The sequence below is a fragment of the Chrysemys picta genome, chromosome 12, assembly GCF_011386835.1.
Source record: "Chrysemys picta bellii isolate R12L10 chromosome 12, ASM1138683v2, whole genome shotgun sequence".
In the NCBI taxonomy this organism is placed as follows: domain Eukaryota; kingdom Metazoa; phylum Chordata; order Testudines; family Emydidae; genus Chrysemys; species Chrysemys picta.
In genome coordinates this window covers 31396197-31652510 of record NC_088802.1, presented here as the reverse complement: position 1 = coordinate 31652510, position 256314 = coordinate 31396197, and the positions used below count along the sequence as shown (strand labels likewise).

The window sequence follows — 256314 nt, the reverse complement described above, 5'->3', positions numbered from 1 at the left end:
AAAACCTGGAGGAAACACATAGGGAAACTATTCATGTTATATCTGGGATCAGATGGGGGAGACTACTTCCTTCCCCCCAAGAGGCTCTTTGGTCAAAAGACATTTGCAGGCAATATGGAGATAAAGACCACTAGAAACTCAGTCAAAAGGAAATCAGCAGGGAATCCCTAGGCTGCTGATGTGATGGGACCACCCAGCAGCTGTTCCATAGACAGAACACCCATCCCAGGTTCAGAGGGAGCCCACGTTCTCTGATACTGTAACATTCCCGTGTCACAAAAACAATTTCCCCTCAATCTTCTTTTTCCACTGCAGCATGATGGTAGGTGGATGCCATATAAACTACTAAAATAAAGTACCCTTTCCACTTACCCAGGTGTGCTAGGAAGCTGCGGTAGGAAGTTAGTGACTATTAAACTGTCTGGCTATTAAATGTCCTATAGTTAACTCAGATACTTAGGTCTGTATTAGACTTTCTGACCATTACAATGGCTGGAGATGCTTGGATAAAGTAGATTGCTCAGTAAACCCTCCTTTAACAAACAGTAATGTTGCCCTTTCGACCCGAGTGACTAGTCAAAGTTGGGGGTTCTGTGGGATATTCCAGTTGGAAGTGGAAACTGATAGTGTCTGATGTTTTCTTTGATGCCATTGTGTTTATTTACAAGGAATCTGCAAAGTCCTGTGTCTCTGAACACAGAAGGAATCAAATAGCAAGAAACAGCTTCTTTTGCCCACAGCACCAAGAGTTGGCTTTTCAGCTGGCACCCCGACCCAAAAATCTCTTCCAAGTTTCTTCCAGGGTCAGCCACCATGCTTTCAGCTTGTGCTTTCAGCTGTCTCTCTTTCTCTCCAGTCTTTCTTGTCTGTTCTCAGTTTCTTTGTGTTCTGCCTTCTCTCTCTCTCTCTCTCTCTCTCTCTCTCTCTCTCTCTCTCTCTCTCTCTCTGTCTCACACATACATACCCCCCCCCCCAAACAATACTCCTGGTTGGGTTCACACATTCCTTTTGCAGGTGGGTCTTATGCTTACAGTTATGTTAACTGAAGGGTGAATTCACACACCTATCAATCTCACCCTTCATAACATTTCACTCAGCTCATAACAGTAGCTTCTCATTCAGATATGGCAGGGCTATCTGAGATGGGTGCTGTATTTACACTCCCTGAGTTAAAGACAATCTAACACTGCTCTCAACTCTGTCTTCTCAACTACACAGTTGAGCTGTTTATTATCTCTTAAACAATTTGCCATGCTATAGAAGCAACAGTTCTAATTTCTTCCATCGCTTTCACCAAGTCTTCCATCAAGTTTACCCCAAATCTTGCTCTGTATGCTGCTTTGCAGCATTTAGCCTCTGCCTCTGTCAGAGGATGTGAGACAGCATCTGTGTGACATTGTCCCCAGGTTCTGCTTTTTCACCAGCTGAACAGCTTTATCAGACAAGCTTATTGTTCTTCCCCAGAACCCTTCCCATGACGCTGCTTGAAACAGAACTCTTGTCTGTAGCAGATGGGCCTAAAAATTCAGAGCTTTAACATTTGTCCAGGTCCACTGCAGCCATTATTTACTGACAGAGCTACTAGTGCTTAATAATTTGGCTACATATTTACTCAAGACCACCACAGGGAGGAATTCCCTGTCCACTTGTTAGGATGGCAGGAGCACTTCTAAGGCTTCACGAGATGTCCCCCCATCCCAGGATCCACATCTCTAGCTACCAAGATCCTATAGGATATGTTGTCCAAGACAAGATTTGAGTCATTAATACCTCAGGGGCTCTTGTGCTGGGCTCTGAAGTCTGCTCCCACAGCAACATCATGAGAAATAATTGTTGCTACAAACTGTTCTTTAATATGCCGAACCTGTTGTATTTCTCCTGCCATTTTCATGGGCTGATTATTAATGGCCACCAACTTTACTCCTGTGGAAATGGTTCTCTTCCCCTTCAGCACTCAGGGTTCTCCAGGAATCAAGTTAATTTGGGAAGCTGAATCCAATAATAGTGTAGTTCGCCAGTAATTAACCGCCCTGGTGACAAGCACATCCACTGGTTCAGATGCCAGTTGCGGTGTTTGTCAAAGCTGGGATGAGGTGGGAGTTTTAAGCTGGAATGCAGTGCTGACTGCTGATTGCTATGTGATAACTAGGGGAGAAAAAACACTGCTGCTTTGGTTGATTTTTGTATTGAATTTAGTTTGCTGTTGTGCAGATATTGGAGAATCATGACCACTCCATCAACTTCATTCCTGTATAAACCTGAACTCTTGTGCAACCATGTGGCAGGAGGTCAAGGTGAACAGGAAGAAAAGAGAATAGAAACAGCACTACAGACAATGGCTATCATCATTGATAGTGGCTGTTGGGAGTTTACTTTGTACCTTTGAAAAAAAATTCTTATTTGTTTTTTCCCTGTCTTTGATAGTTATAAAAGTTGTTCTGTGCACAGTTTAATGTTTATATAGATCATTTGGTTATTTATTATTTGGGTTTTTTTGCACAGGTGGAAGTTATGGTGCACTTATGCTTTACTGAACACTTAGTAATGTATTTGTTTTCCCCTTGTTTGTTTGCTATTAAAGCTGTAGTTTGGCACTGATGGAAGTATTTCACACCTGTGCTTTACTGCAGTGAACAGTGAGACATTGGTGGGATCATAATAAAGTGGTGCAGCTTCACATTCAGGGAAATTACACATACAGCTGCATCTGAGACCCTGTAAGTTACCAGACACCTACACAACCATGTGTGTGGTGCATGCATCCATCTCTGTTCACTACTTACATGCCTGAGCACCTGTGCCATCTATCCACCAAAACAGTGCACATGGCTTGGTCATCCACTCATGAACCCATGATGTGTGGTGCATGCACCCTCCCCAGCATTAGAGTGTCAACCACGAACCAATTCAAGCATATATTGATGTAATATGTAAATGGAAAAACTTGAATTTATTAACAGTCAAAACAGTTCCGGATCCCATTACATCATCAAATGTCATTAACTTTACCCTGGATTGCAAACATGTGGGCACACAGTGCATCCCTTATTTCCCTTGCACTCTAGGAAGCAGCCTCAGAAAGGACAGGTGCACTTTCTGGTTCTATGTACTTGGCCGGCAAACCAGCATTGTCTTGCGCCCACTCCATATGAAAATGTTCACTGTAGCCTCACAGATGTTGTGGAGGGCACAGCAGGCCACAATCATATGGACAGAGTTGGCGACATTGGCATCCAAACTGTTCTGTAAGCACACTCCACAGTCACCCTGCACCTGCTGAACATGTAACTGAACTGAACCTGCGAGGTCCTTTGTTGCTGGGGTAGGCTTTCATGAGCCATGGTAGCAACAGGTAGCCAGGATCCCCCCAAATAACAGCAGGCACCAATACCCCATTTATGATATTATCTAGTTTGTTTTTGAACCCAGTTATACTTTGGGCCTTCATAACATCCCCTGGCAATGAGTTCCATAGGTTTACTGTGCGTTGTGTGAAGAAGTACTTCCCTATGTTTGTTTCAAACCTGCTGCCTATTCATTTCATTGAATGATTCCGGGTTCTTGTGTTATGTGTTACATACCTTTGTCTGCCAATTTGAAGAGCCCTCTATTATCAAATTGTGTTCCCCATGTGGGTACTTACAGTCTGTGATCAAATAACCCCTTAACCTTCTCTTTGTTAAGCTAAATAGATTGAGCTCCTTGAATCTATTACTATAAGGCAGGTTTTCCAATCCTTGGATCATTGTTGTGGCTCTTCTCTGAATCCTCTCCAATTTATCAACATTCTTCTTGAATCTTGGACACCAGAACTGGACACAGCATTCCAGCAGCAGGTGCATCAGTGACAAACACAGAGGTAAAATAACCTCTTTGCTCCTACTCAAGATTCCCCTCTTTATGCATCCAAGGCTCACATTAGCCCTTTTGGCAACAGCATCACATTGGGAGCTCCTGTTCAGCTGATTATCTATCATGACCCCAAGTCTTTTTCAGAGGCACGGCTTCCCACGAGAGTCCCCCATTGTGTAAATACAGCCTGCTTTCTTTGTTCCTAGACATATGTGTGATGTACAGGGAATTGTTATGTATTAATCTCTGAAGACTGATATATAATAATGGAATGAATATTGTAAGTGATCTGGTGAGTGAGTGTATTCCTATGGTGGGTTATTAGAATTTCCTGTATGAATGTATAGCTGCAGGAAGAGAAAACAGGAAAGCAACACAATATATCTAGGTAAGGACCCCAGTATATACTTGAAGGACAATGGGGCAACCTGTAGCTTTAAGAAATCCTGACTTCTGTTTCCAACAGGTTGAAAACCTTGTTTTGCCAGAGCTGAGAGCCTGGAGGTCAAAAGAACCACTAACCAGTGGTAAAGCCCTTCTCAGGGGGCAAAGGGTTTATTTGTCAGAAGCTAGGTAGGGGACAGGCTGACACTCTGAGGACAGTGTCTTAGCCATAGAGCCATCCCCAGCCCAGGGAATGCTAAGCCTTAGGGAAGGGCAGGCATGCATACAGCTGATTTTATTGCTTGTAACTTCTGCTTTCTCTGAAATGTTTTTGTGCTAAATAAATAATACTTTGCTCTCGGAGGCTGTTTGATCACTGGATCCCACTGCCTTTGCCCCAGAGTGAACAGACCTGTAGGTGCAGGAGACAAATCAGACCTGCTGAGATACACAGGGATTGAAGCCCAGGGCCTGGTCTGTGAAGGCAAGAGTCACATGGTCCCACCCTGAGAGACAGGTGACCACTTGGATCCTGAGAGCTGGAGGGAGCATGCTCAGAGAGACCAGGAGGGGTCAGAGGAGCAGTTTGCCTGGATTACGCATGTTAACAGGAGACCCCCTCCCATTGGCATAGGTAGTGTCTACACTGAAGCACTGCAGCGGAGCAGCTGCAGTGGTGCCTCTGTAGTGTTTTAAGTGTAGACAAGCCCTCAGACACCCCTCTGATGCACAATTCCCTTCCCTGCTTCCCCCTTGCTCCTGGGGCAGGTAATTTGTTGCTGGCCTACCCCAGGAAGTCATCCCAGGAAGCTGTCTCCTCTGAGACAAGGGATTCACTTTCATTCCAAAGGCTAGTTTTGGACATTTCATTTCAGGTGTTTAGTTAGGAATGAGAAATGGGAAGCTGAATTGGAGAAATAAATTCTGCTAGTCAATTCTGCTGCCTGAAGTGAGGAATATTTGTTGTCTGCAATGTTTGTTAAGAGATTTCTTCCTCAAGTAGGCTCCACAATCTACACCGCCCAGCAAGGTCTATTCAAAGGGAATATTTGGAAGCCCCATAAATGGTGTGTGCGTGGGTGAAGAGAGACTCCTTACTTAAAAAGAACTTGTAATGTTTAAAACAAATGTATAAATCCCTGAGTTCATATATTTGGCCCAGCTCATATTTCCACTGCAGTTGGCAAAGCCATATGCTGCACTCACTCACTCCCCTGAGAGGCCCAAACTTCCCCTCAAGTATTAAGATGTCAGCGAAAAACTAGCTTCTTTCTGCTGAAACCTAACCCCAGGGAGCAGGGATACCGCTGCACATAAAAATAGCTTTCTGGTTCCTTTGAGACATGCTTATGAAGGAATTGCTGAGCCCAGGATAGAACACAGATTTTCATACCAAATCAGACCATGGTGGGTCGCTCTGATCTGGAATGCTCCCTGTGTGGGAGATCCCTGCACATTCCCCCGTGTTGGGGACAGAGGGGCAGCTTTCCCTCGTGTCTCAATGTGCACCCCAGTCAAAATGCTGGTGGTTCTGGTGCACTTAGGGTGTGTGTCCTGCCAACAGAGGAGATGTCTGAGGAAAGTGGGGCGTCAGTGGGGTATTGACAAATATTATTTCCCTTGAAAACACTCCTGCTGTTGTTACTGTTAATATTACCACTAACACTGCAGCAGTGCTCAACGGCCCCCGCTCAGGATCAAGCCCCATTGCCAGTGTTCGGCCCTAGACACAAACAGTCGAAGAGACAGACCCTACCTCAAAGAGCTTAGGAGCTACTCTCTGCTGTTTAATTAGTCTGAGGGAGACATTGCTCCACTGGGCTTCAGAAAAGGACAGAATACACTTCCCTTTTCAAGGGGCATGCAGACTGGGCAGAGAGAACAGGCTGAGTCTCTCTAGACACAGCAGCTGTGAATGGCTCCAAGTGAGGTATAAACATTGTGAGGTGGAGTACACGATGCACAGATCTGGGAGCCCATAGCCACGTGACTCCGTGAGAGAAACAGGGCAGCTTTCTCTTATTTTTGCCAACTGCAGAAAGTAGATAAGCTGATGAGGCATTCGTGTCTTTACCAGGATAATAACACAACAGATGCACAGCAAATACCAACATACCAGTTAGTTTTTCCCATAGCAAATATTTCTGAAGAATTCAGACTAGATGTTCCTATGGTCACCTCTCATTCTGCCAGAATCCCACCCTCTCCAGCCTTTAGTTTGGGAGCCAGAGCTGTTTTATCACTTCTGGTTGTAGCTGGAAATTCAGTGTTTAATAAATAAATATATGGAGATATACCTATCTCATAGAACTGGAAAGGACCTTGAAAGGTCATTAAGTCTAGCCCCCTGCCTTCACTAGCAGGACCAAGTACTGATTTTTGCCCCAGATCCCTAAGTGGCCCCCTCAAGGATGGAACTCACAATCCTGGGTTTAGCAGGCCAAGGCGCAAACTACTGAGCTATCCCTCCCCCCACATGAGGGAACCCATCATCTCTGTTGTCATGGTCAGACACCCTGGCTGTCAGCTAACTGTGCACATTAGAAATGACTTTCTGCTCCAATAAGACAGGCTCCTCTCACCTGAGCTGAAAGAGTGTCTCCATGCACTGGCGGTATTATGAAAGGAAAAAATGGCTTTGTGCTCGTTATTTCTTCCTCATGGTATATGCAGCATGAAAGGTTTTTAAAAAGCTATCTGCTCACAATTCAGGTCTGGCCTGCGCTGGACGGCTCTGGCAGCTGGAGAGCCAGTGACATTCTGACACCACAAATGTGCAGAGAGTGCAGGCTGAGACATGAGGGGGCAGGGATTGCTGTCAGACTCTTTAACACCTTGGGGACTGACTGGTTTTGTTAACACCTACTGAACTGCCTACTGAAGGGCCCAGTAGAGGCGAGGATGAAATGACGGCACAGAAATATTCAGTACCTCGTCTGCTCTGCTGTCGGGGAGGTCCCAAGAGCATCCTCAGAGAACCACCTGGTAGCCTAGAGTGACTTGAGTAGATTGTAATGGTTTCACCTCTCCCTCCCCATTGCCTTTCACTCCTTTCTGAGCTGCAGAGAAGCAAAACAGGACATGGTTATACCCACCTGGGCCTCCAGCCACTAAGGTTATGTCTGCACTCCAGCTGGCAGCCTGGGTAGACAGGGCCCTAGCTAGTGTGCTAAAAATAGCAGTTGCAGCTTGGGCTGGAGCTTGGTTCTTAAGTCCACCCAGGAGTGGCGCCAGGGTTTTTGCTGCCCTAGGCAGCAGCGCTCCTCCTCTGAAGCTGCGTTCTCGGCGGCGGGGGCCTTCAGCTCCGGGTATTCAGGGCACTTCGGCGGCAGATCCTGGAGCGAGTGAAGGACCCGCCGCCGAATTTCCGCAGAAGACTCGGAGCGGAAGAAGCCCCTCTTGGTGGCCCTGGTTCTCGGCGGTATTTCCGCGGCCGCTTTTCTTCCCACCCAGAGGAATCGCCGCCAAAATTCCGCCGAGGGCGGCAAAATGCTGCCCCCCACATCCTGCCGCCCTAGGTGACTGCCTAGGGTCGCTTAGTGGAAGCGCCGGCCCTGAGTCCACCTCTATGCACCAGCCCCAGCCACAACATCCACATTGGTACTCTTACTGCTCTAGCTCAAACCCCACTAGCATGTGTCTGTCCACCGGGCTGGGAGGCTCGATCCCCGCTTCGGCACAGCTGTACCCTACTGGGCAAGACAGTTACAAACGACTCAACACTCCATTGGGCAGGTGGGACAATCCACTGTGTAGAGGGCAGGCGGCACAAACACACTGAGTTCGGATCTTCCCCGCCAAGCTCCTCTGCTGGCATCTGGGGTTCAGAGGAGATCAAACCAGCTGCCAGGAGCCAGGCACCCCAGTACCAGTCAGAACCAGGGGCCTTCTCATAGAGTCATAGAGTGAAGGCAAGAAGGGACCACTAGAGCATCCAATCTGACCTCCTGTATATCACAGGTCACCACCACCACCAGCCCCCCCACACTAAACCCAACAATGGAAAAGAGACCAAAGTATCGCAGCCCACGGGAGACTAGACTAGTCTGTGCCACAGGCAGCAAATAGGAGGGACCGAGGTGCACCAGTATCCCAGGCCCCCGCTAGGGCATGGAAATGATTAAATGAGATGAACTAAGATAAGCCTGGCAAGTGTCCCGCATCCACATGCTGCAAAGGAAGGTGGATGCCCTCCAAGGTTACTGCCACTCCAACCTGAGGGAAATTCCCATCCAACCCCAGATGTGGCAATCAGTTAGACCCTGAGCATGTGCGTAGAACCAGCCAAGCACCTGAGAGAGAATGCACGGTGCCACCTCAAAGCAATATCCCTCCCCAGTGTCCCATCTCCAGCCATGGTCATCCCTGATGCTTCAGTGGAAGATAAAAAATACCCTCTCTGAATACATTGGGGGAGAGTCCCTTCCTGACACCGGCTAGTGGCCAGCTGACACCCTGGAACATGAGCTTTAGGAACATAATACATACAACTCCCCCATCATCACAAACAGCCCCGTCAAACAATTGCACTCAAAATTTGTCCAACTCTCTTTTAAAAGTACTTAAGTTGTTTGCCTCACAACTGCTAATGGGAGGTTGTTCCAGAACCCCACCCCTCTGATGGTTAGAAAGCTTCTAATTTCCAGCCTGAATTTGTTCATGGCCAGTTTAAATTTGTTCTTGTGCCAACATTGGCCATTAGCTGAAATAACTCTTCACCCTCCCTGCTGGTGTTTACCCTCCTAAAGTATTTCTAGAGAGCAATCCCATCTGCCCTCAGCCTTCTTTTGGCCAGGCTAAACAAGCCAAGCTCTTCCAGGCTCCTCTCATAAGACAGGCCCTCCATTTCCTTGACCATGCTAGGAGCTCTTCTCTGCACCTCTTTCAGTTTGAATTAATCTTCTGCACATGCTCAGACTGCCTCTCTGGTAATGCTCCCCCACTTACTGGTGTTAAAGATACTCCTCCTGATTACTCGTGAGATGATGGATGGATTCTTTTTGTGTGTGTGATGAGTGGCTGGAAGGAGAGCAGGCCTGGGGCTGTGATACGGAACAGTTCCTTCACAGATTTTGGCATCCGTGCTGAGTTTTCAGTTTCACGATCAAGCGGCGGGGAGGGGTGCCTGGGAACTGTAGCTCTTATCTCAGGCTGAGCACTTCATCTCTTCCTGCTTGTTTGCTAAGCACAGCCCTCTGCATGTCTGTCAGCCCTGGTGGGGGAAGAGCTGTCACAGAAGAGAGAACAATGCCCTTGTTTCCCACTGGAAAAGAGTTGTTCATTTATTTTTCTAATGAGGAGCACTATTTCATCATTAGGGGGAATGACATCAGCTGTCTTGAAACCATCCCCCCAAACAACCGGTAACATCTGCTCCCTCCCCCGCCCCAGCTGCCTGTGGAGATACAAGAGCACAACTAGGTCACTCCTCACCTACAACATGGCGGCCTCATTCTGTGGGTCTCTTTTAGTGTTTCATAGCATGATTTATTTATTTTTTTTTATGATGGAAGGCCAGTGATAAAAGCCATTTGGTCTTGTTCCCTTTCAAAGCCCAGGTTCCCAGCTGAGAAAAGTGGAGTTTGCTGCTAGTTGTTTTATATGGCCATGGTGCCTGCTTGGGTATGTTAGGAAACCAGACAGGCCACTGTAAGGGCTTGTCTAGACAGAGAATTAGCGCACAGCCAGTTGGGGTGTGAATCTACAGGACGCCAACCTACCGTGCACTAGCTGGCTGCGTGGCTCTGACACCATGCACTAAAAGTTGTCTACTAATCTTTGACGTACTGCTATTTAAAACGGGAGTAGACTCTTCATCCTGACAAGCCCCTACTCTACTTTAAAACCAGACCCATACATTGTAAGAGACTGTGCTATACAATGGGAGGACTCTATCTGTACCAAGCCCAAGTGGCAGAGGGAGAAGACTGCTATAGTGTGAGATATGAGAAGGGCAGGGCAATTGTGACAATCAGGGAAAACTAGTGCATGTCTCCTCAGCCCTCGTGTGCTACTGGCAGCCTCAGGCAGCTCCCCCCAGACTGACGTGCAGACTTCCTAGCACTGAGAACCCCGTTGTAACTGGGTGGTAAAACTGTGCTAGAGCCAGCGCTGCATAGAACCCAGTCAAAACTCTCTATTCACAATTGCTGTGTCTGCCATCCTGTGAACAGGGCCTAGAGGGGTCTCCAGGAGGACATGGATGGTTCAGAGACACAATACAAGTACTGCACAGTCTGCCCCTTCTCTAGCAATGGCTCCAGGGAAGAGGAACAGGGAGGGAAGGTGTTTGCTCCCATGCACACAGCCCCGAGCGACAATATCCCTGCAGAACCGGGTTGGTGTTGTTCTGATAGCTACACGGAGGGTTCACTGGTGTCCTGGCAAGAAGAGTTTACCCTCAAAGTGGCTGGGATATGAGAATATCATCAAGTGTCAAAGGAAGTGTGGGGACTGAAGTCACCCCATTACCTCTACATTGGGAGTGTATCCATGTCCTGGCTTGCGGGTATGCATCCATGTGTTAGCTAACCCTGCTGCCAGAGTCCATACTGCAGAGACATGTGTATGCCACCTTCCACGCTGACACTGGAGCTACAAGTTGTTCTGCACCTAGCTTTGTAGGTGCCTATCCCATAGTCCTTAGCACCTTTGCCCCGTGGAGCCACTCTCCTACTACAACTTGTCTGTGCTTTTCCAACACCTGTGCAGAACTGCTTTCAGCCTGCCATCCTGTAGGTCTCTTCTGCCTGTGCAATGTGCTCAGCTTGTCGCTTCTAACCCAGGGATGAGCCATGAATCCATTTGATCAGCTTCTCCTGTTTGCAAGTGAATGGTTTATGCAGCAGCACCAATCTTTGACGAGATACTGGCTAGCATTTCAGGAACAGTTTCTGAGACAAGGCAGAAGAACTCAGGGGTGGGATCCTTTCACATCAGACCGTATAGACCTATTGAATGCAGCAATTACAGCTTATTTTTTATATGTGGAGTGGTGGTTCTGGTGCAGGATAACTAGCATAGTGTGGTGGGACCTCATCAGGCCTGGGATGACCAGCCATGGGTCCAGAACTTCCACATGAAGGAACAGACCTTCCTGGAACTGTGTGAGGAGTTTGTCCTGACCCTCCACCACCACCCTCTATTGAGGGAGGCCATATCAGTGACGAAGCAGGTTGCAATACCCTTGACTGCTTCAGGTCCATGGATAGCCAGTCAACTGTGAGGGTTGTAGTAATGGAGGTTTGCCAGGTGATTGTTACTGTGACATACCACGTGTGACTGTCATTAGAAGTGTGCCAAAAATAATAGCTGGCTTTCCAAGACTGGGGTTCCCCAAGTGTGCATCGATGGCACATGTGCCTGTAATTTGCCTACCACAAGGACAAGTGAATATATAAACTGCGAAGGGTACTACATCATCATTCTGCCGGCCTTGGGAACCACAGAGGCAGGTTCATGAACACCAGAATGGGCAGTTCTGCAAGGGGCATGGCACAAGGGTTTTCAGGAGATTTGGACTGTACCTCTTGGGAGAAGCAGGCACATTATTTCCCCCTAATAATATCATCGGCAATGGGGTATTGGTGCCTACTGTTATTTTGGGGGACCCTAGCTACCCGCTGCTACCATGGCTCATGAAAGCCTACCCCAGCAACACAGGACCTGCCAGGAGAAGGTTCAATCATGTGCTCATTGGCTGCAGGATAGTTGTGGACTGTGCGTTTGTCAGGCTGAAGGCAGCCTGCCACAGATTACTGAACCCTTTGGATGCATATGGAGTGGACTCAAGACAGCACAAGTTTGCATGCCGAGTAACACGCAACCGGAAAAGGCACCTGTTCTCTCTAGGTCTGCTTCCCTGCATGCAAGGGAAGTAAGGGGTGCCTCTGTGCCCCTATTTGTGCACATCACAGTGAACTTACTGACATTTGATGATGTCCTGTTGTCCTACACTGTGTGCTCTGTTAATTAATGTTACTTCTGTTGTCAGTTTTCCAGTGTTAATTACCAATCCATGCATTTCTTTATGGTTAGTTGCGGGGAGGTGTCAGGGTTCCTTCCCCACTCTGAACTCTAGGGTACAGACGTGGGGACCCGCATGAAAGCCCCCTAAGGTTATTCCTACCAGCTTAGGTTAAAACCTGGTACGCTGCCACCATCAAGTGATTTAACAAGAAACAGGGAAAGGACCATTTGGAGTTCCTCTTTCCCCAAATTATCCCCCCAAACCCTTACACCCCCTTTCCTGGGGAGGCTTGAGAATAATATCCTAACCAATTGGTTACAAAGTGATCAAAGACCCAAACCCCTGGATTTTTGGACAATGGAAAAATCAGTCAGGTTCTTAAAAGAAGGATTTTATTAAAAAGAAAAGGTAAAAATCATCTCTGTAAAATCAGGATGGAAAATAACTTTACAGGGTAATCAGATTCAAAGAGCCCAGAGGATCCCCCTCTAGCCTTAGTTTCAAAGTTACAGCAAAACAGGGATAAACCTCCCTCTAGCAAAGGAACATTCACAAGTGGAGAAAAACAAAGATAAACTAACACGCCTTGCCTGGCTGTTACTTACAAGTTTGAAATATGAGAGCCTTGTTCAGAAAGATTTGGAGAGCATGGATTGATGTCCGGTCCCTCTTAGTCCCAAGAGCAAACACCCACCAAAACAAAGAGCACAAACAAAAGCCTTCCCCCCCCCCCCAAGCTTTGAAAGTATCTTGTCCCCTTGTTGGTCCTTTGGGTCAGGTGTCAGCCAGGTTACCTGAGCTTCTTAACCCTTTACAGGTAAAAGGATTTTGGTGCCTCTGGCCAGGAGGGATTTTATAGTATTGTACACAGGAGGGTTGTTACCCTTCCCTTTATAGTTATGACAGGATGGGAGACAGTACTGCATGGGGCCATTGCTGCTCCAGAGCCTAGCACACACCCTGGGTTCCCTTTGTGGGTGAGCCCACCACAACAATGCAATGGACAATGAGTGTACTCAGGGATCATAGTGAAGGGGTTCAGAATCACAAAGAAAGAAATGACACATGGAGCCCTATGCAAAGCCAGTCACTAGACACCTGTACAACTTTGTGAGTTGCCTGCATACATCACTGTCCACTTCGTAGACGGAGGAGCCGTCAATCCACTACCCACCAAGACAGTGCATGTTGGGGTGTGGTCAGCCATAAAGGGAACCCAGGGTGTGTGCTGGGATCTGGGGCAGCAATGGCCCCACACAATATGGTCTCCCTTCTCCCCCCACGAACCCTAAAGAAATGCATGGATTGCTCTGGTGTCTGGTGACTGTCCTGCTCAGCTAGCAGCCACAAAAATCTTTTTGTAGAGATGAGGATTATGGGAATTCCTGCTAAAGTCATGGCTCTGGATGTAGTCACCCCACAGGGTCACCAGCACCCTGGTATGGCTCTCCAGCCAGCTTGCAGCATGCTGAGGGATGGAAATCTTTTTTTAAATGGCAGGGCAGGTAATAGTGGGAGCCAAATGTTGGAGCAATCCACTTGCACAAAAGGAAAGGCTTCACCATGCTCAGGAGAATGTGAAAACGGCAGTAAACTTCTGGAGAAAAAGTGAGAGGCGTGAAGATACAGGACAGGGAATTGTGGGAGTGACGGTGGAGGTCTATGGGGAGTAGAGAGCAATTCACTGCCTCATTGCTACGTTCACACCACAAAATGGGCGGGTACAGAGACGGCCAGATGCTGACATGTAGTCTTACCCAGACCCCGGGCAGGTATGCTACCTCGCATTCTACATGCCCCTGGATGTGTGGCTAAGGACTTCCAGTGTGGTTGCTGGGGAGGTAGGGACAAAAACCTGCAGCTTGCTGTGCCGAAAGCTGGAAGGGTAGACAGGCCCTGAGAGAGGAGAGAGGGTTACATTTTCCAGACCCAGAGTCTGGAAGCCTTTCAGGGAAAATACAATTTACCCCCACTACCTTCTTACACCTGGAATGTGCTTTTCTGACTGCTTTTTCTGTGCTGAGCCTCTCACTGCCCCGAGTGCTTGGTTGAGGGCAGCTGTCACAGACCCTGGACAGACAGAGAATTAACATCTCCAGCAGGGGTGTTCTTTATCACTCTGCTCGTTATCTGTTGCCCAAGCTTGGCCCAACTGAGAGCACTCACAGCTGTCCAGCAGCCTCATGCTCTGCCCGATATGCATAGCTTGGGCCAGAAGGCAGCCACTCTTTTCTTTAATAAGGAGTGGTGGCCCTTAGAGGCTATGTGTTTTGACCAGATAGCTCTGTCCCTGTCGATCAAGGTTCTCCAATTGCATCCTGCGACATGTAGGGCCTGATTTGCATCTGGCTTTTAGTTTGTATACTCATTGACACCTGTGCAATTTGGGCATAAAATGCTCCCAAAGCAGAGTTCTTTCCTCATTCACAATCATGACAGCCTTTCCTAGGCACTCTGTACAGGTGTCATTGGCTGCTCTTGCTCCAGGGCCCCAGGCTCTCAGAGGTGAGTGTAGCTGCAGCCCCACTGGAAAATGCTCTGCAAAGTTCTCCTGGGCTCTGACGTATCAGGAGAGGAACTGCAGAGGGGCATGTGAAAAGGATACTGCACAGTAGGTCACTGAAGGAAACTGAGTTTCAAGACCTGGTTCCTCATTTCAGGGAAGATTTTCTCATTTTCTCCTACCAGGTAAAGGAGCTTTTAAACAGACTCTGGCGGCTGCACTGCTGGGACTGCAGGGAGAGGCAGCACTGATCTCCTCATGGTCACTGATGTGACAAGTGTGTGCTGCATCAGGCTTTCAACTCACACATTAAACAGGACAGGCTCTCAGCTCCAGTGTAAAGTCACGAGTTTGCCTCCAAAGGGAAACAGCTCCGCTAGGTATTTCTGTTCCTTGGGAACAGGAGACATGGCCAAGTTAACAGAAGGGAAATAACCAGAGAGTTGCAGAGAGGATTCCTGCTCCATCTTAGAACCACCAGTGCTGTAACCAATTGTAGTGCCATTCTGCTAGTTGCTGGATGTCATGTTGAACTTAATTATACAGTGATCACTATTAGCTACTTGAACCAACTCCTGCATTTTAGTTAGGACCAAGTTAGAGTAAAATGGAGCAAAATGAGCTGTTCCAAGAAGGCATTGCTTAAAGTGATGAGAAATTACTTCTCTAAACCTTGTCCATTGGGACCATTTGGCCAGGTTATATGCTGATAGCTGAAGGCCCCATTATTACTATTTTATTAGACATCATTACCATTGACTCCCTCAACACTGTGTACTCAATATGCTTTCCCATCTCTGCAAGCTAGTAGTATGACCCCTTGTCTTCATATGGATTGGGATTTGCATCCATCCGGAGTCCTCTCCACTCAGTATTTTTACTTCACTGGATTCTAGGCAATCTTTTCATTTAATCTTTTGACTGAACAATTTTCACTTTAGGCTCTTGCTCTTTCTTTTCTTCCTCCAGTTTTTGCTCCATTCTTCTTTCCTCTACTGAATGAAGAATCTCTTTTCATCCCGCTCTTTCAGTGTCTATTTTTCCTGAGTCTGACTTCTTCTTGCTCTTCCTTTATCCTCCTCTGATCCCTTCCCCCTTTCTTTCCCTTTGATCCTCCTGACTGTACAGTCTTTCATTCTCCTCACCCCACTGCCCTATAACCATCTCTCATACTCCCGCACATTGGCACTAACTCCATCATTCACATTCACTCTGGTGCTCTTACCCACACACATTTGTGCAGTTGCTCCTGCCCCCATTCACACTGATGTCTTACCTCGCACACCCATACATGTGTCCTCCATCCTCACTCATGCTAACACTGCTGGTGCCAGGCCTAAGCAAGGATCTTCTTCTCCTCCTTGATTTATTGGGGATGGGTGGCCTTCCCCTGACTTCATAGGGATGGGTGGGAAGCCACTGGGAGAAGCTCTGTTGTAACTCAACCCCCCTGCCCCCCAGGGGACCCATGGGAGCCCTATAGTAACACCCTGATATGGTGGGCCATCACCCATGGAGCACCCTTTTGTCGCCCAGTGCAGAATTGCAGTGCATTCCTGCATTCCAGTTTCCCCTAGAGGACGTTCAATGAGGCTTTTAAGTAGTGAACAGTGCCCCTTCAGGTGTCTGATTTATTTGACCAAAGGCCAAAATGTGGTACATAAACAAGTGTTTGCCCCAGCACCCTAGCTTGGAGGTGGGGGAGTTAAACTTAGTCTGTCTGCTTCCCATGAGCCCATCCATCTCCTCAGTCCAGGCTCCTTTCCGGTAAAACTCTCTCAGCTCAGGACTTCCTCTAGAGCCAGGCCTCCTGCCCTCAAGTGGGAAGGGTTCCCTCTCTAGACGCAGGGCTCTTGGAGAGGTCAAACCTCCGCAGCTCTTTTCCAGAGTTGTGTGTAAGTCCTCTTTGATATGGACCATCTGCTGTTCTCTGGTAAGGTCCTTTTGCTGAGACCAGGCCACCCTAGGGACTTGGGACATTCATAGCTCTCCCCTTTCAAAACCTCTTCTCTCCAGAAGGACCTTTCCTAGGTCCCCTTTCCTGGTGAGCTCCCTAACCAGCTTCCCTGAGAAGCCCCTGTCCTCAGGAGCTTCCTGTCTTCTGCAGGCTTTCTGCCTGAGCTCTCATAACCATTTCATTAGGCCCAGATGTTCCTTAGCTAATTGACTGCCACCCAGCCACCCAGGCAATTAACTAATCACAGATGGCTTTGGGGTGGCTCATTCTCCTTAGTGGAGCCTGTCACAGGTAGGCTGGGTGCTTGAAGACTTGATGGGCGAGATAGCTGCTGAGTCAAGAGGGCCTGCAGTCACCCTGCAGCTCCAGGGTGGTGGAGGATCTGCAGAGAAGGTCTGTCCCCTCCTACAATGTTCTTATTCAAGGAGAGGGAAGGAAAAGAAGGAGGAGGAAGAAGAAGGGAGGAGGGCAGAAGGAGGCATTAGGAATGGCTGGAGTAATGGAATGGCACAATGGGGAGGTTACAGAGAGCTGTTTGGGACAGCCCAGGAGGGCTGGGGCAGGGGAGAAGGTGCCCATCTCCTAAGCCTGGGAGTGGGGAGAAGGACTTCTCTGGGGAGCCTGCCCCACCAGGGAAGTTCTTGCAGCCAGTAAACCAAAGGGCTCCTGAGAGGAGTGAGTAGGTCAGGGAACAAGGCATGATGTTGGGGTTCAGGAGGACTAGTAGTCTGGAGAGGCTGGGGAAAGAGACCCTGGAGAGGGTGAAGCGCTGTTGAGCAGTAACAGTCACAGGACTGGGGTGGGAGAAAAGCATTGTTGCACAGGGTGACTGCTCTGAATTCTATTGTGGAACAGGGTGTTCGACAGCAACAGAAGGAGGCAGTGCCAGGGGGGTGTCGAAAGAGGATATGGGTATGATCCAGGCCCCTCTCTCTCCCCCAGTTGCTGAGATAGAGTCACGAGGTCTGGCAGTAGCAGTAGATGCTAATGAGCGAGGAAGCAGCAGGCAGGTAGTGGCAGAGGAGGCCAGTGTGCAATGCTAGTGGAAAGGCAGAGGCTTGGGGTGTGGTGAGCTGCACCCTCGGTGCCCAGTGAATCATCAGAGTGGGGGGAGCCCAGTATGGGGCTGGTGGTGAAGGTGGCTGCTACTCATACAGAGTTTGGTTTCAGGGCTGCACTGAACAGAGATGCAGATGTGGATGATGGAAGCCCTTTAGTAACACCTCCAGGGGAACCATGAATGACCCATAGTAACTCTGCCAAGGGAACCATAGCTCCCCTATAATAACACCACAGGGAAACCAGGGGAGTCCTGTAGTCACCTCCTAGGGGAACCATGAGTGCTCTCTAGCAACACCCCAAGGGAAACACAGGAGTCCTGTTGTAACACTCTCAGGGGAAACATATTTTAAACAACCACATTTGTCTTGTAAAACTAGTTTAATGTACTCTGGGTCCACAAACACAATAATGCCTTAATCATACAGTTAGTGTATGGCATCACTCTAGGGCAGAGTTAATTTAGTCTGGAGACTGTAACTGTGCATTTCAGGAGCTTAACTTGTTTGGGTTTCTTTTACGCGTAACCGTATCTGTGAATTTCCTGCGTCTGTAATGTTTTTTGTGATTAAAAACAATAGCCCTGTAATGTTTTTTTACCCTTCTGTTACTGATAAGTATTCTCAATTTTAACATATGGAGTGATCCCTGCCTGAATCTGCAGAGAGCCAAGAACAATAGTTCTAAGAGATGTGAACTGCTCCATTCTTTTCACTCAAATGCCTGTGGACTCTGCCATTTTGCAGCCAAAAAATGTGGCATTTTTAATTTATGTGGAGCTGAGCTTTATTTTATTTATTTATTTATTTATTTATGTATTTATTTTGCCTTGGAATGTGGCACTTTTCTGCACTGGGAGCCCAACATTTTGGTTTGTTTCCCTGCCTTGCTGGGACCTGCCTGCTGCTGACTCTTGCCCTCCAGCTTTCCCCATAAGGGGAGTTGACTGGATTACAATGCATGTTCCCTGCATTGATCCATGAAGCCAGGAGCAGGGTTGGTCACCTCTGCTCTCCCTATCTTACCCTTTCTTCCCTCTCTGATGATGCCATTGGACCAGAACCACAGAGGTAGTATTTAGCCTCTTTACTTCCACCAAAATCATAGTGTCATAGAATCAATGAAGTCCAAATACTTTTGTGGATCTGGGCCACTGCTTGCAACCTGATTTTCCTATCTGGTGGATCAGATCAAAACACACCCCAGAATGCTTGTCAGCTACATGGCACTTCAAAGGGTTGTTGCAGTAGCTGGTACAGGACATGCATGCAGCCATTAGAAGGAGGGACATTACATCATTTGAGCTCAAGCATCTTTGCACAAAAACCCCATGGAATTCCTCTAGCAAAATCTTAAGGTTTTCAAAATCAGGAGACTGTTTTATTACGGCAATGATGCAAACAGGAAGGTCCTCTGAGCTCAGACTTGGTGTAACTATACTATGAATGGCAAGAGCCACCAAGTGTGACTGTAATTAGGGAAAGCGATGCTACGACATTTGAGACACAGGGCACAATCAGTGTTATGCTGGGCTCTGCTGCTGCTAGTCAAGACACATCCATTCTCCTCTTTGAAGATGCAGTCAGGTGACAAACTGATCCCCTAGTTGCCGATGTTCAGTACAGCCAGTACTTCTCGAGGCAATGGGGTGAAACTGCAGATGTCTTCTTCTGCCTAACTTTCAATGTTTGTCCAGTATGAGTAGGATACACCCATACACAAAGAGTTCCTGTTTTGCTATTACTGACAGGATGTCCACTGGGCAAGAAACCCCACAAACAAACAAAACCTAACAAACATTTGTATGAAATATTTGTCCCTTTTCCCAACCCACTCCCCGGGAAGCTTTGGTGGGAAGAGGATGCCTATAGGACTGAACAAGGTACTTGATGAAGCTGTGTAAGTTGTGCTCTTTATAATAGGTGAGCCTGAGGCATGCCACTGCTGCACTATTAGATGAGAAGAAATCGGTGCTCATTGGCAGCTCCTCTTCCACACTGGAGTTCTTTCATGGGGCAGAGTCTTGAACCACATGTTTTTGCTCAGAGAAGGTGCAAGGATTTCCCTGGCTGATTGAGTTTCTTCCCTTGCTGAATGCATCCCTGCTCAGTGCTGGCTTACTCCAAATGCTTCTCTCCAGGAAAAGACTATGCCATGGGGCTGCAAACATGAGTCATAGAGTTGTGCCCACCCTGCCCTTCCTATGGTGCTAAATGGGACAGAAGTCCTGATTAGAAGAGTTGGAAGCACCAGAGTGGTTCTGGTGTGGAAAATGTGGAGAACCACTGCATTAGAGCTGTGGCACACTGATCCCTCCCCTCAGTGTCAGTGTGTGAAAGCTCCTTCTATAATGGTGTATTATCAATAGAGGGGTTCCTTCCAATGATGGGAGTGATACCTAACAAACACACACAGGGTGGGCCAGGGCTGAGGAGAAGGCCACAAACTGAGAGTCTGGAGATATATCTACCTTCCCTCTTACGCTTTGCCTCCATGCTAGCATGCGTGACTTTCCCCTAGCCTCCCTTGTAATCTCAGGGCTTGGGGGAGGGGGAATTCTCATCTTACAGCAGGCAGTAAGCAAAGCAGCTGGCTGATCTCCGTCTCAAGGAAGGATCTATTTTCAGCACATCTGAATCCCCTCTCCTCTGTGGAGAATGTCAGCATTCCAGCCACTTGCCCTCATGGCATTGCTTTGCTGGACGTGCTGTAGCTAGACATAGCCTTTCTTCTGCCACTTCTGTTTTAACATTTGTTCTGCTTTGAGTGCCAGCATCAGCAGAGCGCCAATATCTGGCCTGGACACATAGGAACAAGAACTGGAACACTAACAATGGCTGTCAGGAACCATGGCCCTTTTGTTTGTGCATTCCCTTTGCTACCTAAGAGATGAGCCCTGCAGGAACTGGCCCATCCCTCATCTGGATATATTATGTGGAGACATTGGGCCAGATTCTTCCCTGTTGTGAATCAGCAGGCCTAGAAAACAGCAGGACTGTGCAGCCCAGCAGCCCAGGGCAATTCTCAGTAGAGGGGCCACTTCACTGAACACTCTGCTTTTTGTGGCACCAAGTTTCTGTTCTATGGAATAAGGACTCAGCATAAATGTTGCCTGCAAACAGCCATGACAATTTTCATTACTTCCCAAAGAGGAATATCATTGACTCTCATTATTGATGATAACTGTATTTTTTATCTTCCCCCATGCAGAGGCACTGAACAAAGATCTCCTTCCGGTGTTCTGCTCCTGATATTTTACTGTGGACTCTCCTGCTGCCTCTTCATACTCTACCAAATCTGCAGGTGTACCCCAACCCCCACATGGGTCTCTTCCCTGCCAGACTGCATTGTGAGCTCTCGTCTAACTTTCTATTGACATCCCTTGCTCCCTGCTCAGGTTCCTCCTCCCATGGGCTAAGAGAAGGGCTGGTTGGCAAATGTTTCTTTTCTGTGGAAAATTTTAATGTAATTTTTTTTTTGTTTTTGTCAAAATTCTCAGCAGAAAATGTTTTAAATAAAAACTGGTAGAAATTTTTTGTTTTTCAGTTTTCAAAAACTCAAAAAGTTTCAAGGAAAGCAGAGTCTTTCTGTGAAAAAATGTATTTAGTCAAAGAACTCAGAACCCAATTTTGTATAAAAAAATGTTTTGATGGTGATTTTTGACCAGCCCTAGCAATGAGAGGTTTAGGTGATCTTTGCCAGAGGTATTAGGAGAATTTTCAAGCTGAATCTCATTTTGTTTTCCCTGCCTATGTTTCTAATTTCTCTAGGTCCCTTTGTATTATTTCTGCCTCTCTCTGCTGTTTACTACCATGGTCAGAGCATTAATGAAGATGATAAATAAGAAGAGACCTAACACTGCTCCCTGGGGACTTATCTACACTAGACCCTTTTGCCAAAAGTTTCCAGATATTGCTCTCCCCAGTGCAGCCCTGGTAAGAGTGCTGGTGTTAGACAACACAATGGTAAAACCACTACTGGCACCTTCTTTACTCCAGCAGCACAACTGTACCTCTGCTAGCACTGGTGGAAATTTTCTGTGGAACAGATTTCTACTATTCTAACCCTACCACTTTGCACCGGAAAAATTCCAAAGGTGAAATCTATCAAGCACCCATACCCATATCTATCAAGCACAGCCACTTGAGAACAGCCCCATGATCACCTGGCATGGACTCCAGTTTTATTATCAACCCCCAGAAGTCAATGGCACAGAAGAGTGCAGAACTAGCTAATGGGAACAGCCAATGGAAGCAGGTTCTTTATTGGCCATTGCCTTCAGGGATTTATAGCCACTCAGATCAGGTCTCTCAGTGCCATGGCACAGGCTGCAGACTGTTCAAAAGATGTAAGAAAAGCCATCCTCACTAAGTTGGATGTTCCTGGAGCTGCGCAGTTATTACTTTCTCTGAGTGAGAAAGTACACAGTGAGTGGCAGCCCATGGCAGTGACCACAAGCTGCTGGGACTGAGCAGAGTGCACCGAGCTCAAAACAGACATGCCAGATGCATGACTGCCCTTTTTGTGAAGAGGCCAGACATTCACATGGCATAGTTATACCATCGACAGGCACGTAAGCACATAGACACCATGCACACAAATGCATCTGCGTGGACTTGAAACAGAGTATTTGACCAGATTCTGAGCAGTTACATTGCACTCTCTCGAGCACCTTGTCCCAAAATTCATCTCCTGTTGCTGTTCATTGAACCAATGATTTCTCAGAGGCTAAAGGAAGGGCAGGGGCTCCTAGATGTCATCTCCTTCATACGAAAGACCAAAGGCTCATATATATATATTCATGGCCAGCATAATCTAACATTGAGGTCTGGGTCAACAAAGAGATTTAGGTGTTGCCACACCTAACTTTTAGGCACCTTGAAAATCAGTGGGATCCATAAAGGCTGAGATAGACACCCAGGTTCCCTATGGAGCAAGAGATAAGGGCCTGAGAATTGGCTCAAAAGCCAGCATTTTAGGGTTGTGATGTCCTGATTCTTGCCAATGTGAGACAATGAGCTGGCCACGAAAAAGGGACATGCTTGCCAATCATGGTGCATCGAGGCATGACATTCATAAACATATGGGCCAATGAAGATGAGCTGTCATCTACACAGATGTCACAGTCTCCCAGGAGGCTCCGTCATCAAAACAGAAAGTAGCCCCTTGATTTCTTCAGGAAATTTGAGGTGAACTGAGCAGGTTGGTACAGCAAAAGCATTCTGAATACAAACCTCTCTCAGGAGCTTTATGAGGCTATCATGTTCTTTAAGTCCCATGTCTCATGAGGCTGTATTCAGAAGAAAACCACAGCAGCACCATTACCCAAACAATTCCCCCTTGTCTGATGAAGAATTAACTCAGCCAGATTAAGATGTGCCAGTACTGGCACAAAGCATGTCCAAGCTGATCAGGAGGTGTGATCCAGATCAGGGAGTCTGTCTCATTACCCACTAACATTGCATTGAACATCACCCCAAGAGAATCTGCAATTCCATTGGCTAGAGGTTGCTGAGCTAAATCTCTTGCAAGTGCAAGAGGAACTTGGACTAAGCAGCTTTATAGTCGCTGACCTGACCACAGAACTTGTTCCTACCTATCTGCCCATGCTGAGATTCACAAAGGAGACTCAGACTCAGCATTGCAATGCCTAATTTTTAGGTGGACTCCTCAGTCCAAAGTTAGGCATGCAGGCTCCCTATACAATGTATTGGGAGGGTTAGGTACCTAAAAGAGGGATTCACAGAACCCAGCATGCTGAGCAGGGAGCCACCTAAGCTAACCAGTAGGAAATGCTGAGGAGACGGGTGTGGACTAAGGGAGTTAGGTGCCTAAGTCTGGGCCAGAGGGAGGTCTACCACTTACGTGGGATTCTCAGCCATGAGCTCTCTCCTGGAGTTAGGCATCTAAGCCAGATCAGCCCTTTCTCACACTATCACAAAACTGAGGCCCTGGTGACTGTGTGCCCCTTACACCCAATAGCCCATTGATTAATGTGCTCTCTGGGGATGTGGGAGACCTGGGTTCCCAACCCCACTCTGTCTGATTTGGAGTAGGGACTTGACCGCTCAGGTGGACACCTGAACCACTGATTGATAGAGTCAATCTTTCTCTGGCTCAATGAATAGTTAATTATTTATGCAAGTTGGAACAGTTTCAACATGAAAGGCTGAGAGAGACCCCACCCAGAATAGCTTATCTATTCAACTCCCTGTACCACATCAGCCAGAATAGGGATTTGAATTTGGGTCTACGTGTTTCAGTGCACTAACCACTGGGCTACTGGTGGAAGGGGAGGGCACTGCTATGATAACTATGTTTTATATGGGGCCCAATCTATTAGGCATGCTCTGAAGTGGCCTCTAAGCATGCCTACCAGATTGAGCCCTGCTGAGGAGATTGGCAGAGGAACGGCTAGTTTGTGAGATGCTTGGTGCCGTCAGGATTTAGGCAGATCTGCGTATGCCCACAAACCGAATTTAGGCACTTGGGGTACTTTATAAGTAGAAACCTAGGCACCTAAAGGGGTAGGCAGTAGCTGAGCAGAGGTTTTGTGAATATTAGTGGAACCTAGATGTTGGACTTAGGCACCTAAAGGGGCAATTAGACACCAGAGTCCCTCTTGTGTATCGAGAGAGTCCAGAGTCTCCAGCTGCCTTCCCCTCATGAAAAATGGTAAAGTCCTGTTCTCCCCTAGTGCCCTATAGGCAGACCAGTTGGTTGTGTTGTTATAGCTAAGGTGGAGACCATTCTTTCTATTTTAAATACCTATTTTCAGCTTCAGATGCATTTGTTTCAGGTGTTTCTTTTAGGTTGAGATATTTGGTTTCAATCCAAACGGAATTACTCAAGAAAGGGTGCAACAGAATTTCCTACTTAGAACCCAATTGTTCAGATACTTTTTCCTCTCAGATGACTCAAGAATGGCTTTGCCTTGGAACCTCATTGAGCAGTGTGGACTTTACTAGGCTTAAAAAGCATCAGCTTTGAAATAAAATTATGGACATCTGACAGTGCACAATCTGCACTTTGTCATTAGTAAGTTGAATGTATGCTGTTCCAGCAAGGTGCTTGTGGTCTGACAGGAAGTCTGTACATTTTAAAACAGGCAAGAGATGTCATCCAGGCATCGAGTGGTATTGCAGGGATGGACGGCAGAGTGACGGGTTCTGCAGTCTTGTTGCATGGGTGCGGATAACTTTTGAGGAGGTTTATCGATGGGGTGAGTGAGCTGTATCATGGGTTTCTCACTGTGGTGGGGAAGCAAGCGGGTTGCATCAAGGGTCAAACTGGTCAGTCCTTAAAGGAAGTCCCGTAACCTCGGCACTCATTTTTCTGATGGGTTTGGAATTCGTTTTCTTAGGCTTTTAAAAATATTTTGAATAACAGCTAACTTCTGTTCTAGTTTGTTTCAAAGTGCAGTGAACTGATAGACACAGATGGTGCCTTCTAAACGCATTTCCATTCGTATTGGACTAATGGTGTAGCTGCTAAAACATCAGCTTCTAATTAGCTGGTGTAGTATTTGGAAGTTAGTAACAGATCTAATGCTGTTACTCAGTTACTTTTATCACAGTGTGTGCCAATACAAATAATTATGCTATCTTGAGATGATACTGAACTGTACTCCATTCTCAGTGTGCCTGATGCTGTTCTTAAAGAATGGAAAAATGTCTCAATTTCTACTAAAAATTATCCCATCAAATGTGGCCATGAGTATTTCGCTCAAAGGGAGAAGAGATTCTATCAGAAAATTAGCCTTAGGTTTTTAAACTGGTTGGACACATTCAAAGTTCCTAACTAAAGGAGCGCTTCAGATCTCCTAGGTTCTCTGTGTAACTTGGCTTTGGGTAACTTGAGCATAGCCATGGATACTTGATAAGATCCACAGTAACTTATAGCTCTTTGGTGATAGGCACTGACAAGGAGCTAAAATAAATTTTCAGCATTAAAAGGTCAACAGCTTACACCCAAGATAAGTTCAATGCAACCGACTAAAGTATCAGTTTCTCCTGTTTGGAGTTACCTACTGTTTGCAATGGGCAGAGACCAGCTACCATGAAAACCACTAGTTCAAATTGAATGTAAAATGAACATTATTTACTATGTGCTTGCATAGCGCCCACTATGCACAGGGCACTTTCAAACACTTTAGGACAGCCCCTGTTCTGAGGAGTCACAATCTAAAGACAGAGCTCAGGGAAGAGGCATAAAAATAGGCAGCTTATAAATTATGTATCTACAAATGAACAAGCATCAGTAGAGGCAAGGTGACGGAGGTGGGTCTGTAAGAATGTGGCATGGGTAAGGGGATGAGGTGGAAGTAGGCACTAGAATCTCCTTGCATTGGGCCAGGCTATGTACTTTACACAGTGCCTGTGTGAGGGTTAGTGCCGAGTCGAGCTGCACCATAGGGTGAGCATTGGGAGAGATGGGGCCAAGTGCCCTGCAGGAATGCACCCGCTGCCCCCGCCCTTCTAATGGCACACTTTGCGCCCTGCGTGGTGTTCCAGCTCTGTGAACTGATGCAGCGAGGGGGATGCTATAACTCCATCTCCTCTCTGCTGCCTTTGTGGTGATTTTTCCTAGGCCACCTCTCTCCCCTGGCTGATGGGATGGGAATGAATAACAAATACCTTTAACTGAACCAAAGAGTGTTCCTGAGCTGCAACCAGCCTGTAACTGCCTTCAGGCTGGGAGTCTCCAAAGGGTGCGGCATTGGCCTAACTGCTGCCATTCAAGTCCATGGGAGATCTACCATTGACTTCAGTGGGAGCAGATAGGCTAAGGGAGAACCCTTTGGCAAATCCCCACACCCACCTCCCCCAATGGGTATGTGTGTTTCACTCACACGTTTCCCCCAGCTGCCCAGAAATAACTTTGAGTCCATAAGTGGTTGAGAGTGCTGACATGGGAAGCTTTATCTCACTTGTTCAGCATGGCATCACTTTCACAGGTTCACATGCAGTAAAAAGTGAGCTGGAAGAAAGCATAACTGCCTATATACACTGGAGCCTACGGATTTTCAGCTAACACATGCTTTGTGAAGTCATATGATATTGAGAGGTTCTCAGGCAAAAGAAAACAATGCTTGAATTAGTGTGTAATGAGCTACAAGATAAAGAGCTCTCTGTTGTTTTATCATTTGGTTACAGTAATCATAAGATCTAATAGAAAACTATGGGTAGGGCTACAAATTACCTACAGATACACCTATTGGTGGATTTCAAGATAATTTGGAGGTGGGTTTGTATTACCCAGTCCTGCAAAGATTTACACATGTACTTACCTCTGTGCATTGACTTCAGCGACTGTACTCGTGCGTAAAGTTCAGCATGTGTACAAGTCTTTGTAGACTCCAGGTGTAAGTGCACAGCTGGAGGTTGTGTGTGATGTTTGTGCAGATGGGGGAATGAGAAAGGCTGAGCTCTGTGTAATTATCTGGGGATGCAATGTTGGGTTAGACTGACATTCCAGTCATTAGGTTATTAGTTTAATTTCAAAAATTCTAATTTAGTATTGTCTTTGGTTTAACTATAACGGACAGTCTCATTACTTTTGATTATGATAAAGTATGGCTGACAAATCCACATAGGCCTGTATTAAAGATCCATAGCTCCATATTGGTATCAAAACGACCTCTCCGGAACCAAACAGTATGGAATTAGCATGAATTTACCACTGTGCTAAGACTTAGGGTTCCTGTGATTTGATTTGGCTAGAGAATCTTGCCCGCATGCTCGGGGTTCAGCTGATCACCATATTTGGGGTCGGGAAGGAATTTTCCTCCAGGGTAGATTGGCAGAGGCCCTGGAGGTTTTTCGCCTTACTCCGCAGCATGGGGCAGGGGTCGCTTGCTGGAGGATTCTGAGTGACTAGAAGTCTTTAAATAATGATTTGGGGAGTTCAACAGCTAAGTCAAGGGAGAGAATTCTTCCAGGAGTGGGTGGGTCGGGTTTTGTGGCCCGCATTATGCGGGAGGTCAGACTAGATGATCATAATGGTCCCTTCTGACCTTAGAGTCTATGAGTCTATGAGTCTATTTGTTAGCGCTTGACACAATTTAACGGTCAAGGGTAAATTAATAGATTTGCTGCTTTTAAACACCATTTTTATTTTATTTTCTGTAATTTCTTATTTAACTTGAAATTCTATTTTGAGTAATAATACATCGATTTATTAGAATTCTTGAGCCTGTACTCAAGCCTGCACTAAATCACCTGAAATACAATGAATCTGACATTAAAATAGTAATGAAAATTGCTTGTACTAATTTTTATACTGTTTTAACCCTAATGCTTTTGCATCAGCCTAATTTCCCCCCTTCTTTATTTCATCCCATTACTCTCAATTAACCCCCATATCTCACACTCCATACTTCCTCTCCTTCCTTTGGATTTGCACCTTTCTAATACAGTATGTGCGGACTGGCATGCCCATCCTTTACTCATTGCTCCCACAAGCTCTTTTTAATCTTTAAAGACTTTAATTTTTCATCATAAGGACAATTGGTCAAATAATTAATGAGAAATAAATTAACCAAACAAATTATCCCGTTTAGAGGTCATATATGGTTGTGAACCAGGTGATTTTTGCAGGAGTAGTAGAGCAGGTCCAGTAAAGGATACAATAGAGATCACTTGATTTCTTAGTGTTGGTATTTATATAGCTCACTAATTCTGTATTTTCTTCTGACATGTTTACGAAGATTAGTTAAACTAGAGCTGTGCTGTGTAACTGCAGCACTGCAAGTGCTTGGCGGTGGGCTTTCACTAGAGAAAAGGAGGAGGTACAGTACAAGAGGCTGGAGAGGGAAGAGACACAAGTTCTCTTGTGGTGCAGGCCGCAAAAAAGGGCATATGGACGCACATGTTGTTTCAGCAAGAAGTTTGTTAAAGCGGTGTTGTGTGCGAAGTGTCTCCTTAACTCTGCATTTCCGGTTTCTCCTGTGGTGCCTGTCCTGATACAGAGTGAGGGTTGGAGGGATGATGGGAGATCTCTGAACACAGCTAAGGGACATTTGCTCTTGAGACAGTGCGAGGTATTATACTTGAGAAGATAAGATGCAGGAATGGCTCTTTGGACATGTCAGACTCTCCACTTCACTATGGAATTAAAAGCCAAGAGACCTTCACCTCATTTACTTTAAGAGTGTAAAACTAGGTATGTTAAGCACATTGTTTATTTTGTTCTCACTCAATTTCCTCTATTTTTACTAAATCTTGTTCTTATTTGAAGATATGCTGTTGTGTGTGTAGAAGCCTCATCCAGTCCATCCTTGAGAAGAGAAGCCACTGGCAACCTTGAAAAGAGCAGAACAGAAGGTAAAAGAGGTTCTGGAGCCTGAATCCCCACTCTCCTATAAGGCCTGGGCAAAGATGTTCACTTCCCATGAGATGTGTTATTGTTGGGCTGCAGCACGCAAACACCTGGGGAAATGCTGACAGGACAGGACCAAGGAAGAGATGAGAGTTGGAGGTGGGGTCAGGGCACAGCTGGAAATGCTATTGGCAGAGGAGTGTAATGAGCAGCTCTGACTTTTTGTGCAGAGGTATTTGAAAAGCCCCTGCTGTTGCAATTCCTTTAGTAAAGTTGGTTGCTCCTGCCAGCTGGGCCCACATGTCATCAAAAGCAAAGTAAATGTGTCTTGTGCTACAAACATTTTCATTCAATTAAGCTACATCCACCCAGGATTTTATGCTTTCACCAGCTCTGCACATCATGAACATGGTGGCACACTGGTTAGGGGCACCTCTATGCGACTGTCTCACCCCACTGCTCCATCCACTCCAGCTATTTTTGCACTTTCCCCACTCAGGGTAACATAACTCTCCCCAGGGGTGAGAGGGCACGTGGCCACACTGAGTCCTTCAGTTTTGGGGCTACATGAAAAAGTTGCACTTGTTTCACTAAAGGTGAGATTTTAAACCTGGTTTCTGACACTGACATCTATCCCTGTGTGACATCTATCTCTGTTTCCAGTTTAAATCAGGCTATTTCAATTTAGCTTATGGGAATGAGGCAATAACGATGTTCACAGAGCCGATGGTCGTCTGAAGTTTAAGTGAGATGATATGCTCTGACTTCCAAATGGGTGTTTTTAGGAGCTTTACCCACTCGTTTCTCACAGTGAAACTGATACCATGCAGGCGATTTTCTTTGCTGCTTCTACCTTGCCAAAAGAAGGTGTAATTGGCTTCTTGGACAGAACCAGCATCTGCAAGTTTTGTTTCCTGAAGTGCTGCAATTTCAACATTGAGTTTATACAGCTCACAGTCTATTAAAGCTGATTTCCATATGCTGCTTATGTATTGTAGGTCCTCATCGCCTGTCAATCCTGGACACATGATCCTGACATTCCAGCTTCCAAGCCAGAAAGTTCTTGGTTTCTTATTTTTGCCAGGTACAAGGTTTCTGTCTGCTTTTCAACTTTTGATCTAGCCCCACGCACCCCATGAGGTGGATAGATTGTGGCGGGTCAGCACCTAACTGTTTGGGGGCTACCTGGCTTTGTGGGGGGCAGTGGTTTACCAATGGAATGTAATGATTCCTCCCACCATTGAAGGTGACCCATGGCACCCTCCTCTATGCCATTCAAGTAAGAACTTCTAACCCATAACTTCCACGTTGTGTCCATGTTGCAGCAAGGATGGAGTGTCCTCTCCATGTAATGTGGCTGCAAGAGCCTGGGCAGTTGATATGGAGGCACTGCTTTGCCCATGTGTCAGAGTCCCCCTTTTGACTTCACTGGTTTGGACCAAAGGAAGGATTGGAGTCAATACATTTGGAACCAGCTATGCTGCAGGAGTTGCCAGTGCAGAGGAGATCTTCCATCTGCCTACCGTCCAGAGCTCCACTCCTAGATTAGTTATCAGCCACAGCTGAAGTGCCCAATCTGTCCTGTGTGGATGTCGTTGGCAAAAACACTGAGTGAATTTACTCATCCTCCTTTCGATGGCATTTCCTCCATCAAGGTTTCCACTACCCTCCTCAGGCACTCATCAGCCCGAAGCCGTTGGTGCTTCCTGAGGTTTCTGGGTTAATTAACCACTGCCCAGCACTCGGCGTCGATGAGTACGGGTTGTACCACCTATGGTCATAGCAGTAGCAGGTTTTCAATTCTGACCTGACCTTAAAGGAAATGGCCTTCTGATAAAGGTGGAGAAGAGTTGCACAGTCTGGGATCCTTCCTACCACTTTATTGAATGAGCATGCTATCTTCATCCAAATGCATGTTTCTAGAATGAAGTCCATGAAAGAGAGATACTAGTTAACTGTGAACAGAAGGGTTACAGCAGCCTATTGATGAGCAGACAAGTGGGTTAATTACTATGTGAAGGCAGCAATGCATTGAAAATTAGATCACTGGGTTATTTTGATGATTTTGGTGATCCCTGATGATTTTGTTGATTCTCCCTTGGGAGTTGTCAGATATTAAGTGAGAACCCCAATAGACATCTTGCAGATGGCAGCCTCCTCCGTCCCACACTCCCCAGCACTACATTGCCAATGTTTCTGACACCTGGGGGGAGGGATAGCTCAGTGGTTTGAGCATTGGCCTGCTAAACCCAGGGTTGTGAAGTCAATCCTTGAGGGATCTGGGGCAAAAAATCAGTACTTGGTCCTGCTAGTGAAGGCAGGGGGCTAGACTCAATGACCTTTCGGAGTCCCTTCCAGTTCTATGAGATAGGTATATCTCTATATAAAATTTTTTTTTTTACAAATTTGCACAGAAATATTAATATGCCCAAATATCTGATTAATAAATTCATAGATTTTAAGGCCAGTGGGGACCATTAAGATCTTAATCTAGTCTGATCTGTCCAACACAGGCCATAGAATTTCAACCAGATACCCTTCCATTGAGCCCAGTAACATGAGTCTGGCTAAAGTATATCTTCTAAAGTATATCTTCCAGGAAGGCACCTAGTCTGGATTTAAAGAGGTCAAGAGATGGAGAATCCACCACTTCCCTTGGCCATTTGTTTCAATGGTTAATCACCTTCAATGTTAAACATTTGTGTCTTATTTCTAATCAGAATTTGTCTGGCTTCAGCTTCCAGCCATTGGATTGTGTTAGACCTTTCTCTGCTAGATTAAAGAGCCCTTTAGTACCTGATAGTTTCTCACTGTAAAGGTATTTTCTGACTGTAATTAAGTCATGTTCCATCTCTTTTTTTGATAAACTAAACAGATTGAGGTCTGTACATCTCTCACTGTACAGCATTTTCTCCAGCCTTCAGATAATTTTTGTGGCTCTTTTCTGCACCCTCACCAATTTTTAAACATCCCTTTAAAAATGTTGACACTAGAACTGGGTGCAGCATAGCAGTATTGGTCTCACCAATGCTGTATACAGAGGTAAAATCTCCTTCCTACGCCTACCCACTACTCCCCTGTTTATAGACCCAAGAATCGCATTAGCCCTCTTTGACATAGCAACACACTGGGTTTGCCATTTATGTCACCTAAATCTTTTTCAGGGTCCCTGCTTTCCAGCATGCGGTCCCCAATCCTGTAGACATTGCCTGCATTTTTTGTTCATAGGTGACTTTTCTGTGGTGCACCTACCACAAAGTGCTGCAGCGCTAAGGTAGGCTAGTCCCTACCTGTCCTTGCTGGCACTGCGCTGCACCCCAGAAACAGCTAGCAGGTCCAGCTGCTAGGCAGGGAAGCCATGGGGCATCAAGCGCTGCCCCCTCCCCGAGCACCTGAGTGGGAAGAGGAGGGTCAGGCTGGAGGTGTATGAGGCACAGCCAATGTCTATTTGTTCTGTGCCTCGGAGATGACGACCTTCATGCCTGCCCTCTCTTCTAGCTTGGCTTTCCTATCCTGCAGGGGATGGGGGAGGGAAGCTGGCAGCAGGAGCTAGCAGTGGGATTTCCTGCTAGCTCCATGGCTAACCCAGGGGCTTAGGGGATGGGTTGGGAGAAGAGGCCCATCCCCTGACCAATCAGGGTTTCAGGTCTTCACAGCACTGCTGCTGACATGTGGGGCAAGGGGCTTCTCACACACACACATAGACCCAGTGGTGGTGCAGTCCTGTACACACTATGAAGCTTTTGGAGGAAGTAGCAGGGCACGTTCTTTTACAAGGCGCCTTCATAGTTTTAGCTGAGCTCAGTTTATAGGCATTTCCCAAAACAGGTAACTAACTGTACACAGATATACACCACATTCAGCTTCAAGTGTGCACCTTGACATTAATTGAATTTTGCACTGCTCATAGTTATAGCTAATTCAGTTTTGTTCTAAACCTAGGAGTGCATGGTCTTATGAGCTCTCAAGCCCCATTCTTATGTGCAGCATTTCACAATTGGCCAAGTGAGTAATGTGGGAGGTTTTTCTGAAATGTAGGGCCAAAACACTGTAATACTGTACTAGATTTGATAGATAATTGTTCTGATCTTGTATGTGTTTTGTTTTTGGAACTATTTTAATAACCTAACAATTAATGAACAGGAGAACAAATTGTTTATAGCTTGACAGGATTTAAAACTGCTCAAGAAGTCTGCCATTTTCTTAAAACTACAGCAGTACTCTCATGTTCTGTCTTAAAATTTCCCCTTGCTTATAGTATTAGTATACTGAAGGATCAGTACATTACTCTCTAATCCTGCTCTCTAGGTAGTATACTTGTACAAAATGGTGAGCTTTCTTATGTGTGTATGGGATTGTGTGAAGTTGTGAGTAAGTCTGCAAGGTATATGTGGTGGGAGGCAGAAGTGTTGGCTTGAGGGTGTATTAATACTAGGAGTTGTATGCTCATGTGATGTTTGTTGGGATGGATGAGGTGTTTATGAGTGTTGGGTGTGGGGACTGTGTATATGTGGTTTTGGTGTTTGGTGATTTGCCTGAGGGAGTTGTTTGTGTGTGTTAGGAGGAGATTTTGTTATTATGTGTTTGTGGATTAAGCATGTGTTTGGGGACTGTCTGTACAATTGCATGAGTCATGTTTAGGCTTGAATCAATTTGCCTCTGGAAGTACAATACAAGGATAGGAGGAGAGGCAGCAGAAAGAATTTTGACTGATATGGTCCCTGTGTAACATCCTCCATTAGTAACATGAGCTTTTAGGATATGATACATTTCTATGGGCTGAGCTCTATAACACAAGTATTTGCTCTATTTACTTTAGAGATCACCGGGAATGTTTGAGGGGAAAGGACAAGGGAAAGAAAGGAGGTTCCTATCACAGTGCCAGGGGGAGGAACACCTAGATTAATAGAGTTTCAAGGTTAAGGCCAGAAGGGTCTTAAAGCAATTCTTCATAAACTTCACAACAGCCTTTGATGTGGATAAATATTATTATGGCACTTTTATAGCTAGAAGAATTGATGCAAAGCAATACTAAGTAATCTGCCCTAGGACATTCCAAGAGTCAGTGGAAAGCCAGCAATAGAACTTTGGAGTCTTGGATCCAGTTCTCTAGCTGACCCATTAGGCCAGATTCCCTTGTCAAATTATTTATAGGAGATTAATTCATATAGCCGGTAAGACATCAAAAATTTCTAATTATATCTAGTCATGTCAAATGACAATTATGCCTTTAGTTAAGTATGCCATACAATACTTTGCCAGAGAAAGGTTAGCCAAAAATGCTTTGACTGAAGATCTGTTGCAGATGCAGATCAGACCCTATAAAAGGACCCCTGGGAAACAATTTGCCTTGTCCTTGCACAGAAAGCTTCAAGGTAAGCATATGGAGGGACCTGGGTTTGTGGAAAGGGGAAATTTCCCCTGCATTCCACACATCCAGCTACATTCCTGAAGCCGCTAGCACTAATTTCCATGAGGGATTGACTCTGTTAGCAGTGATTTTAAATCTGCTTTTCAAGGTGTCTATATATTTTCAATCTATAATTTATCACTGGCGTTTCGTGCAGCAATAAGAAGGGAATTTCTATTTCTATTTTACAGTATTGATCAGCGTCCAGACTGCATACTATCCATCTGTTATCACAAGAGGTAAGATTCTGATTTACTAATTCCAAGGGGATAGTAAGAGACAATCTAGGGTGGGATTTCTGTATTGCTGAATGGACAGTTGCTTTATCCCCTAATATTTATGCCCATTGTGCAAATGCATTACATATTGTGCTTGGCCTGTGCTGCCTATGGCGGTCAGGGTCTCTGCAGTGGCTGAACTTGAAGCCAGTGACCGATGATGCTGGGCTGGCCAGTGCCCTGTCCTAGTTCCTCACTTCTAATCAATCAGTTTGATCAGTTCTAGACTTTAAGTCTTTGATATGACTGTATCCAAGGTGGCTAGAGTCCACCAGCTGAGAGAATATTGCAAAATCTTATTCTTTTTCCTCAGACATATGTATTATTGTAATGATCATTTTGTCAGGAATTTACTGTACCAAATTTTATTGAAGAAGTTTGTCATCTGAACATACAAGTCATTTTATAACATGTAATACAAAGGTCTCATTTTCAATACTGCGGAAAACTCAGCAGTTCCCTGTTGTTATAAATCCATAGTTTAATTCTAAATGGGTTTAGAATTCCAACTCCTATTTTTGGCCTTAGTTATTTTTATAAATTATATTCCAGCACATTTACAACTGTACTAAATGTTATAATAAATAGTTGAAATTGAACAGTGGCAATTCATTAAAAAAGTTGTGTTATTCATGGTTTTTATTGTTTGTTCACTTTGTTTTATTGTTTGAATCACTGAGTGCAAAATAGCAAGGGTCTTCTCCATAGATTTAGGCCCAGATTGTTAAACTATTGCTCTGCTCTGCAATGCCTAACTAAATTAGGAGTCAAACTCCCGCAAGCCAATGGCTCATCAGGCTGATGTAGTTAAGGCATGTTAGTGTCATAGCTAACAGTACACAAGGGAGCAACATGGCAGCATCACGTCTGATTACCTTGGGGTACACCAACCCAATGGAATGGGAAACCAGTCTGCAGCTAAGTGAATGCAAGGTGGCCTTTTAGTGTGAGGCAGGCAAGATTCAAACCTTCAGGACTGTAGTTCAGAACCTTACCCTCACATTCCTCACACCTATGAGGAGCCATACGCCCACTGATTTTCAACAGATGCCTTACAATTTACCCCCACTAAACTATCCCAAGGGTAGAAAATGTCAGAGGTGTCCCAATGGATGCAGAATATTATTGATTCATCAGTGTAACATTTTCTCCCCATCAGAGCTCACTGCTGAGCTGCCCTAGATAAACCACAGCCATGTCGTCGGATGCTGAGATGGCCGTCTATGGGGTGGCAGCTCCTTTCCTCCGAAAGTCGGAGAAGGAGAGAATTGAAGCCCAGAACAAGCCTTTCGATGCTAAGACATCGGTCTTTGTGGTGCATCCCAAGGAATCCTTTGTGAAAAGCGTAATCCAGAGCAGGGAAGGAGGGAAGGTCACAGTCAAGACTGAAAAAGGAGAAGTGAGTAAAAACAAGGAGTAAGGAACAGCATGAACTCCTCTGTTCTTAGCTGATAGAAATGGGTCTCTTCTTTCCTTCCAGACTTTGACTGTTAAGGAAGATCAAGTCTTCTCCATGAACCCTCCCAAATATGATAAAATTGAGGACATGGCAATGATGACCCATCTCCATGAACCTGGCGTCCTGTATAACCTCAAAGAGCGTTATGCAGCCTGGATGATCTATGTAAGTACAGGCCAAAGTCTTTCCTGGACTTCCAAACTAACAGCTACACTAAATCATGTGGAAGCCAATCGCGTTATCTCCCTTTCTTTCAGACCTACTCGGGTCTCTTCTGTGTCACTATCAACCCCTACAAGTGGCTGCCAGTGTACAACCCAGAAGTTGTGTCTGCCTACAGGGGCAAAAAGCGTCAAGAGGCCCCTCCCCACATCTTCTCCATCTCTGACAGCGCCTATCAGTTCATGTTAACTGGTGAGTGGCTCAATTCCTGAAAAGTGATTATACAATGAAAATTTCATATGAGGAATCACAGTGGCTGAGTTTTAGCATTCACCGGTGAGCAAATATCTGTGAGCCTTATTTCCTTCACAGCCATCATCAGTACCAGTGCAAATTACACATATTTTTGCACTTCGTTTTTCTAAATATCAAACCCATAGCATATAGCCAAAGACACTGAAAGTGCTAAGAATAGTAATAGGTAATGTGGTTCAGATGAAACAAGAATTCATTGAAACCCACACTGAAACTGACCCAAAACTTTGTCCAGCACTTGAATCTAAACCTAACTCAAAATTTCACACAAATCCTTTTTGATATTCTGGAAAGTTCGGTTAATTTTTCTAAAAAAATAACTGTTCTTTGTTCCTAGGTTTCAACCAGGCTTAGAACAAAAGTGCAAAATGCTTTGATAAAATGTTGATCTCATGGTATTTCCAGCATAGCTGGATTCAGAAACTACTATGATCTCATGAAATTTCAGCTCCATGAGGTTCGGATGAACTTGCAAACTTTTAGCTGTCTTTTAGTTAAGAGTATTGTTTATATAATCATTTGCCCTACAGAGATTTAAGTCACTTGTTCAGATTTCTGAATAATAAAATTTGATGAAAGAAAAATGTGTATAAGTTGGTCTGAAGTCCACGTATCCTGTGGTTCTGTCAATCCATGTGAATTTAACTCAAAACCTAAATATCATGGAATTGATACATTGATTGTTTGAGAGAGAGAGAGATAAAACAGTTCATGAAAAAAAATCAAAATTTGGAAGTAATTTCATTACAAAATGAAATGATCTTTAAAATATTGGTTTTGTTTTCTTCCTTTCTCTTTTTTCCTTTTACCACTGGATGCAGTAGAATGGATGATGCTCATAGCTTTATTTTATCTTCACATTTTCATTTTGTTTTTTCCTTTTCCCACTTTGTAACTTTTAGAAACTTCCTCAACTCTGGAAACTTACAGAATAGGTAAAATGAAGAGAAGGGTAAGACTAGTGCTAAAATGAACAAAAAAGAAAAAGAAAACAGAAAAAGTGACCAGAAGCCCCCACTCAACCCATTCTGGGCATAATTCATTCTATGGGCATTCAGTGACAAAAAAGAAAACAAAAGGGGAAAAAAAAGGATTGCCTAAAAACTCAAACATTTCCAATGCTGATTAAAAACAAAAATCTCAAGAAATCGGAAGCTACTAGAGAAAGTTTCTCGTTTTGAAAAAAGGCTAGTTTTTGTTGAAAAAAGTTTCAGATAAAAATGTTGACAATCTCATATTTATTTCAAACACATTTCAGTCAGTTCAATGTTACTCAGTAACTCTTTTAAAAGTCTTTTTGGTTCTGTCTCTTTCACAGATCGGGAGAATCAGTCGATCCTCATCACGTATGTATATTTCCCTGTCCTGGTTTTTGCTGGCTTTGCTGTGCGCTGCAGGAAGAAACTCTTTGGTTATGTGTGTTCTTTCCTTCTCTGTTTGATTTGACAGCGGAGAATCTGGTGCTGGAAAGACTGTGAACACAAAGCGTGTCATCCAGTACTTTGCAACAATTGCAGCTAGTGGGGAGAAGAAGAAGGAAGAGCCAGGCAAAATGCACGTGAGTTGGTCACTAAAGATGGGATTAAATGCTCTTTTCTGAAACTGCCACGTATATACTGGTTTAAAACAACTTTAATTTGACAATAATTATTACTTTATAGGGGACCCTTGAAGATCAAATCATCAGCGCCAACCCCCTGCTGGAGGCCTTTGGGAATGCCAAGACTGTGAGGAATGACAATTCCTCTCGTTTTGTAAGTCTTTTTGTCAGAAATGCTCTTAGTTCTAGGCAAACATGAGGGTACGGTGTCTGCCACTCACTCAAGTGCAGTGATGGGACAATTTATGTTCATATAATTAGAATTTTTTATCATGTCTTTACTGGTTTTCAAACAAGGACAGATTAAACATACATATAAATAACAGAAATTATAGTAGAGAGACAAGGTGGATGAGGTAATATCTTTTATTGGACCAACTTCTGTTGGTGAGAGAGAGAAGCTTTCCAGCCACACAGAGCTCTTCTTCAGGTCTGGGAAGGGTATTCTGAGCATCACAGCTAAATGCAAGGTGGAACAGATTATTTAGTATAAGTAGTTAACACATATTGTAAGGGCCCATTCAAGGTAGAGTGCCCCATTAACACCTCTGCAGTCATAGGACAAAAATGGGGGTTAGTGGGTTACATATTGTTGTAATAAGCCATAAATCCAGAGTTTCTGTTCAGTCCATGGTTTTTAGTGTCTAGCAGAGTGATGAATTTAAGCTCCCAGGCTTTGGTTTCCTTTGAGGAGGAGCACTGAGAGGTCAGACATAGAGTGATCACTCTGTGAAAAGTGTTCACCCACAGGTGATAGAGTGTTTTTGTCTTTTATCATTTTCCTGTGAGTGTTCATTTGAGAGGTAGTGATTGTCTGGTTTCACCCACATTGTTGTTATTGGGGCAGTTAGTGCACAGAGCTGGGGCAGCAGACCTCAAGTGAACCGCCCAATGACCACAAGATCTGTTAAGGTCTGAAGGCACCCAGCCAGGTTTATTGTCGACAAAGCACAGTATTGGTGCCCTATATTTGCTACAAGTACACTCAATGCATGTATGCCCGTGACAATGGATGCAGCTCAGTGAATGGCGGGACTTTCCATTCCCCCGTAGGCTGGCCGAAGACACTCCCTCTGAGACTCCATTTTATACACCAATACAAACAAGTTATGTATTGCTCCTCTGATGTGGTTAGATACTGCCCTCTGACATAGCTAACCACCACCTTGTATCTGTTGGTTCAATCAAAACATCTCTATCCATCATGCTGTCATCCTGATGTTATCTTTAGGATGGGTCAGCATATTTCTGTTATCTTGGTGAATGTGTTTGGTATCGAGGCGTTCTGGTACCATCTTCTGGAATGTGTTTGTGTGCATGGCCTGTGCGTAGCACTTCTTAGGAATGTGTGTTTCTGCAGTGTCAGCCCTGTTCTTAACAGATTATGTGAGCAGGGCCTGCCTCTAGTTTACAGCCTGATTTTGCTTGATATTAGCAAAGCTTTGACCACTACTTTAGCCCAGGCCTCAGGTCTCATACCAGGCCTCTGATACAAGGGCTTATGTCTCATGCTCTTTTCCTACTACAACCCCCAGTTCAAGTCCCACTGCCATTGGATGAGGAGAAGGGATTTGAACAGTATCTACCACCTCTCAGGGGAGAGCCCTAACCATTTAGCTCGGGGCTATTCTGATGTGGGGCTCCTTCAGTCTCTCCTGCTGAAGCTGTCTCATTCTGGATCAATAATTAAAGAGTCATTGGAGTGGGACCCTGGGTCTCCCCTCCTTTCACGTGAGTGCAGTAATCACCCAGCTATGGAGTCATTCTCATGCTTCTGCTCTCTGTGTGGGGGAGACTGAAGTGAGAGAATGACTCTATAGATCTGGTGGTTCGCGCACTCACCCGGGAGGTGGGAGACCCAGGATCCAGTCCTCCTGTTCTAGTGACTCTTTAATTTTATCCAGAGTGCAACAGCGACAACAGGAGAGACTGACGGAGCCCCACATCAGAAGAGTCCACAGCCCAGTGGTTAACATACTCATCTGAACGGAGGTACTTGTTCAAAACCCTTCTCCCCTCAGGCAGAGGGGAGTCTCCTACATCCCAGGTGAGCACCCTAACCACTGGGTTAAAGATTATGAGGGAAGTCCTTCATCCCTGGCTGCTCTTTGTTAACTCATCTGAGGGGCCTGATCCAGGAGGAGTCCTCTGAGCATGCCTGCCGGATCAGGCCCCCCATGTGATTTAGGCAGCTGAATGCCTGTCTTCCCCTAGTACATCAATCATTCTGGGGCTTAGGCAGGAGATTGGCACCTATGGCTAGAGGGAGGCAGAAGTGCGCACACCCAGAGGCAAGAACATAGATGACGGGGAACTTTTACTGCAAAAACATAGGTGTCAAGGGAGTTTAGGCACCGACAGGGTTCAGCAGGAGTTTTGTGCGTCACAATGCTGATTAAACCAGGACTTAAGTGCCTAAAACAGGGACTTAGGTGTCTGGATACTTTTGTGCTTTCAGGCCTTCCTTTCTCCTGTGCATTCAACTTATGTGAACTGTACAATTGTGGCTATATTGGTCACTATGGATGTTAATAATTTAGCATAGGTCTTTACCTAAATATTTAGTAGTGACATAGGCTAAAAATTTCACTACATATTAATAAAATACATCTAGGGTGAAGCCTTGGCCTCTCTGAAGTAAAAGGCAAAACTCCCATTGATTTCAATGGGGCCAGGATTTCATCCCTAGTCTGCCTCTGAGGGTTTTAAATTAAATGACTTTTTTTTCCTTTAAAGGGTAAATTCATCAGAATCCACTTTGGTACCACAGGGAAACTGGCTTCTGCTGACATTGAAACATGTAAGGGACCTCCCTTTAAGGGTCACAATTCCTCTGTCTCTCTTTCTTTCTCATTGTGTTTTCTTGTGGCTAATTGTACTTTACCTGCCTTGCCAGATCTGCTGGAGAAATCTAGAGTCACTTTCCAGCTCAAGGCAGAAAGAAGCTACCACATATTTTATCAGATCATGTCCAACAAGAAGCCAGAACTAATTGGTAAGAAACGTTTTAACTCTTTTGGTGGAACTGGTCACTGAGTAACACTAACTGATAAGCTTTGTTACATGGGCAATTATGGGCATATCTGCACTGCATTGTAAACCCAGGCTCAGACTCAGGTTTGAGCCCAACCCCTCCTCTACAGTTCACACACAAATCTCTCTGACTCGGGTCAGTAAGTCATCAGGGTCAGAGTCCTAGGACCCACGTGGGGTGGTAGGTCCAACCCCAAATCCTGCTGTGATTTGGGTCCAAGTTCCGTCATTTCACAGTGTGGACACAGCACAAGCCTGGGTCCCCAGAAGCAGAAGGTCTGACTCGAGTCTGCAAGCAGTATGGATGTATCAGCATGGTTCTGAGAACTGAGTCCATCAATTGTAAACCTGGGTTTACAATGCAGCATGATGCACACATGTAAGCTTGGAAACACTGAATCTGTAGGCGTGGGGCCCACAGACCTGGATTTGCAATGGAATGTAGACATACCATTAAAGCCCTGTGTTACCCTGAGGCAAGGTCTGGAATAAATATGTGACCAAAGAGCAAACTGCAGCAGGTAAAAATTGGGATCTATTCTTGTTTTCAGAGATGCTTCTGATTTCCACCAACCCATATGACTTCCCCTTTGTGAGTCAAGGGGAGATCACTGTAGCCAGCATTGATGACCAGGAAGAACTCATGGCCACAGATGTGAGTAACACATGATAATTATTATGTGAAGTATTAACTTTACTAGATAAGATCTTTACTTTACTGATTCTGTTGACAGAGCGCCATTGACATCTTGGGCTTCAGTTCTGAGGAAAAAATAGCCATTTACAAGCTGACAGGGGCAGTACTGCACTATGGGAACATGAAATTCAAGCAGAAGCAGCGTGAGGAACAGGCAGAGCCAGATGGCACAGAAGGTATTAGCAGAAATTACACTCTCAATAACGCAAACAATAAATCAATCCGTAGAAGGTGAATTATGTCAAAATGTCAAGCTTTAGCTTTCAGTTCTGTTTGAGGAGTCTCTTTTACAATCATCCTTTATTTTTAGGTGCTTAGGGGTACATTTTCAAAGGCACTGGGTGCTTAACTCCCACTGACTTTCAAAAAAAGCCTACTTTTGAATTTCATGTCTTTTATGCCTGCACAATCTCTACTATAAGATTACATTAATAGAATTGCATGAATAGAACATTTAACATTACATTTGCTTTTGAGAGAAATCTCACATACACCACATTCTATTTGTTGTCCAATAATTGATTCCTCTGACTGTGTCCTTTTAGTGGCTGACAAAGCAGCCTACCTGATGAATCTGAACTCAGCTGACCTGCTCAAAGCCATATGTTGCCCCCGAGTCAAGGTTGGGAATGAATATGTGACCAAAGGTCAAACCGTGCAGCAGGTAACAATTGGTGATCTAGAATTCTGGTTTGAATTAACACACTGGAGTTTCTTCCTCTGCTTTGTATGGTAACTCCAGTCCTTCTCCCACTGGTTTAGGTGCACAATTCGGTGGGTGCTCTGGCAAAGGCGGTCTATGAGAAAATGTTTCTGTGGATGGTCATTCGTATCAACCAGCAGCTGGATACCAGGCAGCCCAGACAGTACTTCATTGGTGTCCTGGACATTGCTGGCTTTGAGATCTTTGATGTAAGGAGCAGGGATTTGACAGCAGGTTCCTGGAAGGGACACTGAGGGGTTGTGAAAATTCAGAGAAATATGTTTTTCTGAAGATCTTAGAACTTTTCAAATCATTTCAAATTTTCTGGAAAAGCCTGCCTTTTCTGGAGAAGTGCCCTGTCTCAGCTTCTGCAGAGCATGACACTCAAAGGGCTTCACTTTTAAAAAGATGGAATTAGGTTTTGTATGTAGAAATAAATAGCAACTGCAGTATTATGCGCTTTCAACTTTTCAACAGGTTGAGCTTATCAAATAAACTATTGTGTAATGAGGTGAATGCTCAGAAGCACCTGAGCAAGTGTGGGGCAATGAACACAAAGGCAAGCCCAAGGGCTGAGGCACATACAGGTCTGAGCCAGGGTATGGGAATTCCTGGGTGGGCCAAGTCAATAGTGCATAAATGCCTGGTCAGAAGGGTCAGATGGGTTAGTACCGGGCGCCAGACCCCACAAACAGCCTGCAGCGAGAGTGAGGAAATGCTGGCACAGCAGGGAGCTTATCTGGGCCAGAGCCTGGAAACAAGCATGGCCTTGATCTGAAAGCATAGAAATTCTGGTGTGGGCAGGCACTGAAAATGTTGACATGTCCCAGGAGATATGATAGTATAGTAAATAATAGATTTTATCTTACTATTGACTTCAAAGGAGCTCTCCTGGGAACAATGAATTCAAGGTCTTTTTGCTCTCCCATATTCATGCACAAATCCCATTGAGGGAATTGCAAACAGGGCCTGAACTGGTGGTGCCTTGTCAATACAACCCATTACATTTACACTGGGAAGCCCACTTTAGGATTAGAAGTGCCACCACAGCTTCACAGTTGCTGTTACATCTTTAAAATCTTTAATACACATACATTTGTCTTTCCCTTTGTGTAGTACAACAGCCTGGAGCAGCTGTGCATCAACTTCACCAATGAGAAACTGCAACAGTTTTTCAACCACCACATGTTCGTGCTGGAGCAGGAGGAGTACAAGAAGGAAGGAATTGAATGGACATTCATTGACTTTGGGATGGACCTGGCTGCCTGCATTGAGCTCATTGAGAAGGTATCTTTTCAATTCAAGTGCCTGATTCATTCGAGAATTCTTTAGTTGCTGGGGGTCATATTAAATTTTAGAGGGACTCTTCCCTGCTCAGGTCCATATATTCAGCCTTAGTTATTAAAAATACCTTGTCCCACAATTTAATATATTTTGGGATAAAAACATTAGTCATAGAATCATAGAAATGTAGGGCTGGAAGGGACCTCGAGATGTCATCTAGTACAGTTCCCTGCGCTGAGGCAGGACCAATGATGGGAATTACACAGCCCCTCCTGGAAGCCTATTCCAGAGCTTAACTACCTTTAGAGTTAGAAAGTTTTTCCTAATATCTAACCTAAATCTCCCTTGCTGCAAACTAAGCCCATTACTTCTTGTCCTATCTTCAGTGGACATGGAGAAGTATTGATCAGCATCCTTTTTGTAACATCCCGTAACATATTTGAAGATTGTTTTCAGGTTTTCTCTTCATCTTCTTTTCTCAAGGCTAAACGTGAGATTTTCTAAACCCTTTATCATTATTGTTGCTTTCCTCTGGACTCTCTCCAATTTGTCCACATCTTTCTGAAAGTGTGGTGCCCAGAAGTGGGCCTCCAGCTAAAGCCTCACCATGCTGAATAGATGGCATAGACGATAGACAATTACTTCCCACGTTTTACCTACCATACTCCTGTGTCTTATATATGACATCCCAGAATATTAGCCTTTTTTGCAACTGCATTATATTGTTGACTTTTGTGTTCCACTATAACCTACAGATTCCTTTCAGCAGTACTACTGCCTAGCCAGTTATTCCCCATTTTTAATTGTGCATTTGATTTTTAATTCCTAAATGTAGTATTTTGCACCTGTCTATTGAATTTCATTTTGTTGATTCCAGACCAGTTCTCCATTTTGTCAAGGTCATTTTTTGTTCTAATCCTGTCCTCCAAAGTGCTAGCAACCCCTCCCAGCTTGGTGTCATCCACAAATTTTATAAGCATACTATACACTCAATTATACAAGTTATTAATGCAAATAGTGAGTAGTATCAGACCCAGGACTGACACCTGTGGGAGCCCACTAGATACATCCTCCCAGTTTGACAAGGAACAATTGATAACTATTCTTTGAGAATGGTTGTTCAACCAGTTTTGCATCCACCTTATAGTCATTTCATCTAGACTACATTTCCCTAGTTTGGTTATGAGAATGTCATGTGGGATAATGTCAAAACCTTACTAAAATCAAGATATATCCTGTCTACAGCGTCCTTCCTATCCACTAGGCCACAACTCTGTCAAAGAGGGAAATGAGGTTGGTTTGGCATGATGTTTTTTGACAAATCCATATTGGCTATTACTCATTACCCTTCTATCTTCTAGGTGCTTACAAATTGATTGTTTAATAATTTGTTCTAGTATTTCTCCAGGTATTGAAGTTAGACTGACAGTTCAGCAATTCCCTAGGTCCTCTTTGGTCCCCCTTTTAAGATAGGTAGTATGTTTGTCCTTCTCCAAAATGGAAAGATGACCTAAATTACCTTATAACAGGACCCCTTTCAGAAACCTGGACACAGTTTCCAATTTAAAGCATGCTTCTGTACTCTTTAGTACTGAAAGAATTAATTCTTCAAAGCAAACCATGGAGAAATCTGAAAAAGTAGTATATTTTGGTTTCTTGATATTATTGCCCAAGTAACATGAAGATTATATCAGTATGATAACTTCGTTAAAAGAATGTTCTACATTTGTGCTCTACAGGCCCTGTCATATCCAGTTAATCAGTGTCATATCCAGTTAATCATTTCCTGGTAGATTCGGTGCGGAAGGCAGAAATATAATATTCTGATCACTTTGACATTGTCTTCAACATTTGTAGCTAAGAAATTTTGTTCATGGTGAATATAGAAAATGGAAAAATACAGTTCTGGGCAAATATGTTCTCTCTCTCTAATGTATACATCTTCTGAGTGCAACAATGAGGAGGTGGTGATTTTGAATGTAGGGCACATAGAATTAAGAACATTTGCTGAAAGTATACAGTTCTGGAGAACAACAGGCTTTTTTAGCAAGATATCTTCATGTTGTGTGAGCTCATTTGGGTAAGGACTTTTATGTAAACATGACAATATTGTTGCACCTGTCAAAATGTTTGTTACAAAAAAGTAAAATTTCCATGAGCGATTATGTTACATTCAAAGCTGAAATAGATGAAATTCAGCTTGTTTAATCTCCCATTTTGTCAGGAGATGTACTTGGAGTACATCCTTTTCTGACCTGTTTCTCAACCTCTGGACTCTGTCAGTCTTCTGACCAAGAGATGGCCACATTGTCCAGGACGGCAGTTTGTAATCAATTTCTCCCTCTTTCTACTTATTTGTTGCTGTTTATTTCAGCCAATGGGTATTTTCTCCATCCTGGAAGAGGAGTGCATGTTCCCCAAGGCAACTGACGCTTCTTTCAAGAACAAGCTCTATGACCAGCATCTTGGCAAGTCCAACAACTTCCAGAAGCCCAAGCCTGTCAAAGGAAAGCCTGAGGCCCACTTCGCCCTGGTGCACTATGCTGGCACTGTGGACTACAACATCACTGGCTGGCTCGAGAAGAACAAAGATCCCCTGAATGAAACTGTCATTGGGCTGTACCAGAAATCGTCAATGAAAACACTGGCTTTTCTCTTTGCCGCATATGGTGGAGATGCAGGTATTTGTATTCATCCACAATATCCAATATACACAGAGATACTTCTTCTAGAATCACAAAAGGGAACATAAAAAATCTAAAACATGTTTTCATTCTCTTTCATTGTGCAGATGGCGGTGGCTCCAAGAAGGGGAGCAAGAAGAAGGGTTCTTCTTTTCAGACCGTTTCTGCTCTTTTCAGGGTACAGTACAGTGTTCATTATCGTGTTCTCTGTCAAGATAATGAGAAATCTCACTTTAAATCTGAAAAGGTTATTTTCCAGCTGGCTCAGTTGTGGTAAAAGCCCCTTGATTCTTATGGGAAGTTAACCTGCTGTGTCTCCATTTCATTGAGTGCAGAGTCTGTCCTTTCTTCCCTTCCCCAGGATGATATAATAAACAATGATGTTAAACAAAAGTAGTTTCTAAGAAAGGCCCTCCTTGCACCAGCTCTGGATTCAGAGCTGTATGTGGCCCTGTAATGGGGTTCACTTCTCCCATCTGGTTAGGTGTCTGCTGCCTCAGTTTCCCTGACTCTGCTCCCTGAAGAATGCATGTAGACTTATGTGGTTCAAATTCATCTCCTTCTTGAGGTGTGGCGTATAACACATCATTTCAACTCAACTCACCACAAATCTTCCCCACAGACTTTACAATTCCTTCCCAATGCCAGCCTTAGCTGTCTGGCCTTTCCTAAAGCTTTTACCAGCCAAGGCTTCTATTCCTTCTCCATGCAGATATCTCCTGCCAGGTCCTTCTCCTGACTCTGGGTCACACTCCTCTGTACAAACTGGCTCCCTATTAAGTACCACTCACAGGCCACCATCATGTGACACTGGCCCATCTGCTGGCCAAAGTCTTGAACCAGGATACTTGGATACATGCATGGGCCCCAGGAGCATCCTATTGTTACAGGTCCAGACTGCTTACATTTAAACCACCTGAAAACTTAGAAATGTCTCACTTCCCCCACTGCTCTGCTCCTTTCCATTCTCATACTCTTTCCCCCCGTTCACATACACCCCATAAAAAAAACAAAGGATCTCCAGGGCTCCCAGGATATGATGCCCTTTCTGCCACTGGTTTCCTGTCCTGTCTTGGTGAACATTTTCAGTATTGCCAACCAGTGGCATTTGAGAGCCATGAGTTGAGCCCCCAAAACTCATGAGAGTGAAATATGATTTCAAGAAATAATCAGTGTTGGCTTTTTTTCTTGCCCTCTGCTCTTTGAGCCTTTAGTGCACACTTAGGACACATTTTCCAGCTTTTATCCTCAACCCTGAGGTTCAGAAACTTACTTTTATTTTTCAGTTAAAAACTGACATTTCCCCCAAATCAATTGATTCCAGGAACTGGGGCATAAGAAAAACACCAAATGTAGTGAGACTCATGATAAAATTGTGAGTTGGGAACATTACATTCCACACTTCTAGGTAGCACTATTTCTACAGTTTTATACCTCACTTTAATTACCATATTTAAGATCCAAAGGAAGGAGAGAACGTAGGTTAGAATGATTCTGGCTGGGACGTTTTGCAAGCTAGTCTGTCTACATTGGTTATGCGCTACTCCTGACAGAATTCTGCACCACTGTGGGGGCGCAGAATTCGTATGGTCCGTATATTTCTGTGGCCCCACCATGAAGAAAAATGCAAAAGAACTCTGCGGGGGGACATGCGCCTCTTCTCCGGCAGCACATCTGTTCCAACATGCCTGGAGCAGCCTCAGAGATGCAAATCTCAGTGAGGGGAGGAGGGCTGGGCATGCATGCCTCTGGGAGAGACATTGATGACCATCAGGGGGCGGGGCTGGCACTTTTTTTGCTGTTTGGTGTTCTGTAATGTAATTTAAATGAAAATCCAGGATTATTACTGGAATGCAGGGTATTAGTTACCAAGTTAACTTTCATGTGTTTAGGAAATGCTGAATAGTTACTGTGACTTTTTTCTGTACTGTAGTTTAAATAACTTACTAAAATAATTAAAACTGGTGTGATTATATTGCATTATTTTGACAAATAAAATTGGCAGAATTTTGCAGAATTTTTAATTATTTGGCACAGAATCCCCCCCCACCCAGGAGTAATGTGCATGATCCCATTATAATGAGTTTACTGCTTCTATCAGTGCATATGCAGTGTAACATTGGTTAACCTAAACCTTTGCTTATGCTCTCACAGGAGAATTTAAACAAGCTGATGAGCAATCTGAGAAGCACTCATCCTCACTTTGTGCGATGCATTATTCCCAATGAAACCAAGACACCCGGTAAGAAGTGCCAGTGTGCAGAAATATTAGTGAGGTTTCTGCCATTCCCTCTGGGCTGCACAAGGAGGTACTAATTCATGCTGTAATTTGTTAAGGTTCCATGGAACATGATCTTGTACTGCACCAGCTAAGGTGTAACGGCGTGCTGGAAGGGATCCGAATTTGCAGGAAAGGATTCCCCAGCAGAGTCATTTACGCAGACTTTAAACAGAGGTCAGAGAGCTCCACTATACTGCCCCATTATGTTTGTGCTGAGTAGCTTGTATTTCCTAATTATTTCAAATACTATATTCACTGAAGTATTTAGCATATATTTTCTTTACTCTGTTGTAAATATCAAATTAAAGTAATGTACTGTGGGTTAACAATGAGATTGATATCTTTGGAGTCTAAGGTCCTCTCTCCAGAGAACATGTGGTAGGATATAATTGCAGTACAGGCTTTCTCAGACTATCCTAAAATTGTTCCTCAGCCTAACAGATGGACAGCCTCTAGGCATGAGAACTGGTCCAGTCAGCCCTTTTTCTGGCTTCCAGTTATAACATGGGAGCCACTTAGTGTCAATGGTGATGGTGGTTTTGGCAATAGGAAAATCCTTATATTCAGTTTTGTCCTACAGATACAGGATTTTAAATGCAAGTGCTGTTCCAGAGGGACAGTTCATGGACAGCAAGAAGGCTTCTGAGAAACTACTTGGATCCATTGATATTGATCAGACCCAGTATAAATTTGGTCACACTAAGGTACAGACACTCTTTGATTCAAACACCATCTATTTGTATTTTGTCCAGAATGAAAGTGATGTTTTGTAATATTCCCTTTTTCAAGGTGTTTTTCAAAGCGGGACTTCTGGGTCTTCTAGAGGAGATGAGAGATGATAAACTGGCAGAGATTATCACCCGCACACAAGCCAGGTGTCGTGGCTTCCTGATGAGAGTGGAGTATCAAAGAATGGTGGAAAGGAGGTAGCAATATGTCATCTTGCATGGGACTCGTTGTGTTTGGGCTATTGCATCTATATTCATCACACACATAACACTTAATATATATTTTAATTACATTAGAGAGTCCGTCTTCTGTATCCAATACAACGTTCGCTCGTTCATGAATGTCAAGCACTGGCCCTGGATGAAGCTGTACTTCAAGATCAAGCCCTTGCTGAGGAGTGCTGAATCTGAGAAGGAGATGGCCAACATGAAGGAAGAGTTTGAGAAAATGAAGGAAGAGCTTGCTAAGTCTGAGGCAAAAAGGAAAGAACTGGAGGAAAAAATGGTGACCCTGATGCAAGAGAAAAACGACCTGCAGCTCCAAGTGCAGTCTGTGAGTATCACCAGTGCATTCGACCCTTATTGCACAGGGGAAACTAAGCCTGAAATTTCTAAATGCAACTTTCCCAGCAAGAGAAGTACAAACTGATAGTTACCTTCCACTAGAAAAATGTTGCAAGTCAAATTAAAATTCAAGGATTAAATGTTATATTTTCAAATTTAAGCATGTGCATTTGGGCACTATCCAAAATGTATGGGTCCAAATATCTGGAGTATACACATACGTAAGCATATATAATGATGCCTCTTGGTGGGTCATCTGTGGGGATGGAACTTGGGACCTCCGAATCCTTTGTATTTTCTTGATGCAGACCAATTAAACTATTTTTGTTTTGGATGGTGTAACTTTTGGGATGCTATCCTAGATGTTTATACATCTGCTGTACTGTTAGTTCTATTTGTTATACTACTCTATAGACCATGAGACATTTGCTATAGACCATAGCATTTTGAAAGCTAAGAAGGGTGGGTTTTTTTGTTTTGTTTTTTTTACAAGAAGAGATGATTTGCTTTGTTCACAATGAGTGAGATGCCCAACCTCTTTAAGGGGCACATCAGCACAATACTAAACAAAATGCCCCTCATTAAGAAAATACATAGTTCAAACCCACTCTCTGCCCCATAAAAACTACATATTGGGAGCATTAAACATAAGTAAGTGGCTCAAAGAGAAAGTCACCTATTTCAAGTGTGTTAGGGGAAGTAATATCTTTTATTGGACCCACTTCTGGTCACAGAGCTTTTCTTCGGGGCCTAAAGAAGAGATCTGTGTAAGCTCAAAAGCTTGTCTCTCTCACCAACAGAATTTGGTCCAATGAAATATACTGCCTCACTCACTTTGTCTCTTTAATATCCCAGGACCTACACGGCTACCACAACACTGCATATATCAAGTGTAGCAATTTTATGTAGCTATAATTTAGTTATTTCTAAATTAAATTCTTTTAACAATAACAAAGTCTTTCGTCTTCAAATAATACTATGTACAGTATATGTCAAGTATGATATTTTAAAGCATACCCATTTTTGAGGTGTCTGAACACAAAAAAGTTTCTACATTCTTTTTAATTGGTAAAATTATAATTTTTATTTCTACAATGCTCAAATGTGAGTGATGTACTTTACAAACATATAAAAAAATGCAAGACCCCTGACATAAAGAGCCAGATTTTCAAAAGAGCTCAGTATCCAAAACAGCTCCCATGGTTCTCAACTGACAACCTTCTTACTGAGAATAATCAGTGTTGCTGGGTGCTCAGCATTTTAGAAAATTAGGCCATTAAAATTCAAATCATATGCAAATACAATAGGTGACACCAACCAACAGTGGGGTAAGAAACCAATAGAAGATAAAATTAAAAACAGCGTATGCAATTATATAGGATGTTTATATGCATGTCTAGGCTCTGACCCTGCTCACATGCTTAACATAAACCACCATACAAGCAATGGAAAGTCAGGAGGAATACTCATATACTTCAGGTTGAACATGTGCAAAATTGTTTGTAAGATGTGGGCCTTAATGGTTTAGGGACAGATTATATACATTCATATGTAGTTATTACATTAATTTGGCTATGAATAGACTAAAAAATTAATCTAGTTGCTAATTTTCATGATCAGACATCTCATAAGAACATAAGCATGGTCAAACTGAGTCAGACCAATAGTCCATCTAGCCCAATATCCTGTCTTCTGACAGTGGCCAATGCCAGGTGCTTCAAAGGGCAAATGAACAGAACAGGGCAATCATCAAGTGATCCATCCCCTGTCATCCAGTCCCAGCATCTGGCAATCAGAGGCTAGGGAGACCTAGAGCATGGGGTAGCAATCCTGACCATCTTTGTTAATAGCCATTGCTGGACCTATCCTCTTAACAACAAGTAAAAATCAATCATATTTTGTGCTGAGATGAAATATAATTATTTTCAGCCTTTATTACAATACCACTATTTAGTGTGATATAAGATAGAGCTAAAAGTCACCAAAACACAAATAAATGGAAAAACTACATTTCCCCAACAGGAATCTGAAGGCTTGGCTGATGCTGAGGAAAGATGTGATCAACTGATCAAAACCAAAATACAACTTGAAGCTAAAATTAAGGAGGTGACTGAAAGAGCAGAGGATGAGGAGGAGATGAACGCTGAGCTGACAGCCAAAAAGAGGAAACTGGAGGATGAATGTTCTGAGCTGAAGAAAGACATTGATGACCTTGAGTTAACATTGGCCAAGGTTGAAAAGGAAAAACATGCCACAGAAAACAAGGTAAAGGCCATATATATATATAATTGAGAGAGAGAGAGAGAGAGAGATCTGTGCATTTGTGCCTGAAGGGAGACTGGGACTGGCAGTCAGTAGGATGAGAAATGTGGGCAGGAGGAACAAGGGGGTGAGGGAAAGACAGATCAGACAAAGAACTAGGAAGGGAAGAACTGGGACTAGCTGGGCAAAGAGACAGTGCACCATGTATTCTGTGTACTGAATGAGGCAGGAGTCCTAGGGGGTCCTATGGTAAACAATAGTATGTAATCACATAATTAAAAACTCTATCATAATGGATATGTTGCACAGACAACCTTAATTCAGGAATTTCCTAACCTTGGAGTGCTTGACTTTGAAACCTTACTTTGCTTTGAACATTGTTTTTGTGTGTGAGATAATCATATATACACACACACACACTTTCTTAATTTACATATTTAGTTTATACTTTGCATTCATTTTTAAAAAGATCAATACATAATAATGTATTTATTTATCTTTATCATTTACTCTCCAAGTAAGGAATAATAAATACATTAATGCACTTATGAGGTATGATATGCCACCAGTTGAGTAGGCTCCATTCTAATTTATATTTCAGTGGTAAACAGACAGATTTTCAAAATGGCCCAGAGCCCCCAATTGGAGTAGAAATTTCTAAAGCCCTCATAACTCTAAACTGTCCACTGAGAACAAAGGTTGTTGCTGAGTACTTAGTATTTTAAAAAATCTGAACATATATTTCAGTGCCTAAAAATTGTGAAGTGACCTCTTTTGAAACACTGGCATTAAAGTTGTTATTTGGTCTCTTATTGTTGAGGGAACAAACTGACTGAAATGGGACAAGTCTAGACCTTAGTAGGGCAGATGTGGGGGTTTTCAGTTGTAAGTGACTACAGTTTCATGAGAATCTCTTGCCAGTTTTTTCTGAGTTCACTCAGAGAAAAGATAATGAAGTAGCTATGACTTCAGACATGACCGTTCTTTCTGCTTATTATATTACATTTCCATGCAGCCAGTATCTATTGCTTGAATCTTACAAAATCTTGGTTAAAAACATCAAATTTAATAAATCTAAATTTTAAATGACACTGTCATTTCACAAACAATGATGTTTTGTATCCATTTTTATAACTATCTTTATTCAACTCGGAAGGTGAAAAACCTCACTGAGGAAATGGCAGTCCTGGATGAGACCATTGCTAAACTGACAAAGGAAAAGAAAGCCCTCCAGGAGGCCCATCAGCAGACCCTGGATGACCTGCAGGCAGAAGAGGACAAAGTGAACACACTGACCAAAGCTAAAACCAAGCTGGAGCAGCAAGTAGACGATGTAGGCACAATAATTTGTGGAGAGAATAAAACCAGTGTGAAATTAGGCTCTTGTTAGCAGAGAATTAATGACCTTTTTCTGTTTAGCTTGAAGGGTCGCTGGAGCAAGAGAAGAAGATTCGCATGGACCTTGAAAGAGCTAAGAGGAAACTTGAAGGAGATTTGAAGCTGGCCCAGGAATCCACAATGGATTTAGAAAATGATAAGCAGCAGCTGGAGGAAAAACTGAAGAAGTAGGTATGGTTTGCGGGGGTATCCTGCAGATACATTTTGTTCCAACACTAACTCTTTTTTTTCTGTGTGTGTGTGTAAAGGAAAGACTTTGAAATCAGTCAGTTCCTAAGCAAAATAGAGGATGAGCAAGTCCTGGGCATCCAACTGCAGAAGAAGATCAAAGAGTTACAGGCAAGTCATAGTTTATCTTTGTTCCAGCCCAAAAGGGAGTTCAGTTTAAAGGAAGGCATCGCTCTTAGTGAACATGATGTATCAGGGACCCAAATTTCTCTCAATGGGTATTTGGATGTAGCTACCTCAGTTCAGGGTGGTGATGTTCCTTTGCCACCAGAACCCCTGTTGTCAGTGTAGGCTGCATCTATTCTGTGGTGTTATGCCAGCAGAACTCTGCCAACAGCCATACTGGTCTTGACCCCAGAACGAAGCCACAGTCTTAGTGTTTCCTGTTGTTCTCTAGGCTCGTATTGAGGAACTGGAGGAGGAGATAGAGGCTGAACGTGCCTCTCGGGCGAAAGCAGAGAAGCAGCGGGGTGATCTCTCCAGGGAACTTGAGGAGATCAGTGAGCGTCTGGAAGAAGCTGGTGGAGCCACAGCGGTTCAGATTGAGATGAACAAGAAGCGTGAGGCAGAATTCCAGAAAATGCGCCGAGACCTTGAAGAGGCCACTCTGCAGCATGAAGCCACAGCTGCCGCCCTCCGGAAGAAGCACGCAGACAGCACAGCAGAGCTTGGGGAGCAAATCGACAACCTGCAACGAGTCAAACAGAAGCTGGAGAAGGAGAAGAGTGAACTGAAGATGGAGATTGACGACCTGGCTAGTAACCTGGAGACTGTCTCCAAAGCCAAGGTACAGAAACGAAAAATATGTATATAAACATATATGTTTATTGCAGAAAACAGACTGCACCTTCAGATTTGCACTTGTAGTAGTAGTCTTAAATAATAATAAAGAAGAAAAATTCACTGATGTTATTGCTGTTGTTGTGTCACATATATAATACGATTTTTATTTTACTATTTGCATAATATTCAGTTTTATGAAGGGTGAGGTTTCCTTACTAATTGAGCCCATATGTAGTTTGTCATGACAAAGATCCCAATGATCTCAGAATGCTGGAGAGCCCATGTGTTTAATCCTCTTTCTTTTTGTCCATTTCACACAAAGGCAAACCTTGAGAAAATGTGCCGCACTCTGGAAGATCAGCTTAGTGAGGTTAAGACAAAGGAGGAAGAGCATCAGCGTATGATCAATGACCTCAGTGCTCATAGAGCTCGTCTACAGACAGAATCAGGTATAACATACATGTTGTACAACTGTGAGCGCATACAGGAGATGCTGGAATAGGAGGAAATTTCCATCGTAAGCACAACATCTGATCCACCATAAGAGCGGCCATACTGGGTCAGACCAAAGGTCCATCTAGGCCAGTATCCTCTATTCTGACAGTGGCCCATGCCAGGTGCCCCAGAGGGAAAGAACAGAACAGGTAATCATCAAGTGATCCATCCCCTATTGCTCATTCCCAGCTTCTGGCAAACAACCTATCCTGCCTGCCAATCTTGACTAGTAGTCATTGATGGACCTATCCTCCATGAATTTATCTAGTTATTTTTTGAACGCTGTTATAGTCTTGGCCTTCTAAACATCCTCTGGCAAGGAGTTCCACAGGTTGACTGTGCATTGTGTGAAAAAATACTTCCTTTTGTTTGTTTTAAACCTGCTGCCTATTAATTTCATTTGGTGACCCCTAGTTCTCGTGTTATGAGAAGGAGTAAATAACACTTTCTTATTTACTTTCTCCACACCAGTCATGATTTTATAGACCTCAATCATATCTGCCCTTAGTCGTCTTTTTTCCAAGCTGAAATGTCCCAGTCTTATTAATCTCTCCTCATGTGGCAGCTGTTCCATGCCCTTAATCATTTTTGTTGCCCTTTTCTGAACCTTTTCCAATTCCAATATATCTTTTTTGAGATATGGCGACCACATCTGCACAAAGTATTCGAGATGTGGGCATACCATGGATTTATATAGAGGCAGTATGATATTTTCTGTCTTATTATCTATCGCTTTCTTAATGGTTCCCAACATTCTGTTTGCTTTTTTGATTGCCACTGCACATCGAGCAGATGTTTTCAGAGAACTATCCACAGTGACTCCAAGATCTCTCTCTTGAGTGGTAACAGCTAATTTAGACCCCCATCATTTTATATGTATAGTTGGGGTTATGTTTTCCAATGTGCATTACTTTCCAGTTATTAACATTGAATTTCATCTGCCATTTTGTTTCCCAGTCACCCAGTTTTGAGAGATCCCTTTGTAGCTCTTCGCAGTCTGCCTGGGACGTAACTATCTCGAGTTGTTTTGTATCATCTGCAAATTTTGCCACCTCACTGTTTACCCCTTTTTCCAGATCATTTAAAATATGTCGAATAGGACTGGGCCCAGTACAGACCCCTGGGGGACACCACTATTTACCTCTCTACATTCTGAAAACTGACCATTTATTCCTTCCCTTTTCCCCCTATCTTTTAACAAGTAACAAATCCATGAGAGGGCCTTCCCTCTTATCACATGACTGCTTAATATGTTTAAGAGCCTTTGGTGAGGGATCTTGTCAAAGGCTTTCTGAAAATCTAAATACACTATATCCACTGGATCCCCTTTGTCCACATGCTTGTTGACACGCTCAAAAAATTCTAGTATATTGGTGAAGCACGATTTCCCTTTACAAAAACCATGTTGACTCTTTCACAACAAATTATGTTCATCTATGTGTCTGACAATTTTGTTCTTTACTATAGATTCAACCAGTTTGCCCAGTACTGAAATCAGGTTTGCCTGTAATTGCTGGGGTCACCTCTAGAGCCCTTTTGAAAAATTGGTGTCACATTAGCTATCCTCCAGTCATCTGGTACAGAAGCTGATTTAAATGATAGGTTACAGACTACAGTTAGTAGCCCTGCAATTTCACATTTGAGTTCCTTCAGAGCTCTTGGGTGAATACCATCTGGTCCTGGTGACTTATTACTGTTTAATTTATATTATATTAATAATTTATTAATTTATATTATTGCCCTTTTATATCAGAGTTCTTCCCCAGCAGTAACCCACATTCTATGGTACAGTTTGGTTCAGTTATGATTTTTACTTCATTTGATTCTACACTTTCTTTCACATAGAGTGTGACTCCCCCACCAACACGACCTGTTTTGTCCTTCTGATATATTTTGTACCCTGGTATTACAGTGTCACAGTGATTATCCTCATTCCTTCAAGTTTCTGTCATGCCTATTATATCAATATCCTCATTTAATACGAGGCACTCTAGTTCACCCATCTTATTATTTAGACTTCTAGCATTGGTATATAAGCACTTTAAAAACATGTCACTTTTTCGCTCTCTCTCATTACATGATGTAATTGAATGAGACTTTTTTTCATTTGACTGTTTCTCATGAAAAAAAGTTTCTGCTTGACGCCGGCTGTTAGCAGTGATTACATCAGATTATCATCCTCTAGAAGACCCTCCTAAATTAATCTCTTTTAAAATAATAAATTATTTTATTATGTTCACTTAATTGCCATTTAATATAATCTATCTGGAATCTTTCTTAGGTGAATTTGCGCGCCAGGTAGAGGAAAAAGATGCTTTGATTTCTCAGCTCTCAAGAGGTAAACAGGCATTTACTCAACAGATTGAGGAACTGAAGAGGCATCTAGAGGAGGAGATAAAAGTGAGGATTTTTCCAACAGCCTTTTCTGTGAAGCTGGATTCTTGTTGTGAGCAAGATGCTTTAACCTCTAATGAAACCATAGCACCCTAGAGAATAGAGGGGGAAAGGTCCTGTTAGGCCACCTAACCCAGCCCCTGCCAATGCAGGATTGTTCCCTACATTATATTTATGAATGCTTTCATTGAGTCAGAATTTCAGACCTGAAAGGACCACTGGATCATTAAATCTGACCTGTATATCAGGCCCCCAACACAAATCAGCAACCACATACTAAGCCCATCATCCAAAATTAGACTGAAGTGTTACAACCCTCCGGAGACTAAACTATTGTGTGCCACAGGCAGTGAATAGGAGAGATCAAGGTGCGCTAATGCCCAAGACACCTGCAGTTATCAAAACCCAGCATAAAGTTTATCATCCATCGAATCTAGCACCACTTCCCCGGGATAGCTTTCCACAGTCTGACAGAGTTCAGTCAGGAGGATTCCCAGGATATTTAGCTACATCACTGTGCTACTCCTGTTGTTTCTCCAGGCTAAGAACGCACTGGCCCACGCCTTGCAGTCTGCTCGCCATGACTGCGACTTGCTCCGGGAGCAATATGAGGAGGAGCAGGAAGCCAAGGGTGAGCTGCAACGTGCCCTGTCCAAGGCCAACAGTGAAGTTGCCCAGTGGAGAACCAAATACGAGACGGATGCCATTCAACGCACAGAGGAACTGGAAGAGGCCAAGTATGTGCTGGGGTGGAGGACTGGAAGAGGCCAAGAACTAAATGGGGAACTGTGAAGAGGCCAGTGATTTGCTCAGGGTGGGTCTGGAGGAGGCCAAGGATTTGCTTTGGGGAGGGTGATTAGAGGAGATGCAGTATATCCATTTAGTGGTATGGATTGGAAAATGGCAAATATGCTCATTAGGTTTAGAAAGACAGAGAGAGGCCCTATACTCTGTCGATAATGTGTGTGAGCTGATGGCAGAGGGATTATCAGAGACAATGTACTATATATGAATTGGATAAGAGTGACTGAGAAAGGACCTATACTGTGTATGCACTGGGGTCACTGCCCAGAAGAGGTGACACAGTTTGCTTCCCATATTGCTCAGTAAATGGAAGCTGTATTTACTCACTAAGTGGGAGCTGTATTTACTCACTAAAGTGGGAGCTGTATTTACAATCTTCCAGGAAGAAGCTTGCCCAGCGTCTGCAGGATGCTGAAGAACATGTTGAAGCTGTGAATTCCAAATGTGCTTCCCTTGAAAAGACGAAGCAGAGGCTGCAGAATGAAGTGGAGGACCTGATGATTGATGTGGAAAGATCTAATGCTGCCTGTGCAGCTCTGGATAAGAAGCAGAAGAATTTCGATAAGGTATTTCAGCCTTGTGAGTGTTGGATGGAGCATCCTCTAGTGATTTCCATTGCTTAGAACAGTGGTCTACAAACTTTTTTGATCATGTACCCTATTAGGGAGGGATAGCTCAGTGCTTTGAGCATTGGCCTACTAAACCCAGCGTTGTGAGTTCAATCCTTGAGGGGGCCACTTAGGGATCTGGGGCAAAATCAGTACTTGGTCCTGCTAGTGAAGGCAGGGGGCTGGACTTGATGACCTTTCAAAGTCCCTTCCAGTTCTAGGAGATAGGATATCTCTATTTATTATTATCAGTAAAAAAATTTTGAGAACGCACCCCCGCCACGCAGGCTCTACCATTTTTGCTGAAGGAAAAAAAAAAGGCACTCGGACCCCCGCCCGAACTGCCGCGCACCCCCAAGGATCCTCTTGCGCACCCCACTTTGAAGACCACTGGCTTAGACTAAGGTTTTGTTGTTTTTCAGGTTCTGTCAGAATGGAAGCAGAAATACGAGGAAACGCAGGCTGAACTGGAAGCTTCCCAGAAGGAGTCTCGCTCTCTCAGCACGGAGCTGTTTAAGATGAAGAATTCTTATGAGGAAACCTTGGATCAACTTGAAACTCTGAAGCGTGAGAACAAGAACTTGCAGCGTAAGTCCCTGGATTTCTTCTCCTAACATGGGGCTTCTGGAAAGCTTGTCAACACTCTAAAGTGAATCTGTCTGTGCCTGTGGCATTGCTAAGGAGTCTCTCTCTCTTTGGGCCCTTTGTCTGACTATGTTATGTCTGTAACCCAACAGAGGAGATTTCTGACCTTACGGAGCAGATTGCAGAGGGGGGAAAGACCATCCATGAGCTGGAGAAAGTGAAGAAGCAGATTGAGCAAGAGAAATCAGAAATCCAGGCTGCTCTGGAGGAAGCTGAGGTACACACGCCATTAGTCACTGCTTTACAGAGAGAAAGTCAGAAAATCTTGGCGCTGTATCCTATTGTAAACACAGTGGGATAATTCAAAGGGACAGAGGACAGCACATGCTGTGCTGGAAGCTATGTACTCAGTGTCCATACTACCCATAGCACTACATTCCAGTCTGTGGGAACATTTAACACTTTATTTGGAAGAAAAAAACTATTTTTGTTCCTTTATTGACCCTTCACTTGCTCTTGTTAAGGCTTCACTAGAACATGAAGAGGGCAAAATCCTCCGCATCCAACTTGAGCTGAACCAGGTAAAGTCTGAAATTGACAGGAAGCTTGCTGAGAAAGATGAGGAAATTGAACAGCTGAAGAGAAACCATATCAGAATTGTGGAGTCCATGCAGAGCACCCTGGATGCTGAGATCAGGAGCAGAAATGAAGCCATTAGGCTAAAGAAGAAGATGGAGGGGGATCTGAATGAAATGGAGATCCAGCTGAGCCATGCCAGCCGCTTGGCTGCAGAGGCACAGAAGAACCTGCGAAACACACAAGGAGTGCTCAAGGTACAGTAAGCCACACATGCCAAGTGTGATAGCTCAGCTGGTCTTTTCAGCATGCCAAGGAGTCTGTGCCTCCAGCTAATTTCTCTCACTCGTTTTACAGGACACCCAGATACACTTGGATGATGCTCTCCGAAGCCAAGAAGACCTGAAGGAGCAGGTGGCCATGGTTGAGCGCAGAGCTAACCTGATGCTGGCCGAAATTGAGGAACTGAGGGCAGCTCTGGAACAGACAGAGAGGGCCAGGAAAGTGGCTGAACAGGAGCTTCTGGATGCAAGTGAAAGAGTGCAGCTCCTGCACACCCAGGTCAGGGTCTAGTGTGAAAAGAAAGAATAGAATCATAGAATATCAGGGTTGGAAGGGACCTCAGGAGGTCATCTAGTCCAACCCCCTGCTCAAAGCAGGACCAATCCCCAACTAAATCATCCCAGACAGGGCTGACCTTAAAAACCTCTAAGGAACGAGATTCCACCACCTCCCTAGGTAACCCATTCCAGAGCTTCACCACCCTCCTAGTGAAAAAGTTTTTCCTAATATCCAACCAAGACCTCTCCCACTGCAACTTGAGACCATTACTCCTTGTTCTGTCATCTGCTACAACTGAGAACAATCTAGATCCATCCTCTTTGGACCCCCCTTTCAGATAGTTGAAAGCAGCTATCAAATCCCCCCCCCCCATTCTTCTCTTCTGCAGACTAAACAATCCCAGTTCCCTCAGCCTCTCCTCATAAGTCATGTGCTCCAGCCCCCTAATCAGTTTTGTTGCCCTCTGCTGGACTCTTTCCAATTTTTCCACATCCTTCTTGTAGTGTGGGGCCCAAAACTGGACACAGTACTCCAGATGAGGCCTCACCAGTGCCTAATAGAGGGGAATGATCACGTCCCTCGATCTGCTGGCAATGCTCCTACTTATACAGCCCAAAATGCCGTTAGCTTTCTTGACAACAAGGGCACACTGTTGACTCATATCCAAATTCTCATCCACCATAACCCCTAGGTCCTTTTCTGCAGAACTGCTGCCTAGCCGCTGGACTCTTTCCAATTTTTCCACATCCTTCTTGTAGTGTGGGGCCCAAAACTGGACACAGTACTCCAGATGAGGCCTCACCAGTGCCTAATAGAGGGGAATGATCACGTCCCTCGATCTGCTGGCAATGCTCCTACTTATACAGCCCAAAATGCCGTTAGCTTTCTTGACAACAAGGGCACACTGTTGACTCATATCCAAATTCTCATCCACCATAACCCCTAGGTCCTTTTCTGCAGAACTGCTGCCTAGCCGCTGGACTCTTTCCAATTTTTCCACGTCCTTCTTGTAGTGTGGGGCCCAAAACTGGACACAGTACTCCAGATGAGGCCTCACCAGTGCCTAATAGAGGGGAATGATCACGTCCCTCGATCTGCTGGCAATGCTCCTACTTATACAGCCCAAAATGCCGTTAGCTTTCTTGACAACAAGGGCACACTGTTGACTCATATCCAGCTTCTCATCCACTGTAACCCCTAGGTCCTTTTCTGCAGAACTGCTGCCTAGCCATTAAGTTCCTAGTCTGTAGCAGTGCATGGGATTCTTCCGTCCTAAGTGCAGGACTCTGCACTTATCCTTGTTGAACCTCATCAGATTTCTTTTGGCCCAATCCTCTAATTTGTCTAGGTCCCTCTGTATCTTATCCCTACCCTCCAGCGTATCGACCACTCTTCCCAGTTTAGTGTCATGTGCAAACTTGCTAAGGATGCAGTCCACGCCATCCTCCAGATCATTAATGAAGATATTGAACAAAACTGGCCCCAGGACTGACCCTTGGGGCACTCCGCTTGATACCGGCTGCCAACTAGACATGGAGCCATTGATCATTAACCGTTGAGCCCGACGATTTAGCCAGCTTTCTATCCACCTTATAGACGATAAATCCCACAAATCCCTAAGCAGGAGACTGCTATGTACGTACCCTGCTCCAAAGAGAAGTGCTAGGGGGTGTTTAGAAGATTTTTATTCCTGAAATGGCCTTTATGCTAATGTCCATAGGATGGACATTTGTTAAACAGAAAGCATGAAGCTGGAAGGTCATCCTTGGTTTTCCTCATGTTGCTGTGTTGAAGGTGATACAGGGATGATGAAGGTTATAATTGCATGATGTGATGGAGCAGGGCAAGTGTCTCAGAGGCTCTGGGAATGGCTTTCCTGCCTCCTATCCAGTTTCCATCATTGGATACTTTTAAATCATCTCTGCCATCCCCTGGGGCTCAGGAAGTATTTCTACACAGTGATTATTTTGTTTTGAAATGGACCAGATTTACAACAATTGGCACATAGGGTTTGTCACAGGCTATGGGGGTAATGTTAGTGAGAGCCTTTAAAATATTCACAGTACATCACTGACTAGCTGTCAATGTTTTGCAGTGATGATACGTTTAGAGGAGAGTTCTGCTGCACAATAATGTTAATAGTAACCTGTACATTAAATACAAATATTCAGTTCGTTTTCCAGAGTCAATATTTTGGGACTAACTGTAAAAACATCTTGTTTATTGTTAAACAGAACACCAGCCTGATCAACACGAAGAAGAAGCTGGAAACAGACATTTCCCAAATCCAGAGTGAAATGGAGGAGACAATTCAGGAAGCGCGTAATGCAGAAGAAAAGGCCAAGAAGGCAATCACTGATGTGAGTTGAAGGCACCTTTCTTTGGAGAACATGGCCATGTTTGCACCTGAAATGGCTGGTTTTCTGAATCAGTTTCCTTTCTTTACTCACTAGGCAGCCATGATGGCGGAGGAGCTGAAGAAGGAGCAGGACACCAGTGCCCACCTGGAGAGGATGAAGAAAAACCTGGACCAGACGGTGAAGGACCTGCAGCTCCGTCTGGATGAGGCAGAGCAGCTGGCACTGAAGGGTGGCAAGAAGCAGATCCAGAAACTTGAGGCCAGAGTGCGTATTCCCCATATTTGTGCATTTAGGAGCATTTCCTGTGTCCAGTCACAGTAAAACTCAACTATCCATTTCTCATTTCAGGTGCGTGAGCTGGAAGGTGAGGTTGACAATGAGCAGAAACGCAGCACTGATGCTATCAAGGGTATGCGCAAGTATGAGAGAAGAGTAAAGGAACTGACCTATCAGGTAAGGAGGGAGGCCCTTTGTGCTGTCACATCCTTCTCTGGGGAGCACAAATTGTTTTCATTTGAACCTGCAGGGGATAATTTTATTTTATCATATGGGCAAATGAATTTACCTCTTTCTTGCTTTATTAACTGCTTTCAGTCTGAGGAAGACCGGAAGAATATTCTCAGGCTTCAGGATCTGGTTGATAAACTACAACTGAAAGTGAAATCTTACAAGAGACAAGCCGAGGAGTCTGTAAGTATGAGTCTGAAGAGGGACGATAGTTACCTGCTAACGACGTGGGAATTGTACTAGCATAGGATGTGTGGTGGGTGTCATAGGCTCGAGGAGGCTAAGCCTCCCCAAACAGCCAGGTGTGGCCCTGCCCATTCTCTGCCCCAAGGCCCCCTCCTGCCTCCCTCCCTTCCCCCCTGGTCCCAGCCCAGGCTGCTCCTCTTCCCCGAAGCGGCCTGGGACTCGGGGCAGGCTGGCCAGAGCGGGTTGGCCTGGACGGGGTGGCCGGTGGCCTGGACGGGGTGGTGCAGCAGGACTTGGGGCAGCTGGGACGAGGCCAGGGGCTAGCCTCCCCAAATGGGAGGTTCACGTGCCGCCCATGCTAACTAGTGGATATAAGAAATTATGAAGTTGCATTTGTACAGCAGAACAAGGTTTAAGGATCAACAGAACCTTGATAATTCATGCTTATATCTGAGGAACTAATTACTGAAAGAGTAAGCAAAGAAACAATACAAAATCATAAAAGAATAATATATATAAGTAAATTTGATAAGCATAGTTTATTTGTCAGTGTTTAGGTTCATAGTACATTATATAGAGGATTTAATAAATGATAAGAAAACTGAGCAATATAAGAATTCTACAGCATTTTGCAATTAAATTTTTGCTGGAAGTGGAGAAATGTTGCTGTTTTTTGTATATGCCACTTAGGGACCAGTGCCTAAATCAGCAATCACTGACTCGTGCAGATGAAAACCATATGTGCTAGGCACATGCATTTTTTTCATCTCACCCCAAAAGAGCTCTCACCTCATTGAAAATTTCTTTTTGCTACTCCGTAATTTTTCAAAATCTTCTCAACCTTGGAAAAGTTACAGAATGCAAAGTTACAGAGATCCTTTACCCTTTTGCTATTGTGCAACTTTTCCAAAGTTGAGAACATTTTGAAAGGTTACCTAGTGGGAAAAGGAAAAAGAAAACAAAGGACAAATGAAACGTCATTCATTTGATAACATTCATTTTGCAAAAGGGAAAAAAGGAAAAAATGGATAGGATGGGGTGAAACAGTTTGAAATTCAAAATTTCGAAATTTTCAGTTTCAATGAAAAGCAGTTTTGAAAGGTATCTGTGAAATAATTTGTTTAGAAAAAAGACTATTTTTCATTAAAATGAAAAAAATTCTAGCAACTCTACTGAATACTTTGCTTAGCTCTAGTAATAACTCAATCGCAGTTGCACAAAAAATCTTCCAGATTTAGCACGTGGCAGATTCTTCTTGCTGGGTTTGTGGAGGGAAGTTTTAAAATAACAAAAAGTGCTAAATGATTGGAAGCGCACACCTGAGTCAGCTGGCAACTCAACTGCCAAGGTTGTTAGCATGGCCTGATGAGGCCTTGCCTCTGTGAACGTGCTCCTTGTGTTGCCTGCCCCAGGCCCAGTACAGATAAGGATGTCTGGTCTCTGCTGATGGGACAATTTGGAAAAGGGAGATGGTGAGTAATGAGACACTCACAAACTCTTCCAAATCCCTGCCTTCACCTCAGGGGCAGCAGGATAATAACGTTAAGCAGAATGGAAGATCCCATGATTTAAGCTCTCTATGAATTTTTTTCATCATTCCACAATTTTATGCAAATTCTCAGCTTTCATTCTAAACCAAGAATCAAATTTCATTTTCCTTTGCAAAGATCCATCCTTCCTAAGAAAGAGCGTTATGCTGCTGCCTTGGTAACCCAGACAGCTGCTTGAGGATAGTTAGGGACTGAGAGGGGAGCTGCCCGTCTGGAAGAGAAGAAAGGAAATAGGGAGCTGCCTGATCTGAGTCTCTGCTGCCTGACTGGGAGAGAGAAGAGGGAAAATGAGTGGGAGGCAAGTGCTTCCTCTGTGAGGACCTGATCCAAACCTCACTGGAATTACTGGAAAGGCTTCAGTTAACTTCAATGGACTTTGGATCAGGCTAGGATTGTGACAGAATGAGACTAGGATTGTGACAGAATGAGAAATTCCTACTTTTCTCTTGAAACTGTTCCTCATTTTCTCATTCTGTTCAGGGCAATCTGACTCTTTGAATATCCCATACTGGTTCAAAGTACCCAGACTGCCAATCAAAAGATCACTTTCATAAATTGCAGTTGTGTGCACACAATACATGGCATACCTGACTGTGTGGAGCTCAGTATTCAAATGGTAGATTAATGGTGCGGATGCAACACTAACTCCCAGTCCTGCTCACTGAAACACACTGTGTTATCAAGGCTGTGTCTCCTGGAACTCAGCGTCAGGGTGGATGCACTCTTGTTGTTGGTGCTACGATGTAATGAAAGGTGGTTTGTTCATAGTCCAGTCCTGAACTCAGAGCATACAAACTGCAGACCTAAAACTGTCTCCCGAAAGGCTCACAAGCTAGAATGGATGGCACTTCTCTTCTGGATTTTCATCACTTCCCTGACTCTAAGTGAATAGACTCCTAGTAGCAATTACATGTGCAGCATCATTCTACATTTAAAAAGGCTTTCACCTCGCTTTGAAAGAATTTTCTAACTTAGAAAATGGTGAGTGTAAGAAGGTCTGTACTTGGCTTTCAGATAAGAGATGGCAAGTGAGTGACAGAGTCTGGGCCTTCTCCTCATCAAACAATTGTATCCCATAAAGTTCCAAATGCAGGAAAAGGGTGTCAGTCACAGTCACATCTAGTGGTCAGAGCAGGTGTTAGACCTAGTGGTTAGATAGCCTATTTGGTAGCCAGAAATTGGAACCCAGGGTCAAAACTGCAACCAGAGTCCAGACGCCAGAGTCAAGGGTCAGGGACAAAGTCATCAGTCAGGAGTTGGAGTCCAGGGGCAGAACTGGCTTATCTGGAGTGAGGCAAGGCAGGGACAACATTGGAGCCAAGGCGAGCAGGGCAGGAACAAAGCAAGAGCAAGGCTGGGAACAAGGCAGGAGCAGGCACTACCACACCTCTGGGTACATGCTTTGAGCAGTTGTTGAACTGCTGCTGCTGCTGGGTTTAAGAGCCAATCTGCTGAACCTTCCAACCAATCAGCAGCCTACTATAGGCCAGCTGTGCTCGTTAAGATTGCCCAGAGACTGGCTCTGCTTTGGGCCCTGCTGCCAGACTGGCTCTGCTACAAGCCCTGATTCCTTTCGAGTGCACCTCCTATGACCCAGGGCCTGGTTTCTCAGGGTACTACTGAAAAACTCTTGCAATAGGGCCAGGGTGTGGATGTTCATTCCCATGACCGCTAGTTCATTCTGTAACCTTCCCAGTCCACCCCTTACTGGAGCCTTCCCCTAACTTGCCAAAAGTGGAGGATTCAGTGGACCAAGTACTCCTCCTGTCCGTGAACTGTTATGGATGGCAGTGGAAGGTCAGAGCAGTTTGCGTATGGTTTCTCAATGTAGGGCTTTAAAAGCGTGATGTGAAAGACAATGTGTATCTTCAAGGATTTGGGCAGCTGTAACCTAAAATGCATTGGATTCACACATTGTATAACACTGAAGGGGCTCAGGTATTGGTAGTCTGGCAGATGGGCAGCTAAATTTAAAGTTCTGGGCAGAAAGCCACACCTTGTCCCCTATGACCAGATTGGGGGTGGCCCTGACGACCTCAGTCAGCATAATATTTATTGGCAGACTGGAACTGTTGCCTGAGCTCCTGGTGCACCTGGTGTAGGTGAGAGGCTTTGTCAGTGGGGTACAACTGTGGGCACAGCAGAAATAGGAGCCAACACTGATTTAGAAATCCACAAAATTTGTTGCAATTGCCATTAAAGTTGTTCTCATGAGGAGTGAGGGTTGGTGCTGAAGACAGCACAGATTGAGCTTGCAGGACGGCATGCTAGACCTACAGGGTGGCAACTTGGTCCAGCAAGGTATAGGGCTCCCACTATCTCTCTCAGAGAGATATTGGCCTTTGTGGAATTCATGCTCCCTGTATCAGCTCTAGTTCTTGTATTGTTTTGTGCTGGGCTGCTCAAACTGTCAGTGACTGGAATATGAGCAGTCGGTGCCTAGTGGTCAGAGCAAAAGTCAGATCTAGTGGTCAGAAGAGCATTTGATAGCCAGGAATTGGAGCCCAGGGACAGAGCCAGAGTCAGAAGTCAGAAATCAGAGTCAAGGGTCCAGCTTACCTGGAGTGAGGCAAGGCAGGAGCAGGGCTGGGAATGAACAGGAGATATCATAGATATAGGTGAATGCTGTGAGAACTGCTGAACTGCTGCTGCTGCTGCTGGGCTTAAGAGCAGGTCTGCTGATCCTTCCAACCAGTCAGGGTGTGTAGCCAATCAGGCAGTCTACGTTAGGCCAGCTGCATTCATTAAGGTTGCCTGGAGACTGGCTGTACTGCAGGCACTGCTTCCAGAGTGGGTCTGTTGCAGGCCCTGATTCCTGACAAAGGGCAACTGTCAGCACTTTGGTTTTCACAACACTTTCTCCATCCTCAGGAGGAACTATCCAATGTCAACCTCACCAAGTTCCGCAAGATCCAGCACGAGCTGGAAGAGGCTGAGGAGCGGGCTGACATTGCAGAGTCCCAGGTTAACAAACTGCGGGTGAAGAGCCGCGAGGTTCACAGGAAGATTGAAGGAGAAGAGTGAGGATGTCTCCATGCTTCAAAGTGACTGAAGAAATGCACAAAATGTGAATCTCTCTGTCACCTTGTTGTATTTATTGGTTATTCTGTCCTCAGTGTTTAGGAAATAAAGATTGTAGAGACCTTTGCATACAAAGAACTAGTAGGGACTTTTGTTTTTTTACAGATTAGCTTTGGGGTCTTATTAAGGTTTGTGCATTATTGAATGTTTAATTTTAACTCTTGTCCTTTGCATGCATCCATTACAACACAGTCTTTAATTACGCGATCACATAGTATTTCTCCATTATACATTATAACATTATTCACTGAGAGGAAAAATAATGTTAAATGTGACACAAAGATTGAGAAAGTGAGTGCTCAAGAGTAAGAAATTCCAAATGTTAATGTTGAAAGTTCAGCCTAAACTCTATTCTATTCTATTCTATTCTATTCTATTCTATTCTATTCAGGTTCTTATATCATCCTCATCATCGTGGTATCTGAGCACCTTCCAGTAGTGTATTAAGCAATGTGATTAACAATTCTCACATGTGGTTTGTTCTTTCTCCCAGGAAGGAATTGTTGTGCAGAGGAGTGTTTACTTTTGGTAGGGTTTTTTGTTGGTGGTGTTTTTACATTAGGTAACACAGGTCGGAGAAGTGCCTCTGGCACTCGGAGTGGAAGGTGGGGATTCGTGTGATCATGCTTAGTTCATTGGGGAGTTTGTTCCACAGTCTGGGACCAGCACTCCTCCAGGAGTTCTCAAGACCAAACGTGCCCAGTTTTTTTAACCTTTCTTCATAGGTCAGATTTTCTAAATCTTTTATCATTTTTGTTGCTCTCCTCTGCACTCTCTCCAATTTGTCCACATCTTTTCTAAAGTGTGGCACCCAGAATTGGACACAGTACTCCAGCTGAGGCCTCACCTGTGCCAAGCAGAGTGGGACCTCCCTTACACATGACACGCCTGTTAATACACCCCAGAATATTAGCTTTTTTCTCAACTGCATCACATTGTTGACTCATATTCAATTTGTGATCCACAAGAACCCCCAGATCCTTTTCAGAAGTACTACCACCTAGCCAGTTATTCCCCATTTTGTAGTTGTGCATTTCATTTTTCCTCTCCAAGTGAAGTACTTTGCGCTTGCCTTTATTGAATTTCATCTAGTTGAATCCAGACCAATTATATAATTTGTCAAGGCAGTGCTGAATTCTAGTCCTGTTCTCCAAAGATCTTGCAGCCCCTCCCAGTTTGGTGTCATCTGCAAATTCTATAAGCACACTCTCCACTCTATTATCCAAGTCATTAATGAAAATATTGACTAGCACTGGACCCAAGACTGACTCCAATAGATACACCATCCCAGTTTAACACTGAACCATTGATAAGTACCCTCTGAGTGCAGTCTTTCATCTGGCTGTGCACCTACCTTATAGTAATTTCATCTAGCCCATGCTTCCTTAGTTTGCTTATGATAATGTCATAGGGGACTGTGACAGAAGCCTAACTAAAATCAAGATACATCATGCTTACTGCTTCTTCCCTAACCACTAGGCCAGTGACCCTGTCAAAAATGGAAACCAGGTTGGTTTGGCATGATTTCTTGACAGATCCATGCTGGCTAGTCCTTATAAGCCCATTTATCCTCTAGGTGCTTACAAATTGATTGTTTAATAATTTGTTCCAATATCTTTCCAGGTATTGAAGTTAGGCTGACTGATCTATAATTCCCCAGGTCCTCTTTGTTACCCTTTTTAAAGATAGGTCCTATATTTGTTCTTCTCCAGTCCTCTGCGACCTCACTCGGCCTCCAGGAGTCCACAAAGATAATTATTAGTGGTTCCAAGGTTGCTTCAGCTAGTTCCTTAATTACCCTAAATTAAATTTCATCAGGCCTCACTGACTTAACTACATCCAACTTATCTAAATATTCTTTAACTTGTTTTTTCCCTATTTTGGCTTGTGTTCCTTCCCCCTTGTTGTTAACATTAAACTGTGCGGAGTATTTGGTCACCATTAAAATTTTTAGTGAAGACTAAAGCAAAATAGGCATTAAATACATCAGACTTCTTGATGTCATCAGTTGTTAGCATCTGCTAAGTAGAGAACCTACATTTCCTTTGTCATTCTCTTGCTCCTAATGTATGTCACTTGCTAGGTATAACTCATTTTGTGGCGTAGCCTTTCGATTTTGTTCCTACAAGCTTGTGCTTTTCTTTGGTACTCTTCCTTTGCAATTTGTACACGTTTTCACATTTTTTAGGATTTTTTAATTTTTATTTTCAAGTAATTAAATAGCTCCCAATGGAGTCAGATTGGCCTCTTGCTGTTCTTGCCAACTTTCCTTAACATCGAGATAATTGTATGCAGTGTAGTTGTAGCCATGTCGGTCCCAGGATATTAGAGAGACAAGGTGGGTGAGGTAATATCTTTTATTGAGCCAACTGGTGTTGGTGAGAGAGACAAGCTTTCGAGCCACACAGAGTCTTTTTCAGCACTTGTGCCTTTAATATTGTCCCCTTGAGAAACTGCCACCTCTCCTGAATTCGTTTATCTCTTAGACTTTCTTCCTATGGCACCTTACTTACCAGTTCTCTGAGTTTGTTAAAGTCTGTTTTTCTAAAGTCCATTGTTCTTTTTCTTCTGCTCTCCCTCCTTCCTTTACTTAGAATCATGAAATCTATCATTTCATGATCACTTTCACCCAAATTGCCTTCCATCTTCAGTTTCACTACCAATTCCACCCTGTTAGTCAGGATCAAGTTTAAAATGGCTGTTCCTCTGGTTACTTCCTCCACTTTCTGCAAGAAGAAATTGTCCACAATACTTTCCAAGAACGTATTGGAGATTTTGTGTTTTGCCATATTACATCCATTTTACATCCAACAGATGGCTGGGTAGTTGAAGTCCCCCGTTACTACCAGGTCTTGTGTTTTGGAAATTTCTGTTATTTGTTCTAGAAATGCCTGATCCACTTCTTTTTCCTGATTTTGCGGTCTATAGTAGACTCCTACCATGACATAATTCCTCTTTTCCCCCTTTTATCTTTACCTAGAGATTTTCAACTGGTCTGTCTCTCACCTTCTTCTGCACCTCAGAACAAATGGATATATTCTTGATGTACAATGTAGCACCTCTTCCCTTTTTCTCCCTGTCTGTCCTTCCTGAACAAGTTATACCCCTCTGTACCAATATTCCAATCATGACATTTATCCCACCAAGTCTCAAGTGATACCAGGTAAGTCATAATTTAGCTTATATACTAATACTTCCAGTTCTTCCTGTTTATTCCCCATATGCCTTGCATTTGTGTAGACATCTAAGATGTTGAGCAGATTTTCCCATTGATTTCACTCTGGTTGCTCCTATGACCCTACTGTAATTTTCCATTTCTCCCCCAACATCTAGCTGTTTGTTAAAGTTGCCTTTTTTATGTTTACCAGTGGCTTTTATCATCTGCCCCCTTTGAACCTAAGTAAAAGCTCTCCTCAGCAGGTTGGCGAGTTGGTGCATGAAAAATCTTCTACTGATTGGTCAGGTGGACCCCATCCCTTTCCAGCAGGCATCCTTCCTGGAACAGCATCCCATGATTGAGGAAGCTGAAGCCCTCCTGTCAACACTATCTGTGCAGCCATACATTAATTTCCAGGATGCGCATATCCCTGCCTGGCCCCTTTTCTTGAACCGGGAGGCTGGATGAGAACACAACCTGTGCCCCCAACTCCTTCATCCTCGCTCCCAGAGCCCTGTAGTCATTGCTGATCTGCTCAGGGTTATACCTAAATCATACATAAATCACTGCAGGTAAATCAAAGCTTATGAATAGCCAAATACCTAACCACAGAGCCAGGAAAGGACGAGATATGATAGCATGGAAACATTCATCCCACAGATCACAGCGTAGTAAGACAGCTACAATCAACAGCAAATTCTTTAATGCACTCAGTGTACAAGGAACATGCACAACGTGCTGGCTTTGAAGCAAGAATATGCCCATTTTGTTATCATGTATCACAGAAGGAGAGTAGGAGCACAAGAAAATGACAAGGCATCTATCATTCCTTCTTGGATCTGTTGCCTTCCCAGATGATTTTAGTTAGCCCTGAGAGGTAAAGCTAGATATCAAATTTAAAATTGACACGGAAGATATATAAGTGGGATCTCTGAATCAGTGTAGTGGAATCTGAATAATCCTCCTCAGTTAACACACACTATGTCTATCATAGGGAGTCCAGAAGTGAAGCTTAAAAATAAGAGACAGTTTCTAGCTAAAACTAAACATAAAGATAGAGTACAGATTAGCAGTCCAAAGTGTATAGCTTCGGAGCGCCACAGATTAACAACTGTTTCACCCAAGAAGAAGTGTAACAGGAGGCTAGTGGTCTCATTGTAACAAAATCATACTGATGCTTTTGGGGAGAGATGAGCACTGCAGTGCACCTCATCAAAATTAAAATAATTTATATCAGTGGAAGTTATTCCTTACAGTCTTCATGCAGTGCTGGAGAATTTCAATTCTAATGTGACCTGAACAGGAATTAGATCAAAAGTCTAGATGTGGGTTTATACAAGAAATTACAAAGCCCACTTAATGTTATTGTCATGTGACAATGGCAAAGAATCACTCAGAGTCATGTTCTTTTAACACTGAACAAGACATTTTTATTAGAATAAGGAAAAAAAACCTGTTATCCTCTCTCTCTCTCGCTCTGATTTACTACAAAGCTTCTTCCTAGACTAAGAGTTGCTAAACTTTTTCATAGCCATATATTAATAGGATTTTATAGTGAATCCTCCCTTTACAGTCACAACCACAAATTCTGTCTCCTCTTTGCAATTGCATAACAGCCTTGTGGCAACTACAGCAATAGCTGACAGAGAAGAGACATAGTGGAAAAAAATGTCATGTATTTTTAGCTTCTTTTAATGCAATTTAGCAAGAATAAGATAGAGACACCCGCACCAGGTGACTAGCACCAGGTGACTCTGGTTCTGGCCACGGGGCAGGGGCTCAGGCGGGTGGTGACGCTGGCTCTGGCCACGGGGCAGGGGCTCAGGTGGGTGGTGATGCTGGCTCTGGCCACGGGGCAGGGGCTCAGGCGGGTGGTGACGCTGGGTCTGGCCACGGGGCAGGGGCTCAGGCGGGTGGTGACGCTGGGTCTGGCCACGGGGCTGGGGCTCAGGCGGGTGGTGACGCTGGGTCTGGCCACGGGGCAGGGGTTCAGGCGGGTGGTGATGCTGGTTCCAACCACCAGGCAGTGTGGCCTGGCATGGGCTGTACTCAGATCAACTTATTTGAACCTCCCTGTCTGACAGCAAAGTGGGAAGTGGGCTGGAACATGTGGGGAGGGGAGGAATTGAAGACACTAGACACTAGACCTTCTAAGACTCTGGGTTTCCTGGGAGACTCCTGGAGTTGGGCTCCCTTTCTAGGCCACCCAATCAGACGCCTGCCTCTCTTGTTGCTATTCGCAGGCAGACTTGTTGAGACTGGGATTTTGCTGGGACACTTATGTTCATGCCCTGATTTTTGTATGAAAGGAGTTTAAAAGCCACACAATATCTTTGAACATCCCACATAGCTGCATAGCATCTTAGTTTTATGTCCCATCTGTCAACACAGATATTTTTGAGGTGTATAATTGCAATCCAGTTTTGTTGTGTTTTGAACAAGCCACAATTCCCACCCCAAAGCTGGCCAGGTGCAGGAGTGGACATGATGCTGAGCTCCTCACTGAGCAGTAGCTTCCTCCTCAGCACTTTTGAATGACTCCCATTGTAAGGAAAAAGCTTATGAATGTGATGGAGAGGTAGAAACATCTGAGGATAGCTAGCTAGCAGTGTATTCTGAACTCTGGTGAGTTATAACCTGCACTCTTTCTGCTGTTTATAAAAAAGAGCGCAAGCATATTCTCAAAATATGAGAATTAATATATTAGTCATTTGCAGGAAGCCTCCAGATTTCTGGACCTTCAGCATTAACAGATATATCTGTTGATGGAAGAGGGCAGAGGTAGTACAGGTTGTAGGCTCCAAAATGGCTGAGCTGAGCTCTCAGGCCAGTGCAATAAGGTGGCTCACAGCAATGCCTTCTCAATGGCGGCTGACAGGAAACATGGCACATCCAAAGCCCTACTTATACTGACAGGCCTGCGAGTGAGGGTATGAAGTGATGTGGGGGTTATGCATGTAGAGTCCATGATAATTGTAGAGACACCTGAGGTCAGGCCTGAATGGAAAAAAACCATCAATAAAGGTTGTAAACAGTTTAAGAAAGACAGACATGAAAAACGGATTGAAAAAAGGGCCAAGCATCATGCCAAGTCTTCAGTGGGAGCCTTTACATTCCTATGTGACATCTGTTCGTGACCTTGCTCCCTACAGATCAGACTATACAGTCATAAGAGAACACATGAGATGCCATGATGGCATAGTTGGATATAATGGAGCCACACCATGTGCAGTGAGGTGAAAGTCTTGGGAGAACAAGAGCACTGCTTTCGTTCTGAGTTTAGTTTCAGAAAGGCAGAATGAAGACAGGAGAAGAGATTAGCCATGATTGATAAGTTGATTATATGTCATCCCCTTTACTGGGTAATATGAGCAACTGGGATGTGATACTGTTCCATGGCTGGTCTCTGCAATGCAACTCACTACAGATTGACACTTAAAAAATGAGGAACAATATGTGGAATTAAAAATAAAGTTGCCATCACTCTTCAATGTATTTGCAAGTGGCTCCCAAATACAGCTGGGCAAAATGTTTCTACAAAAACGTTTTTTTTGGGGAGGAGGGAGAGGCACAAAAATGCAGTTTCTTTGATACCAAACATTTTGTGATTTCATGTTGATTTTGCTGAATTGTTTTGGTCAAAAGAAACCCTTAAAAATCAGAAATGTTTCAATTTGACGTTTTCTAAACAAAAGGTTTAAATTTTTGGTTTCAGAATGTTCTTAAATTGTATTTTGAAAAATTAAAAAATGTTTAAGAAGCTCACAATCTACACATTCTTCTTATTATTATTATTTAAGTATCTGTTTGCGACACTAGGCACGTACTTGGGTGGCTAGCCCTTCCCGCCGCTTGGCCGCCACAGCTACAGCTAACCACTGCTCTGATTAGTGCAGATTAGCCGAGCTAGTGTGGGTATATTGCCTGGAGCTGGAATGGAATTTGTAGCTCCAGCTCAAAGTGTAGATATACTATTTGTCATTTCCAGGATCAGGACTATTCCAAATCTCTCTCTGTTTGCTTTATTGCAGGATTTCCCAGACCACAGTTGCCAAAAGTCTTTATAATAATAATAATAATAATTAATAATGATTAAACCATTTAATCTCTACCAAGCTCTATGACACAGAAATCTAAAATGTCACATAGAAGTCAGTAGCCCAGCCAGAACTAGAAGCCAGCAGTTCCAACAGTGCCCTGCTCTAACTACTACAGAGCACTTCCTCTTCAAATTCCCAGTCATAATATTTATAGGAGATTTATTCACATAGCTGGTAAGACAGCAAATATTTCTATATATATCCACGTCTTATATGAATGACAATTATGCTCTGAGTCAAGTTTGCCAAACAATACTTTGCCAAAAATGCCTTGACCTAAGAAAGAGGAGGAGGCTGTTACATGTGCAGATAAGACCCTATAAAAGTGCCCCTAGGATGAATCTGCCTTGTCCGTGCACAGAAAGCTTCAAGGTAAGCATATGGGGGGATCTGGGCTTGCAGAGAGGAGAAAGTACCCCTGCATTCCACACATCCCACTGCATTCCTGCTGCTGCTAGCACTCATTTCCAGGAGGGATTGTTTCTGTCATCAGGGCTTTTAAATGCACTTTTTGAGTCATCTATACATTTTCAATCTCCAGTTTATCACTGGAGTTTCATGCAGCAATAAGAAAGGAATTTCTATTTCTATTTTAGAATATTGACCAGCTTCCAGCCTGCATACCATCCATCTGGTATCACAAAAGAGGTAAGATCCTGATTTGCTAATTCCCAGGGGATGGTGAATACCCTCTTGGGTGGGATTTCTATATAGCTCAATAGGCAGTCATTGTATCCCCTAATATCTATGCCCATTGTGTAAATGCACTGTATATTGCGCTTGGGCTCTGTTGCCTGTGACAGGCAGGTCTCCAAAGTGGCTGGACTTGAAGCCATTGACCACTAATGCTGGGCCAGCAAGTGCCCTCTCTGAGATACCTCTCCTGAATACACACATCACAACATAATTGTACACAATGAACTCTTACATGCCAGCTCATAGGTCCCTAATAAACCAGGACAGAGTGGCCCAACAGAGGAGACCCACCAGGGGACAGAATCTAATTACTTGTCCAGAGAATGAATCTATTATTTTAATGAGCATTTATCCAGAATTTGCTTTTCCCCCACACCCCAAACATCACTGACAATAATTGTGCCCCAGCTGAAAGAGAGACACATTTCTCTGGTAAATGCTAATCAAGTTTTCATCTCTTAATGCGCAGAGTAGCTTAGTGAGTGGCACTTAGATGCCATGTGTGAAAATGCCTTCAGAAGAGGGTTTCAGGTAGCGTTTAAGGCAGTTGGTGGCCCTTTCACACTGGCTCCTTGACCAGTCTGATAGTGCCACTAATGCACTGGATAGTTCTTATATAATTAAGTAAGGAAACTATAAAAGGAGTAATGGCAAATAAAGGCATATTGATAATATTTGGTTAACTGGAGTGGGAGAGACAGACAGACAGAGCTTAAATTACATGAGAACCCAGTTTTTTATTAACTAATACCGGAAAATTCTTTATCAAAAGCACTGACAATAGTAACCTCCCCTTTGCACCTCTCCTAATATCCACCCTCCTGCTCCCTTTCCCCCACTGCCCTTCCATTGTAAGCACACCACACAGTCTAAAATGTAGCCAGAAGAGAGAATGTAAGAGGGCTTTCATAATTCCTAGTATATTTTTGGCTCTTCCTGGTCCCTCATGTAGGGATCTGCTTATGCTATTCCTACCAACAAATGCGGTGGAAAATGGACTTCATCCCAATGGAACTGCACGCCCCATAGTTATAGCGATCTGAAGAGGCAAGACGAAAAAGGGATGAGAATGAAAAGTGTGATAAAGTGAAGCCCCAAATGAATGTCTGGGTCTAAAGTGAGTGAGAGAGCCTATCACCCAGCTCTGGGGTTTCTTTCATTCCAGGTCCTGAGTCAAAAATGTAACATATTTTCTCCCCATCAGAGCTCACTGCTGAGCTGCCCTAGATAAACTGCAGCCATGTCGTCGGATGCTGAGATGGCCGCCTATGGGGTGGCAGCTCCTTTCCTCCGAAAGACAGAGAAGGAGAGAATTGAGGACCAGAACAAGCCTTTCGATGCTAAGACATCAGTCTTTGTGGTGCATCCCAAGGAATCCTTTGTGAAAAGCGTAATCCAGAGCAGGGAAGGAGGGAAGGTCACAGTCAAGACTGAAAAAGGAGAAGTGAGTAAAAACAAGGAGTAAGGAACAGCATTTTGTTCCTCCTCTGTTCTTAGCTGATAGAAATGGGTCTCTTCTTTCCTTCCAGTCTTTGACTGTTAAGGAAGATCAAGTCTTCCCCATGAACCCTCCCAAATATGATAAAATCGAGGACATGGCAATGATGACCCATCTCCATGAACCTGGCGTCCTGTATAACCTCAAAGAGCGTTACGCAGCCTGGATGATCTATGTAAGTACAGGCCGAAGTCTTTCCTGGACTTCCAAACTAATAGCTACACTAAATCATGTGGAAGACAATCACGTTATCTCCCTTTCTTTCAGACCTACTCTGGTCTCTTCTGTGTCACTGTCAACCCCTACAAGTGGCTGCCAGTGTACAACCCAGAAGTTGTGAATGCCTACAGGGGCAAAAAGCGTCAAGAGGCCCCTCCCCACATCTTCTCCATCTCTGACAACGCCTATCAGTTCATGTTAACCGGTGAGTGGCTCAACTCCTGAAAAGTGATTATAGAGTGAAAATTTCATATGAGGAATCATAAGCTTGTTTCCGGGAAATATGACATGCAGCTAAAGACACCAAAAACATTGAAAACTAGCAATGTGCAAACACAAATTCGTCCAAAGACAAACTGAACCTGACCCAAACATTAGCCCAGCTCTCAGAGAACCCAAAGCAAACCTTTTTGGAAGTTCATAAGTGTGTGGTTAATGGAAAAAGTACAGAATGTCCATATCTGCTTCTGCACATTCTGGCTCTAGCTGGGCCCAAAGAAGAACTGTCAAAAATCATGACACTCTGTTCTCAGGAAGCCTGATTCTTCCTGACTTTGCATCGTGTGTGTCATTTGCACTTTTGCAAAGTGGTGCATCAGAATTCTCCACTCCCCTACACTTGCATGGTAATTCACACACACTTTGCACTCTTTTTCCACTGGTGCTATGCAGATGGTTATAAATTGAGGATCAGGTCATTATTCTGTATAACCCTTTGCTGTCCAGAAATAATAATAGCTTCATCAGATTTCTGTAAGAGGGAATTCTGTGAAAGAGAAGTGAGTATAAGTATCCTGTGATGGCTCTATTGATCTGCATGAGCTTATATTTATTATTTATTCCTGTGGACTTTTAGTTAGTTGCCTGATGCCCTGAGGCCCCTTTGCAAATCCCAGCATTTATTTGTTTCACTCAGTTTTCAGTTTTCAGAGTGGTAGCCGTGTTAGTCTTTATCAGCAAAAAGAACGAGGAGTACTTGTAGCACCTTAGAGACTAACAAATTTATTTGAGCATAAGCTTTTGTGGGCTAAAACCCACTTCATCGGATGCATGCAGTGGAAAATACAGTAGGAAGATACATATACACAGAGGACATGAAAAATGGGTGTTGCCATACTAACTATAACAAGAGTATCAATTAAGGTGGGCTATTATCAGCAGGAGAAAAAAAACGTTTGTAGTGATAATCAGGATGGCTCATTTCCAACAGTTGACAAGAAGGTGTGAGTAACAGTAGGGGGGAAAAATTAGCATGGGGAAATAGTTTTTACTTTGTGTAATGACCCATCCACTCCCAGTCTTTATTCAAGCCTAATTTAATGGTGCAAATTAAAAGTTTGCAAATTAATTCCAATTCTGCAGTTTCTCGTTGGAGTCTGTTTTTAAAGTTTTTTTGTTGGAGTATTGCGACTTTGAGGTCTGTAATTGAGTGACTAGGGAGGCTGAAGTGTTCTCCGACTGGTTTTTGAATGTTATAATTCTTGACGTCTGATTTGTGTCCATTTATTCTTTTGCATAGAGACTGTCTGGTTTGGCTAATGTACATGGCAGAGGGGCATTGCTGGCACATGATGGCTTATATCACATTGGTAAATAAGCAGGTGAACGAGCCTCTCATAGTGTGGCTGATGTGATTAGGTCCTATGATGGTGTCCCCTGAATAGATATGTGGACAGAGTTGGCAACGATCAACTTCAGCCACCAACTAAAGCGTATCATCAAGGATCTACAACCTATCCTGAAGGACGATCCCTCACACAGATCTTGGGAGACATGCCAGTCCTCGCTTACAGACAGCCTCCCAACCTGAAGCAAATACTCACCAGCAACCACACACCACACAACAAAAACACTAATCCAGGAACCTATCCTTGCAACAAAGCCCATTGCCAACTCTGTATTTTCCACTGCATTCATCCGATGAAGTGGGTTTTAGCCCATGAAAGCTTATGCTCAAATACATTTGTTAGTCTCTAAGGTGCCACAAGTACTCCTCGTTCTTTCAGTTTTCAGTGAGTTCAATGTTACTTAGTAACTCTTTTAAAAGTCTCTTTGGTTCTGTCTCTTTCACAGATCGGGAGAATCAGTCGATCCTCATCACGTATGTATAATTCCCTGCCCTGGTTTTTGTTGTCTTTGCACTGCAGGAAGAAACTCTTTGGTTATGTGTTCTCTGCTTCTCTGTTTGATTTGACAGCGGAGAATCCGGTGCTGGAAAGACTGTGAACACAAAGCGTGTCATCCAGTACTTTGCAACAATTGCAGTTTCTGGGGAGAAGAAGAAGGAAGAGCCAGGCAAAATGCATGTGAGTTGGTCACTAGAGATGGGATTAAATGTTCTGTTCTGAAACTGCCACGTGGTTTAAAACGACCTTAATTTGACAATAATTGTTACTTTGTAGGGGACCCTTGAAGATCAAATCATCAGTGCCAATCCCCTGCTGGAGGCCTTTGGGAATGCCAAGACCGTGAGGAACGACAACTCCTCTCGTTTTGTAAGTTTTTTTTTTTTACAAAATTGCTCCTAGTCACAAGTGCAATGATGGGCCATATACGTTCCTGTCATTAGACTGATAATATAAATCTTGGCTGAGTTTTCAAACCTGCTGAAGGGACTCCCAGGGCAGCTTTGCAATCTCACTTCTGGAGTCTGCCTCTGAGGGTTTTAAATGAAATTACTTTTTTCCTTTAAAGGGTAAATTCATCAGAATCCACTTTGGTACCACAGGGAAACTGGCTTCTGCTGACATTGAAACATGTAAGGGACCTCCCTTTAAGGGTCACAATTCTCTGTCTCTCTTTCTTTCTCATTGTGTTTTCTTGTGGCTAATTGTACTTTACCTGCCTTGCCAGATCTGCTGGAGAAATCTAGAGTCACTTTCCAGCTCAAGGCGGAAAGAAGCTACCACATATTTTATCAGATCATGTCCAACAAGAAGCCAGAACTAATTGGTAAGAAATGTTTTAACTCTTTTGGTGGAACTGGTCACTGATGAACTCAGTAACATGGTCAATTAAATTATACCCATGTATATCCTATGCTTGTTTTCAGAGATGCTTCTGATTACCACCAACCCATATGACTTCCCCTTTGTGAGTCTAGGTGAGATCACTGTAGCCAGCATAGATGACCAGGAAGAGCTGATTGCCACAGATGTAAGTAACACACGAGAATTATTATGTGGAGTACTAACTTTACTAGAGAAGATATTTACATTACTGATTCTTTTAACAGAGCGCCATTGACATATTGGGTTTCAGTGCTGAGGAAAAAACAGCCATTTACAAGCTGACAGGGGCAGTCATGCATTATGGGAACCTGAAATTCAAGCAGAAGCAGCGTGAAGAGCAGGCAGAGCCAGATGGCACAGAAGGTATTAGCAAAATCTGTATCTAAACTCTCAAGCAATAAGTCAGGACCAGATTTACAGATATGTTCTGGATGTTTCATGCAACTCTGGCATTGCAAATCCAACATTGATTTTGCTTAAGCAGATAATTCAGTTGAGTTCTGACCTGCTTTGCATCACTGGAACAGCACATAACAGCCAGAGTTTGCTAGTGAATCTGTCCCTATGGCTGCCACTATATTAGACACTGATTTGCCACTCCGTCATCAGTTTTACATTGATGTAAGTCCACTAATGTCAATGGTGTTGCACTGGTGTAAAGCTAAAGTAATGCAGTGAAGAATCTTCCAAAGTCTCCTCCAACAGTGATGAAGAAACAGAGAAGCAAAGGGCCTAATTTTACATGGCCTGGCACCTAGTCCCTCACTAGTACTGCTTATTTAGTCTGCAGAAGAGAAGAGTGAAGGGGGATTTGATAGCAGCCTTCAACTACCTGAAGCAGGGTTCCAAAGAGGATGGAGCTCGGCTGTTCTCAGTGGTGGCAGATGACAGAGCAATGGTCTCAAGTTGCAGTGGGGGAGGTCTAGGTTGAATATTAGGAAAAACTATTTCACTAGAAGGGTGGTGAAGCACTGGAATGGGTTACCTAGGGAGATGGTGGAGTCTCCATCCTTAGAGGTTTTTAAGGCCCGGTTTGACAAAGCCCTGTCTGGGATGATTTAGTTGGGGATGGTCCTGCTTTAAGCAGGAGGTTGGACTAGATGACCTTCTGAGGTCTCTTCCAACCCTAATCTTCTATGATTCTATGATTCTATGATTATGCCTTGCAAAGTGTGTATAAAACATTGCTTCCAGGATATGTGAGCAGATAGTTCTGAACTAGCAAGGTGTCACATCCAATTTGCATTCGCTTTGTACGAGGTGGCAGGCAGTGGAGAATGAGGCCCTTAGGCACGGACTCTGAGCTTCATTTGGGCTGAGCCTGGCAGATCTCAGGAAGGGCAAGGGTGGCAGTGCACCACCTCTGCAGTCCCTGGGATTCTGCAGCTTGCTGGGGCCAACCCTGCTGACTAACATAAGCTGGTATGGCCAGAGAGCTGCTGTAATGTATGCTCAACTATACCAGCCCCCAAGGGCTGTTTTTTCAGCGGAGAATATCTACAATCCTGCAGCAGTTCTGCCATAATCCCTTTGTCGGGAGCACTGCTGGGACGCCCCATAGCTGATGGGCTGCAAGGTGAGCACTGAAGAGCTGTTCCAGCTGCTTTACACCTTCCAAGGAAGTCCCTTATGCTGAGGATGTTTCCCAGTGCTTGAAACTGTCTGGTTTATGGCATTTTATTTTAGTAGAGGTGGTGTAAAGGCACAGCAGCTGAGGCCAGAATTGGGGCCCTAGGGTTTGAGATCCTTCCGTTAGATAAAAAGTGAGAGGTCTGTGCTCTGCCCAGGATTCTGATCTTCCTCTCTCTAGGATGTACGTCTCTGGAAGGGAATGTAGGAGTGGTTCTATAAATAGACATTATTTCAAGGTCAGTTGATCACTTTGTCAAAAGCTAACTGCTCTTTACGGAGTGAAAACGCTTCACTTTCTTGAGAGGATTAGGATCTAAGTGCAAATGCAAACAGAACTAAAGAAAACAGTTGTAAGGAAACATGATCATTATAGACCTGGTCATGATATATTCAATAATGGCATTATATGCTGTTATTAATAATAAAATCATTTAAGTAATTTCAGCCAATGCTGGAGGCCGTAGGAGCTGTGGGAGCTGAAGTCAATGGAATTGCACAGGTTTAGGTCAGGACAGTGTTTGGCCATTAGCCAGTTTGCTTCTGATCATTCAGAAATCAGAATCCCTAGACAAGCTGCACAGTAAAGTGGCAAAGAAAGAACTTCAAAGCCATCTTTTCATTCTGTCTGTTCATCTGCTTCTTTCTCCTTAAAAATTGTTTTTATTTGGCCCTTATGAGGTATTTGTGAACAAATTCTTACAATCACTTGATGTACAGGAAATTCCAGGAAATTTTTGGATAGTGTAGGGGACAATTTCCTGGTGCAAGTGCTGGAGGAACCAACTAGGGGCAAAGCTTTTCTTGACCTGCTACTCACAAACAGGGAAGAACTAGTAGGGGAAGCAAAAGTGGATGGGAACCTGGGAGGCAGTGACCATGAGATGGTCGAGTTCAGGATCCTGACACAAGGAAGAAAGGAGAGCAGCAGAATACGGACCCTGGACTTCAGAAAAGCATACTTTGACTCCCTCAGGGAACAGATGGGCAGGATCCCCTGGGAGAATAACATGAAGGGCAAAGGGGTCCAGGAGAGCTGGCTGTATTTTAAAGAATCCTTATTGAGGTTGCAGGAACAAACCATCCCGATGTGTAGAAAGAATAGTAAATATGGCAGGCGACCAGCTTGGCTAAACAGTGAAATCCTTGCTGATCTTAAACGCAAAAAAGAAGCTTACAAGAAGTGGAAGATTGGACAAATGACCAGGGAGGAGTATAAAAATATTGCTCAGGCGTGCAGGAGTGAAATCAGGAAGGCCAAATCACACTTGGAGTTGCAGTTAGCAAGAGATGTTAAGAGTAACAAGAAGGGTTTCTTCAGGTATGTTAGCAACAAGAAGAAAATCAAGGAAAGTGTGGGCCCCTTACTGAATGAGGGAGGCAATCTAGTGACCAAGGATGTGGAAAAAACTAATGTACTCAATGCTTTTTTTGCCTCTGTCTTCACGCACAAGGTCAGCTCCCAGATTGCTGCACTGGGCAGTACAGCATGGGTAGAAGGTGACCAACCCTCTGTGGAGAAAGAAGTGGTTCGGGACTATTTAGAAAAACTGGATGTGCACAAGTCCATGGGGCCGGATGCGCTGCATCCGAGGGTGCTAAAGGAGTTAGCGGGTGAGATTGCAGAGCCATTAGCCATTATTTTTGAAAACTCATGGCGATCAGGGGAGGTCCCAGATGACTGGAAAAAGGCTAATGTGGTGCCCATCTTTAAAAAAGGGAAGAAGGAGTATCCGGGGAACTACAGGCCAGTCAGCCTCACCTCAGTCCCTGGAAAAATCATGGAGCAGGTCCTCAAGGAATCAATTATGAAACATTTAGAGGAGAGGAAAGTGATCAGGAACAGTCAGCATGGATTCACCAAGGGGAAGTCGTGGCTGACTAACCTAATTGCCTTCTATGATGAGATAACTGGCTCTGTGGATGAGGGGAAAGCAGTGGATGTGTTGTTCCTTGACTTTAGCAAAGCTTTTGATACGGTCTCCCACAGTATTCTTGCCGCCAAGTTAAAGAAGTATGGGCTGGATGAATGGACTGTAAGGTGGATAGAAAGCTGGCTAGATCGTCGGGCTCAACGGGTAGTGATCAATGGCTCCATGTCTAGTTGGCAGCCGGTTTCAAGCGGAGTGCCCCAAGGGTCGGTCCTGGGGCCGGTTTTGTTTAATATCTTTATTAATGATCTGGAGGATGGTGTGGACTGCACTCTCAGCAAGTTTGCAGATGACACTAAACTAGGAGGCATGGTAGATACACTAGAGGGTAGGGATCGGATACAGAGGGACCTAGACAAATTAGAGGATTGGGCCGAAAAAAACCTGATGAGGTTCAACAAGGACAAGTGCAGAGTCCTGCACTTAGGACGGAAGAATCCCATGCACTGCTACAGACTAGGGACCGAATGGCTAGGTAGCAGTTCTGCAGAAAAGGACCTAGGGGTCACAGTGGACGAGAAGCTGGATATGAGTCAACAGTGTGCTCTTGTTGCCAAGAAGGCTAACGGCATTTTGGGCTGTATAAGTAGGGGCATTGCCAGCAGATCGAGGAACTTGATTGTTCCCCTTTATTCGACATTGGTGAGGCCTCATCTGGAATACTGTGTCCAGTTTTGGGCCCCACACTACAAGAAGGATGTGGAAAAATTGGAAAGAGTCCAGCGGAGGGCAACAAAAATGATTAGGGGTCTGGAGCACATGACTTACGAGGAGAGGCTGAGGGAACTGGGATTGTTTAGTCTCCAGAAGAGAAGAATGAGGGGGGATTTGATAGCAGCCTTCAACTACCTGAAGGGGGGTTCCAAAGAGGATGGAGCTCGGCTGTTCTCAGTGGTGGCAGATGACAGAACAAGGAGTAATGGTCTCAAGTTGCAGTGGAGGAGGTCCAGGTTGGATATCAGGAAAAACTATTTCACTAGGAGGGTGGTGAAACACTGGAATGTGTTACCTAGGGAGGTGGTGGAGTCTCCTTCCTTGGAGGTTTTTAAGGCCCGGCTTGACAAAGCCCTGGCTGGGATGATTTAGCTGGGAATTGGTCCTGCTTTGAGCAGGGGGTTGGACTAGATGACCTCTTGAGGTCCCTTCCAACTCTGATATTCTATGATTCTATGATTCTACAGACCCTCTCAATCAAATGCAAAACAATTAATCAAGAAATCAAGAAATAAAGGAAGCTCTAAACTCCATAATTACTGGAGTTATTAATCGATGTGGTAGCTGGTAAAACAAAAACAGATATCATTACTCTTTTCTAGTCATTATAAAAGACACCAAAGCCTATCTTTGAGCTACTAATTCATTCCTCTCCTTGTTTAGTGGCTGACAAAGCAGCCTACCTGATGAATCTGAACTCAGCTGACCTGCTCAAAGCCTTGTGTTACCCCCGAGTCAAGGTTGGGAATGAATATGTGACCAAAGGTCAAACCGTGCAGCAGGTAACAATTGGTGATCTAGAACTCCTGGTTTGAATTAACACACCCGGGTTTCTTCCTCTGCTTTGTATGGTAACTCCAGTCCCTCTCCCACTGGTTAGGTGCACAATTCGGTGGGTGCTCTGGCAAAGGCGGTCTATGAGAAGATGTTCCTGTGGATGGTTGTTCGTATCAACCAGCAGCTGGATACCAAGCAGCCCAGACAGTACTTCATTGGTGTCCTGGACATTGCTGGCTTTGAGATCTTTGATGTAAGGAGCAGGGATTTGACAGGAGGTTCCTGGAAGGGACACTCAGGGGTTCTGAGAACTTTGAGGGTTTTTTTAACATTATATATTTTGTATTTAAATAATTTCCTGGAAAAGCCTGACTTTTCTGCAGAAACAGTCTTGATCTTGATCTTCCACTAAGGCAGCACGAGCCTCTAATGAGTCCATTTTTGGATAGATTTGTGTGGTGCATGTAGAAATGACAACTGCATTGAAAGTGCCTTCAAATTGTTAACAGGTGGTGCCTAATAGAAAATAAATGATTGTGTACCTAACACAAATTATTGTAGGTGTTTATGGCACCTAGTGGGCAGCTCGCTAACTCCCAGGCAGGCTTGGGGCTGAGGGTTTGGAAATGTCTGGGTAGGCCAGAGGGCTGAGAGCTCAGAAGGAGTTGGCCAGGCTCAGACCCAAATGCCTGGCCAAGGATCAGGGACAAGAGCTGAGAAATGCCTGAGTAGGCTTGGGTCCCAGAGCACAGAAATACCTGGACAAGCCTGGGCCTGACACTGCAGAAATGTCTTGGCAGAGCTGAGAATAGAACTCCCAAAACATCTGGCTGGCTCTAGGGATAAGAATTCAGAAAGTCTCCCAGGATTTGCTGCACAATAGTAGCATTGTTCTTCAAACTTTAGCTTTTTCACATATACATTGAAAGTAATCAGTTTCGTTGCATTTTTGTAGTACAACAGCCTGGAGCAGCTGTGCATCAACTTCACCAATGAGAAACTGCAACAGTTTTTCAACCACCACATGTTCGTGTTGGAGCAGGAGGAGTACAAGAAGGAAGGAATCGAATGGGAGTTCATTGACTTTGGGATGGACCTGGCTGCCTGCATTGAGCTCATTGAGAAGGTATCTTTTCAATTCAAATGCCTTATATGTTCAAGAATTCTTTAATTATTGTGGGTTGCATTGAATTTTAGATGGATTTTCCATGCTCCGGGCCATAAATATCTTGACCCATAATGTTCTAATTTTTTGCTCTGAAACATTAAGAAGACCACACATAGCTTTATGACAACAGTCCTGCACCCTCTTCTTTCCAAGAGTGGAAAGATGGCATTGTTTACCTTTAGCAGGATTCTTTTCAGAATCCTGGACACAGATTTAATTTTAAAGCATACCAGAAAGCCCCACTATCACAACTCAAAGAGATAGTATCCTGGAAGTTAAATTTTTCTACTTTTTGTCAATAGTATACATCATTCTTCTCAGGAAAAACAGAAGTAATTCCTGAAAAAGATGTAAATTTTTCTGTCTTGATGTGATTATTGTACACATAGCAGGAGCTTTATGCCAATGTTATGTGATTAAAGGTCTGCGTGTTGTTGTCAATAGGACAGCTAACCTGCTGGGAACTCAATTTTCACACTGAAATAGATACTGATTATTTTGTTGCCTTTCTTCACGGATACTGTAACCATTTTTGACAAGCTGAATGTTTGTAATGCACATGAATTATTAATCATTATTATTATTTGTAGTGCAGGAGCTCCCAGGTCACTAACTGGGATCCTATTGTGCTAGGTACCGTATACCTTATATACATAAGATGACAATCAGTCTGGGCCAATATAGATGCTCTTTCATTTCTATGGCCTCTTTGGATGTGAAGATGAGGATTTTGTCCGTGTTTCCACTATTTTGTAGAATTCCTTTTGATTTTCATGTTGTTAAAGAACCATATTAACCTCTTACTATTCTTCCTGTCTTTCCTTTGCATTGGGAGAGTTTACAGTTGTGCCTTTACATTGTCTCCTTGAGAAACTGCCAGCTCTCCTGAACTCCTTTATCCCTTAGATTTTCTTCCCATGGGACCTCCCCTGCCACTTCTCTGAGTCTCTTAAAGTCTGTTTTGCTGAAGTCCATTGTCCTTATTCTGCTGCTCTCACTCCTTCCTTTCCTTAGAATCATGAAATCTGTCATCTCATGATCACCGTTACCCAAATGGCCTTCCATCTTCAGATTCACTACCAATTCTTCCCTGTTGGCCAGAATCAAGTCTAAAATGGCTGTCCCTGTGGTTACTTCCTCCACTTTCTAGAAGCAAAAGTTGTACACAGCACATTCCTAGAACTTACTGGACATTTTATGTTTTGCAGTATTACTTTCCTAACAGATGGCTGGGGAGTTAAAATCTCCCATTACTACCAGGTCTTGTGTTTTGGTTATTTCTGTTTTTTGTTCTAGAAATGCCTCGTTCACCTAATCTTCCTGATTGAGTGGTCTATAGTAGACCCCATACCATGACATCATCCCTATTTTTACCCCTTTTGTTTTTAACCAGACACTCTCAATCAGGGCTGGCTCCAGGCACCAGCCCACCAAGCTTGTGCTTGGGGCGGCACCTGGAGGGGGGTGGCGCTCCGGCCCCCGGGGAGAGCGGGGCCACGGCCGCGCTCGCCGCCCTGCCCCCGGCGCTCTGGCCGCCCTCCCCCCCCAGCGCCCTCCCCCCGGCCGCCGGGGGGAGAGCGGCAAGCCCTGGCTGGGGCTCGCCGCCCTCTCGCCGCCCTGCCCCCGGCGCTCTGGCTGCCGGGGGGAGAGCCGAGCCCCAGCTGGGGATCGCCGCTCTCCCCCCGGTGCCCTCCCCCCGGTCGCTGGGGCTCGCCGCCCTCTCGCCGCTCTTCCCCCGGAGCTCTGGCCGCCGGGGGGAGAGCCGAGCCCCGGCCGGGGCTCGCCGCCCTCCTCCCAGGGCTCCGGCCGCCCTCCCCCCGCCGGGGGGGGGGGCTTTTTTGCCTGGGGTGGCAAAAAAGCCAGAGCCGGCCCTGCTCTCAATTGGTCTGCCTCCCACCTACTTCTGGACCTCAGGACAAATGGATATATTCTTGTCAGCACCTTCTCCCTTTCCCCCCCTGCCTGTCCTTCCTGAACAAGCTGTACCCCTCTGTACCAATATTCCAGTCAGGAGATTTATCTCTCCAAGCCTCTGTGATTCCAATTCAGTCATAAATTAGTTATTTTATTTTTCACATCCTTTCTAGCATAAATAAAATTAATTTTTATGTGCCATTAATGTATCTAGCGTTGATTAAAAATATCAAATGAATAATGTATTCAGCAAATGTTCATTTTTCAAATGAATCATTTGATGATTTTAAAAAAAATTCTTCACTCAGTTCTATATGTTACATGCAAAGCTGAAAATATGTCAGTATTCAGTTGGTTTAATTTTGCTTTGTCCATGGCAGTTTCAGTGAATTAAAGTTCATATATTCCAAGGCCAGAAGGGACCATTGTGATGATCTGGTCTGACCTTCTGTGTAACACAGGCCAGAGAACTGCCCCCAAATGATTCCTAGAGCAGATTGTTTAGAAAAATATCCAATCTTGATTTAAAAATTATCCCTGCTGGAGAATTCACCACGACCCTTGGTAAATTGTTCCAATGGTTAATTACCCTCTCTCTTAAAAAATTACACCTTATTTCCACTCTGAATTTGTCTAGCTTCAAATTCCAGCCATTTCATAGTGTTAATCCTTTCTTTGCTAGACTGAAGAGCCCATTCTTAAATATTTGTTTCCGATGTGGATACCTATAGACTGCAATCACATCACTCCTCACCTTCTCATTGTTAAGTAGATTAACCTCCTTGAGTCTATCACTATAAGGCAGGTTTTCTAATCCTTTAATCATTCTCATGGCTCCTCTCTGAACCCTTTCCAATTCATCAACATCCTTCTTGAATTGTGGGCACCAGAACTGGGTGCAGTATTCCAGCAGCGGTTCTAAGCAATCTCTGGGCAGTTCTGCCAAATACAGAGGTAAAATAACCTCTACTACTACTCAAGATTCCCCTGTTTATGCATCCCAGGATCACATTAGCCCTTTTGACTGCACTGGGAGCTCATGTTCAACTGATTATCCACCCTGGCCCCCAAATCTTTTTCAGAGTCACTGCTTCCCGCGATAGTCCTCCATCCAGTAAGTGTGGCCCACATTCTTTGTTCCTAGATGGATACATTTACATTTAGCCATATTAAAATGCATAGTGTTTGCTTGAGCCCAGCTTACCAAGTGGTCCAGATCACTTGGTGTCAGTGACCTGTCATCTTCATTATATACCATTCCCTCAATTTTTGTGTCACCTGAAAACTTTATCAGTGATGCCTTTATGGTTTCTTTCAGGTCATTGATAAAAATGTTAAATAGTGTTGGGCCAAGAACCAATCCCTGTGGGTTCCCATTAGAAACATACCCATTCAATGATGATTCTCCATGTACATTTAGATTTTGAGACTTATCAGGTTAGTCAGCTTTTAATCCACTTAATGTGTGCCATGTTAATTTTATATCTTTCTAGTTTTGTAATCAAAATGTCATGAGTACAAAATCAAATGCCTTACAGAAATGTAAGTATATTACATCAACACTATTACTTGTCCTCTACAGCACTAGTAATATCCTTTTTTTAACTAAACCAAGAGATGGTCACATTGTTGCATCCAGAAAATCCTCATGTAATCTCTCTCTCTCTTCTCCTATCCCCCTTCTTATCTGTTGCTGTGTCTTTCAGCCAATGGGTATTTTCTCCATCCTGGAAGAGGAGTGCATGTTCCCCAAGGCGACTGATGCATCTTTCAAGAACAAGCTCTATGACCAGCATCTTGGCAAGTCCAACAACTTCCAGAAGCCCAAGCCTGCCAAAGGAAAGGCTGAGGCCCACTTCGCCCTGGTGCACTATGCTGGCACTGTGGACTACAACATCACTGGCTGGCTCGAGAAGAACAAGGATCCGCTGAATGAAACTGTCATTGGGCTGTACCAGAAATCGTCAATGAAAACACTGGCTTTGCTATTTGCCACGTATGGTGGAGATGCAGGTAATTTCTGTGAAATCCGTATTTTAATTAATTCACAATAAACTGATTCCTCTAGAATCCCTACCAGTTCTAATCTAGCGGCACACTGTAGAGAGTGAAAAGTCATCTTCTGCCTGTGGCTTGGTCTTATTAAAAAGGAAATAAAAAATCTGATCAAATGTAGCTCAAGCCTCCTCCTTAGTATTGTCGTTGCACACCCTAGTTCCTCTTTCTCCAGACAGTCACGCCTACCTCCCTTACATATGGGTGTGATAGTAGGGCTGTCAACCAATTAAAAAAATTAATCGTGATTAATCGCACAATTAAAAAAATTAATCGTGATTAATCGTGCAATTAATCACACTGCTAAACAATAATGGAATACCATTTATTTAAATATTTTGGATGTTTTCTACATTTTCAAATACATTGGTTTCAATTACAACACAGAATACAAAAGTGTACAGTGCTCACTTTATATTTATTTTTGAGTGCTGTAGCTATCTTTAGAAATCTCACATTAGTACCTGCTTTGTGTTTTGTCAAATCTGCAGTGAAAGTGTTCTTAAAATGATCAGCATGTGCTGGGTCATCATCCGAGACTGCCATAACATGAAATATATGGCAGAATGTGGGTAAAACAGAGCAGGGGACATACAATTCTCCCCCAAGGAGTTCAGTCACAGATTTAATTAATACATTATTTTTTTAATAGCATCATCAGCACGGAAACATGTCCTCTGGAATGGTGGCCCAAGCATGAAGGGACATATGATCGTTTAGCATATCTGGCACATATTAAATACCTTGCAATGCCGGCTACAAAAGTGCCATGCAAATGCCTGATCTCACTTTCTGGTGACATTGTAAATAAGAAGCAGACAGCCTTATATCCTGTAAATGTAAACAAACTTGTTTGTCTTAGCGATTGGCTGAACAAGAAGTAGGACTGAGTGAACTTGTAGGCTCTGAAGTTTTACATTGTTTTGTTTCTGAGTGTAGTTATCTAACAAAAAAATCTACATTCGTAAGTTGCACTTTCATGACAAAGAAATTGCACTACAGTACTTGTATGAGGTGAATTGAAAAACACTATTTCTTTTGCTTATCATTTTTACAGTGCAAATATTTGTAATAAAAAATAATATACACTGATTTCAATACAACACAGAATACAATATATGTGAAAATGTAGAAAAACATCCAAAATATTTAATAAATGTCAGTTGGTATTCTATTGTTTAACACTGCGATTAAAGCTGCAATTAATCGTGATTAATTTTTTAAATTGCGATGAATTTTTTGAGTTAATTGCGTGAGATAACTGCGATTAATCGACAGCCCTAATAATGAGCTGTCTGCTGTAGCAGAAACCATTAGCCTTTTCTCAGCATGACCAATGGTTATTAACAGGGTTGGCTGTTACAGGCAAACACCGCCAGCCTGTGAGACTAACCGTTCAAACCCCAAAGTGCATCCTTTTAATTTTGTCCTTTTGTGTGTGATTCAGAGGGTGGTGGCAAGAAGGGAGGCAAGAAGAAGGGTTCTTCTTTCCAGACCGTCTCTGCTCTTTTCAGGGTACAGTACATTGTTCCTTATTGCGTTCTCTGTGATGATGGGTTGGAAATTCCCTTTATATCTAAAAAGTCTATTTTCCCAGTGGTCTCAGTTGTGAACTTTTTAAGTCAAAAAGCCTCTTTCAGTTGCTCTTAAAGGGCCTGATCCAAAGCCCATCGAAATCAGTGGAAAGACACCCAGCTTTGAATGATGTCTAAAGTACTTGGGCCAGATTCTGTTCTCATTTACACAGGATTAAACCAATTTTGCCCCCTACTGTGGCCACTATGTACTAGTATTAGTGGGTCTGGCTGCCCGCCTTAGTCTGGCTGCCTGCCGAGCATGGGGGAATGTGCAGAAGGAGTAGGGCCAGCACAGTGGGTCCAAGACCACCTGCTTTCCAGCAACTGGTACAGGGGATATGGCAGATGGAAAGCGGCATGGTCCAGCTAATGTCTGGAAGCCAGAACAGGCTGTTGGTGCTATGGGCAGTAGGCACATCTTAGAACTGCCCAGGGATTACTTAGAACTGTGTCTCAGGGCAGCCTTTATAGCTAACAATGCAGCCTCCCTCCTGATTTGTGCCAAGTGTAGCAGCGTCAGATCTGAGGAGGTGGCTCATAGTAACTCCATTTCTATTCCGTGGCAGAGTTCCTCTGAATATACCTAGGTGTAACGGAAAGCAGAGTCTGTCCTTTTGTCTCCTCTCCCAGGATGAAGATGTCAGAAACAATTATGTCAAACCAAATTAGTCTTAAGAGACCCCCCGACCCGAGATGCTGTTATAGGATTTAATATTCCCCTTCCTGCTTCCTTCGCTTTCAGTGGAAATTGTTACAGGGTCATGTGCAGCCTTCCACTCAGCTCTGGATTTCAGGGATGTTAATGGTCTATACTGCCTACATTTCAAACACCTGAAAACACAGAAGTGTGTCCTTTGTTAGCCTCTTCTGCCACTGCATCTGCTCCCTTCCTCTCTCATCCCCTCTGCATTTTCCAATATAATCAACAGAAAGAAATATCTTGTTCAGAAGGATGGCCTGATGTTTGCAGATAATCATCTTTCTTTGAAAATGTCCTCCTTTGGCTTCCATAACAGCCCTTGTGGCCATTTCCCATTAGTTTCTGGTCCTGTCTTGGTAGCCTTTTCCAGCTTGCTCAAGTAGAGCTACTTTCAGAGTTTTATATCTCACTTTAATAAACGTGTTCAAGCTCCAAAGAAAGAGGGCACCTTAGGTTAGAATGACCCCAGCTGGAAAGTTTTGCAAGCTAGTTTGTCTACATTGGTTATGGGTTTACTGCGTCTATCAGTGCAGATACAGATGTAACATTGGTTAACCTAAACCTTTGCTTATGGTCTCACAGGAGAATTTAAACAAGCTGATGAGCAATCTGAGAAGCACTCATCCTCACTTTGTGCGCTGCCTCATTCCCAATGAAACGAAGACACCCGGTAAGAAGTGCCAGTGTACAGAGCTCTTAGTGAGATGCAGCCATTCCCTCTGGGCTGCACAAGGAGGTACTAATTCATGCTGTGATTTGTTAAGGTGCCATGGAACATGATCTCGTACTGCACCAGCTAAGGTGTAACGGCGTGCTGGAAGGGATCCGAATTTGCAGGAAAGGATTCCCCAGCAGAGTCATTTACGCAGACTTTAAACAGAGGTCAGACTCCTCCAGTCCCTGTTCCATTCTCTCTCTGTGGAGTAGCTTGCATTTTCTAACTACTTTAACTATCATAGTCACTGCAGCGCCCAGCACATGCTGTGTGTATAGAAGAAATTTAGGACCAAACTGGTGTAGTCCAAAAAGCAGCAAAAATGCCACACTTTTCCTGTGGGGGGGGAGGGGAATGGGCTGGGTGGGCAGTGGAGTGGCCATGCTAGATGACTATGTAGCCCTTTAAATACCATAAAGCTGAATTTCATGATGGGTCTGTCTGTGGGAACTCAGAATAGGGGCTTCATGGGTGGACAAAAGCAGTGACAGAGACATGGCCAATGTGGCCAAGAATTCTATGGCCCACTGAGTCACAGCTGTTGATAGTGTAGGTGCATTGGGACATGGCTACTACTAATTCTCATGGGCTGTATTAGCAGCTAGATTGCACTGATGCACTGTTTCCTGTCTCGGGTTTGGTTTCTCTCCACATACATGCTTGCATAGTTCCTCGCACACAAGGTTCTTTACTTGGGGATGACACTGTTACCCTTGGAGATGGTGAAACATATCAGACCCACATCTCTGGAGACCAATCTCCTCTATGCATTGAGACTAGTTAATATAAATACACTGCAAGCAGTCATAGTGCAAGCTTTTTCACTTTAGCCTGAAAATGTGCTTCCTTCTGACCTGGAATGTCATCTCAAAGCATGAGAAGGAAATTCATTCTTCACAGCTCCATTCATTCCTTGATTCTACTGTGGAGAATCCTAACAATGGGGCCCATTAGTGCCACATGTGATTATGGTTTCAGCAATGTAAGTATCTTCATAGTCCATTTTCTTCCACAGATACAGGATTTTAAATGCAAGCGCCGTTCCAGAAGGACAGTTTATGGACAGCAAGAAGGCTTCTGAGAAACTACTTGGGTCCATTGATATTGATCAGACCCAGTATAAATTTGGTCACACCAAGGTACAAACACTTTTTGATTCAAACACCATCTATTTGTATAATGTACAGAATGAAAGTGATTGTCTGTAACATTCTCTTCCTCAAGGTGTTCTTCAAAGCAGGACTTCTGGGTCTTCTAGAGGAGATGAGAGATGATAAACTGGCACAGCTTATCACCCGCACACAAGCCATGTGTCGTGGCTTCCTGATGAGAGTGGAGTTCCAGAAAATGATGCAAAGAAGGTAGAAATGTACAGTACTGCATTTGGTCTGCTGGGTTTATGTCACCCCCACAGAGGTGAAATTAACAGAATTGGAGGGGTGGACTCAGTCTGACTTAGATCTCATTAATCCACTGTATCAATGTGTGAGCACTTGGGAGTAGAGCTGGGTGAAAATTTTCAGACAAATAGTTCATTTGCTGAAAAATGCAGTTTCAGGTTGACCTAAACTAGTCACAAAATTGCTGATAGTTTAGTCCCAAAAACTGGGGCTAGAGTCACAAGGAAACTTAAATGCTATATATAGACAACCAGAGGAGAAGGCAGAGACATAGCACCACATCCACCTTCCCCTCTGGTCTGGGGAATCTAGCCCTTCTTTTCCTTTCCTTTTATTAAATGAAAGTTTAAAAAGCCTGAACTCAAAACAAAAGGTTTTATTCAATCTTAAATGAAATTTTCTGCCTTTTTCAATACACTGAAAATTCAGAAAAACATTAGTTTTGGTTCAATCCAAACTGAATTTTTTAAAATTTTATTTTTCGGAACTGCCAGTGAACCAACAAATCAATTATTTGCACAGCTCTATCTGGGAGTGTAAATCAGTATAACTGGTATACCAAGGAGCAAGAAGAAGGTGTAATAAAGTGTGCGTTAGACTAGGGGTGGCCAACTTTAACTTACACCTTCCAGTTGGGTACTTTTGTGCTAAATTCTCTTTGGCTCCTCAGCATGTGAGTTACACCAGTTCAGAGTCCCTTAGACTCCAAAACACTCATCAGAGGGAGTGGGTCAGTTACAGATGTGATGTGTAAAGAGGGAGCAAAAGTTCATCCCGGTTTGTGAGCGTGAGTCTACAGAGAACAGACATTAATTCAGCATGCACATTGAGGAGAACGACAGTGGAGTTTTACTTCCCCTAGACTTTCTAAGGCTCAAGCAGGTCCAGAGTCTGTAACCCTTAGAGTAGTACTTTTTCATATGAGTGGCCCCATTTGAACTCAAATGAGGCTACTTGGCTGAATAAATGCTACTCACAATTAGTAGAATTGCAGTATCTGTCCTTTGGACTCACCTCTGAATTTGGCCCATAACATTGACCATATATTCTGATGACATTATAGAGAGTCCATCTTCTGTATCCAATACAATGTTCGCTCGTTCATGAATGTCAAGCACTGGCCCTGGATGAAGCTGTACTTCAAGATCAAGCCCTTGCTGAAGAGTGCTGAATCTGAGAAGGAGATGGCCAACATGAAGGAAGAGTTTGAGAAAACAAAGGAGGAGCTTGCTAAGTCTGAGGCAAAAAGGAAAGAACTGGAGGAAAAAATGGTGACCCTGCTGCAAGAGAAAAACGACCTGCAGCTCCAAGTACAGTCTGTGAGTATCACCAGTGCATTCAACCCTTATTGCACAGTAGAAAGGTCCAAGCTGAAAGTTCCAAATGCAATTTTCCCATGAAGCATCCCATTAAGAGCACTGGGATCAGTGTTTGGCCAAGATAAAATATTCCCTGTGTTTAAAATATTAAGTATCAAAAAGAAAGTATATGCGTACAAATAAATAAATAACAATACTCCCAGCCACGTATGACAGGTCATGCCCTAAAACAAGGTGAGAGCAAGCAAATTCGGCGAAGCAAAGTTATGCTCTTTAAATACTCCTGCCTCATCCATGGCAACTTAGGCTACATCTACAGTACAAACTATGGCTGGTGGCCTGTAGGGTACATGTGGCTACCCACGGCAGTGAAAAGCAGGCTACGGCTACATTGCAGTGTGCAGCTACATGTGTTGTGTAAGGCTCTGGCAGAGAGTAGACAGCAGGAAAAGGTTTCAGCTGCCTCTCCTCTGCCAGAGCCTTTCCCCGCTGGTGGAGTCTTTCCATGTGGGGAAAGCAGAGGACAGCAGTGTAGGCAGGGAGGCCCGGCTTGGGCAAGTAGAGAGCCGTGTATGTGCGTGAGTACATACCCCCACCCTTCAGGCATGTCTGTACTCTACTTGCCTAAGCCTGGCCTCACCATCTACACTGCTATTTGTTACCCATGCTAGGGGCTACCTGGATGTGTGCACTACACAGAACCAAAAGAAGTGTCAGTGGAGACATACACTTACTGTGACAATCCCAATGTATTCACATGCCATGATGAATTCACACAGCTGCTGTACTATTTATATTTATTGTGCCACTGATGTTACCAGTTGGGGGCCCTACACAGACCATGTTATGGAGCCTTCTGTGGCTCCACCCCTACAGCCCCATCCCATAATGTGGTCTCCCCACACAAACACACTTAGAGTGGCAGCGGCAGGGAGGCTACTCCCTGGGGGCAGGGTCTCTATTGTCCACCAGAGCAGCAGGTCTTCGAGCTCACACCCCATAGAGAGGAATGGGGCAATTCTGCCCTCTCAGACTTTTGTTTTAGGCTGTCTGAAAACTCATGCAGTTGACACTGCATCAGATAAACTTGGGTCACATTTTCAACCTGTTCTTCATAACCATGAGGGCTAGAAACTTACTCTATTTTCCTAACTGTGTGCTGAGATTTTCCTGTAATCACATGACAGAGTAGAGGCCCTATACATGAGTTTATAGTGTTTATGCCTTAATCTGTCTCAGTTACCACCCTGTGAAAACAATGAACTGTAGAAAAAGTTTCGAAACATAAGCCACAGGATGGGCATAAAACGTTAAAGAAAGTAGATGAGTGCATGCTCAGTAGATGATTTTTGCATTGGCTGAAACCCTTTTATTTCTCAGGCAAGTTCTTTGAAGGATTAGTCCTTAGTTTTAACACTATGTAGATGTAAAAGCTAGACCCTGCAAATGGATCTGCCCCCAGGAAGCCTCATTGACTTCAGTGGGGCTCTGCGTGGGTGCAGAGTCCACCCATGTGGACTCCTATAAAGTCATGGGCTTCATGAGAGTAGATCCATTTGCAGGATCTAGCCTCAAATTTGATCTTCAAAGTAAAGCCATACTTGAGGCACTAAAAATATTTGCCAAATATGTCAACTGGTAAAAGATGCTTCATTTATGGTGAGATATTTGAAAAATATTCATTTTTCATTTCTAAATTGTGTTGAAGACATCGAACTTTTAGGCCAAATGGTTTTTTTTTTTAAAGAATATTATGAGTCATTGATAGTATGAGTTAAAAATAGAAGTGTCATCCCAACAGATGTGGTAAAAATCATTATGATACAAACACTAGTAAAAAAGAAAAAGAAAAAACCTTTTAGAAAAGATCCTAATAATGGATTCACTGTAGGAATCTGATGGCTTGGCTGATGCTGAGGAAAGATGTGACCAGCTGATCAAAACCAAAATTCAACTTGAAGCTAAAATTAAGGAGGTGACTGAAAGAGCAGAGGATGAGGAGGAGATGAACGCTGAGCTGACAGCCAAAAAGAGGAAACTGGAGGACGAGTGTTCAGAGCTGAAGAAAGACATTGATGACCTTGAGTTAACATTAGCCAAGGTTGAAAAGGAAAAACATGCCACAGAAAACAAGGTATAAGGCAGAATCTCTAACGAACATTCTAAAATATGAAACTGTTGGTTCACAAACAATAAAGTTTTGTATCCATTTTCGTTAACTACTTTTGTTCAACTCTGCAGGTGAAAAACCTCACCGAGGAGATGGCAGTCCTGGATGAGACCATTGCTAAACTGACAAAGGAAAAGAAAGCCCTCCAGGAGGCCCATCAGCAGACCCTGGATGACTTGCAGGCAGAAGAGGACAAAGTGAACACACTGAGCAAAGCTAAAACCAAGCTGGAGCAGCAAGTGGACGATGTAAGCACAATAACATATTGAGAGAATAAAACCAGTGTGAAATTAGGCTCTTGTTAGCAGAGAATTTATGGTCTTTTTCTGTTTAGCTTGAAGGGTCGCTGGAGCAAGAGAAGAAGATTCGCATGGACCTTGAAAGATCCAAGAGGAAACTTGAAGGAGATTTGAAGCTGGCTCAGGAATCCACAATGGATTTAGAAAATGATAAGCAGCAGCTGGAGGAAAAACTGAAGAAGTAGGTATGGTTTGCAGGGGGTGTCCTGCAGATACATTTTGTTCCAGCACTAACTTTTTTTTTTGTGTGTGTGTGAAAAGGAAAGACTTTGAAATCAGTCAGTTCCAAAGCAAAATTGAGGATGAACAAGTCCTGGGCATCCAGCTGCAGAAGAAGATCAAAGAGTTACAGGCTAGTCATACATTTTTTCTTTTCTGGCCTTCAGAACAAATTCAGTTAAAAGGAAGCCATCTTTCTTAGGCTTGGTCTAAGTTAGGTTGACATAGTCATGTCTGCCAGGAGTTTGATAAAACCACATCCCTGACTGACATAGTTTTGACAACCTACCCCCCAGTGTAGATGCAGCTGTGTTGGTGGAAGAAAGCTTTTGTCGATATAGGCAGTGCTGACGAGAGGAGGGAGAAAGGAGGGAGAGTTGTACCAGGGTCCTGAGGTCAGGAGACCCCAAAAACATCTTTAACATCTGTGTAAATAAAGTGAAATGGAAAGAGGTGGACTCAGTGAACATGATGTATCAGGGACCCAAATTTCTCTCAATGGGTCTTTGGATGTAGCTACCCCAGTTCAGGGAGGTGATGTTCCTTTGTCACTGGAACCCCTCTTGTCAGTGTAGGCTGCATCTATTCTGTGGTGTTATGCCAGCAGAACTCTGCCGACAGCCATACAGGTGTTGACCCCAGAACAAAGCCACAGTCTTAGTGTTTCCTGTTGTTCTCTAGGCTCGTATTGAGGAACTGGAGGAGGAGATAGAGGCTGAACGTGCCTCTCGGGCGAAAGCAGAGAAGCAGCGGGGTGATCTCTCCAGGGAACTTGAGGAGATCAGTGAGCGTCTGGAAGAAGCTGGTGGAGCCACAGCGGTTCAGATTGAGATGAACAAGAAGCGTGAGGCAGAATTCCAGAAAATGCGCCGAGACCTTGAAGAGGCCACTCTGCAGCATGAAGCCACAGCTGCCGCCCTCCGGAAGAAGCACGCGGACAGCACAGCAGAGCTTGGGGAGCAAATTGACAACCTGCAACGAGTCAAACAGAAGCTGGAGAAGGAGAAGAGTGAACTGAAGATGGAGATCGACGACCTGGCTAGTAACATGGAGACTGTCTCCAAAGCCAAGGTACAGAGCTGTGTATTGAAAGTGCTGTCTTTATCCTAAGTGTTATTGCAGCATAAAAGAGTGAAAGATTTTTAATCATCGTTTTATCATGTTTAATTATACAAAAGATTGTAAGAGTAGGATATGAACTGACTGTAAGTTGGATTCTAACAGAATTATTTACAGTTTAATTTGTATAAAACATACATAAAATCTCAAACAGGACCAAGAAGTTTATAAGCTCCAAATACAGTTATTACTGAGTTAATAGCCATCACACTTAGAGGATGATAATAACTAGCATTATATTGTTTTTTAAATTGAATTATTAAAATTTATATGAAACATATTACTCTATCATAGAGTACTGAATATGCAAGTCTACATAGAATTACCTTTATAAACTACCTTAAAAGAATATTAAAGTTGCAGTCAAGCACAAGCACACAAAATTAAAATGGTCATAGAGTAGTTTTTAAACTAAGGGCTGGGGGGAAGCTGACAGGTGCAGAGGAGTATGTTTTTCGGACAGAGACATCCCTTAGGGGAGGATCTATTAATGGAGAGTCTCTATGGCCTAGTAAGGAAGAGAAGATGGAAGATGATAAAATACGGGTAGGATCGGATGAGAAACAGTCAAATGAAAAAGAGCCCCTTTTAATTACATCACGTGATGGCAGACAGCTAAAAAGTGACAATTATTTTAAGTGCTTATATAGAAATGCTAGAAGTCTAAATAATAAGATGGGTGAACTAGAGTGCCTCATATTAAATGGGGATATTGATATAATAGGCATCACAGAAACTTGGTGGAATGAGGATAATCAATGGGACACAGTAATACCAGGGTATGAAATATATCCGAAGTACAGAACAGGTCGTGCTGGTGGGGAGTGGCACTATATGTGAAAGAAAGCATAGAATCAAATGAAATAAAAATGTCAAATGAACCAAACTGTACCATAGAATCTCTAAGGATAGTAATTCCATGCTTGAATAATAATAATATTGCGTTAAGGATACACTACCGACCACCTCACCAGGATGGTGATAGTGACTGTAAAATGCTCAGGGAGATTAGAGAGGTAATAAAAATAGAAAACTCAATAATAATGGGGGATTTCAACTATCACCATATGGACTGGGTACATATTACCTCAGAATGGAATGCAGAGATAAAGTTTCTTGACACCTTAAATGACTGCTTCTTGGAGAAGCTTGGAGAACCTGGAACCCACAAGAGGAGAGGCAATTCTTGATTTAGTCCTAAGTGGAGCACAGGATCTGGTCCAAGAGGTGAATATAGCTGAACCGCTTGGTAATAGTGACCATAATATAATTAAATTTAACATCCCTGTGGCAGGGAAAACACCACAGTGGCCCAACACTATTGTATTTAATTTAGAAAGGGAAACTACACAAAAATTAGGAGGTGAGTTAAACAGAAATTAAAAGGTTCAGTGCCAAAAGTAAAATCCCTGCAAGCTGCATGGAAACTTTTAAAGATACCATAATAGAGGCTCAACTTAAATGTATACACCAAATTAAAAAACATAGTAAGAGATCCAAAAAAGAGTCATCGTGGCTAAATAACAAAGTAAGAGAAGCAGTGAGAGGCAAAAAGGCATCCTTTAAAATGTGGAAGTTAAATCCTAGTGAGGAAAATAGAAAGGAGCATAAACTCTAGCAAATGAAGTGTAAAAATATAATTAGGAAGGCCAAACAAGAATTTGAAGAACAGCTATCCAAAGACTCAAAAAGTAATAGCAATTTTTTTTTAAGTACATCAGAAACAGGAAGCCTGCTAAAGGATCAGAGAGGCACTGGAAAATTGAGATGCTAAAGAAGCACTCAAGGATGATAAGGCCATTGTGATGATGAATTCTTTGCATTGGTCTTCCCGGCTGAGAATGTGAGGGAGATTCCCAAACCTGAGCGATTCTTTTTATGTGACAAATCTGAGGAACTGTCCCAGATTGAGGTGTTATTAGACGAAGTTTTGGAACAAATTGATAAATTAAACAGTAATAAGTTGCCTGGACCAGATGACATTCACCCAAGAGTTCTGAAGAAACTCAAATTTGAAATTGCAGGACTACTAACTATGGTATGTTATGTACCTATCATGTAAATCAGCTTCTTTCCCAGATGACTGGAGGATAGCTAATGTGATGCCAATATTTAAAAAGGGCTCCAGAGGTGATCCCAGCAATTATAGGCCAGTAAACCTGACTTCAGTACTGAGCAAACTAGTTGAAACTATAGTAAAGAACAGAATTGTCAGACACATAGATGAACATAATTTGTTGGGGAAGAGTCAACATGGTTTTTGTAAAGGGAAATCACGCCTCACCAATCTACTATAATTCTTTGAGGGGGTCAACAAGCATGTGGTTATAGTGTACTTAGATTTTCAGAAAGTCTTTGACAAGGTCCCTCACCAAAGGCTCTTAAACAAAGTAAGCTGTCATGGGATAAGAGGGAAGGTCCTGTCATGGATCAGTAAATTGTTAAAAGATAGGCAACAAAGGATAGGAATAAATGGTCAGTTTTCAGAATGGTGAGAGGAAAATAGTGGTATCCCCCAGGGGTCTGTACTGGGATCAGTCCTATCCAACATATTCATTAATGATCTGGAAAAAGGGGTAAACAGTGAGGTGGCAAAATTTGCAGATGATAAAAAACTACTCAAGATAGTTAAGTCCAAAGCAGACTGTGAAGAGCTACAAAGGGATCTCACAAAACTGGGTGACTGGGCAACAAAATGGCAGATGAAATTCACTGTTGATAAATGCAAAGTAATGCACATTAGAAAACATAATCCCAACTATACCTACAAAATGATCGTGTCTAAATTAGCTGTTACCACTCAAGAAAGAGATTTTGGAGTCATTGTGGATAGTTCTCTGAAAACATCCATTCAATGTGCAGTGACAGTCAAAAAAACAAACAGAATGTTGGGAATAATTAAGAAAGGGATAGATAATAAGACATAAAATATCATATTGCCTCTATATAAATCCATGGCACACCCACATCTTGAATACTGCGTGCAGATGTGGTCACCCCTTCTCAAAAAAGTTATATTGTAATTGGAAAATGTTCAGAAAATGGCAACAAAAATGACTAGGGTTATGGAACAGCTTCTGTATGAGGAGAGATTAATAAGACTGGGACTTTTCAGCTTGGAAAAGAGATGACTAAGAGAGAATATGATAGAGGTCTTTAAAATCATGACTGGTGAGGAGAAAGTAAATAAGGAAGTCTTATTTACTCCTTCTCATAACACAAGAACTAGGAGTCACCAAATGAAACTAATAGGCAGGAGGTTTAAAATAAACAAAAGGAAGTATTTCTTCACACAAATCGCAGGCAACCTGTGGAACTCTTTGCCAGAGGATGTTGTGAAGGCCAAGATTATACCCGGCTTTGAACAATAACTAGATAAAGTCATGGAGGATATGTCCATCAATGGCTATTAGCCAGGATGGGCAGCGATGGTTACCCTAGCTTCTGTTTGTTAGAGGCTGGGAATGAGTGACAGGGGATGGATCACTTGATCATTACCTGTTTTGTTCATTCTCTCTGGGGCGCCTGGCATTGGCCACTGTCAAAAGACAGGATACTGGGCTAGATGGACCTTTGGTCTGACTCAGTATGTTCTAACAGCAATGAATATGCCAGAATTATCGCTGCCCATGGACAGGCAAAGTACTGGTATCACTTAGCTTTTGAGTGCTTCAGTTTGCAATCGTAAAGCTCTTTTAAAGTAGGGAGATGGTGTTATGCAAAATTTTAGGTCTTTTTTTAATAAAGCAGACTGAAAAACCAGAAATTTCATCAAGTGTAATCATGTTGATCCCCCTAAAATGGTCATCAGTAGGGTTGAAACCTTTAGATCCACAGCAATCTAGCTAAATGAATAACTGGTAGCAGTAGTAAGCTCTTATCCTCTGTGTGGACCAGTCTCTAGAGAGGCATGACACACACGTTTTATCAGTGGGTCATACAACTTTGTGATATAACTGAGGAATGTTAGGTATAAGTAGGGTTGGCAGAATTTGATATTTATTTTTTTATAATTTTGATGGATAATATTGATGTTTATTTTGAAGTATTTTAAATTTTTTTAAATCTATTTCATTTTTCACAGTTGTACAAAATTATGGGTTTTAAGCATTTTTATGTATTTAAATTTTCACATTTGCACAAAATTATGAGGGGCCAAACAATGTAGGGGATCAGACAATTATTTAATGACAGTAGAGGTTGAGATTCAAAAAGTTAAAGCTTTTTCAATGTTAAAACACAAACTGACAGCATCACATGTCAAAATATACAAAGTAAAAAGCCTTAAAACAAACTCTAAGAAGTTTTCGGGCAGCATTTTTCTGACTTTTCCTATCTGTAAATTTTGTTTATTATCAATGGAAATTTTTTTGTTGGTTTGTGTGCATGGTGACATCGATGATTACTGATAAAAATCTAATCCTTCCAAGTTTAGGTGTAAGGATTTCTTGGTTGTATTCCTGATTTTGGAGGGGAGTGTGGGCTAGCAGTTACAGACAGCACAGTCAACCATATAGGTTTGCCACATTCATTCTGCAAAGCGGAGTGGCTGGAGTTTGGATTTTCCATGTTAGCACACTGGATTCCATGCCACAATCTGCTGGAAGTGACTTGTATAACCTCATATTTCCCATCTGTAAAATGGGGGGAAATTATATTTGCCTGACTCCCAAAGTCAGGGCATGAATCCTTGTTCAATAATAAGGACTATGGAGTGCATAGAACGTTAACATCAGTCAGTAAAAGACCTGGAACTAGAAGTCATGGCCTACTCCTGCCTCCCAGATCAGCACCCCACCCCATAGCCCTGACCACAATTGTCAAGCTCTATGTGGCTCCATGTGATATTTCCTGCCAGTGGGAAGTAGACACCTATTTAATCACTTTGTCCCAGAGCACCCCAGAGCACAGGGGACGGAGTGGAGGGAGGCAGGAGCCTACTTGTCACATCAGAGGGGATGGCTGGAGAGGCTTCTCGGGCAGTCTGCAGAGGAGAGAGGCCAGGGACCTTCTTGGGGTGGTGATAGGGCTGATACAGCCTCTACCATCTGGTGTCTGCTTCCCATTACCATACTTTCTGCCCCATTCCACTAAGGTCTCAGCCTGTCCCTCTCTCCCCAGGCCCCCTCTTTGCTCCCTTCCCCTTCTCATTTTACCTTTTGCACACTTTTTTGCACACGGATTTATGAAGGGTGAGGTTTCCTCAATAATTGAGCCCACGTGTGTTTGTCATGACAAAGCTCTCAATTATCTCAGAATGCTGGAGAGTGCATGTGTTTATCCTCTTTCTTTTTGTCCATTTTACACAAAGTCAAATCTTGAGAAGCTGTGCCGCACCCTGGAAGATCAGCTCAGTGAGATTAAGACAAAGGAAGAAGAGCATCAGCGTACGATCAACGACCTCAGTGCTCAAAGAGCTCGTCTACAAACAGAATCAGGTAAGATGCATACATGTTTTTTGATGTAGACATTTTGAGTGTATGGAGGAGATATGAGGTGCAAAAGGGAGGAAATTGCCATTCTATGGAAAAACTGCATATCCACCATGCTGCTTGACACCTGCTATTAGAAGTTCTCGAATGATGATTTGGATGAATTGACAACTCAAGTTATTTCCTTTTCTTTAAAGCATTTCCATTTGTAGTTAATAAATGACTATATCATTTTCCAGTCAGTGAAATTAAATCCCTCCTATTTCATTTTCACTTTTTAAGGTGAATTTGCACGCCAGGTAGAGGAAAAAGATACTTTGATTTCTCAGCTCTCAAGAGGCAAACAGGCATTTACCCAACAGATTGAGGAACTGAAGAGACATCTAGAGGAGGAGATAAAGGTGAGGATTTTTCCAACAGCCTTTTCTGTGAAGCTGGATTCTTGTTGTGAGCAAGATGCTTTAACCTCAAATGAAACCATAGCACTCTAGAGAATAGAAGGGGAAAGGTCTTGTTAGGTCACCTAACCCAGCCCTTGCTAATGCATGATTGTTCCCTACAATATATTTAAGAATGTTTTATTCAGTCCCAGCTTTAAATTTGCCATTCATTGAATCTAGCACCACTTCCCTGGGATAGCTTTCCACAGTCTGACAGAGAGTGAAAAATCCTATCAGGAGGATTTCCAGGATATTTAGCTACATCACTGTGCTACTCCTGTTGTTTCTCCAGGCTAAGAACGCACTGGCCCACGCCTTGCAGTCTGCTCGCCATGATTGCGACTTGCTCCGGGAGCAATATGAGGAGGAGCAGGAAGCCAAGGGTGAGCTGCAACGCACCCTGTCCAAGGCCAACAGTGAAGTTGCCCAGTGGAGAACCAAATACGAGACGGACGCCATTCAGCGCACAGAGGAACTAGAAGAGGCCAAGTATGTGCTGGGCTGGAGGACTGGAAGAGGCCAAGAACTAAATGGGGAAATGTGAAAAGGCCAGTGATATGCTCAGGATGGGACTGGAAGAGGCCAAGGATGTGCTTTGGGGAGGGTGATTAGAGGAGATGCAGTATATCCATTTAGTGGTATGGGTTGGAAAATGGCAAATATGCTCATTAGATTAAGAGAGACTGAGAGCGACCCTATACTCTGTCGATAATGCGTGTGAGTTGATGGCAGAGGGATTATCAGAGACAATGTACTGTATATGGATTGGATAAGAGTGACTGAGAAAGGACCTGTACTGTGTATGCACTGGGGTCACAGCCCAGAAGAGGTGACTTGTGCTCTCACTAATCCCAGACCAGCTGCACACAGTTTGCTTCCCATATTGCTCAGTAAATGGGAGCTGTATTTACTCACTAAAATGGGAGCTGTATTTACAATCTTCCAGGAAGAAGCTTGCCCAGCGTCTGCAGGATGCTGAAGAACATGTTGAAGCTGTGAATTCCAAATGTGCTTCCCTTGAAAAGACGAAGCAGAGGCTGCAGAATGAAGTGGAGGACCTGATGATTGATGTGGAAAGATCTAATGCTGCCTGCGCAGCTCTGGATAAGAAGCAGAAGAATTTTGATAAGGTATTTCAGCCTTGTGGATGTTGGATGGAGCATCTTCTAGTGATCTCCGTTGCTTAGACTAAGGTCTTGTTGTTTTTCAGGTTCTGTCAGAATGGAAGCAGAAATACGAGGAAACGCAGGCTGAACTGGAAGCTTCCCAGAAGGAGTCTCGCTCTCTCAGCACGGAGCTGTTTAAGATGAAGAATGCTTATGAGGAAACTTTGGATCAACTTGAAACTCTGAAGCGTGAAAACAAGAACTTGCAGCGTAAGTCCCCGGATTTCTTCTCCTAACATGGGGCTTCTGGAAAGCTTGTCAACATTCTAAAGTGAATCTGTCTGTGCCTGTGGCATTGCTAAGGAGCCTCTCTCTCTTTGGGCCCTTTGTCTGACTATGTTATGTCTGTAACCCAACAGAGGAGATTTCTGACCTTACGGAGCAGATTGCAGAGGGGGGAAAGACCATCCATGAGCTGGAGAAAGTGAAGAAGCAGATTGAGCAAGAGAAATCAGAAATCCAGTCTGCTCTGGAGGAAGCTGAGGTACGCACGCCATTAGCCACTGCTTTACAGAGAGATAGTCAGAAAACCTTGGAACTGTATCCTATTGTAAACACGGTGGGATAATTCACAGGGACAGGAGGACAGCACATGCTGTGCTGTAAACTATGTACTCAGTGTCCATACTACCCATAGCACTACATTGCAGTTTTTGGAAGCATTTAACACTTTATTTGGAAGGAAAAAACTATTTTTGTCCCTTTATTGATCCTTCACTTGCTTTTGTTAAGGCTTCACTAGAACATGAAGAGGGCAAAATCCTCCGCATCCAACTTGAGCTGAACCAGGTAAAGTCTGAAATTGACAGGAAGATTGCTGAGAAAGATGAGGAAATTGATCAGATGAAGAGGAACCATATCAGAGTTGTGGAGTCCATGCAGAGCACCCTGGATGCTGAGATCAGGAGCAGAAACGAAGCCATGAGGCTAAAGAAGAAGATGGAGGGGGATCTGAATGAAATGGAGATCCAGCTGAGCCATGCCAGCCGCCTGGCTGCAGAGGCACAGAAGAACCTGCGAAACACACAAGGAGTGCTCAAGGTACAGTAAGCCACACATGCCTAGTGCGATAGCTCAGCTGGTCTTTTCAGCATGCCAAAGAGTCTGCGCCTCCAGCTAATTTCTCTCACTCGTTTTACAGGATACCCAGATACACTTGGATGATGCTCTCCGAAGCCAAGAAGACCTGAAGGAGCAGGTGGCCATGATTGAGCGCAGAGCTAACCTGATGCAGGCTGAAATTGAGGAGCTGAGGTCAGCTCTGGAACAGACAGAGAGGGCCAGGAAAGTGGCTGAACAGGAGCTTCTGGATGCAAGTGAACGAGTGCAGCTCCTGCACACCCAGGTCAGGGTCTAGTGTGAAAAGTAATCCCACAAATCCCTACGCAGGAGACTGCTCTGTACGTTCCCTGCTCCATGGCCTTTATGCTAATGTCCATAGGATGGACCTTTGTTAAACAGAAAGCAAGAAGCTGCAAGGCCACCCTTGTTTTCCCTCATGTTGCTGTGTTGAAGGTGACACAGGGATGACGAAGGTTATAATTGCAGTGATGTGATGGAGGGGGGCTAGTGTCTAAGAGGCTCTGGGAGTGGCTTTCCTACCTCCTATCCAGTTTCCATCATTGGATACTTTTAAGTCATCTCTGACATCCCCTGGGGCTCAGGAAATATTTCTACATGGTGATTATTTTGTTTTGGAATGGACCAGATTTACAACAATTGGGACATAGGGTTTGTCACAAGCTGGGGGTGGGTAATGTTTGTATTCACAGCACATCACTGACTAGCTGTCAATGTTCTGCAGTGATGATACATTTGGAGGAGAGTTCTAGTGCAGTAAAATGTTAATAGTAGCCTGTACCTTAAGTACAAATATTCAGTTCATGTTCCAAAGTCAATATTTTGGGACTAACTGTAAACACGTCTTGTCTGTTGTTGTTAAACAGAACACCAGCCTGATCAACACGAAGAAGAAGCTGGAAACAGACATTTCCCAAATCCAGAGTGAAATGGAGGAGACAATTCAGGAAGCGCGTAATGCAGAAGAGAAGGCCAAGAAGGCAATCACTGATGTGAGTTGAAGGCACCTTTCTTTGGAGAACATGGCTGTGTTTGCACTAGAAATGGTTGTTTTTCTGGACCGGTTTCCTTTCTTTACTCCCTAGGCGGCCATGATGGCGGAGGAGCTGAAGAAGGAGCAGGACACCAGCGCCCACCTGGAGAGGATGAAGAAGAACCTGGACCAGACAGTGAAGGACCTGCAGCTCCGTCTGGATGAGGCAGAGCAGCTGGCACTGAAGGGTGGCAAGAAGCATATCCAGAAATTGGAGGCCAGAGTGCGTATTCCCCATATTTGTGCATTTAGGAGCATTTCTTATGTCTAGTCACAGTGAAACTCAATGATCCATTTTTCATTTCAGGTGCGTGAGCTGGAAGGTGAGGTTGACAATGAGCAGAAACGCAGTGCTGATGCTATCAAGGGTATGCGCAAGTATGAGAGAAGAGTAAAGGAACTGACCTATCAGGTAAGGAGGGAGACCCTTTGTGCTGTCACATCCTTCTCCTAGGAGCACAAGTTGTTTGTACCTGAACCTGCATGGGGGAGTTTTTATTGTCCTTCTCAAACAGTAAGACAGTGAACAGTAATACTATGGAAAAACAAAGAGTTCAACAGGAAATCATTTGAAAGAGAACGTTAAAATATCCGTTATAATCTTTATTATCTATCTTATATACTTACCAAAATATTTATATGCAACGTTGCTTTCACTGTATAATATGAAGGAAATAGACAAATAATTTAGTAATGAAATTACTCTTTTCCACTACAAACTGTTTCTAGACTGAGGAAGACCGCAAAAATGTTTTCAGGCTCCAGGATCTGGTAGACAAACTACAACTGAAAGTGAAAGCTTACAAGAGACAAGCTGAGGAATCTGTAAGTATTATTCTGAGGAGGGACGATGTGCATCCTTTGATATTGCAGAATGTTTTGGGGATATTATAATACACCTTTTCTAAGTCTCCTTTGGTAAAAATGTTTGGCTCTCATTAACAGATACTTACGTGTGCAGAGCTTAGTGAGGAACTCTGACTGTTTCTCTATCACTTTTTGGTAGGGTAATAAAAGATCTGATTAAGTTTGACAGTTTTCATAATTCTATAGTGACACGCTACCTGGATCTGCATATGTCACTTAGACATGGTTGGAGATGCAGGCTCTGTTTGCTACTACAAATCATGTAGAATTGAGAGATGAGGAAGCAGCTATTTTACCTCTTTTACTTGAAATGCATGAGGCCAGTGGGGATATGGATTTTTTTTTTTAGTTTATACTTACGTTCTGATAGGCTGGTTTGGAATCTTCTGGGATGTCACAGCTGTCGGACTGTCACAGTTCCGGACTAACTGCACCTTTGACCCCTTTTGATCTGTCTAAGTGCAACCCCCTTGGGTGACAGGCCTTGAAACTTCACCTTTCTGCAGCAGAATTTCAAATTTCTCCTGCTCCCAGACTGGGTCCCAGGGTACAGTATGGCAACCAACTGAGATTCTTCATCAGGCCTGACCCAGTCAGCTGCCTTGCAAGTCTTTTCTTCAGGCGCTGTGACTGGTGCAAACACAAAGGATATAAACAGCGGCAGCTCCAAGCACGTGCCTGGGGCGGCAAGCCGCGGGGGGCGCCCTGCCTGTCCCTGTGAGGGCGGCAGTCAGGCAGCCTTCGGCGGCATGCCTGCGGGAGGTCCGCCGGTCCCACGGATTTGGCGGCAATTCGGCGGCGGGTACGTTGAAGCCGCGGGACCGGGGACCTCTCGCAATCATGCCACCGAACGCCACCTGCCTGCCGTGCTTGGGGTGGCAAAAAAGCTAGAGCCGCCCCTGGATATAAAACAGCCTTTTCAAAACAATATATTGTTTAATCTCAGCAGAAGGAACACAAAGTAACAAGAGCAAATGGTTATTAACATAACAGTCTACTCGCAAAGCTATGTTACCCAAAACGTAGGAAGGCTTAGCTTATCCAGACACCCCCTTTTCTAGGCATGGGAGTGGGCACAGCCTGATTTCTCACAATCCTCATGACACCCTCTCTCCCTGCGCTGCAGTTGCTCAGTTTTTTCCCCACTCCTAAGCCCTGTTGCCTCAGTTTCCTGTCTGGGTTACCCACTCCCTGTACCAAGCCAGGATGTTGAACTCAGCATGGTCAGAGGGAAACTTCTGACACCTGCTTTAAGTACTGGTGAATGGTGCTGAAACTCTTTCTCCCTTCCTGATTACATGTGAGCTATGCCTGGTTTAACCCTTTAGTAATCATATAGCAACCAACACAAACACAACCAAACAGATGAACATATAATGGTCATAAAATGATATTGGTGTTTTCCAAGTCCTTCCCAGGGATCTCTTCACCAAAGGGAAGAGTAGCATCCCTCTGCTCATTATATTAAATAGAATGCCACTGATACTTTTAAATTTAGCTGGAGTCGGAGGAGAAGTGGAGGAGAGTGATTAAACTCAGGTGGCCATTTTGATCATGCTGATTTGACTTCTTAATAGCTTTTGCTATGACCATGACCATGGTTTTGGTGACTAACTGATACAGATTGCTGATGTATACGGAGTTTGTTCACCCATTTGCTGCCTCTCTCCCAATGTACTGCTGCCTCACTGTTAACCCCATATGCTGCCCCCATATGGCCCTACCCCTATTTACCCCATGTCTTGCCTCTACCCTTCTTGGTATGACGTCCCATGACCCATGTTGATGTGCTGCTGTCTCTACCATGTCTCACACCTACCCCCAGGTCCCAGTTCCCCCTGACCGCAGGGTACTTCTGGGGGACCTGATGGCCTCCCTGCTCCCAGCCCACTGGCTTCAGTGGGTGTCCGGCTGCATTCCCCATCTCCCCATTTTTGGGGAACCATCGAAAAGGGCCACTGACCCCCAATCCCAAGAGAAAGCCTTCTGGGGAAGTGATGTGCTCATGCCAACCAGCAGGGCCCAGCCCCACTGGCAGATTGACACCAACCCTGCCAGTTTGTGGTTACTTCATTCCCATGGTCAGGGTTTCTGTACTCATGGAATGGAGAAACCCCCTTACAATAAATTCACATTACAATTAAACTACTAGCATTGGCTTTCTATATAATACATGCACACGCACAGTTAAAATGTACATCTCTTGCTCAATTCCATCCTGTGTGATAGGGTTAGAGAGCCTCTCGCACTGTACAAGCTCCATTAATTCAATGCCATCTTCTTCCCCTCTCCCTTTGAATAGGGCACCTCATTACAGTTGGTAGAAGCTGGGTGTGTCCTAAGTTTTTTGTTATGAGGAAGAATAATTTCTGATTGTCTAACCTTGAACTCTAAGCCTGTGAAATTGCTGACCTGAAAGACTTACAAACTAGAATGCTGTTTGGTAACAAATAAGTGTTATATATCTATATTTAAAATAACATATACTATTGCATTAACGTGGCCTGATTAGGAAAAAGGAGTTATAAATAAATGTATAAACCTAAGAAAAATCACTCCAAAATGTTTAGAAATCTATTTTCAATTAGTTTTTAATGATTTTTTAAAAAAATTAGAAAAGTACAAGAGTGAGAAGGTCTGTGCTTAGATTTGAGATATGAAATGGTAAGTGGATAACAGTCTGGGCCGTCCCTGTCCCCTCAGCAAACAAGCACATCCTATTAAGTCCCAAATGCAGGGAAAGGGGAACCCTCAGACCTTTGGTTTATAACTCTCGTTCTCCATCCTCAGGAGGAACTATCCAATGTCAACCTCACCAAGTTCCGCAAGATCCAGCACGAGCTGGAAGAGGCTGAGGAGCGGGCTGACATTGCGGAATCCCAGGTCAATAAGCTCCGGGTGAAGAGCCGCGAGGTTCATAAGAAGATTGAAGGAGAAGAGTGAGGATGTCTCCATGCTGCAAAGTGACTGAGAAATGCACAAAATGTGAAACTCTCTGTCACTTTTGCTTTGTAATTATTGTTTATTTTGTCCTCAGTGTCTAGTAAATAAAGATTTTAGAGACCTTTGCATACAAAGAACCAAAGGGGCTTTTGTGTTGTACTCATTAGCTTTGGAGTTTTATTAAGGATTGTGCATTTACAAGATACATTTGCACAATCAAACATACGTTAAACACTTATCCCTAAATTTTACAAAATAATTGCACAGGTTTTAGCTTCAGAACTCCTGTCAATTGAATGAATCAGACCTCTCGTATGGAGAAAGATGCCAGAGCCCTCTGAGATAATTCATGGCTTTATTATTTCAAGCAGCACTCCAGATAGAATTATAGAGACAGTTTTGCTTTAAAATAGGATGGAAATTTTCCTGACAATTTAGGAAATTGTCCTTACCATCTGGTAAGCTAAATATAATTCCCCCCAAAACAATGGAATAAATATATTTTTTTAAAATTTGCAAACATCTAAAGTATTATAATGTGCTGTGCAATAATAATAAGCAGCACAGATGATAAAGTACAAGATAATGCCAGACAAATATGATTGAATTTTTTAATAAGGTACAGCATTAGAGACAAAAATGCAGTAATTCTGCATTTTAGTGTGGCATTTGACACAGTGCAGCATGATGTTAAATCTATACACTGGTAACTTTGGGATGGGGAGGTATCTGGTGAGGAGCCATAGAGATTAGTGTAAGGCCTGGTTTTATTAAACATGATTATTAATGACTGAGAGATGGGGCAAATGGAACTTTACACAAGATACCGAAGTGGGAGGGATTACAATACAAAAGAATTCAGAGGACTAGAAATATGGGTAGGGAATAACAAAATGAAATTCAACGGGCTGAAATCTAACACATCTGGATAAAAGTACAAAACAGTTATTTTCTTGTGGGAAATAATGACAAAAGACACCTAAGGGGGACAATGGAGAGAAACCGAATGATATCACAATGCAATATCATGTGAAAAAGTGCAGCAGACCCAGACAGCAAATTACATGAGAGTCTCAGTCTGACCAATCCATATGGTTTATTGGGCCAAACTTGTGATGGAGATGGAGGCATGAGGAGCAGCCTGAGGGACCACATGCAGGCAACTTGAAACTTTACAGTTGGTCTCTGTGTCCTCTTTACAATGTCTTCAGTTTTAAAACGTGAAGAATCCAGCAAAATTCAAACATACAGAAAAAATTGCTACAAACAGTTTCAGGTTGTTACGGGTAACTTATGTCCAGCTCAAAACCACAAAAACAACAAAATAAAGCATAAGGCCATATAGCTACATACATCACCTTTTCACATATGCACACCCAAACCCACTCACAACTCCATATCATCCTTACCACAAAAAAATCAACAGTAACCAACCAGGGTCACTAACATGATGTCCAGACAACCCTAACTCAATAATGCAAAGTTATGGTAGCTCTCCCTTGCCTAATAACAATAACAAGTGCTTTATAAACCATGCAGCAACACTTCAGTGCTCCTTACTAATAGCAACACAATGTAGTCAAATATCCAATATTACCAAAATTACACAAAAAATTCCTTAGAAAACAATTAAAGTTCTAAAGGACAAATGGCACCCAAGTCAAAATCACACAAACTAGGAAATACAAGATCATACCACTATCATTGCACTCTTGAAGAGTCTGAGCTTTATACAATTATAGCATAATGCATTTTGCCTTCCCACTCCACGTCACATTCAGAAACCTCCACGATGGTCCACTAAAGTTTCCAGTTAGCTTTCTCTTTTCTTTTTCTGCTTAGTTGTCAACATTATGCTTCTTATTTTTCTCTTTGTGGCCTGTCACCAACATCATTTTCTATTTTGTATTCAGTCATCATTGTCATCCTTGTCCTTTTATTGATTGTCTTTCTCTAGCCTTTCATGCTTGGTCATCTTCATTGTCATAGCCTTTCTTCTTTTGGTGGTTATTGTCATCCTCCTCCTTTTCTGCAACCAGTCATTGGGATTATTCAGTTTTTGTTCGGTTGGTCGTCATTGTCCTTCTTTTTCTTGTATGCGTTTGGCCCTGTACTTCTTTTGCTGTTCAGTCATCACTCAGTCATCTTGAGTATTTTTGGTCATCATCATCTTTCTTTATTTTGTGTTTGTGAAACATTATTGTTCTTCATTTACTGACCAGTCGGTTTTTGTCCTTTTAATTTGTGTACTGTCATAAGAATGGCCATACTGGGTCAGACCAATGGTCCATCTAGCCTAGTATCTTGTCTTCTGACAGTGGCCAGTGCCAGATGCTTCAGAGGGAATGAACAGAACCGGGCAATTATTGAGTGACCCATCCCCTGTCATCCATGGCCAGCTTCTGGCAGTCAGAGGTTTAGGGACATTCAGAGCATGGGGTTGCATCCCTGACCACTTTAATTAATAGCCATTGATTACTCCTGGGGGGATTCTGTGCCAAAAAATTCAAAATTCTGCAAAATTCTGCATATTTTATTTGTCAAAATAATGCAATATAATCACACCAGTTTGAATTGTTTTGATAATTTATTTAAACTACAATACAGAAAAAAGTCACAGTAACTATTCAGCATTTCCTAAACACAAGAAAGTTAAATTACAAACACTTGGTAACTAATACCCTGCATTCCAGTTATAATCCTGGATTTTCATTTAAATTACATTACAGAACACCAAACAGTCCCCTCCACCCCCCGCAAAAAAAGTAAAATGTTATTTTAAATTGTTCAGACTTTCACACATGAAAGTCATACAGTTTTGCTAATCATTGTCCTAGACCTGGTTGGGTACTTTGGGAAGTGCTTGATTGTCCTGACATTTTATTGACTGCTTGGTAAATGTTTTATTTGCCCTCAAAGTCTTTTTTTTTAATGGGTAAGTAAAATAAATCCTGAGCTGTAATCCAACCCCATTGAGCCACTTTGGCACAGGAAAAAAATGAAAAAGCACATAGATCTTCCTAGCTGAGGATTGCCTGAGGCTAGGTCTACACTACCCGCCTGAATCAGCGGGTAGAAATTGACCTCTCGGGGATCGATTTATCGCGTCCCGACGGGACGCGACAATCGATCCCCGAATCGGCGCTCTTACTCCACCAGCGGAGGTGGGAGTAAGCGCCGCCGACAGAAAGCCGCAGAAGTCGATTTTGCCGCCGTCCTCACAGCGGGGTAAGTCGGCTGCGATACGTCGAATTCAGCTACGCTATTCACGTAGCTGAATTTGCGTATCTTAAATCGGCTCCCCCCCTGTAGTGTAGATGTACCCTTACAGTCATTTATAATAAGACTCCTTTACATCACTCTGGCAATGTAGGGGCCTTAAAACTTTCACAGGTTTTAATGCTCCTGGGGGAACTGATTGAGGGCTTGTCTACACTGGCAATTTACAGCACTGCAACTTTCTCGCTCAGGGGTGTGGAAAAACACCCCCTGAGCACTGCTAGTTTCAGCGCTCTGAAGTGCCAGTGTAAACAGTGCTGGTAGCTACATCTGTCATTAAGGTGGTTTTTTTAGAGCGCTGGGAGAGCTCTCTTGTGTGGTTGAGACCATACAAGGCATGTTAAAGCGCGGCCACGGCAGCGCTGCCATGGCAGCGCTTTAGCATTACCAGTTTAGGCTACCCCTGAGAATGGGAACAGCTAACTAACAATAAGAACAATAGGCAGGCTGCTATATTTTTGCCTCAGAGAATGAGATCAATTAACCGTCAACAGCAACTTTAACAACTTTACTACACAGTCAGGGTGCTACGTTTGTGCCTGAAAGAATAAGATCAATTAACTCAGGCAGGCTGCTTCATTTGTGCCTCTAACCTGCCTCGTGCATAATAAAAAGCCCTACCCTTACATGCCAGGGAGCTGCAGTCTCAGTTATTTGGCATGCAGGCAGTCTCTCTCGCTTGTTGGCATGCACATATGCCCAGACCGCCATCCCCGACACTGCTCACACAGACACACATGCCCAGCCACCCCGACCTCCCCATCTCTGAAGCTGAAGTTATAAAAGATGAGAATAGAGTGTACTTTGGAGCAATTCTCTGAAGCTATCCTGAGAGATGTTTTCCTGACACCAGACTCGCCAGTGGGGAAGCAACTGGCCATTACTGATCTGCTGCAAATTACTCAATACCATCTCAGATTCAAGGTAATTATTTGGGATGTTCTAAACCTATTACTTATGTCTCTGTGTCCTTAAATCTAATAAATTGTAGTTTCAGATAAGAGCATAAGAACATAAAAATGGCCATACTAGGTCAGACCAAAGGTGCATCTAGCCCAGTATCCTGTCTTCTGATAGTGGCCAATTCCAGGTGCCCCAGAGGGAATGAACAGAACAGGTAATCATCAAGTGATCCATCCCCTGTCGCTCATTCCCAGCTTCTGGCAAACATAGGCTAGGGACACCATCCCTGCCCATCCTGCCTAATAGCCATTGATGGACCTATCCTCCATGAACGTATCCAGTTATTTTTGGAACCCTAATATAGTCTGGGCCTTCACAACATACTCTAGCAAAGAGTTCCACAGGTTGATTGTGAGTTGTGTGAAGAAATACTTCCTTTTGTTTGTTTTAAACCTGTTGACTACTAATTTCATTTGGTGACCCTTAGTTCTCGTGTTATGAGAAGGAATAAACAATACTTCCATATTTACTTTCTCCACAACAGTCATGATTTTACAGACCTCTATCATATCCTCCCTTAATCGCCTCTTTTCCAAGCTGAAAAGTCCCCGTCTTATTAATCTCTCCTCATATGGAAGCTGTTCCATGCCCCTAATAATTTTTGTTGCCCTTTTCTGAACCTTTTCCAATTCTAAAATGGGGCAACAACATCTGTACACAGTATTCAAGATGTGAGTGTACCATGGATTTAAATAGAGGCAATATGATATTTTCTGTCTTATTATCTATCCCTTTCTTAATGATTCCCAACATTCTGTTAGCTTTTGTGACTGCCACTGCACATTGAGTGGATGCTTTCAGAGAACTCTCAGCAATGACTCCAAAATATATTTCTTGAGTGGTAACAGTTCATTTAGACACCTTCATTTTATATGACTAGTTGGGATTATATTTTCCAATGTGCATTATTTTGCTTTTATCTACATTTAATTTCATCTGCCATTTTGTTGCCCAGTCACCCAGTTTTGTGAGATCCCATTGTAACTCTTCACAGTCTGCTTTGGACTTAACTATCTTGAGTAGTTTTTTATCATCTGCCAATTTTGCCACCTCACTGTTTAACCTTTTTTCTAGATCCTTTATGAATATGTTGAACAGTACTGGTCCCAGTACAGATCCCTGGAGGATACCAATATTTACTTCTCTCCATTCTGAAAACGGACGATTTATTCTTATGCTTTGTTTCCTATCTTTTAACCAGTTACTGATCCATGACAGGACCTTCCCTCTTATCCCATGACAGCTTACTTTGCTTAAGAGTCTTTGGTGAGGGACCTTGTCAAAGGCTTTCTGAAAATCTAAGTATACTATATCCACTGGATCACTCTTGTCCACATGCTTGTTGACCCTCTCAAAAAATTCTAGTAGATTGATGAGGCATGATGTCCCTTTACAAAAACCATGTTGACCCTTCCCCAACAAATCATGTTAATCTGTGTGTCTGACAATTCTGTTCTTTACTATAGTTTCAACTAGTTTGTCCTGTACTGAAGTCAGGCTTACTGGCCTGTAATTGCTGGGATCACCTCTGGAGCCTTTTTTAAAAATTGGCATCACATTAGCTATCCTACAGTCATCTGGTACAGAAGCTGATTTACATGATAGGTTACATACCACAGTTAGTAGTCCTGCAATTTCACATGTGAGTTTCTTCAGAACTCTTGGGTGAATACCATCTGGTCCTGGTGACTTATTACTGTTTAGTTTATCAATTTGTTCCAAAATCTCCTCTAATGACACCTCAATCTGGGGGATAGTTCCTCAGTTTTGTCACTGAAAAAGAATGGCTGAGGTTTGGGAATCTCCCTCACATCCTCAGCCATGAAGACCAATGCAAAGAATTCATTTAGTTTTTCCGCAATGGCCTTATCATCCTTGAGTGCTCCTTTAGCGTCTCGATAATCCAGGGGCCCCACTGGTTGTTTAGCAGGCTTCCTACTTCTGATGCACTTAATTTTTTTTTTTTTGCTATTACTTTTTGAGTCTTTGGCTAGCTGTTCTTCAAATTCTCTTTTGGCCTTCCTAATTATATTTTTACACTTCACGTGCCAGAATTTATGCTCCTTTCTATTTTCCTCACTAGGATTTAACTTCCACTTTTTAAAGGATGCCTTTTTGCCTCACTGTTTCTTTACTTTGTTGTTTAGCCAGGGTGGCACTTTTTTGGTTCTCTTGCTATGTTCTTTAATTTGGGATATAAATTTAATTTGAGCCTCTAGTATGATGTTTTTAAAAAGTTGCCATGCAGCTTGCAGGGATTTCACTTTTGGAACTGTATCTTTTAATTTCTATTTAACTAGCTTCCTCATTTTTGTGTAGTTCCCCTTTCTGAAATTAAATGCTTCCATGTTGGGCTGCTGTGGTGTTTTCCCTGCCACAGGGATGTTAAATTTAATTATATTATGGTCACTAATACCAAGTGGTTCAGCTATATTCACCTTTTGGACCAGATCCTGTGCTCCATTTAGGACTTAATCAAGAATTGCCTCCCGCTTGTGGGTTCCAGGACTAGCTTCTCCAAGAAGCAGTTATTTAAGGTGTCAAGAAACTTTATTTCTGCTTCCTGTCCTGAAGTGACATGTACCCAGTCAATATGGGGATAATTGAAATCCCTCATTATTATTGAGTTTTCTATTTTTATTACCTCTCTAATCTCCCTGAGCATTTCACAGTCACTATCACCATGTTGGACAGGTGGTCGGTAGTGTATCCCTACTGCTATATTCTTATTATTCAAGCATGGAATTACGTCCTTAGAGGTTCTGTGGTACAGTTTGGTTCATTTAAGATTTTTACTTCATTTGATTCTATGCTTTCTTTCATATAGTGCCACTACCCAACCAGCACAACCTATTCTGTCCTTCTGATATATTTTGAACCCTTGTATTACTGTGTCCCATTGCTTAGCTTCATTCCACCAAGTTTCTGTGAAGACTATTATATCAATATCCTCATTTAATACTAGTTCACCCATCTTACTATTTAGGCTTCTAGCATTTGCATATAAGCACCTGAAATTGTCACTTTTTAGCTGTCTGCCATTATGTGATGTAATTGAATGGGACTTGTTTTCCTTTGACTGTTTCTCATGAGATTCTACCCGTATTTTATCTTCCATACTCTCCTCCTTATCAGGACATAGAGAATCTTCATTAATAGATCCTCCCCTTATCTCTGTCCAAACCAAGTGCTCCTCTGTACCTGTCAGCTTTCCCCCAGCCCTTATTTTAAAAAACTGTTCTACGACCTTTATAATTTTAAGTGCCAGAAATCTGGTTCCATTTTGGGTTAGGTGGAGCCCATCCTTCTTGTATAGGCTCCTCTTTTCCCAAAAGGTTCCCCAGTTCCTAATAAATCTAAAACCCTCCTCTCTACACCATTGTCTCATCCACACATTGGGACCCTGCAGTTCTTTCTGCCTAATTGGCCCTGCATGTGGAACTGGAAGCATTTCAGAGAATGCTACCATGGAGGTCCTGGATTTCAATCTCTTACTTAGCAGCCTAAATTTGGCCTCCAGGACCTCTCTCCTATCCTTCCCTATGTCATTGGTACCTACATGTACCACAACTACTGGCTCCTCCCCAGCACTACACATAAGTCTAACTAGATGTCTTGAGAGATCCGCAACCTTCGCACCCAGCAGGGAAGTCACCATGAGGTTCTCCCCGTCATTGCAAACCTAGCTATCTATGTTTCTAATGACTGAATCCCCCATTACTATTACCTGTGTCTTCCTAATAACATGCTTACTTGTCTTAATCTTTCTTCAGACAGAATTACTGTGTTCCCATTGATTTATTCCTGACATCACCCGGAGTGAAAGGATTAAGTTACCATTGCTTTGGGTTCTGAAAACCCTTGGTAACAATGGTGGATAATCAGCTGTACATGAGTTCCCAGTGTGATGTGATGGGTAAAAAAGCTAATGTGATCCTGGGATGCACAAACAGGGGAATCTCAAGTAGGAATAGAGAGGTTATTTTACCTCTGTATTTGGCACTGGTGTCACCGCTGATGGAAGCCTGTGTCCAGTTCTGGTGTCCACAATTTATGAAGGATGTGATGAATTGGAGAGGGGTTCAGAGAAAAGCCACAAGAATGACAAAAGGATTAGAAAACCTGCCTTATAGTGATAGACTCAAAGAGCACAATCTATTTATCTTAAAAAAGAGAAGGTTAAGGGGTGGCTTGATTACAGTCAGTAGTATCTACAAAGGGAACATATATTTAATAATGGGCTCTTCAATTTAGCTGAGAAAGAACTAATATGATGCGATACCTTGAAGTTGAAGCTAGACTGATTCAGACTGGACATAAAGTGTACATTTTTAACAGTGAGAGTAATTACCATTGTAACAATTTACTGAAGGTCGTGGTGGATTCTCCATCCCTGACAATTTTTAAATCAAGATTGGATATTTTTCTAAAAGGTCTGGTCTAGTAATTATTTTGTGGAAGTTCTCTGATCTGTGTTACACAGGAGGTCAGACTAGATGATCACAATAGTCCCTTCTGGCCCTGGGATCAATGAATCTATGAATAGATTGCACATATTTGTGATGGCTGTGGCTAGGTCTTGTTTTGATCTGGCCTTATTAACCAGTCATCCAAGTAAGGATATACATGGAGTCTTCTATGTCTTGCGTGGACAGCTACCATCACCAGGCTATTGGTTGTAACACAATGGCTATGGACACTCCAATGGGGAGGACCCTGCATTGATAGCATTTGGGTCTTGTTGTACGAGCAGCAGTGATCTGTATGCTCTGTATAACCTGTATGCTCAAAAGGTCTGTTACACTTTCCCCCCATTTTGTCTCCTCTCCCTCTTTGAATACCTGTGAAGTGGTTTTCTCCCTCCCCCTCCCTTCTGGAATGCTTGTGGGATGAATGGGTTGCTTGAGCAGCTGGAAGATCAGAAGAGCTCTCAAGTAGACAAGGTGTCTGGCACTCTGATTAGGCAGCGATCACACGTCCAATGCATGGACACTGCCCAAGGTGGTGTGTGACCAACCAGGCTCAGCCAAGTCATCTCTAGTCGCAGGCCATGAGGAGCAGGTCCTTAAAAGGGGAAGGGGCCATGTGCTCAGGAGTGCACTCACAAGATTGTACCTCCCATGAAGGCCCTTCGCCCGGACTGCCTGGCCAGTGGTTCACCGTGTTGCATTCCATCGTGCCTCGGAAAGACTTACCTTCATCGCACCATCCACTGCTGCGCCGTGGAACACTTACCTTGAAGGATCCTAACATCTCCAGTGCCGTGTCTGTCCTGGGAGCATGAGTATGCAAGTGTGAGTGTGACCCCCCCCTTCCCCTTTCTTTTGAGCTTAGCTATCAGTATAATAAATGTGCTGCTTTCTGCCAAACTCTGGTGGGTCATTAGTCCTCTCTAAACTTACTAGCTTGGCCCAATTTCAAGTAACAGGTCTCATGCAGAATATGAGGTATTTGACATGGTTTTTCTTGATGGCTACATGGAAGTATGCATCCTTCAAATTAAGAGCCTGGAACCAATCTCTATGTGACAATGAGGGGTTGATGTCCCCTATGGTGATTATCATGGCCTTTGAGGTCATTCTATATCTCTGCATCATGGGCTATCTCACAGCTTATAGATGACTTTGGAAGGGTATTGAAGGAGAAAAACATCCAAGCGATCTTCTCAAAGATCCTTCCTGTCATATGAGCAAAGGAGGACAGAAGGCAGACGATTCTGGAAGTAAACCATTGCATAGGTAAGTGATAGATGGCTTTGATTTTATGGAACACTGGTCCACCGTCTGTGGGAGAGGGGGCAGTATATTCTGGATGGCCTCCACCTCAGTAGAAGGGGAAACAATCTTCTCAGGAACAGACTGATTAGAGTAGTCAGGGGAGTGTTAAACTAATAACAAAAGGGGAGGGTAAAAAGAAGGAAGAAATGAACACTTATTTAACACAAAATCAAGGTGTTAGAGCAAAATTAATAAAAAAATCAAAGGATATGAAGAGAAGAAATTCTTTAATTTCCTGTACACAAGTGCTAGGAGCTTGGGTAACCAATGCTAGAAGCCAGGTACAAGAGGCATTCATAGAATCATAGAATATTAGGGTTGGAAGAGACCTCAGGAGGTCACCTAGTCCAATCCCGTGCTCAAAGCAGGACCAACACCAACTAAATCATCCCAGCCAAGGCTTTGTCAAGCCGGGCCTTAAAAACCAGTAAGGATGGAGATTTCACCACCTCCCTGGGTAACCCATTCCAGTGCTTCACAACCCTCTTAGTGAAATAGTGTTTCCTAATATCCAAACTAGACCTCCCCCACTGCAACTTGAGACCATTGCTTCTGTCATCTACCACCACTTGAGAACAGCCTCGCTCCAGCCTCTTTGGAACCCCCCTTCAGGTAGTTGAAGGCTGCTATCAAATCCCCCCTCACTCTTCTCTTCTGCAGACTAAATAACCCCAGTTCCCTCAGCCTCCTCCCCCCTAAGTCATGTGCCCCAGCCCCCTAATCATTTTCATTGCCCTCCGCTGGACTCTCTCCAATTTGTCCACATCCCTTCTGTAGTGGAGGCCCCAAAACTGGATGCAGTACTCCAGATGTGGCCTCACCAGTGCTGAATAGAGGGGAATAATCACTTCCCTTGATCTGCTGGCAATGCTCCTACTAATACAGCCCAATATGCCATTGGCCTTCTTGGCAACAAGGGCACACTGCTGACTCATATCCAGCTTCTCATCCACTGTAATCCCCAGGTCTTTGTCTGCAGAACCCTAGCCTGTAGCGGTGCATGGGATTCTTCCTTCCTAAGTATAGGACTCTGCACTTGTCCTTGTTGAACCTCATCAGATTTCTTTTGGCCCAATCCTCCAATTTGTCTAGGTCACTCTGGACCCTATCCCTATCCTCCAGCGTATCTAACTTTCTCCCCAGCTTAGTGTCATCTGCGAACTTGGTGAGGGTGCAATTAATCCCATCATCCAGATCATTAATAAAGATGTTGAACAAAACCGGCCCCGGGACTGACCCCTGGGGCACTCCCTTGATATCAGCTGCCAACTAGACATTGACCCGTTGATCACTACCCGTTGAGCCCGACAATCTAGCCAGCTTTCTATTCACCTTATAGTCCATTCATCCAATCCATACTTTTTAAACTTGCTGGCAAGAATACTGTGGGAGACCATATTGAAAGCTTTGCTAAAGTCAAGATATATCACATCCATCGCTTTCTCCATATCCACAGTTATCTCATCATAGAAGGCAATCAGGTAGGTCAGGAATGACGTGCCCTTGGTGAATCCATGTTGACTGTTCCTGATCATCTTCCTCTCCTCCAAGTGCTTCAAAATGGAATTGCTCAGTTATGAACATAAATTATGAACATACATTTAATCTAGTTGGTGTTAGTGAAACTTGCTGGGTTGATTTGCATGAGTGGAATGTTATCAATAGTTATATCCTATTTAGGAAGGATTGAGTGGGCAAAAGGGGAAGGGAAGTGGCACTCTATGTCAAAAATGACATCTGTTCCCAAGTCACTGACAACTTGGAAGAAAATGCTTGAATGCTTACAGATCAATGTCTGCTACAGAACACCAAATCACACTAGTGTTGCGTGTTTAAATTTAATGATAATATTACTAACATGAGATGTCAGATAATCGGCTCAACTGAAATAATTTAATCAGAGATTATTACTCAGAGATTAACATAGCATAATACAGAATATAGAAAGAAAAGCATATTTTACCAAAACCTCAGTAAGAGGTTAAGGGATAGCAGGTTGTTCACTTCCAACTGAACTCCCCCAAACTCTTCCCTTTGATAGGATGTAGGACAAAAAAATTCCTGTGTGAGGAAAAGAAAGTACTTTCTCCAATTGATCCCACTATGTTTTCAATAGTTCAATTTATCTAATTACTTATGGATCTTCTTTTATGGTATCTCAGTTTATATGGCTGACAAGCTAAAGGGACTTCTAACCCAGTCATTATTATTATTAAGGTCATCTGTCGCAACTAGCAACTCTTAATGAGTTACAAACATCTTTGAATAGGTCATTATTTTGTAAATCACAGAAAATATCTACAATAACAAATATCCCTTATCTACAACAGAACATATCTGGATTATTCTTACCTCTCATCAATCACACCATCTTGTCCATTACAACACATATCTGTAGTAATAGACATCCATTATCAGCCACCTCTCTGGACATGTGTGACGCTCCGCTCTGTGTTATCTGGACCGGTGATCTGCTAGGCCACTCCAATCCTTGACTCTGGGAGCCAGTCTTACCCTGCTCTGCTGTGAGAACCCCCACTCCTGGACTGTTCCCGCACAGCCTCTGGCATGTAAGCTGCTCCCAGCTGCTTGTAACCGAATGACACTAGCCAATGTCTCCGGTCCCAGACACAAACCTAGAAACCTCTGTCTTGCAGTGTCCAGTTATACCCACTGGACGCTGCAAGCTTATATAAGTTCATCAATTTAACAAAGAAATTGATATATACCAGGCTTGTTATCCCAAGGGGAGTCTCTGACACACTTCAAATCAAACACACTGCTTCAGGTAGAATAAACAAATAGATTTATTAACTATAAATATGGATTTTAAGTGATTATAAGCCAAAGCACAACAAGTCACAGTGGTCACCAAAATAAAATAAAATATAAGCACGCAGCCTGAACTCTCAACCCTGTTAGACTGGGCAACAACTAGATTAAGCAGTTTTTCTCACCCCACTGGATATTGCTGTCCTTAACATACAGGCTTGTTCCTTAAACCTGGGACAATCTCCTGTGTTGGAGTCTTGTCTTCTTCTCAGTGTCTTGGTTGCTTGCAGCATAGGTGGGGGCAGGAGAAGGGCCAGTATGTGTCCACTTTGTCTGTTTTATACTTTCAGTCCATGTGCTTGTAGAACACATGTCCAGGCATGTCTGGGGGGCATTGCTGAGTCTCTCCAAGCAAGATTGAGCAATTCCCCTGGTGTGGCCTCATGCAGGTGAGTCATCGCATTGTAGCTCCCTTTCTGGACAATAGCTGTTGATGGGTTGATTGACACCCCACCCGGGTGTTGGCTACTTTCCTTGCTGTTGCCTCTGGGGAGCTAATATCTGGCTGATTTCCCAATTTACAGCATGTTTTAGTGACAACCATACTACACAATTCTCATAACTTCATATGCATTAATGATATACATATATGGATAGAGAAATGACTTTCAGCAGATCATGACCTTTCCCCGATACCTTACAAGGCATGCTTAAGATCGTGATTATATGAAAATGAGGAATATGGGGATTAGAGTACGCTCCCGCAAAGTATAGAATGTCACATGTAGATACAATTATCCACATGTCATTGGAGTCAGAGTAATAGATTATACACATTCCATTATTGACTGCATATATTACTTCTTTTGGTCACCTGCTATGGTTTAACCTAAGTACAAAGAACTTTTCAGAGCACTAAATTTTACAGATACAAAACACTTTGATTTATACACAAAAAGGATTTTGTTAACATATATATACATATATATATACTGTCTCCTTAAGCATTTATCTATAATCTGTAGGAAAAAAAGCTGTGTGATCATGGAGGACTGCAATCTGAGTGACATATGCTGGAGATCTTATGCGGCCAGTACTTAAATATCCTTGGAATTTTTAGATGTTATATATGACAATTTTCTAACTCAAAAAGTGTTACATCTAACACAGACCTCATATTGACAGATAAAGAGGAATGATCACAGCACTAAAACTTAGCGATTGCTTAGGTATAAGTGATCATGATTTGATTACACTTGTTATGTGCAAGCAGAATAAAGTTCAAACCAGAAATATATATACTTGGTGCTTTAAAGAGGCCAGTTCCACAAAGCTGAAAATAATTATGAGTCAAAATATGTAAAAAAGAGTATTTAAACAGAAAAATCAGAAAGATAATTGGGAATTGTTTAAGAAAACTTTACTACGCCTCTACCCCGATATAACGCGACCCGATATAACACGAATTTGGATATAACACAGTAAAGCAGTGCTCCTGGTGGGCGGGGCTGCGCTCTCTGGTGGATCAAAGCAAGTTCGATATAACGCGGTTTCACCTATAACGCGGTAAGATTTTTTGGCTCCCGAGGACAGCGTTATATCGAGGTAGAGGTGTATATACCCAAAAAGCCACAATCCCACAATTGACAGAGAAAGACACTTTGGTTAAAAAATAAATCTGGCTTAGACAGGAAGTTAAAGCGTCTATACAATAATAGTAATAATAATAAAAACTCATTATATAGCAAATGGAAGAAAGGAGAATTGATAGTAAAGAATATAACTCAGAAGCTAGGAATTTAGCAATTGATAAGGAAGCAAAAGGACATGAAGAGAAATCTATGACCAGGAGTGTTAAGGACAATTAGGAGTTTTAAAAAGTATATTAGGAACAAAAAGAATCCTAATAATGTTATTGGTCCATTACTAGATGGAAATGGTAGAATTGTCAATAATAATATAGAAAAGGCAGAAGTGTTCAATAAACATTTCTGTTCTGTATATGTAGCCACATCATATGATGATGCTGAAACACTATTTCCATTCCAATAGTAACTCAGAAGAATGTTAAACAGCTGTTGCTAAAGCTAGACATTTTAAATCAGCAGGTCTGGAGAACCTGCATCCAAGAGTTTTAAGAGAGCTGACTTAGGCTCTCACTAGATCATTAATATTGATTTTTCAATATACTTTGGAACAGAAATTCCAGAAGACTGGAAGAAAGTTAATTTTGTACCAATATTTAAAAAGGGTAATGGGATGACCCAGGTAATTATGGGCCTTTTAGCCTAACATCAGTCCTGGGCAAGATAATGGAGTGTCTGATACAGGACTTTATTCATAAAGAATTAAAGGAAAGTAATATAAGTAATGCCAATCGATATGGGTTTATGGACAATGTTCTTGTCAAACTAACTTGATTATTTTTTTAATGAGATTATGAGTTTGGTTGATAAAGGTACCAGTGTTGACGTAATATAGTCAGACTTCTGTGAGGCATTTGACTTGGTACAGCACAACATTTTGATTTAAAAAAACTATAATGATATAAAATTAACATTGCGCACAACTGGCTAAATGACAGGTCTCAAAAAGCAATTGTAAACAGGGCATCATTTTTGAGCAGGTATGTTTCCAGTGGGATCCCACAGAGATTGGTTCTTGGCCCTGCACTATTTAGCATTTTTATCAATGACCTAGAAGAAACCATAAAATCATCACTGATAAAGTTTACAGATGACACAAAAATTGGGGGAATGACAAATAATGAAGAGGACAGGTCACTGACAGCAAGTAAACAATAGATATTTTAATATAGCCAAATGTAAATGTATACATCTAGGAATAGAGACCTGAGTGCACTAGGCTGACCAGACAGCAAGTATGAGAAATCAGGACAGAGATTGGGGGGTAATAGGTGCCTATATAAGACAAAGCCCCAAATATTGAGACTGTCCCTATAAAATCAGGATATCTAGTCACAAAAGGTGCCTTGAAAATCACTGCAGGCATCTTAGACTGCGAATCACAAAAGGCAGCATGCTAGGCAGGGCATCACCTAAGCTAGCCAATGGGAGATGCCAACAAGAGGGGTGTGTGCTAAGCCCACCCCTTTCTCAGTGATAGGTACCTAAATCCAGGCTTCAGGGAGGTCCTAGCTCTGCCTGGGAGTCTCAGCTGCAAACTTTCTCTTCACGGTAGGCGCCTACACTGTTAACAAGAAGCTGGAGGGTCTGGGGGATGAGGATGACTTCCATCATAAGCTTTAGCCCAGTGGTTAGGGCACTCCCCTGGGATGTGGGAGACTTCATGTCTTCCAACCACCTGAGCGGAGAAAGGATTTGAACAGGGATCTGCCAGAGAAAGCGAGAGAGAGCACAGGAATGAGAATGACCCCAAAGCCTGGTGGTTAGAGCACTCACCTGGGATGTGGGAGGCCTGGGATCCACTCCCCCTGCTCCAGTGACTTTTTTAAATGATTTATCCACAGTGTAACAGCTTCTACAGGAGAGATTGTAGGATCCCCATGTCAGACTGTCCCACAACCCAGTGATTAGGGCATGCACCTGAAAGATGGCAGATCCCTGTTCAAATCCCTTCTCATCAGGCAGAGGGGAGACTTGACAGATGCATTTCCTCTATTCTGGGTGGTGCACCCTAACCACTAAAAACTATGAGGGAGGTCCTCCTTCTCTCTCCCCAGCTCTTTGGTGTGAATTCATGTGAAAGGCTCAATCCAATAGATGGCCTCCAAGTACACCTTCCGGACCAGGTCCCACACGTGACTTAGGGCTTGTCTTCACTACGGCGCTAAATCGGCACTGCTGCCATCAATGCAGCGGCATCAATTTAGCAGGTCTGGTTAAGCCACGCTAAATCAATTGGAGAGTGCTCTCCCGTCAACTTCAGTAATCCACCTAAACGAGAGGCAGAAGCTAAGTTGATGGGAGAGTGTCTCCTATCGACACAGCGCAGTGTAGACACCACAGTAAGTCAATGTAGGTTACTTGACTTAAGTTACTTAGTTTACCTAACTTAAGCAGCATAATTTACATTGCCGTAGTAACTTGCTAAAATTATACCTTGGTACCAAACACTCCACCTGCTGTGGACCATGCTGAGTAAGAGATGCCTGTGGGTGTACCTTGGTAATAAGACCAGCTCACTCTGTATCATAAACAATGGGCTATCACAAGGCTATGTACTTGTGCCAACACTTTTTAATATACAGTATACATAAGTGACATGCCTCCAACTAAATCACGAAAATTTGGATATGCAGATGATCTTGCCATGACAATCCAAGCATCAAACCTCCATGACATTGAGAAAGCATTAACTGAGGACCTCCAAAATATGGAACAATATTTCCGGAAATGGAGGCTCAAACCAAACCCTGGAAAAACAATAGTAAGTGCATTTCATCTTGATAATAAGAGTGCCAAAAACACACTGAAAGTAGCTTTCTGTGGTAAAAATGTGCAACACGATTACACTCCAACATATCTCGAAATGAAACTCGACTGCACCCTCTCCTTCCATGATCATCTTGACAAGGTAGCTGCAAAGATAAAAACAAGAGCCAACATAATCCAGAAACTAGCAGGTACAATCTGGGTTGCATCAGCATCAGAGTTGCGAACATCTGCAATACCATTTGTATATTCAGTAGCTGAATATTGTGCGCTGGTATAGAGCTGTCATAAATATAGAGAGAAGGGAAGCATAAAATTCCTCCTTGGCAGCTGTACTTCATTGCCTTACCTGTAAGGGATTAAGTACTCAAATAACCTAGTTGGCACCTGACCAGAAGGACCAATGAGGAAAGAAGATACTTTCAAAACTGGGGCGGGGGGAGGTTTTGTTTGGGCTCTCTCTCTGTTGTTCCCTCTCCGGATGGAGGGAGAAGCCAAGCAAGTACAACATCTCCTGAAAATATACCAGGAATATGCCATCTAAAATCACAGAAATTGTAAGTAAGGCAAGGAAATGTGTTAGGTTATCTTTTGTTTTAGCTTGTGAATTTTCCTATGCTACAGAGGTAGTTTTATTCCTGTTTTTGTAACTATGAAGCTGAGCCAGAGGGGAATCCTCTGTGTTTTAAATCTTTTATTTACCCTGTAAATTACCTTCCATCCTGATTTTGCAGGTGTGATTCTTTTATTTTTTCTTTTTAAATAAAGTTCTTCTTTTAAGAACCTGATTGATTTTCAGTGTCCTGTAGACAAAGGGTCTGGTCTGTACTCACATTGCTAAGGCAATTGGTTGGTATATTATTCTCAAGTCTCCCCAGGAAAGGGGGTGAAGGGGCTTGGGGGGATCTTTTGGGGGGATAGGGAGTCCAAGTGACCCTTCCCTGAATTTTTGTGTAAATCACTTGGTGGTGGCAGCAATACCGTCCAAGGACAAGGAAATGAATTTGTGCCTTGGGGAAGTTTTTAACCTAAGTTGGTAAAATATAAACTTAGGGGGTCTTTCATGCAGGTTCTCACATCTGTACCCCAGAGTTCAGAGTGGAGGGGGAACCCTGACAGGAGCAGATGCAGCCACACACAACTTGTGGATACCCAGCTAAATACAGTGATGTGGTGCATCATGGGAACCCTTAAGTCGACTCCAACACCATGGCTACCTGTCCTGTCTAACATCGCTCCCCCGCCGATATGCCGAACTGCTGCAACATTCCGCGAAGCTCAGTAAATCCAGGAAAACAGATATCCTTCTAGCCACCAAGATCTTAACAACGCCGCTCCCCACCGCAATGTCTTAAGTCCCACCAGCCTTTCTGGGAACATTCGTTTAGCCTCATGCAATCAGGCTATGATCAGAAGGAGGCTTGAAAAGCAGATTGGGCTAAACAAGACTTTAAAAAGAAGTACCTTGTGCCAGTTCCCATGCAGAAGGTTCCTGGGTTTGACCTTCCACGGTCATCTTGGTCAGCTCTGAACTAAATTCGAACCAACCATGGTAGATGTGGATATCTAATGCACAAATGGAAAATCAAGGACTCCCCGGTGAGTGTGGTTCTCCATGACAGACCACTGAACATATCACTACATACTGCCCAATTTATATATATGAAGGAGGCATTACTGCAATAAATTCTGCTACTCCTGATATAGCCATATGAAAGAAGAAGTGCCACAGTGAAAACAAGCCCTTAGGCGGCCAGCCACCTGTCTTCCCTGGCTGGTGCATCATTTGGGGGCTTAGGTGGGAGACAGACACCTAGAAGGATGCAGCAATGCATGTGCCCAGTGCCAGAAAGATAGGTGCCTAGGGAACTTTCACTGCAAAAATGTAGTGAGTTTAGGTGGGTTCAGCAGGAGTTTTGTGGATTGTGTGGGAGCCAAAGCTGGGACTTTGGAGTCTAAACCCAGACTTACATGCCTATCTACTTTGGTGAATCTAGCCCTTTGAGGCTTTGGCCTGTGGCTCTCTGCAGTGGTGTATGTGGCTGTGTGTAGGTGATGTTGGAAGGAAGGTTTGGAGGGCATACAGAAGAGAGCAGGGAGATGATGAGAGCTGGCTGAAAAATGTAAATACTGTTTTGTGAAAGATTTTGATGTTTCCATTTTGCAGGGTTCAAAATGTAACAATATTTAATAGTTTGATTTTTTCTGAAATATTTTATAGAAAAATCTTGAAAATTTTAGTTTACAAAGCTGAAATTTCCAATTTATGACATTTCATTTTTTGCCATTAATGCAACAAAAAATATGGTATCCAGGTTCTTCCCGTGCCACCATTTAATGTTTTAATTCCCTATCACCCTGCAGTTTTTCCTTTTCCTACTCTGTAATTTTTCAGAACTTCTCCAACTTGGAAAAAATTACAGTAAATTTTTCCTTTTGCTCTTGTGGAAATTTTCCAGAAAAGAAAACAAACAAACAAATAAATAAATAAACCCCCAAAATCTCAACTCCTAGATATAATTTATTCTAATGAATTCAGTGGCAAAAGGAACACAAGAAAAAAAGGGGGAAAGTGCTAAGGGAGGAAGGAAAACAACCCCAAAAAACAAACTTTGAAATTTTACAAAACGTTCAGTTTTGAAGAAAAACCAGCAAACTTTGAAAAACAGAAAGGTTTTTGTGAAAGTTTTGGCTTTGAAAACAGTAATTTTTTGTTTTAAAAGAAAGTTTTGACCGAAGAATTTCACCCAGTAGTAGGGTTTCTGCAGGTGTGTGAACGTTACGGTGGTGTCAGCAGTATGTTTGTGCTGAGATACACATGTGCTTCATTTGGTTTTAATCATTTTCATTCCAGCACAGGAGTGAGGACAGCTCACAGTGACTGATATGCTGGCTGAAATCCTACAGCATTTTTAGGCCCAGATTCTCAGCGGGTATAAATCCATTGAAGTCAATGAAGCAATGCTGATTTACACCCACTGAGAATTTGGCTCTTAGGCTTTAAGTTCTTGGAGCTCAATATCTTCTGCACATTTTCAAGGTGGATTTATGCCAAATGTGAAACTTGACCTCTGCAGGGCTCCTAGGACCCATCCCCCACCTCCAGCACTATTGTGCTGTACCAGGCAGACAGCTCACTGGGAGCAAAGGAGGAAAGCATTTCCTCAACCTCATAGCTGGACATCTAGGTAGGCAGCTCTAATGGGGTGTGCAGCCCAAGCTGTAAGCACTAATGGGGGTGTATGCAGTGATCCCTATATTGGGTACTATGATACGGTTCCCGGCACTGATCCCAGTTACACAACAGTTTGCCTGGCTTATTATAGAAATTGGCGCCTAGAAAGTGAGGAATGACAGATGGGAAAGAGAGGGACTCTCTGTCACTCTGTGATGTATGCAAAAGTGGCCCCAGAACCCCACTGCACCCAGGAATGGTGTGGAAGGCATATGCCCCTCCATAACAATGTGAGGTGCACCTGACTCTCCACCAACAATGGGAGGATGCACATGATCTCCCTAAAATAGCAGGAGGCACCTCCCCCTCCAGATCAATGTGGGGTGCTCCTGTTCTCCCATATCAGTTTGGGATGCATCTGCTCCCTCCATAACAATGTGGGATGCATGTACCCTCCCCATATCAGGGGTGGTGGAATCTGGCTACCTATCACAGTCTGGGGGTAGCTGTTCCTTGCCCCTTTCCAGTAGAATGTTTAATTTTTGCATCCATTTAACACTCCCCATCCACACCGTCTCCAGGGTCCTTCCCCTTGGACTCACTCACGTGGGGACCTCCTTCTTCAGGACTCCTGCTCCAGTCTCTTGACTCTGGACTTCCATTTCTCTGCTCTTTCCCTTCCACTGACCCCCATTTCCTAGCTATTCCCTTGCACTTACTGCCCTCCCTTCTGGCCCTGGATTTACTTCTTCTCCCTATCCCACTGCCCCAAGGATCCCCGTTCTTCTTTGTTCCCCCATCCCTGAGCCTCCAGGCCCCTTGTTCCCCAGACATCCATATCCTCTCTGGTCCCCTGCTCCTGTCAGCTATGCCCCCATTCCCAGACTCCCTCCTGCTAGACTGAGGGACCTTCTTCCACTGCTAGATCCCTGTCCCTGAGACCCCAATTTTCTCTCCAGCTACATGCCCCTGGAACTCTCTCCCCTCTCTGTCTCGTTCCCTGCTCCCTCTGCTAGGAGCTGTCTCCCATAACAGGAACTAGATTCTTCCCAGTCTCTCTTCTTCTGCTTGATTTCAGGCACAAAGCACAAACTCCAGGCAGTCCCTTTCACCTCCCCAACTGCCCCTGCCAGCTCCCTTGTTAAAGTATTTATAGGAGATTGATTCACAGAACTATGGCTAATTATATCCATTCACATCTAATATGAATGGGAATTATGTTAGGAGACAAGATTGCCAAAAATGTTTTGACCAAAGAAAGAGGAGGCGGCTGCTGTGTTTGCAGCTCACACCCTATAAAAGCCCCTGGGACCAGTCTGTCTTGTCCTGTCACAGAAAGCTCTAAGGTAAGAGTGTAAGGGACTTGGATTTGAAGGGAGGGGGAGCCCACTCTGCATTCCACACATCCCACTGCATTCCTGCTGCCGCTAGCACTCATTTCCAGGAGGGATTGCGTATGACAGCAGGACTTTTAAATTCACTTTTCGAGTCATCTATACATTTTCAATCTCCAATTTATCACTGGAGTTTCATGCAGCAATAAGAAAGGAATTTCTATTTCTATTTTAGAATATTGACCAGCTTCCAGTCTGCATACTATCCATCTGGTATCAGGAAAGAGGTAAGATCCTGATTTGCTAATTCCCAGGGGATGGTGAGTGACCCTCTAGAGTGGGATTTCTATATAGCTCAATAGGCAGTCATTGTATCCCCTAATATCTATGTCCATTGTGTAAATGCACTGTATATTGCGCTTGGGCTCTGTTGCCTGTGACAGGCAGGTCTCTAAAGTGGCTGGACTTGAAGCCACTGACCACTAATGCTGGGCCAGCAAGTGTCCTCTCTGAGATACCTCTCCTGAATACACACATCACAACGTAATTGTACACAGTGAGCTCCGACACCCCAGCTCGTAGGTCCCTAATAAACCAGGACAGAGTGGCCCAAAAGAGGAGACCCACCAGGAGATAGAATCTAATTACTTATCCAGAGACTAAATCTATTATTTTAATGAACACGTATCCAGAATTTGCTTTTTCCCCACACCCCAAACATGACTGACAATAATTGTGCCCCAGCTGAAAGAGAGACACATTTCTCTGGTAAATGCTAATCAAGTTTTCATTTCTTACTGCGCAGAGTAGCTTAGTGAGTGGCACTTAGATCTATATGTGTGAAAATGCCTTCAGAAGAGGATTTCAGGCAGCGTTTAAGGCAGCTGGTGGCCCTTTCACACGGACATCTTGACCAGTCTGACAGTGCCATTAATGCACTGTATAGTTAAATAAAGAAACTATAAAAGGAGTAATGGCATATTGATAATATTTGATTAACTGGCATGGGAGAGGCAGGCAGACAGAGTAACTATTAAAGTAACCATTCTTAAATTGCAACACTGGATGACTTGTACCCAAATGTATGAAAAGAATTGGCTGAACCACTAATGATGATTTTTAACAAATCTTGGAACACTGGAGTAATTCCAGAGAAATGAAAAAAAGCCAATGTTAAGCCAATATTTAAAAAAGATAAACAAGATGACCTGGTTAGCCCAGGGGTGCTGGAACAATTTGTATAGTGGGGGTGGTGAGAGCGATGAACCAAATTGTATACCCTGTATATGATTGAAACCACTTCAAGCCAGGGGGTGCTGCAGCATCCCCTGCACCCCTAGCTCCGGCACCTATGGGTTAGCCTAACATTGATCCCAGGCAAAATCATGGAAAAGCTGGTATGGAATGCAGTCAGTAAAGCAATATAATTAATTAATTAAGATTCATTAATTCCAATCAATCTGGTCTCATGGAAAATAGATCTTGCTAAACAAACGTGATTTTTATAGGAGATCATGAATTTGGTTGATAAAAGTTACTCTGTTCAAATAATACACTTCGACTTCAATAAGGCATTTGAATTAGTCCCACATGACATTCTGATAAAACAAAAAAAGCACTATGAAATAAAAACTAGTTAACTGATAGATCTCAAGAAGTGATTGTAAATGTAGGATCATCATCCATTGGCAGATTTCTAATGGAGGCTCAGGGGGAGCTGCTTTTGGCCCAATGCTAGCCAATCTCTTTATCAATGCTCAAGTTTGCAATTGACTCTAAAATTGGTGAAGTGGTAAATGATGATGACAGGTCAGTTATACAGACTACATTGGATCACTTATAAAGCTTAGCTCATTTGAACAACTTGTGTTTCAATATAGCCAAATACAAAATCAAATACAAAGAAGGGAGGTCATACTTATAAGATGGGATTGGAATCCTGAATGAAAAGCTTAAATTACATCAAAAGCATTATCTTTATTATTCAATGCAAGAAAACACCGACAATAGCAGCCTCTATCTCATCCCTCTCCCCACGCCCACTTTCCAGTGCCCCCAACAACCCTTTCATTGTAACCACAAAACACAGTCTAAAATGTACCCAGGAAAGAGGACCTAAGAGGGCTTTCAAAATTCCTGGTATGTTCTTGGCTCTTCCTGGTCCCTCATGTAGGGATCTACTTACATTGTTCCTATAAACAATGGTGTTCCTTTGGCAATGGGTGGGTGAACAATGGTGTGCATCCCACTGGAACTGCAGGACCTCTGGTTCTATAGATATGGTTAGGAAAGGTATAAATAGGGAAAGAATTAACAGTGTGATAATAGAGGCTCAAAATTAGAGTCTGGATCTAAATGGCTGGGAAAGCCTCTCATTCAGATCTCAGGAGGGGCAGTTGGGAGTGATGTGGCCAGTTAAACAAGTGTAAGAAACTGACATGGCAGAGTATTCTAAATGAACAGCATGTGAGTCAATGTCACACATTTTCTCCCCATCAGAGCTCACTGCTGAGCTGCCCTAGATAACCGCAGCCATGTCGTCGGATGCTGAGATGGCCGCCTATGGGGTGGCAGCTCCTTTCCTCCGAAAGACAGAGAAGGAGAGAATTGAGGACCAGAACAAGCCTTTCGATGCTAAGACATCGGTCTTTGTGGTGCATTCCAAGGAATCCTATGTGAAAAGCGTAATCCAGAGCAGGGAAGGAGGGAAGGTCACAGTCAAGACTGACAAAGGAGAAGTGAGTAAAAACAAGGAGTTAGGAACAGCATTTTGTTCCTCCTCTGTTTTTAGCTGATAGAAATGGGTCTCTTCTTTCCTTCCAGACTTTGACTGTTAAGGAAGATCAAGTCTTCCCCATGAACCCTCCCAAATATGATAAAATCGAGGACATGGCAATGATGACCCATCTCCATGAACCTGCCGTCCTGTATAACCTCAAAGAGCGTTATGCAGCCTGGATGATCTATGTAAGTACAGGCCGAAGTCTTTCCTGGACTTCCAAACTAACAGCTACACTAAATCATGTGGAAGCCAATCACGTTATCTCCCTTTCTTTCAGACCTACTCTGGTCTCTTCTGTGCCACTGTCAACCCCTACAAGTGGCTGCCAGTGTACAACCCAGAAGTTGTGTCTGCCTACAGGGGCAAAAAGCGTCAAGAGGCCCCTCCCCACATCTTCTCCATCTCTGACAACGCCTATCAGTTCATGTTAACCGGTGAGTGGCTCAACGCTTGAAAAGTGATTATAGAGTGAAAATTTCATATGAGGAATCACAAGGTTCTTTCGGGAAATATGACATGCAGCTAAAGACACCAAAAACATTGAAAACTAGCAATGTGCAAACACAAATTCGTCCAAAGACAAACTGAACCTGACCCAAACATTAGCCCAGCTCTCAGAGAACCCAAAGCAAACCTTTTCGGAAGTTCACAAGCGTGTGGTTAATGGAAAAAGTACAGAATGTCCATATCTGCTTCTGCACATTCTGGCTCTAGCTGGGCCCAAAGAAGAATCATGACACTCTGTTCTCAGGAAGCCTGATTCTTCCTGACTTTGCATCGTGTGTGTCAATTATACTTGTGCTAAGTGGTGCATCAGAATTCTTCACTCCCTTACACCTTGAGTGGTAATTCACACACACTTTGCACTCTTTTTGCACTGGTGCTATGCAGATGGTTATAAATTGAGGATCAGGTCATTATTCTGTATACCGCTTTGCTGTCCAGAGATATAAATAGCTCCATCAAATTGCTGTAAGAGGGAATTCTGTGACAGGGAAGTGGGTATAAGTATCCTGCGACGGCTCTATTGATCTGCTTAAGTTTATATTTATTATTTATTATGGCTAGGATTTTCAAAGAGGCCTAAGGGAGGTAGATGCCGAATTTTTATGGACTTTTGGTTTGTTGCCTGATGCCCTGAGGCCCCTTTGCAAATCCCAGCACTTATTTGTTTCACTCAGTTTTCAGTGAGTTCAATGTTACACAGTAACTCTTTTAAAAATCTCTTTGATTCTGTCTCTTTCACAGATCGGGAGAATCAGTCGATCCTCATCACGTATGTATATTTCCCTCCTCCATTTTTTTGCTGGCTTTGCTGTGCACTGCAGGAAGAAACTTTTTGGTTATGTGTTTTCTGCTTCTCTGTTTGATTTGACAGTGGAGAATCCGGTGCTGGAAAGACTGTGAACACAAAGCGTGTCATCCAGTACTTTGCAACAATTGCAGTTTCTGGGGAGAAGAAGAAGGACGAGCCAGGCAAAATGCATGTGAGTTGGTCATTAGGGATGGGATTAAATGTTCTGTTCTGAAACTGCCACGTGGTTTAAAACAACCTTAATTTGACAATAATTGTTACTTTGTAGGGGACCCTTGAAGATCAAATCATCAGTGCCAACCCCCTGCTGGAGGCCTTTGGTAATGCCAAGACCGTGAGGAACGACAACTCCTCTCGTTTTGTAAGTCTTTTTGACAAAATTGCTCCTAGTCACAAGTGCAATGATGGGCCATATACATTCCTATCATTAGACTGATAATATAAATCTTGGCTGAGGTTCAAACCTGCTGAAGGGACCCCCAGGGCAGCTTTGCAAATCCCACTTCTGGCAGAAGATGCCTGGGATTATTTTAAGTTAAAGCTGCAGGAGCTGTCGGAGGCCTGTATCCCAAAAAAGGGAAAACGGTTAGTAAGCAAGAGATTTAGACCGAGCTGGATGAGCGACCATCTCAAAGGGGCGATTAGGAAAAAACAGAAAGCGTACAAAGAGTGGAAGAGGGGAGGAATCAGTAAGGAAATTTATCTTATTGAGGTCAGAGCATGTAGAGATGGAGTGAGAAAGGCCAAAAGCCGTGTAAAGTTGGACCTTGCGAGGGGAATTAAAAGCAATAGTAAGAGGTTTTATAGCCATATAAATAGGAAGAAAGCAAAGAAAGAAAAAGTGGGACCGCTGAAGACTATAGCTGGAGTGGAGATTAAGGATAATCTAGGCATGGCACAATATCTAAACAAATATTTTGCATCGGTGTTCAATGAGGCCAATGAAGGGATTAGGAATATTGGCAGCGTGACAGAGGGGGATACAGGAGGGGGGATTACCGTAGCCGAGGTAGAAACCAAACTTGAACACCTTAACGGGACTAAGTCGGGCGGTCCAGATGATCTTCATCCAAGAATACTGAAGGAACTGGCGCGAGAAATAGCAGGCTCCTTAGCGATAATTTTTAATGAATCTTTAAACTCGGGGGTGGTACCGTTGGACTGGAGAATAGCTAATGTGGTTCCTATTTTCAAGAAAGGGAAAAAAAGTGACCCGGGTAACTACAGGCCTGTCAGTTTAACATCTGTAGTGTGCAAGGTCCTGGAGAAAATTCTGAAGGAGAAAGTAGTTAAGGACCTTGAGGTCAATGGCAATTGCGACAAATTACAACATGGTTTTACCAAAGGCAGATCGTGCCAAACCAATCTGATCTCCTTCTTTGAGAAAGTAACAGACTTATTAGATAAGGGAAATGCGGTGGACCTAATATACCTTGATTTCAGTAAAGCATTTGATACTGTACCGCACGAGCAATTATAGGTTAAATTGGAAAAGATGGGGATCGATATGAAAATCCAGAGGTGGATAAGGAACTGGTTAATGGGGAGACTGCAGCGGGTCGTATTGAAAGGTGAACTGTCAGGAGGTCACCAGTGGAGTTCCTCAAGGTTCGGTTTTGGGACCGATTTTATTTAATCTATTTATTACTGACCTCGGAACCAATTGTAGGAGTGGGCTGATAAAGTTTGCGGATGACACAAAGTTGGGAGGTATTGCCAATTCGGAGGAGGATCGGGATATTCTGCAGGGAGACTTGAATGACCTTGTAAATTGGAGTAACAGAAATAGGATGAAATTTAATAGTGAAAAGTGTAAGGTGATGCATTTAGGGATGACTAACAACAATTTTAGATACAAGCTGGGGACGCATCAGTTAGAAGTAACGGAGGATGAGAAAGACCTCGGAGTCCTGGTAGACCGCAGGATGACTATGAGTCGACAATGTGACGTGGCGGTGAAAAAAGCCAATGCGGTCTTGGGATGCATTAGGCGAGGTATATCTAGTAGGGATAAGGAGGTGCTGCTTCCGTTGTACAAGGCACTGGTGAGACCTCATTTGGAGTACTGTGTGCAGTTCTGGTCTCCCATGTTTAAAAAAGATGAACTCAAACTGGAACGGGTACAGAGAAGGGCCACTAGGATGATCAGAGGAATGGAAAACCTGTCGTATGAAAGGAGACTCCAGGAGCTCGGGTTGTTTAGCCTAACCAAACGAAGGCTGAGGGGGGATATGATTGCTCTCTTTAAATATATCAGAGGAATAAATACCAGGGAGGGAGAGGAATTATTTCAGCTCAGTACTAATGTGGACACTAGAACGAATGGATATAAACTGGCCGTGGGGAAGTTTAGGCTTGAAATTAGACGAAGGTTTCTGACCGTCAGAGGGGTGAAATATTGGAACAGCCTTCCGAGGGAAACGGTGGGGGCGAAGGACCTGTCTGGCTTTAAGATTAAGCTAGATAAGTTTATGGAGGGAATGGTTTAATGGGATAACATGATTTTAGTCAAATGAACAGCGTGCCATCGCTGGTAAATAGTATCAACGGCCAATGAGGATCTGGCTGGAGAATCTTGCCTACATGCTCGGGGTTCTACTGATCGTCATATTTGGGGTCGGGAAGGAATTTTCCTCCAGGGTAGATTGGCAGAGGCCCTGGAGGTTTTTCGCCTTCCTCCGCAGCATGGGGCAGGGGTCGCTAGCTGGAGGATTCTCTGCTACTTGAAGTCTCTAAACCACAGGATTTGGGGACTTCAACAGCAGAGTCAAGGGAAAGGGTTGGGACGGCTTTGTGGCCTGCATCATGCGGGAGGTCAGACTAGATGATCATAATGGTCCCTTCTGACCTTAAAATCTATGAGTCTGTCTCTGAAGGTTTTAAATGAAATGACTTTTTTCCTTTAAAGGGTAAATTCATCAGAATCCACTTTGGTACCACAGGGAAACTGGCTTCTGCTGACATTGAAACATGTAAGGGACCTCCCTTTAAGGGTCACAATTCTCTGTCTCTCTTTCTTTCTCATTGTGTTTTCTTGTGGCTAATTGTACTTTACCTGCCTTGCCAGATCTGCTGGAGAAATCTAGAGTCACTTTCCAGCTCAAGGCGGAAAGAAGCTACCACATATTTTATCAGATCATGTCCAACAAGAAGCCAGAATTAATTGGTAAGAAATGTTTTAGCTATTTTGGTGGAACTGGTCACTGAGTAACACTAACTGATAAGCTTTGTTACATGGGCAATTATGGACATGTCTGCACTGCAGTGTAAACCCAGGCTCAGACTCAGGTTTGAACCCAACCCCTCCTCTACAGTTCACACTCATAGACTCATAGACTCTAAGGTCAGAAGGGACCATTATGATCATCTGGTCTGACCCCCTGCATGCTGCAGGCCATAAAACCGTCAAATCTATCTGACTCGGGTCAGTAAGTCGTCAGGACCAGGGTCCTATGTGGGGTGGTAGGTCCAACCCCAAATCCTGCTGTGACTTGGGTCCAAGCTCCGTCATTTCTCAGCGTGGATCACAGCACAAGCCTGGGTCCCCAGAAGCAGAAAGTCTGACTCGAGTCTGAGAGCAATATGGATGCATCAGCATGGTTCTGAGAACCAGGTCATTCAATTGTAAACCTGGGTTTACTATGCAGCATGATGCACATGTGTAAGCTTGGAAACACTGAGTCTGTAGGCTTGGGGCCCACAGACCTGGGTTTGCAATGGAGTGTAGATATACCCTTAAAGCCCTGTGTTACCCTGAGGCAAGGTCTGGAATAAATACGTGACCAAAGACCAAACTGCAGCAGGTAAAAATTGGAATCTATTCTTGTTTTCAGAGATGCTTCTGATTTCCACCAACCCATATGACTTCCCCTTTGTGAGTCAAGGTGAGATCACAGTAGCCAGCATCGATGATCAGGAGGAACTCATAGCAACAGATGTGAGTAGCACACAGAAAGTAGCACAGGGACTATTACCTATACCAGAGAAGGAGTAAAATGTCTGAGTGCTTTAGGAGCTGAAATCCCATCATAAGTCAATGGGGCTTTGGCTCCTAAGTCACCTAGCTGCTAGATCTTTCCTTTCCTGATTCTGTTGACAGAGCGCCATTGACATTCTGGGCTTCAATTCTGATGAAAAAATGGCCATATACAAGCTGACAGGGGCAGTCATGCACTATGGGAACATGAAGTTCAAGCAGAAGCAGCGTGAGGAGCAGGCAGAGCCGGATGGCACGGAAGGTATTAGCAGAATCTGAGCTAAACTCTCAATAATACAAGCAAAAAATGAAGCCTTAGTTATCACTTGTGCTGAGCTCGCACAATTTAACTCATGGGGGAGGTGGCTATAAGGGCTGATCTAAGTTATATCATACCTACTGTTACCGAAATATCGGGTCCACCTAGCTGAGAGCCAGACAGGGATAAGGAAGAGTTGCTTTATTCTGCAGAAGAAAGGAGAGCTTTGCACCTTGGTACAAAAACTCTGTTTTACACACATTTTACAGATCCTTTATACACATTCAGACAAAGGTCCTTGCAGTGTTAACACTTGATTGGTGGTAGTCAGACCCGTGCTTTTGCTATCTGGTCAGTGAAAAGTGGCTTGGGACCAGCTCCAACTACCTTAAGGCCTTGAAGGGAAAACAGTTGAAAAGTTCAGGCTACTGTGTACTTGAAGTGTTGCTTCCCCCTAATGGCCGCTGGTTGACATAAAGGCTGCTCTGTTAAGGGGGGGTCACTAATAACTTTCACACTACTATAACATACCTACTACACATGGGTGTAAATGACACATAAGGTGTAAGCATCTCAACCTCCCCATCTCTAAAATGGCCATCTTTGTAAAACAGCTTGGCTTCACACATGAAAGGGCCCTGCAGGTGTTTTATTGCCTAACCAGCCCATGGATTGTGCTATGAGATGAGACAGGCAGTGGGGAAGTGATGGCAGGAGAGGGCCAGCATTGGGTATTTATACTAGTTGAATATCATGAAGTTCCATTCTGTCCCAGAAGGCATGCACAGCTCCTGCCTATGCCAATGGGAGTTGCATGTTCATTGTGTGGACACAATTTGGGCCATGGTTTGAAACTGAAGAGAGACTTTCTCATTTGTTTCTAGGCCAAATGCTGCACTGAAATACATCCCTTTGTAATCTGTTGAAGTCAGTGGGGTTGCACAGCATGGAATATGGCCACTAACCTGAGTCCTTTATTCCGATCATTCAGAAATCAGAATCTCTAGACAGGCTGCACAGTAAAGTGGCAAAGAAAGAGCTTCAAAACCATCTTTTCATTCTGGCTGTTCATCTGCTTCTTTCTCCTTTAACATTTTTTATTCAGACCATATGGGATATTTTTTTGACAAATTCTTTCAATCACTTGATGTACAGACCCTCTGAATCAAATGCAAAACATTTCAGCAAGAAATCAAGAAATAAAGGAAGCTCTAAACTCCATAATTACTGGAGTTATTAATAGTATGTGGTAGCTGGTGAAACACAAAGAGATCTCATTGCTCTTTTCTAGTCATTATAAAAGACACCAAAGTCTATTTTTGAGCTATTGGTTCATTCCTCTCACTCTTTGTTTAGTGGCTGACAAAGCTGCCTACCTGATGGGTCTGAACTCAGCTGATCTGCTCAAAGCCTTGTGTTACCCCCGAGTCAAGGTTGGGAATGAATATGTGACCAAAGGTCAAACTGTGCAGCAGGTAACAATTGGGGATCTAGAATTCGTGGTTTGAATTAACACACCCAGATTTCTTCCTCTGCTTTGTATGGTAACTCCAGTCCCTCTCCCACTGGTTAGGTGCACAATTCGGTGGGTGCTCTGGCAAAGGCGGTCTTTGAGAAAATGTTCCTGTGGATGGTCATTCGTATCAACCAGCAGCTGGATACCAAGCAGCCCAGACAGTACTTCATTGGTGTCCTGGACATTGCTGGCTTTGAGATCTTCGATGTAAGGAGCAGAGATTTGACAGCAGGTTCTTGGAAGGGATTCTCAGGGGTTCTGAGAACTTTGAGGGTTATTTTTTTTTAATTATTTAAATAATTTCCTGGAAAAGCCTGACTTTTCTGCAGAAACAGGTGTCTCTTGAGCTTCCTCCACAGTAGTATGAGCCTCCAGTGATTTCATTTTTGGATAGTTTTTGTGTGGTATATGCAGAAATGACAACTACACTGAAAGTGCCTTCAAATTGTTAACAGGTGGTGCATAATAGCAAAGAAATTATCCTCCACCTAACGCAAATTATTGTAGGTGTTCATGGCACCTAGAGGACAGCTCACTAACTCCCAGGCAGGCTTGCAGCTGAGTATCTGGAAATGTTTGAGTAGGCCAGAGGGCTGAGAGCTCAAAAGGAGCTGGACAGGCCCAGATCCTAATATATGATCAGGACCAAGAGCTTAAATGCCTGAGTAGGCCTGGACCCCAGAGCACAGAAATAGCTGAACAAGCCTGGGCCTTACACTGCAGAAATGTCTATGCAGAGCTGAGGATTGCATCCCAAAACATCTGGCTAGTTTTAGGGAAGAGAACTCAGAATCCCATTGAAGCCCAGGTTAGTTACACAGACATGATGAGTTGAAAGAAGAGTCATTGTTAGGTATATCAGGTGTGCACAGGATTTTACAAATAGATATATCTTCTTTTTCCCTTTGTGTAGTACAACAGCCTGGAGCAGCTGTGCATCAACTTCACCAATGAGAAACTGCAACAGTTTTTCAACCACCACATGTTTGTGCTGGAGCAGGAGGAGTACAAGAAGGAAGGAATCGAATGGGAGTTCATTGACTTTGGGATGGACTTGGCTGCCTGTATTGAACTCATTGAGAAGGTTCTTATGCTTTATGTGCTCAAGGGTTCTTTAGCTTCTAAAGGATTTTGCTATACTTAAGATAATGAATAAATGCATGCTCAAGTGCATGTAAATTATTTAATATACTCTGAATAATTAAATAAATATATTGGACATTGGTTGTGAAAAGGTCTCAATCCATAACTTTGGGATAGGGTCACAAGGCAGCCACATATAACTGTATGGCAACCATCCCTGTCCCTGCTCACTTCCACAAAGAAAAGGACTGTGTAAGTTTTAGAATTCTTTTCAGTTACTGAGACACAGTCACTATTTGAAGGACATCTAAAGAAATGCACGGCCTCACCCCTAGAAACAGAGATTTAGAATGATTCCTGTTTCATTCACTTTATCTGTCTAGCACATTGAAAATCTGTCTAGGACACGCAAGGTGATTTCCCATGAGCTATATCTTTATTATTTTCAAACCTACAAATAGATACCATAGGGAGGTTACTCTAATTTCATCTTGTTGAAGGCACATTCACTGACACAATATCCCTTCTGAATGCAACCAAGAGATGCTCACATTGTCTAGGAGGCTGATTTGTAATATCTCTTTTTCCTCTCTCTTCTCATCTGTTGCTGTGTCTTTCAGCCAATGGGTATTTTTTCCATCCTGGAAGAGGAGTGCATGTTCCCCAAGGCAACTGATGTGTCTTTCAAGAACAAGCTCTATGACCAGCATCTTGGCAAGTCCAACAACTTCCAGAAGCCCAAGCCTGCCAAAGGAAAGGCTGAGGCCCACTTCGCCCTGATGCACTATGCTGGCACTGTGGACTACAACATCACTGGCTGGCTCGAGAAGAACAAGGATCCCCTGAATGAAACTGTCATTGGGCTGTACCAGAAATCGTCACTGAAAACACTGGCTTTGCTCTTTGCCGCGTATGGTGGAGATGCAGGTAATTTCTATGAAATCAGTATTTTCTTTGGCACACAGCAGGTGACTCCTATAGAATTAAAAAATATGCAAAATGTTAATCTTCATGAGATCTTTACATTTTAATTGCATCCTTTTCTTGTATTTTTCAGAGAGTGGTGGTGGTGGCAAGAAGGGAGGCAAGAAGAAGGGTTCTTCTTTCCAGACCGTCTCTGCTCTTTTCAGGGTACAGTACAGTGGTCATTATAAATTTCTTTTCTATGGGAAGGAGGAAAGAAGACCCCCTTTAATTCTGCAAAGCCTGGTTACCAGTTAGTTCTGACATGCACAAGCCTCCTTGCTCATAAAGAGCAAAGGGCTGCACTCCTCAAACAAAAGTTCCAGGCAGGTCACTAGGAGTTTTGCCTAATTAACAACACGAGAATAAGGGCCAGAGTCATTGTTGCCTCTGGATGATGTCAGAGTCACTGTCTCCTCTGGATGATGTCAAAAATGATATAAAACAAAATCATCCTCTGATATGGGGCTTAACGTGTCCCTTCCCTCTACTTACCCTTTCAGAGGAAAATGATTCAGGACCATAAACTGTGCAGCCCTTCCCCCCACATGTGGATGTTGCAATGGGGTCGGCTCTGTAGGCGCCCTTCATATCTCTGATTATAACTGAAGAGCTGAGTGTGTCACTTGTGTCTCACTTTCCTTCTGCCTCTCACCCCCTTCCTTTCTCATCCTCTTAAGCGTCCTGATTCTCCCCTGCCTGACACCTTGGGTGTTACTTTCACTGGTGCAAAGGAGTGCAAACAGGGTGTACAAAGCTCCCAAATCAGAATTCCTCCCTCCCCCCCCATGAGTGGCAGTGCCTGACACCCACCTTGCATTCACTTTGTTCACGTGTCAATGACTAGACAAGGTGGTGGGCAGTGGAGAGTCTGCATTCAGGCCTGTGTTTTATCCTCACATACAGTCCATTAAATTTTAAAAAGAAGAACAGGAGTACTTGTGGCACCTTAGAGACTAACAAATTTATTAGAGCATAAGCTTTCGTGGACTACAGCCCACTTCTTCGGATGCATATAGAATGGAACATATATTGAGGAGATATATATACACACATACAGAGAGCATAAACAGGTGGGAGTTGTCTTACCAATTCTGAGAGGCCAATTAATTCAAACCGGACTGGGAATGGCTGAGCCATTACAAACATTGATTCTATCTCCCCTTGTAAGTATGCTCACACTTCTTATCAAACTGTCTGTACTGAGCTATCTTGATTATCACTTCAAAAGTTTTTTTTTTTTCTCTTAATTAATTGGCCTCTCAGAGTTGGTAAGACAACTCCCATCTGTTTATGCTCTCTGTATGTGTGTATATATATCTCCTCAATATATGTTCCATTCTATATGCATCCGAAGAAGTGGGCTGTAGTCCACGAAAGCTTATGCTCTAATAAATTTGTTAGTCTCTAAGGTGCCACAAGTACTCCTGTTCTTCTTTTTGCGGATACAGACTAACACGGCTGCTACTCTGAAACCTGTCATTAAATTTTAAGTTCAGAATAAACTTCTGATGTTTGTCCCAGATTTTTGAAAGTTGCCTTATGTTTTAGCAACTCCAGTGTCTCTTCTGCCAGTCATAATGGCCATTTCCCATAGGCTTAATTGTACTATTTTAAATATTTAATTTCAATTTATTAACACGTTTCAAAATTACAAGAAGGAGGGAGGCATAGGTTAGAATGGCTCCTGCTGGTAAGACCTGACAGCTCATTTGTCTGAATTTCAAACATTGGTCAACAGTTTGCTACAAATCATGATCACATTATAAACATTTTACTGTCTTTATCAGTGCATAGGTCTGCATACATCTGCATAGGTGTCACATTGGTTAACCTAAACCTTTGCTTATGGTCTCACAGGAGAATTTAAACAAGCTGATGAGCAATCTGAAAAGCACTCATCCTCACTTTGTGCGCTGCCTCATTCCCAATGAAACGAAGACACCTGGTAAGAAGCGCCAGTGTACAGAGCTCTTAGTGAGATGCAGCCATTCCCTCTGGGCTGCACAAGGAGGTACTAATTCATGCTGTGATTTGTTAAGGTGCCATGGAACATGATCTCGTACTGCACCAGCTAAGGTGTAACGGCGTGCTGGAAGGGATCCGAATTTGCAGGAAAGGATTCCCCAGCAGAGTCATTTATGCAGACTTTAAACAGAGGTCAGACTCCTCCAGTCCCTGTTCCATTCTCTCTTTGTGGAGTAGCTTGCATTTTCTAAGTACTTTAACTATTGTAGTCACTGCAGCGCCCAGCACATGCTGTGTGTATAGAAGAAATTTAGGACCAAACAGGTGTAGTCCAAAAGGCAGCAAAAATGCCACACTTTTCCTGTGTGGTGGGAGGGGAATGGGCTGGGTGAGCAGTGGAGTGGCCATGCCAGGTGACTACGTAGCGCTTTAAATACCATAAAGCTGAATTTCATGATGGGTCTGTCTGTGGGAACTCAGAATAGGGGCTTCATGGGAGGACAAAGGCAGTGATAGAGATATGGCCAGTGTGGCCAGAATTGTGAGCAATGTGAGCTTCTTCATATTTTGTTTTCTCCCACAGATACAGGATTTTAAATGCAAGCGCCGTTCCAGAAGGACAGTTCATGGACAGCAAGAAGGCTTCTGAGAAACTACTTGGGTCCATTGATATTGATCAGACCCAGTATAAATTTGGTCACACCAAGGTACAAACACTCTTTGATTCAAACACTGTCTATTTGTATTCTGTACAGAATGAAAGTGATTGTCTGTAACATTCTCTTCCTCAAGGTGTTCTTCAAAGCAGGACTTCTGGGTCTTCTGGAGGAGATGAGAGATGATAAACTGGCACAGCTTATCACCCGCACACAAGCCATGTGTCGTGGCTTCCTGATGAGAGTGGAGTTCAAGAAAATGATGGAAAGAAGGTAGCAATGTACTGTATGTCTGCTGGGTCTGTGTCACCCCACAGAGGTGAAATGAACAGAATTGGAGGGATGGACTCAGTCTGACTTAGATCTCATTAATCTACTGTATCAATGTGTGAGCGCTTGGGAGTAGAGCTGGGTGAAAATTTTCGAATAGTTCATTTGTTGGAAAATGCAGTTTTAGGTCAACCAAAACCATTAATGAACTTGCTGGTAGTTTAGGCCCAAGAAAATGTCCGATCAAGATTCACAAGGGGACTTAGGTGCCATTCACAAAAAAACCATAGGAGGAGCCCCAGAATACTATCAGTTAGTTTTGGTTCAACATTAGTTTTGGTTCAACACAAACTGATTTATTTTATTTTATTTTTCGGAACTGCCAGTGAACCAACAAATCAATTATTTGCCCAGCTCCATCTGGGAGTGCAAATCGATATAACTGCTATACCAAGGAGCAAGAAGAAGGTGTGTTAGACTAGGGTTGGCCAACTTTAACTTCCACCTTAACTTCCATCTTCCAGTTGGGTACTTTTATGCTAAATTTTCTTTGGCTCCTCAGCATGAGTTACACCAGTTCAGAGTTCCTTAGACTCCAAAACACTCATCAGAGGGAGTGAGTCAGTTACAGATGTGATGTGTAAAGAGGGAGCGAAAGTTCATCCTGGTTTGTGAGCGTGAGTCAACAGAGAACAGACATTAGTTCAACATGCACATTGAGGAGACCGACAGTGGAGTTTTACTCCCCCTAGACTTTCTAAGGCTCAAGCAGGTCCAGAGTCTGTAACCCTTAGAGTAGTATTTTTTCATGTGAGTGGCCCCATTTGAACTCAAATGAGGCTACTTGGCTGAATAAATGCTACTCACAATTAGTAGCATTGCAGAATCTGGCCTTTAACATTGACCATATATTCTGATGACATTATAGAGAGTCCATCTTCTGTATCCAATACAACGTTCGCTCGTTCATGAATGTCAAGCACTGGCCCTGGATGAAGCTGTACTTCAAGATCAAGCCCTTGCTGAAGAGTGCTGAATCTGAGAAGGAGATGGCCAACATGAAGGAAGAGTTTGAGAAAACGAAGGAGGAGCTTGCTAAGTCTGAGGCAAAAAGGAAAGAACTGGAGGAAAAAATGGTGACCCTGCTGCAAGAGAAAAACGACCTGCAGCTCCAAGTACAGTCTGTGAGTATCACCAGTGCATTCAACCCTTATTGTACAGTAGAAAGGTCCAAGCTGAAAGTTCCCAATGCCACTTTCCCATGAAGCATCCCATTAATAGCACTGGGATCAGTGTTTGGCCAAGATAAAATATTCCCCATGTTTAAAATATAAAGTATCGGTGTATAAATTAATAAATAACAATACTCCCAGCCATGTATGACAGGTCATGCCCTAAAACAAAGTGAGAGCAAGCAAATTTGGAGAAGCAAAGTTATGCTCTTTAAATACTCCTGCCTCATCCATGGCAATTTACTGTGACAGTGCCAATGTATTCACAACCCCTGATGAATTTACACATCTGCTGTACCCTTTAAATGTATTATGTCACCAATGTTGCCATCCCAGGCTGGATTAAGGCAATCTGGAGCCTCACACACACCATGACAAGGGGCCGTCTATGGCTCCACCCGCACAGCCCAGCCCTGTGATGTGGTCCCCCCACCCCTCCAACACACACAGTTGAAATGGCAGTGGCAGCAGGGCTCCTCCCTTCCCAGAGAAGCAGTGACCACAGTACGAGGTCCTCTTTTCCCAGAAGAAGAGGCAGAAAGGGCCTCCTCTCCTCTGGAGCAGCAGTGGCGGATGTAGGGTTCTCTCTCTCCCTCCACAGAAGTAGAGTGGCAGCACCCTGAGTACTTGCTTTATGAGCCAGGGTGTGTGCAAGGCGGGAAAAGCAGGGACACGGCCCCCCCAGTAATTGGCGGGGGCACAGAACTCCTCTGGCGGCCCTAGGGCGACCAGATGTCCTGATTTTATAGGGACAGTCCTGATTTTGGGGTCTTTTTCTTATATAGGCTCCTATTACCCCCCACCCCCGTCCTGATTTTTCACACTTGCTGTCTGGCCACTCTAGGCAGCCCCAGGGCAGTGGAGGGAGAGTGAGTGCTGGGCAGCCAGATCCCCTCTTCCAGGAGCCAGAGTTCTCCGGAGTTCACTCACCCTGCCCCCTTCTCTGCCTCCACCAATTAGCGCTGAGATGATACGGAGTGACAATCCTCTTAACCAATAGTAGTGCGGCAGTGAGCAGAGCCTCTGGGGATGGGGCAGGCAAGGGAGGGATTGGTAGAGTGGGGAGCACAGCATCCCCGGACAGTGGTGGTGGGAGCACAGAGTACCCTCTGGCAGTGCCGGGTAGGAGGGGGGAGCACAGGGCCCCCAGTGGTGCCCCGGGGGGAGAGCGAACTCCTCTGGCCAAAAATATGAACTGGTGAGAGATGCTTCACTTATGGCCAGATATTTGAAAAATATTTTTTTTCATTTCTGAGTTGTGTTGAAATTAGATAAATTTCAGGACAAATGGTTGTTTTTTTCTGGAAAATTTTAAGTGACTGAAAATATGAGCTACAAATGGAAGTGTCATCAAAACCATAACTATAAAATACCTATTCCATGCTATAAAAGATGCAGTAAAAGTCATTATGAGACAAACACCAGTTAAAAAAAAAACCTTTTAGAAAAGATCCTAATAATGGATTCACTGTAGGAATCTGATGGCTTGGCTGATGCTGAGGAAAGATGTGACCAGCTGATCAAAACCAAAATCCAACTTGAAGCTAAAATTAAGGAACTGAGTGAAAGAGCAGAGGATGAGGAGGAGATGAACGCTGAGCTGACAGCCAAAAAGAGGAAACTGGAGGACGAGTGTTCAGAGCTGAAGAAAGACATTGATGACCTTGAGTTAACATTGGCCAAGGTTGAAAAGGAAAAACATGCCACAGAAAACAAGGTATAAGGCAGAATCTCTAACGAACATTCTAAAATATGACACTGTTGGTTCACAAACAATAATGTTTTGTATCCATTTTCGTTAACTACCTTTGTTCAACTCTGCAGGTGAAAAACCTCACTGAGGAGATGGCAGTCCTGGATGAAACCATTGCTAAACTGACAAAGGAAAAGAAAGCCCTCCAGGAGGCCCATCAGCAGACCCTGGATGACCTGCAGGCAGAAGAGGACAAAGTGAACACACTGAGCAAAGCTAAAACCAAGCTGGAGCAGCAAGTGGACGATGTAGGCACAATAACATATTGAGAGAATAAAACCAGTGTGAAATCAGGCTCCTGTTAGCAGAGAATTTATGGTCTTTTTCTGTTTAGCTTGAAGGGTCGCTGGAGCAAGAGAAGAAGATTCGCATGGACCTTGAGAGAGCTAAGAGGAAACTTGAAGGAGATTTGAAGCTGGCCCAGGAATCCACAATGGATTTAGAAAATGATAAACAGCAGCTGGAGGAAAAACTGAAGAAGTAGGTATGGTTTGCAGGGGGTGTTATGCAGATACATTTTGTTCCAGTACTAACTCTTTTTTTCTTTGTGTGTGTGAAAAGGAAGGACTTTGAAATCAGTCAATTCCAAAGCAAAATTGAGGATGAGCAAGTCCTGGGCATCCAGCTGCAGAAGAAGATCAAAGAGTTACAGGCTAGTCATTAATTCTTTCTCTTCTGGCCTTCAGAACGAGTTCAGTTAAAAGGAAACCATCTTTCTTAGGCTTGGTCTAAGTTAGGTTGACATAGTCATGTCGGCCAAGGGTTTGATAAAACCAGATCCCTGACTGACATAGATTTGCCCAGTGTAGATGCACACCAGCTGTGTTGGTGGAAGAAAGCTTCCATCAATGTAGGCGGACGAGAGGAGGGAGAAAGGAGGGAGAGTTGTGCCAGGGTCCTGAGCTCAGGGGATACCCAAAACATCTTTAACATCTGTGTAAATAAAGTGAAATGGAAAGAGGTGGACACAGTGAACGTGATTTACCAGGGACCCAAATTTCTCTCAGTGGGTTTGGATGTAGCTATCCTAGTTCAGGGAGGTGGTGTTTCCTTGCCACCAGAATCCCGTGTTGTCAGTGTAGGCTGCATCTATTCTACGGTGTTATGCCAGCAGTACTCTGCTGACAGCCATACTGGTGTTGACCCCAGAATGAATCCACAGTCTTAGTGTTTCCTGTCGTTCTCTAGGCTCGTATTGAGGAGCTGGAGGAGGAGATAGAGGCTGAACGTGCCTCTCGGGCGAAAGCAGAGAAGCAGCGGGGTGATCTCTCCAGGGAACTTGAGGAGATCAGTGAGCGGCTGGAAGAAGCTGGTGGAGCCACAGCGGTTCAGATTGAGATGAACAAGAAGCGTGAGGCAGAATTCCAGAAAATGCGCCGAGACCTTGAAGAGGCCACTCTGCAGCATGAAGCCACAGCTGCCGCCCTCCGGAAGAAGCACGCGGACAGCACAGCAGAGCTTGGGGAGCAAATCGACAACCTGCAACGAGTCAAGCAGAAGCTGGAGAAAGAGAAAAGTGAACTGAAGATGGAGATTGACGACCTGGCTAGTAACATGGAGACTGTCTCCAAAGCCAAGGTACAGAGTTGTGTATTGAAAGTGCTGTCTTTACCCTAAGTGTTATTGCAGCTGAAAAGAACAGAGGATTTATATTTAATTATATCAAATTTACATGTAAGCAGGGTGTAAAAGAAGGGTAAGAGCTGTACATGTATTACTATGAGTTGGCGATAAGTAATTTTGGCACTAATATAATGATAACTAATGGGTACTTTTGGTTTATAAGATAAGAACCAAATGCAGGGTTGAATAAAGTCTAAGGCTAATGGCCAATGTTTTGATAGGAAAGAAACTTGGAATCCAAAGGCCTGTACCTTTGTTAGTCCAGGTTAGTACCACGTTAGCAGGAAAGACCTTCACGATTATTATTATTATTACACTGAAACTTTAATTAAATTATTAAAATTTAAGTAATAAAATAAAAACATTAAAAACTTCTGACAGATTAATTATCTCAACCTCACTTTTTTTTACTTTCCTGCCTTTTTCTCTTCTGCCCTCCCTTCCCTCCCTCTGATCACTGTAAAGTGATGAGTTTTGTTAATAGTAAATACGCAATAAATCATGATTTAAAATAAAAATCAAGGACTCTGCATCTCAACTGACAATCTGTTCCTTAATTTAAACAAGTGAGATAACATTTGAATGATTTATGACAATACATTATCACACACTACTACATATCGTGGTGCATATCTTCTATAAATCCTGCAATCTTAGTGATATAAGTCTGACTATAGAACTGTTTTCTCTCTTAAACGCTGGCTAGCGTTTTGTGGTCCATGAGAGTTGCAGATGCTTAGCACCTCATGTGATCTCAGAATACAACAGAGCCAGTTGTGTAGCCTCTTTCCTTTTGTCCATTTCACATATTGCAGGCAAACCTTGAGAAGATTTGCCGCACTCTGGAAGATCAGCTTAGTGAGGTTAAGACAAAGGAAGAGGAGCACCAGCGCCTGATCAATGACCTGAGCACTCAACGAGCTCGTCTACAGACAGAAGCAGGTAAGACACTTCTAAGTGTTTGCTTCAAGGTAGAAATTTGACCAGTCTATGCCGAGAATTGGGATACTTCTGACAATGGTGAATTTATCTCTCTATGGCTTAGAATCTACCTGCCATTCTATGTGATGCCTATAAACACTCTAGATCATCATAAGTCAGGTCATTATCAAGTAGAAATCCCTTCTTGAATACTTCATGCTAATAGAATAAAGACTAAAAGATTTTTGTTTTATTTTGAACACATCACCAAATGCATTGCTACTGCTGCTACTTCTAAGAATAATAAGGAAGACAGGGGAAATGACACACTAATGAAATTTGCAGAGGATACTTATATGGGGAGAGTTGCAAAACCCAGCAAGGATAAAAATAATACGAAGGAACCTACAGAGATTAGGAAGATGAGCAGGAAAATAACAACACAAGATGCTTTTTGGAAAGTTACAACTAATAGATCTAAGGGGAGATGAACCAAAGTACATGTACTTGATGGGTGGAGGAACTCTGAGAAACAGGAATGTTGAGAGAGGTCTGGGAGACACACTGGACCCCAGAGTAGATTTACATTTGCCAACTAATATGACAACAAAGAAGCTCAGTTTAGTTTTGCGCTGCATGGGCAAATGCATCACGTCACACAAAACAGGGCGGTTCTAAACACTCTCTATTGAATGTTGTAGGGACCATTTTTACAACAAAGGGTTAATTTGGATGTTCCTTTGCACGTCAGAGCTAGGACTATACTTTAGGGTTTTTTTAAATAATTTTAGGCTTCAGCTTTTTAATGTCAATACATGATGTAGACCTTTATTAACTACATGCAAGGCCTTTGAGTATATCAGATTCTTTTGGCATGATTCTTGTCAAGGAATTAAAGATTTCCCACAATTCCATGGGAATTGTCCAGAGTCCATAGGCCTTAAAGCACTGCTGCAAGCAGGGAGGGGTAAGGAGCAGGGACCAGGGTGGGGTGGCAGGGGCTCCTGGGAGGGTAGAGTAGGGAAACTACCTGGTGGAGGCTTCTAGGAGGCTCATGGGCTAGGGAGGTCAGGGTGGTATGGTGGTGGGCACCTTGAAGGGGAAGAGGAGGGTCCGGCTGGTGGGGGGTTTCTGGGAGAGGAAGAGGAGGATCAGGCTGATTGGGAGATGCCTGGGAGGAGAAGAGGGGGAGTCAGGGTGATGGGGGAGCCTGGGAGGGGAAGAGGAGGGTCAGGATGATGAGGGATGCCTGGGAGGAGAAGAGGGGGAGTCAGGCTGGTGGGGGTTGTCTATGTGAGGAACAGAAGGGACAGGGTGGCGTGTGTGTCCAGGGATGGGTAGTCAGTGGCCAGTGTTTCTGACTCTCAGCGATGGCAATCCCCTTTGTGTCCCATTAAATCTGGCCCGACTGCCCCAGCTGTCATGCTGGGGGGTGGCTGGGCCAGACTTCAGTGAGTGGTGTAGTGACCTGTTGCATGGGATTGCAGGCTACCTAGGTTTGGCACCGTAGGCAGATGAACTGGCAGGTCTGGCGCCCTAGGCACTGGGTCTTTTCTTAGCGCTCTCCCGAATGGTCATGGTGATCAGAGATACCTAAGAGGAGGGGGCTTCTGGGAGGAGTCTGGTTTCTTGGGTCGCTTTTTGGGCTTCCGCTTGTCCATGTCTCCTTCTGCATCTTTGTCATCTTTGGGTCCTGGGAGCTGGGCATCCTGGTACTCAAGTCCACCCTTCTTCTCAGGGGAAAAGAACCAGCTTGCTTGCTTGCTCGGCTGGTGAAGCCCAATCCCACAATTGGTGTCTCAGAGTCAGTCCCTTATTTGTATTGATTTGGATCCAACATGTGTCCAGAGCCAGCTGAGACTCAGAGCCCCTATCCCTGAGGAGCTGGCAAAGTTCCTCTCTGAGCCCTGCCTGTTTTTCAAAGGCAGCGAAGCGTCCGTGGCTCAGGAGGCTCACTCAGGTTCCAATGCACAAATGTACTTGCTCTTTTCTGATTTATATGGTCTCTGGCAAGTCTTGCTTTCATTGGGAACTTTCCCCCTGTAGCTGAAGAGCCAACTGGGCATGGTCACATTAATTTCTAAGTCCCATTTCATAAATATACCCCAGCAATTAGCTTACTTAGCAAATGTTTTCCAGAGCAAAAGAAGAGACAGAGCGTTGGTATTAAATTTTTAATAAATGGCCATGTATATTTAAATTAAATATTCTAGATCTATTAATACTAATATATTTCATATTCAATTTTTAAAAAGTCTTATCTGAACTTTCTCTACCAATTTAGAATAGTTATCTCATCTAGATATTTTGGGAAAGTCCTGGTGGCACGATCCGATCTCTCAGGGTATGTCTACACTGAAAGTAAGCCCAGGGTTCGAGCTGAAGCCTAACCCCCTTTTTGTCTACACACAAATCACACTAACCCTGGGTTCAGACACAGGGTCCCAGGACCCCATGGGGGTGGAGGGTCCAAGCCTGAGTCAAGCCAAGACTCAGGGCCCAAGCCCTATTGCTTTGCAGTGTAGACGCTGCCCCACAGGACTCGTGCTCTGGGAGTTTGCCAAAAGTACTGCACAACTCCACAGGCTGATTTTCTTTGTCCTCCAGACAATCAAGTTTTTCCCCACTGCACCATGAACAAAGGGCTAGAGTGGCCACATTTTGGGATGGCGCTAAGAAGTCTGGGACATGGGTGGCTGAACTCAGTCCCGCACAATGTAGCATAGACATTGGAGCCCCAGGTTGGGACCCAGGGTTCAACAGTTCCTAACCTGAGGTTACAAATGAGTGTAGATGCTCAAACCCTAGGTTAATATACCCAAGGTCTTCTAACTTGAGTTCTATTAACCTTGGGCTTACATTGCAGTGTAGACAGACCCCTAGTGAAAGGTGGATAAGTTATTATTCCTGATGTCCAGTATGTGAAAAAAACAATGCTAAGTCCTGTGGTGACCTGAGGTTATGAAGGCACCTTTATTGTCAAGAGTAAAAGGAAGCAACCAACTCTCATTGCAAAGCTACCATGTTATTGGGCTTGGCTGGCACTGACATTCATTTAAGTATTGGGAGACTCAAACTTGTGTGGCTGTACAATGAGCTGCAAACTTCCACTCTGGGCCCTAAAACCAAATCCATGGTCCTACTCTGAAATCAGTAGGTGCAAGAGGAAAATGATTGGGATACAGGTGCTCTCACTCTGATTCTCAGAAGGCTGTCTATACCTCTCCCTCTATATACACATTTGGATCATTCGAGTCTTGGCACAATGCCAAGCTAACTGAGACACGCTGCCATATTTACAGACTGTATATCACATGCTGTGTCTTGGGTTTAAGGAAGATAAGGGGCCCCCAATTTCCACAGTGCACAAGGCTCCAAAATTCTTTAATCCAACCCTGACCAAGGTGATGAAGGAACTAGTAATGAGAAATGATTTAATAAGATAGTAACGTACAGTGTGGCTAAGTGATAACTTAGTTTATTTTAATGGAAATACGAAGGGTGGAAGACTATGTTTAGTGTGATGCACCAAGGGTATAAGTAGGACTACTGGAATGAAACTAAGAAAAGAAAATTTAGAGTCAATATTAGGATAACCTTCCTGACAGCGAGATGTATTAGACTGCCACAGGTGATGAGTCTATAAAATTATATGGAACTAGAAAAGTGGACTAGAAAAAGCTACTAGAAAATGTACTGTAGGGAACAAGAGATTGGCAGAGAGATAGACTGGATGATGTAACAGGAGTTTCTCACATCTAACATATGATTTTGTCTCATCTGTGAATAAACATTGTTTCCATCATTGTCAGTTGAGTCTCATTAAATCCCTCCTATTTCACTTTGTCCTTTTCAGGTGAATTTTCACGCCAGGTAGAGGAAAAAGATACATTAGTTTCTCAGCTCTCAAGAGGCAAGCAGGCTTTTACCCAACAGATTGAGGAACTGAAGAGGCATCTAGAGGAGGAGATAAAGGTGAGGATTTTTCCAACTGTATTGTCTTCATCTGAAGGTTGGAGGTTTCATTTGATGCCTGATTCATCGTCTAGAAAGGATGCTTTAACCTTGTATAAAATCATACCAGTTTGGAAACTAGACAGGGAAATGACTTATTAAGTCACTTAGTTCAGCCCCTTATAATGCAGGTAATTTCCCTGCGGTATATTTATATTTATCCAGATCAATTTTAAATGCCTCCATACAATGGGGTTTCTACCACTCCATCAATTGATGGAGGATACTGTCAGAAGGATTCCCAGGATATTTAGCAACACTGTACTAACACTATTGTATCTCCAGGCTAAGAACGCACTGGCCCACGCCTTGCAGTCTGCTCGCCATGACTGCGACTTGCTCCGGGAGCAATATGAGGAGGAGCAGGAAGCCAAGGGTGAGCTGCAACGCACCCTGTCCAAGGCCAACAGTGAAGTTGCCCAGTGGAGAACCAAATATGAGACAGACGCTATTCAGCGCACAGAGGAACTGGAAGAGGCCAAGTACGTGCTGGGATCGGGGAAGGGCTGGAAGAAACAAAGAATGTAATGTGGAAATGGGAAGAGGCCAAAGATACTCGGAGTATATGGGGCCCAGGTGTGATGTATGGTAGAGAAAAAGAAAAACTAAAGTGTATATATCTCCTGGGAAACAATAGGGGGAAAGTCCAAATGCAGTAGTGTCTCCAAGGTTAGGAGAGGGCACATATTATGTATGCACTGGAGTCACAGCCCAGAAGAGATGACTTATGCTCTCACGAATCCCAGAGCAGCTGCACACAGTTTAATTCCCACATTGCTCACTAAATGGGAGCTGTATTTACAATCTTCCAGGAAGAAGCTTGCTCAGCGTCTGCAGGATGCTGAAGAACATGTCGAAGCTGTGAATTCCAAATGTGCTTCCCTTGAAAAGACGAAGCAGAGGCTGCAGAATGAAGTGGAGGACCTGATGATTGATGTGGAAAGATCTAATGCTGCCTGTGCAGCTCTGGATAAGAAGCAGAAGAATTTTGATAAGGTATTTCAGCCTTGTGGATGTTGGATGGAGCATCCTCTAGTGATCTCCGTTGCTTAGACTAAGGTCTTGTTGTTCTTCAGGTTCTGTCAGAATGGAAGCAAAAATACGAGGAAACGCAGGCTGAACTGGAAGCTTCCCAGAAAGAGTCTCGCTCTCTCAGCACGGAGCTGTTTAAGATGAAGAATGCTTATGAGGAAACTTTGGATCAACTTGAAACTCTGAAGCGTGAGAACAAGAACTTGCAGCGTAAGTCCCTGGATTTCTTCTCCTAACATGGGGCTTCTGGAAAGCTTGTCAACACTCTAAAGTGAATCTGTCTGTGCCTGTGGCATTTCTAAGGAGAATCTCTCTCTTTGGGCCCTTTATCTGACTATGTTATTTGTCTGTAACCCAACAGAGGAGATTTCTGACCTCACGGAGCAGATTGCAGAGGGGGGAAAGGCCATGCATGAGCTGGAGAAAGTGAAGAAGCAGATTGAGCAAGAGAAATCAGAAATCCAGGCCGCTCTGGAGGAAGCTGAGGTACACATGCCATTAGCCACTGCTTTACAGAGAGAAAGTCAGAAAACCTTGGAGCTGTATCCTATTTTAAACACGGTGGGATAATTCACAGGGACGGGGGACAGCACATGCTGTGCTAGAAGCTATGTACTCAGTGCCCATGCTACCCACAGCACTACGTTCCAGTCTGAGGGAGCATTTAACACTTTATTTGGAAGGAAAAAACTATTTTTGTCCCTTTATTGATCCTTCACTTGTTCTTGTTAAGGCTTCACTAGAACATGAAGAGGGCAAAATCCTCCGCATCCAACTTGAGCTGAACCAGGTAAAGTCTGAAGTTGACAGGAAGATTGCTGAGAAAGATGAGGAAATTGAACAGCTGAAGAGAAACCATATCAGAGCTGTGGAGTCCATGCAGAGCACCCTGGACGCTGAGATCAGGAGCAGAAACGAAGCCATGAGGCTAAAGAAGAAGATGGAGGGGGATCTGAATGAAATGGAAATCCAGCTGAGCCATGCCAGCCGCCTGGCTGCAGAGGCACAGAAGAACCTGCGAAACACACAAGGAGTGCTCAAGGTACAGTAAGCCACACATGCCTAGTGCGATAGCTCAGCTGGTTTTTTCAGCATGCCAAGGAGTCTGCGCCTCCAGCTAATTTCTCTCACTCATTTTACAGGATACCCAGATACACTTGGATGATGCTCTCCGAAGCCAAGAAGACCTGAAGGAGCAGGTGGCCATGGCTGAGCGCAGAGCTAACCTGATGCAGGCTGAAATTGAGGAGCTGAGGTCAGCTCTGGAACAGACAGAGAGGGCCAGGAAAGTGGCTGAACAGGAGCTTCTGGATGCAAGTGAACGAGTGCAGCTCCTGCACACCCAGGTCAGGGTCTAGTGTGAAAAGAAATCCCACAAATCCCTACGCAGGAGACTGCTCTGTACGTTCCCTGCTCCAAAGAGCAATGCTAGGGGGTGTTTAGAAGATTTTTGTTCCTGAAATGGCCTTTATGCTAATGTCCATAGGCTGGACATTTGTTAAACAGAAAGCAAAAAGCTGCAAGGCCATCCTTGTTTTTCCTCATGTTGCTGTGTTGAAGATGACACAGGGATGACGAAGGTTATAATTGCAGTGACGTGATGGAGGGGGGCAAGTGTCTCAGAGGCTCTGGGAGTGGCTTTCCTGCCTCTTATACAGTTTCTGTCATTGGATACTTTTAAGTCACCCTGGGGCTCAGGAAGTATTTCTACATAGTGATTATTTTGTTTTGGAATGGACCAGATTTACAACAATTGGCACATAGGGTTTGTCACAGGTTATGGGGGTAATGTTTGTGAGAGCTCTTAAAATATTCACAGCATATTCTTCAAAGAGCAGAGATAGGCAGTGTTAAGATGCAGTAAAGAACTTTTCTGAACTGAGTATTGTGGCAATATTCAGTAGGATGGACCATTGCTGAAATGGAAGCAGAAAACTGCAAGTCCGTGTTGAAGGCTACACGGGGGTTGTGAAGGTCAGAGGCAATTATAGCAATACTTGAAGTTGAGTGATGGAGGGGGATATCAGGGGTCTCAGGTAGCATTTTGGAATCATTCTGAACCAGTCTGAAGGGAGAGCTGGTGGGTTTCCTGCCTCAGATGTAGTTTCTGTTGATGGATACTGTTAAATCATCTTTCCCAGTGATGATATTTAGGCTCAGAAAGTGTTTCTAAAGAGCAATTATTTTGCTTTTGGAGTTGACCAGATTGCACCACTATTTCCAACCTATTTTCACAAGGGATGATATCACCAGTAGACATTAAAAGATGATCTTCCCATTGTACCCTTCTGTAATGACACACATTGAAGTGTGAGCTACATTAAATTGTCAATACACGGCAATATATATCAAACATGTGTGTGAGGTGCTTCCTGTGTTTGTTTGACAAGTACTCCTTACTGCTACCTTTATTAAGGCAATGAGAAAGATTTTTCTTTGTATTAATAAAGTATTTATTCACTCACTACTTCTGTCCTTTCTGCAAGCACACAGCCTTGGTATACAGGGTTTGTCACAGACTGGGTGGGGAGGGACAATGTTTTTGAGAGCTCTATCTCAAAATATTCACAGCACGTCACTGACTATCTGCCAATGTTCTGCAGTGATAATTCATTTAGAGGAGAGTTCTGTTTTACAACATTTTAATAGTAACCTGTACCTTAAGTACAAATATTCAGTTCATGTTCCAGAGTCAATATTTTGGGACTAACTGTAAACACGTCTTGTCTGTTATTGTTAAACAGAACACCAGCCTGATCAACACGAAGAAGAAGCTGGAAACAGACATTTCCCAAATCCAGAGTGAAATGGAGGAGACAATTCAGGAAGCGCGTAATGCAGAAGAGAAGGCCAAGAAAGCAATCACTGATGTGAGTTGAAGGCACTTTTCTTTGGAGAATATGGCTGTGTTTGCACCTGAAATGGCTGGTTTTCTGGACCGGTTTCCTTTCTTTACTCACTAGGCGGCCATGATGGCGGAGGAGCTGAAGAAGGAGCAGGACACCAGCGCCCACCTGGAGAGGATGAAGAAGAACCTGGACCAGACGGTGAAGGATCTGCAGCTCCGTCTGGATGAGGCAGAGCAGCTGGCACTGAAGGGTGGCAAGAAGCATATCCAGAAACTGGAGGCCAGAGTGTGTATTCCCCATATTTGTGCATTTAGGAGCATTTCCTATGTCCTGTCACAGTGAAACACAACGATCCATTTCTCATTTCAGGTGCGTGAGTTGGAAGGTGAGGTTGACAATGAGCAGAAACGCAGCGCTGATGCTATCAAGGGTATGCGCAAGTATGAGAGAAGAGTAAAGGAACTGTCCTATCAGGTAAGGAGGGAGGCCCTTTGTGCTGTCACATCCTTCTCCTGGGAGCATGAATTATTTGCATGTGATCCTGCAGGTCAGAATTTTTATTGCCATTTTCAAACAGTAAGACAGTGAACAGTAATACTATGGAAAAACAAAGAGTTCACCAGGAAATCATTTAAAAGACTATTAAAATATCCATGTTATAATCTTTATTATCCTACTTACCAAAATGTTTGATATGGAACATTGCTTTCACTTTATAATATGAAGGAAATAGACAAATAATTGGGATATGAATTGACTCTCTTCCATTACGAACTCTTTTTAGACTGAGGAAGATCGCAAGAATGTTTTCAGGCTCCAGGATCTGGTAGACAAACTACAACTGAAAGTGAAAGCTTACAAGAGACAAGCCGAGGAGGCTGTAAGTATCATTCTGAGGCAGGCGAATATTTATCCTCTTATGGGATAGAAATTCTGCTACTTTGAGGAGAATGATATTAAGTTGTTTTCCACTAATTGTCTGTCTGTATGTCTGCCTATCTAAGCCCCAGAAATTTGTTTGATGCCTTGTGGTTGTTTTTTGCATAACAGCTCAAGTATACAGAGAATTTGTTTGTATTGGCCATTGTAACATCTCTTGTGGACACCTGGATGGGTTCAGAGCAACATCGTTGGGAGAGGGCTTCCCACAACTCAGTGCCAACCCAGAACAATGGATCTGGGAGGCTGCAGTAAACACAATTTCATTCAGATATAAATAATACCTTTAAGTTGCAATTTTGCCAGAGCCAGAAAATGCTGTCACCTTATCAAAGAACGTTTCTTCCCCTGGGGCAATGGCTGAGGTACTTCGGTCTTGGAACAAATCAGGACTTGTGTACATCATAGCAGAACTTGCACATCCTTTGGCCTGTACCTGTTCGGTTTACCATTCTTGTACATTCTGTAGCATGGTGTTATCAGGCTGGTGGAATATTTACACTCCTCCTGTTTTTCAGGGGTGCTTGTACATTTCTTGAAAAGAATTTGTCACAGAAAGTTATGAGCAACTGAGAAAGGGGTTAGAATGGAAGCTATCTGAACTACAGTATACACTACCCACTCAAATTTTAAGTACATACAGTAAATACCATTAAAGTCTTTTTAATATAAAACTCCCTCTTATCTTGTCCCAGAATGTAAATCACCTGTCCAGTAGCTCTTCTAATTATTTAAATCCCCACTATCTATCAGAATACTTTTGATTTCCCTGCAACAATACACAAAAAATAAGGAGCCACTCCGTCAGGGCCGGCTCTGGCTTTTTTGCCTCCCCCGGCAAAAAAGCCGCCGGCCGCTCCTCCCCCCCCTGCGGGGGGGGGGGGAGAGGGCGGCCGGAGTCCTGGGAGGAGGGCGGTGAGCTCCGCTCTCCCCCCGGCAGCCGGGGGGAGGGCAGCCGGAGTCCTGGGAGGAGGGCGGCGAGCCCCGGCCGGGGCTCCGCTCTCCCCCCGGTGGCCAGAGCGCAGGGGGCAGGGCGGCGAGAGGGCAGCGAGCCCCAGCCAGGGCTCGCCGCTCTCCCCCCGGCGGCCGGGGGCAGGGCGCCGGGGGGGAGGGCGGCCAGAGCGCCGGGGGGAGGTCGGTGAGCCCGGCCGTGGCCCCACTCTCCCCGGGGGCTGGAGCGCCGCGCCGCCCCCCTCCAGGTGCCGCCCCAAGCACAAGCTTGGTGGGCTGGTGCCTGGAGCCGGCCCTGCACTCCGTGTGTGTGTGTGTGTGTGTGTGTGTGTGTGTGTGTGTGTTTCACACAGATAGATTTGCACTAGGGAACTAAAACTTTTTAAAGTTTTTTGTGAAAGGGTTATAGTGCTTTTGTTATAACACAACTGATCTGTTCCTTTCATTCAGTTCTGTCTTCCTCTTCCTTGTAAGATGCATCTCACTAGAAAGTACCAATTGCCCTTTTCTTGCAAAAGCATGAGCACACATTCTAATTGTATGAAAGGTAATTTTTGGGGAATCTAATACAAAATCTAGCAAATAGGAGATTTTTTAGACTGCTCATCTAAAGTGTTCCCCTTAAAATGCTTATGAGCGAGAATGGTGTGGCATCTGTCATTTGGATTTCTTCACTGTCCCATCCACCATAGGATAAACTTTTAGTAACAATCATATGTTTACTGTCATTTTGCAAATGCAAAAGACTCCAGCATTATCAGTGAACATACACAGCTAAAGATACATAACTCTTAAATGTTTGCAAAAGTATTTCAATTAGTTTTAAATACATTTTCTAAATTAGAAAATTATGAGGTAAGAAGTGGTCAGTGGGTGACAGAGTTTGGGCCTTCCCCTCGGCAAACAGTTGCATCCAATCAAGTCCCAAATGTGGGAGAAGGGGAACGGTTAGCCTTTTGGTTTTCACAACACTTTCTCCATCCTCAGGAGGAACTATCCAATGTCAACCTCACCAAGTTCCGCAAGATCCAGCACGAGCTGGAAGAGGCTGAGGAGCGGGCTGACATTGCGGAGTCCCAGGTCAATAAGCTCCGGGTGAAGAGCCGCGAGGTTCATAAGAAAATTGAAGGAGAAGAGTGAGGATGTCTCCATGCTGCAAAGTGACTGAGAAATGCACAAAATGTGAAAATCTCTGTCACTTCGCTTTGTAATTATTGTTTATTCTGTCCTCAGTGTCTAGGAAATAAAGATTGTAGAGCACTTTGCATACAAAGAACCAAAAGTGGCTTTTGTGTTGTACTTGTTAGCTCTAGAGTCTTATTAAGGTTTGTGCACTTATATTTTTCTAACTAAACATACACAAAATATTTGTAAACTGTCATCCCTACATTTTTAAAGAATTTGAGCCACCATTAAGATAATCCAATTTGACCTCATGCAAAGACACCTCTACCCGATATAACGCTGTCCTCGGGAGCCAAAATATCTTATTGCGTTATAGGTGAAACCGCGTTATATTGAACTTGCTTTGATCCGCCGGAGCGCACAGCCCCGCCCCCCCCCCCGGAGCGCTGCTTTACTGCGTAATATCTGAATTTGTGTTATATCGGGTCGTGTTATATTGGGGTAGAGGTGTACAAGGCCACAGAATTCACCCAGGAATTCCTGGAGTAGAGGAAATTATTCTTCTGTATGATGTAAGTGAATGCTGTCAACCCATCCAGTCTTGATTCAAAGCCACCAAGCAATGAGGAAGTTACCAAAACTCTTGGTAATCTGTTCCACTGGTTAATTACTCACACTGTGTAATGGCTGAGCCATTACAAACATTGACTCTATCTCCCCTTGTAAGTACTCTCACACTTATTATCAAACTGTCTGTATTGGGCTAGCTTGATTATCACTTCAAAAGTTTTTTTTTTTTTTTCTCTTAATTAATTGGCCTCTCAGAGTTGGTAAGACAACTCCCACCTGTTTATGCTCTCTGTATGTGTGTATATATATCTCCTCAATATATGTTCCATTCTATATGCATCCGAAGAAGTGGGCTGTAGTCCACGAAAGCTTATGCTCTAATAAATTTGTTAGTCTCTAAGGTGCCACAAGTACTCCTGTTCTTCTTTTTGCGGATACAGACTAACACGGCTGTTACTCTGAAACTGTTAACAAGTTGTATCTTATTTCCAATTTGAATTTTTCTAAATTCAACTTCCTGGGAGTTGTGTTACATGAAATTGACCCCACAAATCAGATCTGCTCCCTGTGTAATGTGGCAAATGGCTGGTGCTATTATGATGGGTTCCGTGCTTTCCCTTCCTGTGATGAGTCAGGGCTCTGCCTGTTGCCCCTATTCTTGGGCATTGAGGGATCCGCTAGTGCCCTGGTAGGAGAGAGAAGGGGAGCTGGGAAGGGACCCAGCCCTGTCCTCTACTCCAGGTCCCAGCCGCTTCAGCTTTGTGGGCTTCCTGCCCTCCCCCCCTTGGGCAGGGTTTCTCTCAGTCCTGTGTGCCTGGGGAGTCCCTCTGCTTTGCTTGAGCAGGGTTTCCCTTCCCTTGGTACTCTGATCCTCTGATTAACAAGAGTACTCCTCGAAACTACAGTCATCTCTCCTTCCCCCTCCCTGTCTGACTGAAGCAGGGAGTTTTATTAGGTCTCTGGCAGGGCCTTAATTGTCTCCAGGTGCTCTAATTAACCTGTAGTAGCCTCTCCTCGGTCCACAGGGAATAAGGCTCTGATCATCCTGTGGCTTATGTATCTCCCATCTATCACTCTCCTGCTTCCCTCTGGCCCTGCTGTATCACATATTTTCCCTCCCGCCCTCACCCCCCCGCTCAATGCTACAGGGTTGGGCTACATGGGATGAGAGGCAGTGCTGTCGTGACAGGCCATCAGCATTGCCGTGTTGGTTTTCGGCCATATGCTGTACCTGGAAATGGAAGGGTTGCAGGGATAGGAACCATCTAGTGACTCTCACATTCTTCTCCTTGTTTCTGTGCATCCACTGGAGTGGAGCATGGTCTGTCACAAGGGTGAACGGCCACCCCAGTAAATAGTATCGGAGAGTCTCTGTGCCCCATTTAACCGCCAGACATTCCTTTTCAGCGGCGCTGTACCATTGCTCCCTGGGGAGCAGTTTCCAGCAGAGGTACAGGATTGGGTTCTCCTCCTCCCCCACATCTGCAAAAGGATGGCCCCTAGCCCTACCTCCGAGGCATTTGTATGTAGGATGAATTTCTTCTTGAAGACTGGGGCTATGAGCACTGGATGACTGCAAAGGGCCATCCATAAATCTGTAAATGCATCTCCGTCTTCTGCCACATTGGTCCACTTTACTATATTTGGGCCCCGAGCTTTTATCAGGTCCGTCAACAGCCATGTCCTCATGGCGAAGTGAGGGATGAATCTATGATAGTACCCCAGTATCGGTAGGAATGCTCTGACTTGATTTTTGTGGACCAGTCGGGGCCAAACCTGTATTGCCTCTGCCTTTTACCATTGAGGTTTCACCAACCCCCTTCCTACTACATACCCGAGGTATCTGTCCACGGCAAGCCTGACCACACACTTGGGAGGGCTGGCAGTGAGGCCGGCCTGTCTAAGGGTGTCTAGCACCTCTTCTACTTTTCTAGGTGCATCTCCTATTCAAAGCTATGGATGACTACGTCATCTAAATAGGCGGCAGCATACTTGGCATGGGGTCATAGTAATTTGTCCATTAGTTGTTGGAATGTTGTATGGGCCCCATGGAGTCCAAAAGGGAGGATGGTGTATTGGAAGAGGCTGTCTGGTGTAGAGAAAGTGGTCTTCTCCTTGGTGTCCTTGGCCAGGGGGGATTTGCCAATAGCCTTTGGTCAAGTCCAGAGTGGTCAATCGGGCCTTGCCTAACTGATCAACTAGCTCACCGATGTGTGGTATTGGGTAGACATCAAATTGGGATATTTTGTTCAACTTCCGTAAGTCGTTAAAAAAACTCAGGGTGCCATCAGGCTTGGGGAGTAAGATGCTAGGGCTGGACCACTGGCTGTAGTATTCTTCAGTAACCTCAAGTTCCAGCATCCTCCTCACCTCCACTCTAATTTCTTCCCTTTTGGTCTCTGGTACTCGGTATGGTTTTATCATTATCGTTGCTCCTGGGTAGGTGATGATATGGTGTTGGACCATCGTCGTACGGCCTGGCTGCATGGAGAACATGTCTTGGTTCCGCTGGATCATATCAATGACCTCTGTTCATTGTTCTGGGGTTAGTTCAGGGGATATCCTCACTTGCCCTTGTGAGCCATCTATCTGTCTCCCAGTCGCACCAGGGTTTCAGTAAGTTAACGTGGTACCAGTACCAGCACCCATTCTTCTGCTTTCTCCCTGCTTTTGCCCGATGGTTGTAATAGGTCCACTAGGCCTCTTGTACTTTCTCCAAATGCTCTCATATTACGGGGGTCATTCGGGCTATTCGCTCTCTCATCTGTGCCATGTGCTCAATGACATTCTTCCCTGGGTTAGGCTGTTCTTCCCAATCCTCCTTGGTGATATCTAATATGCCACGTGGGTGGTATCTATATAGTAGCTCGAAGGGGGAGACCCAGGAAGTTTTTGGGAAGTGTAGGGGACAATTGCCTGGTGCAAGTGCTGGAGGAACCAATTAGGGGCAGAGCTCCTCTTGATCTGCTGCTCACAAACAGGGAAGAATTAGTAGGGGAAGCAAAAGTGGATGGGAACCTGGGAGGCAGTGACCATGAGATAGTCGAGTTCAGGATCCTGACACAAGGAAGAAAGGAGAGCAGCAAAATATGGACCCTGGACTTCAGAAAAGCAGACTTTGACTCCCTCAGGGAACTGATGGGCAGGGTCCCCTGGGAGAATAACATGAGGGGGAAAGGAGTCCAGGAGAGCTGGCTGTATTTTAAAGAATCCTTATTGAGGTTGCAGGAACAAACCATCCCGATGTGTAGAAAGAATAGTAAATATGGCAGGCAACCAGCTTGGCTTAACAGTGAAATCCTTGTTGATCTTAAATGCAAAAAGAAGCTTATAAGAAGTGGAAGATTGGACAAATGACCAGGGCGGAGTATAAGAATATTGCTCAGGCATGCAGGAGTGAAATCAGGAAGGCCAAATCACACTTGGCGTTGCAGCTAGCAAGAGATGTTAAGAGTAACAAGAAGGGTTTCTTCAGGTATGTTAGCAACAAGAAGTCAGTCAAGGAAAGTGTGGGCCCCTTCCTGAATGAGGGAGGCAATCTAGTGACAGAGGAAGTGGAAAGAGCTAATGTACTCAATGGTTTTTTTGTCTCTGTCTTCACAAACAAGGTCAGCTCCCAGATTGCTGCACTGGGTGGCACAGTATGGGGAGGAGGTGATCAGCCCTCTGTGAAGAAAGAAGTGGTTCGGGACTATTTAGAAAAACTGGACGAACACAAGTCCATGGGTCCGGATGCGCTGCATCCGAGGGTGCTAAAGGAGTTGGTGGATGTGATTGCAGAGCCATTGGCCATTATCTTTGAAAACTCATGGCGATCAGGTGAGGTCCCAGATGACTGGAAAAAGGATAATGTAGTCCCCATCTTTAAAAAAGGGAAGGAGGAGGATCCGGGGAACTACAGGCCAGTCAGCCTCACCTCAGTCCCTGGAAAAATCATGGAGCAGGTCCTCAAGGAATCAATTCTGAAGCACTTAGAGGAGAGGAAAGTGATCAGGAACAATAAGCATGGATTTACCAAGGGCAAGTCATGCCTGATTAACCTAATTGCCTTCTATGATGAGATAACTGGCTCTGTGGATGAGGGGAAAGCAGTGGATGTGTTATTCCTTGACTTTATCAAAGCTTTTGTGATACAGTCTCCCACAGTATTCTTGCCAGCAAGTTAAAGAAGTATGGGCTGGATGAATGGACTATAAGGTGGATAGAAAGCTAGCTAGATCATCGGGGTCAATGGGTAGTGATCAATGGCTCCATGTCTAGTTGGCAGCCGGTCCTGGGGCCAGTTTTGTTCAATATCTTCATTAATGATCTGGAGGATGGCGTGGACTGCATCCTCAGCAAGTTTGCAGATGACACTAAACTGGGAGGAGTGATAGAGATTCTGGAGGGTAGGGATAGGATACAGAGGGACCTAGAGAAATTAGAGGATTGGGCCAAAATAAATCTGATGAGGTTCAACAAGGACAAGTGCAGAGTCCTGCACTTAGGACGGAAGAATCCCATGCACTGCTACAGACTAGGGACTGAGTGGCTAGGCAGCAGTTCTGCAGAAAAGGACCTAGGGGTTACAGTGGACGAGAAGCTGGATATGATTCAACAGTGTGACCTCGTTGCCAAGAAGGCTAACGGCATTTTGGGCTGTATAAGTAGGGCATTGCCAGCAGATCGAGGGACGTGATCATTCCCCTCTATTCGGCAGTGGTGAAGCCTCATCTGGAGTACTGTGTCCAGTTTTGGGCCCCACACTACAAGAAGGATGTGGAAAAATTGGAAAGAGTCCAGCGGAGGGCAACAAAAATGATTAGGGGGCTGAGGCACAGGACTTATGAGGAGAGGCTGAGGGAACTGGGATTGTTTAGTCTGCAGAAGAGAAGAATGAGGGGGTATTTGATAGCTGTTTTCAACTACCTGAAAGGGAGTTCCAAAGAGCATGGATCTAGACTGTTCTCAGAGGTACCAGATGACAGAACAAGGAGTAATGGTCTCAAGTTGCAGTGGGGGAGTTTTAGGTTTGATATTAGAAAAAACATTTTCACTAGGAGGGTGGTGAAGCACTGGAATGGGTTACCTATGGAGGTGGTGGAATCTCCTTCCTTAGAGGTGTTTAAGCTCCGGTTTGACAAAGCCCTGGCTGGGATGATATAGTTGGGGATTGGTCCTGCTTTGAGCAGGGGATTGGACTAGATGACCTCCTGAGGACCCTTTCAACCCTGATATTCTATGATTCTATGAATCCAGTAGACACCTGGGAAACCTCCTGTATCGCAAACATCAGGTACGGTAGAAGGGTATCCCAGTCTTTTCTGTCCCGAGCCACTACTTTCTGGATCATGCTTTTGAGGGTATGATTAAATCGCTCTACCAGACCATCTGTTTGAGGATGGTAGACTGAGGTTTGCAAGGACTGGATGTGGAGTAGGGTACATATGTCCCTCATTAATTTCGATATGAAGGGAATCCCTTGGTCATTCAGGATCTCCTTAGGGATGCCCACTTTAGTGAAAACCTGGACCAGTTCTTTTGCTATTGCTTTGGACGTGGGGCTTCTTAGGGGGATGGCTTCTGGGTACTGTGTGGTGTGGATGATAAGTATGCTTCGGTGGCTCTAGGACGATCTTTCTAGAGGACCCACTAGGTCCATGGCTATCCTTTTGAAAGGGACTTCAATAACAGGCAAGGACCCCAATGGGGCCCGTAAGTGAGGCCAGGGGCTGTGCATCTGACATTCTGGGCAGGAGGTGCAATAGCACTAGACTTCCACCCATACTCCTAGCCAGTTAAACCTCCTTAGGACTCTATCCAGGGTCTTATCTACTCCTAGGTGTCCTCCAAATAAATGGCTGTGAGCTAGCTCTAACACTGCCCTTGTGTGCTTCCGTGGTACTAAGAGCTGCTCTACTTCTCCCCCCACCCCATATTTGGGCTATGTGGTACAACAGATTGTGTTTGACCATGTAGTATGGCTCTGGGCCTTTGGTTTTCCCCTCTGCGGACATGCCGTTTACCTCCACTACCTCCTCCCTCATGTTTGCATATAGTAGGTCATAGGCTTGGTCCTGCCCAAAATTCTCACATGCAAGACCAATCTGGCCTAATTTTATGGGATCAGTTTCAACTCTGCCCCCTGAGTTGCTCCTATTGATGCTGGGGACTGCCTGCAGGTCCTCACTGGTCCGAGCTGTCTTCTGGCCTCCTGAATAGGTTTGCCTGCCAACCAGGGTGGCTTTCTGGTTCCCCACCAAAATCCTGGTTCCTAACCTTTTATTTAACCTCCTTTCCCACCTAGATTTCTGGGGCTTCCTGGACGGGTGAAAATAATTCTTGGGCAAGTCTGGTGAAAGTTGGGGCGGGGCTATGTGTGGGTGCCTCAATCTCAGTCTGGGGGTTGCTGCCCTCCTCTGGCCCTATTGGGGGGAGTAGGTTCTCAAACCCTGCAAAGTCCCGATTAAGACCGGGTAGGGGAGTCCGGAGACCACCCCTGTGGTCGCCTTGGTAATATTCCCCTGGATCTCAACCCTCACTGGGATCGTGGGGTAGAAATTTACGGTGCCATGGACACACATTACTCCTGTGGTTTTGGCCCACGCCAGTTGTTCTTGCCCCACTAATTTCCCTGAGACCAGTGTGACAGCACTCCCAGAATCCACCAAAGCTATGGTCTCGATGCCATTAATTTTTACCAATCTCATGTACCCACGTGGGGTCGTTGCAACCCCCACCAGGCTGATTAGGCTACATTCCTCCCCGTGATACCCCAGATTGCAGTGCATGGGCTCCTTCCTGTAGGGGCACTGGGCTGCTATGTGCCCCAATTCCCCACACTCGTAACACTGATACCTTACCCTGGTTGTCACCTTCTGCATTGGGCTATTCGGCCCACTCCCTCAACCCCCTTCTCCGAAGCCCCCTGGTCCCTTTAGGGCCTCGGGCTGTTCCTCAGTGCCCCTCCTTCCAGTTATGGCTCTCCTGGCATTCTCGACAGTCCAGGGCCTCAGGATTGGGACTGGCTTCCTGGTCTGTCATGCCTCATCTCCTGGGGTCTGGAACAGTTCAGGGGCTGCCAGCTGTCTCTCTACCAGGTGGATGGGTCATTCTGGCCAACCCAGGCTCAGAGGCCCGAGGGTAGCCCCCAGCACCAGGAGCTCCATCATTTTCTCAGAGCTGAGGGCGTCGGGCCACAGCCACTTCCGGGTCAAGTGGATTGGGTCAAACAGTTGTGACCATGGTGCCTTGTCCTCACTATACAGCCACTCATGGAACCTCTGGGCTCGCAATGCTGTCGTTGCTCCGGATTTGGCCAGGATCTCTGCTTGCAGCTGGGGTTAGTCTGCCACAGCCGCCACGGCCATATTGTAAGCCTCCCCACACAGGAACGGTGCGAGGATGCCAGACCACTGATCTCAGGGCCAGGCCTCCCATAGGGCTCCCCTCTTGAAGGCCAAGAGGTACGCCTCCGCATCATCCTCCTGCATAATTTTCTGCAGGCAGTTGCTGGTCGGTACAGTCCATATCCCATCACAGCCATGGCTCAGCACCGTGAGGGCCTTCATCTGGTTCACCATTTCCTGCAGCATGGTCCTGGGCGGCCTGGCTCATCAGCAGGCAATTGGTCTCCTGCTGCAGCTGTACTGCCTCCTGTTGGGCGGCTGCCTGGAATTTGTATTGAATTCACTGAGTTGTTTCAGTCAAAAATATTTTTTCCAATTAAACATTTCAATCTTTTAAGTCAAAATAACTTTTTGTTTTGAATTTTATTATTTAAAAAGATTAGAAAACCTTGAAAGTAAAAAAGAAAGATTTGGCTGACTTGAACCTAATGTTTTTTTATTGATTTATTTATTTATTTTTGGTTTGGCCACCGAATCAAAAAGCAGCTCTAAAGACAGAGGATCGTGGTTATTTTTCAGGTTTGTGCTGGGAGATGACAAAGTGACAGGTTTATTGTAGTGAGCATCATTTCCCGATAACTTGTGATGTACAGACTGACTACCTTTTGCCGTGTTTAGCAACCAGCTGTCAGACTCTTTTCCTGCCCATACTGCTCTTACAGTGGAAACTATTCTTGTGTTCAGGATAGTGATGGCAGCTGTGAAATAAGTATGCAAATATATTTTTAGAAAGGAATCTATCAAAGTGTATTATGAAGTCAATCTGCCCTTCATAGGAGTGTCAAAAACAGAGAACCAGTGCAGAGAACCAGCAAGAATGATCAAAGGTCTCTTGCTTGAAATTTATGTTGTTCACGTATTGGTTAATTTTCTCTCCAACTTTGAATAATTTAAAATACTATTTTCAGAAAGAGAAAAGATCATCATTTTAAGTCAAACACACAGATTCTTTTCTCATGTCATAAAATTTTGAGCACCACATTTTCAAAGCTGAATACAACTGTCTCTGAAAAATACAACAGTGCCTACTATGTTCAAAAAATGAACATTTGCAGGCACAAAACCATACATTGTGCACTCAAATGTAGTTACAAGAATGTAGGTAATTGGGACAAACTGATGGGTTGGATTTTAGTGATGTGTAATTTGTAAAATCATCATATAAATAATACCAACTGAAATGTGTAATTCTGGGCACACCCCTTCTCTGTAAGGTGAATGAAACATCACTGCATAAGATGGCTTCCTGGAGACAAGTATCTTATAGAACTTTTTTCCTGTACTATATTATTACTGGCTTATAGCAATAAATCTGACTGATATTGGTTATTTGGTCTCTTGAATATATTTTATAACAAACCAAAGTGTTGTCAAGCAATTTACTATACAATTTATGAACAGCAATCAATTTGTAAGCACCTACAGGATAAAAGGGTAATAAAGAGTAGTCAAGATACATTTGTAAAGAACAAATCATGCCAAAGAAACTTAATTTCTTTCATTGATGGGATCACTGACCTAGTGGCTGGGGCAAAGCAGTAGACATGATATATTTTGATTTTTGTGAGGCTTTTGACATAGTCCCACATGACATTCTGATAAGAAAACTAGGGAAATGTGGTCTAGATTAAATTACTATGAAGTGGGTGCACAGCTGCTTGAAAGACCTTACTCAAAAAGTACTTATCAATGATTCGCTGTCAAACTGGGAGGACGTATCTAATGGAGTCCCATAGTGGTCCGTCCTGGGGGCATGGGATCATAGAATTATAGAAGATTAGGGTTGGAAGAGACCTCAGGAGGTCATCTAGTCCAACCCATGCTCAAAGCAGGACTAACCCCAACTAAATCATCCCAGCCAGGGCTTTGTCAAGCCAGGCCTTGAAAACCTCTAAGGATGGAGACTCTACCACCTCCCTAGGTAACCCATTCCAGTGCTTCACTACCCTCCTAGTGAAATAGTTTTTCCTAATATTCAACCTAGACCTCCCCCACTGCAACTTGAGACCATTGCTCCTTGTTCTGTCATCTGCCACCACTGAGAACAGCCTAGCTCCATCCTCTTTGGAACCCTGCTTCAGGTAGTTGAAGGCTGCTATCAAATCCCCCTCTCACTCTTCTCTTCTGCAGACTAAATAAGCGGTACTATTCAATATTTTCATTAATGATTTGGATAATGGAATGGAGAGTTTGCTTATAAAATTTGCAGATGACACCAATGGGGAGGATTGCAGGCACTTTGGCAACCAAGATTAGAATTCAAATCAATCTTGACAAATTGGAGAATTGGTGTGAATTCAGCAAAATTAAATTCCAAAGACAAGTTGTAAAGTACTTCAGTTGGGAGGGAAAAATCAAATGCACAACTACAAAATGGGGAATAACTGGCTAGGTGGAAGTACTGCTGAAAAGAATCTGGGGGTTATAGTGGATCACAAATTAAATGAGTCAACAACATGATTCTGTTGCAAAAAAGGCTAATATCATTCTGGGGTATATTAACAGAATGCTTTATATAAGACACAGAAGGAAATTGTCCTGCTCTACTTGGCACTGGTGAGGCCTTAGTTGGAATACCATGCCCAGTTCTGGGTGTCACAAGAGGTGGATAAACTGGGGAAACTCCAGAGGAGCAACAAAAGTAATAAAAAGTTTAGTAAACCTGACCTATGAGGAAATGTTAAAAAAACTGGGCATGTTTAGTTTTGAGAAAAAAAGACTGAGGGGGGACCTGATAATAGGCTTCAAATATGTTAAGGGCTGTTATAAAGAGGACAGTGATCAGTTGTTCTCCATGTCCACTGAAGGTTGGAGAAGAAGTAATGGACTTAATCGACATCAGGATTAGACATTAGGAAAAGCTTTCTAACTGTAAGGCTAGATAAGTACTAGAAGAGGTTACCAAGGGAAGTTGTGGTATCCCAATCAGTGGAGGTTTTGAAGAGCAGGTTGGACAAACACCTGTCAGGGATGGCTTTAGAACTGTGGTTCTTAACTTGGGGTGCACGTACCCCCTGGGGGTGCGAGATGCCCTTTCTGGGGGTGCAAGACATGCCAGATTTTTAGACGGTAAATCATTGAAAACACAAATTAAGCACAGGCACATAAGTACAACTACTTTGTTTCATCAAACCTATGTATTTATTAACATTATACATTTTTAACAATTACTGTAATATACAAACAAAAATATATCTAGGTTTAAGGGGTGTGAGAACATATTTTGATTTTTGATAAGGGGTGCGAGAACATATTTTGAGAACCAAAGTGGTGCAGGCTGCAGTAAAGGTCAAGAACCACTGCTTTAGACAAAAGACTCAAGTTAATGGTCTGTTGATGTAGCAGCCAGTCAATCCAGTTATCCAGAGGGAAGGAAACAACATGGGAGCCTCAGCAGTTGTAGTGCTGGATTGGGGTTGAAAATGCTGACCAAGGTAAAGAGTGAGGCCCTAATTCATTGCTTCTCCTCACCACATGTAGTCATTTAGGTCTTGTCTAGACTGGGACAAAAGGTGCTTTTTCCCCCACTCAAGTTAGGTCAGTTGAGCTAGTTTAACTAGCAGCTAAAAAACTAATGGGTCATTCTTGACATCTGATAGTACAAATGGTTCCTGGATTATTCCCTTACCTCTCTGGCTGTGCCCATATGTTCTGATGGACACGTCTCATTTTCAATGTCTCCTGTTTCTCCAAAGGGTGACTGCTTTCCGCAGCACAGAAGAAGCAAAAACTACATCTTTGTCTGGGTTCCTCTTCTCTTACCAAACTTCTCTCTGGCAGACTGCTGCAGGATGAGTTGCATCCAGGGGAGATAAACATTCTTCTCTGTCTTCCTTACTCTGGGCCAGGATTTCATGACCCGATGGCTGCAGAGGGCGAGCAGCGTTATAAATACATATATCATTATAGCAGTTAAGAACAGAGGTTAAAATGTCTTAAGGCCTGATCTAAACCCCATTGAAACCTCTGGGAGTCTTTACATTGATTACAGTTGGCTTTGTATTAGACCCTAAATTGTCCATTCTCAGAGTCAGAGGCTAATCTGCCATTCCCTCTGCTCCTCACCTGTCTCTCTCAAATATCTGGACTCAAATTTTCACAAGTTGCTGCTGATTTTGGGTGCTCAACAACAGATACTTGGGGCTGATTTTCATTAATGCTGAGCACCCACAACTCTATACAAAGCCCCAGACAGGAGCTGCAGGTGTTCAGCCCTTCTGGAAACTGGGCCTCGCTAGCCACACTTGGTCCTGCCTTGGCACAGGGGGCTGGATTATCTCTTGAGGGCCCTTCCTGCCCGACAGTTCTAGGATTCTAAGGCTTCAATAGGCAGGACTTTGCCAAGTGGTACAGTGAGGACTATTGCAGCTTTGAAGCTACAGTCAGGTCATATTGCTGGCCTGTGGCCTGCGGGGAGGAATTCTTCCTCCTGAGCCCATCCTACAGAACCCCCAGCACACAGCTCCTTTATGCACGGTGCACTGGTTTGCCCCCAGACACCATGATATTTTTTATAAAGCGCCCACACTGAGGCACTCAGGCCCATCCACAAGCAGTGCTATATACGATACAAATAATACAGATAAATTATTTAAAAGGACAAAAATGTTGTATTGTTTAAAATGGGGGGGGGGGGAAGAGATTCCTACACAGAGGCCATGGCAATGAACGTGGAAAACACCTCTGAAAAAATGTGGTTTTCCAATGATGTTACAAACTGGGCAGGGGGGATGAAGTGGAGGAGGACATGTGGTGGAGGGCAGTGCTATCCCCAGTGCCATCACAGTAATCGCACGAGCACTTGCAATGGTGCAATGATGACACACCTTTCAGGTGTGGGCAGGGGAATGCAGATACTCACCAGGACAAAGCTCTAAGAGGAGGTCTTGGACAGTGCCAGAACCTACTTTAAGAATAAAAAAAGATCAATTTAAAGTCCAGCAGCCATCTCATCACATGCATGCAGTGTAAAGAATATCGGGTAGCTGTAATGTGATCAAAGCATCTCTGTGCTGTGAGCAGGTGTGCTGCTGTACTCTGCACCATCTTCAAGCAACTGTGGAGTCCTGCTGACAGCCCTGTAAACAGGGAAGTGAATGATCAGCTCTTTTGCCCATAAGGGCAATGGCTTTGTAGGACAAACAAGTGCACAAAGTTTGCAGCTGACACTTTTTTGTACCTTGTCAGTGTCCATTGAACCGGTGTGGTTGGAAATAACGCCAAGATGTTAGCCTGACACATTCCTTCTGAATAGTCCCTCAGCAAGTGGGGTCATTCAAGGAAGCAAAATCCTCCTCATGCCAACTATCTCTATCCAGCAGCAGAAGTCCTCGGTCAGGGCAGCTGTGATGAACCACAGCTACATTGACCAGTACCTAGAATGCTGGTATTCAAAATAAAGAAAAGGAACAACAATGTAGGTAACTGGGACAAACTGATGGGGTGGATTTTAGTGATGTGTAAAGAGGCGCGTAACTTGTAAAATCATCATATAAATAATACCAACTGAAATGTTTATCTCTGGGTGCACCCCTTCCCTGTAAGGTGAATGAAACATCACTGCATAAGATGGCTTCCTGGAGACTGGCATCATATAGAACCTTTTTCCTGTACTATATTATTACTGGCTTATAGCAATAAACCTGACTGATATTGGTTATTTGGTCTCTTGAATATATTCTATAACAAACCAACGTCTGGCCAAGCAATTGACTATGCAATTTATGAACAGCAAGCAATTGGTAAGCACTCTTTTTCTGATAAATAGGTTGAATGCCTTAAATCGCTTGTCATAAGGCTTATTCTCCAGAGTTGGAGGGTTTTTTGCAGCTCTTCTTTTAACCCTCTCCAGTTTTTTAACATCCTTGTTCAAGTGTGGATACCAGAATTAGACACAGTATCCAGCAATAGTCTCCCCTGCATTGCATACAGGATAATATCACCTCCCTACTCTTAGTCAATATTACTTTTATACAGCTAAGAAGCACATTAAGTCTTTTTGTCACAGCATTGCACTGGGCATTCATGACCCCTACATTCTTTTCAAAGTCGCTGCTTCCCAGGATGCAGGTTCCCAGCCTTTCAGTGTGACCTACTCTATTTGTTCCTAGATCTATAACCTTGCGTATGGCTGCCTTAAAATTAATGTTGTTTAACTGCCCAGCTTTCAAAGTGATCCAGATTGTTCTGCATCAGAGGTTTGTTCTCATAATTATTTAGGGCCCCAATGATCTTTGTGTCTTCAACAGACTTTATTAGCAGTGATTTGAGTTAATCCTGTTGGACCAAAAAACTGATTTCATGTTTTTTCATCTATGGTTCATGCCAGGATGTTTCAAAGGGGGATCACTTTGGGAAACCAGGTGGCATAATCTAAAACCACCAGGATATATTTGAACTTCATGATGCTTTTTGTGAAGGGCCCCACGAGGGCCATGGTGAACTTCTTGAATGAGGTGCTAATCACTGACAACAGGATGAAGGGAGCCTTTGGCACTCCACACAGGGCCATGAGATGGCATTCGGAACAGAAGTCGCAGAATCTTTCACCTCCTGGTGCACCCTGAGCCAGAAGAACCAGGCCAGGACTCGTGCTAATGTTTTCTCATGACCCAGGTGGCCAGCTGCTGGAATGTCATGGGCGAGTCGCAAGACCACGCATTGGTGGCATTGGGGTACCACAAGCTGAGCCCAGAAGGGTTGTGGTTGATCCAGTAAAGGCAGTCACTGGTCAATTCAAAGTGGGGGATACAGCGTCATTTGATGGGGCTCGGTCATGGTCCCATTGATGCGAGCCAGGTGCTCATAGACCTGACTGAGTGTGGGATCCTCCCTTTGGCCCTGACTGAAGTCTGCCCCCAAATTCAAGGCCTCTTCACGAACAGGCTGCCGGGGTGACCTCTTCATCGGCAAGGGCGGTGGAGTTCGCAGTCAGGATCTCGGTTTTCTTGGCCATTCGGGTCGGGGTCCTCAGGCACCTCATCCGTTTTTTCAAAGGCCTCTCTCTCAAAGGCTACTTCAGGATGTTGGGACCCAACATTGGCAGCAAACCCCCTCTAGTCACGGCCCAAGATGACAGGGAATGCTGGTCTCGGCACCAGGCCTACCGTCATGTCCTGTGTCTCTCCTTTCACCGTTATGGTGACACACGCTTTGAGTAGAGCTCACATCCCCATGGATGCATTGTAGCCAGATGACTCCCAGCGATGGGTCTGGGGGCTTGACGTAGTCCTGATGGATGAGAGTCTGTCTGCATCTGAAGTCAATAAGGCCGGAGACTTGGATTCTGTCCACATTGAGGGGAATCATCACCTTACCCAAGGGCTGCTTACAGGTCCTAGACTTCCTGGTCCATTCCTGGCCGAAGCTGCAGTACATCATGGGACAGTCATGTCGAAGGTGCCCAAAGCACACACAGATAAAACTATTTCTGGCCGCCTGAGCCTGTCTTTGGAGTTGGGCAAGTGCATTGGCTCACCCAAGGTCTGAGACTTCCCCACCATGTCTAGGTCTCCAGGTATTCCCCAAGATGCACAGGGTGGATGCCTCAGGGTCCTCTGTCTCTTCAGGCAGTAGGACACTGGTCTGCTCAGGTCCTGCAAAAGGCTCGGATTCCTAGAAGCAAGATCCACTGAACTTCATACTTCCTGTCCTACCCTGGAACTTCCGGCGAGGGGGGGAGAGTTTGGCTCTGCCCATCGGGGGAGGGTAATGGTCTCTCACTCTCAAGTCCAGAGGGAGGCCACTCTGCCTCACTGCAGCTACAAATATAACTAATGCAGTCGGCATGGTTTCATGGAAGGCACGTCTTGTCAAACTAACCTTTTTTTGACAGGATTACAGGTCTGGTAGATAAAGGTAACTGTGTTGGTATAGTATATTTGGATTTCTGCAAGGCATTTGTCTTAGTACCACATGACATTTTGATTAAAAAGGTTGCATTATATGAAACTAACAGGGCACACATAAAATTGATAAAAAATAACCTGGCTCATTGACAGATCTCAGAATGTAGTTGCTAATGGGGAGACATCAATAAGTCTGGCTGTTTCTAGCATGGTTTCCCAGGTATTATTTCTTGGTCGAACACTATTTAATATTTTTATCAACAATCTAGATGATGATATAGAACCTTTGCTGGTCAAGTTTGCAGATGACACAAAGATTGGTGGGACAGCAAATAATGAGGACAGGTTACTGCTACAGAGGGATCAGTCACCTGGTTAAGTGGTCACAATCCAACAAAATGTGTTTTAATACAGCCAAATAATAATACATTTGGAAACCAAGAACACAGGTTATACTTACAGGATGAGAGACTCTGTCTTGGAAAACAAAGCCTCAGAGAAGGGCTCATTGTAGATAATTGCCTCTACATGAACTCTCAGTGCAATGCTGTGGCAAAAAGGGCTAATGAGATTCTTGGATATACAAAAACAGAATATCAAGTAGAAGTAGGTGTGACGCTTTGGGGTTCAATCCAGAGCAGTAAAGAGCCACGTCACCGCCTGCCCTGCAACTCTGGGTACCTTCAATGCTATGCTGCTGCAGCTCATAGCCCTGACACCAACAGCCAGCAGACAAGCATTCAGTCACAGCAAGGCTTCTAAAGCCCAGTTACTCTTTGCAGAATGACACCAGCACCCTCCCAGTCCTGAATTTTCCCCAAATTGTCCAGCCCTCTCACTGAACACTTATTGAAGTTATTAAATTCATTGCTCCTATAAAGAGACATTACACTGCAGCTCATTAATTTAACTGGGGTTTGACAAAACTCTTATTTCAGTCATAGCACCGATTCGGTTTATAGTAAAGTAAAACAAGTTTATTACACAAAAAATCATAGATTTTAGTGACACCAAGTCTAAGGAATAAAGAAAGATAGAAAGGGTGACAAGCAAACAAAAGTAAAAATATGCTTCTAAGCCTAAAACTTAAGTTCAGCAAGTTACAATCTTTGACAAAGCAGATTTATCACCTATAGTCAGTTCCCAGAGACTGCAACCACCTTGGCTGAAGGATCCAACATTCTGTGAATTCAAAAGCTCTGACCCCTTTATTCCCTCAATGGTGGATACCAAAAAGGCTTTCTGTTTCTGTTTATATTTCCCATAGTTCACTGACCCTGCTCCAAGCGGAAGGATGGCTTCCTGCTGGTCTTCTCTTCCTGTTGACTTCCCACCCCTCTGCTGATTTGTATGTAAATAGGGCTTCCATTGTTTTGATTCCACACTGCTTAATTTACATTGGAGACACATAGATAGCTGCCTTCCCTCCTGTCTGAGAGAAAAACAGTCACAGACTTTAAAGCATAATATCAATGAATATCCATAATTCTCATATAAAGTTAATACAGACATTTCACAATGACATTAACCACTTGTGTGTCACAGGCTTTCATAAAAGACCTTACTCAATATACTTTCAGAACACAGTTATATTGTTTACAATCAGTTGATTCAATTGCTTATCATTTGAGGTTCAGACCCCCTGTCTTTATAGCCCAGTAAACCTTTTACATGTATTCTCAGATAAAGTTCCTTTACTCAGGCTGGGAAGAGATGTCTTGTGCTCTTCTCCCCTGCTTGTTAGGTTGATAGCTTTGTTTACCTTGTATGTAAATGTTTTTTTCATTGTCTTTGCCTGATGGCCAGGCTGGTCAGACAAGTACATCCATATTCCTTTGTCGAGAGCAGACTGGGCTTAGGCATTGCTTGCCAAACACATTTTAAGGACATAATTACAGCACATGTCCAGAACTTTTTGTGCACAGCCCATACATACATCATGCAAGGATTTTCAGAACCAGTGTGTTACTAGTTTATAGCTGGTACCTTACAGGCCACTTTCTGGGTCTATATTATGACACCAGTGTGTGAGGTCTAGTGAGTCTGTCAGGCCTGACACGAGATGCTGACACAGAGCAATGAACCACCAGTGGGCCTCTGTGTAACAGAAGGGCAGTGATTATTGCTTGCGTACGCTGCATTGGTAGGATCACAACTAGAATACTGTGTCTAGTTCTGGTGTCCATACTTCAAGAAGGATGTGGAAATTCTGGAGAGAGTTCAAAGGAGCGGCCACTAAAATGATCCAGATGCTGGAAAACGAAGAAGCCTTATGCTGTGAGGCTTAAGGAGCTCAACGTCTTCAGTTTATTGGAGAGAAGTCTGAGAGGTGATATGATCACTGTGTCTAGGCACTGACACATCATGGAACAGAGATCTGAGAGCAGGGGGCTTTTCAACCTTATTGACACTGGCAAAACAAGATCTAATGGCTGGAAGTTGAAGTTTGACAAATTCAACTGTGAAATGAGATGCAATTTCCAAGCAGTGAGGGTAATTAAACATTGGAACTGCTTAGCAGGGGAGATGGTTGACCCACTATTGTTTTCAGTGTACAAGATGAGACAAGATATCTTTCTGAGCGATGTACTTTAATCCAGTTTCTGGGAGAAATTCTATGGTCTGTGTGTGTGTGTGTAAGTAGACTGGGTGGTCCCTTCTGGCTTTGGAGCTTGTGTTTCAATGAGTCACCATATTCATCCTCTTCCTTTATGGGCTGTGGGGAGAATGGGATTGCCTGCATTATCCTCAACATGCTCAGAACACTTGCAGCTCTGCTTTAAGATAATGACAATAATCAAATCTCAGGCTTCAGTCAGTTGCCTGAAGGGGTCAGGAAGGAATCTTCTCTCCTTCCCCCGCCCCACCCAAGGCATAATTGACCTAATGTATTCTAGTTACTTTTGTCTTTCCCTGAAGTATCAGGACTAGCCACAGCTGGAGATGGGATGCTGAACAGGGTGGGCCAATGCTTTGAGGTGGTAGACAATCCTTTTTTTTTTTTTTGCTCACATGCTCAGGATCTAACTGATTGGCAGATTAGGGGTCAGGAAGGAATTTTCTCCCAGATCAGATTGGCAGGGACCTTGGGGGTTTTCACCTTTCTCTGCAGCACGGTTTGTCTGCTGGACCCTATGAACATAACTCACCATATTAATTCCCTGCCACTCTAGGGGCCTAGGCCACTGGTATGGCCTTTGGTGCTGCTGGCACGCCCGGCTGTCTTGGTCTACATCTGTGGCACACAATTTAGCCTCCCAAAGGCTGAAATGTTTTGGTTTAACTAAAATTTTTGGAATTAATACAGGGGTAACTGGATGAAATGTAATGGCCTGTGATACATAGGAGGTCAGACTAAATGATCTAATGGTCCCTTCTGGCCTTAAACTCTATGAAACTATCAGACATACACACACGCACTCCATACAAACACACTCACACTCCATACAAACACACACACACACACTCCATACAGACACACACACACACAGACTTACTGGTTTACATTATAAAGGGAGCATTTTTCTTTTTCTTGCGTCATTACTAGAAGGTCCTCACCACATAACATTGTAGGAATAGGAAAATATCTTCTCAATATATTTTCAGGTTAGGATTAAGACACAGAGCTAGGGATTCCAGCTGAATCTCAGCTTTCTGTTTTTTAAGAGAAAATTCTAGCCCTCGTGTTTGCAAACAAAAGTTTGAGAATATGACCTGAGTGTAACCGATGCAATGACAACTTCCTGCATCTTCAGAGAGCCTGAAACGATAGCTCTGTAAGGGGAAAACACCCCCCTTCATGCTCTGGGGTGCCACAGGAGGGAGGGGAAAGTGCAGCAGGCCTGGCCCACTCACTCAACCAAGCAGATACATCATGGTAGCTGGGGCAAATACTAGAGCTCCCTGCCTCTCCAGGGGCAGAGGGGACCCCTTGTTTCCTCCCTTGCTGTTCCTAAGAGGAAGTGGGCCCTGGTGGGGGCAGGCACCAGGGCATGGTGGGACATGTAAAGGGACCCTAACATGGGAGTGAACGAGTCAAAGTGTGTCACCTTGGCAGACAGGTGAAAAGGGGGAATAGTGTAAATAAGAATCACACCTCACATGCTGTATTTTCCTATTTCTCTATCATTGTCAATGGTAGACGGATAGTGTGATTTGCACTAGACAGCTACAATCTGTGAAGCCTACATTTTGAAGAGAAATCTCTAACTGGTTGAAGTAATCTCCCAAGGTCGGGTGCAGACAATTCCCTTATTTGGGATTATCAGGGACTTTTCCCAGCTTCCTCCATCCCCCAGGCCGGCCGCAGCCTTTCAGAGGGCAATGCGTGTGACTAAGCAAAAAAAATCTCAGAGCAGCTGACTCCATGCAACCTTCAGCCAATCAGGTCTCTCAGTAATTAACAGAGAGTGACAGATCAGAGCTTCAACACATTTACAACTAAAGAGTAAATTATTATTCACCAAAAATAGAGCGGTAGAGTGCTGTGTTGGCAGATGACCGTGTATAAAGAGGCTAGGGCTAAGGCTCCCTTATTCTTTGTCAGCTCAGCATCTCAAGGTAAGTCTCAGATGCCTGCCCACACTCCTGGACTTCGATGTTGCTCAGCTGAAGAGCATGAGGGATCAGGGAAGAGCAAGATCTGTCCCACTCCCCATTTCTGACACTCTGGATACACTCACATTTTGTGTAAGAGAGAATTGTCCCACGCTGCGCACATGTGGCTGTGGTGACAGGAGCAGAAGGAGGCCCCTCAGCACACTTCACCACCTTTTAGCCTGCCACGGGCACAAAAAAGCTAACAGTGCAGGTGTTGATGCAGGACAATATATTTAATGCATCTGACCTTTCCCAGCATCTCAGTTCGCTGGTTCAGCGTTCTAATGTCAATAGTTTACAGTAAAATAGGGGGATACATGCGGTTCTCTGTGGGGCTTGGATCCAAATTGGTAGTCCAGAGGAACTCCTATGTAGTTTAATGGTTAAGAGCAATTATACATGAAATGGGAAACATGCTCCCTTTTCTACAATCCTATTATTCAGCTGTGTAGTACAGTAATACTCAGAGTAGATGGTAAAAGACACTAAGCTACTAGATAACCAAGACAATGAACTCTCTTGGATTTAACTTTCTTTTCCTTTCCTTTCCTTTCAACACCATAAGGAGATACTGAACACAGTTTGCCTCCTTGGGTTACCGAAGGTAAGAGTCATTTTAAATGCAGTGTGTACCTGTGCCGATATCCCTGAGCAATGTGTGTAGTTTACACACAAGATGAAATGCTGTCTGGTGTGCAGTACTGGCCAATCTCTCCAGCTAGCACATGCTGACCTTGTGCTTTGAAGCTCCTGGGCAAGCTGGGAATTTGTTCATGAATTACCAATGGGATTAGTTTTACCAGTGTCAGCAGAATGTACCTAAGCCTTCCTGCCAGCCTAGCAATTCCCACCTTGTAGCAGAGCAGGCAGACCTTAGAAAGGTAAAAGTAAGATGTTGTGCTAATTAGCTCTGGTCCATATTGCCCAGAGAGACAGGTGGCAGCCCTGACACCAACATTGTAAGGAATACACAGACTGGGATTTTGTTAGCAGTAAGTATCTCAGCATACTACAGTCAGGTGCTAGCATCTTCCTGCAAGAGTCTAATCAAACTGACCATTGCTAAATATCTTATGGATCGGTAAAGGCTTGTCTACATGGTCTGCTAGTGCACGGCAGGCGGGGCATATGCACCTGCTTTGCACTAACTGGCCTGTGGACCCTGCTACCATGTGTTAAAAGTTCCTTAGTGCACTTTGATCTACTCTGCTTTGAAACAGCAGCAGATCAAAGTGCACTAGGATCTTTCAGGGTGTGGTAGCAGGGTCCACATGGACAGTCAGTAACCAGCAGGCTATCACACTGTAGATTCTCACCCTGGCTTGGCATGCACTGTAGCCCTTACAGGACAGACTCTTGGATCAGTTACAAGGGCAGACACTTAAGGTCTGACAAAAAATGCAAGGGCAATGTGGTAATGAGGAGCTAGATGGATGATCTAGTAGTATAAACTTGCTATAAATCAAGTACCCTGAAATTGTGTGTCCTCTTTTCATTGGCAAGAACGTGTTCCATGGTGTTTAATATAAGGAATGATTCAGTTCTGGGCAGAAGGGGTGAAGAGAACTGTCAGGAGAATTCAGTATGCATTGGATGAATACAAAATGGGAGTTATAAAACTAAATGACAAAGCCCATTGTCAGAAATGAAACAAAACCCAAAAATGATCTGTGAGAGCCCAGCACGACCAGCACACTGTGTTTTGCTAAGTAAAAGTAAGAGGTTTGTTATATGAAGTAAACAAAACCAGCCGACTGTATTCTGCAGCTTTGTAATTGTTTGCAGCCTGTTGATCAGCAAAGACCATTGACTGTTGTAAGAGGAGCCTGTTAAAGTCTTTCTCCCTCCCCCCTCCCCCTCATTCTGCTTCTGAATGGCGCTGATTGTGTTTGCTAGAGGTCTCGGCCTCCATGCAGCGTGTAGAAGCGTGTGACCTGCCTTCCCAATACAATGCAGTTCTATTCCACACAGGTTCCACTCTGCTTTTAGAAAATAATCACATCTGTCCCTCAGTAAAATGCTCTGAGGAGAATGGAAAGGCCCTTCTGGAAATGGAGCACATTCTTGGCAGTCCAAATGGTTAATTTACCTCCACATTCACCTGTGATCAGACTGGTCATTTGCATGAAGACACTAGGCTGTTCTTGTGTCTGTGTTTTCCCCAGGTCATTCCCTCAGGTGGGGGGGAGTGGAGGTTGCCATGACCCCTCTCCAGCAGAACAAGCTGGGGTCCCTCAATGGTGCCACTGGACCCTGAACAGGGAGCTCTGCTTTGAAAGGAGCTTACAGCACAGTGCAGGAGGTTCTACCCAGAAGTGAATATCTGGCTGCATTAGCTTTGGGGGATTTCCTCTAGAAGAAAAATGCATGTCCGCCTCCTCCTCATACAACAGGTCTCTGGGGCCAGTGGGGCCAGTGTTATGGCAGTGGCCAATCCCTCCACCTTCCCCATAGAGCTAATGGAGCCAGCGCAGCCCTAGGCCATTCCTTTCTTAATGCTCTCCAACCTGCCCACATCTTTCCTAAAGTGTGGAGCCCAAAACTGGACACAGTACTCCAGCTAAGCAGCTGAGGCTTCACCTGTGCCAGCTAGAGCGGTACAATTGCCTCCCATGTCTTGCATGCTATACCCCTGAATTCTATTAGCTTTATTCACAACAGCATCACATTGTTGCCTATCATTCAATCAATGATCCACTGTGACCTCCAGGTCCTTTTTAGCAGTACTACTGTCTAGCCAGTTATTTCCCATTTTGTAGTTGTGAGTTTGACTTCCTTCCTACATATACTTTTTGGCACTTGTCTTTACTGAATTACATCTTGTTGATTTCAGACCAATTCTCCAATGTTCAAGGCTGATTTGAATTCTAATCCTGTTCTCCAAAATGCTTGGTGTCATCCACAAATTTCATAAGCATACTCTCCACTCCATTATCCAAATCATTAATGAAAATATTGACTAGTACTGGATCCTATGGGACTCCACTAGCTATTCATTACATAACAGTTAGTGCTTGGCACAGGTTCCACACAGCACCGTAGTGCTCTGTACATTCACACCCTGACTTGCTGTGCAATAAGTCTCCATGGAGACAAGCCTTCAGACTACAGAATGATGGATTTCAGGATCACGTTTTTTGTTTAAGATAGATTCAGTTTTGCTTTTCTCCCCATTTCTCTGATACCTTTAATTCTCCGAGCCCTTTCTAAAGCAATCATCGGTGGTTCAATTTTTTTGTTCACTAATTCCCCAAAAGTCCTAGAATGTCCGTCATCCAGGCCTACTGACTTTATGAAGATGTTGTTTCTAGGTATTCCCTTATCTGCTTTTGACACCAGACTGAACTTAGGCCTGTAGTGGCCCCAGTGCTGTCAATAAGTCCTGGTAATGGTTTACACAGCCCAGTCCCTAAATATGGAAAAAAGAGAGTGTGCGTTCAGAAGCCCTGGCACTGAAATTGTCCATTGCCAGACAGTGCTGAATTTCAAACACATCCTTGGTTCCCCAGCCAAACTTCAGCCATGAGTTCAGATGCGGAGATGTCAATCTTTGGAGATGCTGCTCCCTATCTGCGGAAGCCTGAGAAGGAGAGGATTGAGGCCCAGAATCGCCCATTTGATGCTAAAGGAGCCTGCTTTGTAATCGATGATAAAGAAATGTATGTGAAAGGAATCATCCAGAGCAGGGAGAGTGACAAAGTCACGGTCAAAACATATGATGACAGAGTAAGTAGGAAATTAAACCATCTGCTTCAAGTCATTTTCATGCAGCTCAGAAAGTTTCCTTGCATAGCTTTCTTCACCTGTTCTCTTCTGGTTTTGCCAGACTGTGACTGCCAAGGATGACCAAGTCTTCCCCATGAATCCTCCCAAATATGATAAAGTCGAGGACATGGTGATGATGACCCACCTCCATGAGCCTGCTGTCTTGTATAACCTCAAAGAGCGTTACGCAGCCTGGATGATCTATGTAAATGGATTTTTAAAACTTGTTTTCTGCATAAAGATATTTAATTCTCATGGGCATATGAGAACTAACAGTCCTCCCATTCTTCTTTGTACAGACCTACTCAGGCCTCTTCTGTGTCACTGTCAACCCCTACAAGTGGCTGCCAGTGTACAACCCTGAGGTAGTGGCTGGCTACAGGGGCAAAAAGCGTCAAGAGGCCCCACCCCACATCTTCTCCATCTCTGACAACGCCTATCAGTTCATGTTAACTGGTGAGTCATTTACCTGGAGGGGAAAACCCTAGTATTTTGCAGCTATGTGCAGGGCTCGCTGCCCAGTTAACAGAGCTCAGCATTTAAGCACAAATATTTAAATATTCATTGGACCAAAGCGAGAGACCACAGCCTGGTGATGAAGGTACTCAGCTCTGAATCAGGCAGCAAGATGATTTGACTCCTTATTTCCTACCTTTCTGGGGAGTGAATTAATCACCAGGCTATAGAGCCATTCTCTTTCCTTCTGGCCCAATAAACATTTAAGAATGTATTCAAAGTTGAACAGCTGCAACAGGCAAGATTAAGAGGCCCCAGCCCCCGTACAGCCTGCTGGTTAGGCTGCTCACTTGGGAGGCAGAAGCTGTGCACTTAAGTCTCTGTTCCAGTGTGGGGATTCAGACCTGGGTCTCCCACATTCTAGGCAACTGCTCTAACTACTGGGCTAAAGGTTATAAAGTGGGATAGATTCGTGGTTTGAAAACCTTTTTCCAAGCTGAAATTATCGGGTCAAGTTTGTGACTAGTTTTGGGTCCACCAAAACTGCATTTTTTGGCAAATTATTTGTCCAAATTTTCCCCCCAGCTCTAGTTTCTAGGCCCAGATTTTTCAGTAGCTCACTGAGTCAGGTTGGAAAAGTCACTTCCCTTCTCTCACCTTTGTTTCTCCATCTATCAAATGGGGAGACAAATAATGGCTTCCCTCATGAGGGTTTAGAACATGGGTGGGCAAACTACAGCCCAGGGGCCACATCCAGCCCTTCAGACCTTTTAATCCAGCCCTTGAGCTCCTACTGGGGAGCGGGGTCAGGGGCTTACCTCGCTCCGCACGTGCCGTGGCTCCTGGAAGCAGCGGCATGTCCCCCCTCCAGCTCCTACGTGTAGGGGCAGCCAGAGGACTCCACACACTGCCCCTGCCCCAAATGCTGGCTTTGCAGCTCCCATTGGCCATGGTTCCCGAACTGCAGGGGTGGCGTCTGCGGATGGGGCAGTGTGCAGAGCTGCCTGGCTGCACCTCCATGTAAGAGCTGAAGGGGGGACATGCCACTATTTCCAGGAGCTGCTTGAGATAAGCACCCCTGACCTCCTCCCACGCCCCATCCCCCTGCTCCAGCCCTGATCCCCCTCCTGCCCTCCGAACCCCTTGGTCCCAGCCTGGAGCACCCTCCTGCACCCCAAGCTCCTCATCCCCACTGCAGAGCCCACACCCCCAGCTGGATCCCTCACCCCCTCCCGCACCCCAACCCCTAATTCTGTGAGCATTCACGGCCTGCCATACAATTTCCATATGCAGATGTGGTCCTCAAGCCAAAAAGTTTGCCCACCCCTGGGTTAGAATCTTATCTGTGTTTGGCTGCTGCCTGGGGACTCCTAGAGGCAATGGGCTTGAGACCACGCCAAGTATCATTATGTTAGCCATCCCCTCTGCCAGAAAGTTTAGCTTTTCTATGAGTTGTCAAGATCTCAGGCTAGGAAGGATATTTTCTGCCTAGAGGAAGAAAGTCTGACTTCCTAAGAAAGAACTGAAGTCTATGTCATATCCTGACGGTTCAGGCTTTGGCACTGCTCTACGTATCTATGTGAGACATAATCAGGGCCTAAGGGGTTAATGTTCAGTGCAGCAGAGAAGGGGGCCATCAAGGAACTGGTTACAGTTCCCCAATTCTCTGAGCTGCCCTAGCTCCAGGGCAGGTTAGAACAGCTTGGGTACTACTCTAATGGCACCAGTTGGCAGCCGTCTCTAAGGGCCTGCCCTGCAACTGAGCACAGAGATGCGCCATATTCCAGATGGGAGCTAGGGACAGAGCAGGGCAGGGAATTTGACTCTAAGCCGATAAATATTTAAACTATTGATAGAAAACCCAGAGTCTTGTAAAAAACTAGCTCCAGCCCAATCAGCTCTGCAACTGGCCCCTTTTGCACATCCAAGCTCCAGTCAAGTGTGGTGTTTCCTCAGCTTCGACCACAGCTTTGGAAATGGAACATTAAAATCACTCCCCCAGGCAGAGTGTCCTGGTTTTGGTGGAGTCTCCAGGGGGTGGAGGTGGAACAGAGTTTGGCTTTAGGATGCAATGTGCACTACGGCCCATTTGATAGCTCTTTGTACCATTTTATTTTCAGACCGTGATAACCAGTCAATCCTGATCACGTGAGTATATTCCAGTACCTGTGAGTAAGATGACAGGATGCGAAGAATAGATTTAATTTTTTTTACAAGTGAATACTTTCCGCCCCCCCCCCCCCCCAACAGTGGAGAATCTGGTGCTGGGAAGACTGTGAACACCAAGCGCGTCATCCAGTACTTTGCAACAATTGCAGTTGCTGGGGAGAAGAAGAAAGATCAGCAGCCTAGCAAAATGCAGGTAGATCTGTAGCATCCCCTTCCAGTGCTTTGTCTCAGCATGTGCCTGTCCAGGGAAAACAGAAGAGTTGGGGTTTGGGGGCTCTCTAGCGGCTGCATTTAGCTCTGAATGCGCTGAGGTTAGTGGTCACTGTTATTTCACCTGGCAATGAGTTCCAGTCATGGTCTGGTGCCTGTGAAGGCTCTGTCTCCCAAGGGCATCAGGCATCCTCTCTTGGTGGATGATATCTATAGCCCAGCAAAACGTAGCTGCTCTGGGAGCTTGTGGTTGTGCAGGGAATGGAGTTGCTCTGAGAGCTTGCGGTTGTGAAGGGAGGGTTGTGGGGTAGCTGGCAGTGGTGCCAATTCATATATGTTTTGGGGGGGGGAGAGGGAGGCAAATTCCGGTCCCTGCCCCCTGCTCCTGGCAGGGATCCTGTTTCAGTCCCCGCTCACCCACCTCCTTGCAGGGACCCCAAGTCTCCCTTGGCTGGGGAGTCTCCCCTCTTACCCACATAGTGCATGAGCCAGGGCTGTCAGGAGTCGAGGTCTCAGCAGACTCCCCATGCTCTGCCCAACAGGAACAGACTCCACACGTGTCAGGTCACAACACCATTTGGCTCAGTCCCACTCTGCTGTGACGCAGGGGTGGCTGGGTCAAATTTCCACACAGCGATGCTCTGGACTGTACCAACAGCAGCTGTACTGGTTTAGTATGGGACCCTTGTGTAAAAGTGGTCAGGCCATGGCCCACCCAGCTCTGCGGCCTACAGAACTCTGAGCAGGGCAGGGACATTTACCCCCTAACTGCCCCTGATTGGCACCACTGGTATCTGGGACCATTCCATGCAGGGTTTCAGAGTCAGGACAGTGACCACAAACTGGATTCTGTTCAGTGAGGAGCCAGTGAGAGAGCAGAGTATCAGGCTGGCAAGTTCCCAGTGACTTTTGCTGCTCTTTCCAAACCAGCTGGAGCTTTCTTGTGGGCACAAGGCTTCATTAGGAAATACAGAGAACTGCATTAACCAGGCCCAGATGGCACCAAGGCGTGGATTGCCATGGTCAGAGAGAAAGGGGCACAGACCAAAGGGTTTTGGCTCCAGGAGTATTTGAGTGTCCAAAGGCAGGGCAGAGTCCAAGGAGACTCTTAGCAATCTGAGGCCGATGCCTTGGGTTGTCAGGCTGTTATGGGGGTAGCAAGTTCTTCACAAGCACTTCCCACTTCCCACCAAGATCATTGCAGGCCTGCCTGAGCTCAGCTTTCACAGCTGCTCTCCAGGTAGGTGCTGATCTAAACTCCAGCTGGGGGCTGTGCAGCATGCAGTGAATGTAAAGGAGAAGTAAGAGCCTCTCAGATGCACAACAACCTGCTCTGCCCTCTGCTGAGTTTATTCAGGTCTGAAATCTTCCTAGGACTAGAATACTGGTTCCTTCTCAACGATACCAGGGCACCTGGTGGCATAACAGCATCTGACATGTAGCGTGCGAATGGGCATTTCTGTTCAGCCTGTCTGCCGCTCTCTACTGATCACTATTTCTTTACCTTGATCATATTCTATACCTTGTTTATCTCCCGTCTCCAGGGTCAGTCCATTCTTTGCCATGTACTGCTGTGCTGCCCCAGGAGTCGCCCAGGAAGCAGCCTATGACTCTGCCTGGTGAAGAATGTACTGCATGGGGCAGGGGTCCAGAGGAGGCTACTCTCCTCCCCCATGCTTCCACCTGCAGTCTGGGTAGCTGGCACCACGGAGCCTGGCACCCTATGCCCTGGGGGAGTCATGGTCGCCATCTGGTCCTCAATTTCCTTAACAGGCTAAGAGCATCTTGTGAGGGGCTTTGTCAAAGGCCTTGCTCAGCTGATACCAGAGTAGCATTTCCTGCTCTGTAATTCCCAGGGGCACCCCGATGCCTCTAATTCTAGCAACAACATTTGCTATCCTTCAACACTCCAGAAAAGGAGCTGATGTTAATGAGATTCCAAATGATTCACTAGCAGCTCAGGTGCTTTATCGTTAAGCTTCTGGTGACCTGGTGCTCTTTAATGTATCGGTTTGTTCCAACATGTCTTCTTTTGAAACCTCCACCCCTGAGCGAACCTCACCCTTATTACCAAAAGGAGCAGGTATGTCCGTGTATCTTTGTGGTGAAGGCTGATGCAAAGCAATTATTTAGCCTCTCGGCAATATCTTTGTTCTCCTTAATTGCTCCCAGGTGGACCAGTGGACCCAGCTCACACCAGCTTCCTGCTTCTGATAAAGAATAGCAACGCTTGAAGTCTGATTTTATATCTTTGGTATTTGCTCCTCAAATTCCATCTGAACCTCCTAATTTCCTTCCTACCAGTGCCTCACTTAGGGCTGCATTTCCATTGTCAGAAGGACTCTCTTCAAGTCAAACGCCATCTTTCAACCACAGCTGGGTCATAACTTGCCTTCCTAGTCCCTTTTCAACTTGGGGCGTGGAGGTACATGCCTGCTGGGACTCTCTTGAGTAGCCTCTGGGCCACAAGGATTTTCATAGAATCATAGAACCACAGAATATCAGGGTTGGAAGGGACTTCAGGAGGTCATCTATTCCAACCCTCTGCTCAAAGCAGGACCAATTCCCAACTAAATCATCCCAGCCAGGGCTTTGGCAAGACGGGCCTTAAAAACCTCCAAGGAAGGAGATTCCACCACCTCCCTAGGTAACGCATTCCAATGCTTCACCACCCTCCTAGTGAAATAGTGTATCCTAATATCCAACCTAGACCTCCCCCACTGCAACTTGAGACCATTGCTCCTTGTTCTGTCATCTGCCACCATTGAGAACAGCTGAGCTCCATCCTCTTTGGAACCCCCCTTCAGGTAGTTGAAAGCAGCTATCAAATCCCCCCTCATTCTTCTCTTCTGGAGACTAAACAATCCCAGTTCCCTCAGCTTCTCCTCATAAGTCATGTGCTCCAGACCCCTAATCATTTTTGTTGCCCTCTGCTGGACTCTTTCCAATTTTTCCACATCCTTCTTATAGTGTGGGGCCCAAAACTGGACACAGTACTCCAGATGAGGCCTCACCAATGTCGAATAAAGGGGAACGATCACGTTCCTCGATCTGCTGGCAATGCCCCTACTTATACAGCCCAAAATGCTGTTAGCCTTCTTGGCAACAAGAGCACACTGTTGACTCATATCCAGCTTCTCGTCCACTGTGACCCCTAGGTCCTTTTCTGCAGAACTGCTACCTAGCCATTTGGTCCCTAGTCTGTAGCTGTGCATAGGATTCTTCCGTCCTAAGTGCAGGACTCTGCACTTGTCCTTGTTGAACCTCATCAGGTTTTTTTGGCCCAATCCTCTAATTTGTCTAGGTCCCTCTGTATCCGATCCCTACCCTCCAGTGTATCTACCACATCTCCCAGTTTAGACTGAAAGTGCAGTCCACACCATCCTCCAGATCATTAATAAAGATATTAAACAAAACCAGCCCCACGACCAACCCTTGGGGCACTCCGCTTGAAACCGGCTGCCAACTAGACATGGAGCCATTGATCACTACCCGTTGAGCCCAACGATCTAGTCAGCTTTCTATCCACCTTACAGTCCATACATCCAGCCCATACTTCTTTAACTTGGCGGCAAGAATACTGTGGGAGACTGTATCACAAAAGCTTTGCTAAAGTCAAGGAATAACACATCCACTGCTTTCCCCTCATCCACAGAGCCCGTTATCTCATCATAGAAGGCAATTAGGTTAGTCAGGCACGACTTCCCCTTGGTGAATCCATGCTGACTGTTTCTGATCACTTTCCTCTCCTCTAAGTGTTTCATAATTGATTCCTTGAGAACCTGCTCCATGATTTTTCCAGGTGCTTTTCCATATTATTTTGATGTGAAGGCCTTAGTGACCAGCATCCCCACTGGTTAAGCAACCCTGCCTCCTCTCCACTATAGGCTCACTACATTAGTGCTTTATTCCTATGCCTTCCCAAAGGTTTTGAAACTTCTTCCGCTTCTAATATTTAAATTCACCGTTTAGTTTCTGAGGGTTTTTTAGCTGAAAGTCTCGGTGGGGTACAGCATGCCTGCGGGACAGCTGTGCGCGTGTGGGATACAGCACGCCTACGGGAAAGCTGTGCGCGTGTTGGGTACAGCACGCCTATGGGACAGCTGTGCGCTTGTGAGGTATAACATGCCTACGGACATCTGTGCACTTGCGGGGTACAACACGCCTACGGGACGGCTGTGCGCGTGTGGGGTACAGCACGTCTACGGGACAGCTGTGCGCTTGTGGGGTATAGCATGCCTATGGGACAGCTGTGCGCATGTGGGGTACAGCACACCTACGGGACAGCTGTGTACGTGTGGGGTATAACACGCCTACAGGACTGCTGTGCGCGTGTGGGGTACAGCACGCCTATGGGATGGCTGTGCGCGTGTGGGGTACAGCACGCCTACGGGACAGCTGTGCGCGTGTGGGGTATAACACGCCTACGGGACAGCTGTGCGCATGTGGGGTACAGCACGCCTACGGGACAGCTGTGCGCATGTGGGGTATAACACGCCTACGGGATAGCTGTGCGCGTGTGGGGTATAGCACGCCTACGGGACAGCTGTGTGCAGTGGCACCTGGGAGCGTGAAAGGGAGTCAGATGCTCCCTTCCACCTTCCACTGGACATCAGAGAGTGGGAGTGGGTAGCTTGATTCCCTGAGGCAGATTTGAAAATCCCAGCATAACCCTGAACTTCCCATTCATTAATGGCGGTGGGCAGGTGGGTATGTGATGGCAAATGTCCATAGTGGGCCCTGGTTCAGCTAAGGAAGTGGCTGGTTCTCAGCAGGTCTCCACTGAAGTCGGTGGGACTACTTGCAGGCTTACAGTTAGGCATGTACTTAAAGGCCTCACTGAGCCAGAGCCAAGAGGGATGCTGTGGAATCTGCAGGTGCTTGGTTTGTACTATTTCCTTTCCAAAGTTCCACCTGAAGCGACTGCACGGTTTAACAGGAAATCTTTGTACTGCACCTAGGGAACCCTGGAGGATCAAATCATCCAGGCCAACCCGCTCCTGGAGGCCTTTGGCAATGCCAAGACAGTGAGGAACGACAACTCCTCGCGCTTTGTGAGTTCATTTCAATTGTTGGAGTGTAGGCAAATAACATATCCCACATGAAATACACTGACTGCTGTAGCTGCTCAGTGCACAGCATGAGTGTTGATTTGGGTTTGTATAATTCACCAGGGCAAATTCATCCGGATCCACTTTGGGACCACAGGGAAGCTGGCTTCAGCAGATATTGAAACTTGTGAGTGGCAGTAAGCTCTTATGGGCAGTATTTGAACAGTATTGGTAATGAATTTGCCTGGGACAATAACTGTCTGACTCTTTGCCCCGTTAGATCTCCTGGAGAAATCCCGGGTAACATTTCAGTTGGCTAGTGAAAGGAGCTATCATATTTTTTACCAGATAATGTCCAATAAGAAGCCCGAGATCATTGGTAAGTGCTGGCCATGCTGTGTTTTAGTTCGATGGCATTTGAACCATGTAGCCATTCTCCTGGGCCTGTGACTCTGAAGCTAATGACACGTTGTTTGTTTTCAGATCTGCTTCTCATTTCCACCAACCCCTACGACTTCCCCTTTGTGAGCCAGGGCGAACTCACTGTCGCCAGCATCGATGACAGTGAGGAGCTGATGGCTACAGATGTGAGTACCATAGCGGGGTAGGGAGCATCTCTTCTCTCTGTGACTGTACAGCACCTGGCACATTGGGGTCCTGTCCATGGCAGAGGCTCCTAGGTGCTTGGTAATACAAATCATTAATACTATGTATAGCAGAGGAATTAGGCATATTTGGATGGTCTGCCCGAAATGCTGGCCATTGACCCCACCTTTCTGCCCCCATCAATCCCACTCCTTGTACTACAAACTACTCATGCTCTTCACAGGCGCTGAGCGCACATGCCTCCCCTGCCATATAACTGGGGCAAAAGGCACTCAGCACCTCCCAGAACTAAGCCCTTTGGGGCATGATCCTATATATGCTTATACACAAGAGGAGTTCCACGGACTTCTCTAAATGCATAGATCCATAGATGTTAAGGCCAGAAGGACCCATTGTGCTCACCAGTCTGCCCCCTCCAGACATAACCATGGTGACTACCTCCAGCCCAATAACAGGGGAGGACACTAACACAAATGCAGTCCCCCTCTCCCCCTGGAGCCCCATATGGATTCTCAATCCCTGGGTCTGAGCACCTCTTTGGCAGTGTGTTTGCGTGTGTGGGGGGGAGAGATGGCCCTTGCCCCTCCCAACATTATCAGACCTTTTCATAACATTGAAAAGGTCACCCCAGAGCTCCCCCTTTGCTACTGAGGTGAAAATCAGCTCATCCACAGACAGGAAGCAACAGGGTCTAGCAAACCCTTTGGCATTGCGTGGGGTCAACGCTATCCCTCACAGAAATCCAATGAGCACCACAAAGTCACACAAGGGATGGATTTGGCCCAATAGCACTGTAATCTTTGCTTCTGCCCCTTTGCAATCCAATCTCATACTGTGTGTGGCTTCGTTACTGCATTTGTGCTGTGGGAAGATGGTTTCAAAGGGATTTTTCCTAATAACTCCTAAACCCTTCTCCTGATTCATGTGCTGGACAACCAGAGTTTTGTCCCCTTTATGTGGCACTGATGTGTCATAGATCTGCTGCCCAACCAGCTCAGACCTTCTCAGCCTGGACACATCGTTACTCATTAGTCGTTTGGCCTCCAGTTTCATCCAAAAACTTATCTTGCTCACCAAACTTTTGTCCAAGGCCCAGCACCTGTAAATATGACACATGGGCCCAAGCGGCAAAGCTCAGGTCAGGATCCACATGTCTCCTAACTTCCAGGCAGATCTGATCTGGGCTTGAAGCCACATCTCCTATCGGAGTGCCTCAGTCACCAGGCTATAGAATCATGCTCACTCACGTGTAGAGCAAGGACTATTTCTGTACTTATACAAAGGGGAACATCTGCAGCAGGTGAGACTGAGAGCAGCATAACCTACAGTCTGCTGGGTAGGTGCTCCCAGCGGGTAAAGCTGAGCTCAAGTTGCTGCTTTAGAGTTAGGATTTGAACGCTGGTATTCCACATCCTAAGCAAATGCCTTACCCACAGGGCTAAAGACACCCCTCACATAGCATGTGCACAAGCCCTTGGTTTGCATCACAGCTCAGGACAGCCCCTGAGTCGAGGGAGGAGTTTGACTAACAGACATTTTACATGGTGCATGAGAATGATGTATTGGAGAAGTGAGAGCTGACCCAAAGCTGCAGGGGCTGCTAGGTCCTGGGAAATGGTGCCACTCAGCCCTCCCATTCCCTGCCTCCCACACACCCGCTTTCCAGTCACACACAGGAACCTCATCATCACTTGGAAGACAGGCTTTTTGTAACCTGAACGGGGTGGAGCTGCTTGGTCTGAAAGGCAGTAACAGCACTAGCAGAATGCAGCTGCAGATCCATCCCCTTCCTGCTCTGCCAGTCATTGTGATTTGTATTACCAAAGCATCTCAGAGTCCTGGCCTGGCCGGGACCTCACTGGGCTAGGTGCTGTCCAAACACGGAACACACGTTCCCTGCCCCAATGGGCAGTTCGCATCTGCTCCATCCACAGTGCAGCCTGCAGTACTGCTGCACCTGGCAGGGACACGGGAAGGGGAGGGGTGTGATGCTGGGTCTCTGATTCATGAGATGGTCTGGTGGGGAAGTGCTGCCAGTGTCCCATACATTGCTGCCTTACTGCTTAAGATGCTATTTCAGCTGCAGTAGAACCTCAGAGTTACGAACACCTCCGGAACTCTGAAATGTTCGTAACTCTGAACAAAACATTATGGTGGCTCTTTCAAAAGTTTACAACTGAGCATTGACTTAATACAGCTTTGAAACTTTACTATGCAGAAGAAAAATGCTACTTCCCCACCCCCTTTTTTTAGATAGTTTACGTTTAACACAGTACTGTTCTGTATTTGCTTTTTGTGTGTGTGTCTCTGCTGCTGCCTGATTGTGTACTTCCCATTCCAAATGAGGTGTGCGGTTGACTGGCCAGTTCGTAAATTTGGTGTTCGTAGGATGACCAGATGTGAAAAACTGTGACGGGGGTGGGGGGTAATAAGAGCCTATATAAGAAAGGTTTCAGAGTAGCAGCCGTGTTAGTCTGTATCCGCAAAAAGAAGAACAGGAGTACTTGTGGCACCTTAGAGACTAACAAATTTATTAGAGCATATGCATCCGAAGAAGTGGGCTGTAGTCCACGAAAGCTTATGCTCTAATAAATTTGTTAGTCTCTAAGGTGCCACAAGTACTCCTGTTCTTCTTTTTGCTATATAAGAAAAAGACCCAAAAATCGGGACTGTCCCTATAAAATCGGGACATCTGGTCACCCTAGGTGTTCATAACTCTGAAGTTTTGCTGTATTACCAGGGGAAACCTGGCTGTGAAGAACCCCGGACATGGTCTTTTTCGCCCCCCAGTGGCTCCTAATGATCATTGCAGTCAGAAAATTATATCCATAAAGCAAATCTCACCTAGTTACTGCTAATTGACAATAGTCCCTGCTGTTTCCTGCCAGGGCAGAAATGTAAGGAGCTTAGGCTGTTTTCACCTGACCACAAGGAGAATTGGAATTAAAACAAAAGATGTTTTTAGAATTGCCGCACTCCCTCCCTCCCAGCGCCTGAAAAGCACCAGGACAGGCATCGGCCAAGCAAGATGCTGGGGGTGGTTGTGTGCAGGGAACCCAACCTAGGGCAAGGCCCATTTTCCTGTCAAAGCCCTGCCCCAAGGGGTTTACAGTTCAGCTGTCTATTTGAACTCTTGTGCTGTTTGACTGTCCTGGTTCCTCTACGCAGAGTGCCATTGAAATCCTGGGCTTCAACCCTGAGGAGAAGGTGGGAATCTACAAGATGACAGGGGCAGTCATGCATTATGGGAACTTAAAGTTCAAGCAGAAGCAACGAGAGGAGCAGGCAGAGCCAGATGGCACAGAAGGTAAAGCTGTCAGGAAGTGCGGCCCCTGGGTTGACATGCTCTGGGGGAATGTTCACAGCAATATTACCCACCTGGTACAGCTATCAGCAGGGGCCATGGGGAATGCCTTTCCTTTCACCTAGCCATGGCCTCTCCAGGATGTGGCTGGTGCATGGGAGAGAAGCATATTGCGGCTGTCCCTGCTTCCTGTTCTATGGACAGAGGGTGAAAGTCAGGTCCTAGTGCTGTCAATAAGTCAGGTCCCAGGGCTGTCAATGGGGTCAGGACTTGTTATGGACACTTTGTACATGGTAGATTGCAGGCCTGCTACTAGCAGGTCAGGCTCTTGTTCAAGATATGGACTAGCTACATGGCTTCCTTCCCAGAGAGATTATACCAGAGGTATGGTCACTATAAGACATTTTAATGCACTGCCTTGAATGGCTGTTGTGAGACATTAGAACAACAAGGTTGTTAGGTAATATCATTTTAATGGACCAACTTCTGTTGATGAAAGAAACAAGCTTTCACACTTATGCGGTCCTGCGCAGAGCTCTGTGGTAGCTTGAAAGCTTGTCTCTTTCACCAGCAGAAGTTGGTCCAATAAAAGGTAGGACCTCACACTAGGGTTACCATATTTGACAAATAAAAAAAGAGGACCCTCCATGGGGCCCTGGCCCCGCCCATTTCCCATCCCCAGCCCTGCCCCAACTCCACCCCTTCCCCGCCCCTTCCCCACCCTAACTCCGCCCCCTCCTCCCTCCCACTCCCAGCCACGCAAAAAGGGCTGCCCGAGCGCTACCAGCTTCATGGTTTGCCGGACAGCCCCCAGACCCTGCGCCCCCGGCCGGCGCTTCCCCAGCGCAGCAAGCGCCCAGCCGGGGGCGCAGGGTCTGGAGGCTGCCCGGCAAACCATGAAGCCGGTAGCGCTTGGGCTTCGGGCAGCCCCTATGCCTCCGGACCCTGTGCCCCCGGCCGGGCACTTCCCCTCCCAGGCTCCGGCGGCGCAGGGTCCAGAGGCATGGGGGCTGCCCAAAGCCTGTAGCGCTCGGCTCGTAAACAGAGCCGAAGAGTCAGGGGAGGAGCAGAGCCGCCACGGCTGGAGGCTCTGCTCCTCCCCTGACTCTTCGGCTCTGTTTAAGAGCCGAGCTGCCCGACCGCTACCGGCTTCGGACAGCCCCCATGCCTCCGGACCCTGCGCCGCCGGAGCCCGGGAGGGGAAGTGCCCGGCCGGCGGCTGGGGTCTGGAGGCAAGAGGGCTGCCTGAAGCCCATAGCGCTCGGGCAGCTCGGCTCTTAAATAGAGCCAAAGAGTCAGGGGAGGAGCAGAGCAGCTGCAGGAGGGGAAGTGCCCGGCCGGCATTTTCCCGGACATATTCGGCTTTTTGGCAATTCCCCCCGGATGGGGGTTTGATTGCCGAAAAGCTGGACATGTCCGGGAAAAACCGGACGTATGGTAACCCTACCTCACACACTTTGTTTCTCTAATGTCCTGGGCCCAACATAGCTACAACAACACAGCAAACAATGAAATTAAGTACTGTATGTTATACAGGCTCCACCCAGTGGCTGAACATTATAATACACAGCTTAACATTCTGTTACAGCTCCCTCTAAATTTTTACCATTCCTATTATTTACAAAATTTACACTATCACATTGTCTTTAAAGTTCAGCATGGATCAGTCTATTAAGGGTCTCTGAATTGTACTTGTTTTCCAAACACATAACAACTTTGGCATCTGGCTGTCCAGTAGCTGCAACAACTGTCTCTGGTTGATTTGGAATCTGTCTTCTTCTTCTGCACATGCCATCTGTAGAGTTTGCTTTGATTGTTCTTTCTGAGGAACAAACTGTAGATGTCGATGGTTTCTGTCGAACTCTCCACAGTTGATCTCGATCACATATGGTCTGGGCACTTCCATTATTTTCCTTTACAAAAGCTGGAGTTGTCCATCCCCTTTCTCCATCCAGCGTATCTACCTCTCCCCCCAGGTTAGTGTCATCCACAAACTTGCTGAGGATGCAATTCATCCCATCATCCAGATCATTAATGAAGATGTTGAACAAAACCAGCCCCAGGACCAACCCCTGGGGCTCTCTGCTTGATACCGGTTGCCAGCTAGACATTGAGCCATTGATCACTATCAGTTGAGCCTGACGATCTAGCCAGCTTTCTATCCACCTTATGGTCCATTCATCCAATCCATACTTCTTTAAATTGCTGGCAAGAATATTGTGGGAGACTGTATCAAAAGCTTTGCTAAAGTCAAGGTATATCAAGTCCACCACTTTCCCCATATCCACAGGGTCAGTTATCTCATCATAGAAGGCAATCAGGTTGGTCAGGCATGACTTGCCCTTGGTGAATCCATGCTGACTGTTCCTGATCACCTTCCTCTCCTCCAAGTGCTTCAAAATGGATTCCTTGAGGACCTGCTCTATGATTTTTCCGTGGACTGAGATGAGGCTGTGTGTGTGTAGTTCCCCAGATTCTCCTTCTTCCCTTTTTTAAAGCTGGGCACTGTATTTGCCTTTTTCCAATCATCCAGGACCTCTCCCAACATGCCATCATATCAGCCAACTCCCTCAGCACCCTCAGATGCAGTGCATCTGGCCCCATGGACTTGTGCATGTCCAGCTTTTCTAAACAGTCCTTAACCTGTTCTTTCACCACTGAGGGCTGCTCACCTCCTCCCCATACTGTGCTGCTCAGTGAAGCAGTCTGGGAGCTGACCTTGTCTTGTGAAGACTGAGGCCAAAAAAAGCATTGAGTACTTCAGCTTTTTCCACATCATCTGTCACTAGGTTGCCTCCCCCATTCAGTAAGGGTTCCACACTTTCCTTGACCTTCTTCTTGTTGCTAACATACCTGTAGAAATCCTTCTTGTTACCCTCCACATCCCCTTGCTAGCTGCAACTCCAATTGTGCTTTGGCCTTCCTGATTACACCTCTGGATGCTCGAGCAATATTTTTATTCTCCTCCCTAGTCATCTGTCCAATTTTCCACTTCTTGTAAGCTTCCTTTTCATGTTTAAGCTCACCGAAGATTTCGCTGTTAAGCCAAGCTGGTCGCTTACCAATTTGCTATTCTTTCTGCACATCAGGATGGTTTGTTCCTGCACCCTCAATAAGGCTTCTTAAAATACCATCCTTCTTGAAATGGACAGCTCTCCTGGACTTCTTTCCCCCTCATATTAGCCTCCCAGGGGATCCTGCCCATCAGTTCCCTGTGGGAGTCAAAGTCTGCTTTTCTGAAGACCAGGGTCCGTATTCTGCTGCTCTCCTTTCTTCCTTTCATCAGGATCCTGAACTCAACCATCTCATGGTCACTGCTGCCCAGGTTGCCACCAACTTCTACTTCCCCTACCAATTCTTCCCTGTTTGTGAGCAGCAGGTCAAGAGGAGCACGACCCCTAGTTGGTTCCTCCAGCACTTGTACAAGGAAGTTGTCCCCAATAATCTCCAAAAACTTCCTGCATTGTCTGTGCACTGCTGTATTGCTCTCCCAGCAGATGTCAGGGTGATTGAAGTCCCCCATGAGAACCAGGTCCAGTGATCTGGAAACTTCTGTTAGTTGTCCAAAGAAAGCCTTGTCTACCTCATCCTCCTGATCTGGTGGTCTGTAGCAGATGCCCACCATGACATCACCCTTATTGCTCTTGCCTCTAAACTTAACCCAAAGACTCTCAACTTAACCCAAAACTCTCAACAGGCTTTTCTCCAGTTTCATACTGGAGCTCTCAGCAATCATACTGCTCTCTTACATACAGTGCAACTCCTCCACCTTTTCTCCCCTGCCTGTCCTTCCTGAACAGTTTATACCCATCCACGACAGTGCTCTAGTCATGTGAGTTATCCCACCAAGTCTCTGTTATTCCAATCACATCATAGTTCTTTGACTGTGCCAAGACTTCCAATTCTTCCTGCTTGTTTCCCAGGCTTCTTGCTTTCGTGTACAGGCACCTAAGATAACTAGCTGACTAGTGCCTTCAGCAATGTTAAGGTGGAGGCGGATCATGTGGCAGTCAGATGTGCCTGATTCTCCATACACAAGAATGTGAGTCGAGTTAAATTTTTGCACTAAAGTGAGTTGGATAGAGTTGGGGCGTGTACTGCTGGTGATGGAAGTGAAGGCCATATGGAGCACTGGAGAGTATGTTATCGCTAGGGTTATAGGCACCGTGAAGGTGGCAATGAATGCTGGAGATTTTTTATTTCATTTCTGATCTGCATGCATTAAGGCTCTGAGTGCCCTCATGCAACCTGAACGGTCATTCAGTGTAGTTTATGCTTGGGTTAATAAAATAATAATAATATTAATATTAATAACCGATAATAAATATAGGGCATGAACTGCTTTCCACTGAAGTCAGTGACAAAACTCCTATTGAACTGTGCAGGAGCTGAGTTGGGCCCAAAGTGGGGAGTTGCTACCAGACTAGAGGACCTGAGAAATCTTTTCTAGACTTTGTCTAAAGCTGAGTTCCTTCCTTTTTGCTAGTGGCTGACAAAATCGGTTACCTGATGGGTCTGAACTCTGCTGACTTACTGAAGGCCTTGTGCTATCCAAGGGTGAAAGTTGGGAATGAATATGTAACCAAAGGACAAAATGTCCAGCAGGTACTGAGCCACTAGCTTTTGCTTTCCATTTTATTCAGACAGTTGTTTCAACTTTAGAGGCTAGCTGAGCTCTAATTCTTGCTATGGCGGTGTCTCTGGCAGGTGCACAATTCAGTGGGGGCTCTAGCTAAGTCGGTCTATGAGAAGATGTTCCTATGGATGGTCACACGCATCAACCAGCAGCTGGATACCAAGCAGCCCAGGCAGCATTTTATTGGTGTCCTGGACATTGCTGGCTTTGAGATCTTTGATGTGAGTTATAGCAATGTTTGCTTATTAATGAAATGTCCTACTTGTCCAAATTAATCAGCACTGCTTTGTGTTTTGAATGTTCAGTTTAACAGCCTGGAGCAGCTGTGCATCAACTTCACCAATGAGAAACTGCAACAGTTTTTCAACCATCACATGTTTGTGCTGGAGCAGGAGGAGTACAAGAAGGAAGGAATCGAATGGGAGTTCATTGACTTTGGGATGGACTTGGCTGCCTGCATTGAGCTCATTGAGAAGGTAAAGTGAAGTGTCTCTGGATAAAGGAAAAACAAATGTTCTTCTAGTCATTTTGGGTCAGGCTGGACACTGTGTAGAGGGAGACTGGTTTAAAATCAAAGCTTTTTAATATCACCCCATCCCGAAACAAGGGGATGATTTCAGGAGAAGTTGGCTTTAAAAATCCCACTAGGTATCTCTCTGCACCTTTAGGTGCCTAAATTCATTTGAAAAATTTTTCCTTCAGAGCCTGCAGTGCATTGACTTTCAGTAAGACTGAAGCTTATATGCATCTAATAGGTCACTTTTGAGAATGGTGCTCTGGAAAATTTACCTGCAGTCTGAATTTGCCTTTTGTTGTTGTTTTTGTTTCTACTTGTTTTTTTACTCCATGCATTTTAAAGTTTAGAAATAAAACTTTGGGGAGAAAATAAGACAATGACCAGGATTTATTTTCCTTTTAAAAAGGGGCTGTGAAGGAAAGGTGAAAAAATTGGTTCATTAGATTTCAAGGTCAGAAGGAACCATTATGATCATCTAATCTGAACGCCCCTTCTCTGAGAACCTCCCCAAAATAATTCCTAGAGTAGATCTTTCAGGAAAACGTCAAATCTTGACTTTAAAATTGTCAGTGATGGGGAATCCATTACAATCCTTGGTAAATTGTTCCACTGGTTGATTACTCTCACCATTAAAAATGTGCACCTAATTCCCAGTCTGAATTTGTTTAGCTTCAGCTTCCAGTCATTGGATTGTGTTAGACCTTTCTTTGATTCTCTGCTAGACCGAAGAGCCGATTAACAAATATTTGTTCCCCATGTAGATATTTATAGACTGTAATCAAGTCACCTCTTCATCTTCTCTTCATTAAGCTGGTGTATCTCTTACCTATATGTCTGATGCTCAGGCAGGGCTGCCCAGAGGTTTTTAAGGGCCCAGAGCAAAATCTTAATCTTAAAGGGCCCCGCATCCTTCAAAAAAATTACCACTAAGACCAGGCCCTGGGAGGGGAAGGATCCTGCACTACACCACCCCAGCAGCAGCGGCTCAGCTCCTGTCCTGCGGGGCTGGGCCCAGCTCCCCACTTCAGGCGATGCGACCTGGCATGCAGGGTCACAGCGCCACTTGGGTTTGGCCTGGCAGCCCTTTCATCATGACAGAGGGTGCTGGGTCAAATGTCTGTATGTGATGTTGTGTCCTGGTGCGCGATGTCACACCATGGCTCTGTTTGGGGGTCCTCTCAAACAGATGGTCCTGGGCAAACTGCCACTCCCTTTGGGCAACCCTGTGCTCAGGTACTATTGTTATGGGCATGATTGAAACGTAGCTGTTTCCCATACACTCAAATGTCATTAACTTATAGTTAAGGTTGCTCCAGTCTATTTTTCACAACAACAAAGAATTCATAAACGACGGCAAACATTCATCTCAATGACAGGTTTCAGAGTAACAGCCGTGTTAGTTTGTATCCGCAAAAAGAAGAACAGGAGTACTTGTGGCACCTTAGAGACTAACAAATTTATTAGAGCATAAGCTTTCGTGGACTACAGCCCACTTCTTCGGATGCATATAGAATGGAACATATATTGAGGAGATATATATACACACATACAGAGAGCATAAACAGGTGGGAGTTGTCTTACCAACTCTGAGAGGCCAATTAATTAAGAGAAAAAAAACTTTTGAAGTGATAATCAAGCTAGCCGAGTACAGACAGTTTGATAATAAGTGTGAGAGTACTTACAAGGGGAGATAGAGTCAATGTTTGTAATGGCTCAGCCATTCCCAGTCCTTATTCAAACCGGAGTTGATTGTGTCTAGTTTGCATATCAATTCTAGCTCACCAGTCTCTCTTTGGAGTCTGTTTTTGAAGTTTTTCTGTTGTAATATAGCCACCCGCAGGTCTGTCACTGAATGACCAGACAGGTTAAAGTGTTCTCCCACTGGTTTTTGAGTATTTTGATTCCTGATGTCAGATTTGTGTCCATTAATTCTTTTGCGTAGAGACTGTCCGGTTTGGCCAATGTACATGGCAGAGGGGCATTGCTGGCACATGATGGCATATATCACATTGGTAGATGTGCAGGTGAACGAGCCCCTGATGGTATGGCTGATGTGATTAGGTCCTATGATGATGTCACTTGAATAGATATGTGGACAGAGTTGGCATCTGGGTTTGTTACAAGGATAGGTTCCTGGGTTAGTGGTTTTGTTCAGTGATGTGTGGTTGCTGGTGAGTATTTGCTTTAGGTTGGGGGGTTGTCTGTAAGCGAGGACAGGTCTGTCTCCCAAGATCTGTGAGAGTAAAGGATCATCTTTCAGGATAGGTTGTAGATCTCTGATGATGCGCTGGAGAGGTTTTAGTTGGGGGCTGAAGGTGACAGCTAGTGGTGTTCTGTTATTTTCTTTGTTGGGCCTGTCTTGTAGGAGGTGACTTCTGGGTACTCGTCTGGCTCTGTCAATCTGTTTTTTCACTTCAGCAGGTGGGTATTGTAGTTTTAAGAATGCTTGATAGAGATCTTGTAGGTGCTTGTCTCTATCCGAGGGATTGGAGCAAATACGGTTATATCTTAGAGCTTGGCTGTAGACAATGGATCGTGTGGTGTGTCCTGGATGGAAGCTGGAGGCATGTAGGTAAGTGTAGCGGTCAGTAGGTTTCCGGTATAGGGTGGTATTGATGTGACCATCGCTTATTAGCACAGTAGTGTCCAGGAAATGGACCGCTTGTGTGGATTGATCTAGGCTGAGGTTGATGGTGGGATGGAAATTATTGAAATCATGGTGAAATTCCTCAAGGGCTTCTTTTCCATGGGTCCAGATGATGAAGATGTCATCAATGTAGCGCAAGTAGAGTAGGGGCGTTAGGGGACGAGAGCTAAGGAAGCGTTGTTCTAAGTCAGCCATAAAAATGTTGGCATATTGTGGGGCCATGCGGGTACCCATAGCAGTGCTGCTGACTTGAAGGTATATATTGTCCCCAAATGTGAAATAGTTGTGGGTGAGGACAAAATCACAAAGTTCAGCCACCAGGTTAGCTGTGACATTATCAGGGATACTGTTCCTGATAGCTTGTAGTCCATCTTTGTGTGGAATATTGGCTATATTACAACAGAAAAACTTCAAAAACAGACTCCAAAGAGAGACTGGTGAGCTAGAATTGATATGCAAACTAGACACAATCAACTCCGGTTTGAATAAGGACTGGGAATGGCTGAGCCATTACAAACATTGACTCTATCTCCCCTTGTAAGTACTCTCACACTTATTATCAAACTGTCTGTACTCGGCTAGCTTGATTATCACTTCAAAAGATTTTTTTCTCTTAATTAATTGGCCTCTCAGAGTTGGTAAGACAACTCCCACCTGTTTATGCTCTCTGTATGTGTGTATATATATCTCCTCAATATATGTTCCATTCTATATGCATCCGAAGAAGTGGGCTGTAGTCCACGAAAGCTTATGCTCTAATAAATTTGTTAGTCTCTAAGGTGCCACAAGTACTCCTGTTATTCATCTCAATGTCCCACATTCACCTCGAATATCTGAGTTTCATACCCAGAAACCGACATGTGCCAGCATTATTCACACCCACTGTCCAACTTCACACCAAGCATCCAAAATGTACATTCACACAGCCACCCAGCATTCATACTCAATATCCAACACTAACAGTTAACCATACTGCCCAACGTCCAACAGTCACAGAATGACGGTTTAAGGACCACCAGATCACCTCGTTTGCGATATGCAGGAGGTCAGGCCATCAGAACCACCCTCACACTAAACCCAACAACCAAAATTAGAGTGAGGTATTACATTCATGCCCAGCACTCCCACACAACCACCCACATTTATGCCCTGCGCTCAGCCACCATCTAGTATTCTCACCCATTAATCACACCCAACAGCCACTGATCACATTCAACACCCAGTGGCTGCCCAATGTCTGGGTGGTCCTGACACTGACTCTTGCAGCCCCTTTCCACCATAGAGTAGGACTTCATTTGCAGCGGCATGTGGCGCACAGACCCTGCACACCCAGCTAGCAGGGGTATCAATAGCAGTGTAGATGGTGAGGTCTGGCTTAGGAGGCAGAGTAAAGACATGCCTGAATCCTGTGGGTATGTCCCTACACAGCTCTTTACTCGCCCAAGCTAGGCCTCCTCTGTCTACGTTTTAGCAGTGTAGTGTCCTGCTGCCTTCTCCCTGCTGCATGTAGCTACACGTGCAGCCTGCCTTTCACTATGATGTGTAACTACATGTACCCTACACGCTGCTGCCAGTGTAGACAAGTCCTTAGACGAGATCTGAGGCCATTTTACTAAATTTAAAACAATTTAGTCTGGATTACGAGCAAAATTCACAGAGATTTATTTCTATAATACACTCTGGGACAGATCCTCAGCAGGTGTCAATCACCATCTCCAGCATAGTCAGTGGCTCTATGGTGGTTTATGCCATCTCTCCCTAGAGCAGCTTGGATGAAAACTCCATCCGAAGTGGTTGAACCCCCATCATTATCTCCCCAAGCAACGCTGGCAGCATCACTCTGCTGCTCCCCTATATATCTGAATGTCTCAAAATATTCCCATTTGGGCTGAAATGTATGTGCTTGGTTGGAGGGAACTTGAGCAAAATCAGTTTAGAAGCTCTGATAAAATAGTCTCCACATTAAAAAAATACTTTTAAATACTAGAACAATTCCCAAACCATCTGAAAACATCATACTTAGTATGTGGCTGTTCGGCAATGTGGAATCATTGAAATGTTCACCCCCAGCACTCACGGGTGTGAATCTGACCCAGCACATTTGGTGTTTATCATTAAAGTCTTCAAAATTGTTGTTTCTAAGTAATTAACATTAACAAAGGAGATACAGAAGTTACCACACTAACATTAGTGAAGCAAAAGACACCCTACATTTATAATAGCAACCACTATATAGTAAAACTGCAACCTCATCCCTGCAATGCATATACTGAAACCTTCCAGATAGATTCCTCTCTGGCTTTCACTTTTATTTCCATTTCTTGGAATGAAATGACAATAAAAGAAAAAGTCATGGGAGAGGAAAGTTAGTCATTAGCTGTAGTGCACATCACTGACTTTATATGCAAAGATACAAAGATAGATATTGCTGTTCACTTCCCACAGTCACTATTAGTGGCATTGTTAAAGCCACTGAAACAATATCCTATTCTGATCCAGACCATGATAATCAGATGATCACATCCGGGAGGCCAGTTTGTGATCTCTCTCTCTGTCTCTGTGTTGCTGTGTCTTTCAGCCAATGGGTATTTTTTCCATCCTGGAAGAGGAGTGCATGTTCCCCAAGGCAACTGATGTGTCTTTCAAGAACAAGCTCTATGACCAGCATCTTGGCAAGTCCAACAACTTCCAGAAGCCCAAGCCTGTCAAAGGAAAGGCTGAGGCCCACTTCGCCCTGGTGCACTATGCTGCCACTGTGGACTACAACATCTCAGGCTGGCTCGACAAGAACAAAGATCCCCTGAATGAAACTGTTGTGGGACTGTACCAGAAATCATCACTGAAACTGCTGTCCTTCCTCTACTCTAACTATACTGGTACAGAAACAGGTACGCCCTCTTCGTGGTAGTGCAGGCATGTGCTCAAAGTGAGGAAGGCTTAGGAGCCATTGGCACAATTGGGAAAGACAGCCAGGTTCAAGTGCGGCAGACCTGGAGCAAACACAGCACAGGGAATCAGGAGACAGCGCTTTCTCAGGGGCCAGGCCAGGCTGTGGAATAAACTCCCCTGGGAACTAAGGACCATCCCAAACCTTCCCACCTTCCACTCTAAAGACACTTCTCTAACAGAAACATATGGCGACTGGTATAGATATGTATTGTCTTAAAAATCCCGAACAAACACTCCCTTCCCCACTCCCTTCCCCTGAGGAGAGGATGAGAGAACAAGCATGTGACAGATGTGCTCAATGCACAACTGGAAAGCACTCACAGAGCATGGTGAGGAGTGTGGTGTAAGAACCTGTACAGAACTGAGCAATAATAATAATGCCCAGCATTTGTAGAGTGCTTTTTAATGGAGATCAGTCAGTCATTATCCCTGGTTTACAGATGGGGAAAGTGAGGCACAAAGCGATGAGGTGACTTGCCCACAGTCACCCAGAATAGAGGTGGACACTCACCCCATGGGATACCCACAAAGGTTTCTGGTTCTGGAGAACCAGATGCCTCATGGCTGCCCTATGCAGCAGCCAAGCCTCTGACACAGCACAGAAAGATATGAGGGAATGACAGCCAGGGGCGGCTCTAGCTTTTTTGCCGCTCCAAGCACGGCAGGCAGGCTGCCTTCGGCGGTGTGCCTGCGGGAGGTCCCTGGTCCCACAGATTTGGCGTCATGCCTGCGGGAGGTCCGCCAGTCCCACAGCTTCAGCGTACTCACCACCGAATCCGCGGGACCAGCGGACCTCCCGCAGGCATGCCGCTGAAGGCTGCCTGACTGCCGCCCTCGCAGGGACCGGCAGGGCGCCCCCGCGGTTTGCCGCCCCAGACACGCGCTTGGAGTGCTGGTGCCTGGAGCCACCGCTGGTGACAGCTGCAGCCCTCTGCCACTCCAGACACCCTCCTGTCAATAAACAGTCAACCCCAGCAATACAGTTCCTGTCAGCTGCTAGATATATGTACCCTTCCGCCAGGGCTGCCGGCAGCAATAAGATCTGGATTTAATATCTCAGGGTCCCTTTAACATTATAAAACAAAAGCAGCTTGAGCCCCCACCCAGAAATCAGGGAAAACTAACCACCACCCCAGGTTCCTTGATGGGGCATTGCTAGCACTGAGTCTACTTATAACAAGAGAGAACTTTTATTAAGCGCAGAGGGAATACAGCCTTAATTTGGGAAAACACTGCAAGAATGATTACAAATTATGCAAACAATAAGTAAACACCTGCCCCACAGCCCTTTGGACGGAAGTTGTTTGCCTCAGTTTCCCACCTTGCAATGTGAAATTCCAATGAATGAATGTCCCTATAACACCATTCCCTGTTCCATCCACTGCACCCCACACGTTTTGTTGTCTGAGATCATTGAAGTCCTGAATCCAGGGATGCATTCAGATGAGTTCACCTCCCACCCCTGCAGGGATGGTTTGAATGAGGCCGCTGTAGCAGCTTGCCACTGCTGCCACCTCTGCCGCTGTTTGCTGCTGCCTCTACCTCCAGCTGTGGTGGCTTGTTCTGAGCTTCAACCATTTAGCCCAGAGATTACAGGTTTAGTGATTTCACCCCATAGTGGGGAACCTCACTATTGCTACAGCCTTTGAGTTGTCTTTCATGGCAACACTGGCCCCACACCAGATCTAAAGCTCAGTCCCTAGGCCTGCTCACCAGTGTTTTCAGCTCTAGTTATCACTGAGTAGAAACAAGAATCTCCATTGTGTCTTCGTTTCACAAGACTTAAACATGTCCAATTTTTTAAACCTTTCCTCATCATTTTATCAGTTTTGTTGCTCTCCTCGGGACTCTCTACAATTGATCCACATCTTTACTAAAGTGTGGCATCCGGAACTGGACACATTACTTCAGCTGGGGCCTCACCAGTGCCGAACAGAGCGGGACAATGTCCTACATTACCTTTGTTAACATTCCCCCTCCCCCCTATGGTATTAGCCTTTTTAGCAACTGCATCACATTATTGTCTCATATTCAATTTGTGATCCAATGTAACCCAGAATCCTTTGCAGCAGTTCTACCATCAAGCCAGTTACTCCCCATTTTGTAGTTGTGCATTTGATTTTTCCTTCCCAAGTGAAGTACTTTGCACTTGTCTTTACTGAATTTCATCTTGTTGATTTCAGACCAGTTCTCCATTTTGTCAAGGTTGATTTGAATTCTAATCTTATCCTCCAAAGTGCTTGCATCCTCTCTCAGCTTGGTGTCACCCACAGATTTAATAAGTATACTCCCCATTCCATTGTTCAAATTGTTTATGAAAATATTAAATAGAATTGGACCCAGGGCAGATCCTTGAGAGATCCCAGTGGAGATGTCCTCCCAGTTTGACCATTGATGACTACTCTTTGAGTACTTTTTTTCAAAAAGTTATGCACACACCCTATAGTAATTTCATCTAGATCACATTTCCATAGTTTGCTTATGAGAATGTCATGTGGGACTGTGTAAAAAGCCTTACTAAAATCACGATATATTATATCTATTGCTTCCCCTTCCCCCATCCGCATGGCCAGAAACCTGTCAAAGAGGGCAATTAGGTAAGAGAGGCAATATAGGCATTAAACACTCAGCCTTCTCGGTGTTCTCCATTAGTAGTTCTCCTTTCCCACTAAGTAGAGGGCCTACACTTTCCTTTGTCTTTCTCTCTAAGTTATTTTGTGCCTTAGCCTTTCTGATTTTGTCTCTACATGCTTGTGCTATTCTTTTGTTCTCCTCCTTAGCATTCATCCATGTTTCCACTTTTTGTAGGGTTCCTTTTTGATTTTAAAGTGATCACAGAGCTCCTAATGGAGCCATATTCACCTCTTACTGTTTTTCCTGTCTTTCCTTCACATCAGGATAGTTTGATGTTGTGCCTTTAATATTGTCTCTTTGAGAAACTACCAGCTCTAGTGAACTTATTTTTCCCTTAGATTTTCTTCCCATGAGATCTTACCCGCTAGTTCTCTGAGTCTATTGAAGTCTGCTTTGCTGAAGTCCTTTGTCCTTATTCTGCTACTCTCACTCCCTTCTTTCCTTAGAATCATGAAACCTATCATTTCATGATCACTTTCACCCAAATACCCTTCCACCTTCAGATTTGCAACCCATTCCTTCCTGTTAATCTGAATCAAGTCTAAAATGGCTGTCCCTGTGCTTATTTCCTTCACTTTCCAAAACAAAAAGTTGTCCCCAATACATTCCAAAAACTTGCTGAACGTTTTGCTGTATTACTTTTCCAATAGATGACTGGGAGCTAAAGGCTTTTCTTTGTAGAATACTTGCAAGTTAAAGTGTAAAAGCCCTATCTCCCAGCCTTCCTCTGCTGGTGAACTGAGCTGGCTAATTCCCTCAGACTCCCAGATGCCTTCATCCTCCCTGCCACTGGGAGCCAGCACACTTCTTAAAGTTTGGACCCCACACACAGCTGGAATGGGTGTCTCACCTCCTCTCACTCATCTGCCTCTAATCACTGACCTAATCAAAGAAACTGCCAGGCTCTCACTTCAAGAGCCTTGCTAAAATCTGGCACTAACTCCCCTAACTGCAGGGCAACTTTGCTTAGACAAGCCTATATTTCAAACAAACCAAACACAGCAAACCAGTAAACCAGTCCACAGCCCCACAACTCGATGGCAAGATCCCAGCACAGAAAAGGGCTTCTTTTTTGCTCCCTAAAGTTAATCAATAGCAATAAGACATAAGTGCCCCAGCTGCTTTCATCTCACCAGCCATGTGCTGAGAACACTGCTTTTAGCTGCCGCTTTCTGGTCACAGGCTTACAGCAGTGTTGCAAAATATAGAGTCTTGGCTGGCTAAGCCGTACTCTCGTTAGACAGAAAGAAAAAGTTGAGGGTTAGAAAAGAGAAAATAAGTTGGGGAAGGAAAAGAACACGTAGGGAACGAGGGGTGGGGCAGGCAACAAAATCTCATTTCCCAGGTGGTGGTAGGGATTTAGCCGGAGCCAGTAGAGGTGGCAATGTCATCTGGGTCCCTCTCTCTGGCCCCATTGGGTCTGGACATCTCTCGAGATCAGAACAATGAAGGCCTAACAGTGTCATGGTGGATCACAGGGTCCCAGGAGATGGTCGGAGTTGTAGCCATAATAGTGAAGCTCACTCCTTCTGGCTCTCCCATGTCCCAGTCAGCAGAAGTGGTCAATTTCTTCCAAAAAGTGTTTTTTTTTAACCACCCCAAAAGGGAGCTGATTGTGGTTAACTGATTTCTGGTCCCACACTTCTCTTGTTTACCAGACATGATCTTAACCCAGTCCTTGAGTTGTATCAATAGTCTTCCTTGTTTGGACTAATCCAGTCTGTCTGTCTCCCTTTTACACTTTTCCCTATCACCATTTATTGTTATAGGTTATTGTGCCATCTTAGGAACTTTCATTCACTTTTCACAGTTCGGGTAAATGTGGAGGCTCAATCATTACACCATGACCCAGAGAACCCACGCAATAAGAAGAACACAAGCTCCACAGCTGATAGCTAAGTCCATGGCCACTTTTCTGGTGGCCCTCCCTCCATCTTGAGATAACACTGGTGAAGCAAAATGTGGCTGCACACTGCCCTCCACCCCCCTCTGCAAGGGGGAATGTACCAGTACCCCTGTAGAGCACCCAGTGCATTAGTAAGAGCAAATGACTTTGATGGCTTGAATACTAAAAGAATTGAGGCTGCTCCCAAACCTAAAATTCAGACAGCTCCCCGCTAAACTCAAGCATACCAGGCCATTGTGTGCTGTACCACCAAAGACACCTGCCCCATGACATGAGGGCCTTTCCCTCAAAGCCATGCATCCCACTGCAGAGTGTGGCATGCACTAGCTCACAATCAGCCATTTCATTATACAGCAGCACTTCACTTAAAAAACTCCACTGTACGTATTTGGTTCCTTATTGCACAAGGGAAGACCTTGCCTATAGAACATACTATCTGCTCTGACATGTCTGGTGTCTCCTCCCAAGGTGATAGCGGGGGTAGCAAGAAAGGTGCTAAGAAGAAGGGTGGTTCCTTCCAGACGGTGTCTGCTGTGTTCAGGGTACGTGAGTTGCACTTTTCAACACTGCACTGCATGCCCTGTCATTGGACAGGAAAATGCAAAATAAAACTATCTTTCACTGCATTCAGAGCCCTGGTTTCCTCTCTCACAGGAGAATTTGAACAAGTTGATGACCAACCTGAGAAGCACCCATCCTCACTTTGTGCGCTGCCTCATTCCCAATGAAACTAAGACACCTGGTAAGTTATCAAACCAGACTGCAGGTTAGGCCATGGAGCCATGGCACTGAGTAGAGCTGGCTGAATTGTTAGTTGTGAACAGTGTATTGATCTTATTTAGCTCTTTAGCCTGCTTGTGAATTGTCAGTAAGTAACCAGGCATTTAGTGTCATGTAGAACTGTTTGGCAGATCCCTTTCTCAAACACATTCCAATCTGGGATAACTTGAAAACTCTGGTTATGTAAATCACATGGTATTGTTTCTGTTCTTTGGTCAGTGAGTTTCATCTTTTAATGGGCTTTGGCTTTCACCTGAAACAAATTCCATTTAGGCATGCAACACATTTGGTTTCTTGATTTAAATGAATCTTATCTCTAGGCAATAAATTAGCTCCCTGGGAACAAGTCACATGTGCAGAACCTGTGTGAGTGGCCGTGGAATGGAACCAAAAGGAGAGAAATGTGGCTGAATGCTGCAATTGGTCTCAGGTTTAGCCCCAGGAATGGGATTATCCCTTTCCTTCCATTAGATGCCAGGGGTCTGGAGCAGTGTACCGGAAGGGGTGTGTATATAGGGAGGGGTAGCTGGCCAGGAAGGAGTAGGATGAGTGTGGGATACAGGAGTGGGTTGAGTGTGTCACCGTTCAGGGCAATGACACCTGTATTCCCCCTCTGTGGTCCAGCAAGGGACCCACCCTAGGCTTTCAGATCTCCAGCCTTCACATCTCCTGGGCAGACCCATTAGTCTCTCCCTCCGGACCGGGATATTTCCAGGCTTCTTAGGTCCCTCTCTATACTGTGACCGCCCAACAAAGTCAGACTGCCTAAGCCAGCCTGCTCTGCTTTGCTTTCTCTTCGAAAGCTACGAACAGGGTAATTGTCATAGTTAAGTTACCACCCGGCTCTGTCTAGAAAAGCACATTTATTCTTGATATAAAATCATTACAGAGAAAATATATTAAAAACAATAAAAGAACCTACACACATGCTCATAAACTGACCAGAGATCACATATTGTCACACTCCACTAATGACCAAACCTCACACATTCACACTAGCTGCCATGGCCCACTACAGGCCATTCCACTATGTGGAGTATTCCCAAGGCACAGTGTACCCCAGTCATGCCCCCTTCCCCACACAACCCTTATTCCTGACACACCCTGTATGTTAAGGCACTGAGCCAGCTCTGCACACCAAGTGTGGATACCCCAACACTAGGTAGGGAGTTCTCAGCTGGCCTGTTAGGGCAGTTTCTAGGCTAGGCCTGGTTCTGCTATCTTTGAGATGAGCTCAGTCCCCATTAACTTGCAGCCAGTGGAGACTCCCAGGCACTCTTTGCAAGGGGGGTTGTGCCAGCTCTAGTGTCCTGTACAACTCCCATCTTGAGCAGTTGTTACTCAAACTTTCCTATGCAGCTTCAGTGTGATCCTCCCTTCATCTTTGCTTCCTGTCCTAGGCATTGCACAGTCTCATTGTTAGACAGCTGCTGTCTTTTGCCCTTGAGGTGGCTGCATTTCAGTAGAAGGAGAGATTTCTGAGTGCTGATTAGTTTGGGATCCTTTGGAATGAGAAGCGCCTGTGTGCAAGTGTTGACAGTCATTGCTGTTTTATCTTGTTTAAGGTATAATGGACCATCACCTGGTGATGCACCAGCTGCGGTGTAACGGTGTGCTGGAAGGCATCCGGATTTGTAGGAAGGGGTTCCCAAGCAGAATCCTATATGCTGACTTTAAACAAAGGTTGTCTTTAATTATTACTGAGTGACAGTATGGCAGTGCCTATAACCCAATCAAGGATCAGGGCCCATTGGAGTAGGGCCCAACACAGCTGACAGTCCCTGCCCCAGGGAGTTGACAATGTACATGTCAGACAGGATGCAACAGGTGAACGAAACAGACAAGTTCTTATCCTTATTTGTTTTTAGCCTTAGATTATTTCTATTACTGCCGTGTCTAGAGACCTCTCCCATTTGGGATGAGAGGTAAATAGGATCTGTCACACCGCTTCAGACTCTCCCTAGTCTGGTATCCCATCTCCTGTCAGACTAGATCAGATTATTGGTCCATCCAAGACAGTGTCCTGCCACAGAAATGGCCAGTTACTGATGCTTCAAAGGAAGGTGAAAAAAAGTCTTTAATATAATTAATTAGATTTATAAATAGCTCTTATCAAACATCTCTGAGTGTGTATGCAAAAATACACACGTATCACATAGCACAATCACAGTTGGCCAGCATCAAACCCATAACCCAGCATAAGAAACTCAGCCAAGCCCACCCCTGCAGTCAAAGCTTCTGCAAAGAGATGACTCTTGCTGCATGCACTGACAGCCAGCAGACTTGGGCCCTATGGTACAAGTGAATTCTAGTGTCAAGGGCTCCTCATTGAAAATGTCCTGTCCCCTGTACCTGATATTTAATCCAGCAGGTCACAGTTTCCATGCCAACTGCAGAGAAAACTTTGTTCCAGTAGCCAATTGGCTACTTAAATGCAGTTGGGATCTAGTGGGACATCTAAACTGCACTTCAGGACAAGCACTTTCTTTGGTTTTGTTAGCAATTAAAATAGGCAAATAAATCCAAGTATGCAAAGATTCCATATACACCTCTACCCCAATATAACGTGACCCGATATAACATGAATTCGGATATAACGCGGTAAAGCAATGCTCCGTGGGTGCAGGGCTGCGCACTCCGGCGGATCAAAGCAAGTTCGATATAACGCGGTTTCATCTATAACGCGGTAAGATTTTTTGGCTCCCGAGGACAGCATTATATCGAGGTAGAGGTGTATAATGGAGCAGTGCTGTCTGTGGGGGAAATCCCTCAAAATCCCTGCCGAGGAACAACCTGTCCTTAGGCATGAGACAGGACTACCCGAATCAGGCTGTTATCTTGCAGAATGCACAGACTATTAACAGCAGTCACACAATTATACAGGCCATTGTTTATCCAAGCCACAGTGTTTCCCTGGGTGACTTTGTGGGCAGAGAGTTCCACAAGCTATGTATTCATTCTGGAAAAAGTATTTTCCTTTGATGCTTTTAAATTTACTTCCCTTTTAAAGTCATCGAGTGTCCCCTTGTTCTGGTTTATGTAACAGGGTGAAAAAGAAAGGACTGGACAGTTCTCACTGTGTCCTTCCTAACTGCTGGTGCTAATGACCCACATAATAACACAGCCAGCAAATTCCAGTGGGGAATGAGTGAGTTATATGTGGTCCCTGTCATAATGTTCAGTTCACCCACAGTTTGCATAATCAAAGCCCTCTTGATGTTAGACAGTGAATTCAATGACCTCCAAGCAGCGCACCTTCCTGTCGCTCTGCAATGTCCTGCTTATTATAAGTGTACTCCTGACCCTGTCTAAAATCGGTGTCCTGCTGCTTCTTTCCCCACAGATACAAAATCCTGAATGCCTCAGCCATCCCCGAAGGCCAGTTCATTGACAGTAAGAATGCTTCAGAAAAGCTTCTCTCCTCCATTGATGTCGATCACAATCAGTACAGATTTGGCCACAGTAAGGTAATGCTCATATGTAGAGGTGAGCAGGCACCTCTATCTGGAGAGGGGCAGCGTGACACATGACAATAAACAGTGGGGAAAATTCATGAATACTGCACCGAACTAGAGCCTGGGATTTAATTTGCTGTTTTCACACTCCTCTTGTATTCATTTCTTATAAACATTAAGGTAGGAAGTCCAGTTCTACAACTGTTCATAGAAAACAAAACCCAAGTTCACCATCAAACGAGGAAACAAAATCCAGTAGGGGTGGGAGCAAAAGGAGAAGGCTGCCACCTGCAGGGCTGTGTGTGCAGCGGATCTTTGAACTCTGCTGCTAACAGCAATGCCATATTCCACAACAAGAGCCATGCTGGTTGTGCCCGTGTTAGATCTGGTGCCTGCACTGAGCCCAAACATGCCCTTCTGGGAGACTTGTTTCTCCCTCCATGGCTTCCTCTCTCCTTCACTGTGTCTGAGCTGGTGTGCAGGAAAGCAGCACACACCTGACATGCAGGCTCCATGGCTTGGATGTCCCAGACTCATGAGGAACAATGCCTTTTAATGGGTGAGAAAAACTCTAGGCAATTTGCAGAAAACCTGCTTTGCTTTCCCTGCATGTGCTCATGGGTGGCAGGAGCAGGAGCCTTTAGACACAGGGCACTTTGATTTTTGGAAGAGCCTCCCATGGTCCATGGTAATTGCTTTGATATGTTGCAAAGATTGAAAATAAACCCTGGAAAATGGAACATTCCAGCCCCACACACTCTCATCAGCAGCTTCTTGGGATGCAGACAGCATCATCACTGGGGGAGGACAGGCAGGGGGCACAGGGAGCAGTCACTACTACAGCTAACAGCACTTATGGAAGACATCTCTGTATGTTTCTCTGGCAATGTGCAGTCCGGTTTATTGTGTGACTGCTCAGCAGGCGTGCTGAGCTGCAGAAGGGTAGTGTATGGGTGAGCAATAGAACAGAAAGGGCTGTTATGAATTCATGAGCATTGCTGTAGTAATAACATCTCTCTCCCGCTTTGCTTACCAAGATCATTGCTGGCTTTGAACAGAGTCAGAGCAAACTACTTGGCCGGCTCCTAGTCACTTTGCTGCCAGGGGGACGCTAGTGCCCTACCCTAATGTTTCATTAGTGGCTGTCAGCTTGAGCTCCCAACCCAGATGTGGCATTATCATAGGGCTTTGCTTTAGTAATTTGAGATCATGGAGGGCCCTGAGTGACTCATGCTGTTCTGAGAGCATGAGAGCAGAGCTAGAGTGACATGGGGAGCAGGTTCACACTGATTGACATGTGCCGGTATCAGTGCACACTCAGGTCTGTAAAGGGGATCCAGCATTCCTCCAGCTTTTCAGATCTTCACTCCATGGGAATCCTTTCTTTGCTGCTATGTCCTGTGTCCTCTCCATTGGCTGCATACCCGCTTTGCCCCCAAACTAATACTGTATCTCTCCATGATGCTTTAGGTATTCTTCAAGGCTGGTCTCCTGGGACTGCTGGAGGAGATGAGAGATGAGAAGCTTGTGAGCCTCATCACCCATACGCAGGCTGTGTGCAGAGGGTACCTTATGCGTGTAGAATTCAAGAAGATGAGTGAGAGAAGGTAACAAGCAACTGCCTCTCTAAACCTGTATTCCCTGGGCAGGTGGAGTCCTGCAGCCAGTTCTTCTCAATAGCATTAGCTTGAGCAGCATTGAGATTTGGGGAAATCACATTCTAAAGGCCCCACAAGTTACAGTCCAGAAGTGTTTTCTCTGTTTCAGAGCATTTCTTTGTGTTCTATTCAGAGAGTGTCCATCATTGCACCTCCACAGGGACTAGAAGTATCTTGTTTACACCCAGTTACGTAGTGGTTTCAACACAAATCTCCCGCAAAAGCTGTTTAGATGGTACTTAGAGAAACTGTCCTTCTAATACCTGGAATTTATTCCTAACCCAAGTCCCATTGGCTCCATACTCCGCATTCTTTAAGCTGTAGTTTAATGGATTTTCAGGGAATCCATCTATACTCTCCAATACAACATTCGTTCATTCATGAATGTCAAACACTGGCCCTGGATGAAGCTGTATTTCAAGATCAAGCCCTTGCTGAAGAGTGCTGAAGCTGAGAAGGAGATGGCCAACATGAAGGAAGAGTTTGAGAGAACGAAGGAGGAGCTTGCTAAGTCTGAGGCAAAAAGGAAAGAACTGGAGGAAAAAATGGTGACCCTGCTGCAAGAGAAAAATGACCTGCAGCTCCAAGTGCAGACTGTGAGTAACTTCCACTCCTTCAAATACAATGAACTTACCCTTTCCTGCCTGCTTCCCTCCCTACTCCACAACACTCATAGACTAGCGGCTAGATTCCCCACTGCTCTGCACCTGCTCTTGTCATTTACACCCCAGCAAAGTGAATACAAAATGGGCATAAAATGCTCCCAGCAGCAAATAACTCCTGGAGGCATCAGCCATGCATAGGTGCTGGAACTAGGGGTGCAGGGGGTGCTGCCGCATCCCCTGGCTTCAAGTGGTTTCCATCTTATACAGGGTTTACAGTTTGGTTCAATGGCTCACAGCCTGTCCCCCCCGCCCCGCAATATACAAATTGTATATCCCCTGCAGCCATGACACATAGACACAGCATATTCCCAACTGGGGTCTGTGAAATGTGAGATAGAGCACAATCTGCTCCCACATGTGCTGGGGCAGAACCTACAGCAGGTGCTGGAGGGGATACCTTATTAGAGAAGGGATGGGGGGGGCAGAGACTGATCCTCATCAGCTGTCAGGGAGCGACTCTACAGCAGAGACTGAATCTTCATGAGCCAGGGAGAAGGTTGTGAACATGGACTTAAGGACAGTCACAACATGGACCAGTACCCCTCTGTACAGTCACCAGTCTGTTGCGAGTGTACCCAATCACTGGATCCCACGTGCTTCCAAGCCTGCTAGGTGTGGGCAGGGCCAGCGCAACCCATTAGGCGACCTAGGCGGTTGCCTAGGGCACTACAATTTGGGGGGCGGCGACCGCGGCGGTATTTCGGCGGCGGGACCTTCTGCTGCCTCTGTGGGGGGCGGCATTTTGGAGCTGGACCTTCCGCTGCCTAGGGCAGCAGAAAAGCTGGCGGCGCTCCTAGGTCTGGGCAGAGTCTAGTCACTGTTATAGACTCATAGACTCAGACTTTAAGTCCAGAACCGATCATCATGATCGTCTGAGCTTCTGCAAATCACATCCACAGAACCTCACCCACCCACTCCTGTAATAGACCCCTAACCTCTGACGGAGTTACTGAAGTCCTCAAATCATGATTTAAAGACTTCAAGTTACAGAGAATCCGCCATTTGCTCTAGTTCAAAACAGCAAGTAACCCATGCCCCACGCTGCAGAGGAAGGCGAAAACCCCACAGGGTCTCTGCCAATCTGACCTGCGGGAAAATTTCTTCCTGACCACAAAGATGGTGTTCAGTTAGGGTGTGTCAGCAATATACACCAGCCAGACATCTGCAAAATAATTCACGGTAATAACTCAGAGCCCTCCCCATCTAGTGTCCTGTCTCCAGCCACTGGAGATATTTGCTACCAGCAATTGCCAATGGGTCATATGCCATTGTAGGCAGTCTCATCATACCATCCCCTCCAGAAACGTATCAAGCTCAGTCTTGAAACCAACTAGGTTCTTTGTCCCCGCTATTGCCCTTGGCAGGCTGTTCTAGACTTTTCCTCCTCTGATGGTTATAAACCTTCATCTAATTTGAAGCCTAAACTTGTTGATGGCCAGTTCATATCCATTTCAGCATTGCCCCTTGACTTACATAACTCCTCTCCCGCTCTGGCGTTTATCCCTGTGGTGTATTTAAAGAGAGCAACCATATCTCCCCTCAGCCTTTGTCTTGTTAGGCGAAACAACCAAAGCTCCTTAAGTCTCCTCTCATAAGGCAGGTTTTCCATTCCTCGGATCATTCTAGTAGCCCTTCTCTGCACCTGTTCCAGTTTGAATTAATCTTTCTTACACATGGGAGACCAGAACTGCACACAGTATTCTAGATGAGACCTCACCAGAGCCTTGTATAAAGGTACTAAATACTTCAGAAGGTCTCAGTTCACAGCCTTACCAGACAAGCCTGCAGCCAGCAAAGCTGAAGTCTGTAGCAAGGAGAAAAGAACCAGGTATTGGGAAAAACTTTTCAGCTGTCACTCCCAGATCAGTACCTTTTGTAGAGTGAAGAGCCAATAAAGCAGAGTCTTTGTAGTTATTTCCAGACAAATTATATGTTAACGTTGTGAGCCCTGGTCTCTAGTGCACATGCCCAGGCTCAGAATTCTTCACTGAGCACCTCCTTGGGCCATGGGACTGTGCGGTCAAGCTGCCCCAGGTCCTGAAACCAGCCTCTCAGACCTCCAGAGCCCCGCAGCCACGTGGGCTATGTCTACACTACACACCACAGTCAGCGGCGTGTAGGGTGCATGTAGCTACTTGCTGCAGTGAAAAGCAGACTGTGACCACACTGCAGTGTGTAGCTACACATGTCAGTGAAAGGCTCTGGCAGGGTGAGACAGTGGGGAAAGGCTTCAGCAGCTCCCTGCCTTTCACTGCAGCGAGGAAAGGCTCTAGCAGGGAAAGGCCCTGCTGCCCCCTCACTCCCAGAGCCTTCCCCCTCCTCTGCCTCCCGCATCCCAGAGCCTTCTCCCTCCTCTGCCTCCCCCGTCCCAGAGCCTTCCCCCTCCTCTGCCCCCCCCCCCGAGCCTTTCCTTGCTGCCTCCCCCCTGCCGGAGCTTTCCCCCTCCTCTGCCTCCCCCCTCCCAGAGCCTTCCCCCTCCTTTACCTTCCCCGTCCCAGAGCCTTCCCCATCCTCTGCCTCTCCCGTCCCAGAGCCTTCCCCCCCTCTTCCTCCCCCCTCCCAGAGCCTTCCTCCTCTTCTACCTCCCCCGTCCCAGAGCCTTTCCCTGCTGCCTCCCCCATCCTGGAGCCGTTATGTGTTGCAGTGTAGATGCACCCTTACACACACTCCCTCAGAGTCTCACCTTGGCCATGGTCACGCTGGTCTTCTAGTTTAACCCCTTCAGGGACAACATGGCAGTCACTTGACTCTTGAAGCACTGGAGAGGTAGTGAGCTTTGAAAGTACTGAAAGTCCTGAAACTCGGCCCCACTCCTGCCCCATCCCACCCCACGGTCTGATCTCACCCTGCTGCATCCAAGGGTTCTAGGAATGTCAGGCTGGGAAAAGCCCTTCCTGCCTTCTGTTTCTGCTGCAAGTCCTGCCTAGATGAGGCAATAGTTGGCTCCCCCTGCATAGGGAGGCACCTCCTCGAAAACAGCCTCACTCCTTTTCCCATGTGCTGCAGTTGAGAGACAACAGGGCCGGCTCCAGGCACCAGCTTGGCAAGCAGGTGCTTGGGGCGGCCACTCCGGAGAGGGGCGGCAAGTCCAGCTATTCAGCGGACAGTCCCTCACTCCTAGTTGGAGCGAAGGACCTTCCGCCGAATTGCCGCTGCAGATTGCGATCGCGGCCGCGGCTTTTTTTTTTTCTTTTGGCTGCTTGGGGCGGCCAAAACCCTGGAGCCGGCCCTGGAGACAATCACAGCTGCTGGCCCTAGACTGCCCTGCGATGCCTTCTTGCTCAGGTATGTCTGCACCACAGCGGCTGCAGCAACTGAACTGCTCTCTGTCGCAGAGGTGGCTGAACTACGTTCCTCCAAGTAGGAAGTGGCAACCCGGTAACACAAACTTCCCCTTCCCCTCCATGGGCCCGTCTGGGGGAACTGGCATGCTAACTCGTCCAGCTGCTACCTGATCACTGGCACCCGCACACCCCGCAGCCTCCCTCCTGGCCCCCAAACACACCTGTGCCCCCTCAGCCTCCCTCCTGGCCCCGCAGCCTCCCCTCTGCCCCACATCCCCCTGCATCCCCTCTGCCCCCACACACCCTTGCGCCCCCCTCCATAGATGCTGGAACTAGGGGTGTGGGGGTGGTTTTCATTATATCCAGGGTTTACAGTTTGGTTCAAAGGCTCTCAGCACCCCTACTGTACAAATTGTTCCAGTGCCCCTGACCCCCTCAGCCTCCCTCTGGTCCAACATACCCTGCACACAGTTCAGCCCCCCACATCCCCTCGCAGACACACACACCCCACAGCCCACACACACCCCTGCACCCCTCACAGCTCCCCTCTGCCCCCATGTCCCCTGCAACCCCCCTCAGACTCCCTCTGCCCCACATCCCCTCACAGCTGCCCTCTGCCCCCTGCCCCCCAAGTCTCCCTTCATCCTCCTTCTGCCCCCTGGAGCCAGCCCCCACACACCCCTGCACTCCCCACATCCCCCTGCACCCCTTGCTGCCCCCACAACTCCCTGTAGCCCCTCAGCCCCTAAGCCTCCCTCCTTCTCCTGCACCCTCCTCAGCCTGCTCCTCCCCTCCACACCCCATGTACCCCCCTCAGTTGCCCGCTGCAACTCTTTCAGCCTCCCTCTGTCCCCTCCATCCCCCTGCACCTTTCCTCACTGTCCCCATCCCCCTGTCACTGGTCTCTGCTGCTCCTCCCTGTGCTCTGTCCACACCCTGGACCATAGAAGGGCAGCCATTTTGTTTGTGGGCCTGGCATCCGACAAAGGTCAGCCACTGGATCCTAGTGGATTCTGCATCACTGGCCATGTCCAAATCAGGATGGGATGTTGTTCTAGGAGGTCTGCGCTAGGATATGTGGGGCAGTTCCCCAGCTCGTGCGGTGCAAGAGGTGGGACTAGATGATCACAGTGGTCGTTTCTGGCCCCCCACTCCATCTCTCCTGAGCGGTTGCAGTGTCGTTATGGCCACGTGGGTCCCGGGCTCAGAGACAGGCAATGGGGGAGGTGAGATCTTTATTGCACCAATGGCTGTTGGCAGCCGAGCTCCCCAGGCCCTTTTCCAGTTCAGAGAGGTCAGTGTCATTGCAAAATAACAGAGAGTTGGCAACAGGTATCCCTGGGCTTGGGGGGAGTTCAGGGGTCCAGGCTGATCCCATGTCATTGGGGTTGTGGGGGCAGTGTGGGGGGCCAGGCTGATCCCATGTTGTTTGGGTTGGAATGGGGGGCCAGTGCAGAGTCCCAGGCTGATCCCGTTGGAGTGGGGGGGGGTCAGCCAAGGAACCCGTGTTCTGGATCCTGCCATGTCCATTCCAATGGCATGGAGGATTCACCAGCACTGTGTGTGCCATTGCCTCTTTCATTCTTATGCTAAATGTAACATGCCTCCAATATGTTTCCCCAGGAAAGTGAGAATCTGACTGATGCTGAGGAGAGATGCGATGGGCTCATCAAAAGCAAGATCCAGCTGGAAGCTAAAATTAAGGAGCTGACTGAAAGAGTGGAGGATGAGGAGGAGACGAACGCAGAGCTGGCAGCAAAGAGGAGGAAACTGGAGGATGAGTGTTCAGAGCTGAAGAAAGATATTGACGACCTGGAACTGACACTGGCCAAAGTGGAAAAGGAGAAGCACGCCATGGAGAACAAGGTGAGTGGGAGCTCAGGGAGGCAGTCCAGCACTGAGGCCTGCTGCTCCCAGCACTAGGGTTGCCAACTTTCTACTCGCACAAAACCGAACACCCTTGCCCCACCCCCTGCCTCGCCCCTATCTGAGGCTTCACCCGTGCCCCACCCCTTCTCTGAGGCCCCGCCCCCTGTTCACTCCATCCTCCCCTCCTTCTGTCGCTCGTGCTCCCCACCCTCACTCACTCGCTCATTTTCACCAGGCTACCTCAGGGGGTTGGGGTGCAGGAGGGAGTGATGGCTCTGGCTGGGGGTGTGGGCTCCAGGGTGGGGGTAGGGATGAGGGGTTTGGGATGCAGGAGGGGGCTCTGGGCTGGGGGTTAGAGCCGAGGGATTTGGAGTATAGGAAAGGGGCTCTGGGCTTAGGCCGGGGGTTGGGGTGTGGAGAGGTCTGAGGGTTCTGACTGGGGGGTGCAGATTCTGGGGTGGTTCTGTGAATGAGGGGTTTGGGGTGCAGGAGGGTGCTCTGGGCTGGGGGGGTGGAGCCGAGGGGTTTGGAGTATGGGAAGGGGCTCTGGGGTGAGGCAGGGGGTTGGGGCGTGGGGGGGAGTAAGGCCTCTGGCTGGGGGTGCAGATGCTGGGTGGGGCTGGGATGAGGGGTTTGGGGTGCAGGAGGGTGCTCCAGGCTGGGATCGAGGGGTTCAGAGGGCGGAAGAGGGATCAGGGCGGGGGCAAGGGGTTGGGGCCCAGAAGGGGGTCAGGGGTGCAGGCTCCAGGCGGCGCTTACCTCAAGCAGCTCCCAGAAGCAGCAGCATGTGCCCTCTCCGGCTCCTACATGGAGGCGCAGCTAGGCTGCTCTGCGTGCTGCCCTGTCCGCAGGCGCCGCCCCTGCAGCTACAATTGGCCACTGTTCCCAGACAATGGGAGCTGTGGAGGTGGTGCTTGGGGTGGGAGCAGCAGGCAGAACCCTCTGGCTGCCCCTACATGTAGGAGCCGGAGGGGGGACATGACGCTGCTTCCGGGAGCCGCACAGTGCAGAAGCTAGCAGGGAGCCTGCCAGCCCCGCTGTGCAGCGCCGGCAACTGGACCGTCAACGGCCCGGTTAGCGATGCTGACCAGAGCCACCAGGATCCCTTTTCAACCTAGGGTTCCGGTTGAAAACCAGACACCTGGTCACCCTACCCAGCACGCTGGGCGAGGGGTTCACCAAAGGCATGTGGCACTCTAGAGCACTGTTGTTTGTTTTACCCATGCTGAGCTGAAGCGACATCTGACTGAGATACAAGGAACTGGGGAAGGGGGTTGCAATTACTCACCAGCAAAAGACACATCTGAAGGAATGTTAGCTTTTCAGTGGGAAAAAATATAGCCCCTTTCTGACAGAACAGCCGGCTCATGCGGACGATGGGGGCTCGCATGGACTGCCACCTTCCTGCCCATTGTGCAGGTGTCACAGTGTAACACTGACAAACCCCAGTCAGGCAGGATCAAACCTGGGACCTTTGGAGCTAAATGCATGAGTCTCACTGCTCCAAGCCCCATGGCTCCTAGCTAAGGCTGTAGCAGACTCATTAATCTCTAAGTGGTCTCGGTGCAACTAGAGAGGACAGAACACACCCAGGAGGTGCGTGGGTTACAAAAGCAGCCCCCAGTGGCCAGCAGGACACTTTGCAGGTGATAGGTGCTTATAACCAAACCAGCAGAGTTAGCCTCTATGCATGAGAAAAGCAAACTGCCATTGGCTCGAGAGTCTCACTGCGTTAATATGTAGCCTGGCAGATTTATGGTTCCTGCTGGCTGGGCTGAGCCAGTTCCTCCTCTTCCTCTCAAGATCCCTCCTTCATCATTCCACTGGTTCCTTTCCATAGCGCTCCATCTCTGAGCCCGCCTGCACATGCCTTGGTGTGGGGTATTGCCCAGCATGGCCTATTGACAAGGGCACTGCACTAGGGCTCAGGACACCTGGCTCTATGTTCAGTCTGTAGTAAATCACTTCCTCTCTCACTGCATCTGGGTCCCTCTTGCCCTTGGTCTCTGCAGTGTGTAAGATGTTCTGTGGCTCGATTGCACAGAGGGCTGCCTCTCCTAGGAGAAGGGAAGCTTCAGCAGGGATATGACATGAATCTTTTGGGCTGATCGCGTGTCCATACTGCTTCCCAGTTGTGCCCCTAGCCAGTGAAACAGTCACTGCAACATTCACATCTCATAGAGCAACAAAATCCCAGAGGGCCTCAACATCTGTCCTTACAGGGGCATTTGTGGGGAGGGGAAAGAGAGCCCTTGCCCATCTCCAGGACAGGACACAGGCAGAATCAGATTGCAGATAGCATAGAAGTGCCATGCTGGGGCACCTAGCATTACCAGCAAGTATAGCAAGCCTAGAGGAGTATTCCCCACACACACACATCCTGAGTGCCTACAGAGCTGCACTGTAGGAAACACTGCCTATCCCTGTGCAAGAGTTTGGCAAAGGACACCTCCTTATGTGCTCCCTGTGCCTTCAGAGCACTATGCATCCAAATACCACACACTGTACCTATCCCTCAGAATATGGGTGCTGGTTGTTTTCTAGATTAAGAATCTTACTGAAGAGATGGCGGCTCTGGATGAAACTATCTCCAAGCTCACAAAGGAGAAGAAAGCCCTCCAAGAGGTCCACCAGCAAACACTGGATGACCTGCAGGCCGAGGAGGATAAAGTCAACATGCTGTCCAAAACAAAATCTAAGCTGGAACAGCAAGTGGATGATGTAAGGGAAGGTTTTTGTGAGGGTGAACCCCACAGGTAGATGCTGTGGTGGATTAGGGGAGGGCTGGACTATGTGTGGAGAGATGGATGAGCTGTGTTTAAAGCAGGAAAACCCACACAAATAATTTTTAAGCCTTCAGAAAACCATTGGCACACTGGTGTGGTTTGTTTGGGGTAGCTTGTGTTTTATCTGTTCCTCTCAAAGTGCTGGTGTGTTTTGTGTGTTGTTTTAGCTTGAAGGGTCTCTGGAACAAGAGAAGAAGCTTCGTATGGACTTTGAGAGAGCAAAGAGACAACTTGAGGGGGATCTGAAGATGTCTCATGAATCCATCATGGATTTGGAAAATGACAAGCAGCAAATGGATGACAAACTGAAGAAGTATAGCACTGCTTTTTAATCCCTCTGAATTTGGGTCCAAATTTGTCTTTAAAACATTGACTTTTACATTTTTCTTCTTTACCAGGAAGGAGTTTGAAATCAGTCAGTTACAAAACAAAGTGGAAGATGAACAGGCTCAAAGTTCTCAGCTACAAAAAAAAATTAAGGAACTGCAGGTAAAGATTTAGAGCTATTGGTGTCTTCATGCTCATAAAAGCCCACTTTAAAGTTGATCAGATTTTCTGCAGTATTAATGGGTATTTATTCTTAAAACATTCTAGTAGAAAGAATTTCCTGCACATAAATGAAAATATTAACATGACTCAGAATTTAATAAATCACCCAAGTGCACTTTCTCCAGTTACCATGGCCCTTGACTGGTAAGTTACTGTATATACAGTGATATTCTCCTGTGCATATGTACAGTTCTGAATGTCCAGAAATAAAGTTAAAATAAAAAGTAATTTCCAGACAGCAAGCTTTGCTAAGATATGGTTAGGGTTGGAAATGTACATCCCTCAAACAAAACAAACAGTGTTAGAACGTTGCAGTTTTGGAGGAAAATGCCATTGAAATTCAGAAAAATTGGGGTTTAGTTTCCACAAACTACCTTAACTCTGTCCTAATGTCCCACAGAAATGTGAACCATCCTGGTAATGAAGCAATGGAGCTGGTTTGTCAGGGAGAATTTTGTTTCCAAATTTTTTTCTTCTGGAAACACCAACTTTCTCCTGAGGACTTTGTGATAAAGTTCAAAGTAAAATACACTTCTTTCTTTTCTGTATCTCTCCGCCTGTAAAGCTGCTTCAGTACCACATGTCCAAACATACAGGTAATTTAAAGGATGCAAAATTGTAAAAAATACACTTTAGAAACCTTTAACAATTGCTTAAAGAGCTTTTCCATTATCATGATGTAGTAGGGACTAAAAACCACAGCTTCTGCAAAGGAAAATTATGACTCACTCATCCATAAGAATTATTTGAAAATGTCAAACAAATGAGTAAAAGAAAATTGGTTGACATAATTTATTTGGACTTTAAAAAGACTTTGACAAAGACCTTCTGACGAGACTGTTAAGGAACTGAAGCAGTCATGTGGCGAGAGGGAAAGTACTGGCATGGACCAGAAACTGGCTGAGGAGCAGAAAACAAAAAATAGGAATACTGGTCAGTTTTCATCATGAAAGGCAATCAGTAGGACCGCCACGGTTCCATGACTAGGACTGTGTTGTTTATAAATGATCTGCAAAAGGGTATCGGCAGCAAGATCTGCAGGTGATACAAAATTATTGGGTTAGTCAGGGCTGGAGAAACCTGTGAGGAACTTTTGAGGGACCTAACTAAATTAGGCAAATGGTCAACACAATGACAGATGAACTTCAGTGCTGACAAATGCCAGGTAATGCAAATTGGAGGGAATAATTTGAACTATTTGTGTAGCTTACTGGGCTCTAAATGAATTGTAACAACTCAGGGAAGAGATCTGGGCATCACTGTGAATGGCTCAGTGATGACCTCTGCCGTGTGCCGTGGTGGTTAAAACAAAATGAAATGTCAAGATGTATAAGAAACAGGATGCGAAATAACACTGAAAATTATCTAATGCCATTACATAAATCAATATTTGATCTCCTCTGGAATAGTGTGTGAAGGTCTGGCCATCTAAACCATACAGCAGAAATAGAGACAGTTCAAAGATAGGTGTTGGAAATTGTTAGAGGCAAGGAAAGATCGTCGTATGAAGAGAAATTGAAAAGATTGGTATTCTTTCATTTCGAGAGGAGACCAGTGGGGGTGGTGCGGCACAGGTATACAAAATAATGAATGGCAGAGAGAAGGTAAACCAGGCATTCCATTTCATCCTTTGTCATAACTCAAAACTAAGGGACCATTCTTTAAAACTGAAAAACAGCACATTTGAAACCAATACAAGGAAATTGTTGTTAAGTAATGTGCAATTAGCCTGTGGAACTCATTGTAACAAGGTATCATTGAGACCAAGATCTTTGCAGGCTTCCAAAACAAATTGGATATTTATAGAGTAACAAGAACATCCAGAGTGACAAGATTGAGGATACAAATGGAAGTGATATAAACCTTTATGATCCAGGACAGAAATCACCCTTTGAATGACAGGGTTAGGCAAATGTTTCCTCTATGGGCAGGATATCCCATAACTCCCCAATTCAGGATTTCTTTCATCTTCTTCAGAAGTATAGATATTGGTCACTGTAGGAGATAGGATAATGGTCTATTCTGGTCTGACAGTTTCTAGAATAATTTTGCAATATCAAGATTTACCAGAGATAGAGTCAAATCTCTTAACCCATTACAAAGGTACAATGCTGGCTTTTTATTATATAACTTCCTGCCATTGCAGGGGCCTCAGGCTTTGGTGGCATCTCGGTATCTCCTATTCTTTGCCTGTGGCACACAATAATTTAGTCTACTGACTGCTGGAATGCTTTAGTGTAACTAATGTCATTGCACTCAATATAAGAGTATCTGGGTGAAGTTTAGTGGCCTGTGTTATATGGAAGATGAGACTGGATGATCCCTTCTAGCCCTAAACTCTATGAAATCTATAGAGCTCCCATATGTAGCTTTATAAAATATCAGGCCTTCAATCTGCCACTGCTCCAGAACTACATATTGTTTGTCCAAGGCCACAGGCCAGTGTAATTTCTGGTGAGGCCTAAAGTATTTATGAACTTCATCCTCTGGGCCTACAACAATGGAAGTGTAAGTGCTGCTGTTGCCTAACACTAATTCCAAACCTGACACTTCAGAACTATTGATTTCACAAATTAACCCTCACAGGCCCGCATGGAGGAACTGGAGGAGGAGATAGAGGCTGAACGTGCCTCTCGGGCAAAAGCAGAGAAGCAGCGGGCTGATCTCTCCAGGGAACTCGAGGAGATCAGTGAGCGTCTGGAAGAAGCTGGTGGAGCCACAGCAGTTCAGATTGAGATGAACAAGAAGCGTGAGGCAGAATTCCAGAAAATGCGCCGAGACCTTGAAGAGGCCACTCTGCAGCATGAAGCCACAGCCGCTGCCCTCCGGAAGAAGCACGCAGACAGCACAGCAGAGCTTGGGGAGCAAATCGACAACCTGCAACGAGTCAAGCAGAAGCTGGAGAAAGAGAAGAGTGAACTGAAAATGGAGATTGACGACCTGGCTAATAACATGGAGACTGTCTCCAAAGCCAAGGTAGCCGGACAGTGTGTTACTCTTCCCACTACAGTTGTTCTGCAACAATGTTAGATAAGCTAAATCATCTATTTTATATTTTTTAACAGAGTAACCTGGAGAAGATGTGCCGAGCCCTTGAAGACCAGTTCAGTGAAACCAAGTCAAAAAACGATGAACATATGAGGCTAATCAATGATTTGAACACACAGAAAAAGCGTCTGCACACTGAGAATGGTACGCCCAGAGACCACCCGTAAAAGTTCTTTGTGCTGACATTTTGAACATGCTGTCTAAATATCTATGCATTTTTAACATGTACATCACCATGGTAACTGAACACAGTGCTTAGACTGTGGAATATTCTTCCTGTGCAAGTGGTGAAAACACCACCACCATTTAAAAGAAGGCTGGACCAAGCAACAGCATATGAACTATAGGGAACAATCCTGGGACATGGACTTGGTGTATCCTATAATGTATTACTCTTATGGTGCCATGGATGGGCATGGGACTTCACAGAAACATAAATGGAGCGCCTGCCTTGAAGAATGCACAGTTTAGGTTAAGGTGTGAGCAACAGTGGAAAGAACACAACCAGAAATGGTTAAATGAGGGGAAGATGGGGGAAGATCCCATGTGGCACTGAGCAGAGTAATAAAAATGCCTTGAGATTTATACAGATGTATCTCAGTCCTGGGTAGTTTGTAGGAGTTTAAACCACTTTGAAGAAGCAAGTTTTAAGAAAGCGCTGAGGGAGATGTCATGTGACTAGTGTTTCTAGAATCTGATCATGTGAATTTTTTCCATTAGGTGAACTCACTCGACAGATGGAAGAGAAAGAATCCTTGATTTCTCAGTTGACTAGAGGTAAACAAGCCTTCACTCAGCAATCAGAGGAGCTGAAGAGGCAACTAGAGGAAGAAAACAAGGTGATTTCTCCTAAAAGATTTCTGCGATGTCTTGAGGCTCAGCAAATTCTGGAGCTAAAAATCCAGCTGAACCAGTCAGGAAGTCTGTCCCTCTCCAGAATAGGTAGCATACCTAAGAGGCAATAATATAAGTAAAGCTGACATCCAACATTGTCGGAGAGTGAAACTCAAAGGGGAGATTAGAAATGTATACAGAATAATGAATGGTCTGGAGTCCTCTGTTCATTGTTGTGTTTCATAACACAAAAATAAGGGGACAGTCAACAAAATTGAAAGGCAACCAATGTAAATACTTTTTGATGTATAATTAGTGTGAGGAACTCATTGCCACAAGATACAAATGAGGCAAAGAATGTAGTAAGATTCAGGAAAGGATCCCCTGTTTAGGTGGATAATAAGAATGCCCAAATTTAGAATACACAGAATTTGAAAAGTTTGAAAGGATCTCCTCCTGCTTCAGCTGTGAGCCAACCTCTACATGAGGAAGCCAGGGCAAACTTTCTCTAGGAGCAGATTATCCCACATCTGCCTGCTGCGGCATCTCTTCCTCTGACATTCTTGGTACTGCCACTGTGAGAGACAGGATCCTGAGCTAGATGGAGCATGAGTCAGATCCAAACTGGCAGGGCCTCTGCTGAGTAATGTTCCGAAGGACCCCAAGTGTAGATCACTCTGCACACTGGTTCTTCCCTTGACCTAGTGAATTTCACTCACTGGCAGCATGTGTCCTTTTTTATTAAAACATCCAACAGGACTGCAGTTTAAAAATCTGTTAATGTGATGTTTGGACAGCTCTCATTTCATTATACCTCCCAAGGCTAAGAACGCACTGGCCCACGCCTTTCAGTCTGCTCGCCATGACTGCGACTTGCTCCGGGAGCAATATGAGGAGGAGCAGGAAGCCAAGGGTGAGCTGCAGCGTGCCCTGTCCAAGGCCAACAATGAAGTTGCCCAGTGGAGAACCAAATATGAGACGGACGCCATTCAGCGCACAGAGGAACTGGAAGAGGCCAAGTACGTGCTGAGATGGGAGCAGGACTGGAAGTAGGTCTGGATGTGAATGTGGGAGGAAGTGGAAGAAGCAAGGTTGTGCTAGGGAAGGGAGTGCCTGGAACAGTGTGCTTTGGAGTGGGCAGTAATGGATTGTGGGCTGCTTTCTGGGGATTGTGACTGGATGAGGACAAGTGTGCTAGTTCTTGTGCTAGATTTCCATTGTTAACCGCAGCTGAGTCATCATATTTCCCATTGAGTTTACATTATACTTGCTGTTCAGAGTCTGTTTTCTGGATCCTTGCCAGTCCTTTGATCCCTCCCCCACCAGACTCCCTTCTGGTTAATGATGCTGCTGCTCTTCCATACCTCACTTCTCTCCAGCCTCCCCCATCCCTCGGCTGCAACTACCCACATGCCCTTTTCCCTTGCTCTTTATTCTCCTCTCCCAAACTCCAGTCCAGCACCCTCCCTGAGCCAGCCCAGACTTCCTCAGATGCCCCCTGAGCCACGCTGTCTGTCCCAGCTTCTCACATGCTCTTCTCCCGACCTTACAACAAACTCCCTTCTGGCCACCCCTGGCTTCCTTCCAGTCCTTCCCTCACACAGGCTCCCCAAAGGGGCTGGACGTTTCCATTCAGCACTGATGTCTGGCCCTACAGAAAGAAGCTTGCTCAGCGTCTACAGGAGTCAGAGGAACAGACTGAGGCAATCAATTCCAGGTGTGCCTCATTGGAGAAGACGAAGCTGAGGCTGCAGGGGGAAGTGGATGACCTCATGACTGATATGGAGCGATCCAATGCAGCTTGTGCAGCGTTCGATAAGAAGCAGAGGAATTTCGATAAGGTCCTTTCAGAGCAATCCCATTTTTCATTCCATTTTTCCAGGGCCGCCCAGAGGATTCAGGGGGCCTGGGGCAAAGTGGGGGAGCTGCGGCGCTTGTACTCACCCAGCGGCGGTCCGGGTCTTTGGCGGCATTTCGGTGGCAGGGGTCCCTTCAGTCGCTCTGCATCTTTGGCAGCACTGAAGGGCCCCCCGCCGCCGAAATGCCACCGAAGAGCTGGACCGCCGCCGGTCCAGGGCGCGTGGGGCTCCTGCGGGGCCCGGAGCCTGGGATAAACTGCCCCACTTGCCCCCCCCCACCTCCGGGTGGCCCTGCATTTTTCAAAGAAAGTCAAAGTTTTGTAGATCACAGAATGTCATTGATGTTCCCACCCAATTGGAGAGACTAAACTGGCTCCCACACACCTGGAGTCTCAAGAGGGCAGTATACATTTCTGACAGCCCAACACAAGGTGCTGTGCAGTTATGAAAGCTCTACTTTTATTCACAGCTTTAGTTGGGCTCAGTCTAACCTAAGTAAAGAGTGTGCAGATACCATGGTGCTGGGCACCTTCACATACACGTAATAATAACAATATCATAAAGCAGATGGATCATGTATTAGTGCCAATCTATCTCCAGGTAAGAGACCAGAATTCAAACCACAGCAAACAAACAGAGCAACCCACTAAGGACATTAGAAATCATGAAGCTCTAGCGAAGGAAATGGCAGTGGTCAGAGCCTTATATAAGAACATAAGAGCTGCCATACTGGGTCAGACCATGGTCCCTCTTTCCCAGTATCCTGTCTGCAACAGTACCCAGTACAGAGCTTCAGGGGGAGTATACAGAACAGGACAATTATGGATCCACCCCTGTCTGCCCCTCCTGGCATCAGGCAATGAGAGGTTTATGGTCTCCCCAAGCATGTGGTTGCATCCGTGACCATCTGAACTAACAGCCCGTGTGTATTATTTTGCACTTATCAACATTAAATTTCATCTGCCATTTTGTTTCTCAGTCACCCAGTTTTGTGAGATCCCTCTGTAATTCCTCACAGTCTGCTTTGGATTTAAGGATCTTTAATAATTTTGTATTGTCTACAAACTTTGCCATGTCACTATTCTCCCCCGTTTCCAGATCTTTATGGAATATGTTGAACAGAACAGGACCCAGTATAGATCCTTGGGGTCCCTGCTGTTCAGCTCTCTCCATTATGACAACTGACCATTGATTCCAACCCTTTGTTTCCTATCTTTCAACCTCTTACTGGTCCATGAGAGGACCTTCCCTTTTATCCCATGGCTAGTTAGTTTCCTTAAAAGCCTTTGATGAAGGACCTTGTAAAAGGCTTTCTGAAAATCCAAGTACACTATATCCACTGGATCACCCTTGTCCACATGCTTGTTGACTCTCTCAAAGAATTCTAATAGATTAGTGAGGCATGATTTCTCTTTACAAAAGCCGTATTGACTCTTCCCCAACTTATCATGTTTATCTAGGGGGCTGATAATTCTGTTCTTTACTATGGTTTCTACCAAATTACTTGGTACTAAAGTTAGGCTCACTGGCCTGTAATTGCCAGAATCTCCTCTAGAGTCCTTTTTAAAAATTGGTGTTACATTAGGTTACATTCATCTGAACAGAGCCTTTGAGTGAGCCTGTAAAACAATTTTTCAGTTTCCTCCCAAAACGGTAGATAGCCCTGGTAACCCTGCGATCACACAACTATGCACAGGATTTATGGCCAAATTTTTACCCTTTAGGCACAGCTCTATGGTTTTGGAAGCTGCCACAGACTGGTTGGCCCATTAAGGGGAGTTGGGCTCAGTCTTCCCTGTGATGGATCAACTACCCCCACACCCCAGCTGATCCTGATCAACTGGGGATCGGATGGCTTGGGTAAATTCAGACCCACCTGGGAAGGAGTTGAGTGATTTCCATAAAGGGCTGGGAGAGCTTAGTTCGGGATGGGATCTGCAGGAAGGATGTTGTTTCCTGTGACTGGCATGAAAAAAGAGGGCCAAACCCCAGGCACATGGCCCAGATGAAGACTGGGAATAAGGATATGCGGGGAACTAGATTGAGGGAAGGATTCCAGGGAGAAAGTCCAGACAGACAGCACTCAACAAGAGATTAGGGCTGAGAGGTAGCCCAGGAGAGGCATGTCATGTACACCTTGTGCACAGTAGGTTGCAGGGCTACTACTAGCAGATCAGGCTTCTGTACCAGATATGGAATGGCTATAGAGCTTTCTTAGTTCCTTCTCAGAGAAATCTATCAGATGTGTTCACTATAAGATCCTTTAATGCACCGCTAGGAATGACTGTTGTGAGCTTAAGTCAGGTATGTTACATGTGGCACTATCTAATGGATCAACAATATAACACAATATAACAATATAACTACAATATAAGTTGTAGATTAATAACTGTTATAATATGTACACTATCTTTAAACTTCAGTACATATCAGTCAGTTAAGTGTCTCTGAATCATACTGGTTTTTTTATTACATGACTTGAACACGTAACAACTTGGTCATCTGGCTGTCCATTAGTTGTAATGACTGACTGTGATCGGTTTGGAATCTTTGAGTTGTCTTCTTGTTCTGCATCCATCAGCTGTAGAGTTTGCTCTGTTGATTAGTCCTTCTGGGGAACACATTCTAGATATCAATGGTTTCTGTTGAACTCTAGACTGTTGGCCTCGATCACGTATAATTTGGGCGATTAATTATTTTTCTTTATAAGATCTAGGGTTCTCCATCCTTTTTCTCAATGCAATTTGACACAAGCACAGTCACCAGATTCTAGACCTGGAAGTTCTCTAGCTGAGTGGCGTGTGTTGTAAACATGTCTGAAAGCTCTTTTTGCCTTTTTAGCCAATATGATACTTTCTTCATATATGGCTACTTCAGAGATAGTTTCTTGTTCAAAGTTGGAAATGTAGTTCTGAGTTGTCTTCCCACCAGGAGTTGTACTGGACTATATCCTGTAGCTGTTATTGGTGTTAATCTGTAATCAGAAGAACAAAGAATGGATCTTCCTGTTGTTGGATTTTCTTGGCTGTCTGTAAAACTCTCTTAGCCTCTCCATTTGATTGTGAGTAATGTGGGCTACTAGCAATATGATGAAAATCATATTTCGTTGGAAAGACTTAAGTTCTACTGCAGTGAATTGTGTCAATTGTCCATCATTAGTTGTTCTGGAATACTGAAGTGAGCAAAAGTGCATTTCAGTGTCTCAATAATACTGTGACATGTTATATTTCAAGTACATTATTGCTATATACCTGGAAAAAATAGTCCACTGTAAGCAAGTAAAGATGTCCTCTGAATTTCATGGTCTGTCTGATAGAGGTGTTTTACTCTGTAAGGTTCAGCAATGTCTCTTGAGGTTACTTGTACTGGATCTTTTCCAAAAGTTCATTATCACCAAACTCTAGAGTTTCTCACTAGGCCCATCATGGCTGCCATGCTGCAGCTGAGAAGGTTTTTTGTCTTTGATCATATGAACTTGAATGTAAAGCTCTGTGTTTGTAAGTTGTCTCTGTGGTAAACTAGCCCATGCAGTTCAGAGTACCTCCCAGGCTAGTCAGGGCTGTATCAGGTGATTTCACCTACAGGAGGGATTATTGGAAATCCCTTCTGAGATGACTGTCTTGTCTGCTTCTGAGTCAATTTTAAAGTCAATACTCTTTCCATGAATATTCAGTTACACTCTCCAGGCAGGCTCTGTCTCTTCACATGATAGATCCCAGAAACCCAGCTCTTGATTTTATATAATATTAATCAGTTCTCTGACTGCCTAGTGAGAGCAAACAGCTGCAAAAGTCTCTATTTTGTGCATTTATTACATCTTGTGCCTTTGGATAAACATTCATCTGTTGGGCTATGAATTTTTCACATTGAATCATAGAAGATTAGGGTTGGAAGAGACCTCAGGAGGTCATCTAGTCCAACCTCCTGCTCAAAGCAGGAACAACCCCAACTAAGTCATCTCAGCCAGGGTTTGCCAAGCCGGGCCTTAAAAACCTCTAAGGATGGAGATTCCACCACCTCCCTAGGTAACCCATTCCAGTGCTTCATCACCCTCCTTCCGAAATAGCTTTTCCTAATATCCAACCTAGACCTCTCCCACTGCAACTTGAGACCATTGCTCCTTGTTTTGTCATCTGCCACCACTGAGAACAGCCGAGCTCCATCCTCTTTGGAGCCCTGCTTCAGGTAGTTGAAGGCTGCTATCAAATCCCCCCTCACTCTTCTCTTCTGCAGATTAAATAAGCCCGTTCCCTCAGCCTCTCCTCATAAGTCACGTGCCCCAGCCCCCTAATCATTTTCATTGCCCTTCGCTGGACTCTCTCCAATTTGTCCACATCCCTTCTGTAGTGGGGGGCCCAAAACTGGATGCAGTACTGCAGATGTGGCCTCACCAGTGCTGAATAGAGAGGAATAATCACTTCCCTCGATCTGCTGGCAATTTTCCTACTAATGAAGCCCAATTTGCTATTAGCCTTCTTGGCAACAAGGGCACACTGTTGACTCATATCCAGCTTCTCATCCACTGTAATCCCCAGGTGCTTTTCTGCAGAGCTGCCATTTAGCCAGTCCATCTCCAGCCTGTAGCAGTGCATAGGATTCTTCAGTCCTAAGTGCAGGACTCTGCACTTGTTCTTGTTGAACCTCATCAGATTTGTTTTGGCTCAATCCTCCAGTTTGTCTAGGTCACTCTGAGCCGTATCCCTACCCTGCAGCATATCTACCTTTCCCCCCAGCTTAGTGTCATCCGTGAACTTGCTGAGGGTGCAATTCATCCCATCATCCAGATCATTAATGAAGATGTTGAACAATACCGGCCCCAGGATCGACCGGCCCCAGGCACTCCACTTGATACCAGCTGCCAACTAGACATCCAGCTGTTGATCACTACCCACTGAGCCTGACGATCTAGCCAGCTTTCTATCTACCTTATAGTCCATTCATCCAATCCATACATCTTTAACTTGCTGGCAAGAATACTGTGGGAGACTGTATCAAAAGCTTTGCTAAAGTCAAGGTATACCGCGTCCATTGCTTTCTCCATATCCACAGAGCCAGTTATTTCATTATAGAGGCAATCAGATTAGTCAGGCATGACTTGCCCTTGGTGAATCCATGTTGACTGTTCCTGATCACCTTCCTCTCCTCCAGATGCTTCAAAATGGATTCCTTGAGGACTGGCTCCATGATTCTTCCAGGGACTGAGGTGAGGCTGACTGGTGTGTAGTTCCCCAGATTCTCCTTCTTCCCTTTTTTAAAGATGGGCACTATATCTTGTATATCTTGTACACTTAGTCTGAAAGGCTTTGTAATTTGCCTGGAATTTGTCCCTCTTAGCCTCAGGGCTTTTATAATGATGACTTTTAGCACTCATGCTGTGTCTGTTTACTCATGCAGCTTCTAAGCTAGTTTCAGATTTTTCATGTTGCTCCTGCCTTTTGTTCAGTTATTTGACTAGTTCAGACTGCTTTGCTCTCTGTATAGCTGTGGGTAGATTTAAGTCTGTCTTTAATTGTAATTGTTGTGAGAGGTTCTTGTCTCTTAACCCAATAACCTGTATGATATTTTCATGTTTTGCAGTACCAAAAATCACACTTTACAGCCAACACGTTGAAAGCTCTTATAAAAGAATCAATATTTTCTCTTTGTTCCTGAATTCTTTGGTGAAAACGTACTCTTTCATAAACTGCATTTCTCTGAGGTATAAAGTGTGCATCAAACATAGCCCAAACTCTGTCATAGCCATCTTTGTGACTGTCTTTAGTAAAGATAAAAGGCTTAAAGATATTCTGTGTTTACTTCATAGCCTACATTAAGAGATACCTGAATATCTCATTTCCTTATGGAGTTTTATAGCAATGCAAAATACGGCTTCCACTCCATCCATTGTGAAGGTTTGTCAACGCTGAAGTTCTCTGAGACATTGAAGAATGGCATGGTGATGAAATCCTTCAGCCTTTGGTGCTGTTTTCCTTCTGTTTCTGTTCTCCTCTGGTTCTAGTTTACTTCTGACATCATGTCATGTACACCCTGTGCACAGTAGGTTACAGGGCTGCTACTAACAGGTCAGGCTTCTGTACCAGATACGGACTGACTACAGAGCTTCCTTAGTTCCTTCCCAGAGAGATTCACCAGATGTGTTCACTATAAAATCCTTTAGAGAACTGCTAGGAATGGCACTTGCGAGCTTAAATAAGGTTTGTTACACATCGCGCCACCTAGTGACTAAACAGTATAATACAGTTTAGCATTCACTTACAGGACGAAAGACCCTTCTACTGAATGTGTCTTCTAGGTCTTTTGTTTATGCACCCGGCCTGGAGCTGCTGAGAGATGGGAGGGGGCTCATCAGAAGCACAAAAGCGCTGTCCCCTCTCCCATTCCAGGAAAGCTCTTGGATTTGGGTGCCAGGGTTTCCCCATTACAGCAGTTTATTGGCTTGGTTTATTCACACCAAATTCCACATCAGTCTGCGATGCTGAGCAGACAGTAAGACACTGCTGGGGCAGCCTCCATGGCTGATCTAAGCCTGGATATTGTCAATGAACTGCTGACAAATCAGACTATGGTGCCCTAGCTGGTCTTTCGATAGCTTCATGCACAATGAGCAACAAGGGAGACAAAGTTAACCCCTATGGGACTTTCTATGTCCAGTATTCACAATGCTTTTAAATGGAGCCTTTTCATTATAGGAGAGAGGCTGCTAAACACCAGGGATCCCGAGCCAAATCCTTCACGCCCCACCCTTGCTGCTCAGAAGAGTGGTGCCTGGGGAAACGTCTGCATTTCTCATTCTTCACTGCCACTTAGTAGAACTACTGAAAGAATCGATGCAGATTCCCCCAAATGACAGTGCAAGCTCATGCAAGGGACCAGTGGCCTCTACTGCAAAACAAAAGTTCATAGTCTGACTCTAGCAGGACTCCCATAATGCTGCACTCCTTCCTGAGGTCCTTGTGAGATTCGTTGGGGCTGGATGGAGATAGTATGTAACCAGCTGCCAGTGAGGAGGCAGCCAGAGTGAGAGTTATAATGAAAAAGCTCTTAAAAGCAGGGCACATCAAATGGGTCATCTGCAGGGCTGTGGCAAGAGCTGTGTCTGCAACTCCGTCACATCCTGTGTACTACACAAGAGTCACAAAGCACCATGTTCTCCCACTACAAGCTGATTCTCATTCCGCAGGTCCTGGCAGAATGGAAGCAGAAATACCAGGAGAGCCAGTCCGAACTGGAGGCTGCCCAGAGGGAATCCCGTTCCCTGAGCGCAGAGATCTTCAGGATGAAGAATGCCTATGAGGAGGTGCTCGACCAGTTTGAGACAGTCAAACGGGAGAACAAGAACCTGCAACGTAAGTCTAGTGCCTGGCCTTTTGAGACCCACCTCAAATTCACAGAGCCATCTCCATGCTCCTGCCTGCGCCTCCAGAGCATTGCCTACTCCTACCAGCCCAGCAATCATAACCTCCTCCAATCCAGCTGGTCCCAAAATCCCACCGTAAAACTGTGCATGTTCATACGTGCTGTTACAATATTGGTTGAATACACCTTGTGACCTGAGTGCCACCACAATACGCATTTTGATGCAGCCAAATGTAAGGTCATATGTCTAGGAACAATGAATGCAGGTCATACGATCAGAATGGGGAAGCAGTGACTCTGGAAAGATTTGGGGGTCATGGGGCTAATCACTTGAACATGAACTCCCAGTGTGATGTCTGTGGCCAAAAGGGCTAATGCATTAGTTCCCAACTCACACACACCATATGTGTGAGGTCATGCCACATGGAGGATGCCATTTTGCTCTACAGAATGGGGCCCCCCGTGCAGTGTGACCTCGCACATATCATACATGTGCAAGGTCATGCCGTGTGGAGGGTGCCATTTTTAAAGCAAAATATCTGCAAACAGGATAATGCAGGGGAAACTACTTGGCTAATATGATCCTGGGAAGTATAAATAGGAGTATCTCAAGTTGGAGTAAGGAAGCTGTATTACCTCTATATTTGGCACTGATGCAACCACTATTGGAATACTGTGTTCAGTTCTGGTGCCGACAATTCAAGAAGGATATTGATAAATTGGAGGGGGTTCAGAGAAGAGGTATAAGAATGATTACAGGATTGGAAAACCTGCCTTATAATGATAGACTCCAGGAGCCTAATCTATTTAGTTTAACAAAGAGAAGGTGAAGGGATGATTTGATTACAGTCTGTAAGTACCTACATGGGGAACAAATAATTCATAATGGGCTCTTCAATCTAGCAGAGAAAGGGATAACAAGATCCAATGGCTGGAAGTGGAAGCCAGACAAATTCAGACAGGAAAGAAGGTGTAAATTTTTAACAATGAGCGTAACTAATCACTGGAACAACTTATCAAGGTGGATTTTCTATCACTGGCAATTTTTAAATCAAGACTGGATGTTTCTTTAAAGATCTGCTCTCATTCAGCCAAGAATTAATTCAAGGAAGTGCTATGACCTGTGTTATACAGGAGCTCAGACTAGAAAATCACAGTGGTCCCTTCTGGCTTTATAATCTATAAATCTCCTCGTAACCCCCAGTGTTCCTATCCCATCCAGCCTTATTCCTAATGTGACTCATTGGCGGGCAGGAGGCAGATTGTCCATTTTCTGTGTTGCAGAAGAGATTTCAGACCTCACTGAACAGATCGCCGAAACTGGCAAAACGAATCATGAACTGGAAAAAGCAAAGAAACAAATTGAGAAGGAAAAGTCAGACCTGCAATCAGCCTTAGAAGAAGCAGAGGCAAGTATCCTGGATAAGCATTTATGTAATTCAGGCACATTAGAGACGCAAGAGACCTGGTGGTGATGTATCCCTTCCCTCCTCAGATCCCACCATGAGGAGTGCAGTGTAAGAACCTGAACAGGACAGAATAGCTTAGACAATTCCCTCTTACCCACAACCAGTGCAGCACTGCTGACTGCTAGGCGGCAATGTCAGTTCCAGAGTAAGACAGGCTCATTTTATATAATAGAAATATAGGTCTGGAAGTGACCTCAAGAGGTCATCTAGTCCAGGCCCCGTGCTGAGGCAGGACCTAGTATACCCAGATTATCCCTGACAGGTGATTGTCTACCCTGTTCTTAAAATCCTCTGACAGGGATTCCACAACCTTCCTTGAAAGCCTATTCCAGAGCTTAACTGTCCTTCCAGTCAGACTGTGTCCTAAACCTCCCTTGCTGCAGATTAAACTGATTACATCTTATCCTACCTTCGTGGGCATGGAGAACAATTTATCACCATTCTCTTTATAAGAGCTGTGAACATATTTGAAAACTATTATCAGGTGCCCCCTCCATTTTCTTTTCTCAAGACCAGTTTTTTTAACTTTTATCATTTTTGTTGCTCTCTTCTGGACTCTTCCGGTTTGTCCACATCTTTCCTAAATTGCGGCACCCAGAACTGGACACAGCACTGCTGCTGAGGCCTCACCAGTGCCAAGTAGAGCAGGACAATTACCTCCCACGTCTTACATATGACACACTTGTTAATAAACCCCAGAATGACATTTGCCATTTTTGCAAATGCATCACATTGTTCTTTTCAGCCAGTTAGTCCCCATTTTGTAGCTCTACATTTGAGTAGTCCTTCCTATGTGAAGTACTTTGCACTTGTCTTTAATGAATTTCATCTTGTTGATTTCAGACCAATTCTCCAATTTGTCAAGGCTTGTGTGAAATCTAATCCTGTCCTCCAAAGTGTTAGCAACCCTCCCAGCTTGGTGTCACCTGCAAATTTTATAAGCATACTTTCCACTCCATTATCAGTCATTAATGAAAATATTGACTAGTCTCAGACCCAGGGCTGACATTTGTAGAACCTCACCAGATACATCCCTGCAGTTTGACAGCAAACCATTGATAACTTCTCTTTGAGTAAGATTGTTCAACCAGTTTTCCACCCACCGTACAGTAATTTCATCTAGACCACATTTCCCTAGTTTGCTTATGAGAATGTCATGTAGAACTGTGTCAAAAGCCTTGCTAAAATCAAGAGATCCTACCTCATTGTCACTGGCGTTCATTATGTTAGACATCCAATCGCTACTAAACTTTTTGGTGAAAACTGAAACAAAAAAGTCATTTAGCACTTCCGCCATTTCCACATTTTCTGTTATTCTCTTTCCCCCTCATTGAGTAATGAGCGGGGAAAGACTTGTGGTCCACACCTTGTTCAGTGTGCAGGGACTCCCAGACTTTAGAGCATGCAGGGAGCAGTGTGCTTTAATGAGCACCCATGGAGCTGTGCATGGTCTGATACATGCATCTGCACTGGGCAGTGTGTGCTGTTCAGACATGCACAGGCCTTAGCTCTTGCTCTGGGGATGGGAAGGCGGCAGGAGCGTTTCTGGTCAGACCTTTCACAGGAGGCAGAAAGTGGGAGAGGAGAGACAGCTTGTGAGCTCCCTGGGTCTCTTGTCACTAAATGGGAGTTGAGGTTTGACATTAACTATATGCAGATGTGGAGGGGAGATGAGCATCTGCTTTCCTCATGCTGGGAGCTTGGCTGCCTTATCTGTGTATTTCATACTTTCTAATCTTATCTCTGAATGCCCTAGCTTTGGGATGCCGGGGATGTTCTTGGGAGGAGTTTACCTCTAAGTTACTGACACACGCTCAGCTCAGGCTCAGTGAAGTACTTGGTCTGAGAATAACATTTTGTACTTCAGTGCTCTGTCCAGTCCAGTTCTAAATGTCCCAAGTAACTAGGCTTCAACTACTTCCTTGGAGACTGTTCCAATGCCTGGCAAAGCAGTTTGTGTCTGTGGTTCCACACTGCCATAGGAGATTGATTGGGAGGTTTATTGGGGCACTGCACGGAGACAAGCAATGTTCTCTTAACCCCACTAGGGCTCATTGGAACATGAAGAGGGAAAGATCCTGCGTGTCCAGATGGAGATGACCCAGGTGAAGTTAGATATTGACAGGAAGATTGCAGAGAAGGATGAGGAACTTGAGCAGCTGAAGAGGAATCACCAGCGGGTGGTGGAATCCATGCAGAGCACCCTGGACGCTGAGATCAGGAGCAGAAATGAAGCCCTGAGGCTAAAGAAGAAGATGGAGGGGGATCTGAATGAAATGGAGATCCAGCTGGGCCATGCCAACCGCCTGGCTGTAGAGACACAGAAGCACTTTCGGAATGGGCAGGGACAGCTCAAGGTGGGCACCAGTAGAGTTTGTTCTTGTACCTTACCATGGACCTTACCTTGTTTAGCTGTGAGTCTTACTGTGTGTTTCACCCCAAAGGATTCCCAGCTCCAGCTGGACGATGCTCTTAGAGGGAATGAGGACCTGAAGGAGCAGCTGGCTATCGTGGAGCGTCGAAATAACCTGATGCTGACTGAACTGGAGGAGATGCGAGCAGCTCTGGAGCAGACAGAGCGAGCCCGGAAAGTGTCCGAGCAGGAGCTGACAGATGCCAGTGAGCGAGTGCAGCTCCTGCACTCCCAGGTACTTTCTCCCACCCTTCTCAATAGGCAGGTGGGATTGTCTTGAAATGTGGGTGGGATGACTTGTCTTCCAATGTGCCAACAGAACACTAGCCTCATCAACACCAAGAAGAAGCTGGAAGCAGACATGTCTCAGTTGCAGAGTGAAGTAGATGATACCATTCAGGAGGCGAGAAACGCAGAGGAGAAAGCCAAGAAAGCAATTACAGATGTGAGTTCTGCTGCTTGCATCCAACTCTCACTTCTGTTTGCTAGGAAAGGAGCGGGGTGGGGTGAGGTGCAATAACAACTTTGGCCCTCTCTGTACAGTAGTGGAGATTTGGGGGGGGGGCACTCAGGGATGAAGCCTGTGCCAACTAGCTCTCTTTCAGGTCTTTCCCAGGAAGGAATCCTGGAGCCAGGAGTGATGGCTGACCTTACTACATGACACAGGGCAGCAGGTGCTCTGCCAGTTTTGGTGCCCAAATGGCTCCCACTGTCCAAGACCTGGAGCTGCATTCCAGCGCTCCAGCCTGCTGCCTCTGGGCCACAATGAGCAGCTGTTCTGTGCAACCCTCCTCGGGCCTTGAGGAGTCAGGGTGCCAACCCCGTCTTTGCCATCCTGCTCCCTCTCATTTCTCCTCTCTGTCCTCCTGCACCTCCCACGCTGCTGGCAGCATTCAGCCAGACTAAGCCCACAGGAATCAGATGAGCCCGGCATACCATTGCCACAAATTAAGGGGACTGCCCCGTGTCAGCCCCTAGGCCCCTCACTCAGTTTTGTCCTGCCATGTTGCTTGGTGAGATGCTGCTCACGTGGCCCCAGTGCAGACCATGACCTGGTCTCCACAGCTGGATGATTTTCATGGGGTGGATTGCAAAAGAGCCTGAGCTATGAATTTCAGCCCTGAGCCCCGATGAGAACCACCACAGTGCTCAGGGCTGTTTGGATCCAGGTTAGTTCTGGCCCCATCTCTTGTGTTTTACTTAATTGCACTTCCTAGCAGCCAGGTGCCCTCCACAACTAGCGCTAACTGGCTGCTTTGCAGGCATCTCAACAGAGAGGCCAAGGTCTGCATGAGTCACATGGCTGAACTCCCTTCTCCAGGCACTGGTGAGGTAGCATTTGGGAAGCTGATACTGTCTCCGCTGTGCTTGTCCTGTGGAGGAGCAGAACCACCATGGCTGTCAGTGCATGAGTCCCCTTAGCATGGCCAGGCTCACTGGCTGAGGCTTTATCCTCCCTGTGGGGATGGTTTCTGTGAGGAGCTGGGTCCTGGGAAGAGAGCATGAATATAGACACAGAGCTCCCAATGATGGCCTCAGCAGCACAGAGACGATGCTCATTAATAGGACTGTGCACCTAACTAGGCGGCCATGATGGCGGAGGAGCTGAAGAAGGAGCAGGACACCAGTGCCCACCTGGAGAGGATGAAGAAAAACCTGGACCAGACGGTGAAGGACCTGCAGCTCCGTCTGGATGAGGCAGAGCAGCTGGCATTGAAGGGTGGCAAGAAGCAAATCCAGAAACTGGAGGCCAGAGTATGGCTGTGTTCAGACATCGGGGCCAGGCTGGATTTGGGGAACAGAGCCAGGCTGAATTTGGGGATTGGGGCAGGGCTGGATTGCGGGGACTGGGTTTGGTGGTTTGGGGATTGGGGCCTGGGTTTGGGGCTGAGCTGAGTTTGGAGGGACTGGGGTTGGGGCTGGGCTGGATTTGGGCGTTTGGGGATCAGGCTGGGTTTGGGGATTAGGGGTGGGCCAGTTTGGAGATTTGGGGATCAGGGTTGGACAGAGTTTGGGGAAGGGGACGGACTGGGTTTGAGGTTTCTGTGGGGGTCCCTCACTATGGCCACTCCATCATGGCTGTGCTAAGGTGGTGGTGGCAGGCCTCATAGAGGCCTCTGCTTGGGTGGGTAGGGGCTGAATTGTTCCTCCTCTGGGGTGAACCCCAGCTCACTTGGTGCTAGGGACTCCTAATCTCGGGCATGGTGCTCCAGCATGCCCAGAGGGGTGGGGTGGCACTCGACAGCCACGCAGATGGATCTTGGGGGGAGATCATGTGAATCCCATCTCAAGCTGGCATGGGGCCATGGAGGTCTCTCATGGGGATGTGCCTAGGCCCTTGAGCAGGGACTGCTTATCCAGTGTGCCTGGACTTGGCGTTTGCTTTTTTTCTTGTGTCTTGTGGAACATACGTATCCCATTCAGCTGCAATGTGGTGGCAAAACCCGAGTGAAAGAGGCAAATACAGCCTGAGCTCTCCCTGACAACACCTTGCCCCCCTGCTCCCTCCCCTCCCTAGCTGCAGTAGAGCCATGGGCACATCGCTGTCTTTGGCTGTAAGGTGCCAGCAGGCGTGGCACTGAGTAACTCATGCTGCTGCTAATAAGGGCTTGTGACTGGGCCACAACCCATTGGTCCCCATGCCCCAGAGCAATGGCCAGAGGATTCACTTGGAGTCAACAAGTTTCCTGGCCCATCCACAGGCACATCAGGCGTCTCCTACCCACACCTTGGCCATCAGGGCCCAGGGCCGTTATGCACATGCAGTTCTTCCCTTTGCTGATTGCTCTCTTCACCGTCTTACTGTGCTTAGGTTCAGGAGCTGGAAAATGAGCTGGATGCTGAGCAGAAGCGAGGCATAGAGGCCATTAAAGGGGTACGCAAATACGAAAGGCGGCTCAAGGAAATCACTTACCAGGTACCACTGGGAACCTCCGCTCTCATTGAAGCTCTGCTGCTTTCCAAGCACATCCCAGACACTGGCCTCCCCAGCCTGACCATATTACTATTGCATTCCCTGCAGTCTGAAGAAGACAAGAAGAATGTTGTCCGGCTCCAGGACTTGGTAGACAAACTGCAGCTGAAAGTGAAAGCCTACAAGAGACAAGCTGAGGAGGCCGTGAGTGCAGGATCCGCCAATCTGCTGAGCAAAGATTTTCAAAGCTGCCTAGGCCTCAGGACACCCAAATCCTTTCATGTGGATGGAATGGGGGGGCAGGGATCCAAATCCCCTGGCAGTTTTGGAAATCTCCGCCTAAATTCCTAACGGCTTACAGACTTAGGGCATATCTACACAGGGAAGTGTAACTAGCTGGCAGGGCTGTGTGGGGCACAGTGCTGTGCAGGGTGCTAGGAGGGCTGTGGCATTCTCTGAGGCTTGGTGCTGGGTGGGGCATGGGTTGATTGTGCTGGAGATGGCATGGCAGGGCATTGCTGATGCTGAGTGGGGTGGTTGCTGCTGGCAAGGGGCTGGGTGTGGCATGGCAGGGCGCTGCTGGTGCTGGGTCAGGTGTGGGTGGTGATTGTATGGGGCAGAATGTGAGTGCAGATGGGGTAGGCAGAGGGCACTAGGCAGGGTGTGGGAGTTGATAAGAACATAAGAATGGCCACACTCAGATCAAAGGTCCATCTAGCCCAGTATCTGGTCTTCCGACAGTGGCCAATGCCAGGTGCCCCAGAGGGAATTAACTGAACAGGCAATCATCAAGTGATCCATCCCCTGTCACCCATTCCCAGCTTCTGGCAAACAGAGGCTAAGGATGGTGCTGGGCAGGACAGTGCAGGTACACATGGCATTAGCTGAGGGTGCTTTGTGAGATATGGTGCTGACAGTGCCGGGTGGGGTGCAGGCGGAGATGGCACTGGGTAGGGCACAGACACTGATGGTGCTGGACAGGGCCCGGGTACTGAGGGCCCTGGGAGGACATGGTGCTGACGGTGCTGGGGGTGTGTGGGTGCTGACAGCACTGTTTGGCTCTACAGGAGGAGCAGGCCAACACCCACCTGTCGCGGTGTCGTAAGGCCCAGCACGAGTTGGAGGAGGCTGAGGAACGAGCCAACATCGCTGAATCCCAGGTCAACAAGCTGCGGGCCAAGAGCCGCGACATTGGAAGCAAGGTGATCACAGGACTCAAAATTTTTTATTCACAGTGACTTCACTCTGAAAGCACTTCAGAGTTACAGACCTCTGAAAATAACAAAGCCCTGAGACGTGTCCTCCCCCCCATCCTGATCTCACCCCTTCTCCCAGCTCAAGATTTGTCACCTTTTCAGAGCTCCTCCAGCCCGCTTTCTCCTGCACGTCCCCCTACATGGTGCAACGGGTGGCCCTCTGCTAGGAGCAGCCAGCACCCTGCTCATAGAGTCTCTGTCTCCTTGCCATGTACTTCCCTGCCACACTGTAGCCCCCTCCCTCACCTGCAGAGAAAATCATTGTTCGATGCAATGCGCAAGTAGGGGAGAGTCATTCCCAGTGATAGTCCTCCACTGAGGTGTCAGGCACTCTCTGGGATCAGGGCTCCTGTCTGGAATGCAATTCAAGCAGCTGTCGTTGCACATTTATTATTATCATTGTACTTGTATTCAACAGAAAATACAACATGGAGTTTATAGTTTGGTACTGACATATTGCACCCTGCCACAGGGTTGACCTGGGATAACTATCAGTTAGTCTGGCATCAATCCTGAGCAAGATCATGGAAAGGCTCATACTGGATTCAATCAATGAAGAACGACTTAGCAAAACAAAGAGAAAGTTTAGGGGTGACTTGATCCCAGTCTAACAGCCTCTTCAGTCTAGCAGAGAAAGGTCTAACACGATCCAACAGCTGGTAGTTGAAAGTAGACAAATTCCAATTGGAAATAAGACGAACATTTTTAACAATAAGGGTAATTAACCATTGGAACAACTTACCAAGGGTTGTGGTGGATTCTCCATCACTGGCCATTTTAAAATCAAGATTGGCTGTTTTTCTAATAGCTCTGCTCTAGTTCAAGCAGGCATTAATTCGGGGAAGTCCTGGGGCCTGCACTATACAGGAGGTCACAGTGGTCCGGTCTGGCCTTGGAATCTGACTGTGTGATGTAATTAATGCCAATCAATCTGGTTTGATGGCAAATAATTCCTGTCAAATGAATTAATGCTCTTTGTCATGCTCTCAAGGTTTGCTGGTTGGTAGAGGGGACTGTGCCCATGGAATATACTGGACTTCAGTAAGACATTTGACCTAATGCCACCAGCCATTCAGATAAATAGACTAGCAATGTACAAAATCAATGGAGCCCATATTAAAGAGACTAAAAACTGGCCACCAAGAGAACTGGGGGTGCTGTGGACAGTGAGGCTCTTCTGCCCGTTCTCCATCAGGGACTGTTTATCTCACCCCAGCATGGGGAGCACATTTGCTGAAGGCGAGACATGAGCCCCAAAAGCCACATAAATGAGTCCTTCAGCAGGCACCTACACTAGTAGCTGTGTGGCATTTCACTGACCCACATCCTGCCACTCCCACTAGAGGGAGCCACTATATACTTTTCCCCAGGAAGCACCAAGCTAAATTGCATTCCCTGCTGCCTCTGGGACCTCACTGGGCTTCTGGTGGACTGGCTCATCTGTACTGTGGCAATCTGCTGTGCCATGTCAGCCAATCTAAGGGACAGAGAGCACTCAAAATACATGGGGCTGGTCAGCTGCTGTAAATCCTCAAGCTGCTTTGCCTTCAGCAAGGATCTGCCTATAGACCCCTCCTCTCATGCTGCAGGCCTGGAAATCATTGTTTCTTTGCCTGCAGTTTTGCACATTGTTGCCCCTAACTGCACACTTAAAATCATGTTGAGATTCTAGCCCCTCTGGCAATTCCATTATCCCAGTAACTTCTAAAGTATCTTTATTTATTTATCTACAGAAATCGGAGGACTGAGGTCCCAGAGTGTGACTGCAGAGGTCTCCCATGCAATATGGATGTCTGCAGTCAGGGTAGATGTATATTAGCTGATACAAATAAATGGAAAGACATAGGTCTGATCTCTGTTCTGGCCTCCTTTATTTAGCCTGTGTAGAAGAGTTATTATTTGGGAGAAGACCTGTGGGAAATAAAAGGTTAATCTTGCAGGGACACTTGGCATCAA

At 44.9% G+C, this 256314-nt stretch overlaps 4 protein-coding genes and 1 long non-coding RNA gene across 6 annotated transcripts; 4 read left to right on the top strand and 1 right to left on the bottom strand.

The window, feature by feature from the left end:
• Positions 1–34337: 34337 nt before the first annotated feature.
• Positions 34338–68697, top strand: LOC101937230 (myosin heavy chain, skeletal muscle, adult). The gene is made up of 40 exons (XM_024101729.3): positions 34338–34418; positions 34645–34692; positions 35891–36130; positions 36212–36355; positions 36448–36604; positions 37986–38013; positions 38117–38225; positions 38329–38421; positions 41004–41067; positions 41164–41262; positions 41852–41955; positions 42035–42173; positions 42543–42661; positions 42760–42909; positions 43817–43987; positions 46359–46665; positions 46776–46846; positions 48823–48910; positions 49006–49123; positions 49530–49653; positions 49739–49875; positions 49975–50230; positions 52264–52506; positions 53660–53836; positions 53923–54068; positions 54150–54240; positions 54527–54916; positions 55235–55361; positions 57689–57807; positions 58342–58538; positions 58988–59171; positions 59636–59801; positions 59951–60075; positions 60323–60631; positions 60732–60935; positions 63170–63295; positions 63389–63559; positions 63644–63748; positions 63890–63985; positions 68410–68697. Exons 3-40 carry the CDS (start codon positions 35927–35929, stop codon positions 68560–68562), a joined length of 5811 nt encoding a protein of 1936 aa, XP_023957497.1. The 5' UTR covers positions 34338–34418; positions 34645–34692; positions 35891–35926; the 3' UTR covers positions 68563–68697.
• Positions 68698–76120: 7423 nt separating this feature from the next.
• LOC135974489 (myosin heavy chain, skeletal muscle, adult) lies at positions 76121–114101 on the top strand. Its single transcript, XM_065562667.1, has 40 exons — positions 76121–76248; positions 76473–76524; positions 77777–78016; positions 78102–78245; positions 78338–78494; positions 80363–80390; positions 80487–80595; positions 80692–80784; positions 80984–81047; positions 81143–81241; positions 81342–81445; positions 81525–81663; positions 86238–86356; positions 86455–86604; positions 87307–87477; positions 91140–91446; positions 92936–93003; positions 94348–94435; positions 94530–94647; positions 95496–95619; positions 95705–95841; positions 96944–97199; positions 99091–99333; positions 99441–99617; positions 99704–99849; positions 99930–100020; positions 100569–100958; positions 106318–106444; positions 106721–106839; positions 107171–107367; positions 107825–108008; positions 108089–108254; positions 108404–108528; positions 108777–109085; positions 109186–109389; positions 109991–110116; positions 110210–110380; positions 110465–110569; positions 110887–110982; positions 113815–114101. Exons 3-40 carry the CDS (start codon positions 77813–77815, stop codon positions 113965–113967), a joined length of 5808 nt encoding a protein of 1935 aa, XP_065418739.1. The 5' UTR covers positions 76121–76248; positions 76473–76524; positions 77777–77812; the 3' UTR covers positions 113968–114101.
• Positions 114102–126835: 12734 nt separating this feature from the next.
• Positions 126836–135463, bottom strand: LOC112058984 (uncharacterized). The gene is made up of 3 exons (XR_002888175.3): positions 134955–135463; positions 132638–132739; positions 126836–131319 (listed from the first exon to the last, which is right to left on the bottom strand). It is a non-coding gene; the product is annotated as an uncharacterized LOC112058984 (long non-coding RNA).
• Positions 135464–135584: 121 nt separating this feature from the next.
• On the top strand, positions 135585–167889 carry LOC135972061 (myosin-1B). 2 transcript variants are annotated; one of them, XM_008163809.4, is made up of 40 exons: positions 135585–135694; positions 135918–135969; positions 138182–138420; positions 138506–138649; positions 138742–138898; positions 139713–139740; positions 139843–139951; positions 140048–140140; positions 142688–142751; positions 142847–142945; positions 143613–143716; positions 143879–144017; positions 145371–145489; positions 145588–145737; positions 146444–146614; positions 147234–147540; positions 147671–147744; positions 149437–149524; positions 149619–149736; positions 150128–150251; positions 150337–150473; positions 151399–151654; positions 153177–153419; positions 153527–153703; positions 153790–153935; positions 154017–154107; positions 154644–155033; positions 155894–156020; positions 159856–159974; positions 160299–160495; positions 160826–161009; positions 161090–161255; positions 161407–161531; positions 161779–162087; positions 162188–162391; positions 163790–163915; positions 164009–164179; positions 164264–164368; positions 164679–164774; positions 166772–167889. In XM_008163809.4, exons 3-40 carry the CDS (start codon positions 138217–138219, stop codon positions 166922–166924), a joined length of 5814 nt encoding a protein of 1937 aa, XP_008162031.1. In that variant the 5' UTR covers positions 135585–135694; positions 135918–135969; positions 138182–138216; the 3' UTR covers positions 166925–167889. The 2 variants fall into 2 exon arrangements, with proteins under 2 accessions (XP_008162031.1, XP_065418738.1); XM_065562666.1 differs by lacking the exon at positions 135585–135694 and having other exon boundaries at positions 135791–135969.
• A 22946-nt stretch (positions 167890–190835) lies between these two features.
• LOC101943139 (myosin-13) lies at positions 190836–254340 on the top strand. Its single transcript, XM_065562987.1, has 39 exons — positions 190836–191039; positions 191140–191283; positions 191378–191534; positions 193655–193682; positions 193785–193896; positions 198875–198967; positions 199088–199151; positions 199245–199343; positions 199448–199551; positions 202739–202877; positions 207361–207479; positions 207582–207731; positions 207816–207986; positions 213253–213562; positions 215211–215219; positions 218632–218705; positions 218818–218905; positions 220509–220626; positions 222287–222410; positions 223869–224005; positions 224397–224652; positions 229629–229871; positions 232419–232595; positions 232828–232973; positions 233059–233149; positions 235796–236185; positions 236275–236401; positions 236978–237096; positions 237914–238110; positions 238749–238932; positions 246131–246296; positions 247591–247715; positions 249824–250132; positions 250220–250423; positions 250508–250633; positions 251773–251943; positions 253001–253105; positions 253211–253306; positions 254170–254340. The coding sequence occupies exons 1-39, from the start codon at positions 190836–190838 to the stop codon at positions 254338–254340; spliced, it is 5847 nt and encodes a 1948-aa protein (XP_065419059.1).
• Positions 254341–256314: the final 1974 nt, after the last annotated feature.

Bases quoted from the DNA above. Each gene is read 5' to 3' on its own strand.
- LOC135974489 (XM_065562667.1), top strand. From the start codon at position 77,813: ATGTCGTCGGATGCTGAGATGGCCGCCTATGGGGTGGCAGCTCCTTTC. The intron at 78,017-78,101 runs GTGAGTAAAAAC...CTTTCCTTCCAG, and splicing joins TCAAGACTGAAAAAGGAGAA to TCTTTGACTGTTAAGGAAGA. The intron at 109,086-109,185 runs GTACAGTAAGCC...CTCGTTTTACAG, and splicing joins ACACACAAGGAGTGCTCAAG to GATACCCAGATACACTTGGA.
- LOC101943139 (XM_065562987.1), top strand. From the start codon at position 190,836: ATGAGTTCAGATGCGGAGATGTCAATCTTTGGAGATGCTGCTCCCTAT. The intron at 199,552-202,738 runs GTGAGTACCATA...TCCTCTACGCAG, and splicing joins AGGAGCTGATGGCTACAGAT to AGTGCCATTGAAATCCTGGG. The intron at 232,596-232,827 runs GTAAGGGAAGGT...GTGTTGTTTTAG, and splicing joins TGGAACAGCAAGTGGATGAT to CTTGAAGGGTCTCTGGAACA.
- LOC101937230 (XM_024101729.3), top strand. From the start codon at position 35,927: ATGTCGTCGGATGCTGAGATGGCCGTCTATGGGGTGGCAGCTCCTTTC. The intron at 49,654-49,738 runs GTACAGACACTC...CCCTTTTTCAAG, and splicing joins ATAAATTTGGTCACACTAAG to GTGTTTTTCAAAGCGGGACT. The intron at 54,241-54,526 runs GCAAGTCATAGT...GTTGTTCTCTAG, and splicing joins AGAAGATCAAAGAGTTACAG to GCTCGTATTGAGGAACTGGA.
- LOC135972061 (XM_008163809.4), top strand. From the start codon at position 138,217: ATGTCGTCGGATGCTGAGATGGCCGCCTATGGGGTGGCAGCTCCTTTC. The intron at 150,474-151,398 runs GTAGCAATGTAC...ATGACATTATAG, and splicing joins AAGAAAATGATGGAAAGAAG to AGAGTCCATCTTCTGTATCC. The intron at 161,532-161,778 runs GTACACATGCCA...GTTCTTGTTAAG, and splicing joins CCGCTCTGGAGGAAGCTGAG to GCTTCACTAGAACATGAAGA.